This window comes from Diceros bicornis, chromosome 11 (assembly GCF_020826845.1).
Source record: "Diceros bicornis minor isolate mBicDic1 chromosome 11, mDicBic1.mat.cur, whole genome shotgun sequence".
In the NCBI taxonomy this organism is placed as follows: domain Eukaryota; kingdom Metazoa; phylum Chordata; class Mammalia; order Perissodactyla; family Rhinocerotidae; genus Diceros; species Diceros bicornis.
The window spans coordinates 61,090,474-61,378,831 of record NC_080750.1 but is presented as its reverse complement, the minus strand read 5'-3'; the positions used below and the strand labels follow the sequence as shown (position 1 = coordinate 61,378,831).

Genomic DNA, 288,358 nt, shown 5'->3' with positions numbered 1-288,358 from the left:
TAATTCTTATTGTATATCTGGGCATTCTTTGCCCTCATATAAATCTCAGGTTGCTTTTATAGGGTTGTTAACCAATATTGGAAAAGTTTTGATAGGGAAACTACTGTTCCAGCAAATTTAGTATGTACTAATCCTGCATTTTTCTATTTCAAGTTTGCCTCATTATCATGTCCCCTCCTAACTCTTTCTGTTTCTCTGTTATTTGACCAGATCCTTAATTACATATATGAAGAAAAAATTCTAATATAGTGGGATCTTGATAGAATTTGACACCACACTTCAAACATGATGCTGTGAAATATCTACCTCGTATATTTTGCAGACCATAACTGACTCCATCTTATTTTGTCTGTAAAACGGTATACTGTGACCCATTGCAATAAGCCAACCTGAATGTGAATCGTAGCTTCATCACTTAGTAGCCGTATATGCCTGAACAAGACACTTGACCTTTTTGAGCTTCCATTTCAAAGAATTCTCAATAGCATTAGAAATTATTATTGCTGAAATTACAAGTTTAAAAGCTATTACTTTATTTTTTTTTAATTTTTTGTTTATTGCAGTAACATTGGTTTATAACATTGTATAAATTTCAGGTGTACATCATTATACTTCTATTTCTGCATAGATTACATCATGTTCACCACCCAAATACTAATTACAACCCATCACCACACACATGTGCTGAATTATCCCTTTTGCCCTCCTCCCTCTCCCCACCCCCTCTGGTAACCACCAATCCAATCTCTGTCTCTATGTGTTTGTTTGTTGTTGTTATTATCTACTACTTAATGAGTGAGATCATATAGTATTTGACCTTCTCCCTCTGACTTAATTCACTTTGCATAGTACCCTCAATGCCCACCCTTGTTGTCACAAATGGCTGGATTTCATCATTTCTTATGGCTGAGTAGTATTCCATTGTGTATGTATACCACATCTTCCTTATCCATTCGTCCCTTGATGGGCACTTAGGTTGCTTCCAAGTCTTGGCTATTGTGAATAATGCTGCAGTGAACACAAGGGTGCGTGTATCTTTATGCATTGGTGTTTTCAAGTTCTTTGGATAAATACCCAGCAGTGGAATAGCTGGATCATATGGTAGTTCTATCCTTAATTTTTTGAGGAATCTCCATACTGTTTGCTATAATGGCTGCACGAGTCTGCACTCCCACCAGCAGTGTATGAGAGCTCCCTTCTCTCCACATCCTCTCCAACACATGCTGTTTCCTGTCTGGTTAATTATAGCCATTCTGACGGGCGTGAGGTGATATCTCATTGTAGTTTTGATTTGCATTTCCCTGATAGTTAATGATGTTGAACATCTTTTCATGTGCCTGTTGGCCATCTGTATATCTTCTTTGGAGAAATGTCTGTTCAGGTCTTTTGACCATTTTTTAATTGGGTTCTTAGTTTTTTTGTTGTTGAGATGCATGAGTTCTTTATATATTTTGGAGATCAACCCCTTATCAGATGTATGGTTTGCAAATATCTTCTCCCAATTGTTAGGTTTTCTTTTCGTTTTGTTGATGGTTTCCTTTGCTGTGCAGAAGAAAAGCTATTACTTTAAATGGCATGCCATTGTTTGTTTCTTCATTTCTTTGATAAATAATTAAATGAGGAGATGTGGTACAGCCTTTGTGTTGCAGCTTCAGCTTCCCCTATCTAAAAAACAAACAAAGAAATTCACCTTGAAAAGTGATCATCATTTCCCCAGGAATGATAAATAAGGATGCACACGCCAGAGCTCTTTGGACATACCTGCTGAAAGAGAAAGCATTCTTCTTACAACTGAATAACTGTTCTTTCTCTTTCTGCACACTATGCTAAGATTGAGATTAAAAGATTCTCCCTAATATGGATTGCATTTTCCAAGAAATAATTCATGTTAATGTAAGCTAAATGTTGTGAAAATTATTATTTATTTTTTACTCTACATCATTCGGAAATCTTTCATTGCAAACAAGAAAGAAAAAAGTAAACAGATTTTAGCTAACTTAGGCAAAAGGCAATAAAATGAAGGCTATTGGAGCTCAGACTTGAAAGGGGAGAGGAAGAATGAGTCAAGGGAGCTGTGGAGAAAGGTGGTAAGTGTCAGAATGGTCAGTCATGTTATTGTCTCTAGCATGGAGTGGAACTTCAACATTTTCAGTTTGTATGTTCCTGTGCTCAATATTTAAATCATAGAAAGGAAATCCTACTTGACCGTACCCAAATGTTCAAAGAATAATGTTTCTCAAACACAGTCATACATCTGGGCTCAAAGCTTTGGGGAAAATGCAGAAGCTTGTGATATTTCTCATATAATCAAATATCCCTAATCAGGCATAAAGTTGTAATATTTTTCATATTAACTAATACATTCTTTGGTAAGATCCATTTACATCATCTGCCATTTACATTTTTCTTAACTATTTACTTAAACTTATAAAAATAAAATTTGCCTCTGAAATTCTGCCTAATATATTTACTATTAATGTTCCTTTGTGCTTTTTCTCATTTATGTTAATTATTTTTAAAATGTATTTTGTGGCTGAAACAAAATTTTGCATGTAGTTAAATGTTTTCATATGGTAATCTGTAATGTCTCTTGAAAATTTAAAAATATAATGGAGAAGTTTACACATTAGGAACAGGCCAAATTAGTAAAACTTAAGAAATTATTTGGGATAGTGAGAAAGAAGGAAGAGTGAAAGATGAATTGAAGTGTAGTGTTTGGGTGATTTGGTGATAGAATCTTTAATAAAAATTAAAATTTATACTCACAAATACACTTCTAATAAGAGAAATTATGATTAGGTCTACTAGTTATTCAAAGATCTTAAAGATCTTCAGTTCATGTTCATAGCCACCTGCAGTCCATCAGATGGTCTCACTATGCTTGGAGAAACAGAAACAAGGCGAACAAAGAGATGAACAGCAAAAACAATTCTACCATGACCCCAATACCATAACCTACGAGTTTCACAACAAGACAAGAACAACTTAAACCTGATGGTGACTGAGAGTGGTGTTAAGACCAAATTTTTGGTCAATCTCTCATGTATGAGAGGATGGTCAAAGGGAGAGAATTGTTAAATAATTAACAAGGAAGCCATTAAGCTCAGGTGACTGTAATGCCTTGGTGGCCTATGTAAGCAAACCAAAATCTAAACCTGGAAATGCCTGAAGGCTACAAAATCAAAACCTAAGGACAACTAATAAGAAACAATTAACTAAGCTTTAAGCTATAGCCAATCAAATAATGTCTTTGCTTCCACACCTTCTCTATGTAAGTTATTCCCCTAGCTCATGTTAGTGGAGTGCTCCTCATCACTTTCGGTTTGTTGCTGCCTAATTCGAATCAATTTTTGCTCAAACAAACTCTTCAAGTTTTTAAGATGCCTCAGATTATCTTTTAAGACAGCTTTCTGTGCAACAGCCAAAAACTAGAATCAGCCCAGATGTCCTGCAACAGCAGAGTGGTTAAACAACTCTGGTACACACATTCCAGAGAATGTTACTCAGCAATAAAAAGTGTAAACACAACTTAAATGACTCTTCAGGAAATTATGCTGAATGAAAAAAGCTAATCCATAAAATTTACATACTGTATGACATCACTTCTATAACATTTTTGAAATGTTGGGTTGCGGAACAGTGGGTGGGGAGGAAGAGAAGCGGGCATGGTCATCGAAGGGCAACATGAAAGATCTTTCTGATGCTGGAACTGTTAAGTAGTTTGACTATGGTAACGGACACATGAACCTACACATGTGATAAAATTGTGTTGAATTAAATACACACGCGTGTGCATGCACGCAGACACAGACAAATAAGTACAAGCAAAACTGGAGAAATCTGAATAAGATAGGTGGATTGTATCAATGTCAATATGCTGGTTGTGATATTCTACTGCAGTTCTGCAAAATGTTACCATGGAGAGGAGAGGACAAGATAAAGTGCTCACGGGATCTTCTCTTTCATTTTTCTACAATGTATGTGAATCTTCAATTATCTCAATAAAAATTTCAACTAAAAATACACGTTGAATTTATCTAGATAAAATTTAAGAAGTACCTGATAATGTGATCAATTTGATAGAGTTTGATCCACTTTGGGATAGAGGCTCTATTTACAGAAAAAAAAAATTTTAGAAACATAGATTGTCCCCAAAATCTTATGCTATCTTCAGCTTTAATATCTTCGGAACTATGAATGCTACAAATTACACATAAATCATTTAAAACTTAATTACATATGTTTATTTCTTTTTACTTTTGTAAAAGAATTAAATTAAATTTTGTAAATTTTGAAAAGTAAATTTTTTAACCTTAATTTTCTCACCCTCTTTGATCACAGATGGTAATTGTTAAAAAAACTATTATTCAAAGTTTACAAAACTAATTATGTGTTAATGAAATATAAATAATTTTAAATTTTTTTGTAAATTGTAGCATTCATATTTATGAAGTTATTAATGGTTAAAGTTGCATTAGGCTTTTGGCAAACATTTCACTATCAGCACATTTTCTAGAAATGGACTTCAATATGAATTTATAATAAAAAAATCACTCAAATATCAAAGTGCAAAATAGCTCTTAATAGGAAAATATAATACCCTTTACCTGTACTTTTATGTTAATTTATTTTCATTAAAATATAAAAAAAAGGCACTCATGCAACGATAAATGATTTTTTAGTTACAAAACCAAAATGTCAACACAATTTACTATCTTATTGAATTACTATCTGTTGAATTTGTGGATTTTTGACATAACACCTCATACCACAAAGTATTTTATTCATAAGCTATGTGATCACTGTTTCACTAAGTTTCACGATAGCAAGATTTAGAAAGATTTCTTTTTTTAGCAAAAACCTTTGAAAGATAATTATTCCAATCAAATGATTTGACGTTAGCAAAGTTCCTCACTTTGAAGAAATGTCCAAGTTAACATTGTTCCTACCACAATATTGAACAGTGTTTGGTATTCAATGACGTTAATTCTGTGATGACTCTTTGTTTATTTCTCCATTTGTTTTTTATAGACTTTCCCAGGAACAAGGGAAGTGGTTGAATGTGCTTGCTTCAGCTCTTCAATGAGGTGTTGTCTAAACAAATGCATTGATATCCAAGTCATGCAACTGAAGGAAAACACTGAAAGATTACCAACAAAAATATTTCATAATCTAACCAAAATAGAAAGCAATTTCGGATATGAAAAAATAATGTTTCAATTATGATATTCAATATTGTTTTGTAGAGTTACATTATATAATAACAACACTTGCAGTGTGTTTTTTTCAAAATTAATCAAAATATATTTGGAATAAATTATAAAATATAAATCAGATAAAAACAGAAAAATTGCATAATATAAAGAGAACACTAATCAAATAACTAGATAAAAAATATTAAAAATGCTTGTTTTTTAAAAAGATATAGTATCAGAACGAAACCCACAAATTCACAAGAAAAATAGCAAAGCCACCTACTAATTAGCTATAATTTAAAAAAATTAAATTGTCCTGAGTTCTTAAATTCCAATGAATAGACAACACTGTTAAGAAAAAAAATTAAAAATACATGATGTAATCTATCCAGAAATAGAAGTACAATGATGTACACCTGAAATTTATACAATGTTATAAACCAATGTTACTGCAATAAACAAAAAATTTAAAAAAAGGAACTTCAGAAAAGAAAAAAAAAAATACATCAGATTCCTTTAACTTTTTATCACTATGTGTTATGCTTGAAGGAAGATGTTATAATATGTTCTGTGTTCTTATGGAAAAAAAGTCGTCAGAATCCACAGAGTTAAATACACTGTATTTAGCAAAGCTCCAAATACACAGTGAGTGTTCACTAAATGGTGCATAATAATCACCACAACAATGATCATACTGAACAATAACAGCTTAATACATGTTTATAGGATACATTTAAATACTAATTTAAATGCACTTAAATTTGAAACTAGAACTTTCTTGTTTTCAGAATGAAATATTGCCTTAGCACTTGCTCATTAGTGGAACTTTAATGAAGACAATGGGCTTAGGCTATGATTAAATCTTTGTTTTGTACTAGTATAGTTTAGTGTTGATGCCAAACAATTGTTACATAATAGGAACACTTTTCAGAAATTATTTTTAACTCCCAAATGCCTGTAAACTTGCAAAGCTCTCAATGTTTGTCTATATTTTGTCAAAAATGTGAGATAACTTTTAAATATTGAAATACATAATGATATGGGCAGTATTTGTATGTTTCGTATAAAGAAGATCAAACAACTACATAAGCATCCTCATTTTCTGTTTTTGTTTTTTCCTAATATTTTTCTACCACTTAGATACAGTGATTACAAATTATTCAGCTAATGTGACTGAGGTCGCTGTCTCCATCTATGCATGTATGTGGCACTTAATGCGAGAGCCTAAAATAGTGGTAAACCTGATTAGTACCACCAGGTTTGGTGTAATTGCATTTCTTTTCTTTATTATACCCATCTTAATGAAAACTTATTGCTGTCTACATGATAACTATGACACCTTTCACGAATTTATTTGGCTAATTTCATGCTGAGTTATTTCAAATTCTATGACATTTCCAAAAATTTCATATTGTTCCCTTTCTGGGAAATTGATATGGTGATTGCTACACTATGGAGTATGTTAAATGTAAAAGGAGTAACTCTATTTATTTTCATTTAATGTATCTCCTTATATGGTTCTTAATATGCACCAGACACGGTTTTACATGCATTAAAAGCATTATCTCATTTGATCTTTATAATAACCCTATGAGGTAGATCCTACAATCAATATAGTTGAGGAATCAGAGTTATAGTTGAGGAATCAGAAGTTAAGTAATTTTCCCAGGACCAGGCACTAATAGATGCTTAAACTGGGATTAGAAAGCAGGGAGACTGGCTCTAGAGACCATGTTCTCAAACAGTTTGCTGTGGAGCCACACCCAGCCTGCCAACGCCACTCCCACCATCCACAGCGTATTTACATAAATAAGTTTGAGCCATCTGGGAAAAAAACAAAGAGCTGAGACAGGGACCTGGAATAAACAATGTGAGAAAATAATTTTCTTCTTGAAAAGTTTTTTTAGTAACTTTTTTAATCCCTTTCCTACTTCTCAGTTTGCAGCTCCTTGTCTGAGAATTAGGGTAATAATCTATCGAAGATTACTGTAAACAGCCTAATTATTCAAGCCCTTCAATCAAATACCTACTTCAGTATATACTCTTACTTAAACTATTTTCGTTCCTTATTAGTCCCCAATTTTTCCTCTTTTCTCACAGAAGTTAACAAAATTGTTTATTTTCTCTGTACTTTATAAACCCATTTGTGCCTTCATAAATTACGTATTTTCTACTGTGAATGTCTTCTCTCTCGATCACTTCCAGTTCACTTCTACACTGGCTGTCATGACATATATAAAAGCTCGGCCACAGAAATTCTTTCCTGTGACCCAGCAAAACAAATTTATGTATATAAATGTTCTTGCTTATGTTTGTATTTCTGTCTAGCTGTATTCTGGAAAGTAAAGAACACCAATTCATTCTGCTTTATTATCCTCGATGAAGTAAGAAAAATCTGCAAACAATGGATATGTAGGATAATGAATTAGAAGCTATGAAGGCTACTCCATATAATCAATATTTAATATTTCTGAGTTTCCAGGACACCTCGGGTATTTTCCATGAATTTACCTGGAAACTCAAAATTCTGCTTTTGTTTTGTTTTATTTTGCTATGTTTTGTATCAGCATTGCAATTTCCGAAGGACATTTTCTTTGTATAGGACACTGACTTTCAGAAACAGATAAGTGAATTTTTCTCTGTCATTTGTTTCATTTCTACAAAGATCTGAAAAAGAATAGCCACCTACATGGTCCAAAAGTAATGAACTATGTTTAAGACAATCTGGTTCTCCCACTTACTAGTTGGGTTGCCTTAGCAAGTCACCTGAATTGGTTATTACTCCTGTTATTACCGGGCAGGAGATTTAGGAGGTAAAGTCACTGAATACAGTGGGTGCCTTAAATGTTCCTTTCATACTAGTTATTGCCAATAGGAATTTTTAAAGATGAAAGATAAAGAGTCTAAAGTAAAGTTTTATGTAAAAGCAGGCAAAATAAAACAACAGCAGCAAACATACAAAGAGTATAGAATGGAAAATTATATTTTTAAATTAATGTAAGAGAATATTATATATCTACTTCTAAAATTAGAACAAATAATATAATACTAGGTTTCCCTTGAACTATTTCTACAACAAATGAAAAGGCAAAATATTTTCCTTGAAACAAGTAGACACTTTCATCTCAGACTCAGAGTTGGGCATAACAGTAAAAATAATTGAACTCATTATACAGGAAAATTCTGGTAATTAAAATATAAAACAGATCTCAAACATTATTACTTAAGATATATATGAATAAAAATCAAGTGTATGTGGGGCCAGCCCCGTGGCGTAGCGGTTAAGCACGTGCCCTCTGCTGCTGGTGGCCCGGGTTTGGATCCCGGGCGCGGACCGATGCACCACTTGTCAGGCCATGCTGTGGCAGCGTCCCACACGAAGTGGAGGAAGATGGGCACAGATGTTAGGGCAGGGCCAGTCTTCCTCAGTGAAAAAGAGGAGGATTGGCAGGGATGTTAGCTCAGGGCTGATCTTCCTCACAAAAATAAATAAATAAATATAATAAAGTGTATGAAAATAGAAACCAAGTATTTCTTATGCTCCTAAAAAGCACCACAAAGAAATGTCACAACTGTGTTGATTGTATCATTATCTTAGTCCATTCAGGCTGCTATAACAAAATACCACAGACTGGGAAGTTTATAAACCACAGAAAATTTTCTCTCACAGTTCTGGAGGCTGGAAGTCCAAGATCAAGGAGTCCTAACATGGTGACATTCTGGTGAGGGCCCTCTTCCTAGTTCATAGCCAATCCCATCTCACTGTGTCCTCACGGGGTGGAGGGGGCTAGGAATCTCTCTGCAGCCTCTTTTATAGAGGCAGCCTCTTTTATAGGGCGCTACCGTTCAAGAGGGCTCCACCCTCATGACCTAAGCACCTCCCAAAGACCCCACCTCCTAATAACATCATCTTTGTGGCGTAGGATTTCAACATATACATTTTAGGGGGACACAAACATTTAGATTATAGTAATTATATTAATTAAGGAGATTCCCCATAAATAAAAAAGTGATTAAAATATCACACACACAACACACACACACAGTCTTAACAATGCACAGAGTGCCAGGCTCATTTTGGTTAATTTTAGCAGAAACTTTTTATAATACTTTGTTTAGTTCATTGGCAGGAATACTATAAATACTTGCTAAATGTATTAAATGTGCATTAGTTTTCTATTTCTGCCTAACAAATTACCAGAAACTTAGTGTTTTAACACAATTTTATTTTCTCCCAGCTTCTCTGTGTTAGGAGTCCAGGCATGGATTATTTAGGTTCCCTGCTCAGGGTCTCTGCAGACTGAAATCAAGATGTTTGCCAAGACTGGTTCTCAACTGGATCTAGGGGTCGTTGTCCAAACTCATTCAAACGCTGGTGGAACTTAGTTCCTTGCAGTTGTAGGACTGCAGTCCCTTTTGCTTGCTAAAGGTTGCTAAGGGGTTGCCCTTAGTTCATAGAGTGTGCCCTCAGGTCCTCCATAGACCTTCTCATACTTCCAGTCTCTCTGACTTCAGGAAGGTCCCAGTTCTTTTTTGGTCTCACCTGAATAGATCAAGCCCATTCAGATAATCTCCCTTTGGATTAACTCAAAGTTAACTGATTAGTAACCTAATCACAAGAGTGAAATCCCATCATATTCACAGGTTCTGGCCACATTCAAGGTGAGGGAATTAAACAAGAGTGCCTCCCCCAGGGGGCAGGAATCTTGGGGATCAATTTAGAATTCTGCCTACCACAATGTGTATCATTAATAATGTGTTCTATATCACTAATGAATGTATAGAGAAATATCTCTTTTCACAAAGCAGGTATACCTCCTTTTCAGAAAGTTATTAACAGAGTTTGAAGGGCAAATCAGATCCTTATTTTGAAGGATCCTGATACCACAGTAGATAAATACAGGAGCTATTCCCCCAATCTTTTCCCAAATGGCCTGCATCCCATATCCAAAGTAACCGTATATTGTAGAAAGGAGAATTCACAGATCTTTTTAGAGCTGTTGGAAATAAAGTCTGAGCTAAGTTCAGTAGAAGAAAAACAAAACATCATCATAACCCACCTGTTAGAGTGGGTTGAAGGGTATAGATGCCTTATGATAGACTCCTGGACCAAGTCCATTTACAGTATGGATCCAATGGATCCATCCTCCTCCTCTGTGGTCATTTTAACAGTCCCTGAGTGTGTTAACACGGAGGTTATTAGCAGCTGGCAGAACCCTCACACTGGTTCCCTGCTCTGTGCATGAGAACACTTATGGTAGAAAAGAATAAGCAGAAGTCTCTGATACGGCCTCTTCCTCCTTGCCAGGATAGTAAGTTAGAAACACTACTGCATTTCAAGTCATATGGTAGAAACTGATGCCAAACTCAAAGATTTTAAAAAGTTAAGTTTTGTGATCCTCATTCATATTGTGGGAGATCAAGATTTGGCCACCCTGAAATCTATCTCTTTACCTTGATTGTTTACTCTGAAGGACATTTGACCTCCCCCACTAACTGCCTAAAGAATTTGACATGGTGGCTCCTTCCTGGAACAGATTTTCTATCATGATGGCTGTAAAGATAATGTAGGCTAGAGGTTACAATAGGAAAGACACCAAGCCTCTTTTATCAAAAACTCTGTCTCTCCCTGACCACGTTATCTATAGACGACCCTGAAAAGAATTGTCCTCCTGCTCTCTGAAGTCCCAGGCCACTACCCGCCCCCAACACACTCCTCGCCTTTAGCTGCAATATTTAAGCAAGCAGCTTAGACAGAGGGACGAGTTGCTCATTTCTGAGTTTCTCCCATGTATACATGTCATTAAACTTGGTATTATTTTCTCCTGCTAACCTGTCTTGTTAATTATTTGGCCAGCCATAAGAACCTTAAGGAAAAGGGCAGAGGGGGATTCACCCTCTTCCCCCAACAATATCCTCATTGAATTCAGTACTAACAAGCGTCAAGAAAATTCAGACAGGTCATGGCAGATGACAACGGAGTTTCATGTATTTAACCAAGTGACGGACTCATTCTCACAGCTATTGCACCAGATGTGGTGTATTTCTTAGAACAAAGAAACATAGACTCTACACTTGATATGTACCTCTGGTAGGCACAATAAGGGCCCCATATAGATGTCTATATCCTGATCTCCAGGACCTGTGAATATGTTAGCTTATATGGCAAAGGAGAATTGAAGTTGCAGATGGAATTAAGGTTGCTAAACAGCAGACCTTAAAATAGGGAGATTAGCCTGTATAATCTAGGTAGGCCCAACGTAATTACAAGCATCCCTAAAAGTAAAAGAGTAAAGAGGAAGAGAGAACCAGAGAGACGGCAGCGTGAGACGGACTTGGCCCAATATTGCTAGATTTAAATATGGAGGGAGAGGGCCATGTGCCAAGGAAAGTGGGCGGAATCTAGAAACTGGAAAAGGCAAGGTGAAGGAATCTCCTCCAGTGCCTCCAGAAAGGAATGCCCCCACCTGACATCTTAATCTTAGCCCAGTGAGCTCTGCGTTGGACTTCTAATCTACAGAACTGTCAGATGATAAATTTGTGTTGTTTCAAGCCGCTAAGTTAGTGGTAATTAGTCATAGCAGCAATAGAAAATTAATACAGTAGTTATTAATCTAGTGAATGTATTTCATTTCATTTCCCATCAGGAATGAAAGTCAACAGCATTCATTGAAATGGAAAAGAAAGTAGTATATGATCTTGCCCCAGGATTGTGTTAACTCTGTTACACTCTGTCAGAGTATACTGTGAAGGGATTTTGATTATCTGGACATTCTATGGCCTATGTCTCTGATTCTTTGTTGAGGACTTAGTAAGCAAGAAGTAGCAAATATTCTGCATGCCTTGTTAAGTCGAAGTCCAAAGGGCCTGTCACATTTAAGGATCCAATGATCTGGTACATGCCAGGATACTGGAACTTTCTGCTACTAAGAAAAAGTCACAGTGCTAGGTAGACATTTTTGGATTTTTGAAAGAACATATACCGTACTTAGGAATATTACTCTGATCCATTTACTAGGTGACCTAGAGGGCTGCCAATTTCAAGTGGGGTCCAGAGCAGAAGGCTTAGCATCAGGTGTAGGCTGCAGTACAAATAGTTCTGTCATTTGGGTCATATAATCTAGCAGATTCAATGATGTTATAGAGCAGGAGTCAACAAACTCTTTCTTCAAATGGCCAGATAGAAAATATTTTAGGCTTTGAGGGCCTTAGGGTCTCTGTTGCAACTATTAAACTCTGCTGATGTAGTGTAACTATTCTACCCTGCCATTATAGCAGAATTACTTAACTCCAGGGTTGTAGTGCAATCACAGCCATAGACAAGAGTATGGCTGTGTTCCAATAAAATTTTAATTACAAAAACAGGCCCTGAATCAGATTTGGCCCATAGGCTATAGTATGCTGACTGCTGCTATAGAAAAGAACATTGTGTAGAGTCCTTGGAATATTCCAGTTAGAGAGTCACAGAACAGACCACTAGGGTTTTGGAATAACCCTAGCAGGGAACTGTATACCACTTGCAGTACAACTTCTGGATTTGGGGCCTTAGTAGAGAATGAGTGTCTGATCACGAAACATTAAATGACTACATGATTGAAACTGTCCAGCACATATTGATTATTTTTAGACCCATCACCCATCATAAGTTTATGCCACATTAGCAGCAAACCACCGTAAATTACGAAGGATAGCAGAATATGCCACGCAAACATATGTCTCTTTTGTTCAAGGATTATTTTGAGCTGATTATTTTTGAGAAACTGCAGACACAAGAGAAACTCTAAAAACAAGAGTAAAAATTGCCCTTTTGTAAGGGAAATTTACATTTATAAAGGAAATCTCCATTTGTAAGTATGTCTTCCTCTCTGTACCAGGAGAAGGATGACTCTAAATCCTCTGGAATTGTTTTGATGAAGAAAGCACTGATTTAACTGCATAACAAACTTTACCCTTGTTTACATGCTTTTCCTGGTAACCTACCATAATTGCCCCAAAACACGCACAGTTTCTTTCTTTTCTTTAGTTGAGGATGGTATTTAAGGTGGAGGCTTGGGTCATCTCGGAGAGTTGCTGAGCTTCCCTGGGTATCTCCCGTGTATACATGAAGTATACATGTTAATAAACTTCTGTTTATTTTTCTCTTGTTAATCTGTTTTTTTTATTACAAGGAGTCTCAGCCATGGACTCAGAAGGGTAAAGGGAAAACTATTTTTCCTCCCCTACACCAGACACAAAGTTTGAACTCTAGAGAACAGAAGAAGAAGTGGAGGGAAAAGAAGGTTAAAAAAAGAAGAGTGGAATTGACCTGCTGTTGATTCCTTCCTTCCTGCCTGCCTTCCTTCCCTCTTTCACTTATGAATACTTTTTTATGTCCACTCTTCAATGTGAATTAGCCATTGCCAACTGACAAAAATAAAACAATTTAGTAATGAGTTTGATGTCCTTTATTCAAGAAAAAACAACCCCTGGCCTGGGTGAGTGCAGTGGAGCACTCTTTCCAAGGGATGTTTAGGAAGAGTGAGTCTGGTAGAGTATTGGAAGCAGCAATGTGGAAGCAGGGCATGCTTGGCTAGGAGGTCAGGGTTTGTTTGTTTTTTTAAGGCTAGTAGGTCAGTCAGAGAATAAGGAAAGAGTATTTGGCTTAAATGGATTGGCTGGGGTTGCATATCTAACCTTACTTACAGCAAGGAAATCACCACAGATTCTTGGCAGTTGGGGATTGGCCACCTGGGCATAGCACATTTCTGGTCAAGCAGAGCATCTATAGGGACACAAAAGTTATCTAGTTCTGGTTTTCTGATATGGCTTCCCTAGCAGGAGTGGCTCCCTCTTGGGCTCAGAAATTTATTTCAACATTAGGTTCTGAGTATTATATGGAGTGTTTTGTAGTGAATGAAACAGGCATTAGGTATCAAAACAGTCAAATATATTATTTTAAATTGTGATAAGTGCTGTTAAAGAAAACAAGAGTACTAAGAGAGAATTACAAGAACCACTTTAGAATCTGGTTTCTCTGTGAAAGTAACATTTAAGAAAATCTTAAGAAATATTATGAAAAATTAGAGGAAATTGTTACCGCACAAAATTGGGGTTCTCTTGCCCGATGTGCATTAAAAAAAAGCCAATTAATTACGACATCAGCTTTTGGGAAAAGAAATCCCAAAACACTGACCTGCAAGGAGACAGGGGGCGTGTGCCCTCAGATCTGTCTCTGATTCAGGATTTGGTGTGAAATTTAAGGGGTTGTGGAGAACAGGCTGGCATGCAGAAATGCTGGCAGGATAGGTTTTGACTGGTGGGCTTCAAGCATTTATGTTAAGGTTCTAAAGATTTATGGTAAGGTGGGGAAGGAATTTTAACACTGGATCTTCCTGAATGATGGACCCCTCACTTCTGATAAGAGTCTGACTTTTAAGTCCGGTCATGTCCCAGTCCTTTGGTTCCATGGGGAGGGGAATCTTTGGTTCCATGGTCATTTCAGGGCAAGATTTCTTTTGTGCATGCTCTGGCTACATGACTTTGCAAATTTTCTGAAAGACAATTCTTAATCACTCTGTTGATAAGAGATGGGTTCTGTTTGAATTGGCTGTAAATGGGCCCATTGTTACAAAATCAGTAGTGCAAAGACTGAAATTAAGAGTTTCAAGGAAAAAAAAAAGGGAAAAGGCAAGAACGGTCTTAGGCTCAGAAGAGCTTGGTATGTTCCAGGAATGGAAAGAAGGTTCAAATGGTTAGTATGCAGGGATAGGTGGGAAATTTGAGGTAAGAGAGGTGGGCAGGAGACAGATTAACACGTTTTAATATCATTTAGGGCATGCAATCTCAACTGGGGCAATAGCGCCCCCAAGGGGACAAAAATTGGTTCCAGGGAGTGACTCTTACTCTATGTATAAAGCACAGATATACATATAGTACATAAACAGATATGGATTATATCTATGGTGTTAAAATTTAAAGAGGAGGAGTGATTAGGAAAAAATGTCTAAAAAAGGCTTCTTAGGGGCTGAAAATTAACATAAGTTTGAGAATCACCAACTTAGGGTAACACTAGTTCTGTAAGAAATAAATCTCCAGTTTCAATGGCTTAACATAGTAGAATTATATTTCTCATTAATGTATTCATGTAGATTTTGCTTTCCTCCAGTTGATGATTCAGGAACACAGATTGCTTCTAAATTTTGGCTCAGACAGTCCCCAAGGCCTCAGAGACCTCTGCTCTGGGCTCAAAATCCAGGATCTTGCTGTAAAATATATTGCCATGGTCCTGTGTCCTATCAACTAGAAGATGATTATATGTCCTTAATCCCTCACCCATCCCGTATACAGTTCCGGAGCAGGGAAAGGTATCCATAATAAAAAAAACACCTGAACATTCAGAGAAGGAAAGAATGGGAAAAAATACCAAAAATGCAATTCTGTGGGAGGCATCATGAAGACCTGCTCTGGCAGTAGTGAAGGTCACATGATTAGACCCTGATTCTATTCTCTGAAAGTAACAACCCAGAACATAGTTCTCTGTGAATGTTGACTTCACTCTGCATAATTTTTCCTAGTTCATTTTTCTATACAGCGGCAGGTGAGGTGGTTGTTAGTGTTATACGCTCCATGATGGCTACAGGGCTTTGGCAGTCCGCTTTCTGCTCAGGCAAGTTTTGAGATCTGATGACAACTTAGGGAACAAATGCCAAAGGCTTTCTGTGCCAGGGATTTGGTTTCTTTGGCAATAAAATTCTCAACTTCGGAAGGTTTTTGCTTCTAGCCAGTTCTAGGTACCAGGAACCATATCAAAGTTCTTTCTTAGAAATAGTTCTCAAGTCTCTCTTCTCTCTTGGTTCCTCTCCCCCACACTCTTCACTCTCAACCTAATGGTGGCTATCTTGAGGCCAGCTAAAACAATAGACTTAGAAGAAAAAGTAAAACCTTTATCTTATTTTTGCTTCAGGACTAAGTCACTTATATTGACTGAAAAATCTTACTAGGTCTTTGTTGCCTAAAATCTGTTTTTAGTCTTATCTTACCCTTGTTGTCAGCAAATTTTCCCAATCTTGCTAAACTGTAAATTCTATTCCCTCCTATTTTAGCTCTCAAAACACATAATTCTTGCATGAACTAAGGTTTTTCTTAGAGTCCTATTCAAATGGCAGAAAAACAAAAGCCAACATATACTAATGCTTTTAATTTTTAGAATCGGTTTTCCCAAGAGCTATAGGTCCAGTAAAATCTTGGTCTGCTTTCTGTATTATATCAAGCAGCGATTTTACTAAATATTTGTCACATAACGACACAGTTATCCAACATTCTATCCTGAAATATTGTTTCTTAGTGTGTTGCTTGACCACTGATAAATTGCCACCTGTGGATAATTAGTTGCAGTAGCACCCATCATCCAGTACTATTTTTATGGTGAACAGAGTAATTCTAAAGATGCGTGACATAATAAATGAACAAAGATGAATGCCTATATAGCACATATACTAGACCAGCAGAAATAGCATTTTCTAGAGGAAACTCACAATCAATGATATATAGGCAAGTCCTTCATTGCTCATCACATTCTAAAATGATGCTCGGGATTTAGCAGAGGCAAGATGCCAAACTCCAAGAGAAATTTTGGGGCTATGGGACTTCTAGGTCTTGAAATTGCAGCTTACAGAACTTGGCAAGAGAGTAAAGGGAATCACCCCTTCTGCTGCCTACTAAGATGGTCTGCCTTAAGCACTCATCTGTAGCTGGTTCCCACAAATATTTTCAGAAGTCCTCATGTGTGTGCTGTCTGGCCACTCACATTTGTTAATCTGCCATTCTTGGCCAAATTAATGTGAATCTCCCACTCCTACAGCAAATAACCCCAACATTTCAATGAGTTAGCATACTTAAAAAATATCTCTTTCTTCTTTAACAGAATAATCAGTTTTCCTATTACGCAAGGGGGTGTCTTCCATGAAGTGATTCAGAGAACCTGTTCATTTTATTGTGTGCTTCTGGCTAATAGAAGTAAAAAAAATGTGGAGAGGGGGCAGGGCACAGAGCATGCATATAATTTTCTCCTCTGTCCTGGCCCAGGAGTGATATATATTACCCTATCAAGAACTGTGAAAGCTCTGAGAGTTTACCCTACTTGCAAGTTAACAAGTTAGACTGCCACAAACTCAAGGATGCTGGCAGAAGACCTGAGTCTCCTGAGTCAGAAACAAAGGATAGTTTATTACTTACCCTAATAGCAGTAGCCAGAGTATCAACATATATTTTGCTCCTGTTCTCTGAATCCTTGTTCCCATATGGTTACACCAAGAGGCCTGATGGTTTCTGCACACGTAGTAGGTTGTGTTCCACGGGAGAGGAACCCTGAGTTTAGGGAACCTGAATCTTTAGTAATGAGCAGGAAGCATGCCTGCTTTTTGCTCTGAGGGAGACATTATCTTTATTATACTGGGCAGTAGGCACGCATACTCTTTGCTCCAGAGGGAGATGTGATCTCTATGCATACGTCTCTGAAAAGATCTTCCAGAACAACAACAACAGTCAGTACCTCTGCTTATAAGACATAGGGACATGAGAGATCCATAGAGAATTATCTCCCTAAAATATCCATCCCTCATTTCAACACCATCTTGTTTTCTGGAAAATTTTCCCATTAGATTATGCTACTCCACTAGCTATTCCGAAAAATATGACCAAAGTCCTTCATTTTCCTTATATGGCATTTAATTAAGGCTACTATCAATAGGACTCCAAACAGCCACATGTGGTCAACTTTCAATAATAACTTCAACCATGTCCCTCAAGGTCCCAGCAGAATAAATCTCATAAACCAATAAGGTCTATCTTAGAAAGCCAGGTGGCTTTCTCAAGTTTCTGCTTTGAAATTGGCCCATGGCATTAATCTAGCAGGATATATTTTCAATTATACAGACTACTTCTTGATTCTTAAGGATAAAGTCTAAGGCAATCCTAGCCAATGAGTTGAGGCTGACCTCAATGCCTTTCAAGGCCCAGACGGCATCATTGATGACTTCAGCTGAAGTGGGCACATATTTCGCAACACTTTTTCTAAATGATGATTCCCACTGTAGGGAAACTGCCCCCAGGGTGTGCCTAATTAATGACGCAGTTACACTTCCAGGAAGTTCCCCTGAATAAACAAGGGTAGCCACATTTGGAAGAGATCTCTGCGGTTGTCTTATGGCTACTTGATCTACTGGTAATGTTACCCAAAATACTTTGAAGTTCCCTAATAATCACCATTTAAGTGCAAGTAAACATATGTTTGGGCAGAAGGCAAGTTAATAGCTAACTTCCATACAAGAAATGCAGTCACAGGACACAAACAATGGCCCTAGAATGAAAAAGTTGTTTGCAACTGTTGGGACCCCTCTCCCAGGTGGGGTCTACATCTTTCAGGGGGCCTGGCTTGACAGGGCCTCCAAAATGGTTTCCTAGCTTGCAAATAAGCCTTAGGATTTCCTATTTATTTTGAATAATTGAGTTGTCATTGATTTTGAAGAAACTACCTGAGAGCAGTCAGTCCAGCTTGTACTGTTGTCCATGTCACTAGACATATGCAATCATTCGTCTCATGGAATGACTGAGCTACAACTGTGGCAATGGGGGTTAGAAAAACATTCAGACATGATGATAGTTGTTTTGCATGGGAGATAGAAGAGCTAGAGCCTTCCTCTGCTATTCCAGTAGAATTATCAATGAGATTGATGATCAAATTGTGTCAGACATAGACAGACCTACACGACTCGTCTGCGGCCATGCGGTGGCAGTGACCCACATACAAAATAAAGGAAGATTGGCACAGATGTTAGCTCAGGGTGAATCTTCCTCAAGCAAAAGGAAGAAGATTGACAACAGATGTTAGCTCAAGGCAAACCTTCTTCAGAAAAAAAAAATTGTATTTGAGCCATCTGGTGATGAATTATAGACCTAGCAGTGAATAAAATTTAAGATGCTTGCAATAGTCTGTGAGAGCATATATTACTTAGAGTTCTCCAAAGAAACAGAATCAATAGAATATATATGATATATAAGAAGAGATTTATTATGAGGGATTGGATTACATGATTATGGAGGCCAAGAAGTCCCACGATCCGCTATCTGTGAACTGGAAGCCCAAGAAAGCCAGGGATGTAGTACCAGTGAAGCCCAAAGGCCTGAGAACCAAGGGAGCCAATGGTGAAAGTCCTAGTCTGAGTACAAAGTCCCAAGAACCAGGAGCACTGATGTCTCAGGGCAAGAGAAGATGGATGTTTCAGCTCAAGTAGAGAGTAAAATCACCCTTCATCCACTTTTTGTCCTAACTAGACCCTCAATGGATTGGATGATGCCCACACATATTGGTGAGGGAAATCTTCTTTATTCAGTCTATTGATTTAAATAATAATCTCTTCCAGAGACACCCTCATACCAGAGACACCCTCGTAGACACACCAATAAATAAAGTTTTACCAGCTATCTGGGCATCCCTTAGCCCAATCAGGTTTGACACATAAAATTAACCATTACAGAGCATGTCAGGTCATTTTTCTTCATGAGAAAGGCTCCTTGGGTAGTCAGAAAGACAAAAAAAGTACTTAATATTCTTCTTTCTCCCTGCATTCTGGGATCCAAGGTGTTCCTTTGCAAAGTGCTGAGGCTTTTCTCCCTCCACCATCCCTGTTTTAGGTTTCTATGCTGTATAACAAATTATTACAAACTTAGCAGCTTAAGACAACTGTCATTTACTATTTCACAATTTCTATAGGTCAGGAGTCCAGGCATGACTTAACTGGGTTCTCTGCTCAGGGTTTCACCAGCTGAAATCCAGGCATTGGTCAGGGCTGTGGTCTTATCAGAGGCTTGACTGGGGGAAAATCTGCATCCAAGATCCCTCAAGTTATTGGCAGAATTTATTTCTTTGTCACTGCAGGACTAAGACTTCAGCTTCTTACTGGAGACCACCTCAACAACTAGAGGCCATCCACAGTTCTTGAAACCATCATTCCTTGCTATATAATAGCTTGTTTCTTCAAGGCCAGCAAAACATGGATATTATAATGTAATCACAGAATTGACATCCCATCACCTTTGCCATATAAGGTTGTAAAGTAATCATGGGAATGGCCCATGTGATCACATGGGAGTAATCACTTTTGCTGTCACAGGTCATGCCTATGACCAATGGAAAAGTGTTAGGAATGAGGCTCGTTTTGCCCACCACACAGTATGCCAATCACCAAGATGACGAGTTTGCAACAGAGAAAGGGGTTTTCCACAAGGAAGCCAAGCAAGGAGATGGGAGAACAAGTCTCATATCTGCCTCCACGAAAATGAGGATTAGGGATATTTATGGGATACAGGGGCAGGGTGGTCCGAAGTGTGGGAATAGGTGATTGGAGGTAAGGGTAAGTGAGGTAATAGACAATCTGCACAAGTGTGGTCACGCTTCATGACTCTTTATAGGATGCATGTTCACAAAATGGTGGTGTTAGCATGATCTGAGGGTGGAGTTTTTGGCCCCCTGACATCAGAGGGTCACCTATGGGCATCCAAGCAGGCCCTGTTGATGAGTCGGTGGTCTTAACCAGCCTGAACTGGACAAAGAGTTGACTCTCAGTTCCTGAAAAACTCAAGCACTGGATACCATGGTGGCCCAAGTGTGTGCTTTAATAACGCATTATCTAACTACTTTGCAAATAGACAACTAACTGAGTATAGTTAAAGCAAGTTGCCCTCCAGATTCAATAGGATTAGACAAAGAAGTGTATACCAGGAGGAAGGAGTTATGGTGGGTCACCCTATAGTCTGTCCCCCCATAGCCTGTCCTCTGGCCTTCAGTGATCCATGTCCTTCCTACATGAAACATACATTCACTGCCTCCCAAGGTTCTCAAGGGTGTCATTCGTTCATTAAGTCCAAAATCCAAAATCTCATCATCTAAATCAAGTGCAGGTGCAGATAAGGCTCCTGGTTGTAATCTGTTAAGTACTGTCTCTAAGGCATAATTCTTCTCCATCTGTGTACCTGCAAAACTAGAGAAACGAGCCATCAACACCCAAAATAACAATATAAAATGGTGAGACTAACATAGGATAACATCTATAACAGTGCAGGAGAGAAAAAATAATTTTCCTTTTACCCTTCTTAGTTCCTTGCTGAGAACCCCCCTTGTAATAAAAGATAGATTAACAAGAGAAAGAACACACAGAAGTTTTATTAGCATGTATACATGGGAGATTCCCAGGAAAACTAACTCCCCAAAATGGCCCAAGCCACCATTTTAAATATCATCTTCAGCTAAAGACAATAGAAAGCTATTGAGGGAAGGAGAGGCAATTCAAAGCAAGGTGAGAGGAGGAAACATTTAGCAAACAAAAGTTTCCCTGCCATGAAGATGTCTCTTCAGTGAAAAAGCATCTCTGATAATAGCTCTCTTTCTGGTACAGGCAATTCAATGTAAATTTCCTTTGTGAATGTAGATTTCCTTTACAAAAGTGTAACTTCTACTCTGTTTTCAGAGCTTCTCCTGTGTCTGTAGTTTCTCAAAATAATTGGCTCAAAATAATCCTTATGCTAAAGAGGCATATTTTGGAGTGGCATATTCTGGTATCCTTCAACATTCCCAGTTAAAAAGGAGAGACAATGGAAGGTACAAAGTGGTCACTAGTTCAGTAGATCTGAAATACAATTGTGTAAATGTTTGGCATTTCTTGATTAGTTTTCAAGATCTGAGGATAACCCTCCACGTCATTCAGCTCCACCCTCTGGCTTCTTCCTTTTTCATGAAAGGTAGCATACTTCTGAAGCTGAATAATTTTATCAACCTGCTTCCTGCCAGTAGAGTTTTGGAGATCTGACAATTTCCTTTCATTTTGCACTCTCTCTCTCCCTTTCAGTCCAATAAGCAGTGTTGTTTTTTTGTTTTTTGTTTTTTTTTTGAGATAGACTTCTCAAAAACTTTGTAGATATCCCTTGGATTTCAATGGGGTTAACTCCATTTGACAAAACACACCTCCACAGATCTTTCCAAATTAATCCCTTCTCTATCTTAGCTTCCCGCTGAGATGGATAAGGGTCAAAACCCTTAAGCCTCCTAGAGGCCCTATGGTTTGATTAATCTCTTCAAAGGGCCCTTCTTGATCTCTTCAAAGGGCCCTTTGTGTGAATGAATGCTCTAATTTTTTGTTTTTATCTGAAGTTTTATACAGTCGCATCCTTGGCTTTTTCCCTATGCCAAGATTTTAGAAGTGGTATCTAAATTTTAGCATCTTTTGCCATCTTAATATAGTGAGAATTTCCAAATTCATCAATTCCTGGTTCCTTTTTGTTTAACAGTTTTACCCTCAATGTCTCTCTCTCTTGCACTTCACTATAAGCAGAATAAAGAGACCAAGGTGTTACCTTCAACACTTTGCTTGGAAATCTCCTTAGCTAAACAAACAAGTTCATCACTGACAAATTCTGCTTTCCACTCACATCAGGAGACAATTTTGCTAAGTTTTCTGCCACTATACAAAGAGGTGGGAATCCCATGCAGCTGTCCTATTGATACTGGTTGAGATGATACAAGGTTGACATGAGGGAAGCCATATTGTAGAAAAGAAACCCTATTGTAACTTTGAATGACCTCTGATGAACTAACCCAGCTAGATATGCACCCTCCAGGAGATCTAACTGCTCTGTGGATTTTACGACCCCTGCTTGTGCACGTACCTGCCAGCTGCGATAAGATGCTAACTTTGTTCTTTTTAGTTCCTTAGGAATGTGATGACTGGGAATGTATGCTGATAGCCATCATCAATGAAGACTGAAAGATCTGGTGTGGCACTCCCAGTCTGTAACACCAGAAGGTCAACATTCCTAACCCTCTCCTCTATAACCCAATGGCCTATATAACTGCTGTAAGATTTTGTGCCCCCTTAAGATGGTTCTTTGAGACATTAGTTGGTCATCTTCCCCCTTGCTAGCAAGCTGTAATAAACTGCCCTTTCTTTTGCACTATCTTGCCTCTTGACAATTGGCTTTTGTTTCACAGCGAGCAGATCGTGCTTTTTGTGTGGTAACACTATCTGTCTGCTACAACCCCCAAATCCCTGTCCAGTTATCATAATTGCATCTTTTCTTTTTTGCCCAATCATCCCCTACTCACCCCCAAACCTTTTGTCAGGAAAATTCAGGTACAAGTGGTACAAGGCAATTTTTATTAAACTTACAGAAACCCACTACATCACCCAAAAGGGTGCGTATGGGCCACTATGGGGGAATTGGTAAACAATGTACTCAAAAACGTAGTCAATCCATTATGATCTAGGACCATGTTAATACAATAAGTGAATCAAAGTAGCTAAATCAGAATTAAGTTTGAATCTCCTAGGTCTTCTTTTCACTAGACTGCCACCAAGAGGGTACACCAACGAGGCCAGACTGGGGTTATTGCTAGGGGAAAGAAAGAAGCATCATACCCAGGAACGGTCAGGGCAGAATCCTCAATTTTCAGAATAGGTCTGTATAACCCCCATCACTTTCATCCTGATCCTTACCCAGGAAGCATCCAAGAAGAAATGATGTCTGTCTGGAGATAGCTGCCTTCACTGACTAATGTGCCTTTCCAAGGTATATGGATCAGGAGGAGGTAAAGATGTAGAGTCAGAAATTTTTTGAGTCAATTTTTGAAGAGATTATTTCAATGTTTAGTGATACCAGACGCTTGTGGCTAGTAAGGGATGTAAAATGCCCATCAAATACCTTGTCTATGAACCCACTGTTGATTCCAGTTGATATTATCAAAACAGGCCCTTAGTATGAAAATTTACATGGGTAAATGAGGGATTTTGAACAGCAATCACAATTTCTTTTTATGGTCCATAATCCCAAAGAAGGATGTCTTTAACCTGCCATCTTGCAAAGTTTAAAATGGCATACCAAACAGCTAAGTCACTTGCAAAAATTCATGTTTCAGAAAACAATTACTAAGGAGGGTACTGGCCACAGATATGAGAAGAGCCTTTATTTCTGCCTACTGAGTGGAGTGACCACCAATGCTTTTAGTTCTGCATAGCTAGGGTTGAGATTGAACAGCCCAGCATCCCAGTGGATACCATTAGTGATCCAGTGACTAACTAGCTATAGGCTATCATAAACATTGAATGTAATTTTAAACAGAAAGAAAAATTAAACATTTCATGACTCTAAAATATATTCAGACATAAGGTAACACATCAGGTCCAAAGCCACAAGATATCAGGTCATCTTCCTCACCCCACCATTCGGAGGTGGGTAAGATTTAATTAACATTCCATCCTCAAAAGTCAGTGTGAGGTAGGTAAGAATATGGCCTTTGGGGTCAGTCAGGCATGGGGCTGAGTCAGATCTGCTCTCTGCAGTTTGACTACAAACAAGTTACATAATCTCTCTTAAATCTCAGTTTCCTCTCTATATTATGAAAATAATTTTGGCTACTCCCTCATGGGTTCTTAATAGAATCACATAAGATAAGTTATGTGAAACTCTAACTCAGTGACTGAAACATAGTACACATACAATTAATGTTTGCTCTTATTGTTATAGCTTATCTAGTAAATGTTGAGATTATGATGCTTGCCACCATGATGCAAATGCCCTAATTTTACACTAGTTGGGTACATATGTCTTTGGAATAAATCCTTAAAAGTATAGATTTTTTAGTTTTTAAAAACAACTTAGAGTAAAAATTTAAAGTCAGTCACACGGGGCACCAGTGGATTCAACTGCTAAGATTCAAAGGCAGTTCTAATCTAGGCATCCTAGATGAAGAGTCATGCAAAAAGTACGGGAAGAACATGGAACACACTATCCACACTGTATTAGTCACCTCAGCCTACTATAACAAAATACCATAAGCTAGGTAGCTTAAACAACAGACATTCATTTCTCACAGTTCTGAAGGCTGGGAAATCCAAGATAAAGGTGCCAGCAAATTCAGTTCCTGGTGAGGATCCTCTTCCTGGCTTGTAGACAGCTGCCTTCTTGTTGTGTCCTTAGATAGTGGAAAGAGAGAGCTCTAGTCTATCTTCCTCTTAACAATTTTTTATTTTTTTGGTGAACAAGATTGGTGCTGAGCTAACATCTGTCGCCAATCTTCCTCTTTTTGCTTGAGAAAGATGGTCCCTGAGCTAACATCCATGCCAATCCTCCTCCACTTTGTATATGGTATGCTGCCACGGTGTGGCTTGATGAGCAGTGTGTAGGTCTGCACCTGGGATCCAAACCCATGAACCCCAGGCCGCCGAGGCAAAGCATGCAAACTTAACCACTATGCCACCAGGCCGGTCCTCTCTTCCTCTTCCTATAAGGCCCCCCCACCCATGACTTTATCCAGACCCAAAGCCCACCCCCAAAACCATCACTTTGGAGGTTAGGGCTTCAACATTTTAATTTTGGTGACGAGAGGGGAGAATATAAACCTTCAGTCCACACATATACTCTTGTAACTTAACTTACATTTTCTACTTAACCAATTATTGTGAACATTTTTCCTTGTCAATAAATATTCTCTATGAAAAAAAGTTTCCAGAAAAAGACACAGCTCGGGGAGCAGGGTAAAAGTCTGAAAGTACTTAGTCAAATTTGTCCTGCAGGGGTGCACGGGTTAGGGCTGCATTTCAAGTAATTGGCTATTCAAATAATTTGAAGTTTGTCATCAAGTTGTTTCAACAAAGAAATGTCAACATTGGGAGCCAAGGTCAAGAGGTTCCAACAAAAAGTCTACCAAGCAGGCAGGACACCTGCTGTGTAGTTTAGGTGCAACAACTAAAGCCCAGTGCTTTTGTGAGCACATTTTTGGGCTAAATTTATCCCAAACACAGGTCATGAGAGTGGTAGACTTTTATAAGTAAGGGCCCATTAAGGGGAAGAAGATCCTGGCTTGCTGCCGTGCAATGTTCTAACTAGTTTGAGGACTGGGTATGTTGAAACCTCCATTTGAGCCAAGCGTTCTCAGACAGACAGTACTCTTACCATGAAAATACAATCTGTCCAAACTTCCAACTCTATGAGCGAGGCATACAGATCACAATTTCCAGTTTGTGTTTCATGTTTTTTTCAGATCCATCACTTTCTGTTGATTGAGGAGGACAAAAATATAACACTTCTTTCAGTTTGTGAAGGAAGCAGCTGTTACTATAAATGACAATGCACCAAAAATCCTCAGGCTAAAACAGCTCTGAGGTAGTATATACGCTTATTTAAATTTATATCAACTATGCCTACTGTCCTAAAAGATGTGGCAATGCACATAAATAGTAATTAACTTATTTCTTTTGATATTTATAGTCTTGTCTTCATATTCATAATATTATGCTACTATATTTGCTCTAAAAGTTGAAAGCATTTATATATTAACATCTTATACTAAAAATTTTGAGGGAAAGTTACAGAAGCTTAGAGATTCATATTTTAATGTGAAAATAGCTGAAAGGAAAGAAAATAAGCATTCAAATATCTGCTTATATACAATTTATGAGATATTTTTGAATAAGAAATATTAGTTTATAGGTTCTGCTTTATTATTTATAAATATCATTCTTATTTTCTAGATATAGAATAACCTATTCTTGCAGGCAGTTTTTCAAGAATATAAAAATACATAATATCATAAATTGGAGAGAATCCAATAATAACTATAACATGCACCTGTTTTACCCAGAGCGACATAGAGAAAAAGAAAATGATTGAAAAATAAAAGGCATCATCTTTGTGTTTTTTGTTTTTGGTGAGGAAGATTGGCCCTGAGCTGACACCTGTTGCCAATCTTCCTCTTTTTGCTTGAGAAAGATTGTCCCTGAGCTAACATCTGTGCCAGTCTTCCTCTATTTTGTATGTGGGTTGCTGCCACAGCATGGCTTGATGAGCAGCGTGTAGGTCTGCTCCCAGGATCTGAACCCATGAACCCCAGGCCGCCGAAGCAGAGCGCACAAACTTAACCTCTATGACACCGGGACGGCCCCAGCACCATCTTTGGTTTTGACCCTCAAATCTCATCTCTAATTTTAGAAATGTCCTTCTGCTATTTCTAAAGTGAATTTCCTCTTGGATAAATGTCAAGATTTAAGATTTTAATATTCATCTATGAACATAAAGTATAATTTTACTTGAAATTATTTTAAGATTTTGTTAGCCTCAAATAGTTCTAATAAAATACACAATTTTAATACAACCTAGGTGCAAGGTATAAGACTTGGATGAAAAATTACAGTTCAACATCATGGGATCCTATGCCTTAAACGTAATCCATGAATTTCAGGTCCTGTTGAAGTAATTATCTGTAGAGAGAAATGATAGGTCATACTAACTATAATAAGTCATTGTGAGGTGGAATATCTTCTATATACTACAGATTAGAGTAGGACAAGAAAACTCCTCACATCATTACTCGCCACAGGTATTTACACAAAATGAAGAACAAAAAATCAAGAGCAATGACCAAAGTGGACATACTCAACATTTATTTTTAAAAGTGTGTGACCAAGCTGAGACCCTTTCATCACAAGTATGGGAAACTGGTGTGCAGAACATAGGTAACCATGAGTAGTCCATTGTTCAGGGGAGGAGACAAGAGCAATGCCAACATTCACAGCCAAGACTGAGTATGGATTACTATAAATTTCATTTCATACTGCAGAAAAGTTAAGACACTCAGGTAAAGTGTATGTGCTTTCCATTGGGGGTAAAATTATGTAGCATGATGGGATATTGGGAGATGAAGACATTTGGAAAAGTAGGAGAGCAATGTTTCCCATGATTTCTTTCTACCTTAAGCATCAGAGCACTTAGCTTTGAACTCAAGGTGCTTGGAAAAACAATTTAATTATTCTAAAAGTCTACATTCTTTTTCTCAATTTATATGCCAAAACAAAAAGAGAAGCAACTACTTGTTTTAGATTTTTGTATTCTCTGGTATACAGAAAATTCTTAGATACAGGTGTTTTTTTGTTTTTTTTTTTGGTCTCCTAATTTCTCTCCTAAAGGGGCAAACAAATAAGATTATTTGCTGAAGGAAACCTTTGTTTCTTAGGTCTCATTAGACTGGCAATAAGAGAAGACTAAAAATGAGTCCACAAAGTAAAATTTCCCCAGCACTGCACGTTCTTATTTATACTTCAGGAAATCCAGCCTCCCTCAATTTCTTCCTAGATAATTTTGGGAGGCTCCTGGAAGCATCATACTCAATGCTCCAAGAAGTTAGTTGTCTCTACGACTACTGCGTGACATTTGGCACTTTCTCTTTCTTCTTTTGCTCACTGAATATCCCAGTTACTGCTATTCCCCAAATGTCAACTGTGCTAAAAGTACCCACCAGAGACACAACTGCATCTCCTGCTGTCACAGATTCAAATGTCTGCCCTGGGGGCTGACCTTGGTGTTAACATCTGCACCAATTATTGCTGACTGCGAATGTTGAGGACCCCAAAGACTAGGCCAGGAATGCTGCGAAATTTGCCATCCTTGTCTCATAAATCAGCACAATGTCTCTGATCTGTGTTCTCAATTTTTCAATATCCCATATTATAGAAAAACATTTATTTCCCTTCTCTCTGTCTTTGTCTTTCTCTCTATATATATATTTTTCACTCTCTCTTGCATCTCAGAACACAGGGAAATGCAAGTGGGAAGTCAAAGAAAGTATTTACCTCTTGAACCTTACCTTAGGGGAGGAGAGACAGAAAATAAATAAGTAAATAAATAAATAATTATTACCTATGAAGTAAATAAAGTGGACAATGTAATAGAAAGTAACAGATGTGGTGGCTGCTTTACATACCATGGTCAGGGAAGCCTTCTCGGGGGATTAATTAACCTGAGACATGAAGGAAAAGAGGAGTTAACCATGAAGAGAATCGAATATTCCATTTAGAGGCAAAAGCAAATTTAAATTCTTTAGGGAAGAAGTAGCTAAGTATATTGAGGAACTGAAACAAAGCTAATTTATCATTTAATTTATATGACTTGAGTCTACTTTAAAATAAATTCTTTTTTCCTTAGTATTCACTTATACACATACACAGACCCTACTTTCTTCTTGAAATGCCTTAAATATGCCTACATCTTAAAATGAATATGGTTTAGGCTCAAGTGAAGTCCTCTCTATAGACCAAAATATGCAGTAATTTAAAAGGCCAAGAAATCCTCAAAGCTGTGAAAACCCAAAAATCTAAGATCAGGTAAGGCTTTTAAATTACTTTAAAATAGAACTATAAGAAACTTCAGGTTTCTGGTCCAGCAAGTAAGAAGCTTGGAAGTTGCTGCTCCATCCTAATAACAACTAAAAAGCTGAACAAACTGAAAAATCAACAACTCTTCTTAGATCCATAAGAGAGAAGGGATCTCTTCTCAGGGAAAACTAATGCTTCCAAAATTGGAAGACCAACAGGCAAATACAAAGAATCCCAACTTGCTAGAGCAGAAACCATCACAGGAACTGGTGCCAGGGAAGTGAAACCTGAACTGTAAATGATGAATCGCTGGCTACGTCTGTGAGATAAAAACTCCAGAGGACCAACAGTCATAAGAGAGGCCCTACACTTTTGTGTGTTTTACCTCCTGGAACTCTACCACATTCTCACAATAAATATCAGAGAAAAATTCCCTCTGCTGGAAGCAGGTGGAGGGGAAAAGAAACCATTTTGAAATACACCAGAGCATTCTGTTCTTCTTAACAAAGTCTGCCCTTAGGAGAAACTATTTAACAAGAGCCTAACCAAGAAATACCCAATTCCAGCCCATTCTAGCTATCCTGTACCACCCGAGGGGTGAAAAAAAAATAAATTGAGGAGCACTAGTGATGTTCACAGTCTAGAGGCACAGGCTCATTAAAAGACTGAGACCTAATTATAGGATTGGAACGCTTCCTCACCTCCTATACCTTACTAACATTACTAAAGGCTTATTTACATTTCTACTATTGCAACTGAATCCATTATTATAGTTGGAGACTTCAACACACCTCTATCAGAAATGATAGATTCAGCAGGGAGAAAATCAGTAAGGATGTAATGGAACTCAATAACATTATAAATCAACTGGATATAATGGACATCTATAGACTACTTCATCCAACATCAGCAGAATTCACATTCTTCTCAAGTTCGTATGGAGCAATCCTCATGATAGACCACATTCTAGGCCATAAAACACACTTCAACATATTTAAAAAAACAGAAATCATTCAATGTCTGCTCTCATACCACAATGGAATTAAACTGGAAATCAATAACAGAATGATAGCTGGAAAATCCCAAAATGCATGGAGATTAAACAACATATTTCTAAACAGCACACATGTCAAAGAAGAAATCTCAAGAGAAATTAAAAATATTTTTAACTAAATGAAAAGAAAAACCCAATTTATCAAAATTTATGGGATCCAGCAAAAGCAGTGCTTATAGGGAAAATGATAGCATTGAATGAATACATTAGAAAAGAAGGAAGATCTAAAATCAATATCCTAAGCTTCCACCTTAGGAAATTAGAAAAATAAGAGCAAATTAAATCCAAAGTAAGCAAGACAAAATCAATAATAAAAATTAGAAAGGAAATTAATGAAAATTGAAACAGTAGGTGAATGGATAAATAAACTGTGTTACATCCAAACAATGGAATATTATTCAGTGCTAAAAAGAAATGAGCTATCAAGCCAAGAAAAGACATGGAAACATGGAGTAAATGCATATTAATAAGTGAAAGAAGCTAACCTGAATAGGCTACATGTTGTATGATTCTAACCATATGATGTTGCAAAAAAGGCAAAATTATGGAGATAATAAAAAGAACAGTGGTTGCTAAGGGTTAGTGAGGAGGAAATGATGAATAGGAAGAATACAGAGGATTTTTAGGGCAGTAAAACTCTTCTGTACGATACTGTGATAGTGGATACGTGTTCTTATACATTTGTCTAAACCCGTAGAATGTAGAACACCAAAGGTGAACTCCAATGTAAAGTAAGTACTTTGGGTGATAACGGTGTTCAAATGTAGGCTCATCAATTATAACAAATGTACCAGTCTGGGGGTGTTGATAATGGGGGAGGCTATGCATGTGTAGTGGCAAGGGGCTTACAGGAAATCTCTGCACCTTCTGTTCAGTTTTGCTGTGAACCTAAAGCTGCTCTAAAAATAAAGTCTATTAAATAATTTAAAAAATAGAACCATAAGCACTTATGTTTGCTAGACATAAAACTAATTTAATAAATCGGAGTCAAAGTATTACAACAAATCTAAAAAATATTATGCTAATGAAACAAATTAGCCACAAAAGCCCACATATTGTATGATTCTATTTATATGAAATGTCTAGAATAGGCTAAGCTATGGGGACAGAAAGTAGATTAGTGGTTCCCAGGGGCTGGAAACAGTGGAAAATGGGAAGTGACTGTTAATGGGTATGGGTTTTCCGGGGGGGGGAAAGGGAGGTATGGTGCAATTGTCCTAAAAGCAGATACTCATGGATGGACCTGGAGGGTATTATGTTAAGTGAAATAAGCCAGAAAGAGAAAGACAAACAGGGCATGATTTCACTCATATATGGAAGATAAACCAACACACTCACAGATAGAACTGTTTGGTGGTTATCAGGGGTTAGGGGGGTGGGAGGTGGGCACAGGGCTGGAGGTATACACTTATATGGTGACTGATAAATAACAATGTACAACAAAAATTTCCCAATAAAAAGCAAAATAAAACCAGATACTGATAAAGTTTGCACAGTTATATGAATATATTTAAAAACCACTGAAATGTATATTTTTAAAGGGTGAATTTTGGTTTTTTGTGTGTGTGTGTCTGAGAAAGATCAGCCCTGAGCTAACACCCATGCCAGTCCTCCTGTTTTTGCTGAGGAATACTGGCCCTGGGCTAACATCCCTGCCCATCTTCCTCCACTTTATATGGGATGCCGCCACAGCATGGCCTGACAAGCAGTGCATCGGTGTGCTCCCGGGATCCGAACGCGGGCCGCCAGCAGGGGAAAGTGCGCACTTAACATCTACGCCACAGGGCCGGCCCCTAAAGGGTGAATTTTTATGTTACAAATGTGAACTATCTCTCAATAAAGCTATTATTTTCAAAGTTAATAAAATCTAAGTATCTTTAAACATTGAACTGTTGTTTTATAAGTGGATACAATCAAATAGTAATAGAGTTACAAACTTTTCAATTAATAACAATGGAAGTTTCAAGACGAATTCTAAAGAAGTCAGACTTTCTTGAAGGTTCAAGAGCAAAGGATAATATATGTAGCAGATTATAAGTTTTATTTTATAGATAGGAAATTAAAACGAAGTTAGAACAAGGACTTTGCTCAAGGTAACAAAGAGATTAAGTGCCAATGCTGAGACTTGAATTCAGGCCAATTATACCCAATGTTAAAAATCTTTTTTTGGTCTTGAAGTTTCCTTAAAATTCTGATGTCTCAGCAAATAAATATCTTTCTCATAGTAAACCATATTTGCAGGACACAAATAAAAAATCTCTAAGATGTTAAGTATTTATCCTTTTAAAATATTTACACTTCTAACATTTTTCCTTCAGGGCATAAGAAAGAGAAAATGTATATTAAATGTTCCAGATAATTAAAATTTCAAAAATGTCCAGGAAGATGACTAATAAAAATGCTTTGCAAACAAATAGAATACTAATCATTGTGACCACATATTTGAAACAGCTACTGTGAAACATTTGTTTGCATACGCGGCATCAAAGCTCTGTTTCATTCCTTTTGGGCACCTAATTCAGGACCATCTGCTTCTATAGAATCTGTTTAATATGAAAAACGTCCTTTGGTATGAAAACAGGCTGAATTAATATGTAGACCTTTCTTCAGTTCTGTCACTATTAAATGAAGGCAAATCAACCACCCTGGATAAAAATTCCAACTTACCAAAAATGATGCTACATCAATTGTTATTAAAAATATATATCTTTTTTTTCATTCATTCTAAATGTTCATTTAGCCTATAATCTGTGTCAGAAACCTTAGTGAGTTTTAAAGCTGTGAGGTAGACCAAAATAAGACATTATCCTTAAAGGAGCTCCTGTTTAATGAAGAAACATGCGTGTAAATAGAAATTTGAAATACTTATAACAAATTCTAAAATTGATATAAGCATACAGTATAGAGCTTGGGTACCTAAATGTATTGAGTGTGTAGATGGGTGGGGGTGTTGAAATAAAGTTTCTCAATTAAGAAATCAAGAATTTCTTTTTAAAAACATTTAATTTTAACATAACATACTCTTAGCTTCCATCTCAGTAATTGAGTGTCTATTTTAAGTTTCACCAGCCTCGTAAAGTTGAGAGAACTTTACTCAATTTTTTTGATATAGGATAATATCTATTCTTTGATATAGAATAAATAGCTCATCTTTATTGAGATATAATTGACATATAATACTCCATTTATATTTGGTTTACATTAAACCTTCTCTATAAAGGTGCATAAGTTACAAAACTAATGTAATTAGTGCTAAAATATAAGAGAATAAGTAATTATAAAGTGTATGAAGTAAAATTTCGAATAAAACGGTATTTCAAAAACAATTTCAGCAAGTTTATTTTTAGAATATGATCTAAATTTTAATTTATAAGTCTAGTCTTGAAGGAAAAACTAAGTTCTCACCCACAGTGCTGGCTTTCTTGGTTTTAAAAGATAATCTCATAATTCCAACATTGTATTATTTTCTTATTGTTGCTGTAACAAACTACCAAAAACATATTGACTTGAAGCAATAATTTATTATCTTACAGTTCTGTAGGTCAAAGGTCTGGCACAGATCTCACTGGCTAGAATCAAGGTGTTGGCAGAGCTGTGCTTCCTTCTGGAGGCTCTAAGGGAGAATCTGTTTCCTTGCATTTTCCAGCTTCCAGAAGTTACCACCATTCTTTGGCTCACAGATCCCTTTCTCCAACTTCAAAGCCAGACATGCAGGTTAAGTCTTTCTAAAAAAAAGAAAAAAAAAGTATTGTGACAATCATTGAAGCTGCAACTGTTCCAGTTTTCAAGTAAAAAGCAACTCCCACCACTTAAAAAGGTGCCCAGCGTCAATAATCATCAGGGAAATGCAAATCAAAACCACAATGAGATATCACCTCACACTTGTTAGAATGGCTATTATCAAAAAGTCAAGTGTTGGAAAGGACGTGGAGAAAAGACAACCCTTGTGCACTGTTGGTAAGAATAGAAATTGGTGCAGCCACTATGGAAAACAGGATGGAGGTTCCTCAAAAAATTAAAAATAGAAATACTGTATGATCCAGCAATTCCACATCTGGGTATTTATCCAAAGGAAATGAAAACACTACATTGAAGAGATATCTGCACCCCCCTCATGTTCATAGTAGCATTATTTACAATTGCCAAGATTTGAAAGCAACCTATATGTATATAATGGAATATTATTCAGCCATAAAAAGAGAAGGAAATCCTGCCATTTGCAATAACATGACTGCACCTTGAAGGCATTACGCTAAGTGAAATAAGTCAGACAGAGAAAGACAAACACTGTATGATCTCATTATAAGCAAAATCTAAAAACAAACAAACAAACCCCAAATCATAAGTACAGAGAACAGATTGGTGGTTTCCAGAGGCAGGGATTGGGGGGGTGGGAGAAATGGGTGACTGTGGTCAAAAGGCACATACTTCTAGTTATAAAATACATAAGTCCTGGGGATGTAATGTACAACATGGTGACCAATTTTAAGGAAAAAAAAAAAGTAACTTCAAGCTACAACCTAAGTACTGTGCTTACAGAAAAAGAAATCAATACAGTTTCAGACAAGTAAGAGCACATTATGCATAAATTTAATGAATCACATTATCCCCCAAACAGATCATGCACCATATATAAAACAGAACACTGAAGAGTCTGGGACTCATTCGAAGGTTTGTAATGTAAATTATCACAATTCTTCTGATATTATAGTGGTTTTCAGCTAATATACTAGTTAATACCTTTGAAGAAATATAAGAAAAGTTTATTATAAGACAGACAAAAGGAGGCATTATTAACTGGAAAATAACTATAATAATCTGACTGGAGAAAATCTGTTGTAATAAAAATACAATTAAATTCTTTGCCTAACAGCAAAATTATGCAATGTCAAAATAAAGCATAAATAATATAGTCGTAAAAAATCAATTTAAAAAGGAAATATATAATATACATAACTATATTAAGATAAGCTTTTTACAACATCTTTAAATAAGAGTATTTCTGTGTTTTAAGTTAGTGTTATAAAGACAAAAAGCATGATATTCTGAGGATAATTCAGATATTGGGGGGGAAAGAGTTAACTATGTAATAGATGTTTTTTAACTTCAAAAATGAAAAGGACAGGGGCTGGCCCAGCAGCGTAGAGGTTAAGTTCACGCTCTCCTCTTCGGCGGCCTGGGGTTCGCGGGTCTGGATCTTGGGTGTGGACCTACACACCGCTCATCAAGCCACGCTGTGGCAGCATCCCACATACAAAAAATAGAGAAAGATGGGCACAGCTGTTAGTTCAGCAATAATCTTCCTCAAGCAAAAAGAGGAAAATTGGCAACAGATGTTAGCTCAGGGCCAATCTTCCTCGTACATACACACAAAAAAAATGAAAGGGACACATTACAGGAATTAACAAGTTTTATTTTTTATAACTCTTGTATGCATTTTCCTAAACACTACATAGAATGAGGATGTCAATATTTACAAATCAAAATTTCTGATGGTAACCTATAAAATATCATATTGTGTTTATTAGCCATAGAATTCATATCATAAATATTATCTATGTGATATTGTATATATTAAATTTTCAAGCACCAGTAAACATGAGGGAACAAAATTCTGACAAAACTGTGTATGTGGCAAAAACTAATTTGAGTGGCTGAGTCAACACTTTTTTATGTAATTTGAAGAAAATAAGAAAAACTCTATGTTGATAACTGACAAGAAAACTGGTCTAAAATGTTTAATTCAATTACAGTTCCTCAAGACCATCTCCCAAACAGTGGGTACTAAGGTTTCTAGGCCCTAACAATTATTGAAAAACATGCCAAAATTTTCCTTTACGTGTATGAATGCTGTATATCATTTTATAAAAATACATAAAAGTGATTATAATAATAGACATATTAGGGAGACAAATGCATTTTTTCTTTTCCATTTGTATGTCTCCATTCCCCTCTATCCACTTAAACCTATATGTACTTATATAAATAGACCATACTAAATATTCTTCTGAGTTTTTTAGTAGTTTACCTCCACTTTTGAGTTTTATTTGAGTCATTTCATTATTTAAAATGCTTTATTACATTCACAGAAATCTCCAAGGCACTGTAGAATAATAGTTTAATTTCCAAATTTGATTAAAATGGTTTAATGCTTTAACTTGTAGTGTAATATTTCCTGCAGCATATTTGACAATATTTATTGCATTCAAATATTTTACATACATACTTGTTTTATTTTTGAAATTTAGAAATTTTATCAAATCTTACCAAATCCATTAGTGATCATATGTTTTACTTCTTAAATCTGTTGATAATTGATTATGTTGGCATATTTCCTTATGGTGAAAGACTCTTGCCTTCTTGCTATAAACTCCATTTGGTTGCAGAGTTTTTTTTTTTCTTGGATAAATTGCTGGGTTCTTTTCTTCTAATAATTTATTTAGATTTTTGCTTTAGAATATACTTGAAAGCTTCTAATGTTTTTTCTTCAATTTAAACTTATTAATTACAGCAGAGTATGCCTAACTTTGTTTATTTTCTTTTCAAACCGGCCTAATACTTAGTGAGACTCATCAATCTGATAATTTGGTTCTTTATTCAACTCATTAAGAGATTTCTTAATGTATTTGCTACTTACTATCTCTTAAGCTCTGTCACTGTTTTTCTTATGAAAGTCCTAATTTTTTGTTGTTTTTATTTCCTCTACTCTCAAAATGGTGAGTTGTTTGAGGGGTTTTTTTTTCAGCATAACTTGGACCTCTTTATATTTTAACTCTGTGCTTTGAGACATTTCTTCTACTAGATCTTCTATATCTCTAAATGGGTTCACAATTTAAGCATACTATCTTTCAGTTTACCTACTGAAGTATTTAGTTGGGAAATCATATTATTTTCATTCCAGAAAGTATTTGTTTATGATTGGGATACACTTGAGTTTCCTTAAGGTTTTTTATTTGTTTGATAAAGTACCTCTCTGTCTCTCACAGCAACTCTATTTTGCTGGCATGAAATGTGTTTGTCCTGACTGGATTTTCCACTCTCTGGCTGTTAGAACCCACTTAGATGGTTTGTTATTTTCTTTATTAGCCCTTAGATCTGGTGGTAGGAATACACAAGAGGAGGTCGTCTGGCTAGAGTCTACAACACTGAGCTGGTGGTGCAGGACCAGAAGGGCTGCCAATCCCTTGTTGAATAGTAGGATGAAGCTTTCCTGTTCTCAGGTTTCCAGGGATGTTCTCAATTTTGGGAGCAGAGAACCTAGTTCAGCTCCTCCCTAGCCCCTAATGTCACACTCATTGGGCAAACTTCCATCAGTCAAATTTTCCTCTAAGAATCTCTGTGTGACAGATTTTTCCAAGAATGTGGTAACTCTACTCTAGCCCAAGGAAGAACGAGTCCTTACCAGTTCTCTCCATCAAGATCTCCTTCAAGTCTAAAGCTTCTCCTGTTCCCAGATGTAGACTAACTAAAACAATCATTTGACTTTGAAAAGACAAATAGTCAGGAATTTGAAGAAAATGTGTAGAGAGTCGTATGTATTAGTTTGGTAGGGCTGCCATAAAAAAGTACTACAAATAAGGTGGTTTAAACAACAGAAACTTATTGCCTTACAGTTCTGGAGGCTAGGAGTCCAAATTCAAGGTGTCAGCAGAGTTGTTGCCTTCTGAGGGCTGTGATAGAAAGATCTGCTTCAGGCCTCTCTCTGACTTGTAGATACTCATCTTCTTCCTGTGTCTCTTTACACCCTCTTCCCTTTATGTATGTCTATCTCTATGTCCAAATTTTCCATTTTCATAGGGACACTAGTCATACTGGATTAGCACCCACCTTAATGATTCATTTTAACATGATCGTCTTTGTAAAGACCCTATCACCAAATAAGTTCATATTTTGAGGTACTTGGGGTTAGGACTCCAAACATGTCTCTTTTCAAGGGATATGATTCAACCTGCGATAGCCATACTTAGGTCAACTGTCTATCCCTAATAATCTATTGAATATATTAATTAAGCTCTAGATTGATCATGACTCCATATACCATAAAGGTAGGCAAATTGCAAAACAAAATTCTGGAGGAAGATAGAATAATAAAAGCACTCTAGTCCAAAGGTTTCCATAGGAGGACCTGAGAGGATCATGAGAACCAAAAGTACATTATCATAAGCAACTTTAGAATTTCACATGTATATCCCACACAATACCAGCTGAAAAATGAATGAGCATTTTTAAAAACATTCAAATGTATTATTGCTGCTACAAAAGTTTCTTATCTACAAACTACCCCTTGGGGTAATTTATTTGCATTTTCACTTGAGTGAAAAATAAAGCATAAAATATTGCCATTCTAATACATTAAAAAAAAAAAATACCCAATTGGCTTAAAGGCTAGTCATTAAGTCTAATCACTTTACTTAAGTGTGAAGTGGGACCCTCCCTAGTAAAATAACTCATAGTCTGCATTTTAATTAGTGAAAGGAGGGGAAAATTACAGAAGGAAAAAGAAGCTTTAGTTTGAAGATTCAAAAGTAAAAGAATTATTGGATCATTTTAAACAATGCTTTTTTTGTTAAATAGAATAAATAAAACCTACATAACTAAATAGACTTTTAAAAAGAGATGTTCTAATATACGCCACTCAAAAGAATTTTTTAGTGAGTTTTAATTTAAAAGGAGAGAATAGACAATTTCCTATTGCAAACAAAATACACAACAATGGGCTTACAACCGTTAGATTAATTGGTCTTACCCTTGCAGGACATTTGGTCTTGTCCAAAATGTCCATAATACATTTGGTCCAAGCCAAAAGGTCCTTGACATTTGGTTCTGTATAAAACACCAATGAGCATATCAAAGACCTTTTGGCATGGGCCAAATGTCTCCATGGACATTTGGACAGGACCAAATATGACCAGATATAAAGGACATTTTGGCACGAACCAAATGTTTTATGGACGTTTTGGACAGGACCAAATGGTCCTGCAAATATCAAGGACCTTTTGGTCTGGACCAAATGTCTGATGGATGTTTTAGACAGGACCAAATGTCAAGGACCTTTTGGTATGGACCGAACGTCTTATGGACCAAATGTCTTATAGATCAAATGTCTTATGGACATTTTGGGAAGGACCAAATGTCTGCTAATCAATCTTATATCATATATTTTCATTAGGACTCTATAAGTTCTATATTGATCCACACTCTTGGAACAATTGGTATTATGATTAAATTTAACTTTGCCAATCTATTGGCTCTAAAATTCTGTCTCATTATTTAATTTGCAGTCATTAATTAAAAATAGAGTTTACCATCTTTAATTATATAAATGAGCTATTTTTTTTAAATTCCTGTTCATGAAATATTTCCATATTTTTTTTATTGGGTTGTCAGTCTTTATTATTCTCGGTTTTTTAAGAAATACTCTGCCTCAAATATTATTTGACTCAAATATTATTATATTATTTTTAAGAAAATATCCTGCTCACCAATATTTTGACTAATATATTATAATTATATATTAGATTATTATTAAACTTGTCAAATATAAAATTCAAAGACAACATTTGGCTTTCATTACCATCTATTTTACCTTTGTTTTCCATATTATTAACTATTTTTTTTACATTTATTCCTTCCTTCTACATTTATAAATTTTATTCAGTTGTTCATTCCAACATCATTGGTTGTATCTTACATTACTAATTTTTAGCATTTATTTAATGACCATTTAAGGCTATGCATTTCTAATTAAGCATCCATTTAGCTGCTTTTAATATGTAGCATTTTTATTATTTTTAAGTTTTAATTATTTTCTGATTTGCAATATATAATAATATATATTTATTTATTTGTTTGCCTTGACAATTTCTTAATGCATAGTTATTCATTTTAACTTTATTGAATTTCAGCCATAAATGCGTTCTCTGAGATGATGGCCCTTCTTTAAATTAGTTGAAACTTATTTATAGCCTGTACTATGAGGTTCAACTTTTTGTAGATGTTCAATGCATGTCTAAAAAGAATGATTATTACAAGATTTGGGGATGTAATATTGTATAACTATTCATTAGGTTAAATTTGTTAATTATACACATAATATATAACATCAAAAATATATGTATTTTTTCAAAATTCATATCCTATTTTTTTGTAGACTTGGTCCAACAGCTATTGAATAGTATATTAAAATGTCCCACTATAGTAGTAGATTTATCCTTTTTTTTTTTCTTTTGCTTTACATGTTTTGAAGCTATATTACTAGGTGCATACAAGTTTAGAAATTTCATATTTTTCTTTTTTTTTTTTTATTTTTTTTTGTGAGGAAGATCTGCCCTGAGCTAACATCTGCCAATCCTCCTCTTTTTTACTGAGGAAGACTGGCCCTGGGCTAACATCCATGCCCATCTTCCTCCACTTCATATGGGACACCGCCACAGCACGGCTGGACAAGCGGTGCATTGGTGCGTGCCCGGGATCTGAACCGGCGAACGCCCGGCCACCGCAGTGGAGCGCGCGCACTTAGCCGCTTGCGCCACCAGGCCGGCCCCAAAATTTCGTATTTTTCTGGTGAAACTTTTTTCATTATATATACACCTTCATATATATACACCTTCATATATATACACCTTATATATACATATATAAACACCTTCTTTGTGTGTAAATATATAATTTCCTTTAATTTTGTCTAATATTAGTGTGGCTACGCCAGCTTTCTTTTGGTTAGTAGTTACCTGATGTACTTTCCCATCCTTTTACTTTTATCCTTTCAGATACGCTTTAGTTTATTCCTGATTCTTATAAACTGTAAATAGCTGTGAGTCTTTATTTTCATTATTTAAAATAATCTACATTGTCTCTGTAGTGGATTTTGAGACCTTCTCTTTGTCTTTAGGATTATGTAGTTGTATTGACAAAGATTTTCTCATTCACCAACTCTACTCAGCCTCCCTTGAACTCTTTTCCAACTTGGCCTGACTTTTGGACTACCGTGTTTCTCTTTATATTGTCAAATTTTATCAAGAATTCTGCTGAGTCAGTTTAACCAGAACCCCTCACCATCAATATCTGATGCCCATTGATATCTGATTATGTTCCTCATCCTCCTGCATCCTCTAGGTGGGCTAGCCTACTCACAGCAAGAACACTGTTAGGTCGGTTTAGCCAGAATCCCTCCTTACCCCTGTTTCCTCTTAGTGATTTTTCTATCCACTGATTCCCACCCTGCTCCTTGGCTATAAAGTCTCACTTGCCCATACCGTATTTAGAGTCGAGCCTACTCTTTCTCTGCCACTGCAAAATTCCATCTCAGTCATCCCTATACCCATCAGGATAGTCCCCCTCCCCCCTTGAAGGAAGTCTTCCTTACTGCGCTTTAACAAGTGACATTGAATATTTTTTTCTTTAACAGTATTAAGATGATAACAGTATTAAGATAACAGTATTAAGAGTCTAGTTGTAGTTTTCTCTCTATTTGTCCTACTGGGACACTTTGCTCTTCTGTAATGTGAGAATTCATGTCTTTAATCATTTGGATAAAATTTTCAGTTATTATCTCTTCATATTTTACTTATCCCCTATTTAATTAATACTTCTTTCTTTTTGGGGAAGGCAAATCTGATGTTTACTAAAAATTATGAATCTCTTGTCCATGCCTGTAAACTTGTTTTGAATACCTTAGACTCTGTGTGGTTCACACTGTATAATTTTTCAGATCTATCTTCTAATCCACTAATTCTCTTTCAGCATATTTAATCTGCTGTTTCAACTAGCCAATGTTTTCAAATTTCAGCTATTACAATTTTTACTTTTAGATACTCTCTTGGTTATTTTTCAAATCTACTTGGCCAATTTTAGAGTCCTAGTCATATTTTTATTCTTTTAACATATTAAACACACATTTTATATTCTGTAGCCATTTATTCCAATACCTACAGTCTTTGCACTTCTAATTCTGTTTTAACTTCTTTGTTGACTCTAATTCAAGGTGGCTTGTCTATTCATGTGTTTTATTTTTTTGATATTGAGCATATGTTCTTTGAAACTTTATTTATGGGACTTCTTTCAGACTTGCTCTTAAGATATATTCCTCCAGGGAGTATCTATAGGTATTTCTGCCAGATTTCTAGGACGTTAAAATCACAGCACCAGTTAAATACATATTTGTAACTTGGCATTTATGTGGCCGCAGGTGGTGTTAAGTCTGGCTCAAAAACTGTGTGTGAGTTGGTTTTTGGCAAATAACTCTTCAATTAGATTTTTCTGCCTCCATTCAGAGCTAAAGCCAGGACAGACAAGTTTCCTTCTCAGAATGTGGATAGTTTTTCTCGATTGCTTCCTGTAGTTATTAATTTCTGGGATTTCTGGTTTAAAAGACATAAATCTTTTAGGTCTTTGTTTGAGCTCTAGTCCTTGCCCCCATTTCAATGGGCATCTGATAAAAACAAGTTCTAGCCCAAGATCAGTGAGTTACTGTTGGGATCCTTTCAGCTTTAGTCCTCACTTCCTTCTTGGCTGCCTGCTTTTTCATTAGTTTGGGCCTCTGATTTCTGTGCAATCTCAGCCAAGCATTTACACTTTTTAAACAAGTATTTTCCCGGTACTCTAAATATTTGGGGAATGGGCTTTTTTTTTTTTTTTTTTTTTTTGAGGATATCCCCTCTGTCAAAAATACTAGAAACAAATCATTAAGGAAATCTTTTTATTTTATTTTATTTTTTTTTAATTTTTTTATTTATTTATTTTTTTCCCCCAAAGCCCCAGTAGATAGTTGTATGTCATAGTTGCACAGCCTTCTAGTTGCTGTATGTGGGACGCAGCCCCAGCATGGCCAGGGAAGCGGTGCGTCGGTGCGCGCCCAGGATCCAAACCCGGGCCGCCAGCAGCGGAGCGCAGAGTGCACGCACTTAACCGCTATGCCATGAAGCCGGCCCTCATTAAGGAAATCTTAAAGAAATTTGGGAGAAAGTTGCGAGTGACAATTTTCCTGTAAAATACATATAAATTTAATCACTTTCAGAAGTTAGAAATTAACAGTTAAAATCATAGAATATTTATTAGCTGTATGAATTCACGGATTATAATTGTTTCTATAGAGGTAAGTTATTAATTTTGTAGCATATCAATTACATATTCTGCTGATTATATATGCGCCCTAATTGTCATCTAATTAATATGTTTTAAAAGACAAGTTCTTAATGTTTCTTCTTGTGTTTTTGACAAAAGCTGTGGAGATGAATAGATGTACATTAATGTATTATCCTACAATGTAATGGAATTGCAATATTTTAGACTTCAAATCACAAGTGGTTAACTATTGCTCAATAATTAAAGTTCAGTAGTAGTCCATGTCCTGTGGCTGACCACACATGAAAGCTTTTTATATTTCAATATGTAAGAGGCTTCTAATGGAGAAATCTACACAATGGGAAAACCTGCCCGGGAGTGTAAGTAGGAAATGGAGATTTCATTGGTTGGTGCATTAATAAGTGGATGAAGGTATTTCCTGACATTACAACTATGTTTACATGTTGCAACCATCCAGAAAATTTAGCAACAATTTTTAACTTTGTGCATTATTTGGCCAGTATCTACAGTCCTCTATGATATGCCTCAAACTTATTTCCACTACTTTCCTTCAGTCACCCTGCATCATCTTCCCCACCAATAGTCTAGTTTTTATCCATCACCACACATATGTGTCCTTTTAACACTTTCACCCAGCCCCCCACCCTCTTCCCCCCTGGTAATGGCTAATTTGTTCTCTTTATGCATGTATTTGTTTACCTTCCACATATGAGTGAAATCATATGGTATTTGTCTTTCTCTGTCTGGCTTATTTCACTTAACATAATACCCTCAAGGTCCATACATATTGTTGCAAATGGGATATTCTTGTCTGTTTTATGGCTGAGTAGTATTCCATTGTGTATCTGTCTGTCTATCTATCTATCTATCTATCTATCTATCTATCTATCTTTCTATCTATCTATACCACATCTTCTTTATCCATTCATCCGTTGATGGGCACTTGAGTTGCTTCTACTGTTGGCTATTGTGAATAATGCTGCAATGAACATAGGGGTGCATGAATCTCTTTGGTTTGTTGATTTTACGTTCTTTGGATAAATACCCAGTAGTGGGGTAGCTGGATTGTATGGAATTTCTACTTTTCACTTTTTGAGGAATCTCCATACTGTTTTCCATAGTGGCTGCACCAGTTTGCATTGCCACCAGCAGTGTATGAGTGTTCCTTTTTCTCCACATCCTCTCCAACATTTGTTATTTTTTGTCTTGTTAATTATTGCCATTCTGACAGGTGTAAGGTGATATCTCATTGTAGTTTTGATTTGCATTTCCCTAATGATTAGTGATGTTGAACATCTTTTCATGTGCCTGTTGGCCATCTGTGTATCTTCTTTGGAAAAATGTCTGTTCATATCCTCTGCCCATTTTTTGATCGTGTTGTTTGTTTTTTGTTGTTGAGCTGTATGAATACTTTACATATTTTGGAAATTCACCCCTTATTGGATATATGATTTGAAAATATTTTCTCTCAGTTGGTGGGTTGTCTTTTAATTTTGTTCATGGTTTCCTTTGCCCTGCAGAAGTTTTTTAGTGTGAAATAGTCCCATTTGTTCATTTTTTCTTTTGTTTCCCTTGCCTGAGTAGACACGGTATTTGAAAAGATGCTGCTAAGAGCAATTCAAAGAAGATTTAATATCTATCCTTCTCAAACTATTCCAAAAACTTGAAGAAGACAGAACACTTTCTAATTCATTCTATGAAGCCAACATTACCTCGATACCAAAAACAGACAAGGACAACACAATGAAAGAAAATTACAGGCCAATATTGCTGATGAACACAGATGCAAAAATCCTCAAAAAGTATTGGCAAATCAAATACAGCAATACACTAAAAGGATCATACACCACTTTCAAGTGGGATTTATACCAGGGACACAGGGATGGTTCAACATCCACAAATCAATCAATGTCATACACCACATTAACAAAATGAGATATAAAAATCACACGATCATCTCAATGGATGCAGAGAAAGCATTCAACAAGATCCAATATCCATTTATGATAAAAACTCTCAATAAAATTGGTAAAGAAGGAAAGTACCTCAAAATAATAAAGGCTGTATATGACAAACTCACAGCCAACACCATACTTAATGGTGAAAAAGTGAAAGCCATCCTTCCGAGAAGAGGAACAAGACAAGTGTGGCCACTCACACCACTCCTATTCAATATAGTACTGGAGGTTTTGGCCAGAGCAGTTAGGCAAGAAAAAGAAAAAAACAGATCCAAGTTGGAAAGGAAGAAGTAAAATGGTCACTATTTGCAGATGACATGATTTTATATATAGAAAACTCTAAAGAATCCACCAGAAAACTATTAGAAATAATCAACGACTACAGCAAAGTTGCAGGGTACAAAATCAACATACAAAAATCAGTTGCATTTCTATATGCTAATAATGAACTAGCAGAAAGAGAAGTCAAGAGTACAACCTCATTTACCTTCACAACAAAAAGAATAAAATATCTAGGAATAAATTTAACCAAAGAGGTGAAACACCTATACACTGAAAACTATGAGACATTACTGAAAGAAATTGAAGCAGACATAAAGAAATGGAATGATAGTCCATGCTCATGCATTGGAAGAATAAACATAGTTAAAATGTCCGTATTACCTAAAGCCATCCACAGATTCAATGCAATCCCAATCAGAATCCCAATGACATTCTTCACAGAAATAGAACAAAGAATCCTAAAATTTATTGGAACAACAAAAGACCCCGAATAAGCCAAAGCAATCTTGAGTAAAAAGAACAAAGCTGGAGGCATCACAATCCCTGACTTTAAAATATACTACAAAGCTATAGTAATCAAAACAGCATGGTATTGGCACTAAAACAGACAGATCAATGGAACAGAATTGAAAGCCCAGAAATAAAGTCACACATCTATAAACAGCTAATCTTCAACAACAGATCCAAGAACATACAATGGAGAAAGGAAAGTCTCTTCAATAAACAGTGCTGGGAAAACTGGTCAGCCACATGCAAAAGAATGAAAGTAGACCATTATCTTACCCCATACACAAAAATTAACTCAAAATGGAGTAAAGACTTGAATGTAAGACTTGAAACCATAAAACTCCTAGAAGAAGATGTAGGCAACACACTCTTTGACATTGGTCTTATCAGCATCTTTTTGAAGGTTATTTTTAGATGGTCAAGGAATATGTTTGGCATGGAAAAAACACCATAATCTAAAGATCTTAAATAATTTTATAAAGAATGAGTTAAGAGAGATTAGTATGGATGGAATCTAGAAAAGAGACAACCAAAGAGCAAAGATTGTTTACGCATTCATTCATTCCTCCATTCAGGAAATATTTCTTGATCACTTACGATGTGCCAGACACTGTGCTAGGCATGAAGATGCATATTCCCCCTGCCTTCTAGAAGCAATCAAACAAAGCCAAACATCAAATTATAATTTAATCTGTGAAGGAAATAAATCCTGATATAAAAGTAAAAGGAAAATTTTGTAGAAAGAAGGAAGAAAGGATGGAAAGAAAAGGAAGGAAGGAAGGAAAGGGAAGGAAAGAAGGAAAGAATGAAGGAAGGAAGGCAGGAAGGAAGAGATATTCATACTGTGAGTTAAAGCCGGGAAAGAGACTAGCATAGGAAGCTCAAGAACAAGAGTGTTTGAAGTAGAAAAATCATGATATAAGAAACAGCTTATGTGACTGGGGCATAGTGGGGAAAAGGGAGACTAGTAAAAAGTGAAGCTAAGGACATTGTCGATGAAAAATCACTCAGAGCCTTGTCAGTTGTGAAGAGGAATGTGGATTTTAATCTGTTGCAATGGAAAGGCATTGAAACGCTTTAGGAATAAAAGTGGCATCATCTGATTTACTGAAACATGCAAACAAAAAACCCTTAATAGTCACAGTGGAGGATTAATCAAGGGGAATAAGAAAGCAAGTAGGAGGAACAATTAGGAAGCTGTTGCTGAGATCCATATGAGAAAATTTGTAGTCTGGACAAGGAAATGGAGATAAATTATTGGATATTTCTATGACTATTCCAAAAAGAGAGTTTCCTGATCAGCTAACATGGTTATTGTACATAGTCTGTTCAGTAGCTAGATCCCTATACAAAAAATAAATTCACTAGGCTCACATACTTGGTGATAATATCTATCACTGCTATAGGATTAATTCACTTCTACCTGATTTGTATTGAACAAGTGACTTTCTGATTGATTCTGTTAGCCTTCCCAGAGAGTGTTAATTCAAAGATGTGAATATTCTAATTATTCCAAAAGTGACATTACTTTTTGTAACTTTCTAAACTGGCATTTTGAAGTATACATAAGCTTTTGATGAGATGGTTAGAATGAACCAACTGTACTGAATCTGATCAACTCTCAGTAAACTATTACTAACTCCATACTGCATTGATTGCAAAAAAGTAAATGTCTTTTACTACATAGCAAATCATTTTAGCAATATGTATACAATATTATATGCTTTAGATCATTGGTAATAACAACAGAACATATGAAAAAATCTTATCATTAGATTGAAATTGATCTACTTTTCTGTAGCTTAGGCAATATTTGTATATTTTTAGACAATAGTGGAAATATGCCATTAAAGATAGCTCTATGTTAGTAGACAAAATACTAGACAATGAGTTAGAAGCACCAAATTCAAGTTTGGTATCTTTAACTTGCTGAATATGAGTGCTTGTATGTTCATTTAACCACTTAGGACTACAATTACTTCCTTTGTAAAAGGAAAATATTAAATATAATGAAGATTAATATTTCATTAAGCTCTAAAGTGCCATGTCTTGTATAACGTGAAATATGATCCATTAGTACAAGAAAGAAATAATAAAATGCCACAAGGTGAAGGGCAGAGATTTGGCCGTATCAGAATCCAGCTTAATTTTACATGAATGGGCTAGTCAGTTAGTCATCAACAATAGAATGGTCTTTTTTCCAAAAACACATTCATTTACCCATCCATCCAATCAGAATTATCATTCTCAAAAGAGTAAAATATATAAGAATAGCTATCACAAATATGTAGATGCATGAAATTCATTTGACCTTATAGGAATTAAAAACAAACAACATAAAAATCCATAGACAAGAAGCCCTGGAAAATTATTCATCAAATGTTAACTAAGGCACTACAACCCACTCTTTGATTAATGTCTAATTTATTTAATCAAAGTTAATCTAGTACCCAATGCACTGTAACAAGTTCATGAATTTACTAATTCTTTAAAAAATATATGTTGTGTTTCTAATATTATCATTAATGCATTCAACAAATATTGAGTATCTACTATATGCTAGGTGCTATGCTAAATAATGGCCATTATCCTCACTCTAGTGGAAAAGTCAAACAAATGAGGAGGATGATAGTGTGTCATAAATAATTTAAAGGAAATAATCATGGTGTTGTGAAAAGTGAGTAATATTGGGATTCCAGGCGTCATTTTATATGATATTTATATCCAAGAAACTGATTAACTAGATATATACTAATTTGATATAGTATTCCTATGCTTTCATGTTAATGATGAGATGAAATAGCTAAAATTATTCTGCCTTTTAAGCCATCATGTAACATGACTATCCAGATTAATGTAAATACAGAACTTTAAATATTATCTGTTAATTTGCTCTTAAGTAAACATTTATTAGTTGTCTCCTTTGGCCAGAGAATGAACCTCACGGGTCATTTAATTCAATTCCTTCAATAAACATATATTTTTTAAGGAAATACTAAGATATTTTTAAAAGTGGATTACTTTTCCAGAGATACCCAGTTAGTTAGTGGTGAAACAAGACAATGAATCCAGGTCTTCCTGAAATATAGAAAGTTTTGTTTTTTGATTATGTGTGGTTTTTAAAACAATTACTGCTATTCAAAGAATGACAGCTGAAAAGCATTTGTACTTAGCTTTCAAGAGATTCATTGAAAAACTGAGTTAATTAAAATTGTATGAACCTTCTCAGGATGCAAATATTTATGGGCAGAATCAATGATATTCCTTGTGAGACTTCTGAAAGTTTGTGATTTAAATCAGGAAAACAAGACGTGAAAAGAGACAGGTATAGTAATAACATATGGAAATAAATTCAACAATTCTTTATTTTCACTGAATTTAAATAGGCTTGTCTACTAAAGAGTAAAGAGAAAAGAGATTTTTTTCACTGTGTCATCATTTGAGAGGGTTGGAAGGTAGTGACTTATACTCTTCCAGTTAAGTAGAGAATTACAGGATAATTGATATGTCAATTGCCGTTGGAATTTAATTAAGGAGAAAACATTTGTGAGAAAGAAGAAGACGTTCTTGGCATGTAGTTTAGTCATTGAGAAAATTAAGAGATTAAAGTAGGGCTTTCAGAATAAATATCTGAGGGAGTTTTAGGGGAAAGTTAAGATTCAAGGAATGAAGATTTTGATCCTGGTTGATAGTAAATAAAAACCATTAATACGGATCTAATAGCATAAGTTTTAATTTTTAAAATTTCCATTAAATAAAAATACACACACACACTTTTCCTTTCCAGTCTTCCAATCCAAGTCCCCATGTAACTGGTCATGGGGAGGGTATGGAAAGATAGATGATAGAAAAAGAGATGTACCACATGCCCTAGCTGTCTTGCTCACTTGAATTTACTGTTAAGATATGGAAAATGTGCAAGAAGAAAATGATGGGTGGCATTATGTCTCTAGTAGCCATGTCTTTAGTTTCCCACCTTTATCTTTTTAGAACCCTTATTATGACTGAAGGAAACTCAACTTACTCTAGTCAACAACGCTTCCCAGCCAGAAGCTGGCCAGGGTTATGAGAGAATTCTAGAAGCAGCTGATTCTCCTGTTCCTCTGGTACCCAAGCGCCACTTTCTCTGCTCTTCTCTAGCTCTTTCCAAGGGTCTGGGTCTACTGTTGACATTTCTATGTTATTCCATTTCGATGTAGGGTCAAAGATACGGAGTCACATCCCAAAAGACCTTTCATTACTAAATTGTGCCTTTTCCCGGAAGGGAACAAAAGAGGGTCCCTCCAGCGCGATTCTAGTACCTAATCCGCAAAAGCCGCTGACTCTTCCAGTTCTTAGCTCTGAGGCTTCCTTCCCGCAACTCCCTCCAGTCGCGGTTTAGGCTCTGCATCAGTCACTCGCTGCTTTTTTTTTTTTTTTTTAAGGGTGAAGTGCTAAGCACCGCCTACCGTCATGAATAGCCTGTCACTCTGTCCCTCTGTGCGGTCGTGATTGGCGGGCAAGACAGCGTCGTTGACCCCGCCCCCGCTTCCCTTTGCCGCGCTAGCTGTCTCGGATTTTATCCAAAGGTGGAGAGTGGTATTCGGGCGGGCGGCGCTTGGAGCAGGTGAAGAAGTATCGGCGTTCCGGCTGTTACTTCTGTTCTTTCTCCAGTCGTGGGTCTGAGTCAGGAAAGGACAAGCATTCTTCCTTTTGCCGCTAGAGCTCCAGTGAACTGTTGCCCAGGACCTAGGCACTTCAGACATTTCATCTCACCCCTTATTCCAATTGCACTGTATAAATCATCTTCACATTGGTAACCCTGTGAATTTCCCTTCTGCTCAATGCTCAGAGAAGGGGTCAAACGGGAATTTCACGTGTTTGGAGGAGAGGGTCTCTGCAGACTGCAGGGAGCTGTCTAAGGTGCTGAAGCTTTCCAGGCGTTTGTCTCCATCACCACACGGAGTTAGATCGCACGTTTTCATTCTTGGATTTCTCCTTCCCCATGCCTTGGATAAGACTAATTTCAGGATCGTGAATATCTCTTCGGATCATGGCCCACGTGAGACATTTTCGGACATTAGTTTCGGGATTTTACTTCTGGGAAGCAGCACTGCTACTCAGGTGAGTCCACTTATATTTAACAGAACTCATTAAAGCCTGTGTACTAGGCTGCAACCACTTGTTATTGATGAAGCCAAGAATGCAATTCGAAATTGATTTGTTACAAGTATCCCTTTAATCGTATTGTTTTCTGTCTAAAACTCTCTACAGTCTATTTATTGAGACCACTGAAAACATGTAACTTTGCTCCATTTTCACGAATTAGTGCATTTTAGTACCAGCATCTTATATTATTTGCAGCTGAGAATTACCCTAGAAAAATTATTTCCAAAGCCTAGATTTTCTTTCTCAAATTGCTTTTAGAGTTTTCTTTTTCGAAGTGAATTATAAATTCTGGGTGTTACTTTCTTTTGAAAGTTACAAAACATTTAGTAATTAGAAATGGAACATTACTAACATTTTAAAAGGCAAAAAATCTAGAACATAAGCATTTACTGATCAGAGAAATTCTAAAGATTGTTTATATATTCAGAAGTTAAGTTAAATAAATAAAAAAAAATGCCTTGAAAGTACTATTGTCTAATGAGCTTAGTTCAGGTAATACATGGAGGCAAAATCATAAATAAATCATTAGATATGTTCTATGTCAAGAATAATCTTTTTGGAGAAAGTAATATTATAAGAAACCTATTGAAGAATAAAATTGTTCTATGACATGTCATTTCCTTATCATGTCCAGTCATATTTGGTAGGCTTTCTTTCTTTTTTTCTTTTTAATTAATTTAAAGAGAAGAAAGCCTAGGCAAAAGATCAGATAATTTAATCCTTATTCTTAATCAAACAATGTATAAGCAAGATTCTGCTCATACAGGTTTTTGAACCACCAATATAAATTTTATTTTACTATTACAATTACCTTAAGATTTCCATTTGTTATGGCTCACAATCTTTTCAAGAGGATTGGAATCAAATAATTAGAATAATTTATGTGTATATTGATCTCTATTTGAAGTATGTAAATATTGTTTTCTGGTTTGCTATGTCAATTTTTCATCTTTAGGCACCTTAGAAAAACACAGCGTATCTCATAAAAGCTACCCTTACAGAAAGTCATATTATTTTGATATACCTGTAGGAACAGGAACTAGTTGTGAAGGTTATTACATTTCTGAAATTATTGATTTTTTCTGGAGGGGTTGAACAATTATAAACCAGAATATTTTCAGTGAAAAATATTTTAATATGACTTAGTAAATTTTTGTAACTTTACAAAAATTGTCACAAATTTTACATGTAGTGATCAAAGCAAAGAGTGTAGAGCTTTTACAGTTACGAAAATTTCATAAAAAAAGATTACAAAATTCATGTTATAAGAGAATGATCATTTTACTATAATTATTTCTTAGTATCTTAGATGGTAATATGCATCTTTATTTTTTTAAAGAAATCAAGATAGCTTAGTTGATAGATACTTAGATTTAGGAAGTTTAACATCAGTAACTAAAACATTTCGGTCAATGAAGTCAAATTTGTATAATGGCAATTCATCATGATGTTTGTTATAATATGTTCTTAGACATAGAATATAATCTTCACCACTAGATCTTCTGATTTTTGTCTAGTTTCATTGAAATTCACAAAAATTTTATTTCAAATTGATGATGGTGATTATAAGAATTTATCTTCATTAATATTAAATAATTTTAGTTAAAAATACTTTTTATAAAGAATCCAAAAATGTAATCACTTAAAAAACACGTACCCAATATAGAAGTTTGTGAGATAGATATATTCTTCGTCAAGTTTTTCCTTCTTCTTTTGTAAACTGAATAAAATTTTTCTCTATCTTAGACTAGTCTTAAATGAGAGTAACTCATTGCTTAATGAAGAATTGTAATCATATGTAAAAAAATTAAATATTTTTATTTTTAATGATGACCCTTGAAAGACAATTTTCTATAGTAAAGAAAGTGAATCTCCCGCTCCTGGAAATATTTTGTAAAATAAACGTCTTTATGAAAACTATTCTTTATTCACTAAGTCTGTTTGTGATGTATCGACCAAAAAGGAAATATGTAAAGGAAAAGATAAATACAAAAAGTATTTAGTATTAATTCACAAATATATCTTTTTAATTTAAAAATATTATTTTCAGGGCAATTTGGAGGCAAGAACAACAATCAGAAACTCTAGATATTTAAAACTAAATAATTTACTAGTACAAGCTTTTTTTCATAGGTTTTAAAGATTTTAAAAATTTTTATTGAGATATAACATACACACAGGAATGTGCACAAATAAGATTCCATATAAAGTTTCACAAAGGTAACACACCCATGTAAAGAGACCATGGATCAAAAAGTAGAATTGTCAATATCACAGAACTACTCACCCCCCGCCCCCCTACACACACACTATGTTGTTTTCCAGGCACTACTTTGCCCAAAGATAATCACTATCCTGACTTATACAACAATAAATCGATTTTTCTTGCTTTTGAACTTTAAGTACTCATTTTAGTCTGCTTTATTTTTATGAATATTATGTTTATGTGATTTACCCATATTGTTGCATGTAGCAATAGCTTGTTTATTCTCATTGTTATATGGTATTCCACTATATGAAGACATCACAATTTATCCATTGTCCTGTTGAGGGATGTTTGGGTATTTTTTAGACTTTGGCTTGTGCTGCTATGAACATCCCTGAACATGTCTTTTTGTGAATACATGTGAATACGTGCGTTAGGAGATTATATGAATTGGGTCAAAGACTTTCTCTGGGAGAGGAATTGCTGGATCATGGGTGGGTACGAGTATGTTTAGCTTTAGTAGAGACTGCAAGTTTTCCAAAGGAGTTGTGCCTATGTACACTCCTATTAGCAATATATGAGAGTTCCTGTTGCTAGTACAAAATTTGATCAGTGCAATATTATCATAAACACTTCTAGCATTTTCTTAGACTATTATTGAGAGCCTGCAGATGATATTTTAGTTCTTTTATCTTGACATAATCTCTACTTTTAAGTAAGTGAGTTTTATTAAGGCAAAAGAGCAGAATAAAAACATTTACTACTGTGATACAATTAGAAGTATTCATTATCAGAATACGTCAGGGATAAGAAATGTAATTTTTAAAAGGGAATTATTAAACATAAGTGAGAAAATTGCATAAACAGACAGAAGGAATCTGATTTTCCAAGTAGTGAAGTTTTTAAAAGTTTCACACTTTGCTCAGATATTGCTGTTTTTTGTTTTGTTTTATTTTGTATTGTTTTGTTTTGTGAGGAAGATTGGCCCTGGGCTAACATCTGTGCCCATCTTCCTCTACTTTACATGGGACGCCGCCACAGCATGGCTTGACAAGCGGTGCGTCAGTCTGTTCCTGGGATCAGAACCTGTGAACCCCAGGCCGCTGAAGCAGAGTGCGCAAACTTACCTGCTGTGGCACTGGGCCTGCCCCCAGGTATGGCTGTTTTTTGAAACAATTCTCCCATGACTTTTGATTTCTAATTCTCATATTAATAAAAGGAAGAACAAAACACCAGTGTTCAGCTTTTGTTTGAAATACTGATAAGTGAGGATTATGAACAGCTTGCAGAACAAATTCCAAAAGCAGGAGAACAAAATATTTTGTTTAAATTGATTATTTTCATAACATACAATTTTATTTTTCATCTTTACAATTTGATAAGAACACAGACTTGCTACCTGAGTAAATTATGGTACACTGTGTCAAAAACTGAATGTGTGAATTCGAGACTTCATGATAATGACAAATAAAATGTTTTCTTGGTTTACTTCAAAGCCTAAGAAAAACATTTTGGCATAGAATTTCTGGGTTTTGCTTTTGGTATGTTTTGGAGGATGGGGAAAATCCTTTTTAATGTTGGCTCTATTTTCTTATGCAAGATATTGAAGAAAAATGTACTTCAAGGAGTAAACTTTTACTATCATGATGATTTCTTATATGCAGGTACAGTAGCAGAATTCTATATAGTTTTTTTTTAATTATGCTACACATAATATATGCTTCTTCCATTTGTATCTATAAATAATCATACATTTTCCCAAGTATAGAAGGATTATGGTCCAGGTCTCTAGCCAATGCCTCGGGTATTTTGTCCTGCAGATTCAGAAAACAGCTTGCAAAATATTTCCTCTTCTGTATAATTTTTCTCTCCCTTAACCACGCAACTATGTACTGAGGCAAGTCAGTCAACAAATATATGTTTAATGTATAATGTTGAGCAATTCAACAAGATTTCTTCACCAAATTCTGTACACAGCTTTTTGTGCTAGATATAATGTGGCTATGGATGATTGGGAAACTACCACCTTTCCCATTATGGAACTTAGAATCCAGCAGGGAAGGGAATACAAAGGGCCAAGTAACAAAAGAAAAACACAAACAGCAATGTTCTAGGGAATGTGAGATAAGGAAGCGATCCAGAAGGCTTGGTGCTTGTGCTGCATCTTGTAAGATGCTTGTTGGGCAGAAATGAGATATAAAGAAAATAGTCTAGGCAAAAGGAATGCTATGGGCATATAGTAAGCTTGGGGAATGATGATGGTCAAATTCAGTTGAAGGAATTCCAATTCGTGGTTTTAAATCATATTCTACTAGCAACAACAATTGACCTGGCTACAGTGATCAACCTGCAGAAATATGGAGTTACAGCTTCCTTTCACAATGAAATATTGACAAAATTTAGAAGCAAATAATTTAATTATTACTCGATAGTTGTCATTAGAGGAATAGTGTTATAAATTGGCTCAAAATATCTCTATAAATCCCTCTCTTTCAGAGGTAGAGTTTACCTTAAAATTACAATTAATCATAAGATTGCTAACATAATTAGTAAGAGTAAGAACTATGTAAACAAACAACAATGACATAACTACAAGAAGAAAAGGATAATCTGCTTGTTTTAGAATTTGGGGACCATGTTTGAACTTTTCATCAAAATCTGGTCTCTTTAAAGAAAGAAAACCAGGTAGCGGATTTAGATTGTTGGAAGAAAAGAGGAACTTGGTTTGGGGTGTTTTGAGTTTGAGAAGCTAGCAGTAGATCTTGGTATGCTATTATTTGGGAATGCAGAGACAATGCTTGAACTGTAGATTTTCCAGTCAAAGTGTTATGAAGGTGATCAGACTGTGTGCAAAGAAGAAAGAATAGAGAAAATATTTATATGCAATCAGGGTAAAAATTCCTCAAAATTCCTATTTGGAATGGGGTACAGAGAAGTATGCAGAGAACCCTGAGCTAAACTGTGGGACTGATCATAACCAAGTCACAAAGTCACAGATTTACCATAGTTTTATACTGTCGACCCCAAGGACCTGCTCTTATCAATAGCATATATGTTTCCATCACTTTTCTATAGATGCTTCCAATGCTCTGATTTCAACTAATCTCATAATCTAGTCCACAATCACAGATAACATATTTTACCTACTTAAGTTTTCTCAGGATATTTTTAGAGAATTATTTTGGAGAAGGTACATCTTTTACTTTTCCTTACTTCATGAAGCATATATAGCGGATCTCCCACCAAAGCTGTCTCTTATCCTTCTTCATATGATTATCATCATACTTGGGTTAACAATATTGTTGAAAATAAGTTCATGTTTAGATAAATGTCTGTGTGGAAACGTGGGTTGTTTTTCTTTCTCTGCGAGGAGAATGGTATAGCTGTAGCTTTGTCTTGCTTGAGGGGGTGGGCTGGGAGGAGAGACCTTCAGAGAACTGGTTCTGGAGTGAAGGCAGGAATACCAAGACAAGACCAACTGTTTAGCAACAAAGAGAAAGTGTGTGCATAGAATGAGCTGTTCAGCCACAGAAAACGAAGCTTTCTAGCAGCTGCGTGGCAACCACACACATTTTAAGGAAACAGAGTTTGAAATCCTCAGATGTTGTCAGAAGAGAAAACAATGGTAAAAAAGAAGCAGCTCCATGATAGTGCATTTCTGAAATTCTTTTGGGATTTCCATACTAGAGATGCTTTTTAGGAGAGAGTATTACCAGTACCTCTCAGACAGTTCAGTGCACAGAAGCAGCAACCTCTGTGGTACAATTAGGAATAGCATAAAATCTAAAGATTATTAATGTCCTCTGGAGATAGTTTATTGAATGGAATAACTTCCAATGCAAATGATTAAGAATTCTATATGAGTGTATACAAACATCTGCCACAAGCAATAAGGAATTATGGCTAGACTCAGATATTTCTGATACTATTATACAACCATTGCTGACATAGAGTGATTGGGCTTACATTAGAGGTAACTGGTCCACCCAACATTTTACCTAAATTTGAGGGTCTCTCAAAAATATCTCTAACAGGTGGTCATCCCATCAACTTTAAAATTTCCAGCAATAAGGAACTCTCTACCTCAAAAGAAAATATTTATCAAATGATTTTAATCAATAAAAACTAAAATGTCATTCTATTTTCTCCTAGCTAAACTGACCTCCGTTTTCCTATATGTACCCCAAAAATATTTGTCTCTGTATTTTTTGCTTATTTTTTATGCTTTGCTCTCCACTTAAAATGACCCTCCTGCTCGTGGAAAGTGTGGTTGTATTTGAGGCATGGTTTGAACTGATAATCTTTTCCATACAGTTGTTCTATGCATGAAACTTAGATGCTCCAGTTTCAGAGTGTCTGTAACATTCTGCCTGAATCTCTGTATAACTTTATGAAAATTTATGGGGAAATGACTACATTCCAGGCAGTGAGCAAAGTACTGGGCAAACACAACCTCAACTTTTAACAATATCCCATTGTAAAGGGGAGAACATGTGACATCACTTGCAAATGTGTATTTTAGATGTTCATGCAAGTCTTCTCTCTCTTTCTTAACTGTAAGTCCCACCATCATAGGATTGTTTCTGATCTTTGTTTTACCTCCCTAATATTTAATTCAATGTCATACATGGAATAGATGCTCAATAAACAATAAATGGGCACTGAGATGGTATCTGCCTGTCTGTCAAATCTGTCTATCTATCTATGAATTTAGATTTGACTTTATATAAATCGTGCTATTACTTGGAGCGAAAAGAGAGTCTTGTGTTCAAGAGCTCATAAAAGATAAAGGATCAAACAAATCTCCTCAGAAGATGTTACCTACTCTGAGAAGAGATTGTAAAACAGATATAAACTGGCAACATCTAGTAGAAAAGTGATGGGTTTGCTTCTCCTTAGCACCATGTGAAATTGAAATCTGTGTGTATAATGCGTTATTTCTCAAACTTTTGTCCCCATTATTGCCTCCTAAGGAGACTTTTAAAGATATTTTTAGACTTTTTTTCTAATTGACCCCATGAAATTGTAATACCCCAGTAAACTGTACATTTGCTCATGTATGGTATATATATCTTTGCTTTATACATAAAAAGAATAAAATTTTTCACCCCAAGATAAAACTTTTGCCTACCCCCATTGGGGTGGACGTCACTCCTGTTGAGAGTGCATGGTGTAATGGCTGCTACTTATTTCATGATGCTGCTTAGACTAGACTTGTATAGTTTTACCATTTGGGGTCATGACCTAGAAATAAAGCAATAAAGCAAGTATTTATTTGTTTTGGATTTTATTAGGGCTTTGCAGCTTTGTAAAATAAACAAATAGTGGGCATCATTTATCTATTGACACCCTTTAAGATAAGTGAATCCTAAAAGCATTAGAGAACCTTAACAACATCTTTTTCCATAAATACATATGGTTCCCAGAAGTCATCAGGCTTCCCATCAATAAATTTCAAATCACTACTGCCCCTACTAACATCATTATTAAAGGACTTTCATAATTTCATACAACTATCTTTTAAAAATAATGTTAGAGATTTTATCATTTAAAGTTTATTTTTCTATGATTTAGACTCTGTTGACTTTGTTTTTGATGTTCAATAAATGGAAAAGTTCACACTCCTTTTTAAAGTTAAATTTATAGTTGTGATGAAATAGGATCTCAACAGTTAGTACTGGTGTTAGCTCTGGATATTCTCCAATTCAGGGGGTAAAGAATATGTATAAAATGCTAAGATTAATGTTACTAATGAAAATAAAAACTGATTGACAGAAAATTGTAGTAACAAGTAAAATGCTACTAACACAAAAGAAAGTAGGAGTGATGATTAACGTGAGCAAATCATCAGAAAATAGTGTTTGCCTTGTTGTTATTTTGGTTCAGACTGGCCATTCAATACTGCAGGTGGGGACTTGGGAGAAGATAAGTGATTTGAACCTCAATGAAATGACCATTCAAATGCCCTCCATCAAATGATTGGGGGGAAACCGTGACTTCCATCTGTCTGGCTAATTTCTACTCAGCTCACTTCATCTTCTCTAATCTCTCCCACGTCTAGGTGAGGATGCCTCCTGCATGCTTCCAGGCACCCCATGCCTTTATTATTGCCCGCATCGCAGGGATGTGGTAATTGCCTGAGTACTGCCTCTAGCTCATACTGTGGAGTCCTTGAGGGACAGTAACATATTTCCAGTTCTATCTCTAGGGTTTAAGAGAGTCTAGCACACTGAAAAGGCTCACCAATTTCTGGAATGAAGCATTGTTTTTTTTCCAAAAGCAGACGGACAATTTCAAATAAGTAATTCTCTCTAGGCATAACTAAAAATACTGTGCTCTCTTTCTCCGCTTCCAGCATTCAGGAGGAAATTGAGTGAGGGATTTGGTGTCTCATTTTTTCTTTATTACTAATTTTATTTGTCTGTGGTAATATATGAAACCGCTTGCCTCTTATTTGTCTTTTCTTTCACAGAAAAATTTCTTAAAAAAATCTTCTACATTTTTCCATTTCCTCGCTACCCACCTCACTTGTTCCTATTTGGCATCTGCCCCACCTCTGTGAAATGAAGCAGTACTGTGCTCCCGTGTTGTGATAGCTTCTTCTCTTTCAAACATTGGGAAAATGAAAATAACACTTTATATAATAATGGCTGGAGTAAATAACTATTAAATAAATGTATATAAAAAGGTACATACACATAAAATATATCTTTAAATTGACATATAATTTTTAATTATCTCCTTTTTATAAGATCTCTGTACTGGAAAGAGATGTAATTAAATGACCATCCTAAATAATAATCAAATAGATAATGCATATTCTCAAGGCATAATATTTGAATTTCTATTATTGTATCTATCACAGTTCTGGGATCAGAATCACTGAAAGGTTTCCAATTCCCTAGATAAGTTGAGAACCATTGATATCACAGAATATTTGTTTTTGTCTTTTAATCTGTTTATTCACATAAATTTAATGCTTCAGGCCCCAGAATCTCTATAAAGGGTGGTTGAATGATGATTTTTTTTTTTTACTGGCAATTATTGAAAATGTAGTCATGAATAACTACCAAAAACAGTAATAATTATAAATATTGAGAACTTCTTTTCTGGAATGAATTCTTTATAAAGACAAAGGGAATTTAAATGGTCCTTAAGCAGTTGACGAATTTTAGTGGGCAGAAAAGAGGGAAGGGCATTTCAGTCAAGAAAGCATTTTTAACAGAAGCAACAGGCCAGTTTCCATGTGAAATGGAGGATATGGCAAAATTCATAGTAACATTTCCACCGGGATATCTGTAAGTTTTCTTTTGTAATAAATTCACGCTTTATGTTGTTTTAGGACTAACTTCCTACGGAAAATCTATATGACTGTTATTGGGGGTTAGAAAACATCAGCAGATGTTTATTCAAACCTATTCAAATAATAGGTTTCTCTATTTCTAAATAAAATGTTTCATTGTTATCACGAGGGAAGAAAATATTCGGATAAGCTATTTTATATTTACTTGTTCTGTTGATGTCAATATACATACATTTTTGTTAATTTGTATCATTTAAATGCATTTGTTCTGTGTATCAGAAGCCTGAGGGCTGAAACTTAATTATTAGTAGATTAAATAAAACAAAAACCAGAAAAGAAGAAATTTATGCCTTTTCATAGTTTTATAAACAGACAATTACATTCCTGACAAGGGAAAGAAGAATGACGTTACGTAATAAAATCTTGACCCCCAAAACTTAAAAACAATCTATCTATATAAATTACTTTCTTATTAAAAAATAACAAAATACTCTAATATGCATTAGATGATATTTTCCACCAGTTCTTAAATCATTCCTTTTTAAGAAGAAACTTACCTTCAGTCTATTAAAACACTGAGGGACCCAACTTTGTCTAGTATATCCCACTGCCTCGTCAGAATAAATGGACCTCCTGTGTCCTTAACTTGTCTCTTGTTTTATTTACTGGGAAGAATAGAGGTAGCAGGGGATTATATGGATAAAACTACTACAAATCTTCCTTCTGCTTTATATTGTTTCTTAGTAACAACCTTTAAAAGTTTTGACGCTTTAAAAGTTTATGAAATCTCTTCTTTTTTCTTTAAATCTCTGAAATTTAAGGTATCTCTTTCTTCCTGCAAATCTTAAGTAGAGTGAGAATCATCAAAGATACTGACTCTGTAGGCCTCAGTTGTTGCCTTCTGAGACTATAGTATAGAATGAGGCTTTATGTGTAGCCTAAATATTTCCCCCTAAATAATAACGTGTGAACGGAAAATTTGGCTCTACTTCAAAAGGTCAAAGTGTATAACATTCTCTGTGTGTATATGTACAGTTATCATATATGTCAACTTATAACAAAGATTACATTGGAAAAGTTTAATTTATATGAAAAAAATTCAAATTCCTAGGGCAAATGGAAATTCAAGCTGAAAAATACAGTAGTAAAAAGAAGGTGAGATTTATACCTCTAGTGGAAATAGCTAGTTTATTTTAGATATTTTCTAGGTTAACTTATCTTGCATTCTGGCTTCTCTGTGCATGCATTTGTGTGCACATGCGAGAACAAGAAGGAATTTGGAGAAAGAAAACTCAGGGTCAGGTCTCAGTTCTGTCTTTGAAGGGCTGAGTGACCTTTCTATAGACCGACTAATTGTGTTTAATATGCTACTTTAAAATGTAAAGTGTAGAGCTATATCCATCTACAGAGTGCGATTTTCTTTAACTAACATAGAAATGTGATAATCTCTCTTTAACATAAAATATGTACTTAGCATTACAGCTATAATTTCTCACTTCATTTAATATCAGTAGCCTTTATTCCAAAAACCTATTTTTTTCCTAAAATCCATTATACTGGTAGACGTGAGAGGTGTTGAGTGGCAGGAAAATAAACAAGGGGTGAACAGACTAACCCCTTATTGCTGTGTTCGTTCAGATTAGGTTCATTTGTAAGTGACAGAAAGTACACAATAATATTGGTTTAAGAAAGATTTATTTTCTTTTCAAAAAAACAAGCTGGAAGTGAGCAGACTAAGTCTGGAATGGGAGTTTATCAATCTTTTGATCTTGTTTTGCCACCCTTAACGTGGGATTTCTTCCTTGAGATCCAAGACAGATGCTCTGATTCCAGTCATCATAGCTGCTTTTCAGCCATCAAAAAAGAGGAAGAGGCTTCTCTTGAAAGGCAGTTCCAAGAAGTTAAAGATTTCCCAGTCTCTCTGGCAGCTGTGTGTGTCCGTGTGGCCAAGTTCTGACCACTAAGCTGTAAATGGAAGTGGCCTGTTTAACTTCTTGGAAGTGTATTCTGCCCTATGGAATTCAGTGTTTAATTGAAGCGAAAGGGAACTATTATAAATAGGAAAGGAGCATGATCAGCTTGTGTTTCAGAAAGATCACTAAAGAAGTAATATGGAGAACTTAGAAGAAATTATGTTGATGGTGGGGAGGGACATAACTGCATCAAGGAAAGTAGTGCATGGCCAATGCAATAGACATCCCAAAAATGGAGCGAAGGCAGCAGATGTGAGAAATGACAAAAAAACAAGATTGTCCACTAATTGGAAGTGAGGAAAAAGAGAGAATGGTCTAGGATAATCCTCTTACTTATACCTTTAGTAACTAGGTGAACAATAGTGTCATGACAGGAATAGAACATAAAAGAAGAGGAACGGCTATGCAGAGAAGTATTATAAGTTAAGTTGCAGATATGTATGGTAAATGTGATGCCTATGGGATAACCAGTTAATGGAAAACTTTAGCATAGAGGTGGGAGTACAAGACCTGGGAATAGATGAGATGGGTGACTAGAATTCCGGAGCAGGGATTTCTGACATTTTTTATACTTGAACACACCCAGATGTTTCATCCCATTGGGGTAAACAAACAAGGCTGGTGATTCAGAGTCACCAAGCCTGGCTCTACCTGCCCCAGCGCCCTTCTCATGCACTGCAGGCTGAACTACGGATAACACAGCGCTCCTGTAGTCCACTGGGGCATGCGGGTGTGGAAAAGTCCTTCCTGTCCAAGGCATTGCCACTCAAAATGTGATTCTTTAGCCAACAGAATGACCATCCCCTGGGAGGTGGTTAGAACTGCAGACTCTGAATTCCACCGCAGACTTACCGAATCCAAATCTGCATTTTATCAAGCCCCGCAGATGCTTCGTAAGCACATTCAAGTTTGAAAAGCACTGTTTTAAGAACATCAACTTCTAAAGGATGATCAGAAGGAGAGGTACTGGCAAAAAAAAGAAAAAAATAGAAAGGAGGTATAAAAGGGAGAACTAACACAGAGTATGTCACAGAACCTAAAAGAAGAGTTTTGAAAATGAAAGAATGATCAATAATATCAAATGCCATAAAAGCAGAAAGAAATATGGAATATTACTAGTAGCCTTTTCAAATGCACTTTTGGTTCAAAATACATATACAAATATGTTAGCATAACTTTGAAAGATGAGTTAAAGAGAAAGATAAATATAGATTCCTTTTTTTCAAGAAGCTATTAGAAGAGGAAGAAATGGTGGACACAGTTGAGGTAGTTCTTGATTTATCTGTTTAGTTTTGTTTTTAAAATGAAAGAAGATTTAAGCTTGTTTATAGCCTGGAAGAAAGAAGTCAGTGGATTAGGAACTACTTAGGAAGAGGCAAGAGGCATACAGAAGAGAAGCAGCAAGACACTGAGAAGATGGAAAAGAAGAGTTTTAAGAGCAATAGTTGAAGGACAGCTTTTGAACCAGAAGAGTGCTAAGTCTTTCTCTGGGACTAGATAGGAGGTTAGAATAGACGCAGAATATGGCAAGTTGTAGATATGGGGGTTGTGATTTCATAATTCAGCAGTTGAATGCTCAATTATCTCTTTGAAGCAGGAGGCGAAGTCATCAGCTGAGATAAAGATAAACAATGAAGCAGAGTTTAGGCTGATTCAACAGTCACAAAACACAGAATAGAACCAAGTCTGCATTACGCCTAGTACCATAGCAGGGCTGTGCTGGTATTTCACTTAGAGGAGTCAGTCCAGCCTCATTGCTGCAGACGCCTCCATCACTCTGCAGAGGAGGAAAATGAAGCCTAGAGACATGGTCTTTATTCAGACAGCAATCATTTGGGGGGCAAAGCCAGAGGTAGAACCCACATCACCTAATTCAAATTGACTACTAATTTTTCCAAACAAGCCCTGTAATGTAGGCTATTCTAAAGTAGAAAGGGAAATGATCACATCACTCTTTAAAAGGTGAAATATGACTCATTCAATTAGAATCATGGTAAGATTTTTTTATTAATGTTTTCATCTAAAAATATAAGAATGAGACCCACTTTCAAAACTTTACTCTTTGTTCTTACATGAATACCAAGTTCTATACATGAATACCAAGTCTGGCAACATTGGCACACATTTTACACCCCCACCTCTGAACCCCTTTCTTTTACTCTTGAAAATAACTAGCCTTTTCCTATAGAGCACTGACACTAGGGATTTTGTTATGCTTGATAAAATGAAAACATATGCTCTTACTGCCACAGAAAACAGCTTCTATAATCTAGAGAGCTTTAAAATCCTTTTGTTTCCTGCGAAACTGTAAACATTTTGCCCAAAATAGTTTAGGCATATATAAAGAAGGAAGGTGGAAAGGGCAAAGAAGGAAACAGAGATGAGGCAGAGAGAGAAGAGTCAGAGAGTAACTTCAGCTGAATGTTCACTTTAAGTATAATGTTAACATCACTCACGGTATCTTGCTGACCTCTTCTCTTTCTTATTTTTAAAAAGGAATATAGTCCAATAAAAACCTTGATGTACGGTTTAATTTTCACTACGGCAAAATTGAATAACACCATACTCATTGCTATATTTACCTTTCCTTACCACTTCCAATTATAAACTCTTTTTGTTTTACTGTTTGATTCCCTCCTTCATCCTGTGCCATTTCTCTCTCTTTAAAGGAATGTAATGATAAGGCAAATGTAGGGCTTCCTGCACCACATATAGGAAAATGTCCAATCTGTCTCGAATATGCTTACGTCAGAACACCTTCCACTGAAAGGTGACATTAATATAAACATTTGTAGTCACACAAACGAGACTATCTACCACAATCTGAATAAGTCAGTCCTCTGCTCGTTCACTATTATTTAGGAAAAGAAATTCAGTATAACTCTACTTTAACATTCTGTGTACATCTCTTTTCAGGTTCAGAGACTCCAGAGATTGGTGCTTTAAAATATCATGCTTTTATGACCTGAATCTTATTGATTTGGGGATTTATAAAAATTCATTTCATTAGTAGGCATTGATGCAAGAACAGTTATTTGAAAATAGAAAGTAGAGAGATCAAAATAAAGCAATACTACTTCTGCTGTATTGTTTCCATTGTAAATATAACTCAGTTAGAGTCTCAAGTAGAAGGATGATTTCTGTATCACTCATCTCTGTGTGGTGAGATTAAGGTGTTTTTTCTTATTTTTACTGTATTTATATGAATTTTTTGTACAATGCACATATATTAGATTAAAATGAAATTTATACATTGTTTTTTAAAACAAGTTTTGTGCATATTTTGAAGGTCTAAGAGGTATTTTGCGAAGTAAGATTTAGAAGAGAAATAATTCTTGATCAACATTTCCCCCATCGGTTTGATGTAATCACTTTGAAATTATCACTGGAAAAATGGTTCTGAAACCACACTCAGTGATTTTTTGATAAGATAAACTAGTTGAGGTATACTTGGAACATAAGGAACAAATGCTCTTGAATTGAACTTTGGATGATCCACCTTTATCAAATTGAACTCTAGAAATTATAGCAAAGTAGTATACTTGTGGTATTTGTTGATTTAACTCCAATGAGATTGGTTATATGACAGTCTCTGCCCTCAGCGCTGAAGTTCCCTGAAGTTTCCTGCTAGCAGAGGAGGTTATGGCATTTAAATATCACATATTAACAATGGAAACCGGTGAGTGATAGAACCCAATGGGCTATGAGAATTCAGTGGACAGGGGATCGTTTCCTGCTCCCATAAGCAAAGAAAGGCGTGTGGAGGACATGGGATTTAAGCAAAAGAATTGGTGAAATTCCCTAAAGCAAAGATTCTTAAGGCACATTCTGGATTTTGAATGATTACTATCATGACTCCTAGAGTGTCCTGATCCTTTCTGACTGAAGTAAAAGTAAAGTCTACTCTTCCAAGAAGATTTCACCTTCCTAACTTTGAATTTGTTGATAACCCAATGTTATTAAGTTTATTGTCCAGGAGCACACTATACTCCAGAGTCAGATCAAATTCTCTGATAATTTTTCAATTAAAAAAAAATGTTTATCAGCTGCAAAGTACTTTGTGGCTACTGGATGTGCGTGTGTGTGTAGTGAGTGAACACAACTAGAAAAAGAAGTTTTCAAAAGACACTCTGTAGTGATTATGGTCTAGAATCAGGCTAAGGGCAGAAGTCTACTTGGATAAGTCAGAGAGAAAAGAAAGAATATCCCTTCCCAGAAGGAAGAGAGGGCAATAATATTTGAGAAACATTTTATAGTTTGTGATTCATTTTAAGAAATCAAGTGCTATTTCACTGGGTTGACAAAGAAAAGGTGATACTGACAACATATTTCCTGTTGAATGTTGCTATAGGGATTCGAAAGGTAACTAGCAACTTTTGAAAAGATTATGTATTCAATTGCTGTAATAATTGGTGTATAACAACCACAAATATGTATTTATAATTTTGAATTAGATCATATAAGCACTTAATTAAACTCAATTTCAAAGTATTTATGTTGAGTTTAATTTTACTTATTTATAATTACGTAGGTAATACATTATTATGTTTTCAGTATAAAAATCCAAATATTTCAGATAAATCAAAACTACCCCCTGGTCACTACCACTGTCTTAGTCCTCTCCTTAGAGACAATGGTTGAAATCATTTGATGTGTTTATTTCCAGATCATATTCCATATAGTTATATAAATATATGTACATATAAAGAAATACAGAGGGTTTTTTTGTATTTTTGTAAAGAGAAAATGCTTTAATTAGAAGAGTTCCACTGTTTACATTCCACGTGCTGTCTTTCAAGGAGAGAGGTCCATTGTGAATGTGTTCTGGCCTCTCTCCGTCCTCTCACTCATTCTACCCTGGAAGAGAGAAGTGGTTTGGAAGGAAAATCTGGGCAAGCATAGCCCACTGCCTTTCTTTTCTCTTTCCATTTGGGACCTTGAGTAAGGTGGGGTATGTATGCATCATTCTCGATTCAGCATTAGGAAGCCAATGTGTCCTCAGATAACAGATACTTTTCCCAATATCTGCTTTATCAGTTATAAGGTGATGTTATGATCCAAAATCCTTTACCCTTTTGAAAAAATTTCTCAAATTTTTCCATATTTTGGGGGGCGGAGAGAGGAGGCTAGTTTGGAGCCCCTTGGATCCCAAGAGTATATTAAAAATATTATTTTCTATTTGCTATTTGTTTCACTCAGTGGTATTCTTTAAGTGCTTTCTTCCTCAGAATGCACAGAATAACTTTATTTTGTTTACTGTTGTGTGAATCTAAAGTGGGATCATATTGAAGATTTTAAAAAGCAAAACGATAGCTATTTAGGTCATTTTCTTCTTCTTCTTCTTTTTTTTTTTTTTGTGAGGAAGATCAGCCCTTAGCTAACATCCATGCTAATCCTCCTCTTTTTTGCTGAGGAAGACCGGCTCTGAGCTAACGTCTATTGTCAATCCTCCTCCTTTTTTTTTTCTCCCCAAAGCCCCAGTAGATAGTTGTATGTCATAGCTGCACATCCTTCTAGTTACTGTATGTGGGACGTGGCCTCAGCATGGCCGGAGAAGTGGTGTGTCAGTGCGCGCCTGGGATCCAAACCCGGGCTGCCAGTAGCGGAGTGCGCACACTTAACCACTAAGCCACGGTGCCGGCCCATCATTTTCTATTTTAATTAATATAACCAGTAGGGCATTAAATAGTGCTGGCTCATAGGGAGGATGTCTTAATAATTTAAATATAGACCATGAAATTCCCCCTTAGAATAGCTGTATATGCTGCCCTTTAGTGTATAAATTGCATACAAAGGCAACTTTTACCCAGATATTCATCAATTCTCGATATTACTAACCTTTAAAATTATGTCTATTGTAATGGTATCTAGTCTCTGTGTAAATAAGCATTTCCTGATTACTACTGAGTTTGAGTGTCCTATTTGATACTATATACTGAAGTGTATTTCCATTTTTTTTCAATGAATTGCTTGTTCATATCCTTTGCCCATTATTCCATTGGATTACCTTTCCTAAATGATTTATTGGAGTCCCTCATATAGTTCAGATACTTATGCTTTGTTAGGTATCTACTATTTAATTTGCTTGTTTAATTTGTTATGGTGCTCCTGATCATGCATGAGTTTTTAATATTGATGTATTATTTCAATGATCTGCACATTAGCGCCATACTCACTCTCACTGCCGCAATTTCTCTCTTGAACTCATTCAAATTAGGCTTTCACCTCCACCAAGTCCCTAAAACTGTGCTTGTCAAAGTCACTGTTGACATCCACCTAGCAAAATAAAATGGCTAATTCTCAGTCCTCCTCTTATTCGACCAATCAGCAGCATGCAATAGTTGATCACTGCCTCCGCCTGGATGTACTTACTCTAACTGGCTTCCAGGACAATACACTCTATTGGTTTTCCTCCCACTTCACTGGCTGCTCTTCCCAGTTCAAGCTGCTTTGCTGTTTTCTTCCCTCCTCCATCTCTTCTCTTTTCTATCTCTCCTTACTCCCTTGGTGAACTGCTCTATTCTCAAAGCTTTAAATACCATCTATATGTCTATAACACTTTCCAAATTCATGCCTTAAAAAACAAAAAGATGTTCTTCCTCAGACTCCAGACCCACAGAACTAACTGCATACTCAGCATCTGGGGTATCAAATAGACATCCCAAACCAATCTCCATATTCTTGCCCTAAACCCACTCCACTCCCAGTTTTCCCTATTTTGGTTAATATCAAATCTATCCTTCCAGTTATTTAGGCCAAAAAACATGGACTCTTCTTGACCACTCTCTTCTTTAATCTGTCAGAAAATCATCTTGTCTCAAACTTCAGAATACATCCAAAATATCATCGCTTTTTATCACCTCCAATGTGACAGCTTGGTCTGAGCCACTGTCGGCTGGACTACAACAATAATCTAACTGATCTCTGCCAACCGTCTCAGCCCCACCCCAGTCTATATTTAACAGATCAGTCACGGTGATTCTTTATAAACAAAAAGGAAGCCATTGCATGTATCTACTCAATGCCTTAAAATCCCCCATTTCACTCAGAGTAAAAGTCAAATTCCTTATAAAGGCTCTTAGATCCTACATGATTCCGTGTTCCATTTAACCCTTTGATCTAATTTCTCACTATTATCCCCACTACTAACTCTGGTCTAGTCCCTTTTTGTTTTGTGAATCCATCAAGCATGCTCCTGACTTAGAGTCTTTGCACTGGCTGTTCTTTCTGCCTGGAATACTCTTCCCTCAGACGGTCAGGTGGCCAACTCCCTGACCTCCTTGAATGCTTTGGTAAAGTATCACCTTCTCAATGAAGCTTACCCTAACTACTCTATTTAAGATTTTAACAGGTCCCACACATCCTGATTATCCTTTACTCTGCTCTACGTTTTCCTTTCTTTCAAATAGTATGTAATTTATTAATTTGTTATGTTTCTTGTTTATTATAATCCATTCTGCTAGAATGTGAGCCCACTGAGATCAGGGATTTAGGTCTGTTTTGTTTGTTGCTGAATCCAAAGCCCCATAACAATGCTTGACATATTGTACATTTTCAAGAAATATCTAATGAATAAAAAAAGAAGTGTAGGTACTAAATAAATCAGCCTTTCTTTTAAGGCTTTTTGTTTTGTCTTGTCTTGTCTATGAGAAGTTTTAAACAAATTCTTGTATACTTCTAATCTTTTAATTTTTTTCAAAGTAGAATTTGCATATGGATTAAAAAAATCAAATGGTGCAGAGAACTTTAATGCTATTCACATCACTTCTCAGTCCCATCTTCCTTATACTTAACTGTCCTTCCTAAGAGCAACCATTTTTAAATGTTTGTGAGTTTTCTTATTATGATAATGATTTCCATACATATAAATAATATTCTTATATCATTATTATTTTACACTTTGTTTTCCTCCATTTTCTAATTGTCTTCTTTTGTCTTTACTTAGATTAAATGCTTCTTCAAAGACTCATTTTTTTCCTCACATTCTTAATCCTACAATTTTGTCCATGCAATATATTCCAAACCTCACTTCACTCCATAGCGAAATGGCCTTCCTAGATTTCTCTCTTCTTCTGATCAATACCATATTGTTTGTTTCTGAGACTTTCTGCATAGATCTCATCTGAGGAATCACAGTTCTACTTTCCAAGTTGTATCAGCTCCTTCTAGGATTCTATTTCTTGGTTTAATTCCTCATTTTTTTGCAGCATATTCTCAATGATTTTCCCAAGAGAGCATTTATGCAGGTACACTATGCAATTCCTTGTATTTGTGGCTACTTAATTACTTCTCACTTGATTCATAGATTGGCTGTGTGAAAGATGACGTGAGTGGAGCCATATTAAAATAGAGACTGACCAGGGGCCCGCCCAGTGGCACAAGCGGTTAAGTGCGTGCGCTCCGCTGCAGCAGCCCGGGATTCGCCGGTTAGGATCCTGCGTGCTCACCAATGCACTGCTTGTCAAGCCATGCTGTGGCTTGTCCCATATAAAGTGGAGGAAGATGGGCATAGATGTTAGCCCAGGGCCAGTCTTCCTTAGCAAAAAGAGGAGAATTGGCAGATGTTAGCTTAGGGCCGATCTTCCTCACACAAAAAAAATAGAAACTGAACATCCATTTCAGAGGAATTGCCTTACACGTCTTGTATTCTTTATCTTCCAAACTGGACCAAACCACCAACATTCTGAGAAGTCAGTGAAGACAGGAATATCCTGTTTCTAAGGACTGATGAAATTGGACTTTGCCAATGAGCAAACCATTAACCAATCAATGAAGTACCAGTCTAGCCTTTTGCCTGATGATCAAATCTCAAGCCAATCTATGAAGTACAAACCTAGCCTTACCTCATCTAGCACCAATGAACTCTCCTTCAGAACAACTTACCTCACCTTCCTCCATTTTTCCCATAAAAACTCTAAGCCCCTGTCCTGTAATTGGGAAACTATTTGGGTTTCTACCTGAATCTGTGCTCCTCAAATTACAATTCTTTGATCCCAAATAAACACTTTGCCTCTTAAACTGGTTTCTGTTTTTGTAGTTTAATAACTGGAATATTGGGTTGAAAATACAGAATAATAATTTTTACTTAGAACTTTGAAGGTTTTTCTTCTTGTCTTGTAGCATGCACGAATGCTCATTTAAAAGCCTAAAGGCTGCCTGGTTTCATTCTTTTGTGTTTTCCTTTTTCTCTCAAAATCATTCAGGATCTTCTCTTAATTCTTAATGTTTCGTAATTTTACAGTAATAAATTTAGACATAGTTCTTTATTAGTTCAACCTCCTTTGAATTCAGTGGGCTCTTTCACTTTAAAACACATTTGTATCCATTTCTGAAAATTCTCCCCCCTTCACCTATCTCTCTATTATTTCCTCTCTCTTCGTCTTCCAGAACTTGTAGGAATATCTAACTTGCTTATATCTCCTTCCTGTTGTTTTTAGTTAACGTGTATGCCTCTTTTGTCATTTGGTACTAGTTTAATGGATGTTGCAAGGGAGAGGAAATAAACACACATACTTGGTCTGAACTATTTTAAAATATTTTATTTAATTGTCTACATACTTACATTTAGAACTTTAATTCATCTGAAATTTGTTTATATTCATGGTATGAAATAGAGATAAAGTTTATGTTATTATTTGCCAAAAGATTGTTGATTGTCAGAACACGGTTAGTTTGAAGTAGCTGTCCCCTCTGCCCGGAACGTTCTTCTCTCTGCTGCACGCTCAGCTCACATGTCAATTCCTTAGAAAGTCTTTACTGACCATCCAATCTAAATGGCCTCGCTCATTCATTCTCTGTTTCATCATGCTGGCTATTTTCTTCTGAGAACATGGGACAATCTCTAATTCTCTTGGTTACTTATATGCTCATCTGTTTACTCTCTGTTTCTTCTACCCTAATGTACCCTCCTTGGCCACAGAGACTTTATGAGTATTTTCCTCTACTGCATCCAGAGTCTTAGGTGACTGTTTTTTACTGCATATATATAAAAAAATCAATACAGGAATATGTGTTTTGTATGTATATGTATATTTATGTACATTACTATATTAATCTATATAAATGTCTATATATTAATGTCTATAGATCCACATACATATGTGGATGTACACATATACATACATAAAAATATATGTCATATATATGAAATAAAATATTGGAGAAAAAATACTCTTCTTTGTCTTATTTTGGCAATCTGCTCATTTTACTCTTCCATAAGAATTTTGAATCTTTTTGTTTGGTTTATTCTTACATTTTAAATACTTGCTTTTGTTATTGTTTTGGATAATTAAATATAGCTTTGCTGAAAGGCGTATGCATGAAGCTATTAGTATAATGATATATGTATATAAAGCTACAGATTCAAGTTTGTAACTCTAAACCTAATTATTGTAAATGCCTAATTAACAACCTCAAACTTCTCAGATTAAAAAAATGAATTATCAAAAACATTTAAATGGAATAAGAACATGAACTATAAACTTCAGAAGGCTTTGCTATAGCTTTCACCTGATCTTTTCAAGGGAGACATTTTTTCTCTGAGAGGAAATATGAAGTGGCATCCAGACAAAGACTCTGTGTGCTCTACTTTCCAAAGAGACAGTGATGTTCTAAATCAAATAAAGAGTGTTTTTATTGCTCTCTGGAGCTACACTAAACTTGAAAGAGTTGAATCACTGACTTTGTCAGATAGCATCATCGGGGAAACATATCCTTACTTGAACTACTCTCTTGAAGACCTAGCTTCTATGAAAATAAGAATAATAATAAATTACTTGTATTGAAAGCTTATTGAGTTCCATATCAACCTATTTTACACAGGATCTTCTTGGTTTAAAAAAATATATTACTTATCCCTCTAGTGACGTATTTCAAGTACTATTTATTCATTTATTCCAAAATATTTATGTAATGTCTCCTATTTGCCAATCAACATTCCAGGTATTGGAGATACAGCAGTAAACAAACAAAAATCCTTAATTTTATGAAGTTAATCATCTAGTAGAGGAAAACATCAAAATAAATAGTATTTTAGAAAAAAATAAGTATTCTGGAGAAAAGTAAACCACAAAGAGAAGAGAGAAAATGTGATAAAGGAAGACATTTTTAGCTAAGGGATTCAGTTAGACCTTTTGAGAAGGTGTCATTTGAAGATTTGAAGGTGATGGGGGAGCTATAAAAGTGGCTATCTAGAGAAGACCATTTGAGGCAGAAGGAATGAAAAGTGTGCTTGCATTTAGGTGCCAGAATACTTTGTTCAAATAAACCATCCAGTCCAATATCATTGCAATTTTTTGTCTCTCAATACAGATGACTTATTATAAGTTTCTCTTAGATGTTTTAAAACCTCCTCTAATTCAACGAGTTTAAAATTGAACCCAGTATTGTAACTCTCAAACCTGTTCTCCCTTTTCACTCTATCCTATATCAGTGAACGGCATTTCCATACATACAGTTGCTCAAGCCAGAAAGCTAAGAGTCAATATATTACTTATCTATTGCTGCATAGCACATTATCCTGAAATTTATTGGCTTAAAACAACAACAAATATTTATTACCCTTGAAGTTTCTGTGGGTCAAAAATTCAGAAATGGCTTAAGTAACTCGTGTTCCAGCTCAGAATCTTTCATGAGGTTACTGTCAAGATGTCAGCCATGGTTGCTGTCATCTGAAGGCTTGACTGGGGTAGAGAATCTGATTTCATAGTGGCTCAGTTCAATGACTGGCAAGGTGGTGAATTCAATTGGCAGAAGCCCTCAGTTTCTCCCATGTAGCTACTTGAGTGGGAAAGAGTGAGGAATCCAAAGGAGAGCTAGGTGGAAGTAGAAATTTATGGCCTAGCTACAGAATTCACATGCCATCAACGTGTTACTTTGTATAGTCAATATTCAAGAGGAGGAAAAGGTGGGCTCCACCTTCTGAGGGGACAGGTGTCAAAAAGTTTAAGTATTTTTAAAACCATCACAGTCATGCTTGAGATGTTCCTCTCATTCACATCCAGTAACAAACGATCACTAAATGTTATGGATTATATTAGTTGTATATCTCTTAGACTCTTCTACTATTTTCCAACCTCACTGCTATTAAAATTATTCAAACTATCCTCAGCTTTCACTGTGACCACTGGAATTGTTTCCAAATGGAGATAAAAGACAAAAGTGCATGATATGATCTATAAAACACTGCTCATTCTGGTACCTACAGTGCTCTCCAGCTTCACGTGTTATTATGTTGATACTCTTGGTCTCTATTCCAGACTCACTAACATTATTTTAGTCTCTTATACTTCCCATGACACCACAAGTTCTAAGATATTTTCTCTTGGATCTGTCCATTCAGTCATTTCCTGACTGAAATTCTGGACTACTGTTTCAGCAGCCCCTCCTCCTAGAAAATTTCACTGAGTTTTACACAAATTAATAAACTTCTTTTGAATTTCTTAAAATCTTTCTGGAATACAAAACTGAAACTAAACTATTGAACAGAAGACAATATAAAACCAAAATTGCTTTAAATATTCATTCAGTAGTTGAGTTCTGAAACACTGAGTGTCCTGAATGAGAAGTTATTTCAGGAAGAGCAATGAACAGGTATGTCACTTAAGACTCCTACAGCTATACATTTGCAAAGTGACTTTCAACCTCTCTTGCGAAGGTAGCTTCAACCATGAGTTGAATCCATGATTGGATTCCATGAGATGGGTCAATCAGATTTTTTCTGTTATGGTGCTCAGTCTTTTCTGAGGTTTATCTATATTTTCCACAGTTGAATTTCATGGGATGCTACTATAACCGTCCAGGGCCCTTTTACATAAATTAGCTTGAGTGAATTTCTCTTTGTTCAATTAAAAATATCCCTGACCAAAAGAGTTATGGTATCAAACACAAAATTCAAACGTTTTCATAAGAACTTGGCATTTTTCGAAACATATGTGTAGATTATGTCATTTGTTTTACTAAACTTATCTATGAAAAACACGTGCCACTTTAAGTCTGCATTTTTATACTGGTGAAAGAATATCCAGGTTTCCCAAAGTGAAACAACTATGCTAATGACAAAACTGGGACAAAATGTAGCCTCCTTGCTTTGCATATGTAGCTTCAACCATTGTACCGTGATGACCTCCATAATTATCTTGTGCATTCAACACATAACAGGAACTATTGAGTCTATTCTAAGTAATTTTCAAGGTATCTGAAACACTTAGTTTTCTTTAAAATAAATAAGTCATTAAGAAGCTACAAATCAGTGAGTTAACTAGCTGTGTTAGAGCCTTTTAGTTCTTTCAGTTGAAATAACCTGATGCAAAAACTATAAAGAAGTAAACTATTACCCATGAGAACAGATACTTTCATAGAAGTTATAATAGAACTTTTCATAGAAGTTATAAGAATTACCATGAATTTTGAGTACAGCAGTTTGAAAGTGTTAGCAAAAGTGAGTGATTTTATGATAAAAATAAATTTTATAGATAAAAAATTGTATAAAGATTAGAGTTAAGACACCTCAAATGACTACACTATCTAATCCTTTGTCATCTATTTTTACTATTAAATGGAGTCCTCTTTCCCCACCCCATCCCCAGCCTATAACCCTTCACATATAAACACACAAACAATATGTGATTTATCACTGACAACTAGCAAGCATTGAACATGGACATCCCTAATAAGCACTAATATACATAAGCACTGAATGTAGATGCCACTGCAATATCAGGCCTAGTTAAATAGGCACCTATGACATTCCAATTTACAACTCTCCAGTTTCACCGTTAAACGACAATTTTCAGACATAACATTGATGATTTAAATTTCTCTTTCAGATTTCTATATCTTAATTTTTTCCAATTTCTAAATATTTGTTCTACGATCTTCCATTATTATTCATTAGCATCACTCCTTACTTGGGTAGAAGGAGAGAAGAAGAGAAAGGTTGGACCCGTCTAGTACTACACATATATGCTAAGCATGATTATTGCCAGATGTGGAGGGTCGTATCTCCATCATTACATTTAGTTAATTTGTTTCAAAAATATCTATTCAGTTGGTTACTCGGATGCTCTGGAATACTTCTGGGGCTATTAAAACAAATGGAACAGTCAGGATTGTTGCTTGAATAGTAGATCTTACAAAGTAGGAGATAAACATTGATTGATTAATCCTATAAAAAATGACAGTTGCAGTTGTAACAAGTGCTACTAGTGAGAGACACAAATTTGAGAAATATTTTAGCAGGATTTTACAAAATAAGAAAGAATAGCTAAGGCTTCCTGAGGAAATGATGCTTAAACCTAGATCATAAGGATAAGTAGAAGTTAATTAGATGAATAGAGGACCAGTGAGCGTTCCAAACAAAGAGAATGGCTAGTGGTAGTTTGTACCAGAGGAGTTGAAGAAGACATGGTGAGATGTGGTTGGATTATGGATAAAATTAGAAGGTAGAGCCAACCAGACAGACATGATATGTGAAATAAAACGAGGAGTCAAAGGTTATTAAAGATTTTCATCCTGAGAACTTGAAAGATGGAGTTGCCATTGGCCAAGTTTGAAAAGAATGGAGAAGAAACAAGTTTTATGGGAATAGCAGGAGTTTGATTTGGACATGTTAAGTTTTAGGTATTCAAATGAAGATGTCAAGTAGGCAGTTGGACCTAATGGTTTGTAGTGCAGGGAGAATTCATGACTGGAGATATAATATTAAAGTGTTCAATGTACTTTATATCATATTTAAAGCCATGAGACTGGATGAGATCACCATGGGAGAAAGTGTAGTTAGAGGAAAGGGTCAGTAATTAAGTAAAAGCACTACAACATTTAGAGGCGAAGGTGATAAAGAGAAACAACCCATGAAGATTCAACAGTAAATGTGCAGTAGGAGAAAAAGTGAGAAAACTGGTTACAGAAGGCCAAGTGAAATAATTATTACAAAAAGGTGTGGTGATCGACTGTTTTGTCATGGTATTTAGGTAAGATGAGTAATACAAATTAACCATTGGATTTAACAAGGTGGTAGATATTAGAACCTTGACAAGAGCGTTTTATTGATGGAGTAGTGAGAGAGGCTGGTGTGGGTTCAAGAGAAAATATAAGGAAAGGAATTAAACACAATGAGTATAGGTAATTATTTCATAGAATTTTGCTTTAAGGAGAAAGAAGAAATGGACAGGTAGCTGAAAGGAGTAGTGGGGTCAAGAGAATTTTTGTTTGTTTTATCTTGTTTAAATAAGGGAAATAATAACATGGTTAGTATGATGAATAGATTGATCCTATAGAGAAAGCATTGTTGATGGAAGAGACGAGGCTAGACGATATTCTTGAGTAGGTAAGTAGAGGGGATCTAGTGCACATTTGGGAAGTTGGCCTATGCTGGTGGCAAAGACAGCCCAGTAATAGTAATAGGATTGAAGGCAGGATTATATGACTCTAATGGTGGTAGAAGGAGAGATATGGCAGTGGGAGATTAAGGTCTCTTGGTTTATTCTGTTCCCTCAAGGAGCGAGAGTAGAGAATAAGGTATTAAAAATTTGAGAAAAAAGGTAAGTGTGAAATACTGATCTAGAAAATTGGGAGAATAAATGCAATTGGGAGATGTAGTATGATTGAAAGGAAGTGTTAAGAACTGACTTGAATGGTAACTTTAGTTAACAATACTGTATTATATATTTAAAAGTTGCTTAGAGAAAAGATCTTATATGTTCTGACCACACACACACACAAAAAGAATCCACTTGGGAGTATGGAACATAAATTGAAAGTGAGACAGAATGTCCACTGTATAAATCAGCAAAACTTCAATTTCCTGAATTACTAGCCAATATACCTCATTGAGTTGTGCCTATTAATCACACAAATTAAATATTAGACAACAATCAGTTAAAATTAACCTTTTATAATTTAGAGTCCATATAAAATCTGTGAAATTGTTTTGATGTCAATTACACTTACGGGTTTTTTCCGTGTGTTTATTTTTTGGCAGGTTTGCTATGATATACCAAGATTTTTAAAATATTTCTTGTAATTTGTAGTACTTATTGATTCTGCAGCTAGATAGCCTTAGTTTTAGAATATTCTCAGCAATTAACTCTTCACATAGTGCTTCTGTTCCAATCTCTTATCTTCACGTTCTGGCTTTCCACTTTCATAGATATTAAAACTCACTGTAAGTTTTTTACTGTCTATTCCCTATTTTTCATTTTATTGTCTTCCCATGTCTCCTCTGGATATTTTCCAATGCTCTATCTGCCAAATTACTAATTTTTCTTTCAGCTGTTCCTGATCAAAAACAGTTGAGTTCTCAACTTTATTTGTTTTACTTTTGGATAAGAAAATTTCCATTTGCTTCTTATTTGTAATTATATTTCCCTGCTGAAATTATCAGTCTTATTTTTCAACTCTTTAAACACATAAAGCACTAATCATTTAAAGTTAGAGCAGCAACATCATCATCTGAATCATTTGTGTGTCTCTTTCTTTCATTAATTTATTTTTTTTGTGAGGAAGATCACCCCTGAGCTAACATCCACTGCCAATCCTCCTCCTTTTCTTTTTCCCACCAAAGCCCCAGTAGATAGTTGTATGTCATAGTTGCACATCCTTCTAGTTGCTGTATGTGGGACGAGGCCTCAGCATGGCTGGAGAAGCGGTGGGTTGGTGCGCGCCAGGGATCTGAACCCGGGCTGCCAGTAGCAGAGCGTGCACTTAACCACTAAGCCATGGAGCTGGCCCCGTGTGTCTATTTCTTATTCCACATTTGTCTTGGTCTTAATCTTGTAGTTTTTTTCTCTTCTACTTCTTTTTTTCTTCTTTTCTACTTTTTTTGTTGCATTCTAGTATTGCATACAAAAAATTAGAATGATTTGAGGCTTAGAGTGATATTTTATTATTTCTCCAAAAATGATTTGTGTTTGCTTTTATTAGAGAGCTAGGTTGCTAGCAATCCATGATTATTGTAGTCCAGTTTCAGAAATTGAGATGATTCCAAGCTATGCTTCGCTTCCTGCTAAAGCTTCTCTATTTCTGGTTCATTTTTACTCAAACACTGTAATTCTTTGAGATCTCAAACCAACTTATAGGAGTTCCCCCTTTTAGTGAGTCCTGGAATACAATTTTTGTCCTCCTATATCCATAAAGCTTTCAAAACTTGTACACAAATTGTTAACCACTCAGCTACCGCTTAGCTGAGTTCCCCTAAGGGAAAGTGAAGCTCTAAATACTCAGATCACTTCTGTGAGTTTCTTTATTCTGAGGTCTTACCCACATGTTTTTTTATTGTGTTTTTAGCTCTCCAATGCTGTTTTCAGTGGAAAGTTTGATTTGATTTAAAATATTGGTTTATACATTTAATATCCAAGTGGCTTGACAAAAAAAAACCTCTCTCTACCTTAGTTTCTTCATCTGTAATACACGGGTAGTAATATCTAATTAGCAAACTTGTTATAAGAATTAAATGATATCATGTGTAAGAATCCTGTGCCCAAGAAATCAGGAAGCAACTATCATTTATATTGTTAGGTAAATGAAAATAGTCCAGGCCTCATCAAACTGCAGGTAGAAATGAGATCACTTTAAAATGATAATCGTATTTCACTGGCACATGGCCCACAGTGGCAAGAATCAAGATCCCAGGACCCTTTAATTTTTAGTTATTTCTCTGAGTTTCCAGGGGTATTCTAAAGAGGTCCTTTTATATTCTTCCACTCCTGCTTTGTTTTTTTAGTAATATCAAAGAATCAATTTAAAGCCTGCTTCACTGCTAGTGTCCTCATGGCAAACGATTCCTTTTCTAAGGCAGTATGCGTTAATGTTGTTAAAATCAAAACCAAATGGAGACAGATCTTGAAAGTTCCCTGATCAGACAGAACCAATTTAGTCATACAAACAAAGTTTAATTTAGCTCTTTTTGCAAGACTAACTAGACCTGGGTCATTTCTTGCTTATGCCTCTGGAAATTATAAGCAAAACTTGACCTGTTTCCCAACTTGATATGAGGTAACCACCGAAAATTCTAATAGTATAACAATCATTGTGAAGAATAAACAGTCCCTGCTTTCTCACTATATGAGCTGCTTTATGACAATGTTCCCCTGAGCCTCATTCCACGTTTTCATTTGAGTGTTTCTGGTTTGCAAACTGCCTTTTTGGTGTGTGCACAGTCAACTTTTACTGATTCCTACTTCAGTGAATCATTGGTTTTACTTTGGCTATTTCTGAACCTTTAACAGAATGAAATGCTCAAAACTTCACATATTCCCAGACAACTCAGTTTGTCTTTAGTTTTTCCATGAAGAGATTGAAGCCATAAAAGAGTGGGAAGAATACTTCTCTCTTTCATTCTGTGATTCATTTTTCAAACCGGGGCTAGAAGTATCAATTGTTTGTGTTCCTACAACTTAAATTGTAACCCTACAAGATTGATTCATGGAGCTATAGAATACGTAGTCAACTCTTTCTCCATCATACCCCAAACCTTCTCCGCCTCAGGAGTCAGAGCACTGATTTGTTCCCCACAAGTCACTCTTCCTTCTGTGCAAATCAACTCATGAAAATACATGCATAGAGGTTTGTGGCCCCATGTACTGAGACTTGTCTCAAACCCACGTTATGTTTCCCAGCTACAACTTTGATATTTTCTCTCAACTTTAAGGTGCATTAAGTAGAGGTAAATAGGCATTGACAATTATATTAAAATTCATCTTAAAAGCATCTATATTTAGTGGTTATTTCTGTCCTCCAAAAGTGGATATATTTACCTTCTTGTCTCATTGAAGAGGAAGGGAGGGGAGGGAGGGGCAGCAGAAAGGACTTACATTTTTGATAAATTTTGTTGTTTAATTTCAAGGCTTAAGTGAATAGGTTTCTGGCAATCTCTCAGAAGTTGAAGTCTCTGAACTTTCAAGCAGAGTCCTTACAAAAATAAGAATATAAGGCTAGCCCCAGTGGCCTAGTGGTTAAGTTCGGTGTGCTGCACTTCGGCGGCCCAGGTTCAGTTCCCAGGTACAGACCTACACCACTTTTCGGTGGCCATGCTGTGGCAGCAGCCCACATACAAAATAGAAGAAGATTGACAACAGATATTAGCTCAGGGTGAATCTTCCTCAGCAAAAAAAAAAGAAAAAAAAGAATACATAAAATACTTAAGTGAAAAAAATGTTCATTGATGGGAATGTGTATGAGCCCACATACAGTTTCCAAAAAAAGTCAATAGTAAAATCAGTAGTTGGTACAGCATAGAAAAGAAGAGCCAAGTGTGGGAGGCAGGCAAATTAACACAGATTTTGAGATTTGTATAAATAAAAGTCTTCTAAAAAATTCAAAGCTGCCTCTTTCAAAAGTACTGATCATGAGTAATTTGCTAACAACCTTAGTAACTTGCCATAAATATGACAGTTTTGTTGAAAGTAGGAGGTTTAGACAAAAAAATAGACTTGATGATAAATAAAGTTTCTTATCCAAAATCCATTCTAAATTAATCTTAGATTTCTTCCCACTGCCTCTTCCTACCCTGAATTTTAACAGCTTAAATGAATGTTTTTGAATATGTATGTACAGATGATGTTGACTACTTAAAAATTAGAGTAAGATTCCAGATTGGTCATATGAAGCCTCATACTATGTACTTATTACTATAGCTCTCATCAATTACTACAGTTCTCTGAAGACAGTCTACTAATGTTTACATGGTGCAAGTCTCAGATATTACTGTAATGGGAAGAAAGTTCTAGGAGAAATATACCAGAGCAAGAGTTGTCAGTGATAGGAAGTCTTCCCATATGCACAGCCTTCACCCCTTTCAGAAAAGGATGGGATATATATGTATAATGGAATACTACTCAGCCATAAGAAACAATGAAATCTGGCCATTTGTGACAACATGGATGGACATTGAGAATATTATGCTAAGTGAAATAAGTCAGAGGGAGAAAGTCAAATACCGTATGATCTCAGTCATAAGTAGAAGATAAAAACAACAACAAACAAACACATAGAAACAGAGATTGGATTGGTGGTTACCAGAGGGGAAGAGCGGAGGGGGGAGGGTGAAAGGGATGATTAGGCACATGTGTGTGGTGATAGATTGTAATTAGTATTTAGGTGGTGAACATGATGTAATCTATGCAGAAATAGAAGTATAATGATGTACACCTGAAATTTATACAATGTTATAAACCAGTGTTACGGCAATAAAAAAAAAAAATAGAGAAAAAAAAAAGGGATAGACTATGTAGAAATGCTTTTTGGCCAACTACTCAATGTAGTTTTGCTGACAATAATTCCTTTTGACTCAAAATTGTGAATCTTTAGAAATAAAATTAATTGTCCATAAGCAGTTGAATGGCTCTTGTGTCACTGAAGTGAATATAACTAGAAAAAAAAATTGGCATATTTCTCGGTTCAGAATTTTCTCATTTTTTTTATAGCATCATTCTACAGAGCTTGGTTGTGAATTCCTGTTATAAAACATAAAGATTTTGCTTACAGTGGTAAGAAGAAGGGATCTAGCCAATCATCCTCTTCTTTGTAATCTCACTTCCCAGCTCCTGATCACTGATGCTTCCCAAGGATTCTCTGTAGACCACAGATGGGCCCACACAGAGTAATCTACTGAACTGTGAATACTTTAAGGACTTAGACTTGCGTTCTATATACTTTACTATTCTTAGCACAGCGCTTTGCACCTAATAAATTATATGAAAACTTTTCTCTTTCTATACATTCTTGTTTAGAAGAGGAATGATGTGTTTGCCTATCTTGAACCATTAGGATACATACCATATCCTAGTGTATTAGGGTCCTGTGTCTGCTGGAACAAATCTCTACAAACCTGGTGGCTTAAAACAACAGAAATTTATTCTCTCACAGTTCTGGAAGCCAGAAGTCTGAAATCAGTTCACTGGGCCCAAAACAAGGTGTGAATAGGACCACGCTAGCTCCGGAGTTTCTGGAGGAGAATCTGTTCCTTCCTCTTCCAGCCTATGTTGACTGCTAGCATTCCCTGGCTGTGGCCACATCACTCTAATCTCTCTATGGTCACGTTGCCTTCCCTCTTCTGTCTATAATCAAATATACCTCTGGCTCTCTCTTATAAGGATACATGTCATTCCTTGTAGGGCTGACCAGGATAATCTATGATAATCTCTCCCATCGAGTGCAAAATGTGAGGGATTGCCAGCTCAGCATACATAGTTATCCATTATTTTTTGAAAGGTTAGGAGCAGAGTATTATTGGTTTAGACCCAGGTAGGTTGGTTTATTTGTTGGTAGAAGAATGTAGATGTTTATTTTCTAATAACCGAAAGGAAGTATTTTGCAAAAGAAATAAAAGGAATGGTTAAGAAGCAGCAATATGTAGCTAAGAGAGCTCTGACAATGCCTTTCTGCCTTCTGTTCTTGGGCCATGGAAAATGAGCAAAGGCTTCTTAAAAGGACAGGGAAAAGTTACTTAAAACCAGAAGGCAGAGGAAAGTTCTAGAGTTCTTGAGAATGTAGTGAGTTTCTTCTTTTTTCCTTTTCATGATGATGATGATGGTGATGATGATGATTATTATTACATTAGAATAAACTTTCCAGAGATCACAATGGCAAGGAGTTCAACAGATCAGTGATAATCAGAGATAAGAGGTCACACAGTAATGTGGAACCAACAGAATAGAGAAAGGAGACGCTTCTGTTTAGGGAGAAAGACAGAGTGAGAGTCATTGGGAAGATAAGTGACTTAGAATGTCCAGAACTAGAGCCTCTAGAACAGGGCGATAGTTAATAGGTGCTTTTAGTTGTGATATTGTGCTTCCAGAAATGTCATTCTCAAGTTGATCAATCTCACTGATACTGGATTTTAAAATTGTGTCTATGAATCCCTGAATATATGTGCATGGTAGACAATTTAATGGTGATGGCTTTAAGGCCATTTTCACTACTTATTAGAAATTCTGGCAGGGGGAATTTAATAACTTGATACGACTGAGATCAGATGGTGACCACAAAGGTTCAGTGTTTGGCAATGCTCTGAGTTGAGTGACAGAGCTGGAAAGATGTGATGATTGACAATCTCCAGGAAGTAACATCAGTTTGAATATATCAGTTTCAAAGACATGTGTGCTCAGAAAGTCTGCTTCACTTCCCTGAGCAAAGCTCTGTGGATGAAAAGAATCATTTGACATTAGCAAGCAGGCCCAGACCTTCTGTGGACCACCCTAGGTAAATGAGGGGCTGGACAGGGATACAGGCACACTTATGGGCTTCTAGGAAGAGCAGCTGCACAAAAAGTAAAATGTTTGAATGAAAAAATACAGTAACCCTTTACCTTTCCTGACATAGGTTCTCATCATATAATATCCTGGTGCGCAGACCACATTTATGATAATTTCTCAATCTTGATGCACAAATTTTAGATCTGAACAAAATGTACTGTAGATGACTCACAAAGTGAAAGCAGAATGAATTTAACTGGGTATGTTACTAATATAGGAAGCACTCCAATTGAAGAAAAGAACATGATTGTTTAATCTGTTGGACAGAAGTTTTATTACTGTTAAGAAAAATTCACAAAATCTGAAAGGTGACTTTTTTCCCTCAATAAAAGCAATAAGAATTGTATTTCACAGCTGAACTTGCGTATTTTCTTATGCCCGAATCACTTACGGATACATTTGCTAAAATTTCCAATCAGAAATCAAGTTCAGGTAAATACAAATTTTGAAAGCCTAATAATTTGGAAGTGGCTTTGTTTCCATACTTAACACAAAATAATGTCACCTCTGACATTTTGCCTGAAGACATGTGAAGCCTTATAAATACTGACTGCAAATCTATAAAAATCTGTAATTATGATAATATTCACTGTATATTATCTAAAGCTTTTCTTTGTGTTTTCAAAGGTATTGTTGCTCAGCATTTTTATTATATATTTGTAGGTAACAATTGTCAGGAAGACTTTTTTTGGTAAAATCTATATCTTGTTCTCATTTATAGTTTGGTTGCAACAAAAGAAACAGATAGTGCGAGATCTCGAACTGCTCCAATGTCACCTTCTGACTTTCTGGATAAATTAATGGGGAGGACATCGGGGTATGATGCAAGAATAAGACCCAATTTTAAAGGTAATTGTTCTGCTAACTACTATATATGAAATGTGTTTTAAATATGATTTAAAAAGATAAATTTTCAAGTTGATTCCACCAAAAATTCTAATGCTTATTTCCCATAATCTTCCAAGTACTGTATTAGTCAAAGATATGTCTTGAAAGAAGAAATTTATTCTCATGTTAATGGCTATCATAATCTGTCTTCTTTGGACCAACAGTGTTTTTTTTCCCTTCTCTAATTGTTATAATACTTATTGTCATGACAATTTATTTTAGGAAATTGTTCATTTAGGAAATACAAGTTAGTGTATGTTCTCATTAACTGGAATAGAAGTTTTTTAGACTTGGCAATAAACCTTCCCATATTTTAAATTACTCACAGCAGGACTCTCTATATTGTGGAGAATGAAACTGTTGAATTTATGTACTGAAGAAGGATCTGGATAACTAGAAGCCACTGACAACATTTAAGAAATTTTTTCCACCTACCAAATGTTTCACCTAAATTTATAGGAAAGTAATTATCAACTTAAAAGTACTCCTTTTTTGTTCTCCTGTTTAGTATAGTAGTAACATATTTATTCAAGTTATATGTGGATTATCCAGAACCACAATATATTCTCTAATTTCACCTAGGATAAAAGATTAGAAAGCTGCTTCCATGCTCCTACTTATTTAATATCTCTTGAATATTATTCTTTCAATAAAGAAAATAATCTAAGTTATGAGAGTACACACCTTTTCCATGGGATTCTATTAAGCCATTTTCATTCTTAAGATGAAAAGAGGGGGTCAGCCCAGTGGCATAGTGGTCAAGTTCGCACGCTCCACTTTGGTGACCCAGGGTTTGCGGGTTTGGATCCTGGGAGCACACCTATGCACAGCTTATCAAGCCATGCCACGGCAGGCATCCCACATATACAGTAGAGGAAAGTGGGCAAGGATGTTAGCCCAGGGCCAATCTTCCTCAGCAAAAAGAGGAGGATTGGCAACAGATGTTAGCTCAGGGCTAATCTTCCTTACCAAAGGAAAAAAAAAAAAGCTGAAAAGAAAAATAATGTAGTCGACAATAATTTTTTTTCCTGAATTTGTTCTTATGGGATTAAAAAAAAGGATTTCTTTGCAATGATGTAAGAATTGATTAGAGAGGTCTAATAAATACCAAGAATGGGTAGCAGGAGAAAAACATAGGAGTAAAATTTGTTGATAATTTATGAGCAGAAAATAACAAATTGCATCAATTTTAAAATCAGTTTAACATTTAAATTGTAGGAGGCCCGGTGGTATAGTGGTTAAGTTGCGTGCTCCGCCTCTGGCGGTCCTGGGTTCATGGGTTCAGATCCCAGGTGCAGACCCACGCACTGCTTATCAAGCCACACTGTGGCAGGTGTCCCACATAAAGTAGAGGAAGATGGACACAGATGTTAGCCCAGGGCCAATCTTCCTCAGCAAAAAAGAGGAGGATTGGGAACAAGTGTTAGCTCAGGGCTAATCTTCCTTGCACACACACAAGAAAACATTTACATTGTGGATTGCATTTTTGATTTGTTTTTAAGCATTTTGACCATAAATATTTTTAACTGCACAAGATAAAAACACTGAATGTAAGCTGTGAGAAAATAATACAGCTTAAGGGGTATCATATACAAATGAAAACGAGAAATTTCAGCATTATGAAGATCTTTTACAAATTGAGGGAAAGCAGTATCCCTGACATTAGGTTGAGAACCAATTTTGAATTGACCTTGAAAAATATGCACTTGTCATATGAGTAAACCACAAGAAACATGATCGGTAATTAGTGGATTCATTATGGTGACTCTAAATTCAGTGATTCAAAGTACTCCTTTGTTTTCACTAAAAATTAAAGAGGTAAATATATTCTATTTTCAAATGTCTGTGGACACGCAAAAAGCACACAAACAGATGGATATCTTAATAAAAAATACAGGTAAGTTACTAACCACACAATAGTGGTCCTAATCCCTCTGCTGTTCTCTTGGAAACAGCTTTTCTGTTATTATTTCAATCACTTAACAGACAAAGGAAACTTTAAACCATCTTAAATGTGATTAATTATTACTATTTATGTGTGAGGCCAGGAAAGGACTATAGGGATTTGACCTTGCTTAAAATAAGTACTGATTCTCTTTTTTCTTTTTTAATAAAAATACATTTCTAAAAACTAGCTGATAACCAAGCCAGTTCAGAGGTGAGTAGATTTTTTGATTGAGAGTAGAAAATCAATTATTACTCCCCAGTAAGAATTTCTCTGTCCTTAAAGGAACAGAGAAAAAGAGGGGAGCGGAGTTTCTGTCTTTTATTTTTTTTCAAGATATCTTGTACTCTGAATATCAGAAAAACAAGTCTGTACTACATTTGATTACCAAAAATAATAATGCCGATTTAAAAAACAACAGTAACAATAGATTCATTTTTAGCTAACACTCTTGTTTTTTCCCCTTTTGCCAAGAGTCAAGTGTTATTGTCTCCAGGAACGCTCACCACTCCACCTCCAAACTAAGCAAATGCAACACTGTTTCATTTTATTGAATAAAATAAAATCATAACCTTTTGACCATCACTTCATTGCCCAACATCGAAATATAAATAAAATATATTTAAATATTTTTGAGATATTTAGGTGCTAACACACTAAATCCGAGACCTATCAGATTAGACAAACGAGGAGAGGAAGATCAACCCCTCTATTGTCAGGTACCTAGAGACCCACAGTACCCCTTTAAGAAAGAAGCCCATCAGACAGAAGTATGAAGTGAAGAAACTATTCTCCTGATAATATTTAACTCAATTTTTCTATGTGGTCGCTCACAAGATTAAAAATACAACGTCCTCCTGCAATATTGATTGTTTTTCCCCTTGTCGATTTTTTTTTTTTTTGCAAGGAAGATCAGCCCTGAGCTAACATCCAATGCTAATCCTCCTCTTTTTTGCTGAGGAAGATTGGCCCTGGGCTAACATCTGTGCCCAATTCCTCTACTTTATATGGGACGCTGCCACAGCATGGCTTGACAAGCGGTGCGTTGGTGAGCGCCCAGGATCAGAACCTGCGAACCCCAGGCTGCCGAAGTGGAGCACGCACACTTAACTGGTGCGCCACCAGGCCGGCCCCCCTTGTCGATTTTTTTTTTTTTTTCTTAGGTGAGGAAGATCTGCCCTGAGCTAACATCCATGTCAATCCTCCTCTTTTTTTGCTGAGGAAGACTGGCCTTGGGTTAACATCTGTGCCCATCTTCCTCCACATTATATGGGACACCACCACAGTATGTCCTGACAACCGGTGCATTGGTGTGCTCCCGGATCCAAACCCGGGCCACCAGCAGCAGAGTGTGTGCACTTAATCACTACGCCATGAGGCCAGCCCCCCTTGTTGATTTTTTTTAAGGAATTTATGTAGCTAATCAAATGAACTAGTTTCAAGTGGGTATTACATATACTTTCCCTTCCAATATGTTAAAGACCAGGATTTAATACTGTGAGACTTTAAAGGTATGAATATCAGTAATGTGATATTCCACTAATCTAAGGTTTTTTTTGAAAAAATAAATGAGCAAAATTAACCAAACTTTTTTTTAAAAAAAAAGAAAAACAGGAATGAGAATTTGCCAAAACAGATGGAAAGACACATTACAATAACTTAAATTATCTAGTCCTCACTTCTTCATGGATTAAAGTGTTAATGAAAAAAAACTAATAAATCTAGCAAATAACTTACCTAGATACTAATCAGACATTTGGACAGTGTTTTAAAATATAAAAACATTGGGAAAAAACCTGTATGTTTGACCTCTCAGGAACTTATAAATTTTGTAAGAGAAAAACATAAAATCTTAGTACTGATGTTCTCAGATAATTTACAGGAAATAAATAAGAATGTTCAATCTTGCTAGTGTTCAGTGAAGTGCAAATTATAATAATAGTGTGATAGCATTTTCACCTTTCAAATTATCCACATTTAAAAATAATATTAATTATTCCAGCCTCAAATACATTATTATGAAATTTATTTCTGAGATAGTGGTTTCAAATTTGTGATTGCTTTCATGAGTACGTTTACATTAAACGGAAATTTATTTTGTAGGCTATAGTGGAGAACAATTATTAAAAAATATAAAATGACTGTTAAAATGTAACTTTGATTTTGCTCTTTCATATATTGTTAACTTTTTTAACCTAGACATAGACATTTTTCTTTAACCAAAATTATGACACTTGTTTGTATTGTTTTGTGTCATTTCTCTAAAAAAAACTACACCTTTTAAAAATCTAGTTTAAGATTAAATATATTATATATGTTATTAAAATGCTCCACACAAAGGTAGGAATAAATAATTCTCCTAAAGCACTTTAAATGGGTACTGAGCACAGAGAGCACAGTTTTTTTCCATGGAAAATTACCTTAGTAATGTTAAAAAACAAAATTCAACTGAGTAAACTTAAAAATCTAATTTGCTTTATTTAACAATTTATGAATCTGGCAGCCTCCCATATAACAATTAGAAAAGAGCTCCTAAGAGCTGTACAAAATGGGAAACTTTTACAGGTAGAAGGGGGCAGGGATAAGGAAAGAATGGGTTACCTCCGCTTTCTTTGGAGGATGGATGGGTCTCTCAGGTGGATTACTTCATTGCTACTGACCAGGAAATTCCAGATTGACTGGTTAAGGGTCAGATTCCTGGGAGAGGCTGAAGCTGCAGTTAGCTTAGGTATTAAGTTGTGGTTTGCTGACATGGGGCTTAGCACAAGTGACTCCATTCTGGGCCTATTGTTTCTTTTTTAACAGTAATTAATTAAATATAAATATTAGCTATTGAAAAAATAAATATTGAAAGAAATTAAAACATTTAGGTGCCTAACTCACTTTTTCTTTCTTTTTCACTGATCAATCAACTGTTCTCTTCCTCTCTACAATAGTCATAATTTATCGTAAACCTTTCAGAGAATCAGGTTTCTCCAAGGAAGACTCTGTGCCTTTTGAATAATTTGAGTACAAAAGCAACTTCAAATCTGTTGTATCTTAGTCCTATTAAATATAATGATTTTTGAACCATTATAAAGAGTGCACTTAATAACAATAAATGGGTTTAGAAATGATCTGGGAGTCTGCTAAAAAGAATTAGCAAATAAAGCTCCATATGTCACTAAACTAGTTAATCATTCAACAGAAATTAGAGTCTTGCACAAATTATTATTTCAAAAAATTTGGTCTTAGGGAGGAAAAATGGTATGTATAGAAACAGTTATTTCCATTTTTAAAAACAAAAATAATATGTAGATGCCACTATTTCCTTTCCGGAATTTGAAATCCTTTCTCTTTAGGACTCTTTCTATTTAAGAAAAAGCAGAAATGAAAGAGGCACAGTGAGAGAAAACACCAAAGTACCAGACATAAACCACAGATCTGCTACAGAGTTGCCGGTCAGTTGCCGGTCAGACAGTCTAAACATGTTACTGACTTGGAGGTCCAGATGAATTAAGGAAAGACCCAGTAATCCTTGTAATCAGCAGTTTTTTGAATTCTTATTTATATCCTACTCTTTCTTTAGTGTTCAAGTTTTATTTCTATCTCTGTCTCCACACACACAAAAATACAATAAAATACCTTTCTTTTTTCAGGACAGGAGTAAGTTGATGTATTTTCTGAGCCCTGTTTTATTCTGATTTTTTTTTTTTTTAATTTCTAGACTGTTTTCTTAGAGCAGTTTTAGGTTTACAGAAAAATTGATTGGAAAGTACAGCGAGTTCCCACATACCCTCTCCCATCCCCCACAGCTTCCCCTATTGTTTACATCTTGTAATAGTGTCTACATGAGTTACAATTGATGAATCAATATTGACACATTATTATTAACTAAAGACCATACTTTACATTAGGGTTCACTCTTTGTGCTGTACATTTTAGGGATTTTGACAAATGTATACCACATGTATCCATCATTAGCATACCATATGGAATAGTTTCACTGCCCTAAAAATCCCCTGTGCTTCAGCTGTGAACGTCCCTCTCCTTCCTCTCCACCCAAACCACTGATCTGGCAACCACTGATCTTTTTACTGTCTCTAGAGTTTTGTGTTTTCCAGAATGTCACATAGTTAGAATCACACAGTATATAGACTTTTCGAATTGGCGTCTTTCACTCAGCAATATGCTTTTAAGATTCCTCCATGTCTTTTTATGGTTTGATAGCTATTTCTTTTTATCACTGGATAATATTCCATGATAATCTCTTTTTTATACATTTGACATCAAAGAAACTTTATACAATTATCGAACTACAGAATTCTAGCTCAAAAGTTTATAGGTGTTGTTCCATTGCCTACTGACTTTCAGTATTGTAAAGAAATCAAATCCCATTTTGATTTTTGCTCCCTTATATGTAGCCTATTTTTTCTATCTAACTATGGACATTTTTATTTAAGAAAATTACTGCTTATATTGCAATTGTTTTGTGTCATTCTCCAAAATAACTATCTTTCTCTTTAAAAAACTTTTGATCTCTTCTTCCACCATCTATGTCTAACACACTCCAACTCATATCCTTTATTCTTTTGTCCTTTTCCTCTACATTTAAGCAGAATTGTTCAGATTTATCCTCTAAATCACTCGTTGATATTACGTGCAATCATTTGTATACTTTTGGAATGTTTAGGAAGATTTTAATTCTGTAATTATATTTTAGTCTTCTTCATCCTAAACCATTTTCCTTGAATGTGAAGTCATGAAGGCTATGTCACGGGTTGCTAGGCAGGTGCTATTTTGTATATTTAACTGTTTGTTTGTTTTATTTATAACAATAGCAAAAATCATGTACCTGTACTTGGTAAAAATTAAATTGTCTAAAAATACTAGCTATGAAAAGCAGCAGTTCCTTGCCTCAACAATCCTTATGCATAGCTCTGCTTATTTGAGGCAAATACTCAAAAAGTAAAATTGGTTACTTCTGGTGAGTACCTCTTCTCATCTGTTTGGTTCCTTTCTAGGCCTTTTACAAAGAAGGCATTATGAGATTCCCTTGCACTAACTAGATTGCTAATTTAACGTCTTCATTCTTGCATTCCACCTCTTCTCTTTTCCTTTTTTCTCCAATGATCTCTCTTTTCTTCCTGCAGGAACAATTATGTTTATTCATCTTGTTCACTATCTTTAAGCTGCTAGTTTTCTTATGTGTGATTGAGAATACTCTAGCTCAGGAACAATAGAGTTGATTTGCCTGAGTTCTGACACAGGGTTTGTCTGCTGTGTGTGTGTGGAGGAAGGTGGTTTTCTGCCATTTCTCTCTCTTGAAAGGGAAATCTGACAGAGACGTCACTGCCCTGGCCAGAGCTTCGCTTTAGGTGAGTGTTGAGTGCCGACTAGGCTTTGGTCTGGGGTCCTTTAGAGGCCAAAACAGAGATGGCTTTAGTTTTGACGTACTCTCAGGAACCCTGTTTTCCTCAATCTTTTTTTTTCTTACATTTTGCAAACAATTAGAAGTTGAGTAAGTTCTAGGGATCTAATGCACAGCATTGTGATTATAGTTAACAATATTGTATTATATACTTAAAAGTTGCTAAGAGGATAGATTTTAAAGGTTCTCACCACAAAAAAGAAATAGTAATTATGTGATGTGATGGAGGTGTTAGCTAATGCTATGGTGGTAATCATACTATGATATGTAAATGTATCAAATCAACAGGTTGTACGCCTTAAACTTACACAATGTTGTATGTCAATTATATCTCAACAAAGCTGGAAAAAGAAAACACTTAAAAAGTCTGCATTGATAAACAGAACCATATTATTTCTAATCACTTTAATAAACTATGTTTGCAAAAAGTGAAAAAAAAATTACTTTCGTTCCTTCAGAAAATTCCATAGGGCTAAACCCTAGGCCACCCTACTCGAGGGGAATGTAGAGGGGAAGCAAGGGAGCTTTCTGAGACAGGTTCCCATGACCTCTCCCTGCAGGCCCCTTCTTACCGCCAATTCCTTTCCTGTAGGTGGTGACCCTATAGAAGGTGACTCTCTTGCCTTCCTGGGTCATTTTTAGCATGTTAGGTTCCCTCTCCATGCAGTCCTCCTAATGCATTTGTTTTAGGCTTTGCTGTGTTTCATCTATCAGCCATTTTCTTCTGCATTCTACGTTTTATGTCATTAAACTAATTATGACTTTCCTCCCATTCTCTTTGGTATGATATGTTTAGTCTCACTTTTGTTCAATAATATCATTTTTATGTCCTCAGAGAGAAAGAAAACTGTGTTCAATACCCCATCTTGAAATAGAAGCTTCCAGAAATCATTCCTGTTTAACAGATAAAAGGCAATTGAATAGCAAATAAAAGTATATCAATTGATAATAAAATATTATTTCACTAGACTATATTACCAGCTTTTTCTGGATTTTATTTCTTTCCTCTGATCCTGTTGTTTGGGCCCACAGTTGGTCTTTGATAATCGTTAAGTCTAATTTGGATTCAGGCAGAAAGCACTTTTTCAACAATCACCTGATTCTGTATTCCTCCCAAACGTTTATTTTATTTTTATTAGGTTTTTTTCATTCTATCTCCAATGACCATTCTCTTTGTTGTTTTTAAGCAGTATAACATTGTTGTCTTCACAAGGTCTTTGTGGCTTCTGTCTTTTCATCTGTAATATTTCTCTATGTTAATCTCTTTCTCTCACATCACAAAACCAGTTTTCAAACAGTCCATTCTGCTACAAGACATTCTATTCCCAGAATGGCATGTGTACCTAATACTCATTTCCTACTTGTATCTTTTTTTCAGGGAAAGTATTAGCATCTCCTTTATCCCTTTTAATTATTCCTATCCATCCAGACACTATTGTTCTTGAATAAAATTCACAATTATTTTTTGAAAAAGGTATATTATCTATTTGCATTTTTACATAATACAAGATCATTTTATCAAGAAGAATCTCGTTAATAATAAGCCTTTCGAAAACTGTAGGTGTTCATTTGAAATGTTCACAGATTTAGATTCTTCACCCCAAATTTTAGGTTTTGTTTGATTTTTACTTTTTAATGTATTCTTTCTGTAGTAGTTATTTCTCTTTTTTTATTTTAAAACGATCTCAAACTAAGAGAAGATTTGCAAGCATAGCACAAAACTATTTTTTCCCCAAACCACTTGAAAGTAAGTTGTTGATCTGATGCCCCAATAATTGAATATATCATACAAATAAGCACATTCTCCTAGATAACCACAATCTAACATTGAAATAAGCAAATTAATAGGGATATATTGCTACCATCTAATTTGCAGACCCCTATTCAAATTTTATCAATTATCTAAATAATGGTTTTATGGCAAAAAGATCCAGTTTAGAATCATGTCTTATATTTTATTTATCATTTCTCATTGTCTCCTTCAGTATGAACCAGACCTTATTATTTCTATGACTGTCATGATCTTGGCATTTTAAAAAATATTATTATTCTTTTATTTAGCAGAATGTACCTCAATTTGCTTTAGTCTAATGTTTCCTCATGATTCGATTTGGTAATGCATCTTGACAGGCATACCACAGAAGTGATGCTGTGGTCTGATTGCATCTTATCAGATGATGGACTATGTTAATTTTTACCATTCCTGGTGATGTTCACTTCTGTTGATTGATTAAGTTGCTGCCTTCCAGGATATATCTACATACACATATATGCATAAATATACACACACATATGTATATTTATATATATATTAATTTACATCTATATATTCACTTCTTTATCTATTGAAAATTGTGAGTTCACACTGATATCTCCAATACCATAGGTTTTTTCTGGTTTCTGAGTTTCCATATTTTAACTTCCTCTTCTGACAGTAAGAAACTTGGCTCCCATTATCCTTAATATAATTATGTATTTGATCAATATGCAATGAATCTCCCTTGTTTGCTGCCACTCCATCTCCTAAACAAATGTCCTAGGTCCTGCTGAGACTCTTTCTTCCCGCTCCAGGATGCCCCTATGGACACTCGCCTCACCCTTCTCTGGTTCTAATACCCCATACCAGGCGGCTTCACTATGGGAACATCCTCCTCACTCGCTCTGGCTCCCACATCCCCACATCCCATGCCGTGTAATCCTTCTCCACAGATGTCCTTCTCATCCTGCTCTAGTTTACCACACTCCCTGCAGTCATTCCCTGCATGGAAGCCTGTCTTATCTTGCCCAACTGAATGGCTTCAGGACTGCATTTTCAGGGAAGAAAGGGAAGGGGAAGATAAAGGGGAAGAATAAACTGGATCCTATTTTTATGCCATAATTTTCAAACCTTTTCTGAGTACCTAACAAATCATTTAAAATCTGGATTTACAGTCATCAAATACGCTTTTGTCAATTAACAAATAAAATAACATCTCTTCTCGTGACATGCCTACATAAATATATGTATTTATCTAAAATAAAAACAAATCACTAAAGAGAAGTTTTTTGTGATTTAATCTTTCAGTTGCATTCTATGCCTTTAAAAAGGGAGAGGCTTCAATAGACTAAGTTAAATATTCCTTAGAGTCATTTTCATGAAGACTTGGATTATTTTTTGTTTGTTTGCTCTAGGTCTTCCTGGTGAACAATTTTTTTCCCAGTATGAGTAGCAATAATATAATCGCCAAGGCTTTGCATTGGACTTTGCCATTTTGCCTTCATCCATCTCTGAACTTAAAAGCCATGTTCTATTTCTTTAAGGGACATCTAAAAGAAAACATGCTGCTGAAAACATCTGCAATGACTGTCATTTGCTTTTCAGGCCAATGATGGCTAATGTAATGAACAATTTAAAAATACAATTTGCCATATGCATGCTATAGCAGTTATTTGCTCTGTTGCTAAACATAGCAGTGAATTAGACGGATGTAACAGTTTTTGCACTGGCGCGGAGAAGTAACAGGTTGGCCATGGACTGCTAGAACAGGTGCTACCTGTAATGGCAATAGAAGATTTATAATCTTCTCTGAGCTTCATTCTCTACAAAAGTTTTGAATATACATATCAATAGCTAGGGTAGAAAGACTACTCCAAGATTGCTGCCCTGATCTGACATGAACCAGAAGCTTCAAGTGTAGAATACAGAGCTTTATGAACATTACGGTACTGGATCCATTTCACTCTCTGTAACCTATCTCCACTCACTGTCCTCCATCTGGGCCGGTCTACCTCCCGTTTGGACTATCACAGTAAATTTCTGTTTTCTCTGTCTCTAAGCTTTTGCTATCCATTCAACCGTTCACGGTGTTGTGTTGGTTCACTACAGTCCCGTGATCAAGAATCTGCAATGGCTCCTTCATGGTCATTAAGTAAACTCTAAATACCTTGGTATCACATGGAAGAGATTCCATGTTCTAGCCCAAGGCTATCTTTAAAAACAATGACTCTTATTTCCAAATTGCTTCATACTTTAATATATTTTTAAAATTTTTAAAAATAAAATAATTTCTATATATGTGAGATATACATATATATCTTTCAAGTAAGTGTCTACTCTATTTTAGAAATTAGGAACTAAGGTTTGGTGCCTGACCCATTCGTCTTTCTTTCTGCTGAAGAAGAGAATACTCATGCAAATAAGTAGTCAAATGGGAACCAAATAGCACTTTTACATGTTCTAATAACCAGGCAAGGAACACATCTGATAATTGATCAATTAAACAATAAAGCTTAGACCTGAGACCACTGTGACTTATTTTATGCCCACATGAAATTTAGATTTAAAACCAGGCTGACTTTCTGCTTTTAGGAAGAGCTTTCTGGATCTTCTTGGAGGCATGGTGGAGTGGTAAGGGCTGGAATCTGTTTCACATACTGTGAGGCATCATGTTCCCAACCCTTGGTGACAGCCTAGATTAGTCACTTCTCCTTTGACCATTGATCTTCTATGGAAACATATTATTTTCCTTATTTTATTTGTTGAACTCACTATTAGCCTGTGGTCAACTTGGGATACCAGTGCCATATTTTAGGGAGAAAACAAATATATCAGAGGAGTCCTGCTCCTAACAGACTACTTAATACTACTTCTTTCAGAACCCTCTTGCAATCATTAGGATGTGCCATACAGTGACTGCTGCCAAGGGACACTGAAATGCGTCAGAACAGATGTTACTCACTTCAGGCCCCTGAGGCCTATCCTGATTTTTCGCCTTCACTCTATTTTTCACCACTATTACCTATAATTCTATGGATAATAATTAAATGAAAAGATGAGACCAAAAAGTATAATGCCTCACCTTTTATTCAATGCCCACAGAGAAATTAAAGTCCAAAGAATAAAGACCCTGCTCCTTGCTAAATTAAAATAAGAAAAATCATCCCCCCACTGTTTTGCTTATTCCAATTTCAGCCAAAGACATCACAGTCACACAAAGCAGGCAGTCCTCTAGGAGCCGCTTCTTACTAAGCCAGGTTGCCCCAGCAGGGATCTTCCTCTGTCAGCATTTCATTGGAAGATGAGTTAACCCAATACTAACCCTCTTGTGTTTTCCCTCTTTCAAAGGATGTGAGGTAATAAAGCACAACAGAATTTACCTCAAGCTAAATGTTATTCCCCAGATTCATATTGCTGTTACCAGCAAAAGGAAATAGCAGAGTTTCAGTGTTCTCTAGAAAAAAGAGGAGAATAACCTAGAAAATATGAAAGATTGGATTTAGCTTTTCAAGATTCCAGTCAGCCTGTGTATATATTTTAGAGTTCACCACCTTAGACCTACATTAAGTAAAAAAAAAAATCTTTAACTGTTAATTGCGACTTCATACTTCTCTTATGATGGGATCATGGAGTAAAATATCCATACTTTCTGCTCTCTCACATAGTGACATATAAGACACTCCTATCGTCTTATGCATTTTAAAAATTTGTAAGTGTTTAGAAATAACCAATAAAGATTAAAAAAAAGTTTCACTAGTAATCAAATAATTATAGCACCTCCAGGATTCAGGAATTTTATAAGGTTTTCTTATTCTTACATGTCCATCTTTCATATTTAAAACAGTTTAGCTTCTATATCTGTTTGAATTTTGTATTCTGAGCATCTCAATGCTCCATAGACTTTGGCCTTTTTCTAGCCCGTAGCATACACTATGTTTTATTAGCAGTGTTGACCAAATTTATAATAGGCAACTCTCTTATTAAAATTAATAGCCTTGCATTTTCAATGCTCTGAGTCCTGACTCCTCGCTCTCTATTTCTCCATCTCTAAGAAAACCCCAGTTCATTTTTAGCCTTAAAAATGAGTATGGTATGGGCCATGGTAAAAATGGGCTGTAGTATAATGGCCACAGATGTTTCCTAGTCTGGAATTCCTTAGACCAGTGGTTTCCAACATTGTTGCACATCTGAATGACCTAGCGAGCTTTAAAAAATACCAATGCCTTGGTTACATGCCATATCAACTAAATTAGAAGGTAACAATCAGGTAATAATATTTTTTGAAGGATCCCCAGATGATTTCAATGTGCACAGGCTTCATAAGCCTATGGATCCTAGAGTTTATTTTTAAATAATTTTGTAGGTTCTTTTCCACCTTATTCCAGCAAGATAAATGGCTATCAGAAAATGAGTAGAAAAACAAAGATGAAAATTGTGTACCAGTAATCGAGTAAACATAAATTGAAACCTCAAATGATATTTTAAACTATTCTAACTAATGATTTTTTTTTTTTTTTTTTTTTTACTATTGGTACAAAGAGAACGTCCTTTTTATCTTTCCAAAGGATCAAGAATCAGAATGGCTTTGGAATTTTCAACAGAAATACTAGAAAATAGAAAATAATGGAGAAATGACTTTAAAATTCAGAAGAAAAAACAATTTCCAGCCTGAACTTGTGTACCAAATATAGATCATTAAGTGTGAGAGCATAAAAATGAACATTTGTGAACAAGCAAGTTCTCAAAAGCTTGCATCCTTAGTCACTATTTCTCAAAAAATTACTGAAAGATATATTCTACTAAAATAAAGAAATAAACCAAGAAAGAACAAGGTATGGAGCCCGAGAAAGGAGATCCCACAAAAGAGAGAGATGTGAGTAGTCCACAGTGTGATGATTGTGGGAGACGACGGCTATGCTCCAGAGCAAAACCCCTAGAATGGAGTAAGTCCGAAGGAAGAGAAAGTTAATAGAATATCTTATGAGTCTGATATTGAAACATAATTTAGACCTTTCAGAACTTGTGGATAAGTTAATGATTCATATGGAGGAAACTGTGAAATATATAAAGCAGTTATCAACATCAGGAAAGGAAAAGTAATTGTAGTACAGGATATGGTTTAGTTGGAGGTAATATTTACCTTGTCATAATAATGTAAAGAGTAAATACTGTTCTAACAACAATGACAGTTTAACCATATTTGGGTAATGAGAGGATAGAAAAAGGGTTTATGTTAGTAGGAGTGGGGATAATGTGTGAAAGAAAAATCCTCATCTTCTACTGTGAGTATTAGAACATGTCTCAAACTGAAACATCTAAAAGCAGCAAAATAAACTTATTTTTTAGAGAAACTGAGGTAAACATGCAAAGAATCTATTAAATGAGTTGAAGTGATTATCTCTAGTGAGGGGGAAATGGCAGGATAGGGCAAGGGCTGCTATCTTTTTTGTAGCAAATCTTGTAAAATTGTTACTATTATGTTCAGGTGAAAAAACAAACAAAATAAATTAGGCTTAGATATTAGTTTTTGTGTGTGGCTTTATCTGACTAATTTGGGTAGAGTTTAACTCAGAATTATTTTAACCCCTACCACACAATATTTCAATGTTTTTTTATTTATATAGGTATTAGCCTAATAACAAAGCCTGTAGCCAGATAATAAAATGCCTTGAATGCTATGTCATGTGAAGAAGATTGGGGAACAGCTTGCTATGGTGAGAAAAGAATGATTCTTAAAATCAGACCAGTGGTTCAAATTCTGACTGTACTATTTATTAGCACCTTATGTATCCTCTCAAAGCTTTAATTCCCTAATATGTATATGGTGGAATATCATCCCCTCTCAGTGTTACACGGATTAAGTGGTATCTGAATCAGAAAGCACAGTACCTGGTAGCAAGCAGTACTCAACAATTTACTGATTCTTATTCCTTCTGCCCTGCTAGATGATAATCTCTTTGTTTCTTCAATTTGGTGTGCACAGGCTTTAGCTATTTAGTAAAGGAATGAAGAAATCAGTCTCATAAAAATGAAAGTCCTTGATTTTATGATGAATGCTAAATCAGGCACTTACAGGGGACTTCTGGAATGGTGGAGTGAGAATCTCCATAAATTCACTCTTCCAAAAAAGCAACAGAAACACTGGGAAAATTGTCAAAGTTAACTTTCAGAACCCTGAAAATTAACCAAAAGTTTGCAACACTCTGAGGAGTGTTTTATTCAAGAAATGCTGATGAATTTCTCTAAGAACAAAGGGCATTGAAACATGGCCCCACTCCCCAGCTCCACCGTAACCTTGAAAATCAACAGCTTCTCAACCAGAGAAGCTGTAAAATCCAACAGCCTAGCAGCTGTCAGAGTGGGCAGACCAGGTTTGCTCCTCAGAATGTCGATCCCCAGAGCAATGTCGCTGTCTGACCTATCTGGCCTGCTCCCTCGCAGAGTCCCACTCAGAGGGCTTGTCATTATTTGACTTTGGGAATTCCCTCAGTGGAAAAATCCTATCGCCAGGGCATTTGTTGAAAACGGTCACAGGAAATTGTTTAACGCTGCAGCTGCCTAAGGCTGTGTTACCAGTTGGGCAAAGAAGAGTCTGAACAAAACTTTTAAAAGAAGATCTGGGGAAGGAGATGCCCATAGGCAGCTTTGAAAAGTTCTGATATATTCTTGTGGATCTAGAGGCTACACACATGTGTAGGGCTGTGTGCGTGCCCAGGAAAGTCTTAGGAGGGCCCCAGTCTCTCACCTCTGACTGACCTCAGACCCTGTGCAAGCAGGAAGTGAAGGGTAAGGCAAGAGCAGTAAAGGCAAAACAAACATAAAGTCTCTTGGCAAAGAGTGGTTCAAGGCATTAAGGAAATCTCTGACCAATCATGAGCTGACCACTAAACTCACTGAGCAGAGATTTCAGTGGCTACATACTCTACGGAAATACAAACTTTGTAGTATTCATCCAAGTAAGTCACTAAACAACAAACAACAAAACAAGAAACATCAGCAGCAACAAACTGTGGGTTGGAACTAGGAGTCTGATTTCCAGAGTTGCCACATTAGAATAAAGAATCCAATTTTCAACAAAAAATTATGCGACATGCAAAGAAACGGGAAAACATGGGCTATACATTGGGTGGAAAAATCAATAGAAGCCTCCTGAAGGGGCTCAGGTGTTGGACTTACTAACTCAGCCATTTACAAAGCCATTAGAGATATCTAGATCAAGGAAACTAAGACGGGAAGAGGTTAATGACTTACATAACGTCAGCGTCAGTGTTTGAAGGAGACAATGAATTTCTGATTTGCAGTCCAGATTATTTCACAGAATGATTGCCTTCAATTTTAATCATCTATGTGTACACATATATTAAAAAATATTCTTTTTTTAAAAAAAACTACTAATGGGAAGCATGGAGTTATTTGAAAATATTTTAGGTATGTGGCTAAATAACTCTTATGTTTTGATCTCTTTTTCAGGCCCTCCAGTTAATGTCACGTGCAACATATTCATAAACAGCTTTGGCTCCATCGCGGAGACAACTATGGTAGGCATGTTTACTTTGTAACAAATTTCTCACCAGAGTAATTTATAATTACATTAATGGCAATTTTTCTGCTAATGTTATGTAATTTAAAACCAAAATTAATATAATGAGATTTTAAAAGATAAAAATTAATGGTATAATTAAATTGCAATCAACTGCAGGTAATGTTTCATTTAGAGATGGTATGTCAGAGAATAAATGTAAGTGAAAACAAGATTGATTTTTCCCATCTGAGTAATTAAATATTAAATCTCAAATTAAAACTAAAATTTTACCATATAAATTATTTCTTTTCAGTGCTTTTTAATAGCGAGGCATAAGCATAAAAGTAAATAATTCCATGTTTAATTATTATTTATACTTATGTTTATAATATTAAGTTTTCTGTTTGATTACTTTTCCAAATGAATATAATATTTACTCAAACATCATAAATATTTTGTAAATTGTAGTGTATGCCTTATTAAATAAACTCACTGAACAGACTTCCTTACTATGTAATTGAGAACATTTTATATAATCAAGCTATTAAAGCCAAAAAATTATTATTACAGAACAAATTTATTCTGTTTTGAATTTTATAACTTTCTCTAAAGATCATATTGTGTCTCTTCTTTGCCCTGTAGCTTTTATTGTTCACTTTAGCTCAAATAAAACACAGAGATAGACACATGAACCACTGAATATCTGTAAAATTGTCTAGCAAGCAACCTTTTTTCGATTGAAACTATGTATTATGGTTCTTAAATTACCTAGAATTATACTCCGTTCCTAAATTTAGCACGTATAATTTGCGTCAATTTCAAAGTTGATTTTAGCTACTATAGGATATGAAATACTTGAAAATTTATTAGCTTCCAAAACCATTATTAAGTAGAGAATTATGCTCATTTTATATATCTCAGAATGACTTGATCTCAAATTTTCTAAGGAAATACAATCCAACATGCAAATTATTAAGCAGAGGTGTGTGTAGAGTTTTGTGTGTACATATATGTGTGTATAGAGGATCGATCTCAACAGGAAGAGACTTTATTTGGGCACTATTTTTTTTTTGAATCCTGTTTTCCTCGTATACGCAATATGTACTCATTTAGTGTCATCTCTGTGGTTTTGTTCAAACTCAATATAATGTCATTACAAAAAAAGCATCAATGGAGAAGAACTGAACTCATATATCTGGGCATTATATGGAATTATCTTAACTACAGTATATAGTTAACATGAACGTGTGTACATGTGTCTAAACACAGAGAATGCATATAATTTGCTTGCATAAGCACAGTGTGGTTCTGGTACAATTCTGACCCTAAAGTCACTATAATCCTGTTTCAGACTTTGATATATTCTGGATTCTGGCTGAATATCTGGTCCTGATTTATATCCTGCACTTGTGTATACCCACTCCAAATCATATTTAAAGATGAAGGAATCTCTGCTGGATTTTTTCTTCTTAGACTTCCCAAATTGTATTTCTAGGCTAGGCACCTTTCTATTTTAATTGCTACTATACATGCTGTACAATCCTGAAAACCTGGGTATACATTTATATTTTCTCGTTTGCAAGATCGTTTCCATAATATACTTTCAACGGCAGTAGTTGGAAAGGTTTACAGCCTTACTTGTCTTTGTGGGGTGGAGGAAGGGACTTAGAAAAAAGAGAAGACATGGCTGGATTGCCTTTTTATTAAAACCTCAAAGATTGTCAGGTTCCTGAAGATCTCTGCTTTTTATGACATAATTCATCAGTGTACCACTAAATGGTTGTAACACAAAATCTAGATGACTGCCCCCAGCTAAATTTCTTACCTTTAATAATTTTAGACACACTTCCTTTAGAGAATAATATTGTACAAAAAGCTTGCAGAATATCGCAAATACACTCTCACAGTGACTCTAGCTCAGTTTTATTTCCCTTCTCTAGCATAGAAATCCTTTCCATTCCCACATATTCCATCGTAATGCATTCCCTTTGAAATCATTTTTAGCGCCTATCACTTTCCTCTTTAGAGTCACAAGCAGCAGCAAAGAACATTAATCAAATAAACACCCCAGAGGTTAAGTATTATAAAATTAACTATGTCCACCTTGGCATCTTTCTTTTCAGTCTTCCAAACTCCTAAACATGTTACATCATTTCTATTCACATAATCAGATTCAATATTTTGTAAAACTTTTAATGATGCCAGATAGAATAGCTGCAATGTAGTGTCCATCTACATAGGAATAGAGAAAATTAGAACTTATTGTATTTCTATCTCAAAAATCATAAAATATTTTGCTACCACTTGATTAAGCTGACGTATTTTATTCGTAGTTTCCACCATCACAGCTCTGCACCTAAACTTTATCCCATTGCTTTGCCATAACATTGTTTGAATTAATTTATTTTTATAAAAGCCTTAGCTTATTTTTTGTATGTGTGTGTGAGGAAGATTAGCCCTGAGCTAATATCCGATGCCAATCCTCCTCTTTTTGCTCAGAAAGATTGGCCCTGGGCTAACATCCGTGCCCATCTTCCTCTACTTTATATGGGACACCACCACAGCCTGGCTTGACAAGCGGTGCATCCGTGTGCACCCGGGGTTCCAAACCTGTGAACCCCGGGCCTACAAACAGAGCACGAGCACTTAACTTCTACACGACCAGGCCGGCTCCAAAACCTTAACATATTTTTTAAACATTCAGATTTGTTATATTAATATCGTTTACTCTTGTTCTTAAAATACAAGTAACCTAATTCAACTAAGACAATGTATCAAAATAGAGAGGATGGAATTTCAAATTACCTGTAACCATTAATGAATATATAATAGTATCTCTTCCCATTTTAAAATACAGCTTTAGTCCCATTTGAGGTAATTATTTGATTCTTGAGAAAATTCCTCTAGTAGATATTCTACTTCTTTAACCATTGTTTGAAAATTAAGTTAATTCAAATCTTTAACATATTTTGCATCTTCTTCTTGTACCAAATTTGTTTTTTCAATATTTATGTGCATTTTTCCAATAACATAAGCTCAAATTTCTTTTTAACTGTTAAAGTTATCTTTCCCAATGTTTGTCTGATTAACTTAAGGTAGTGTCAACCATTCTCACTTGAGTAAAAATTTATTATTCTTGATATATAGTCATCAAGTATTTTTCTATAAATATTATGGAAATTCTAAACTTCCCTATTTCCCTCACATTTGAGTCACGTGTCATTACATATAATGAGATTCTCTAAGGAATTGTTCAGCCTCCATTATTCCAAGTTCACATTCTTCTGAAGCAGACAATGATTTAACTGTTGGAAATCACAGTTCTTAAAACAATTAAGTTAAAGATAAAACTGGTTTACCATCGTTAGAGTCATTCTCTTTCCCGTTTTGCACCACGGCCTTGGTGAGAGAAGTGTGTCTTCTCTCACCTTTAAACTTGTGGTGTCAAAAGGAGCTCATGATTGATTATATTGTTTCTAGGAGGCGAGGCTTAAGATCTCCACGTTAAGTGATGCTTAAGTGGAGCATTACTCGTGCAAACCTGTGATGGGTGGTGGATAAAGCTTATAGGCCAGGATGAGAGCATTTATAAGTTGAGGTTTTTACTTTTTTTAACTCATATATACCTATGTAGTAGTTTGGGTATACATATATAGCAGTATTTCAAAATGGATATGTTGGCTTAACTTCCCATCTTCAAAAAACAGTTGGCTCTCTGTCTTCTCATGCATGTGTTAAAGAGTTAGAGAATTGCTCTGCTGAGTGCCTTAAGTCAATATTTACTCATTGTACCATCCCTTTTCACCAGCACCCATAGAATAAGTTATTTTTGTAAAATAAAAGATAAAAAGGTGAGATGTTTTGGTATAGTAATTGTTTTTCAAGAGCCTGTATACAGAGATGCATGATGGGGTTGGGCAAGAGTATCTGAGGGTCTCCTGTGATGTCACAGAATTGTCAAACTGTACAGTTTTTCAATTTTCCACACAAATGATAGGTTCACATTTTAGTTGCAACAATAATCATTCACATGTAGATGCTACTTTGAATCACTGGATCATTAGATTCTCCAGATAAATCTAAGGCAATATGGCATAAAAAATTGATAGTGTCCATTATATTCTTAATGGAATCTTTAAACTCCTACACCTTCTTATTTCTAAGTATATTTTTATCAAATAAAGTTTTTAATCAAATGAAGTTATTATCTATGCAAAAATGTGGAGATAATAATATAAGTAACGCTCGTGTACTCGTCACCGTCTTAAACAATTAAACATTACAAATAAATTGAAGTTAACCATGTGCTCTTGCCCAAAGAGTACAGCTTAGCTTCCCTGCCTTCCCAAAGGAAGCTTTGTTCCTGAATTTGATATTGAGACATAAAATTTCATTCTGCATGTATGAAAATATAAACAAAACTGCCATACTGTAGAATCCACATGTAACAATTTTTTGGTTCAAATGTATGTTTTTTTGAGCTAATCCATGCTTATACGCTTAGACTATTTTAGTCACTTTCATTTCAACAAGTATTCCATAATGTATCTATTCATTCTGCATCTGTTGGACATTTCAATTTTTTCTAATGTTTTTGCTGCTACAAAAAACTCTGTGTTGAAAATTGTTGCACATTATCTTCTAACATACATATGCAAGGTATTTTGTAGGGTATATACCCGGGAGTGGAATTATTTGGCCCAAGGTGGTATACTCAGAAGTGAAACTTTATGGTTCAGATATTACTGAATTGCTCTTTAGGGTGGTCCTTCTGTCTTAAACACCTACTAGCAATTTTGTGAGATTTTCTATGGTTTTAAATCTTCCACAACTAGTATTTACTCACTAGATTTAATTGCTGTTATCATGCATTTCCTTGATTAATAGTGATGTTATGCATTTTTCTTGAATGTTTTTTAGCCATTCAGGTGTCCTTTGTGCAAAATGCCTGTTTTCCCCATTTATTTTTTCCCCCTTTATGCTTCTTTGTTCTATTACATAGTTGAGCCACATAATGACATTTCTGTCAATGACTAACTGCATATATTATGGTGGTCCCATAAGATTAGTCATATAGCCTAGGTGTGTAGTAAGCTATACCATCTAGGCTTGTGTAAGTACACTCCACGATGTTCGCACAATGATGAAATCCCCTAACGATGCGTTTCTCAGAACATATCCCCATCGTTAAGCGACACGTGACTGTACACACGTAAACACAACACACACACATATTATTCTGAGGATGAATGTTTTGTCAGTTACATGCATTTTAAATACCTATTCTGCTTTTTTCAATGTGTTTATGATGTCTTTTGATGTATAAATTATTTTGATTTTAATTTACAAAATGTAACCTTGCTTTACTCACTGGTTTGTGCTTGTCTTAAGAAATCCTTCTCACACCCAAATGCGTAAAGATATTTTCTTATATTTTCTCCTAAGAGAACTTTGCTTTTCCTGTAGATTTTAGTCCACCTGGAATTTTGTGTAGTTATGTATATGTGCATGATGTGTGGTAGGCATTTAATTTTATTTATTTCACAATTGAATAATTACTTCCAATAATTTGTAACTATACTTCTGTCATATATATTTCTAAATTGAATGAGTCTGTTTTAAAGCTCTCAGTTCTGTGCCAATGATCAATTTGTCTACGCCTGCACCAATATTATATTGTCTTATTTAATATAGCTTTAAATTAGACTTGATGTTTAATAGGACAACTTCCCAAACACACACTTTATTCTTTTTCAAAGTATTCTTAACTCTTCTTGAAAGTTTCCTTTTTCATATAAATTTTAGAATCATCTTGTAAAGTTCCACAAAATAAACTTGAATATATAGAGGAGTGTTGGGAGAATTGTGGTCTTATTATTGTCTTCTCATCCATGAATATGATGTATCTCTCCCTTTACTTAAATATTATTTAATCTTTCAACAAAGACATACAATTTCTCATGAATTTCTTGCACATCTTTTAAATCTAATAATTTCCACCTTATTGTTAATATATTTTTAAAATTACAACATTTTAGTTATATTTTCTAACTCTTCATTGCTGATATATAACACTATTTTTTTTACAGGCTCTAATATACTCTCATTTTAGGCCTAATATTTTATAGTTCCTTAATTAAATCATTTTATCTAGAAATAATCACATTAATTTATTCTTTTTGGTCTTTCTATGCTTTACATCTTTTTCTTGTCTTGCTGTTTTAGCAAAAACAATGTTGAATGAAATTTATTTTCTTCCTGGTTTTCAAGGGAATATTTCTAATATTTCCAAAATAAATATAATGTTTGCTTGAGTTTGGTGTAGCTATCCTTTATCAGAATTAAAAGTGCCCTCTTACCACACTTTCTGCAAAACACAGAAATCATTAAATACAAAACAAACCAAAAAATGGGTATTGTCTTCCAATCTATGAACGTAGTAGATCAATTTATTTGTTTTCTTCGGTTACTCTAAGCTATGTTTTTTGAAGTTGTTATATATTTGTCAAGTTTATTCCTAAGTATTGATGTGTGGTTGTAAATGTTATATTTTTTAGTTTTTTTGAATCATTTTTTATTTTGGAATAGTTTTAGGTCTACAGAAAAGTTGCAAAGCTAATATAGAAAGTTTCCCTGTATCTCCTGCCCAGTTTCCCCTATTATTAATGTCTTACTTTAGTATGATACATTTATCACTACTAATGAACAAATATTTGATACATTATTATTAACTAAAGTCTATACATTTTTAGTATTAACTTAGTACTTCCTAATGTCTTTTTTCTGTCCCAGGATCTATCCAGCATACCACATTATATTTAGTTGTCATGTCTCCTTACATTTTTCTTGTTTTTGATGGCCTTAAGTATTTTGAGTACTGGTCAGGTTTTTGCAGAATGTCTCTCAGTCAACATTTTTTTTTCTGACTAGACTGGGATCATGAGATTTTGGAAGGAAGACCACATAGGTTATAAAGTGTTATTTTCATTACTTCGTATCAAGGGTATGTAATATCAATTAGGATTGTATATTCTCTCGTTGTCAATGACTTGTCACCGATAATGTTAAGCTTGATCACATGGTTTAGATAAGTGTGTGCCTGGTTTCTCACTGTAAACTTACTGTTTTTTCTCCATCTCTTCCTTACTATATTCTTTGGAAAGAAGTCACTGTGCACAGCCCACACTTAAAGGCGGTGGAGGGTTATGCTCCACCTCCTTGAGGGGGTCATTTCCACATATTATTTGGGATTCTTCTGTACAGGACATTTATTTATTTTTCCCACTTATTTATTTGTTCAATAATTTATTTATATCATGGACTCATGGATATTTATTTCATACCTTGGGTTATAATTCAATACTACGTTATATGTATGTCCCTTTGACATATTCCCATCATTTTGATTTTTGTGCACTTCCTTGCATTCTGCCACTATAAGATGTTCCAAACTCATCTTGTATATTTCCTGACCTAGCCCTAGAATCAGCAGTTTCTCCAAGGATCCCTGGTTCCTTTTAGTGGAGAATAGTATTAGAAACCCAGACCTGGGTGTGCTCGTTGCTATTGAGGTGTCATTAGTTCTAGGCACTCTCAGCAGACAGAACTTGGCAATGTGTGTGTGTGTGTGTGTGTGTGTGTGTGTGTAAATGTTATAATTTAAATTTTATTTTCCAATTGTTTCTATGAATATATAGACAGACAATATATTTTGGAATATTGACATATATTCTAAGAACTTGATAATTTAAATAGTTCTAGTAGTAGTTGGCCAATTTCTCTGTATTTTCTATGACTATGTTTATGCAGACTAAGACAGTTGTACATCTTCCTTTCCAATCTTTATGCTTTAAATCTCTCTCCTTCTCCTGCTCCTCTCTCTCTCTCCTTTTCCCTCTTATTTGATTGCACTGGTTCACAACTCCTATACAATGCTAAATAAAATGGATGGGGAATGGCTACCATTGTCCTTTTTGTGATATCAGTGGGAAAGTATGCAATATTTCACAATTAAGAATGGTATTAACTATAGGTTTCTCCTAAATACTCTTTTTCAGATTGAGAGAGTTTTTTTCATTACATGTATGCTGAGTTTTGTTTTTTTCCAATCTTGAAGAGGCATTGAATTTTATTCAATGCTATCACAACATTCATTGAAATAATTGACTTTTCTCCTTCATTCTATTATGGATTATATTCAAAGAAAATCTCATATAGATTGACTTTCAAATGGTAAATCATCCTTGCATTCCTGGATAAACCCTATCTGGTCATATTTGATTGTGCTTTTTATATATTGCTGGATTTAATTGTCTAATATTCGGTTTAGGATTTTTACTGCTATGTTCATTTTCGATATTGAACTATAATTTTTTTTCTCACAATGTCAGGAGCAGCGTGTGGTACCAATATTACGCTGGTTTCAAAAAATTAGTTGAGGGGCCAGCCCAGTGGCGCAAGCGGTTAAGTGCTCCGCTGGGCAGCCCAGGGTTCACCAGTTCGGATCCCAGGCGCTCACTGACGCACCGCTTGTCAAGCCATGCTGTGGCAGCGTCCCATATAAAGTGGAGGAAGATGGGCATGGATGTTAGCCCAGGGCCAGTCTTCCTCAGCAAAAAAAGAAAAACAGGAGGATTGGCAGATGTTAGCACAGGGCTGAACTTCCTCACAACAAGAACAACGGCAACAAAAAATTAGTTGAGAAATGTTCCTTCTTCCTCTAATCTCTAAAATAGTTTGTGTAAAACTGATGTTATTTCTTTCATAAGTATTTGGTAAAATTCACCAGTAAGGTCATCTGGGCTGGTCATTTTATATGTGGATAGATTTTAAATTATAGATTCCATTCTTTGAACGGATATAGGACTGTTCAGTTTTTCTATTGTGTACATTTTGCAAAAGTTTTGTTTTTCAAGGAATTTGTCCATTTTCTTAAATTTTCAAATTATTGACATAAACTTATTTACAATGCCTTATCTTTTCATCTGAGGGATCTTGGTAATGTCTTCATTTTCATTCTTCTTATTAGTACTTTGGTATTAGGTCCTTTTTTTCTTAATTAGTTTATATATGGATTTATTTTGATTCTGCTAGGGATTTTTGCTGTTTTCTGAATCTATGACTAATATTAATCTTCTAAGAATAATACTCAATTTTTATGTTTCCATTTGCTCTTTCTGTAAAACCTGTTACACTGGATATTCTATACCTAATTCTCTCTGTCAGAGTTTCTATCTATTTATATTTCTGTGCTGCATATTTCCTATCTTTAAGAGTTGTCATTAGTAAATAACTTATTGGGAATTCATAAAAATCCCAAATAAACTGCATTGTTATATCAATCCATTTTAGATTCCTTCACTGCAAACAACTCAATGACTTCCATTAAGTCAATTTATTCACACAGTATGATGATGATAAGTTTTTCTTATGCTACTTTATTTGGCTCTGTTAGAATGGCATTTAAATCCTTGTACTATTTTATCAAATAGACTTCATTGACATCCTATTATTATATCCAATTTTTTTAAGTTTTATTTATCTTTTTTAATATTTTATTTATATCCATGGGCATTTATTTAAATTTTTTTGACCATAGGCTCCATAGAGCAGCAATCCATTCTGATATGTTTCTCATTATATCATTAACAATTAGGATGATTCTTAGCACAAAGTAGCTCTTAAATACATATTGTTAAATATATATATGTATTCTGGCTAACGAGAAGTACTTTTTCCAAAAGGAAAAAAACGTCCTTGACACAAGCAGATAAACTCTTTGTTATTCTTACTGCTTTTCAATATGATCTGTCTTTGCCATTCTGAGTCTCGGCCACCATCATAAATTGGTGCCACAGTCTCTAAAATATGAGCTAAATGACTAATTGTACAATCAAGTTAATGTTGGCAAATATTGCCCAAATGAACTTGCTTTTTTATTCAAATCTTCCTACGTAATTTTATAATCTTTTCTCAAAAAGCATTCACTTTTTCAGCTGTATGGATAGAGAGATAAAGTCATTATTAGAAATTAGAAATAAAGAAATCAGAGCTCTTATTATATAGTGTTTATGGTGATTGAAGAATAATGTTTAAAAATCCAAAATATTAAGATGCAATTATTTCAGGTGTTGACTAGGTTTCACAGTAAATTTTTTTAATGCCAATTGGAAAGAAATGTGTGTAATTTTAAGTAAAGTCCATTTTTTCTGTCTTTTTGTATCCTTTCCCCAAAATGAGTTATTGATCCTTTGTATCTATTGCCAATGACTTAAGTTCTTATAAAGGTACATTCATTTTATGAGTGCCGTAACAGTATTCAGTGACTATTTCTGTGTAACTCATATTTCTAGATTCAATAGTGTTAATTATAGCATATGATTAGATAGATGCTATTCCATTTCCTTTTAGAATAGCCTGAAAGCATTCCGCTATCCCTTTAATATTAAGATTGTCCGTTAACATCTTATCCTTGCTGCCTTATTTTTCTTACTTTGAATAATGGATAAAACCTAACCAAATACAGCAATAGCAATGGTCTGAAAGATTTTTAATTTCAAGCATGAGTAACCAGTGACTGGCAGCATGAATGTGTTCTGAACTATCATTTAGAGGCATGAATCAGAAACAGGACATATTTATGGGAAAGGTTGCAGAAAGATAGGTATGCATGAAGGTCACACATCCTGGTGACCCCATCAGAAATATAATAAATCTCTGACTGGTGTAGTCATCCACAAGACCATCCTTATAATACCTGTGTCTCAAAAAGAGACTGCAGATCCTGTTCACACAGAGAAAATTTCTTATAAAGAATATCACAACGAATATGATTATTTAGTTGTGCTTCAATGTTGTTGAAACAAACATGATGTTTAAAAGCATATTTCCAATTCTATGGGGGGAAAGTGCCAAAGAGAAACTGATACTAATGACAAAAGAAGGAAAAGTGTACCCAGAGAAGGGAGTTGTCAGCCACGTACTTCTGCAACTTCTCTCCTTTATTGGACCACCTATCTGTGTAGAGTTTCCTTTTACTCTGGCTAAGTAGATTGAAGGTTAATTGTATTTTGTTTATGCCTTTGAAATATTTGGGTTGGGAAAAAATGAGGAAGATTATAGGGGTAAATATAGTGTGAAAGATATACGTCACTTAATATAACTCTCCTCTTGCTGCCTACTATACAGCTAACTTGTAATGGAAAGTGACTATTGTCTGCACATGATCATCTCTACAGGAAGACGTTTTATAGAATATTCTATTACCAGATCAATTAAGCACTTTTGTTGGCCACCTAACATGACGTATAAATGATCTGTTTCTCTTGAACAGTTCATAGCAATGGTGTTCATCTTCTTGGTATTTATCATCCAGCACTGCTTTCTAAGAGAATTTGATTTTCTGAAAGAATACACTCCAAAATGTCATTTTAACCTCTAAAGATAAAATGGGCAGCAAGATGGGGAATTGTGATGATTGGCAATAGTCATAATTTGTTACTGAGTCATAGATTTAGCATGTCAATTAATGTTAAGTACTTGGCAATCAATTTAAATTGCAAATAGCTCTTCAGCTGTGATGCTGAATCTATGACAGACGAATGAGTTAAAGTTAACACTGATACTCTAGACCAGTTAGGTGACATGTTTCTGTTGCTGTGATGATGCTAGCAGCCTATCTACAAAACAACAAGCCAAGTAACAGTGCTTCAGATGGGCTCAAACAAGCCAGACTGACAGGGGCCTAGGGCTGTGCCACAAGTGCCCTGTCAACTAGAACAGATGCAGGCAAAAGAGTTAAGCAGACCTTGTTGCTTAGGGAGTCAATAAGAAAATGGAAAATTTCTACTTGACAATGACATGTGTGTATATATATATATACACTAAATATATATACTAAACTCATTATATACTATACTAATTATATGTATACATATTATTTATATATATGTTTATATATAATGTATGTATGTATATTATATAATGTATATATTATAGATACACGAATATATATAAATATGTATAAATGCATATAATGAGTTTAGTACTTCATGATTTGGTTTTAAAAATATAAGGAAAATCCTTTTTCTCTTAATTTCATCAAGAAGCCTTGATAACAAACTATTTGTTCTATGGGAGAACATGAAGAAACATAGATTTATTAGCACTTGTGTATTACTAAAATACTATAAAAATTCTCCTTAGTAGTTTCTTGGCATATTGCCAACACTCCAGAGACTAGCTAAAGCATAAGACAAATAATCCTGCCACAAAGTTATATTAAGAGGTTTAATTAACAAAAATGAGCCTGTAACATATATCAACGTTAAGTAGATGAACTGCAGTTTATTCACAGGTAAGTCCTAGGCAGCTTTCCTCTGTGAAACTCATTCAATTTGTCTATAGATGATAATGAAGTCTTATTTTTCCTCTTAGGGTAGGGAAGACATTTGGGAGTGCTTGCTTCTACATTAAGTCTTCCAGACTTAATAGGACTTTTCTCTCCACAGACTTTTGGAACAAGTAAAGAATCCCTCTTTTCCCTCACTGAACTCTCATCTCCCTCTCTCCCCACTGGAGATGTCTCCATCCCCTTGATCGTGCTGGGCAATGATGTTGTTGCGCTTCCAGACTTCCCGGAAGTCTCTGGCCGGGCACATGACTCTCCCCCAGAGGTACTAAGAGAACGGCCAGATCCCTCTCTGAGCTGAGCAGATGAAATTTAACCCTTTTCTTTGGTAGAAGTCATTTTGTTTGCTTTAGGTTGTTCTTTCACTGGTTTTCTCTTTCCTAGAGTCATTTCTTATCTGCATCAGGTCTTCCTGTGGTTTCTCCTCACTCCGTCTTTCAATGACCGTTTACTGTTCTATATACCTCCTTATGTATAAAACCAAGCAATGAAAAAGGCTAAAAATTCTGATTCTAAATATTTTACTCTTTATCATATTTTAAGTCGCTGTAAAGATAATTGCTATTCCTTATCCATGCACTACAAAATTAAATATGATTAATCAAAATTTGACAGCAGACACAAAAAGAAACGAATATGTTCTGCATCCCTTTTTCTCTTTAATTTTCTCTAAGACAGTTTTTCTCAACGTTTTTTTTTCATTATGCCTCTCTGAGGAGCTCTTTTAGACATCTTTTTCCCTAATTGCCCTTCCCATGAAATTTTAATACTTCAGATATATTGCATATCTTTTTATATATTCTATGTATGTCTCTGAATTATGCATAAAAAGAGTAAGATTTTTTTTACCCACCAAGAACCAATTTTTGCTCCCTTGGGAACAATATTGTCCTCTTTGAGAATATGTTCTCTAACGTACATATTTATAGGGTACTCATGAGTGTGCTTGCCCAAGGCTAATATTTCTATCCTCATTGCTTGGTGGCATATGGAACAGCAGGAGAAAATGGGACAGAAGCATTGGGTATTCTGAGGGGGAAGGGATACATTTTAATGCTGCTAGCTCTTTGCAAAACTATTAATACACGTGGACTAGAGGTCAGACTATATTCTGTCTTTCATTAATGTATGAATTTCTTTTTTTTAGATATTATTTTTCAAACATTATGTGTGTGCCTGCACACACACACACACCTATACTAATTGTAAATACATTCAGATTTGTTTCAGATTTATATTCCATGTCAGACACGAGGGCCAGATTTATTTTCATTTCTGCTTCCGTGATGATATTTGTGTTTTGATTCCACTCATATAACCATTGTTGCATCATATCTTCCACTATTTGATAAAATTGTTCTCAAAATATTTCCCATGGAGTTCATTCCTCAAGTCTACTCCAGTGGCAACAAATCCTTGGGAAAAACACTTAGTACATATGACGTATAATATTACTATCATGGCTTAGCCAGAGGAAGTTTCTATAAAAGTACAGTTTACTCAAAGATAAATAGATACGCTTCTCTTTTTTCTTGTTAAGGTGGTGTAAGGGTAATTTTTACTAAGAGGAAACTGTACCTTAGATAGATCCCTGATGGGAAAGTTCTTCATGAGACACTTTTAAGAATTACCTACAAAATTACCTAAGAACTTGAAAATCAACCCACCTATTAGTAAAACTTCCAGCAGAGAGATGCCCAGGGCCCAGCTACCAGGCCTCTGCCCTGATCTCCCCGCTACCCTCATTAACCAGGATATGGCTTAGGAATAATCTTTTCAAAAACCTGATGTTGATTACAGATGCCATGTTTCACATTCCACCTATTTTCATTCATAGCATGTGAATTGTTCTGGGGGCATTCTTTCTCGTCTTACTCTCAGCCTCACCTATGAGCCATTTCCAGCTTCTTCTTTCTCTCCTTAATTTGTCCACTGTCCCCTCTAGAATCCCTCTCTCTTGGATAACAACTTCACTTTTCCTACTCCTACGTGCTCCCCCCAACACACACACACACTCATATATATACCCCTTCTGATGAAGAGTATCTCCATTTTCTTGGTATCACCAAAGGAGGAGTCTCTCTACTACTTCTGCAACCCTTGAAGAGCAGGCCATTCAATCTTCCACAGCCCATGAACCTCAGATCAGGAAGTCCTCCTCACTTCCTTATTCCACTTCCAGACCCTTCCTCCTCAATCCTGCTTTGAAGCTACTATCTTTGACTATCCACACTCCTTCCCTGCTTAGACTTGTCATAGGACAGTGTTGCGGTTACTCTACTCATTCATCTAAGACTTGGGCAACTGATCCATAATCTTCTCTATTACCAGGTTTGCCTTACTCCTAAGTGGATGCAACAACCAACACCTCCATCTCCCTGACCTCCTCACCTTCAAAAAACATCTTTTTCACTTAACTTCAATCACCCACCCCCATAGATACACCCAGGACTTAGTCAAAACATGAAATCTTCTCCAAAGTTCGAACAAATTCAAACGACTCAACCTCTGTTGTTAATTTCAAATCTCTTTCACTTTTCTGTCTTTCAGCATTGAGTTGCATAAAAACAAAACACACTAGTTTTTTTTTTTTTTTCTTTTGGTGGAAATAGAATAGATACAGTGCAAAGATTAAAATACTTATAAAAATGTTGGAAGAGTTGGTGGAGGCAGCTCTAGGTTGATCATCACTCAAAACTGGTAGTCTCATGGTTATTTGATGAATGGGTCAAAGCATCATGCTCAAATGTGGTATATGTTGCTGCCATAATTCAAAGAGGCCTAGGCAGTATTGTTTGTCTTTCTTAGTGGGAGGGAAACAATTTGTCTTTCATTTTTAAAGAGATATCCAAACATGCTCCAAATCCTTAATGCCCTGAAACATTGCTGAAGTCTCCTGGAGTTTATCTTCTATTCTCTGGCTCTTATAAAGGCATCTGCTATTTTCTACTCACCTATTCTAGCAGCATGATATCTTCAATATAGTAGAACATTGGGATGTCTTGTGATGCTGGGTGATCAGTGTTTTCATAGACTTAATTATAGCACTAGGCTACAGAGTTTGATATACCTATTTCTTCTTTGCAAAACAGCAAGGATATCTCTACCAGATGAAAGCTAATGCCTCTGATGTTCTCTACTTAAAGATGTAGGAAAAAACATATTTAACACATCAGTCATAAGCCAGGTGCCAGTGACTGTATTGGTTTGCTCCAATAAAGAGATTACACATGGAACAACAGCTATAATTGAAGTAATCAGCTGAATCAAGTTAAAATAATCCATTGTCATCTCCCAAGATTCGAGTGTCTTCTGCATAGGCTCAAAAGGAAAGTTAAATGAGGATATGAAAGGAATCATGACCCCATCATCATACAAGTCTTTGAGGGGGTTACTATTTCTCTGGCTCCCCCTGGAATCCAATGCTGCACTTCATTAGCTACATTGGCAAGAAAATGGCTTCAAAGAATTCCTTATGGGTCTTCCCATGTTCATAATTCTTACTCCACAAGTCAAAGAGATTGTGTGAAGATTCTGCAGTTGATGAGATTTTATAATATAAAATGTCCAGCTGTTCACTTAGGAAATGAGAAATTGAAACAGAATGGATTCACAGAACCATTGAAATCAATATGAGATAAGTTCTTATCAAAATTTCACTATTATCTGAGTCTCCCATAACCTGCCACTCTGACTAGTTGACAACATTAGTATTTTGTATGTCCAGGGACTGGATTTAACTCAGAACTGTGGTCCAGTGTTCTCAGAAACACTGATCTTCCTAATACCTGGTCCTCAGTGTACAGTCATAATAAATTGCTGCAGGTCTCTGTAGGAAGAATCACAGTATGCATTTGTGATACACTAAAGAGTCCTTTTCCAAAGGAGCTTGAATCTGTGAACTCATTCATGTCTTCTAATTAAATAAAAGTTTGTCTCTCTCCTGGTGACTCAAGTAAATCGTCTATTTTTCAGCCCTAGAGTTGTTCTGATTATTCAGAACAAGTAGAATCTTCCTTAATGAGCTACCCACATATTTCAAGCCTATTGACCCCATGATTAACCATCTATCCTCAAAGATCACTGTGATTCACATGTTCTGAATACCCACTCCAACTCTGCTCCAGTTGTAGTAATCATGTCTATTTTGCCTCTGGGATTAAGTAATACTAAGTGATATCTATCACCCTGGCAACTATCATCACCACTGAAATGTGGAAGCTCATTTCACTGGCAATATCTCCAGTTTACAGAGGACAGCCATCACAGTGCTTTTTTAAAAGATGCTCTTTCTTCACTCATCAATGTATTTTTCAAAGCCTTCTCAGGGTACATAGTTGGGGAGCGAATGGATTCATCACACGTTTTAAATCCGTATCTGTGTCTCTTATTTCCTAAGTCTTTGGATGTCTTCTTCTATAACTGACTAACAAATGTATAGTATATCTACTTCCTTCAGCACAGGTCCCTGCTGGTTCCAGCCTTCAGTTAACCAAATAAGCAAACAATCGGAACCACTCCTAGCTCTCTCAGTGAACACGCTGAATCCAGAATCTCTGTAAATGCACCCTTATCAATAAATTTAACCAATTCTAAAATTTTATTTCACGCTCTATAGTCTCAGAATCTATTCCACGTGTAAATATTTATGCACATACAAATTAGGAACATCAGCAATTCCTTGGAGCGTAAAACTTCTCCTCCTGGGATTGACTGTAATTGGTTCCTTGCCTGCTTTCAGAGATCTAATCCTAGCTATAGGTCTGGGGACAATGATGGTTAGTAGAGACAAAGTATGATGACAATAGGCATCCCCCTCATCACACTGGGGAGGAGCTGCTTCTGCAGACACAGGAGCAGTGGAGTTTTTTTGCTCAAGATACTCGGAGTTTTCCAAATCCTCCCAATCTTTATCATTCTAATATTTGAAGTTTCTCTCCCAGTCACGACCTTAACAGTCATATATGTCACCTGCAAGAGAGTGAATATAATGTGCATCTAGTTTAGTAACCTACAGATTCATCCTTTGCATCTAGTTTTCAGCCACACAATCCTCACCCACGAAGCTACAGAAGCTAAGATACTCTTTGAGAGAAATGATGAAAAATCCCTAGCTCTCCAGACATGCCTTAACCTAAGAATTTAATTTCTGAACTGGATATTTTTTCTTTAAACTCCAAGTACAGTTAGAAACAAGCAGCCCGCTTCTCATTCCTTGAATATTTCACACCATGGTGTTACATTTTGCTATGGGCTTTAGTACTTGGTCTGCAAAATCATACACTTTATTTCAGATGGTCATGGGTAAGAATTTTAGGTACTTTTACCACTGGTTTCCATGCACTATTAGTGTCCTCTCCTTTCAGGGACTGAAATATGCATGGCCTTCAAATACAAACAGGCCAATTTAACAGTCCATGGTTCCCATTCCTGCAACTTACCTCTGGCGATAAGTACTGGTCCAGTTGGTGTTCAGCCTCTGTAACAGAAACCACTTCACAAAAAGGGATTTTCTACTGGGAATCAGATGTTTATAAAGTTACTGGAAAGCTGAAGAAGAAGAATTATGCTACAGATTTGGCTTGTCAGCAGAGCTACTCAGCCTGCCTGAATCAGGAAGATGGGAAATCAGGAAGTTCCAACAAGACACTGTCTGCTGAAATCTAGGAATTAGAAAATCACAGCAACTGAGACACCATGAGCTACTAGATATGCACTGTTTACTAAATACTCTATATTTACGCCTTTAACAAACATGCAACTAATGACAGGAAATGGGAACTCCACTGACAGTGCTCAGAAAAACTTAATACCTCCATAACCCCAGAAACTCAGAACAAGCAGCTTGTGGCAAAGCCATGAAGTGCACCTGAATGAAGCGTAAATCACACCAAGATCGCTAGCTTTAGGTGAAATAAGCCACAAATAAGACATAGAAAGACAAATATCGTGTGATCTCACTTTTACATAGAATCTAAAAAAAAATTAAGTTGAACTCATAGAAGCAAAGAGTAAAATGGTGTTTACCAGGGGCTGTGAGGTGGGGGAAATGGGGAGATATTGGTCAAAGGGAAAAAAGTTGCAATTTTGTAGGATGAATAAGTCTAGTGATCTAATGTACTTTGGCTAATGATACTGTATTGAACACTGGAAGTACTCTAAAAGAGTAGATTTTAGGTGCTCTTATCACAAAAAAATGGGAACCATGTGAGGAGATATGTTAATTATCTTGACTGTAGTAACCAGTTCTCTATGTATATGTATATCAAATCATGTTGTACACCTTAAATACATACAATTTTTATTAAAAAATATATTATAAAGATCCCTAGCTTTAATGCTGTTCTTTCTGGTGTCTGCAGTACAGGAAAACACTTTATAAAAAGGGCAAATGGTGGTTGAATGCGAGTCTTCCACATAGACCACAACTGTTATCAAACTTCCAAACCTGTCCTCTTATTCTGAACAGATGGCCTTACTTTTGTCCTCACAGAAAAAGTAGAAACCAGCACACAAAAACCCATTTAGCTACCTGCCACCAAACCTAAAAGCTGACGTCCATATCAACATTCCTGATGATATCTTGAGGCATATTCCCCTCCTTTTACATAAAACTATTTCCCAATTTTTTCTAGATCAAATCCTAAAGTAATTTTTATTTCGGGACCACACTAAATGTATTATCGCCTCTCCTTCTTATCTGTCTCTTGTCTTAAACATTTCAATTTGCTAATTGTCCTCCTAAAATTAAAGTTTTCCCTAGACAACATGTCTACTTCTACCTGTTCCCATATTTCTCTCCCTCCTTTCACAGCCAAATTACTTCAAGTGGTTGTACATGATCCCATTCTCCCACTCTGGAAACTGCCATTTCCAGAGTATCCAGTAATCCTAATGAGTTCTTAATCCTTAACTTTGTTGACCTCTTTGCAGAATCTGCTGTTGTTGATCATGCTCTTCTTGGAAAATCTCTTGCTTTGGCTTCTCTGACTCAACAATCTCCTGGTTTCCTAACTTTAACCACTCCTCTCCAAATGAATCCATAGTCTTCTCTTCTACTTTCTATTTCCTGAACGCTCGTCACTCTCAGAGTTCAGTCATTGACATTATTCTTGCTATATTCATCCTTTCAACATAAGTTTATCCTCTCTCTTGGTTTCAATTGCCATCCCCATATATAGTGGTAATTTTTATCTCAGTAGCTATAGCCTGTCTCCACATGAAAGGGATGGGAAAGTGAACAAACCTGCATAACTTTGAGATATGGTATTTGAAAAGTATGTATATGCTGTATGTGTATGCTGTAATGGTAAAGACAAAATGAACTGTACACTGACACTGTATTTTACTTAAGTTTTTCTCAAATATCTGAACTGTTTATTTTCCTCAATTGCACAAAATTCTGAGGCTTACTATATCCAAATCTGCTTTGTCTCCTGAGTTTGCTATCTCATTGATTTGGCCAGAAAACGAAGGGCTCATTTCTTCCTCTCTCATACTCCCATACCTAATGAATCACAAAGCTCCAACAATCCCACCTCCCAAATATTTCTCAAATCTGTGGTTTTCCATCACTCTGCAGATCACTTCTCACTGCCATGACAGTAACAGCCACAGCATCTAACTCAGATCCTGCTTGACTGCCGGTCCAACCTCTACCTTGAAGCTACAGGGATCCTTCTCAAGTTCAAATAAGATCCTGCCATTTTTCTGCTCTTTCATTGGCTTCCAATTATTTGTTCTTGGAGCAAAGCTAAAATTCTTTTGCTTACTATAGCCTATATAATCTGTCTCACCTTAAGTCTCCAGACTCTCTCTCTCCCCACCATGTCTCCTAACCCACTCTGCATTCCAGACATACCCTATGAACTTTCACCTTTTCAAGTATGCCACATTTTATCTTACTTCTGTTCCTTTGCATTTGCTGTTCCTTCCTCAACTGTTCTTCTTTCTATCACCACCCCACCCCCTCATTGTCTTATTTTCTCATACTTACTTCTTAGGTCACATGGCCACTCCTGAGTTCAGAAGGCAGGGATGTAAAATTTCTCTTCAAAGAAAGAACCACAAAGAGAGAAGCCAGAATATTTGGTGGCTAATAATAGAACATATCACAGCAGGATCCATAGCATACGTGGTTTGATTACAATTATATAAAATATAAATTCTGAATATAACCCAGATAGACCTAAATTCTTCAACTTTAAGGCTTCATTCTTCCTGTGAGTTCACTTGTTTTTCTAACGTGCTGTCACTTTTAAAACACAGCATTGTTTTAATAAGAGTTTTTCAACTTAAAATTATAGAAATGCTGACTTAAATGTAAACATCTGTTGTATGTAACATCCAAATTTCAGAAATGATCAAATGTTTTTTAAATGCCCTAGGCATCCATGAGAATAATTTTGTATAGCTCTGACTTACAGAACCACGGTAATGTTTTACCTCACCAAAAAGAAATAAATAATTGAAATCAGCCAAGATTTGGGCTGAGGGGACCCAAAGTATAATGCAAACAGTAACAAATTTCACTAGAACTTTACCATGAATAAACCTGGCAGACACCACCTTAACTAAGTAATCAAGCTTCACATCACCAGTAATGAGACATGTCAACATCAAGTGTCACTGATATGATGCAATGAAAGGGAACAGAATTCTTTCTGTGATATTCTTTTTAAAAATGAATAATACCAATCTAATTGTGAGAAAACATCAGACAAACCCAAATTGAGGGACAGTCTATAAAATAAGTGGCCAGTATCCTTCAAAAGTGTCAAGGACATGAAAGACAAAAAAAAAGACTGAGGGACTGTCATAGATTAGAGGAGACTACATGGACAGCTAACTGCAATGTGGGATCTTGGATTGGATCCCAGGCCAGAAATAAAAGGACATTAGAGGAAAAACTCATGGCATTCAAAATAGGTCTGTAGGTAAATTAATAGTATTGTATCAGTGTTAATTTTCTGTTTCAAAAACTATACTATTGTTATATAAGACAGTAACATTAGAGGAAGCTGGGTGAGGGGTTTACAGGAACTTTCTGTACTATTTGTGCAACTTCTCTCTAAGTCTAAAATTAGAATGGAGAAAATATCTTATTTCTAGATTTCTCAAAGAAATACTTTTATTCCAAAACATATATGGAGTTTTATGCAGTCAAATAGGTTGTTCTTTCTTGCTGCTGTGAAGTGGGAAGTGTAGGGCAAAACAGAAGAGCCAACAGAATGAGCCTTCAATAATCTGCCGTCTCTCGTCTATGGCATCATCACTTCCCATCAGCTCTACTCCTTAGGAAGTAGATTGTTTCACAAGGACCAGGGTATCTTGAGAAAAGGAAGGATGTATTCATAGAAATCTCTTCTAAAAATTTATGTCTTTATGGGAGAAGTGATGAAATGGTAAAGGCAGACTTTAAGAGCTATTATTTGTCTGCCATGATCATGGAGACTTTACAACTTGCAAATGACTTACATTGAAAGTCTGAATTTCTGTCTGCCTTCATTTTACTCTCAAAACAGAGAAGAAAAAGCAAATAATTCAAACAAAAGAGGGAGATATTTTACCTTCCTAAATTTCTGCATGAATTTAACAGTATTTTGCCTTATAAAAGCCTAGTGGCTATTAGATTCATCATGCAATATATTTTTGTGACCCTCTTTCTTTCCTGGGGCCTCTGTTTCTTATTTCTTATTAGGGCTAAATTGTTTGCCCTTGACAATTTTAAGTACCACAGTGATTGTAAAAAATGTTGTAAAACTTAATTCAGTCTGACCATTTCAATGCTCAGAGCAAGCTTCAGTGCTCTTACTCTTCAAATCATATTTCTCAAAATAGCTTATATTAAAAACACTGAACAATACATTCTCTTAGCCTCAAATGACTTTGGTATGCCCCTGGTCAATATGCATGCTAATATTGAACCACTGATTCAATTTTGGCTTGTCAGCCTCCTAATGAAGAACATTTCTTAAAATGTTAATGTATTTTATTCCTATTTCTCTCTTTAGAAAACACAATTGTTGAGTTATATTATGCTTTGTCATACCTATGGATTTTTTTAAATCTTACACTTACAAAAACATGCTAGGGAATTTCTAGCTAATTCCAATTATGCTGTGTGCTGAGGAAAGGACAATTTTATTTATTTGGATTCAAAGCTGAACAAAACTCAGAGATGTACAAATAATCTCTTACCTTCTGCAGTTTTAGATCTGTTCTTCATAGAGTCTGCACCATAAGAAGAGATCACTCTTGTAGTTTTAAAGTAATACTTTCTTGAATTCAAAATACAAAATGCCCTTGTTATATTGCACTCTTGTGGTTTTTTCCTACATGTCCCTTAATAATGAACTATTTGGACATTTAGGATAAAAAAGGAAACAAGAAGTCTCTGATTTTAAAATGCTTTATGTGATCCTTCTCCTCATGAGAAATGTGTCTAGTCAGAAGAAACAAGTCAAGCTACTGTTTTTTAGAGTATGTCTAATTTATCAATTTTCTTTAATAATAATTAAAAATTATTTTACTACTAAGAAAACGCTATGACTTCAGCAGTGACATCTCTAGGAGATAGGCATATTGGAGAAAAATACAGGCCAGCTTTCCTCGTTTATCACCTCCTGGCCTTTTCGATCTTTTCATCATAATGATTTTCTGTCTATTGCCCTAATGCTTTATGGTAGATTATTTGCAAAGATGACTGCCATAACTCTTCTCATACCACTTCAAACACCTCTTTAAAATGTGACCTTCCTGCTCCTCTCATCAAAAGGTGAAGTCAATTTTATTTCCCCTCTCTTTGAACCTGGACTTGTTTTTTACTTGCTTTAATCGAAAAGAATGTGACAAAAGTGACACGCAATTTTCTGAGCCTAAACCTCCAGAGGCATTGCAGCTTCTGCTTTCACCCGTTTAGGACCCTGAGACTCTGCCGTGGAAAGATTTTTCTAGCCCAATAGACAGTAAGAAGCCATGTGATGCAGAACCAAGATGTCTAAGTCAGCAGTCAGCAACTAACTGTTATACATGTGATTGAGGCATCCTAGACCATTCGGCCCCAGTCAAGCAGCCAAATGACTAGAGTTGCATGAGTGATTCCAGGCAAGACAACAGAAGGACCCTCCGATCTGATTCTAGCCCAGTTTGCAGATCCACAGAATCGAGACAAATAAAATTGATGTTTTATACCACTACGTTTTGGGTGGTTTGCTGCACAGCAAAAGATAATTGATTCAATATTTGAACTCTGAATACAGTTATCTGCACTACTTTTACATTTAGAATAGAGGCTAGATGTGCCTATCAATTACAATTGATCCTATGGGTATTCGGTATGTGAGCAGCCGGCTTAGTGAGAGTCACTACAATATAGCGAGCTTGCTACTGCGCTTCGGGTTAGAGCGACCGTATAACCTGTTCTCCAAATAGAGAAAATTTGAGAATGAAAGGAGGCTAAAATAATGAAGTTTCATTTTTGAAAATTCTTACTTGCTGACCAACAAATTAGTTTTGTTATATTGTGAATCTACAAAATATTTCTGTTTAAACCTATTTCCAGTAATACAATAAAATTCTTTATAAAACAATAAAAATAATGTATACCTATATGTGTGTATATGTATGCATGTGTATTCAAGCAAAAAAAAACAACATTTTTTATGTAAATTATCTGACCATCAAAAAATAATAGGCAGAGGGCCGGCCCCGTGGCTTAGCAGTTAAGTGCGTGCACTCCGCTACTGGCGGCCGGGGTTCGGAACCCGGGGCGCGCACCGACGCACCCACCGCTTCTCCGGCCATGCTGAGGCGGTGTCCCACATACAGCAACTAGAAGGATGTGCAGCTATGACATACAACTATCTACTGGGGCTTTGGGGAAAAAAAAGGAGGAGTATTGACAATAGATGTTAGCTCAGAGCCAGTCTTCCTCAGCAAAAAGAGGGGGATTAGCATGGATGTTAACTCAGGGCTGATCTTCCTCTCAAAAAATAAAAAATAAAAAAAATAATAGGCAGAATAATTGTCTTGGCAAATAGTCATATTTCTTAATCAGTTCCTTAGCTGTGTCTGTTTCTAATACTGCACCACTGATGTTTTTATTGAGAATTAATTTTTTTCCTATATGGTCTTATTACTGCTAGTTTTAGGTTTTTTGTTTTTCCCCCATAAAATTACCTGAAATCTTCTTCAAAGTTGAATTTTGTGCTTACTAAATTAGGAAATGTTGACATCTTCAATCAACTCATAATAGACCATAATACTGTTCATTGAGAAAATATTTGCTCTATAGTACTTGGTAAACAGAGAGAAAATTCTGCTAAATAAAGATGTTTACAATTTCAAATTTTTTTAATTTAAATGCATAAATATTTCAGCCCAAATATACTGAGAGATACTATTTACATTCATTTAATGCCTTAATTTGAGAAGTATTTTCACAAGACAACTTGTCAAATATATTATCTGTATTTATAATTTATTTATTTGTCTTCCCAAATTTAGAAACTGTAAATTCATAGCCATACTCAATTTTATCCCATTTCAGTACAGAAGTAATTTTCAAATAAAATGAAACATCTTTTTTATACATCTAACAAAATATGTGCTGGAACTATATGCTGAAAACTATAAAATGCTGATGAAAAAATCAAGCAGACAAATAAATAGAGAGACATACATTGTTTATGAAATGAAAGACTCAACATGGCTTAGATGTCAGTTCTCTTCAAGTTGGTCTATAGTTTTAATGCAATTTCAATCAAAATACCAGCAAAAATTTTTTCAGATATAAAAAAGCTAACTCTCAATTTTATAAGAAAGGAAACGAAATCTAAATTGCCAAAATAATTACGAAAAGAAAGAACCAAGTTAAAAAACTTGCATCACTCAATATTAAAACTTACTATAAAACTACGTTAGTCAAGAGAATGTGGTATTAGTGAAAGGCTAGACACATGGATCAATGGAAAAGAATGGAGAGTCTAGAAATAGACCCATACATATATGGGTTCCAATCAATTCCAATAGATTTTTGAGTAAGTTGTAGAGGCAATTCAATAGGCAAATATAGTCTTTTCAACAAATAGTATTAGAACAATTTTCATCCATACAAAAGAAAAAATTATCCTCAGCATACATTCATACCTTATACAAAAATTAACTCATAATGGATCACAACCCTAAATATGAAACCTAAAATTATAAAATTTTTAGAAAAAAAAAGCATGAGAGAAAATTTCAGTGATCTTTAGTTAGGCAAAGAATTCTTAGATATAATATCAAAAACAATTTATAAAATAAATAATTGATAAGGTAAACTTTATTATAATTAAAAACTTTTGCTCTGTGAAAGATCTGTTAATAGAAGGAAAAGACAAGTTATATGCTGTGGGAAAAAGAGTCTGCAAGTCTTATATCTTGGCAAAGGACATATATTTAAAATGTATAAAGGGGCCGGCCCGGTGGCGCAAGCGGTTAAGTGCGCGCGCTCCGCTGCGGCGGCCCGGGGTTCGCTGGTTCGGATCCCGGGCGCGCACCAATGCACTGCTTGGCAGGCCGTGCTGTGGCGGTGTCCCATATAAAGTGGAGGAAGATGGGCACAGATGTTAGCCCAGGGCCGTCTTCCTCAGCAAAAAAAAGAGGAGGATTGGTGGATGTTAGCACAGGGCTGATCTCCTCACAAAAAAAAAAAAATGTGTAAAGAATTCTCGGGCCGGCCCCATGGCTCAGCGGCTAAGTGCACACGCTCCGCTACTGGTGAACCGGGTTCGGATCCCGGGCAGGCACCGATGCACCGCTTGTCCAGCCATGCTGAGGCCACATCCCACATACAGCAACTAGGAGAATGTGCAACTATGACATACAACTATCTACTGGGGCTTTGGGGAGAAAAAAGGAGGAGGATTGGCAATAGATGTTAGCTCAGAGCCGGTCTTCCTCAGCAAAAGGAGGAGGATTAGCATGGATGTTAGCTCAGGGCTGATCTTCCTCACAAAAAAAAAAAAAAAAGAATTCTCAAAACTTAACAGTAAAAACAAAAAGTTTTAATAGGCAAATGATTCAGACAGACATTTCACTAAGAAAAAAGATATGTAAAGTGCAAATAAGCTCGTGAAAAGCTGCTCAACATCATTAGCAAAATTCAAATGAGAAACACGAGTTACCACTACACACATATGAAAAATGTTAAAATTAAATTTATAAAACATCTGAGAATACCAAGTACTGGTGAGGATGCAGAGCAACTGTAAGTCTCATATGTTGTTGGTGGGATACAAATTGTACAGCCACTCTAGAAAACAGTTTGTCATTTTCTTTTAAATGTAAACATACACTTAGCATGTGACCCAGTAATCCCACTCCTAGGTGGGATTTTAGAGAAATAAAAACTTGTGTTCACGTAAAAGCCTGTCCACAAATGTGTACATCAGAGTTATCTATAACCGCAAAATATTGGAAAAACACCAAAATTCCATCAGCGGGTGAATAAACACTGTGGTAGGTCCATACAATGGAATACTACTCAGCAATTGAAAGGAATAAACTGATATACACAATAACTTAAGCTAAGTAAAAGAGCTAGATTCAAAAGGTTAAATATTGCATGATTCCATTTATATGATAATCTAAAAAAGGCAAAACTGTAGGGATGAAGAATAGATCACAGGTTTTAAAGGGATAGGTGTGGAGATGGCTTAACCATAAAGGGGCAGCATAAGGGAATACTTATTGGTGAGGGATCTATTCTGCATCCTGATTATGATGGTGGTTACACACCTTTATGCATTTGTTAGAGCTGTAGATGTAAACTTTCTCTGAATTAAAAAACAAATTAAAATGACAATATTAACGATGTCATGGCTTAAAACAACAACCATTTTATTACATCTCACAATTACGTGGATCAGGAATTTGGACAGGGGTTAGACGATTTTTGTATTCCACTTATCATTGACACAAGCCATTCAGTTTTATTCAGCTGGAAGATTGGCTTGTCTAGAGGGTTCAAAATGGCTTCACTAACATATCTGGTGCTTTTGTGGGGATGGCTGGAAATCTGGACTATGCTGGGATTTTTGACCAGAGGACCTACATGTGGCTCCTCCAGCATGGCTTACCAGGAGTATCTAAGTTCTCACGCAGTAGCCAGCTGGCCCCAGAGTGTTTCAAGAAACAGAGTGAAAGCTCCATGACCTCTTGGCCATCTCTGACACAATTTTCCCTCTAGTGACAAATCATTCACATTCTTCCAACATAGAAAATATACATACCCCTTCCTAAAGACCCCAGCTTCCTTGTCCCATTATGGCATTGTCTTAAAGTCTAGGATCTTGCCGTCTAAATCAGGTCCAGGTGTAAATCAGGCTCCCAAAGGGCAGCTCTTGATTATGCTTCCTCTTGATGAAAAGATCTGTGAATTCAAGAGGCAAGTTATTTATCCCACACACAGTTAACACGCACAGGTGATGCAAGAAGATGATAACTGCAATGGATACTCCCACTCAAAAGGGGCGTGGGGTGGGGAGCACATTGTAGTCACTAGTTCATAGCAATTCTAAAGGCTAGTCAGGCATATCCCTCCAGTTACATGCTTAGAGCCCAGTCCTACTCCCTGCAAATGATTCTTGCGGATCTTCACTTTACCCTTTTGGCTCTTGGCTCTGCCTTCTGAGTCATCTTTACTTTTCTGTAAAAAATGGATCATGTTAGCTGCTGAGTAGCCTTTCATTCCATATCCTGCCTGTAGAAATTTGAGAACCTTACAAGCTATTTGCATTTTAACTGACTTATCCCTTTTTTTTTTTAGTGAGGAAGAGTGACAACAGATGTTAGCTCAGGGCCAATCTTTTTGCTTGAGGAAGATGGTCCCTGAGCTAATATCTGTGCCAATCCTTCTCTACTTTGCACGTGGGACGCTGCCACAGCATGGCTTGATGAGCAGTGTGTAGGTCCGCACCTAGGATCCGAACCTATGAACCCCAGGCCACCAAAGCGGAAAGCTCAAACTTAACCACTGTGCCACCAGGCCAACCCCTGTCCTTGCCCATTTTAATTGAAGTTGATGGTGCTTCTACTAGTTAAATTCTCTTACCATTTTGTGGGCTTCCTATGCTTCTCTACGTTGTACTGGGAGTCAAGATTCTGTGGGATAATGCTCTCAAGACTCTTAGAAACCTGTTAATCTAGTTAAGAAAATTTATGAGACAAATTTTTAACCTTCTGAAGTATAAACAAGAGTTTCACAGCCTCACCTTTGAGAATATCTTTACCCTGACCCCATACAAAAGTGAAGTGACATTTTTAAGATTTTGCCCGGAAATCTCTTCAGCCAAATACAACAGTTCATTAGTTACATTTTCTGTTTCCTGCGTCACTGAGATGACAGTGTTGCCAAACTTTCTGCCACCACAAAACAAGGGTGGTGTTTACCCTTTTCCGTCCTCAAATAACAATTTCATCCTCATCCCTTCAGCCATCACAAAAGTCGCCAAAGCCCTTCAAGCTTCTGCCTGTTCCAAAGTCAATTGCACATGTTTTCCAGTTACCTAATTCCATTTGTTATTGCTGCATTGCAAACTACTCCAAAATTAGTGACTTATATAAACAAACATCTTATTATATTTTATAATTTTGTAGGTCAGAGAGTTGGGGAGGTCTCCTGAGCCTTTTCCACATGGTTTCAACAGAAGTCACTCAGTGGGATTGAGGTGGTGGTTCGGCATAGTACCTGGGAGAAAATAGTCAGCCGCCATAAAAGAGATCTTGCCTTTGAGATGGTATCATTTGTGGTAAGCGGTGTATTGTGTATCTTGCAGTAAGAGCTCAAGGCCTGAATGAAAATTAGGGAGATCTCAGTTTTTGTTCTTGTCCTGTAAAATGGCATTGGTAGACACTTAATTTACTCCATGTATTCTCATCAGTTAAAATAATTTTCCTGTCATGAAACTATTCAAGTATAAATAGCAAGCTAATTTTACCCAGAAAATAATACATCAATAGATTCAGAAATGAGCCAGGAAAAAACTGTAATGTGGAAGTGAAATAATCACCTTTAAGGAATTCTAAAAGTTAAAGCATCTACATGGTGCTAAACTCACTTTCCGATTTGCATTTAATAAAATATGTATGTCCTCAAGTTTACAAATTCAAATAGAAGTGCACATCCACAGATTACCAAAATTTTATGAAGAGTGAAAATACATGGAAACTTGGCAACTTATCTTTTGCCTGTGATGATACCCTACACCTGAATACTTCCAAGTATATATGTGTAATCCCAAATATCTATAAACATAGAAATATTAAAATGTGAGTTTACCCAAGATGCAAAACCCCTAATGATTGATTACATTTCCCTTTTAATTCTGATTTTGGTGGCTTGCATATGTACGATTTAGGTAATCATCTTAAGAGTAAACTGTGGATTTTTTAAGTAGTTGTTTCATTTGATGCAGAAGAGGCAAATGTTTCATCTGTTATTCTCAAGAACTGTCCTAAACAAGGCTGCAATATTCAATAATCATTTCTAAAAGAAGTTAAGTCCTCTGCAGCTTTCAAGTGCAGTTAATAGCCCCCACACAGCTTCCTGGCCAATCCCCAAATCGACAAACAGCTAGTTAAGAATTATCTGCATTGCTCAGAATGAAAACATCACTCCAAATACAATTTAATTTTGTCTTGAACATATAATGTTTAGCTCACTAAAACTTTTCCAAAATGGAACTTTTTTCCTTTAATATTCAACATCTAACATTTCCTAGTAAATAATATACAATATCGTTATCAAAAGATTCCCAAAAGACATAAGTGGTTTTTCAGAAAAAGCACTGAAAATTTAAATATTGATTAAAAGGTGAAAGTCAGATAAGCTTCAGTGTTGAGAACAATTTAAAAATACTGAAAAGATTTATTGGAATAATTTGTTCACATGACCAATTTTCCTACTGAGGACAAATGTAAAAACAAACAAAAAAATTCTTTGCCAATAATATCTATTCCTTTGTTTTTATTTATTAAACCGTGTTTTTTCCCCAAATCCAAGCTGCTAAGTGTTAATAGTTTATTAAAATTGTGAAAAGTGTGAAAATTACCTCAAAATAATAGATTACATTTTAAAAATATATAGGTATATAATTAAAAATCGAAATATATTTCTGTTGGAAACACTTAAGGTAAGGAACCCCGGTTTGCATAATTTATTTACTGTGGTAATGTTTGACATTACATAGCTTCAGAATAAATCTTCCTTCCTTTGTTAGTCAGTTCTGTAACATTAGTCCCAAATTACATATGATAGTAAAATAAGACCAGATTGATGAGATCCATTAGATACGCTCTGATAGTGTCAAGACATCTCAGTCACGAAAAATACTCGTAATGCAAGATAAGGCTGTTAGGCCTTTACAAGATTGAATACATTTCTGAAAACTTATATGCAAGGAAAATTTTAATCAGTACTTTTTCAATTCCAAAGTATATTTAAGGCATCTAGTTTCATGCCTGAAAGTTAGTAATCTTTCAATTAACTATAGTAATTGTTTTCATCTTTTATGTTGGTTGTGGATTGTGATTATATATATGGCATTCACTGTCAAAAACATTTATATTTTTAAAATTATATCACCTTGCATATATAATTCTTTCAATGTGACCATTCAAGTTTCTGTCAATTAAACAGATGATCTCTATGTCCTTAAATACACCCTAAAAACACGCATATAATAAACCTTGGAAATATTATGCTACATGAAAGAAGCCAGACACAAAAGGCCACAGATTGTATGATTCCATTAATATGAAATATTCAGTGTAGGCAAATTTATAGAGACAGAAGGCAGATTAGTGGTTGCCAGGGGCTGGAGGAAAGGGGGAATGAGAAGTGACTGCTTTATAGGCACAGGGTTTCCTTTCAAGGTGATGAAAATGATTTGGAACTAGATAGTGGTGATGGTTACACAATATTATGAATGTGCTAAATGTCACTAATGGTAAATGTTATATGTATTTGATTACAATTTAAATTAAATAAAAAAACAAATAAAATATAACAGTTTATATCAGATATTCAATAAAACACACTAGGTGGAAGATCTTCAAAAAATTATTTTATGGCATGAGCTATTTTATCCATCCTTTAAAATGTGAAGTGTCTCCCAGCTATCCTCAGAAAAGTTTTCTTCCTATTAGCAGGTTCTTAGAATTTTTTGCTTGACTTGAGGAGCGTTTATTTTGTTGATTGACAATAGGCTGTTCTGAAGACCAAATCATTTTCCAAAAGACTTTTATCTTTTTATGATCCAAGTCATATATTCCAGTGGTAGAACAACAATTGTTTAATGGAAGTCCAAAAAATAAATAATAATAAGCAGATAACTGCCCATATGTCATTAAACATACAAATGGCAAATTAATGAGCGCTATATGTAAATGGTTATGTCCTTTTAACCTGCAAATTGTGTAATAACATTAAGTAGAAATAAAATCACACAAGTAAGCACATTCTATGTTGGATATAAATTTGTGTGTGTGTGTGTGTGTGTGTGTGTGTGTGTGTGTGTGAGAGAGAGAGGAAGATTGGCCCTGAGCTAACACCTGTTGCCAATCCTCCTGTTTTTGCTGAGGAAGATTGGCCCTGGGCTGACATCTTTGCCCATCTTCCTCTACTTTAAATGTGCCACCACCACAGCATGGATTGATGAGCGGTGCATAGGTCTGTGCCCGGGATTTGAACCTGCGAACCCCCGGCTGTCAAAGCGGAGCACACGAACTTAACCACTACATCACCTGGCCGGCCCCCGGACATAAATTTTGAGTCATGGATGGAAGTAGTCATGACGGAATTTTCATGTCTATCTTGCCTAAACCAGGAGAAACAAATAAACTTCCTTTCTACTTGGTGTAATACAAAATAGAGTGAACAGAAGGTTAGGAACTGATTTGGGCCAAAATAGGAGGCAGGAAACTGTGCCTTTTTTTTTTTTCCCTATCTACAGATTTGTTCGCACTACTTGCCGTGAAGGAAAGAAAGCATCATTCTCCCTGTCTGTCTATCTCAGTTTGTGAGAAGGCTGAGAATTGGGCATACAATTTACAGACAAAGGGGAATTGAGTAGGAATGCAAGAAGTGAGCAGTAGAGGCAAAAAGGCGTTGCTAGATAAATGGGGTCTTCTGGAACACTGTTAGGAGCGCACTGAGGCAGAGAGCAACGTACAGTACTATTTCTCGTTGAAAGGGTGCAGCTACTAGAAGTTCTGGCTCTATGCAGAGCTTAATGTCTAAAGCAAAGCATGCCCAAACTGAATGAACTCTATTAGTTGGAATAAATCTCTATCAGCCTCTGGAAGAACATTTCCATGGAGTAAGTTTACCTCTCCAGCAGTGTGAGCATTGCTCAGTATTCCAAACGGAATGTAGTTTTTTATGCTTTTTTTTTTTTGCCAGCGGTTTAATTTTCAGTCTTGCTATCATCTGAATGTTTGTGCCCCACCAAAATTCATATGTTGAAATCCTAACCCTCCAAAGGTGGTAGTATTAGTAGGGGGAGCTTTGAGTGGTGCTTATGTCGTGAGAGTGGAACCCTCATAAATGGGATTAGTGCTCTTATAAAGGGACCCCACAGAGCCCCTACCCGCTTCCACCATGTGAGGACACGATGAGAAGTCTGCAACCTGGAAAGACCCCTCACCCCTCTGCTGGCACCCTCATCTCAGACTTCCAGCCTCCAGAACTATGAGAAATAAATGTTGTTTATAAGCCATCTGGCCTATGGTATTTTGCTGTAGCAGCCCGACAGCCGAAGACAAATCTTATATTTAAACAGGGGTTACTGAATGAGACATAAAGAGTGTTATTTCATTGACTCAATACACTTATGCTCTCACAAATCCTGATAAATTACATAAATTTCAATAACTAATATTTCCTTTAAATACTATTATTATAAGAAAAAACCTCTCAACTTCTGCAAAATAAGAATTGGTTTTGTTTATATTTTATTTTCTACATGTTTTTGAGAGTCTACTTTAATTCTTGGGAATTCTTAACTTTATTTTTCCAGATTTGGTACATAATTAGTTTCTTTAAAATTTTTTCTCATAATTTTAAAATAATTCTGCCCTTTTCCAGAGAATCATTAAACATATGGATAATGAAGAAGTCAAGGGGAGATTTGAAATAACCCTTCTGAGCGTCTAAAAATTTCGTATAAAATGGCTTTCTTCCCCACTGGTTTAGTAACTCAGAACTGAAAGGCACTTTCGCAATGGGCCATTATTTCAGAATCAGTGGCCCCAGATGACCAATCTCCCTATGGAGGGTTCATAGCGCAGATGGTACAGGCCACATGGGGGATATTATGGAGATGACATTAGGAGCAATTATTCCACCACTCGGTATTAGTGTTCTGTACTTTGTGATGCCTGGGAACCTATGTTGTGCAGTACTTCAGAATTAGAAAACCTTATAAAACTAAACCAGTGAGACATTTGTTAGGGAGTTTACACTTTGTCCTTATTTTTCTAAGAAGGGAAAGTTATTTTCTGATCATCTGGAAATTAGCTAGGATCTCTGATTATGACTCCTAAAAACAGGAAGAATTCTGAATTCTTTTTCCATTAGGCTATGCATCCATGATTTTTGCCTTAAATATTCTGCCCTCTCAAGTAACTAGCAAAAAAAAAACTATTCCCAGAAATTTCTTCAAAAAATGAGAATGATAATGTATGCAAATCAATTCAAAAAGACGTATGTATCAGTTTCCTATTACTGCTGTAATAAATCGCCGCAAATTTAGTGGCTTAAAACAACACAAATGTATTCTGACGGTTCTGGAGATCAGAAGTCCAAAATGGGTTTTACTGGGCTACAATCAAGGTGTCTGCAGGGCTGTGTTGCTTTTGAACGCTCTAGGAGTGAATCCATTCCCTTGCCTTCTACGACTCTGGAGGCTACCCACATTCTTTGGCTCATGACCCTCTTCCTCTATCTTGAACCAACTCAATCCCACATCGCATCACCCTGACACTGACTCTGCCTCCCTCTTTCACTTATGAGGATCCTCTGATTACTTTGGGCCCAGCTGGATAATCCCATCCTTAGGTCCTTAACTTAATCACATCTACAAAATCTCTTTTGTCACATAAGGTTACACATTCACAGGTTCTGAGGATTAGGATGTGGACATCTTTGGAACATCACTATACTCACCACAACATCACATAAGATGTACAATAGCAAGATGCTAATAATAACGTGTTAAAAGTTATAAAATATATTGCAAAAAGTACATAATTGGCAAAATACTACAATATATAGGATATTTCCCATGAATGAATAGGGTAGATCCAATGAGCATTTCTAGTGATTCATTTCATATTTGGATGTTAATATTTTACATAATGTTAATGTAATGTTGGATGTTAATATAATTACATAAATAATATACATAAGTGATGAAGTATAATTTGATAACACAAAGACTATTCAAACTACCACCTAACTTCAGAACTAAAACATTACCAATATTAAACCCACCCCAAACCCATTCCCCTAATATCTCCCTAGGTAACCACCATCGTGAATTTTGTTTCATAATTCCCTTGTTTGCCCTCACAATTTTACTAGCTAGATACAGAGACACACAGCTAGATAGTCAGGATGGATAGATAGATAGATAGATAGACAGATAGATAGATAGATAGGTAGATAGATAGATAGATAGATAGATAGATAGATAGATAGATAGATAAAGAGAGAGAGAGCTTGGTTTTGAATTTTACAAAATGGTGCCATAACATATCTTTGACACTTTCTCTTTTTCACTAAATTTAAAATGTCTAAGATTTGTCGTCATTATTGCAAATAGTAGTAGTAATTCATTTTCACTGCTCTATACTACCTGATATTATTGACATATCATAATTTATTATCCATTTTCCTGCCAATAGATACTTGGATTGGTTCCAGTGTTTGTTTTGTTTTATCTTTTACTATAGCTAACAATGCTGCTATAAATATTTTTGTATATGTCTTCTGGCACATATGTGCAAGAGTTTATACTTAAGATTTATACATAGAACTAAAATGTTTGTATCTTAAGTATTCACATATCATATTTATGATACATGTCAATTTTTTCCACTTTTTTCTACTTTTAGCAGCAATATATAAGGTATCATTTTGCTCCACATACTTGCCAAATACTATCATCAAACTTCTTATTTTTAACAACTTAGTCTAAAATGATATCTCATTAATATATTAATTTGCACTTCTTTGTTTACCAATGAGTTTGAAAATTTTTTTCACATATTGTTAGACATTTGTGATCTCTGCCCAGTGAAATGTCTCTTCTTCTTTTGACCATTTTTCTACTCAGTTTTTTGTCTTCTTCTCATGAGTTGGTATAAGATCTTTTACAGTTTGGCAACAGCCATTTGTCACTTGCAGCTATGTGGCAAATTTCTTCTTCCAGTGTGGTTTGTCTCTTCATTATCCTGAAGTGGCCTTTTGATGAATAGAATTTCTTAATTTTGATGTCATAGAATTTATTAACCTTTATTTTATGATCAGTGTTATTGTGCTTTTTAAAGAATCTAGGGCCAGCCCCATGGTGCTGGTGCACTCCGCTTCGGCGGCCCCAGTTCAGTTCCTGGGCAAGACCTACACCACTTGTCAGTTGCCATGCTGTGGCGGTGACCCACATAGAAAATAGAGGAAGATTGGCACAGATGTTAGCTCAGGGTGAATGCTCCTCAGCCAAAAAAAAACAAGAAGATACTCTACCTCAAGGCCGTAGAATACTCTAGAATACTCTGCTTTATTTTCTTCTATATATTTTTTTAATTTTACCCATCATATTTGAACTTTTAATCCATCCAAACTTGCTTTCTTCAGTGGTTTCATACTGAGATAGAATTTAACCTTTTTGTCATATGCAGAACCATTTATTAAGTAGTCCATGCACTCACCACTAATCTGAAGCTCTACTTCCTTCAAATATCAGACAGGCACTGCTTTTAAAGCCTTCATTTTGCCCCACTGGTCAGCTTGTCTTTGCATCAATAACATAATGTTTTACGGCTTTATAATCATTTTAAAGTACTTATTACAAAAAGTCCCTCTACTTGTTTTCTTCTTTTACGAGAGCACCTTGGCTATTCCTTAACCTTTGGTGGTATTCCATGTTAATTATAAGGTTAGCTTATCAATTTCCTCAAAAAATTTCTTTTGTTTTGACAAAAATTACACTGACTCTAGCAACTAATTCAGAAAAATTGTTACCTTCATAGTATTTCATCTTTCTTTGTATAATCATGGCATCTCTGTTTATTTGTGTACTTAAGTTTTCAAGAAATTATAACACGTTCTACGTAAAAGTCTTTCACATACTTTTTAGATTTCCACATATCTTATGATTTCAGTCATAGCATATGATATTATTTTTTCAATATTTCAGTTCATTTCAACCCCATAAATTCTGCATTCACAACAATATTTTTTTTATAGAGAGGAAGTCTAGTCAAGTTTATATCAGTGTTGGCTGGTTTCTTGTTCCTCATTTCTTTGTGCATTTCAGAACAGCATTCTGCATGGGTTTTTTTCTGTCTTTCTGAAATACATTAATTAAAAGTCCATTTAAAAATGTTCAAGATAAAGATATGTTTTTCTTTAATGAATTTCTTTCACCTTCAATTTTGAAAGATTATGTTACTAAGTACACTAATCAAAGTTAACTATAATTTTCTCTTAGTATTTTGAGTATGTTAACACATAATATTCTGGGTTTAACTACTGATGTTGAGAAGTCTGCTGCCATTCTAAGGATTTTTTAATAAAGATAATTATGTACTTACAGTACAATTCATCCTTTAAAGTCTATGATTAAATGATTTTTAGCATATCCACACAGCTGTGCAACCATCACCACAATTATTTTTGAATGTTTATCACTCTGAAAGAAACCACGTACTCTTTGGCAGTCACTCACCACTTCTCCACAACTCCTAATCTACTTTCTGTCTCCATAAGTTTGTCTAATGTGGACATTTTTTATAAATGGAATCATACAACACGTGGCCTTTTGTGACTGGCTTCTTTCGCATAATATTTTCAAGATTCATTCATGTTGTAGCGTGCATCAGTACTCATTCCATTTTGATGAATGGATAAATAAAATGTGGACTTCCATACAATAGAATATTATTTGGCAATAGAAAAGTGATTTTTTTAAACATATTTTCCTTGCCTTTGATATCTTATAGTTTTAATATAATGTCTTCATATGCACTTCTTTTTATTTACCTTTATTGGTATGTCTTGAATTCCCTGTATCTGTGCATTGGTTTCTTTTGTTTGTTCTGGAAAATTCTTATCATTTTCTCTGACTATTGGCTTTCTCTATCCTCTCTATTTCATCCTTCTGGGATCCCAATCAGATCGTAGATTATTTTAGGCTTTCCCATTTTATACCAAAAGACCCTCAACCTTTTTTTTTTCATATTCTTTCTCCTTTGCTCCCACTATTTAAATCCAGGATATTTCTTCAGCTCTATAGTCTACTCAAATTCTTTATTCAGCTGTTTCTTATATGCTTTAACACATTGATTAAATCTTTAATTTCAATAATTATATTTTTATCTTATTTATTATTGCTTTATTTGATTATTTTTCAAATATCCATGGTCATTATAGGCTCCTATTGCTGACTTTATCTTTTATTTCCTTAAATGTATTTTACATGTTTATTTCATATTCTTGATCTGGTATTTCCATTGAAGTCCATGTCTGCTTTCTCTTGTCTAAGTAAATTATTGTTGTTGTTAACACCTCGTATTTGATTGAACTTAATCTATGATTATCTTAAGGGTCTAATTAGTTAATCCTTGGTGGCAGGTTCAGTTTTCCTGCCTTGTGGTAGCCCAAGGCTCAGTCTCCCAATCCAGGCATTTCTATTTGCTTACCACCACCGCTTATCACTTTGACTTTAGCTCACTCTCATTTTTGTTACTGTCTTTGTCTTTGAAGAATACGCTTTTTTTCTTGTAAGACAACAATGCTTTCAAAAAGTATGTATTTTTTACCTTTATCCAGAAAATACTTCGCGGTAGCGGGCCCCTTGGTGTGTCTAGTTTACCAGTCTGCTGGAAGCACAAGTCCTTTTCGTATATACCACATCAAGCCTTTAAGACTTGTTTTCTCACCCTCTTTATTTTATTTTTTTTTAAAAAGAAGACTAACAGCAGGTAAAAATCAGTAAAGTTATTATTTTCATAGAATATTTCTTTCATGGGACCTGCTTTTATTCATGTTGCGTTCCATTCTCTTTCCTCATCTAGACTGTTTGCTTTCAGGTGGCAGGCCAACGCATAATTCAACTCCATGATCTTCAGCACATTGCCGGCTACCCAGAAGGTGTTCAGTAAATATCAAATGAAAGAAATAATAGATTATAATATTAAAATTCAGCCAAATTCCTGTATTAATCATACAAAAATACAGTGATTACCAGATTTTGTGTCAAAATATTTTACAGGACACATTTTATTATGTCCCCAATGTTTGCCCAGCTACATTTTTTTAATTTTGAAAACCAAGCTCAATTATATTTTCCTCAAAAAGTCTTCTCTGACACTTCCACCTCGGTTCCTATTAGCTACTCCTTCCATGTGTTTCCATAACATGCTGTGTATGTCTCCAACATAGCACTTATAATGTGGAAAATTGTCTGCCTACAGTCTATCTTCCACAATATAATGAACAACTTGACAGCAGAGGTTATCTTTCAGTATTGTATCATCAACACTAAACTACATTTCAGGTTGGCAATATTTGAAAAATAAACATTTGTTGAATGAATCTAAATAAATTTGAAAATAATGTTTGTTTTTAATATTTTTAATTTGAATAAATTCTGTTGAATTTTTAGCTAAAATAAATATGGTCCATCTTAACGTTTCAACATATACATGCTCAAATACATGCATGTGCCGTTAGCTATTCACATCTTATTTTTACAGAAAGTAATTGTAAGCAAATTGAAAGTAATTGAAGCAAAATTTATATCAAGTTAAAAATCACATAACTCTCAAATAAATTTCCAATAATTTAATAAAGTTAAATACTATTTCCTAACAACAGTATCATCAACAATTTTAAAAAAAGGCATAGAAACTGAATGCTTTAACCTGGGAAAGAGTATCTTTTTCAAAAGATTAATTAGTATACTGAAGGTTGAATTTGTAAACCTATTCTCATTAAAGCAAATTATAAATAAGAAATGCAGTGATAGTTGCCACTGTAATCACCATTTTAGATGAAAATTTTTACAATTAATGGAAAAGCATTCAAGTTGTTTAGAAAAAATACTTGGTGATAATATTTATTTTTGTCCTATTTTGTGATGATTATTTTTACAAGAACATTTTCAAAGAGCATTTTTTTAGGAATATTGTCTTCTGATAACATGCCTGGCACATTGTTTCTTAGAAATACTTTAAACTCCTAATTCTTGCTCAAGTTTGTTGAGACATAAAGCAAAAATGTATTTAGTTATTGAAAATAAATGAACACATTTAAGTTTTGTGCAAATTGCAAAATTCCATATGCACTAGACCCTAATCCATCAAATGAAAAATTATTTGTATAAGAAAAATGTATCATATTGCCATTGGAATTATGATTAAGAAGAATACTAGGAAATGCATAAAATACATTAAGTGAAAATGAAAGACGCAAAATGTATATGCAATATAATCTCAACTATGTGAAAATGTGGAGGAGAAAGAAAACAAAGGCATCAAGATATCAACCGTGATAGCGTTATAGACACCTGTTTTCTTTACGCTGTAACAGTACAGTTAAAAAACACCTACATACATCACCAATAGAGAAATTCGGCAGCTAGTCCTAAATAGGCAGTGCGTGCGTGCCTGTGTGCGTGGTGGGGAGAAGGAGGCAGAGACACAGAGACAGAGAGAAATAGAGAAGAAAGGAGAGGAAAGGGCAGAAATGGGGGAGTAAGAAGGCAGGGAGAAAAGGACGCAGAAAGCGGGAGTAGGCTGCTGGATTAGAAATTGCCTGAAAGCACTAAGGAACTTAAAACTTGACTGAATTACGTACCATAGGAAAGAGAAGTACTTAAATTTTTTTGTTAACGTTAGATGATTATTTTTCTCTAATTGGTCATTTCAGTTAGTTTCTAGCAATCCTATACTTCCCTATACAGCAAAAATGAAAGTAGTATTTTATCTGTCATTTTAGCTGATATATTGGGTTGTGCTTTTTACTAAATTTGGTCTTCCCCCGGGGGCACCTATTATGGAGAAATCACAACCTGGCACGTATTAGATTTAATTGGAGAACACTTGGGTATAGTGCTTGTGATTTCCCATCAGTGAGCAGCGTGTTGATCAGTAAGCCCCCAAATTCCTTACCAAACAAAAATACACAGACCACACAAACCCAGAATATTTGCATTGGTTTATAAAAAGTTTGGTTTGCATATAAGGCAATTGTATCATCATATCAAGGCAGTATATGTGTCATGCGGGCAGTATATCCTACAAAGCTCTGAAACCAGAATCGCTGAGTTTGGATTATAGCTGTACCTCTTATGGGCTCTGTAATCCTCTTGAAGTTACTTAACATATCTTTGTCCCATTGTCCACATCTGTAAAAGTAGGCAAATAACAATACCTACCTCATAGATTTGCTAAGAGAATGGTAAGAATAATCCATAAAGCATTCAGTATAATATCTGGCAAAGAGTGAAATATAAGCATCTATATTTACTATTTACTATTATGGAGAAGGGACTTATACACACAAACACACAAATTATATATATATTTGCATGTATGTATGTACAAAGAGGGAGATGGGCAGTTGAATAAAGACAGAAAATATAAAAATACATAAATGTTGAAATACAAAAGTTAATACAAAAAATTAATAATAAACTTAACATAATAGTTCTGCAAGTTTTCCACAAGATATTATTCACCAGATTTCAATATTACAATTATCTGTCCCAAATTCTTATATGGCAAATCAAAATGCCGCTACTTCTTCTAACACCAACTTAGAAACAGAAAATATAACCAATTTTCTATTTAATATGGCTTCTAATTTTGAGAGTCTAAAAGCTAGTATTTAATGAATGTAGGTTCAAAGTATTTTATGTGGATCAAGCCAATTCTCACAACAACCCTAACAGAGGAAGTACTGTTAAAGTGATCCCTATTTTACCGATGAAAAGCAAGGCACTGGGAAATTAGAAGGCTGGGAGAGCTGAGATTTGATCCCAAGTAGACTTCTTCTGAGCCTGGTATATTAACACCATTATAATATTTGCCTAACTGAATTAATTTTTTCTACCTCATAACGATTATATTTTAATCACTGTTATTGTATGATATTAATAATATGCTGACATGGTATAACATATATTTACAAATAACTTATTTATTGTGTGACATGCAAAAATGATGAAAAATTAAAATTAACTTCTGAAGGGTTTGCAAAAAAATGCATATTACTGCAAAAAGATTTTGTGGGGAAAAAGAATCATTAATGTCTGCCTTAAAATTTTATGATTCCATATAAGCGTCAATACAGCTGCCTTATAAGACTTACAAATAAATTCAATACATGTCTGAATTTTAGAAATGTGAAATATAAATATTGATTTCACTCTTAATATATATTAATTATCTCATATTTATTCTAGCCTTTTTTTTTTTTTACTGACATAAGCTTTTTACATTCACTCTTATTGAGGCATTGCCCAGGTGAACAGGAAAAAATCCATTAATAAAACAACTAGTCTTTCTTTTACATATAGTCAAGGAATGATTGAATTTTTAAACTTGTTTTAGTAAGTTTATTTAAAATTTTTTTGCATGCTACATGCACATCCATTAGTCTCTGTTTTGCAAAGCTGTTTTCTTCTTCAGTCCATGGTCTTTTATTATAGGCAGGTTATTTCAACTTGAGTTACAGAGACTTCTTGTAGGGTGGTATTATTTGATTTTGTCATTTTGTTTACCTTTTTCTTTACACATTTTCACAAATGATCAGGATTCAAAAATAATTAATATGATTGGTTGCTGGGTATAAATGGGATACATTGACTGTGAGGAATCAGCCTTAAAAATTTATTTCCAAGGCCGGCCAGGTGGCTTAGTGGTTAAGTTCAGGGCACTCTGCTTTGATGGCTTGGATCCCGGGCAAGGACCTACACCACTCATCAAGCCATGCTGTGGCAGCATCCCACACACAAAATAGAGGAAGATTGGCGCAGATGTTAGCTCAGGGCCAATCTTCCTCATCAAACAACAAAAAAATTTATTTTCAAAATGCTGAATTTGGTTGTTTAATAGGAAATCTTCCCAGCACAAGGTTCATTTACAGGCAGGTCAAAAGCCAAAATGTGAGGGCTGTTAAAACCTGAGTTTCTAGGTTTTCAGAAGATGGTCATTTTTGAGTTTTTCTTTGGAACCTGACCCTAAACCAAAGACCTAAATATGTTAGGAAACAAAGATATTTTTGCTTATTCACAAAAAGAACACAGTGGCTATAGGATAATATTTGGCTTTGGTGACAGTTGATTTTTTTCTTGTGTGATTTAGAAATAGAAACAGAAGGATATTTGATGTCTTTTTTTAGTTCACTCTTGAAGCATAAAGTTGTCCTGGAAGATCTGAGATTGTATCTGTAAAGTTTATCGCTAAACCAATAACATAAAGATAAGGATATCCAAACAAAATTTTATTACATATACTGCAACTTACAAGTACCTTTATTTTAGCCTCACAGTGAGGAACAGCTACAGAGTGTTCTCAATCAATACATTACTTACAGCATAAAAATACTTCTTTTTTATATATATATCTTAAGAATCAGTCTAGAAGGAAATTCTTTACTCGTCAGTTATTTTTGCTGGCAGGTATCATTATAAGTTGTCTTGCTTTAGTCTTCTCTCTATCCTTTGGTTAGGGCTGAGGCACAGACTGCAGGATGGCAAGGGACACAAGAATTGGCCACCAGCCACGGAGCTGTGCATGTTGGTGCTCTGAATGCTAGGCTAGGAGAGGATGACCTGTCCTTGGCTGGTAGAAGCTTGTTCATGTATCTCCATTTACGGGTTCTACAGATCCTTGCGGCTGGTGAGATTTCCACATTACCGTGAGCCTTGCGGTAAAAAGCTGAAGTGAACTCTGCTCCATTGTCACTTTGGAAGACACATGGGGCACCTAGCAAGCAGAAAAAATATTTTGTGGTATGTAATATCAGTTACAGTTAGAAGATAGAGGTCTCAGTGCACAAATAACGATCAAGGGAACATACAGATTCATAACATTCACTGCAAACTCTGAATTTGCCCTACCTGCAAGATAAGCAGTCTACCAGGTCTGATATTATGGGAGCATTCTTTTTGATTGCTTGGTTACTATATTCTGATGACTGGTAGCTTGGTATTCAATGAATAAAAAAGTAGATGAAAACTGGTTTTCAGTTTCTCTGACTATCTCCAGCCTTGGCTCTTTTCCATGGAAATGAAGCTTTCTTAAAGTGTTCACTTTCTTATGCTTATGATAAAGTCTACATGTTTAATTTATTTGCTCATTTCAAAAATCTAAGGGGAAAATTGTGTTTATAAAGTCATAAGTGGTACTTATATTCATATACTGTGTACAAATACCACACATACACCCGGCTATCAATCTTTGTCATTCTATACATTAGTCCAGAAATTGTGAGCAAGAATTTGGTTGAAATCATTGACTCTTCCCCTTTTTAACTTAACTATGAAAAGTCTAATTGGGAAATCTCATTAGCCAAGTATTTTTAAAGGATTACTGGCAATAATATTCCTTTATTATTCTTTTATTATTGTAAAATCACTCTTTTTATTTTTCCCAAATCACCTATTTCACAGAACTTACATCCTATATTACACATGAGAAAAATGTGTCTTCATTGTAAAGTATATACGGTCATTTTCACAAAATAGACAGCTTTCAGGAAAATTTCACTAAATGCATTCTGGATGCTATTGGATGTCCACTAAAAGAAGTGGTTCTAGAAAATAAATGCAAAGCTGAAAATGTTTTACTCCAAGTGTCTGACAGCAATATAATATTTTATTTTGACAAACCAGGAGAGTACAATTTGAATGGAGCAGCAAAGTATGAGCATGATAAAATTGTGCTCTTCTGTGGCCTCTACTTTGGAGGTATATAGATCACTAAACACGTGGGCAAAACCTCAGAACTAGAATGACTCTTGTCAGTAGTGATGAGTGAGGATTGTAGGGTATGGAAAGCTCACAAGGATGTCAGTGGCTTTTGTTATAATTCAGAGAAGCCCAAAGAATAGCACGTAAGATTCTAAACTTTTTAAAGCAGGGTGGGTTTTTTTCCTCTTTTTTTTTAGGATTACAGAGTGAATATCTTTCTTCGCCAGAAATGGAATGATCCTCGCCTTGCATATAGTGAATATCCTGATGACTCTTTAGACCTGGACCCTTCCATGTTGGACTCCATTTGGAAACCTGATTTGTTCTTTGCCAATGAAAAGGGCGCCAACTTTCATGAAGTTACTACAGACAACAAATTGTTAAGAATTTTCAAGAATGGAAATGTTCTTTATTCAATAAGGTGAGTCATACACTTAAATTCCTGATTTCAGTGGAATAGAGTGGGATTTTTTAAGATTTTGGTGAGAGTTTTGAAATTTTTGAGTAAATGCTTTTATTGTTCCACTTGAATTCTTCTAATATACCACTTCCCAAATATGTCTAGTCAACAGTAACAGACCCAAGTTCCAGATCTAGGAACTATATGAGTAATTCTTGGAAATCCACTTTCTTAACAAGTGGCCCAGGTTCTTAACATCAGCCAAGTTGGTAGGTGGCTTAAAGGCAAATTGAATGGTAGCTGAATCGCACATTGTGATTATATTTTTATGTATGAATACTTCATTTAAATATTTATAGGTAAAGAAATATTTAGATTTGCTTGTCTTGGATCCATTTTCCATAAATTATTTTTCAGGTATATGCATTTTTTTAGATTTTTTTAAGCTTCTCTGGTCATCCTTTTGCATTTTTCACCTTACTCGTCCAATTTCCATCCTTTCTAACATGCTGCAAGTGGGGATTTATTGATGAACTTTGAAGAAGGCAAGGAAGAAAAACAAATCACCATAATATGTACAAATGGATAATAATCAAAACCTTCAACACGATCCCTAAAAAAGATGTTATTTACATTTTAGTTATTTATTTTACGTGTCTCAGAAGACCATGTAGCCTTTTAAAACTAGTACCAAAACATAACAAAAATTAATACCAAAACATAAACACTAATGATAAAATTTTTTGACAGTTGAAATTTAGAACTCACTCAACTCTGGCTATTCATTAAATATCAAACAGGTATAAATTCAGTAAATAGCTATTTAAAGAGATATACCTGAGGATTTGTGTCACACCTGAAAAATACTCTAAAATAAAATGATTATCTTGAATTTTCCATAATTATTTTCTTCATTTAGTTCAATTAAAAAAAAAACAGGAAGTCAGGACCAGAATTCATGTCATACTTCTTAGGAAAGAGAGAACATGCCCCACTTTTAGCAACAGGTAACTGTTTCAAAAATATTTGTATCATCAGCAGCATATTTTAAAAAGTGTCAAGGTGAACTTAATACTGAGGCTTTAGGCTGAATATTAATTCCTTATATTTTATCTCTCTATTTTCCTTTTTGTTAATTTTTATTCTCATAAGGAATGAGGATATTTGATTTTGAGTTCATCTGCCCAATATCAGGGATAGTAGCTACTTTTGCCAGGTAATAGTATAAAGTAGAAATAACGAGATTGAAGATTTAATCTTAGTAGCTAAGTGATTTTGAAAACTTTTTTCTACAAAGTGGTTTTATAAATAGTGCTAATCTCTTCATCCCAATATATTATGGCTGTTTTTCATATTTACCTATTTCACGTGAACAAATTGCCTTTCAATACATGTTTTATTTCTTAAGAGTGACAAGGTGACATCACTCTAAGGTGAACTGACACTTTCATCAGATTTCTGAAAACCAACTAATATGTGTTAATATAATCTTGAATGATTACTTGCTATATAAGACATAAAGGAAGATTTTAAGTCTCAACACTAATTAAGCCCTGCTCCCATATGAATGAATAACTTAACGGTGAATCCAAGGTCTAAGCGAGAGAATTTTGAACCTTTTTGGAAAATTACTAAAAAGCATAAGTATCAAAAGATAGTGAGAAGATGGAGCAGACATATTTTCCCCTATTCCTTCTGCTAAATACAACTGAAAACCCTAGACAAAATATATATAACAAAGTTAAGGAGACTTCCAATGGCAGACTTAAAAAGGTTGACTAAAGACTTTGGAAGCTCAGAAACAACATGGAGGTGAATTCACGGAATTTTCTTTTTTATTCATATATCCCAGACTAAGATGAAGAAGCTAGCAGCCTGGAAACAACAATAGGTACAGACAAAAAAAGTTTCATCACAAGCCTAATTTCTCTAGCCAATCAAACATTCTCTAGACATTAGGAAAGGGGCAGTCTAGCAAGACAAAAAACCTTTAGGCAACTGCTCTACTCCAGCCAAAGACATAAGAAAAAGATGTGACCCCACTCACGCTCAAGCCCGCAAAGCACAAGTGGGAAGCCCAGACTTTCAGTCCTGCCAGGTATTAATAAGTCATCCAACATCCATGCCAAGGTGTTGCTAGGAAAAGCTAAGTAATGAAGTGGACTTTTATCTCTCACCAGCCTGTAGTGAGTCTCCCACCTTGCAATGTTAATGGAGACCACATGGAGAGCCAGAAATTCCACCTTTACTCAATCGTAACAAGGCACCTCTCTCCCTCCCCACGGGATTAGTGTCAGAGAAGTCCTAGGGGAGAGTCAAGACTTTCAAAATCACCCAGTAGAAATAAGGCTACTCCCACCATGGTGTCAGTGGAGATCATTTGGGGAGCTGGAACCTCCAGCAGTAATAAGGAATCTCTCCCCTTGTCTGTCAACAGAGGCTGAAGAGGGAACCTGGACTTGTACCTCTGTCTGAAAGCAACAAGATAGCAACCCCCTTGTCCTGACAAAGCATGTCAGAGAAAGCCAGTGTAAACAGAAAGTTTAAGTAAGATCCAGAGTCTCATAAAATAGTATAAAAATGACTGGGCTTCAATCAAAAATTATTCATTATACAAAGAACCAAGAAGTTCTCAAACTGCATGAAAAAAGAATGCCAATATCAAGATAATAAGGATATTAGAATTATCTGACAAAGACTTTAAAGTGGCCGTGATAAAAATGCTTCAGTGAGCAATTACAAATATGCTTGAAACAAATGAAAAAATAGAAAGCCTCAGCAAAGAAATAGAAGATATAAAGTAGAACTTAATGAAATTTTTAGAACTGAAAAATACAATAACCAAAATAAAAACCTAGTAGATGGACTCAATAGAAAAATGGAGAGGATACATGAAAAATCAGTAAGCTGTAAAATAGAATAATAAAAATTACTCACTCTGAACAACACAGATATTAGATTGGAGGAGGAGAGGGCAATAGAGCCTCAGGGTCCTGTGGTAGTACAACAACAGATCTAATATTCGTGTCATCAGAGTCTCAGATGGAGAGGGAGAATAGAGTAAAGAGCTAAAAAAAATCATAAAGAAATTAATGGCTGAAATTTTTATAAATTTTGCAAAAGGCATAAACCTACAGATTCAAGAAGTTCAATAAATCCCAAAGATATTCATGCTAAGTCACATCATACACAAACTTCTGAAAGCATTCAGAGAATAACAACACCTTACCTATAGCGGAAAAACAATTAGAATGACAGCAGATTTCTCATCCGAAATCATGGAGGCCAGAAAGAAGTGACACATATTTTTCAAGTGTTGGAATAAAGGAACCGTCATTCTAGAATGTTGTACCCAGTGAAAATATCATTCAGGAATGAAGGGGAAATCAAGACATTCTTGGATAAAGGAAACTTAAGAGAATTAGTCACAAGAGACCTACCCTGAAGGTATAGCTATAGGAAGTTTTCTAAACACAAAGGAAACAATAAAAGAAGGAACATTGAACCATCAAGAAGGAAAAAAGGAAACAGTAATAAAAATATGAATAAATACAATAGACTTTTCTTCTCACTTTGAGTTTCTAAATTATATTTGACAGTTGAAGCAAATATTATAACACTGATGTAGGGGGGAAATGAAAAGTAACAAATAAAATATTTTTTTAAACACAGTGGCAGAAATTAACAAGAACGTTAATATTTAGTGTCAATTGTCTAATACACTTTTTCTGGGCATATGACTTGATATTAATTGTTTGGGAAAATGATTTGTTAGGATATATAAAAATATAAAATTCATTTGTCCTTCAACTCAGCAATTCTACTTTTAGGAACTTACATTACTTATGTGTTCATGTGTACCTAAGATACATTTACAAAGATGCACACTGCACCACAGAAATAGCAACAAAAGAAAGACTATCTATTCATTAATAAGAAAAAGGCAGAACACAATGACAGCCCCATATCATGAAATACACTGCATGAGATATAACTAAATGTATTCATAAGAAAAAGCCTCCAAAATATATTTAAGTTTAAGGTAAGTGTTTTATGTTTATTTTTATTTAAAACACTCTATATATGTAAGCATAACTGTGTACGTAAAAATACACATATATGTAAATCCATATAAGAAATTCAGAAGGATGCCCAACAATTGGTTGAGAATAACCAACTATGGAAATGAGCAGTAGAATTTGGGTAGGAATAAAGGTGAACTGTATATGTAAGTTTATATTGTTTGAAATTTTCAGAAAAAGCTATGTATTATTTATGAATTAAATACATATATATTAAGTGATAGAGACTCTTAACCTGAGGTCATGATGCTTGACTCCTCTGTGCTGCAGATTCATGATGGATATCAGGGGAGCCATGACAGGGTGCAAATAAAGCAAGTTTAATTCTTTTCCTGCTAATTTGAAAATTAACTTTGTGAAAAGTATAATTTATTTTTAATTATAAGGTACTGTTTCATTTCAGACAGATTTTGGGTGGCGTAGTTTACAAGAATATATCACCAGGGAGCGTGGAATAATCATTTGCCAAGTTATAATGTATAAAATGTTTCCATTGATAGAACTGAAATATAATGTTCATTTGTGTGTATCCTATATGATTATGGATATCTAGTTGTTTATATCAGGTCTTATTGAAATTGGAAAATGATGCCATCCATTATGAATTTCTCACATTTCTAATATTTTGAGGAAAGTTATGGAATAATTCAGAATTGCATCTTTTGTCTTTCAGTATGAATTCAGTTGAAATAGATGATGTATCTCAGCTCTGAGTTTTTGTTTGCTATATCCTGGCTCACATGATCAAAGAATAAATTAATTTTTTGTAAGCTGTTTTTGGAAATCTCACAGGGCTTTCAAATTTTCAAATGGCAAACAGTTTGTTAACAAAACTTGCACTAGAAAAAAAATCTCGTTCAATTTACGAATGGATCATCTGTGGGGTTTCATGAGAGATCTGGCTTCCCTGCTTGTTTCAAGAAAGAAATAGAATGTCCCGGCCAACCCGACCTATTGAACTTACCCATTTATCTGTACGTACTCCTTAAACCTACTGAAACAAAGAAATAAACTGAATAAGGAATAAAAATGGCATTAACACACAGGAGGATGGAAGTAATGGGAAAGAAGGCAGCAACAGATGAGTGATGACAGCATATTTTAGGAAGTTTGAAAATGAATGCACTTGTGAAAACTAACTTAACAGACAGAGATGGCTGAAACCTAAGCCAAAGTGGGGGAATCCAAAAGGAAGAAAATAATATCCTCAAACTTTTAGAAATTTGAGGCAGTTAGGACTTCAGAAAGTGAGGGCTAGAAAAGAGATAAAAGAAAAAGAATTGATTTAAACTTTGTAGGAACGATAGTAAGCCTTCTACTCCTGATTTTCTTGCCCATGTCCTTCACACTGGGGACTACCTTTGTGCCTTTTGAACTGGGCAGAAAGCAGGAGGACAGAAAACCTCAGAGAGGTCGTGCCAAGAGCTTCACGAGTAGGGACCCCAGACACAGCTGGCGTCTGTCCTGAGGCATCATATCCAGAAAATGAAGATTATGTGAGGTCTGCACACTGCATGGTGATACCCCTATTCTCCCTAAAATGCTGAAAACCAGAACTAAACTTCTTCCACTGAGCAGTAGTCAGAAGAATACTCCTTTGGAGAAACTGACTTGCCCAAAGAAAAGATCTACAGATACTAACAATTGGGGATCCAAAAGTGAAAAATCTGGGAAGCCATATCGTCATCCTGCAGTCGAGACCGTTACTCAGTGAACCATCTGCTACTAATTGAGCTCCAAAGAGTTTTAGTGCTTCATTCTTAAATATAAACAGACATTTGAGGATATCTTATAATATTAACAATAACTAAAAAAGAAGCAGAGGCCAGAAGAAACATGCAGAGGAAGTATAGAAAAGAAAAAGAAACAAAAAGAAAAGAAATGATTCAAGAGAAAATGCAGGGATCAGAGAGACAACAAAAAAATTCTCTGGACAGATGAGACAACTGCATGCATGAAATAGAATACTTCCAAGAAAGGAAAAATGGAGTCATTCAGAGCATAATAAGAACAAATAGTAAACCAAAGTGGAAAAAAAAATTGGTAGAATATTTGAAAGATGAAGTGAAGAAATCTAAGTAGAATCAAGATACTAAGAAATAAAAAATAAGAGAGAAAGGATATAAAAATCAGAACATCAATACAGAAGTCCAATATCTACTAGAAAGGAAGAACAGAAATAAAATAGAAATTTCTATGAAAAACAAGGAATTGATAGATTACCTGCTGTGTTTAACCATTGAGAGGGACCTTGTAGCTCTGATAGAGAGTTTGCTGAATTTGAATAATAGAGAGTAGAAACAGAAGTGATTATTAAAATGAGACAATTATTAACACTAGGGAAAACAAAATGCTATACAAGAGCTGTAATGATAGCAAGCTTAACCATGAACAATAATTATATATTCATAACATGTAAATACTGAATATTAATTTAACCATTAATGTTTATATAACTAAATTTTGAGTATTGCTGGAAAGTTAAGTGTACATGGAGTGTAGCATAAGGGAAATAAATTCTTATTTTCTCTTGTGGGAAATTAATAGATGATTTCACAAATTTTAAAAATCAAGCATAATATTATAGCAATTTAGATATATAAATGTAAATCATAGACAAATATCTAAAGAAAGGCTGACTCTGAGGATCTAGAGCTGAACTGAAGTTAGGGAGGGGTAGAGCAAAGATACAACAATTTTTTATATGCTTTATATAACTGTTTGAACTTTTAATTGATATCCATGTATTATAGTGATAATTTTTAAATGAAGTATTTTTCAAGAGAGGGCTTTGGAGCCAGACACATGATTCCACACTGTCAAGTTTGATATTCGATTTTCCTCTACTTATAAAGTTAGCGTATTACTTATTTTATGGGTGCAGTCTAAAGACACAAGACTCCTGGGTCAGAGACAAAGGAATTTATTACTTACCACAAGCAAGCAGCATAAGCATCAGCATATAGTCATGCATCACATAACAACATGTCAGTCAACGACAGATCGCATATATGACGGTAGTCCCATAAGATGAGTACCACATAGCCTCGGTGTATACTAGGCTGTGCTATCTAGGTTTGTGTAAGTACACTCTATGATGTTCGTACCATGACAAAATTGCCTAACAGTGCCTTTCTCAGAGCATATCTCTGTTGTTAAGCAACCCAAGACTATATTTGCCCAACTTCTTCCTTGTCCTCCAGTCTCAATGAAATGATGCATCAGGCCCAGATGGATATAACACACACTGGGGATTTGTGTCACAGCTGTGGAACACCGAGTTTGGGGAATCTACTGCTTTTATAGCAAGCTGTAAACAAGCCTTCTCTTTGTCCAGGGGAACAACATTATCTCATCTCTCAAAATTAGCAGCTGCATAAACAATCCTGAGAAATGGCTCAGGTAAAAGAATAGCCAGGGCCTTACAGTCTTGGTACACCTGGCAAGAGTTGAACCGAGACACAGAAGAGGCCCAAGGTGGACTGTCTCTCCCAACCCAGATCTAGGCTCTATGACTTGCTACCTGTGATTTGGGGCAAGTCTCTTTACTTGTGAAAGGCTCATTTTTTTTTTATATGCATGCTAATGAAAATACTAATTACCTTGAGCCTGAAATAATATATACAAAGCACCTAGCATAGTGTCAGGTATGCAATAGGGACTAAAGTTGTTACTTTTATCTTTCCCCAAAAAAAATAAAACCAAAAGAAGCATAAGGTCTGGTATTTTCCAGAATCCTTAAATTAGCACTGTATGGACTCTTGCAAGACATTAATCTGAGCTTCAGTTTTATCACTTGTAAAATGGGGATGGTAATATCCTCATCACATGATAATGGAAGCACATGATAGGCAGTTAAATATTATCTACTGCTTACTTTTCTTATACATCCAACTTTACTACTCATGTTACAGAAGCATTATTGCATTAAAAATCAGATGACAGGAAACTTTATATCAAAAATGATATACACAGAGGGGCCGGCCCGGTGGCGCAAGCGGTTAAGTGCGCGCGCTCCGCTGCGGCGGCCCGGGGTTCACTGGTTCGGACCCCGGGCGCGCACCGAAGTACTGCTTGGTAAGCCATGCTGTGGCGGCGTCCCATATAAAGTGGAGGAAGATGGGCACCGATGTTAGCCCAGGGCCGTCTTCCTCAGCAAAAAAAGAGGAGGATTGGTGGATGTTAGCTCAGGGCTGATCTGCTCACAAAAAAAAAAAAAAAATGATATACACAGTGACTTGTCAAATATCATAGCACAATTTCAACTTTTATTTAAGCTAAATATAATCACTCTTTCTTTGAAATTTGATTGGGAAAAGAATTAAATTTATTTGTACAATATGTATTTATTTTTTGAACATTAACAGACATTAATTTTTAAATAGAAAAAGTAAACTTATTCCAACAGATGCTTAAGATGCTGTTTATTCAAGGGAAATCAATTTATGATGCCATAAAATATATGTTGTAAAGAGAATTTTGTGTGGGTGTGATTATGTGTGTTTTTCTGAAGAGGTCCAAAGCTTATATCAGCTTCCTTAAAGGGACCATCAAAAGTACTGAGATTGCATTGATGATGGGCTGATAAACTTTATGATCATCTCTACAATCAGATGACAACAAAATTCCAGATTAGAACACTAGTTACCATCTCCCTTCTAGTGCTCCAACAGTCTAATTTCTTGTGAGTTATTCACTCTGTACGGAATAATTCATAATAAAATACCAAATCACTCAAGTAAATAAATAAAAACCATGGGGAAATTCCTTATATTTTCTAAAGTTTAATTACACTTCTCTGATTTCTTTTGGAAGAATCATTTAGGTATCTTTTACTTTAAATGTAATAACTAATACTGTATGAAATATATCATTTCTTATGTTATAGAAATATAAAATTTTAAAAGTCATTAATTAGAGAACTCATTTTCATGAAAAATTTTCCAATGCCTTTGAAAGGCAGTATCCTTAAAAGTTAAGGGCATAGAATCTGGAGCCAGACTCCCAGAGTTGCAAATTTAGCTCTACAATTTCTGCTTTGTAATGTCAGGTGAGTTAACCTCTCAGTTTCCTCATCTCTAAAATAAGGACAATATAGTTTACCTCTCTTACAAATTTGTAGTAAGAAATAAATGAGTTGAGATTTATATAAAGTATTTAAATAGTGCCTACCACATAGTAAACAAAATAGATGTATTACCTATTATGATCACAGACAGTATTCAAAGCAGATAACTAATTAAAAGGCAATTGTCCTTATAACACTAAATTTAGAAATATTAGGAGGTGATAAAAATATGTATTTTCATAAAGAGCCTAGACTGGAGTCAGAAAACATTTTTTTAAATATTTCAATTAATGGTTGAGATAGACACTATACTCTTCTAGGCAATGCTTGTTCAAAAATGAGTAACACCTCATTTTAATGAGGTCAATTGTTTGTCACAGTCATCTTTTTTAACATTTCTACTTCACTAAGCCAAGACTACTTAAGGGAAAATAAAAACTCCACATCCTGTTTGTGTGTCTTGTCTCAGAAAGAGAACTTAGTGTCTTCTCTTACACAAGTAGATATTCATTTCCAAAACAGTAGAATGTGATTAATTGCATTTGATTTAGTTTTCTTTTTATGTGGTCAGGACATATCTTTAATTTATATGGAAAGTTTTGGTGAAGAAATTCAGTATCACAGCCACCAAGTTGACAAATATTTTTTCATCCATATGCTGTTAAAGAAGCAATTGTACCGTACCTTAAACAAAAACAAAGTCAATAAATAGGTGTTTTTCAGGATATGATTTATGACAGAAGTTCTACAAAGAGTGTTTTTCTTTGCCAAATAATTCCTTTCAAGAGCCTTTTTTTTTTAAAAAAAAGAATTATGTAATGTCTCTCATTTTATGCCAGAAAAATAGCCAGGATATGAATTTGACATCACATGCATGGTGTGAGTCTGGAAAGGTTCTGAGAAGGCTATTTACTTCCATACAAAAGGTCACAGAATTAATTCTCCAAGCCAACGTTTGAAACTGGCTGGCCAGAGAGCCTGGGGTGTTTGGAAAATTAATGTGTGTATGTTCAAAGTGTACTTGTGCGTGCACTTCTAATAAAGTCTTTCTCAAGACAGAGAACATTGTGTCCACCTGATTTTACAATCGCCTATTTAAGAGAGAACTTTGTGACACTACAGCTCATACTTACAGGATCACCTAGCCCAGCTGAGCCGGGAGAAAATTGCTTTTGATGAATGAACTCTGTAAATTATTTCAGTGTGATATGGACTCTGACTTGAATTAATTGTCAAATGATCCTCCTGCGACTCAAAAATCAGCAGCTTCTATGTCTGTTCGTTTATGTCTCTCAAATTACGTCAAGTGATATGAATACTCACCAAGAGTATTCACTGTAGAACTACATCATTATAACTTCATGTCTCTGGTCTACATAAAAATGCCATTTTGGAGAATGTAGTTACATTTAGTAGAGCAGATGGTTATTTTTTGTTAAAGCTTAAATAGGTTTTATATGTGATTTAATTCAGTCATCTTTGTGCCCATCCTATATAATTTTGGGGAGGGGAAGATGGGGAAGTCTGGGGGGTGGTAGAATATACTAGTAATCCTTAATAACTAATATTTTTTGATTGTTTACTGTGTGTCAGGCACTTGTCTAAGCCCTTGACATGTATTAACTCATGTATTTATTGCTCACAACGTCTCTCTGGAGAAAGTACTGTTATTATTTTCATTTTGGAGATGAGGAAACGGCAATATGGTGAAGCGATCTACCTACAGTCACAAAGTTTAGGTAAATAAATCCACCCAGGGAGCTCAATGATATATTGAATTTCATAGGGAATGCTTTTAATAAAGGAGCTGGCTAGAGAGTCCTCAGAAAAGAACTTTGTTTGAATAAACTTGGGTTTGTTTGGACCTGGGTTTCTTTTTCTCAGGTCCAGGAACTACAAATTCTTGGTAATCCCTGAAGATATCTCAGTAGTATACTTTTGCCATAAAAATAAGTATTCAAGAGTGATGAATTTTCTGGAATGCCAGAATACAAATACTTTCTGTAAGGGGGAAAGAAATGGGTGGAATGCTGGTGTACACCATCCAGGTCATCCCACTTTGAAGCCAAATCACAAGTTTGTTTGATGAGCATGGAATTACATCTCCCATATTCTAGAAGGCTATTTCTTTTTTTTTTTTTTTATTTAGGTATCACTGGTTTATAACATTATATAAATTTCAGGTGTAAGTCGTTTTATTTCGATTTCTCTGTAGACTACATCATGTTCACCACCCAAAGACTAATTACTACCCATCACCATACACATGTGTAGAAGGCTATTTCTTGACCCTGATAAGATTGGCTGAAACGCCCTCGTCTCATAGCAGGGAACACCATTCCAATACCTAGAAGTTTCAAGTCTTTCAGATTCAGAATTTTTTCCTCTGCTAAATATTGCTGAATGTTCACTGACAACTTCTTCAATGTAGTTATGAAGATGATTGAACACTGTCACACAGGATCGCTCCTCTACACCCTGCCTTTCCACATTCCGAACTCCAACTCCCCAGATATACTTGCCTCCTCAAATAGGTTGTCCGTGTGATTTTGGGGGAAGTGTGCCTTTTGGCATTTGGTATTAATTTTACAGAACCCACTCTCGAATTTCTTTTTTGAGAGACTCTTCTGGAAATATAGACCTCTTTTAGACATCTATGGTCCTCTCCAAAGGAAAAAATAAATATATAAATGTGATTGGATGTTTATAAATGCAGCTTTTCTCCCCCCCAAAAAACAGATTTATATATAAGGGTATAGCTATTTCACAGTAAAAACATTCCCAACCTGGAGCAAATGTTACTGTTAGTCACTACCAAAGCAATATTGTTTTCCAATTGTACCCTGAACAAGAGAAATATTAATATGATATCATAAATTTATCTTTAAAATAATCACTTTGAATTCTTTCAGATTGACATTAACACTCTCCTGCCCAATGGATCTCAAGAATTTTCCAATGGATGTACAAACATGTATAATGCAACTGGAAAGTTGTAAGTAAGAACAACTTACTTTTTCTGAATACTTTTAAAATATAGTAGATAGGGGCCGGCCCCATGGCTTAGTGGCTAAGTGCACGCGATCTGCTACTGGCAGCCTGGGTTCGGATCCCGGGTGCGCACCAACGCACTGCTTGTCCGGCCATGCTGAGGTGGCGTCCCACATACAGCAACTAGAAGGATGTGCAACTATGACATACAACTATCTACTGTGGCTTTGGGGAGAAAAGGGGGAAAAAAAGGAGGAGGGTTGGCATGGATGTTAGCTCCGGGCTGATCTTTCTCACCAAAAAAAAAAAAAAAAACCTGCAATCCATTAAGACCTCAAATAAGAATGTTACTCAAAATGTTTAAAAATAAATAAATAAATAAAATATAGTAGATAGAAATTTTACTAGATTATATACATAATTTATTCTGTAATTGTTTTTGTCAGACATTTACTAAGTAGGCATGTTATCTTTCACCAGGTATTGAAAGTAATGATGTCTATCAAATGTGCACTCTATACTAGGATAAAGAAATAGAGGACCTAGAAATAACAGCTTTTAAGCTTGAAAACAGCTGTTTTCTCTATACAAATCATCAAAGGTTAAAAAGGATGGTAATCATTAAAAACAAACTACCATTTTTTTGTTGAATACCTGCTATGAACCAAGCGTTTTGCATATATTATTTCTTACACTCACAACAAAGATGTTGTTATCCTCATGTTTCCAGAAGTAAAAATGGTCCTTGTGAGCGATTGAGCATGGTGCTCCAGTTCACGGAGGTGGTAAGCAAAAACCATCTGGCTCCAAAGTCGACTTACTCTGAACCATTTTGCTGCCCCTCTGCTAAAATTTATTCAGAGTATACTCTGCTAGGTATGTTATGTGTGTTATCTCAGGAGAAAAGAAGTTTCTCACATTTTTCAGAGATTTATCCAAGCTTACAGGCATTCCTTTAAATTTCTTCTTTCAAAGTGGATCCATAGGCATTGATGATTAATGTTAACACATAAAAACCAGGTCCTTCTGTTTCTCTGAGCTGATCTATATAATCAACCCAAAATTAATTGGTTTGCAGTGTTTAATGCCATACAAAAAGTGAGCATTATGGAATATTTTTCTTGCAGTACTGTATTATATCAGAAGGAAAAAAGGTCTGTTTTGACATATTCCTTGAGGAAAGTTTGAAGGTGGATCTTCAAATGCCCAGGCCTGAGAGGCAAGGTTTGTAGTGTGGTGGAGCTGTCGCTAGATGGCGCGCCGACTGCGTGGGGGAATGCCACCACCCTTCTACGTTTGGTTTCTCTTAAAGTAAGGAAGTGGAAATATTTCCTTCTCTGATAATAACTCCTGCTTGTCACATTTAAATACATTGCTTTTACAAGTAGTTCTTACATATTAGGTGTACACATGGATAATGTACTAAAGTAAATAAAAGGAAAATAAAATAATCTAGTTCTAGTTGGGGGAGCTATTTAGCAACATATATGGGGAAGGGCAACAAAAGATTCCCAAAAGATTACCATGAAGGCACTTTGAGGACAGGTTGATTCTGTATCTTGGTTTAAAAATTAGGTACATGGGAGGATATTGAGAAAAAAATCATATGCAAAACAGTCTGAGACAAACTGGTGCCCTAATTATTAACCCAGGGATGCTGGATATTATCCAATAGGCAGTAAGGAGTTGTTCAAGATTTGGGAGCAAGAAAATGATTTGGTCAATATTATTCTCTTAAGGATTCTTTCAGCCAAATGGATCAAGGTTATGTAAGAAGATTTCATAATATTTCAACAAAAAAGAATAAAAGTAGGGACAAAGAGGAATGATGTGGAAGATAGAAACAGTAGAGCTTAATAACAGAAGAGTGGCAAAATAGTATCTTTGCCCTCTTAGGCTTTTTCAGCTGTGTCTGAAAATTAAACAGACATAAAACAGATTAACAGAAGAAAAGGATACAAATTTATTTAATGTAAGTTTTACATGACATGGGATCCCTCATAAAGAAATGAAGACTCAAAAAAGTGGCAAAACCTAAATGCTTTTATACTAGGTTGAACAAAGAGAGGCAATTGTGGAAAAGTAACTAAACTATGTGAGGAGGCTGAAGAAAGATAAGAATTATTTCAGCAAGGTCTGTTTGTACAGAATTCTCTTGACTTTGATTCTCCATTGAAGAATGTTTCTTGTTTCCTGGTACAGGAAGCACATCTTTCACATGGGAGTTTTTATCTCCTGTTTTTAGGAAGAAAAGGGAAGATTAGAATGCCCTTCTTGCATCTGCTGTTTTTCAAGTGTCTTTAGCTCAAAATAATCCTTACAGTAACGTCGAGTATTTTGGGATGGCGTACTCTTTCACCCTTCATTCACTTTAATATGCAGTGGTTGTAGAGACTCTGGGCACCGAACAGTGAGAGCTAAAGAGCTTAGATCAATAGAATCATATTGGAAATATTTACAGAGAAGGAAAAACCAGGATGAGAAGTAAATGTTGAAGGTAATATTGGTAAATCCAATCTTAATATTTTTGAGGTTTGGGAAATTTAGGCCCAAAGCTGAAGGAGCAGTTAGAATTGAAGATATACTTTTAAAAGCCGTATAGAAAGTGGTTCAAATAATAAGATGAAATTTCTGAAGGAAAGAATATAGAGAGGAAGACAAACATTCAAAGAACAGACCCTAAGAAATGCCTACATTTAGAAGCTGTTGGGAGGAATTCCAATTAAGGGGTCATCATAGATGGCAAATTAAAATCAATCATTCAATCTCAAAAGAGAAGAGACTGTCAGAACTCTGTTTAACAGAATCAAGTGCTGCAAGATGTTTTTTAAAAAAGATAATTGAAAAAAGAGCCATTATTATTGATAACAAAGACAAATGTGATTACGATAATGGGATTCAAAGCTGGATTCCAAAATGTTTAAAAAAAAGTGCACAGGGGCTAGCCCAGTGGCATAATGGTTAAGTTCACTCACTCCACTTAGGCGGCCTGGGGTTCATGGGTTTGGATCCCGGGTGTGCACCTATGCACCGCTTGTCAAGCCATGCTGTGGCAGGCGCCCCACATATAAAGTAGAGGAAGATGGGCATGGATGTTAGCCCAGGGCCAATCTTCTTCAGCAAAAAGAGAAGGATTGGCAACAGACATTAGCTCAGGGCTAATCTTCCTCACACATACACAAAAAGGTACATAATAAAGTGAAATCTGTTATTCTGTGGATGTTAGTTATTAAAGAAAGATGAGAAATAATACAATGCCTGAGGGATGGCAGAGTCACCGGACTTCTTTGTTAGAATAGGGAGAGTGTTCTGGACTATTTTGTAGGACCCAAGTGCTGATATAATAGGACCTTACATTGTTTCTGCTTTTCCCAGAACATTTCCAAATCATTCAAAAACTCAACATGGGAAAACAGAGCCTCTTGCCTCCTTGTTTCTTATCAGGAATGAGTAGATTGCCTCATGTGTCCTGTTCATGTTTCAGTCATTAAATACTTCCTGCCCTCTTATTAGAAATTAATTTAGATGACAAGAGAGATACTGTTTATTAAACTTCTTTAGCAGACGCTAAAAAATCCTGTCAAAGTAGAAGCTACTGAAGTCAAATTCTTTAAGGTGTTTTTCTTAAACTCTTTTAGAGCAATTACCCACATCTTTTTCTTTTTAATAATGGCTTAAAATGACAAATTAAAGATTTAAAAGAGTTCAACCTAATGGAAAGGAAGAGCTGTAAGGAACCTAATGTCTACTGTTGAATGAATTCTGACCACAGAGGGGAAAAAGAAAACAAATTGGGTTGAGAGGCATGGAAAACAAGCAAAAAACAAACATAATTTAAAGGTAAAGGTCTTATGGCCTGTGATGATCCAACTTTCTTAAATCAATAAATGTTCAATAAATGTATGTCAATGGTCAGGACTCTTCTAAGTGACCTGGAGAATGTTCATTCCTTTAAGCATCAATTGAAAGATATCTATCAGATACATAACATGTTGGATGATACAATAGTGAATAAAGCACAGAAGTCTCTGCTTTGAAGGACTTCAAGGACTAGCTGAGGAGTTATTTATGCGAATATAATAATTCCATTAAAGAGGATAAGAATATGTGAATGACATACTGTTAGCAAAAGGAGAAAGTGACTAAGGAAGACCAGTGTTAAGAATGAATAAATACCTTAGGAAAGTATATTTTGTCTAAACTAGCAATGACCCCACACCCCCAAAGTGTACATTCATGATTTAGAATTAAAAGCCTGGATAATACACAATTCCTAGTGTAGAAAGAAGAGAGTTACTGGGAAGAGGCCTGCAGGGAGAGTCCAGGGGAAGAGAAGTGTTGTGATAGAAAATGATGAGAAAAATGAAAACAAGAATGAGTTAAGAATAACATCAAAGAATAAAAATGGAATAAATAACTTTCAAACCAGAACTAAAAAATACTGATTCATTGGGGCCAGGCCCATGGCGTAGCGGTTAAGTTCATGAGCTCTGCTTCTGCAGCCTCAGAGTCACGGGTTCAGATCCCGGGCATAGACCTACACACTGCTTATCAAGCCATGCTATGGAGGCCTCCCATATAAAGTAGAAGATGGGCACAGATGTTAGCCCAGGGCCAATATTCCTCAGCAAAAAGAGGAGGATTGGCAACAGATGTTAGCTCAGGGCTAATCTTCCTCAGGAAAAAAAAAAAATACTGATTCATCAAATGGAATGTGAGAAAGGAGAAAAATAAAAGAAATAAAAATTCAGTATAGTATATGTGAATCATAGAAAGAGGAAAAATAGCTATCAATATCAATAATTAAAATAAATGCAAAGAGTTAAATTCATGTAGCAACTTAAAGAGATTCTCAGACTAGATGTTAACAAATATTAAGACACAACAATACGTTGTCAACTGAACACTTTTTAAAAACACTATGCAAAAAATTTGAAAAGAAAAAGGTAGAAGAATGCATATCAGAGAAATGTGTCTAAAAAAATCCAGGATAGTAATTTCAATATCACAAAAACATAAATTATAGGAAAAAATCATAAGACACAAACACTTGGGTAACATGCTGGTAAAGAAACAATTCATAAATAAGCTATAATTACTATGAAAATGTCTTCTATATAGCTTCCAAATATATAAAGCAAAAACAGGCAGAACTACAATTTAAAAAAATAGATAAATCAATAATTTACTTGAAAATATAGGTACAAATATTTGAACAAAACAATTAAGTAATTATAGATAGGGAGAGAAAACTCATAGTTTGTTTATATGTTTTTAGCATACAAGAATATTTACAAAAATTATGTAATAAGCCACAAAAGGAAGTTTCAAAAAATTCTTAAGAATCAACATATGATGGAATCTGTGATGGGTCTCTGACTAAAATGCAATATAATCCACAGCAATTAAAATTACTATAAATTACTACATATCAACATAAATTATTGTACATTACTATACAATTATATATCTGGTAACCAACAACCTATAATAAATGACTCTTTGTTTAAAGAAGAAATAAAGAAAAACTTGATACTAAATGACAGTGAAAGCACTATGTATCAAAATTTTGAGACACTTTTAAAGCAGTTTTTTGTACTGAAAACTATTGAGATAGGCATTCCATTCAAGAAGACCAAAGAAGAATAACAGAGCATTCAAAGAATCACATAAAAACCCAAAGCTGGTACTTCGAAAAGTCTAAGAACCTAGACACACCCCTGAATAAACTCTTGAAGGAAAAAAAAATTAGGTTGCATATAAAAAGTACAGAATGGAGAAATGGAAATCATAGTAGATAAAGCAGATTAAAAACAATAAAAGAAAATCCTGAGTAGCTCTATCTTTTTCCGTCATATCTACTGATCTGGCGTTAGAAAAGAACCTCAGGCAAAAGCTTGACTTGAAAAAGAGAATGAAAATAAATCCATACAGATAGCTAATTTCATTATAAATTAATAAGCTCAAAGAGCTGAGACAATAATGGGAAAAACAGAAAACATTTTGAAGACTTTTTCAATGATTTGCTTAAGAATTAAGCATAAAGATGATTCTCCCCAGTTTTTTCTCAATCAGGAGGATTGAATGTTGCTTCATTGACATGAGTTAGAAAAGAGCAGATGATTTATAGGAAAAGTAGTGCAGAAGCTGATTTCTTAAACATGCTGTGTTTTTTGTGAAAATATATATTCAATTAGAAATTTATTTTAGATTACAAGATGTTTTGGAATGGAGCTTGAATTAGGAGTGGTTGTGGAAATATAGAGAAATAAGGTTAGAAATATTGCTTGGAGACATGAAGATAAATAAGATTTCTGAAGATAGTAATAACAATGAAGACCAAAAGAGAGTAAAAGAAAGATCATTGGGTTTAAGAAAAATTAGGGGACAGAAGGAAAGAGTAAAACAGAGAAAGACATTGAAAACCTCTTTGAGACATTTTAACAATGTGTTTCCTAGAGGCTATTTGGCAAATATGATTAATCTACTTTACTCATGGAGTGTAGATTCATATAGCACTTTCATTGAACTTCAAAAACATTAGACAACCAACATTACTTTTTTTCAATATTTAAATATAAATAAAAATTTCTTAGCTGTAAGTCAAATGATGTTTATCGTAGTGATTCATTCTGCTGCCATTTAAAATCAAAATGAAATAACCACAGTAAAATTGAAACTTTACCCTTAGATTAACCTAGAAAGCTAAATCTCATCACTGAGAATTCCACTGAAGCCAAAGGAAAGAATGTGGCCCCATTTATGTTCCAAGTTCAGGCATTTCCCTTATCAGTTCTAGAGGCCTGCTCCATAGTGTGCTTATTCTTCAAATCTCAATAGAGTTTTGCCTGATTGCTTTTATTAAAGTCAGAAGTTCAACAAATCATTTATTCCTCTGGTCTAGAACATCCTTCATTCAACCTTACAAGAGAATTCTGGAATAAATATTGTGAATGCTTGCTTTTGGGGTGTAGAGAAATTGTGTTAGTTTCATTTATTTCTCTTTCTTTCTAATACTCATTTTTTACTGTCAAGTTCAGCCAGAAAATACGGGTCAATCACTTGACAATTTGCGTCTCCAAAATTCACATCATTAGAAATCTAATAAAATATCAGTAAAAATTTTAACTCATATACAATACAAAGAGAATTCTGCAGTGAAGCCCTGCTTTTCACTAAGTGTCTTATTTAATTTTAAAAACTGTATGTAATTTGTGCCCTAATTTTTGTGTGCAGTTGTTGCTGGTAATATGTAAAACTAAGTGACGTTTAATGAAGATAAGCTAAATATTAAAGTGATCACTAACCTTCCTTCTCAGAATTATATTGTATTAGTTTACTGAAGTTCAGGATCCACTGCGTGATCTTTTGTTTTCTTTTTTTTTCTTTTTGGCTGCGAAAGAGTTGCCCTGAGCTAACATCTGCTGCCAATCTTCCTCTCTCTCTCTCTCTCTCTCTCTCTCTCTCTTTCTCTCTCTCTCTCTCTCTCTCTCTCTCTCTCTCTCTCTCTCTCTCTCGTTTTTTCCTTCCCCAAAGCCCCAGTACCTAGTTGTATATTCTAGTTGTAAGTCCTTCTAGTTCTTCTGTGTGAGTCACTGCCACAGCGTGGCTACTACCAGATGAGTGGTGTGGTTCTGTGCCCAAGAACCAATCCCAGGCCTCTGAAGTGGAGCATGCCAAACTTGAACTGCTAGGCCATCAGGGCTGGCTCTGTTTTTTTTTTCTTAATTGGCTATATGAAGTAAAACATAAGGCCATCTTTTCAAAGGACAAATTTTCATTGATATCACAGTTTTATTTATAAATGCATTTTGCTTGTTTGCTTCATAAATATGAGGGAAGGGAACACAGCTAGACTACACCCCTAAGGAATTTACAGTGCAAAAGAGTGTGCAGGAATAGGGGTAATAAAAATTAAAGATTTAATTTTCAACCTTTAATTTATACTATAAAGAAAATTTCCACGTTGGCAATTTTTTCCCCAGGTGAGAAAAACAAATGGAGCATATTTTTAATCTTGGAAGAATATTGGGTAATAATTTCTTAGAGTCATCATAAAGTTCCGTGGTTTATTAAAAGACAAAGATGACATAAGATACATAAGTATCAGTATATCTATAAAGGGTCTAATTCTGTATTTCATATCTAAAGAGGAACGTAGGTAGCAAAAGAGGAAAACATCACCAATGTGAGAAAGTTAAAGAAATTTTAATTATTCTGGTTGGAAAAGAAAATATAAAGAAATAATTCAGCGAAGAAAGGACTCTTTTCCACAAACAGCCTAAATCCCTAAAATCACAGGAAAAGATATTTTTAAGGGTCAACTTGAAAAAAAGTCTGACAAAAATTTTAAGAGGCTCAAAACATGCTTTAATGAGGTTTTTGGCTAGAGACAGATGGGAGGGTTTTGCTGTTTAATTTTTCAGATTCATTTCAAAACTGCATCTGATATGACTCAGACCAGTTACTCTGGCGTTTATGCTAAGACTGGTTAAGGCAAAAGATAGAATTGGGACGTGATTTTTCACAATTATTTCCTAATAATCTCTACTGTTATTCAAGCTCTTTCATAATTTAAAACTGTGTGGATGTTATTCAAAACAATACTATGCCTTTTGCATGCCTAGTCAGAGTTACAGACAATTCTTGTCTTCTGGTTATTTATTACTTAAGCCTCTGCAGTTACAATATTGGTTAGAAAGCAAGTTTTCGCAAGACAAAAATATTCACCAATGAACTAGCTACTTATAAAATCAGTCCCCACTTAAACATTAAATATTTCATCCTACTTAACACTAGAACCATTCTCTCTCAATCTGTCCGCATCTTTGTGGGTTGAATGTTTGCTGATTATCAGATACTCTAAACATATGACAGCATTCAAAAAACATAATGTAGTTACAAGTCTCACAAAAAGAGGATGTCACAATAATTTTATAGCCATTACGTATATTACGTGATTTAATCCTGACCGTGACTTAATGAGATAGGTTTTATTTCCATTTTAAATATCAGCAAATTAAGCCTTAGAAAGGTTAAGTGACTTTCCCAAAGTCACACAACTGTGAAGTAGACAGAGCAAACTCCTATGAATTAACAGCTTGCAAACTTATAATAAGCATCAGTCATTTTTAAATCTATCTGATGATTTCCAAATATTTATAAATTGTGACTGTGGTATTCTTAAGTTAGCTCTAAAAGTTAAACATAGCCAGTAATTTCATTTGCTTTCTCATGTGAAAAAACATAAGGAGTTCCTTCCTCTGCTTTTTTCCTCTCCCCTGGATGTCTTCCCACGTATTAAATTGGCCTAAACCTAGACAGGCAGAGTAGGGCACCCCCTCCTGGTGACAGTGCCAGTCATCCTGTGGCTTGCAGTCATACAAGGATCGCTTGTATGTAGGATCACTCATACCTTAGAGGCAACTGCAAAACAGTCGTGACTCAGACCACACCTACAGTTAGCTAAGTACTAGAACTAAGTTCTATGTACTCCATTCCGTGTTTACCCAGTTGGTTCACTTGACTAAATGCAAAGTATTTGCCTTTGCCCCAATTAAATATTATCTTGTTAGATTCAGTCCATAATTCTAACTTGATGATCCATACTTCTAGTTGATCATCCAGAGAGTTGAACAACATACCATTATGCACTCCCAAAAGAGTAGGCATGAGAAAATATTGCAACAATGCACTAGAGGTATTCCTCTTGATTGATAACTATTGAAAAAAATTAACAATCCTCTTTGAATCAGTTATAAATCACTTAAACATATTATTATTAACAGTATTTTGAAATCCTTGTTTGGAAGGATAACATTAGAATTCATCAAATATCTTGCTGAAAAAGCTATTCATAGTTTACCTTAACATTCTAGCATACTTAGTAATAAGATCATGACGTGATATTAATGTACACGGCTTTTCCTTTATGACCCTATTGGTGGCTCCTACGGACCACAGCTTCCTAATTTACTTACTCACTTACTAAATTTTAACTATTCAAGGATTGTGTGGATTTGTTGTTAAGCTCTTTTATCTTTAATATACAGAATCTACCTATTAATAAGCTTGAATATATCCTCAACTTTAATCTCAACAGTTTTGCAATTCTTCATCTTTGCATTCTTCAGGCCATTTCTTACTATCTTTTCTCAAATAGCTGTGTGCTCCCCAGTTGCTTCCTATCCCGTTATATTATAATATTTCCTCATTAATACATATCAGTATCTGAAATGATTTTTTTATTGCTCTGTTTACATTTTTATTCCCACTCCACCCACTACACCCAAGCTCCATTAAGATAGGGAAATTGTCTCTCTTGTTTACAATTTATTATACCCAGAAATCCTGGTGAAAATTGAGATAATAATGCTCTTTTTCTTTCTCTTAACTACAGTCAATAATGAGCACATCTCTTAGATAGGGCATCTAATGTGGCTCACTTGTGATCATATTTAACCCAAGGATTCTTTAAAGAGAACATCAAGTTATCTGCCTGGAATAACTTCCTTCTTCACTCAGAGTAACTGGGAGGACGTCTTGAGGCTAACTCATTGCATTTTCCCGGGCTCTACTTTCAACTCATGCCACGATACCACCAAGGTCTTCTGCAAGCTATGCTTTCCTCATTTGTCTCCTCCCCCAGAATTTCAGTAGTTTTTTTTTCTTTTTCTTTTAATTGTGGTAAAATACACATACATAAAATTCACCATCTTAACCATTTTTAAATGTACAATTCAGTAGTTTTAAGTACATTCACATTTTTGTGCAACTAATCTCCAGAACTTTCTCATCTTGCAAAACTGAGACTCTATACCCATTAAACAACTCCCTATTTCCCCCTCCCTGCAACCCCTGGAAATCACCATTCTATTTTCTGTTTCTATGAATTTGACTACTCTAGTTACCTCATATAAGTGGAATCACACAGTATTTGTCTTTTTTGTGACTGGATTATTTCACTTAGCATAATATCCTCAAAGTTCATTCATGCTGTAGCATGCATGAGCCTGAATAATATTCCATTATACCATATTTTACGTGTGGTATACATGCAATTCATTCATTCATCAATGGAAACTTGGGTTTGTTCCACCTTTTGGCTATTGTGAATAATGCTGCTATGAACATGGGTGTACAAATATGTCTTCAAGATCCTGCTTTTAATTCTTTTGAATGTATATCCAGGAGTGGAATTTCTGGATCATATGGTAATTCTATTTTTAATTTTTTGAGGAATTGCCATCCTGTTTTCGATAGTAGCTGCAGCATTTTACATTCCCACCGACAGTGCACAAGGGTTTCAATTTCTCCACATCCTCACCAACACTTGTTATTATCTAGGTTTTTTGATAGTAGCCATCCTAATAAGTGTGAGTTTCAGTAGTCCTTTTAGAACACCCACGATTACCTGTAACTTAAAGAATTATGTCTTTTTTTCTGTGATGTTTCCATTTGTATTTATTGCTCAGAGCTGTCACCATTTTCTTTCTTCCTAATTAATTGCCCAAATAACCGCAGTTCCCTCAACCCTCATATTTGCCACCTACTCAAAATGACCTTTCCAGAGAATACTCTTTCAAAACTTGGGCAGCACTTTCCCAGAGATGGCCCCAGTGTCCAATCTTAATAATTCCTTAAACTATCCAGGGCATTGCTGCTTTCTGTATAAGAGAACAAATTCAAGAACATGCATTATAACTTTAAGTGTTCCATTAAGAAACTATATAAACTATGTAGATCCATTAATTTTTCAGAAACTCAGTTTTCTCTTTTTTAAGATAAGTGAGCTACATTAGATGACAGTAAAGGTTCCTTGAACTCTAGGATTTCATAAGTTATTGAAGTATACAAAATTATAAATCTGACATGCAAAATTAAGAACATAGCATATAGAAACCATGGCACATCTACAAAAAGGATCAAGAGGAAAACAAAACCAAACAAGTAAACAAAAGTAATATCATGAATTATTTGTACTGAAGATCAAGAGGAAAACAAACCCAACTAGAAAACAAGAAAATTAAAATAAGAAAAAAAAGAGAAAATATAAAAGTTTGGACAAAATATTCTATTTTTTAAAGGCACACAAGAGTGTGATTAAAGAGTTTACATTAATAAATTGGACTTTAAAAGCATTTTAATACAATACTGAGGTCAAAACTCAGAAAAATGTGAGTAGTAATAACAGTGGCTGTGGCTGCTAAATCTATACCTTGTCCTCTGGGGCAGCTGTGGTCATAGATCCTTATGAATGGACTGTTGCTTGTGTGGTAACAATCTTACTCACATTCCAAGAGAATTTAAAGTCTTTGAAGTAATTATAGAATGCCTAGTCAAATTTCCAGGATTTCAGAAGTCCCAAGTGATCTGTTTCTTCACAACCCTATCTATAGTCGCTGGTTCCTAGCAATTTGTTGATTTCTCTGAGTTCTGCATCAGGTTGGAAAGGAAAGTCCAGATGCAGATCTGAGAAAAAAAAAAAAAAAAAAAAAAAACATATTGAATTGTTAGCACTTGGCAGGAATAAGAAGGATTCACACCATTTGCAGTCCCCAGGTCTGCTAGAGAACAGTTGATTTAAAATAATAATTATAATAATTGTAATGAACCCACAAATGTGAGAGTTTTCTGCAGTATGCCCTTGATATGTTAATATGACACAAATACACCACCAGTAGAAGTTACAATATTTTCTAGGAATAGTGACTTGTTTTTCTAAGTTGTCAATAGTCTCATAAATTTTCCCAACCTTGCTATTTTAGAACTAATGGAATATATCTGTGAGTAGTCTGGACACAGACAGTGGTAAAAATTGTTCTGGATGTAGTTAACATTCTCATTTGTGATCAAACTTTCATCCTCAACCTAATTACAATCACTGTTTCTGTCATCTCTGTTAGAAAATAGCCATGATATATCCCTTGAATGCAAAAACTCTGTTCTCAGAGTTAGTTTTTCACCTCTACCAGAAATAATCAGCGTTTAGGTAGCAAATTGTGAATTAGAACACACACGAAAACGTCCTGGTAAAGTGGATTACAATATGATTGAATGATTTAACAAATAATTTTGAATTATCTAAAATGATATAAGAATAATTCAAACTGAGTACAGTTTTAAACTTCTGGCTTATTTGTGATGAGCAATTTAAGACTTGCACAAGTTCAAATAGTAAAGCCTTCAATACTTGATGTGATGAGTCCATCAAAAGGATATCCCATTTGGAAACATACTAACTTAGGGGGAATTTTATTATTACAGTTGTTCTCATAACAATATGTAAGGTTCCCATAAACATACCTTTTTTCTGAATCAATGCTGATTTTGCTATGTAATTTGATCACTTGCGGTGAAACAGAATAATATAAAGTTGTTCACTTCCCATTATTCAAATATTTTTCTGCATAAATGTCATTTTCATCTTAGGTGTACTTGATGTCATAGGTGTCAACCTAAGTACAGTCTTCGTTGCTTAACAATGGGGATATGTTCTGAGAAATGCATCGTTAGACGATTTTGTTGTTGTGCAGACATCATAGAGTGTACTTACACAAACCTAGATGGTATAGCCTAGGCTATATGGTACTAATCTTATAGGACCACCGTCATAGTACATTGATCAAAATGTTGTTATTCGGCTCAGGACTGTAAAGGGGTAAATTGAGGCAAGAAATTGAGTTTATTTAGGAATAGCAGAGGAATAGCAATTTGGGAAACATATACTGTAGCAAATTACAGGCAAGTCCATTGAGAGTTTGGGGCAGGCTATATTATGGGCAAGGAGTGCAAAGTGGGGGAAGTCCAGCTGGAGTCCAAGCAGTAAGTTCATTGGCTTGAGGATGGAGAGAGATTCTTGGTGGATGTTCACTGGTCAGGAGACAAGTTTCTGTCGTCTGTAAATCAGGCGGGGATTTACAGGAAATTGGTCTCTCAGTTAAGTTCCATTCTTCTGAAGGCACACGTGTGAGATTTTCCATTTCATATCCTTTGGTTCCATTTTAGATTGAAATCATTTCACATAGACTTTCATTGCATGTAAAATGTCAGCTATGTTTCGCCTCATTTGGCAATACTCTTTTTTGTTAAAGTTTTCATAATAAGTAAAAAGCTACTAATTAATAGAAAAAATACATGTGGTCTGAAATCATTTCAATGTCTGAAATCTGTTCATTACCATAATGCTAATTGTCTTCTCTTGAGCACTTAGATGAATGTATTGCAGTGACAGACATTTTATAATATTTCACCTTGAAGAGAAAATGAACTAAAATTTTATAATTTTATTCTCTGGTGTTTATCCAGTCATGTTAAAATTTCTGCCATTTCATAATGCCACTCTTTATTTTATTTTATTTCTTTTTGTGAAGAAGATCAGCCCTGAGCTAACATCCGTGCTAATCCTCCTCTTTTTGCTGAGGAAGACCGGCTCTGAGCTAATCTATTGCCAATCCTCCTCCTTTTTTTCCCCAAAGCCCCAGTGGATAGTTGTATGTCACAGTTGCACATCCTTCTAGTTGCTGTATGCGGGACCCCGGCTCAGCATGGCCGGAGAAGTGGTGCGTCGGTGCGTGCCCAGGATCCGAACCTGGGCCGCCAGTAGCGGAGCACGCGCACTTAACCTCTAAGCCACGGGGCCGGCCCCATAATGACACTCTTTAAATGCTTCTGAAAATAAGAATCTGAAGTGGGTCTTCTTGCTAATATCATGTAGGACTTCCTTCTCTAGATTAGCCTAGTTTTGATTCTTGCAAATGATTAGTTATACTGAAATATCAGGCATCAAAAAACCCTGAGAGCTGTCAAAAGATTATTATAGTGCCTTCCTACTCTCTACTCAAAACATTGCACAATCTTTAGATATTGCCAAACTGATGTTGGCTCATAGAGTTTGTTTGTTATAGTGTGGGTGCATGAAATAAATCGACGAGTTCATAAATTTGAGCAGATCTGAACCTTAACCTTCTGGTGGGCAGACACAGAATATTTTCCCACAACTGGAAGTTTATTCCACAGAAGCAGTCAGGCAGTCTCACAACCTCTCCTAGGGCAGAAATCCATCCAACCAAATATACACCTGTTTGTCATTAAAATGGGCTCAAGATCAGATCTTTTTCTGATTTTAGTTGAGATTTCTCATATGAACTATAAAACACTGCATGTTCAAAGTGTGGTAATTTTGCGAAGTTTGAGAAATGTGAACCAAAGAGCAGTTAAGAGTCATAGACTATGTTTCCACCATTATCCTAAGAGAAAGAGGGAGAAAGGTTAAATCTGTAGTCTATAGTGAAGTGTTTTAGGTCTTCAAAGAGAAATGTAACCAAAGTACTAGTAGAATAATGTTTATAGAATGTTATAGAATAATGGTTAGTTCTACCAGAGGGTTTTAGAGAAAGGGTAATTACTAAGAAGATCATTTAGCAGGCCTATAACTTAAATGAAACCACGTATAACAACCTGGTTTATGGTAAGATTATTCAAATTAAATGCACAAATTATAAATAAAAATATTTTAGTTAAATATATTTTGACATAGCAGTTGTTCCTTGTCAGGTCAATAAAATTTACTTGAGTAATATTTCTCCTGGCAATAATCAGCAAGTGAGTGCCAAGTGTGAGCATTTTCTTCCTTTTGTTTTTAAATTCCAGCTGCTAGTTAAGAACATAAGCATTTGCAATCTGGCTCAAACCCAGAAATCTGTCTCTGTCCTTCTCTAGCTCTCTTTCTCTTTCAATTGAAAAAGCTGGACCAAATATGATTCTAGTTCACTTTCAAAACTAAATGTGAATCTATAATTTATTAATAAATCTCAAAACTCATTTTGAACTTAAATATACATATTGTCCCTTTGAATAAGCATTTCTTTTATACACTACTCATAGTATAAAGTACTAAACAATAACTTCTTTTCTTCTGTGATCTTTTAAGCTATTTTTTTAAATGATCAAAGATCACTTGATTTTTAAATACGATGATATAATACATTTGAATAAATCATCATGTTTGTATTAGAAAATTGGAATAAGAGAAGCTGGAAAACAAGCAGAAACATGCTTTGGCCTCAACTCACAATCGTCCTCACTAGTGTTAACCGCTTTCGAGCGTGCCTCATGAACCCTTTTCTTTCACTCTGTATGTGTGTGTATACACACTATATGTATGATTATAAATTTAAAAGACATTTCAAAGATAACAAATACTGAAAATTAAAAACTAATATTTTGTATCCAACATATTAACATGGCCATTTTACATCAGATTGAAAGGTTTTTTCCTAATGCGATGGATGTGGAACTGTATCTCATTGTGTCTTCATCTCCCTCAGTTTGAGCTTACTCTCCTCTGCACACTTAGTGACCACAACTGTTTCTGCCACATATTGCCTGCTTAAACTTTCTCTGATTTTTATATGGGATTATCTTGTCATTTTTATTTATACGTGTTATTTCATGTATGTTATTGATATTTTAACGTCATGATATCTTTCATAGTACAAAGGGTTTTAAATATATATGTATATATATAATTAAATCTTTTTCTTAATAAATTAAACCTTCCACACACCAAAAATACAAAAATATTATGTATTTTAACCCAGAAATTTTATAGCTTAGGTTATGCTTACATTTTAAACACAAGTAGATTTTATTTTTGTGTAACTCTTTTTCTAAGTGGATAGAAATTTTTTAAATTATCATTTATTAAAAATTTTTTTATATTGATTTGAAATGTCATTTTCACCTTAAATTTCCATGTATAGATCTGATTCTGGACTCTGTTCTGTACCATTTATCTAGTTGGTACAGAGGCTCTATATCTGAAGCCATTTAAACACTATAGCTTCATTTACGTATTTTGTCCTCTGTTAGACAGGTCTGCTTCTTTACTTTTTATTTTTCAAAACTACCTTTGCCATGTATACACTTTTATACTTCAGATTAATTTCCAGTTGAAAATTACATTAGGATTTTCTTTTAAATTGCATCGATATTATAGATCAATTGTGGGAGAGTAACATGTTCACAATGATGAGTCCTTCCACCCAAGACCACAGCATGTCTCTATCTTTATTGCAATCTTCTTTTCTGTCTTTCAATAATATTTAATTTTTACATTTCTTTGTGAGCTCATTACTATGCATATTATATTTTTTGCTGACATTGAGAATGAAATATTTTGTTTACATTAATCTTAAATAGTGAAATAACATTTAAAATCTATATTCTAATAGATATTATATTGAAAAGGTTTTTATCTTAGTTGCCCAGAGACAAGAAGAAGTGGAACTGCCCAGAGCAGATAAAGTCATAGAGTAGGAAAGACAGCAAACAGAAATAAAAGGGAGGATTCTCAGTGACAAGATTAGGAAGCAGAAGTTCTTCCCAAGTGAATGAGAGATGTTCAGAGGAGAGTGAAAGAGTCTGTCTAGGTGCCTTGGGGACACATCACCCCAACCTGTTTGGGATTCAGTGGAGTAGGAAGACATTGCAACAAAATGATAACAGCTTTAGAGAGGTTATAGAGATTTAGAAAATGGAGGTGTGCTGTATCTCATTTCCCTCCAGGAGTTCTGAAAGGGGACCACCTTGCAGGGTGGCCTCAGCCAACGTGGGCAGCCATAACAAACAAAAATATATCAGTGTGACATATTTAGATACATAGGTGGATAGATGATAGAAGATAGGTAGGTAGGTAGGTATATAGCTGGATAAGCTAAAGCAGCACTTCCTCTGTTCTTTATAGGTATTATGTTACTTGGAAGAGATCTAAAAGTCCCCATGTATTCCATGAACATGTAATGTAGCTGGGAATCTCAATTTCCAACTGATCTACTATGGGGTTTATAATCAAGTAGCTTCTATATCCTCTTATTTGGGGAGTGTGAAAAGATCTTAGAACAGAGGCTGAAGGCTACTTGATAGATAAGGACCACTTGGAGGGTAGAGCTGAAACTCTGTATCACTATCGATATCTCTTGTCGGCAGCAAAGGAAAACGTTAAAGCACAATGGTGCCCAGAGAACTGACCATGAATTTTACCAGCCTTGGATTTTGTTGGATGCAAGGGTACAGCCCCCAGACAAACGGCCAAACATCCTGCAGTGAAGGGAAACGAGAACCAGCAAAACAACATAAGTCCTAGTGGCTTTCCACTCATTTCTCCTCATGAGTGTACTTAAGCTTCTTTCTATCATCAGAGTGACCATATAATTTATCATCAAAATGGGGACACTTTTGAGAGTAAAAGAAGGGGACCATAGATATTTAAATTATATTTTTGTAATATCTATTTATTAACTGACAGGTTTTTTTTTTTATATTAGTGGATGAATAAAATAGTTCTAAACTATTTTTTTAAATATAATTATACACAGGTATATTAAAGCAAATCAAAATAATCTGGAATCATCTATAAAGTTGCAATTTTGGTATTAAATTTTTGAAATTGTTGACATTGTCAATTGACCCTGCTGTATACATTGTAATTTTTTTATTTATAAAGTAATCTCCATATAGTTAAGATAGCTAAAATATTTGATAATTTCAGAACTTGATTTTCCTTTTTTTATTGAAATAAGTAACTATTTCAGCCCATGTATTTTTACAGACATTGTCTTTGTCTTGAATAAGAGTACATTTAATCAACAAATGTGTTTATAGGACAAAATTCATTCAAAGCAGTTTCTTCTATTTAGGAATCTTTTAAAATTTTTCACCCAATTTAGATGCTGGAAAATATGCCTTCTTGATTCCATTCAATTTCAATATAAGTTATCCAATTAAAAACAAGCAGTCCATCAATATAATCTTTCTGTAAGCTAAAGTATTCCAAAGCACAGTTATCAAATTTAAAAAAATTAAATAAATATTGTACATTATTTGAGATCTCATCCTTTCTCCTTTTCTATTGCAGGGACTAATCTCAATGTGTTCCTGTTTAGAAACTTCATTTTTACATTCCTATTTGCTAAAAAGCTTCAGAATCTAACTGTTTAGTGCTCCATTCATAAAATAATTTGATTAAATATTTCTAACTAATTTCAAAGAATTACAACCAAAATTTAGAGAACCTCTTCACCAAAAGTTCCATACCATTGCAGAACATATAAATTGATTTGCAAAGTATTTTTTCAAATGTTCAAACTTTTAAAAAATTTAACTGATGACAAGCAGTAAACAGAGAAAGTATATTGTGCCATGATGAAATATAATTTTTAATTCAACCTCAGCTTTGTCACACACAAAAAATTATAGTTCAGTTACTCTGTGTTCCTATAAGAAAGTTGTAAATGTTAACAACTACAGCTTCTCTTCAATTGATAGAATGTAACAGAATTTGTGGATGTAAAATAAATTATATATGCGTCATAACTAATTCCAAGAATACTGCAGCTCCATAGATTTCTCAGTTTAGTGAGAACATAGTTTTTACCACAATGATGAGTTCCAACAAATATTTCATTCAGATCCATCACGAACAAGTGACATTTGTTTTCAATGTTCAACTTTTTAAATGAATTTAAGAGAAACTTTACAGTAGAATTTACAATGACATCACGTATTCCATCTTCGAATGTAATTCCAAAAGCTTTACTTTGGTTACAGAATTGAATTTAAAAATTAAACTCATTTAAAATTAATTTAACCAAATTTCTCTTCAAAGTGGGAAATGAAATTGAAACAAACCTAATATCACTTAATTGCTTGCAAATTTCCTGTTACCCACTTTTCCAAGAAAACTTGAAATCAGAGTGAACTTAATTTAGAAAAACAATCATTTGGTCTAAATAAAAACTCATTTTTCGTGGAGTCATATGTAAATGCCCCCCCTCCAAATACACATTTCAAATCATCATCTTTGGGCAGTATTCTTAAAAGGACTGTAACTTTTGAAATAGATGCTGATGTGTTTGCAGCTCGTTTGTGTCTTGTGGCTTTATGTGGACAGTGCTGTCCTTGTGGCCCTTTTCGTAGATGTTAAATATAAACAACATTTTGTTCATGTTACACATTCATCATCAACTTTCTTGTGAAATGGAAATTTGGTGCTGGCCCGGCCCCGTGGCTTAGCGGTTAAGTGCTCGCGCTCCGCTGCTGGCAGCCTGGGTTCGGATCCCAGGTGCATACCGACACACCGCTTCTCTGGCCATACTGAGGCCACGTCCCACATACAGCAACTAGAAGGATGTGCAGCTATGACATACAACTATCTACTGGGGCTTTGGGGGAAAAAAATAAATAAATAAAGTTATTAAAAAAAAAGAAATTTGGTGCTTAATTTTTCAATTAATATTGAACTTTCATTTCTTTTAGCCCATTGATGCTAGGATTTAGTACAAAATATGTGTTGCCAAATTAAATAAATAAAATGTTTGTAGGTTTCAGAGCATTCAGATTACTTTCTATACGGTCCATAGCAGCACTGCTCAGCTTTCAGTTACAATTAACTTATAATTTTCCGTGACCCTTCGACATTAACTGACACTTCACAGATGTCACCGGTTTGTACATGAACTGGCCAGCAGGGGAAACAAAGTTGAAAACTTCTGCCCCTACTCAGATCAGGAGTTAGCTGCCCTGAAAAGGGAGATGTTAGTTTCTTTGTTACTGAAAGGGTCTGGTAAAGATAGATGGACCATTGCTAACCTCAGCTGTTTTACAGATTAGCCTCATATTAAAATAGTCTAACACCCTATTGTACCATGGGAGAATCTAGAAGTAAAACAGAATCTAGAAGTAAAATTGGTAAAACCAATAGTGATGTATTTTAAAACAATGATTAATAATACTACCTAATCTAAAAATGAAAAATCTAGAACAAGTGCTAAGTCAGAGTGGACATAAGGAAAAAAGAAGTAACCTTGGCAAACGAAGATGTATAGTTAGCCTTCTTATAACAAAGTGACCTGTTGACTAGGAGAAAGGAAGAAAAAGAGAAATCCTGCAAGACCAAACATTTTCTTTTAAAACTCTAAGCTCCCAGAAAGAGATTGTGCCATCTTTCATTGGTCAATTTGAGTTGTTCTCTCTCAAGTCTGCCCCAGTCAGATGGCATGTATTAAGATACAGACAGTTATAAACAACTGAAAACAAATGCCCCTTTATTTTTCACATCTGAATGTAGTAAATATTTATTTTAACCCTACTACGCCTGAATAATTGTTACTCATCCCTACGATCATTCCTTTGGAAGCCTATCTGATTCTCCTTCTGCTCCCGTCCTCCAGCTTAGTTTAGTACCTCTTTTCTGCACTCTCAGAGAGCTCTCTGTCTATTTCTCTGGAAGACTCTTCACAATCTGTTAATTTATCTATTTTATTGTCAGCTGCCACTATACTTGACTGGAGCCAGGTCATTTTGTAGTTCCAGCACCTTAAATACTTTAAAATGGAGTAGACACTCAGTAATTGTTTATTATATTAATAAATTAGTTAAATTAATTCCAGGGCAACAATTTCAGTAATAAGATTTTTTTCTTGTTTGTAATATTCGAATGTTTTTATTGATGAGATTTTTTTTAAGACTTTATTTTTTAGAGCAGTTTCAGTTTCACAGCAAAATTGAGCAAAAGGTGCAGATTTCCCATACACTCCCCAGCCCCCACATACATACACAACAGCCTCTCCCAGTATCAACACCCCACACCAGAGTGGTACATTTAATACAATCTATGAACCTACATTACGGTACACTCTTGGTGGTGTATATTCTCTGAGTTTTGACAAATATATATATTCCATTATGGTATTATACAGAATAGTTTCACTGTCCTAAATATCCTTTGTGCTTTGTCTATTCATTCCTCCCTCCCCCAAAACCCCAGGTAATCATTGATGTTTTTACTGCCTCCATAGTTTTGCCTTTCCCAAAATGTCACATATAGTATGTAGCCTTTTCAGATTGGCTTCTTTCACTTAGTAACATGCATTTAAGTTTCCTCCCTGTCTTTTCATGGTTTGATAGCTAATTTCTTTTTAGCACTGAATAATATTCCATTGTCTGGATGTACCACAGTTTATTTATCCATTTACCTAATAAAGGGCTCCTTGGTTCCTTTCAAGTTTTGGCAATTATGCATAAAGCTGCTGTAAATATCTGTGTGCAGGTTTTTGTGTGGACATGTTTTGAACTCATTTGGGTGAATACCAAGGAGTGTGATTGTTAGATCATAGGGTAAGAGTGTGTTTACTTTTGTAAGAGACCACCAAACTGCCTTCCATTTTCATGTTCCCACCATCAATGAACGAGAGCTCCTGTTGCTCTACGTCCTCATCAGGATTTGGTGTTCTCAGTGCTCTGGATTTTGGCCATTCTAATAGGTATGTAGTGCTATCTTGTTGTTTTAATTTGCAATTCCCTAATGACATATAACAATTTTTTAAATGATTGTAAATTTATATCTGCTGATATCTTATAGGCAAGCCTGCTCCCCATTTCTTATGTTTTATTAGAGGTTTTTTTTAAAAAAAGAAGAAAACCTGCTTTCTTATCTAATGACATGAGAGGAAAATGAGAAATCGGAAATTTGCTTGCTTTTCTTCAGAGGGCCAACAATGATCCCAAGGAAAAATTACAACTTGTTCCTTTCAAATATTGCAAACTTCTATAACATATTAATTGCATATCTATTTAACTCATATTTTTGTGCTTCAAATTATGAGTATTTAAATATATATGAAGAGTGTATTTTTCTAAGATTTTTGTATGCAAGAAATTGTCCATACTTGTTAAAAATTCTAAATAAATTCACTTCAAGCTCCCCAATCATCAAGGCTGATGAGAAGTCCAATATCATAAGTTCTTCAGGACATCCTCTCCTTGGAGTGTTAAGGAAGAGTGTCTGGGACTCTGGGGGTCTTGAAATAAACTCTGTCAGGCTATGATTGCCATGCTGCTGCTTCTCCTCATGGGCATCAATGTCACTACCAAATGCTGAACATTGGCTAGCATTCCTGCATTGCCCACTCTGGATGAGATACCACTCAAGAAGTTCAGGCTCCAGAAGCCTTTTCTACGCTCTTAAGATTGTGTCTACATCTTATTTTCCAGCCTTCCAGATATTCACATTGCGATGGTCCATTTGATGTTCTCCCACCCTTACAGTGTTATATACAATTAGCACAATTTTTTCATGCTTATATGTACTTAGATCTCTTTCCAAACTTTATCTTTGATTTCTTTGATCAGTCTTCCTTTTTCTATAACAGTACCAAATGTTTCTTATTCTTTTTTTTATAGTGCATTTTAATTAGATAGATTTGTAAGACTAAAATCAGAGGGCTGGCAAAGGCTTTGGAGATCATCTATTTTAACTTATACAATGACTGATTGTCTCTTGTAACATCTCTGACAAACGATTTCCTAGCCTCTACTTGAAGGAAACTTGTTGCCTTACCAATTCCACTGTCATGCAATACTCTTAGAACATTCTTACTTATATTTAGCTGAAATGTACCTTCTTGAATTTCCTATTTTGTTTATTACTTTTCTGTCTTCACCTTTCTCTTTCTAAGACATTCTGTAAGATTCTTCCTATAGCTTTTTTCTTCCTTTATATATGATCTCTCTTGATAATCTCAGATAGTCTAAAATTTTAATAACATTTGTAAATAGGTGACTCTCAAACCTATATCTTCAATTCTGATCTCACTTTCAATGTATAGGTTCATGATTTCAACAGTTTTCCATAGGTGTTAATGTTCAGGCTTGTTAGCATCAACATCTGAATCTCCTCCAAGCATCTTAAACTCAGTCCCACAATAAACTCATCAAATACAAACACAAACACACACACACACACACACACACACACATCTTCCTCCTTTCCCCTTCTCTATTTCTAATTCAAATATTCAAGCATCTGCTACATGCCACATACTATTTTAGGTGCCAGAAAATATTATGAAGTTTAAATTCTAGGAGGCTAGGTAGAAAATAAACAAAATAAAATCTTGACGAGTATATACCATGTCAGATAAAGATAAGTTCTATGGAAAAAATAAACAGGAAGAAGCCAATGTAGACTGTTTGGAGGAAAAGTATTTTATAAGATGATCAGAGAAGGCTACTCTCATGATATGAGATATAAGCAAAAACTGTGGCATAGTTCCCTGTCAGTGTCTTAGACTTGAAACTTTGAAAATTTCTTTAACTTCTTATTTTCCCTTAAATATATATTTAATTAATTTCCAATTTTGACAAAATGATCTACTGGAATATTACCTCTGACTGGCATTCCTGATGGACCATTGCAAAAGAATGAGAGGTTTTTTTTCTTTGCCCTTTCAAGAATTCAAATAAACCTTTTCTAAAAATTTTAATTTATTTTATTATGGTAAGAATACTTGGCATGAGATCCACCCTCTTAACACATTTTTCAGTGTAAAATACATTATTGGTGACTCTAAGTACCGTGCTATACAACAGATCTCTAGATCTGTTGACTAAACTTGATCTTGTTTGACTAAAACTTGATGCTTGTTGATTAGTGCTTCTCATTTTCCCTTCCCCCCAGCCCCAGGCAACTGCCACTCTACTCTTTGATTCTATGAATTTGACTATTTTAGATCCCTCATATAAGTGAGATCATGCAGCATTTATCTTTCTATGACTGGCTTATTTCACCATTGTTTTTTCACCATCTGGGCAAATGTCAACATAATGGAAAAGGTGAATGGTGCCTTATGATTATGAAATCAGTTTGAACCTTGTATGAAAGAATCCAAGGATTCATGAACCTCTCATGAAAGGATCCTGCCTGAGTAATGTTTCTAAAGCAGAATTTTTGTCACATCATTCCCCTGCTCAAAAGATTCCAGTTATTTATCACTGCCCACAGAGAATTTAAAAAATCAAACTTTTCAACCTGGAATTTAAACTTTACACAATCTTTCATTAATTTATCTTTTAAATTTTATTTATTTATTTATTTTTCCCCCAAAGCCCCAGTAGATAGCTGCATGTCATAGTTGCACATCCTTCCAGCCGCTGCACGTGGGACCCGGCCCCAGCACGGCCGGAGAAGCGGCGCCTCAGCGCGCGCCCGGGATCCGAACCCCGGGCCGCCAGCAGCGGAGCACGCGCACCCAACCGCCATGCCACGGGGCCGGCCCTAATTTATCTTTTAATTCCATATGCTCATTCATGCAAACTGGCTCTAGATAAATGAAGTTATTGCTAGTCCTATTATAAACCTTGAAAGTTTGCAATTTCTTTCAACTAATTATATTATTTCCTTTGCCTGGGTGCCTCACCTTCTCTCACATTTTTTATACGCAAGTCCTGCCTTTTTTCAAGATCCAACTCAAACGAGACCTAAGTGGATATCATAGATCCCTCTTCTGAATGCACATAGCACTTCATACCTCTCCCATGCCACTTATTTTCTGCCTGGGAATAACACCTCATGTTCCCTGAAGCCCAGCAGGATGCCTTAGATACAGTCGGTGCTCAATAAATACTTGTTGAAGATGCATGTGTTTGGTTGCCTTGAGCCATTTGTTTATGTGTCACTGCAGATACCATATGAGATTGCTGGCTGAAGTTAGGGTTAATGTCTTTGTTCCCTGAATAAAATGTTTCTTGATGTGAAGCTTATTATGGCACAAAGTAATTCAACTCACCACCTTGATCTCATTAGCCAGTCTGTTCTCCTTAACATTCTGACTTGTATAAAGGTCTGCCAACCAAAAGCATAAGGATGCTAAAACACTTTGAACTGTGTAGAAGAGTATTGATTTTTTTATGTTTGAAGGTTTATTGAGGCAAAATTACTGTTTATTTTCCTTGAACATTCAGTAAGTTACTCAGAATAAAAGAATCATCCCCTAAATATGCCATCTCACTATTTTCCTTCTGACTTCAAACTTAAATTATGGATCTAAACGAATTAGCATAGTTTGATTATGAAATGCCCACACTATATCGCTAAGTGTAGATGACAAGAGCAAGCTAAATATGCTGCCTATAGATTGCATTAGAGACTAACTAAAGCTTGTCTTGGAGGGAATTTCAGAGAGCTAGTTTCTTTTCACAGAAGGCCCTAAGAAAAATTTAGAATATAAAAACAAAATGAGTTTTCAGTTCATTTCTCCGTTTATCTGTCTAAATTAGGACAAAATTTCACGTATTTTGTCTTTAGTGATTGCAAGTGTGGAATAATAGGGTGTATATCTTACGTGGAAGCAAATTAGAATTGGTGCCTATCTCACTATCTTTTGATCCTTGAGAAACGTGCATTTATTTTCTCTCTAGGTAAAATTGTATTTATCATGGATATACCAAAGGACTTAGGAATAAAAGTGATAGCCTTCTATTATTAGCAAACAAATCATTAATTGCAGGGTTCAATGAAATGTATTCCAGTATAAACAAGTCAAGCATAAGTCCTTGCTGTGCTAAGTCCAATGGTCTAGAGGATAGTCTTGCAGGTTCACATATCTGTTCTGGAACCAGAATTCAGATGTGCCCCCTTCAGTCTGGATGACTTGACCACCTCTATGAAATAGTGTTTGCTCTATAATGAACCATCTTACTGATGGTACTGCTGCTAAAACTTTGACAGCGGAATCCCAGACAGCCTAAGGAGATTCGCTAACCACTGATGCCCTTGCTACTACCATCCCCATTGCCAATGGAGTGAGTGCTGCTAGGTGTGCCCAACAGTCAGGTGAGTGTGGTTGGGCCTCTGGCTCCAGTCACAACCACCACAGCTAGACCAGATTCAGCTCTTTGCGGGAGGTTCTTTCCCAGGTATTGTGGGAAGGGGAAGGGTGATCAGTTCCCTTCCCTTCCCATCGCTCTGTTTAGCCGAACCTGCTCCACACCAGCTGTTTCTAATCACTTGTACAGCCGCTTCCCTACAATATAAGCAACAGAAGAATTTGTTTGGGTCAGTTTCCCTTGTTTGCTGCCTCATGGGCCTAGAACTTCTGCTTCCTTTATCTGACCACTTTAGTTCAGACACCAGACTGTGCTTCCTCTCTCTTTCTACCCCAATGGTAGCTGTGCGTTGTGATAACAGTCTTCTCCCACAGGTTCCACCCGCTTCTGACTCACTCTCTACAGAAGCCTTCAAGTGTACATTTCAACAGCTTCTCACTCAGCAGAAAGAAATAAATTAAATTCTGCTTTTCTTGGATAGCTTTCCTAGAGAAATATGAAATTTTAATTTACTAAAAGATGGTTGACATTACAAAATACACTAGTTAATTCTATCCTGAATTCACTGATAGTGTAAATTCACAAACTATTCCATGTGGATTTTCTTTGTCCTCTCATTTTCCCTGAATAGCAGATGTTTCTATTTAAAATATCGTTTTGGGGGCTGGCCTGGTGGCATAGTGTTTAACTTTGAGTGCTCTGCGTTAAGCGGCCCAAGCTTAGCACGTTCAGATCCCGGATGTGGACCTATGCACCACTTATCAGGCCATGCTGTGGCAGTGTCCCACATACAAAATGGATGAAGATGGGCGCGGATGTTAGCTCAGGGTCAATCTTCCTCAGCAAAAAAAAAAAATCGTTTTGTCTATTTGAGGACTTGGAACATGGAAGCAGTTACCATAAACTAAAACAATTAATGATTAAATCAAGAAAAGTATCAGCTCTGATACCTCCCCCTCACAGATGTTATAGTTTAGGTCATTTCCTAACAAGTGATAATTTCAGTTTTTGTTGAAAGAGTCCTGAATAATTTGAGAGTTGGTGAGGGGAAATCTAATGGAGTAGAAGGAAAATGAGTTGTTGAAATAATCTAGTGGCTGCCTATCCCAAGGAAAGGACTTATATGCATGTCCTTTAAGGTTTCTACATGCCAAGTTATACTTATTATTAGCCTACTACATTTCCTTACATTATTTGATGGATATTACATAGCAATAGATTTCAACAGACTTTTGTGAGATGGAATTGTGCAATGCGTAGCTCAATTGATAGAGTTAAGATGACATTGTTTGGTCTTTCCATCCTATGTGAACTGTACAAGTGGTTTTTTAAAATTATTTCACTTCTTTGAATGCCCTTTTATGCTGTAAATATTTTTATGTTTTGCCTAGTTGGGTACACAATGAATGATCTCATTTTTGAATGGCAAGATGAAGCACCTGTACAAGTGGCAGAAGGACTCACTTTGCCCCAGTTTCTGTTGAAAGAAGAGAAAGATTTACGATACTGCACTAAACATTACAACACAGGTAGGGGTTGAGTACTCTTCATTACACTGTGACTTGTAGTTTAATGATATTCGGATGTTGCTTAATTATAGTGGTAGGTTAATTATTTTAACTATTTATAGCTCAATGTTTTTCATAGTTATAGAGCAGAACATGGATGCATTTGAAACTTACTGATGCTTTGACTCATTGCATATTGTTATTTAGTTGGTTTGTATGGGACTAAAGAAATGCTTGGTGTTCAATCATATTTAAATAATTTTTTTGGCAAAAAGCCCATAGTTGCATAGTAATCATGTTTCAAAAAAAGTTCCTTTAATTTCTATGTGAGCAATAAGATGTACTTTTAACCCTTCCTGGACAGTAAACATTGTGTTTGCTAATGGAATGAATGAAATTGCTTTTGTTTTTTTGAGGCTTCACTTGCCTAAATTTTTTTTTTGGCCACAATTTCATGCATTTCAAGATATTGCTATTTAAGTACCTACTACTCACACTGACACAGTAGCCTTTTGCCTTTGAGGATAGATATCAGATATTGTTATCAACACCACGAATTGAAAGACTTAACATGATATTTGCACATTCGTGATATCTATTCACTTCTCTCCACTGGCACGGGCTATTCACGTAATGTCTATTTTAACTGTCAAACCTATTCCTACAAATTGCGTTAAACTGCCCACAATTGACACCTCACTCCAATATGGTTACTGCATGGCCACCCACTAGCATCAGCTGCTGCTCTTATCACTTCATTGCAGTAACTATGACTCCTCTTGGGCTCAGTATTTTCCAGAACTGTGATCTGACCTTTCACTATACAAGATCTCTAATCTCTTTTATCTCCTTAATCAGTTCACAATGTCTTGTGAAAAAGTCACTGCCTTTCTTAACTCAGGGGTGAGAGTGGTATCTAATTTAGTAGAGAGTTCAAAGTTAACATCTCAACACAAAGATAAAGGGCAGGCAGGTCAATATCAGTGTCCTTACTCAACTCTCTAGGGGCAGTTACAGTGATAAACGACTTTTAGAGAAATGCTAAAAAGGCCATAGAGTTGGTTTAGGGTGCTGGGTAAGTTTCCTAGGGCTGCTGTAACAAAGTACCACAAACTTGGTGGTGTCTCTTGCTCATCTCTCCAAAACTCTCTTCTCTCTCTCTCTCCCTGACATTATAATCTGGCCACAGCGGCTTGTTTCTCATACACGCCACACTCATTCCTGCTTCAAGCCTTTGTACTTGCTCTTCCTTCTGTCCATGAGCCTCTTTCTCCAAATTGTCCCAAACCTAATACTCTCACGACCTTCAAGACTGCTCAAATACCAACTCCTCAAATGGTTCTCCATAACAGGCGGATATTAAACACCCAAATCCCCCCACTCCACTTGCTGCTTTTACTGTCTGAAATTATATCTTTAATTTATATATATCTTATGTATTGTCTATTTCCCTCATTACCATAAATTTGTAAAGCTAAGGATCTATTCTTTTTATTTCTATATTTCTGGGGTCTGCTGAAGTGCATAGGTGCTCAATAAATATTTATTGAGTAAAATAATAAAGAGTGAACTTGAACATGGAAAATTTGTAAGTATGAGACTATTACAGCCTGTTCCTCTTGGTGGAAGGGGCAGATTTGCTCTAAACAGGAAAATTTTCCTTTACATCCATATCAGCAAGAATCCTTGTTTTTTCTTCCCAGTTTTATTGAGGTATAACTGACAAAATTGTAACATATTTAAAGTGTATAACGTGATGATTTGATATATGTACATTGTGAAAGGATTCCCCCCGTTAAGTTAATTAACACATCCATCACCTCACATATTTACCTTTTTTTGTGTGTGTGAGAACACTTAAATTCTACTCTTAACAACTTTCAGTTATACAATGCAGTGTTATCAACTGCGGTCACCATGTTATTCATCAGATCCTCAGAGCCTGTTCATCTTATCACTGAAGAATGCTTTTTAAAAATTCAGCTTTACTGAAATATAATTTACTTACTATAAAATTCACCTGTTTAAAGAATACAGTTCAATGTTTTTTAGTATATTTACAGAACTGTGCAACCATCATGATAATCTAATTTTGGAATATTTTATCACCTAAAAAAATAAACTTTATATCCATTACCAGTCATCCCCACCCAGCAGCCCTAGGCAACCGCAAATTAACTTTATATCTCTATAGATTTATATTCTCTGGATGTTTCATATCAATGGAGTCATATGTAGTCTTTGTGACTGGCTTCTTTCACTTAGCATAATGTTTTTGAGGTTCATCTCTGTGGTAGCATGTTTCAATACTTCATTCCTTCTTATTGCTGAATAGTACTCTATTGTAGGAATACACCATATTTTGTTTATTCATTCACCAGTTGATACACATTTGGGGTATTTCCAACTTTTGCCCATGAATAAGGCTGCTATGAACACTCATATATGAGTTTTTGTGTGGATGTATGTCATATCTCTTGGATATATACTTAGTAGTGGAAAGCTGGATCATATGGTAAATCTGTGTTTAACATTTTAAAGAACTGCCAAACTGTTTTTCAAAGTGACTGCACCATTTTACAATCCCTCTAGCAATGAATGAGGATTCCAGTTTCTCCACATCCTAGCCAACCCTTGTTATCATCTGTCTTTCTTATTATAGGCATTCTATTGGGTATGAAGTAGTATCTCTTTGTAGTTTTGATTTACATTTCCCTAATGACTAATGGTGAGCATCTTTTCATGTGCTTATTGACATTTGCATATCTTCTTTGGAAAAAGATGTTTATTCAATTATTTTGCCTATTTTCTAATTGAGTTGTCTTTTTATTATTGATTTGCATATGTTTTCTCCAAGTTGATGAGTTGTATCTTCATTTTTCTAATTATCCTTTGACATGCAAAAGGTTTTAATTTTGAAGAAGTCAAATTTATCATTTTTTTCTTTTATTGCTTGTGATTTTGGTATCGTTTTTAAGAAATCATCACCTAATCCAAGGTCACAAAGATTTACTCCTATGATCATTTCTGGGTTTTCAATTCTGTTTCGTTGATCTGTGTATCTGTACTTATGATGGTACCACACTTTGTGATTATTGTAGATTTGTGGCAAGTCTTGAAATTGGGAAGTGTGAGTTCACCAAGTTTGTTATTTTTTTCTCCTCAACACTATTTTGGCTATTCTAGGTCCCTTCCATTTCCATACTAATTTTAGGATCAGCTTGTCAATTTCTAGATAAAAGCCAGTTGGAATTTTGATAGAGATTGCGATGAATTTGTAGATCAATATGGGATGTATTGCAAACTTAACCATATTAAGTCTTCTGATTAATGACTATGAAATGACTTTTCATTTATTTCCATCTTTAATTTTATTCAACTGGTGTGTATTTTTTAGTGTAGAAGTCTTGCACTTCTTTTGTTAAATTTATTTCTAAGTATTTTATTCTATTTGGTTCTATTACAAATGGAATTGTTTTCTCAATTTAATGTTTGGATTGTTCATTGTTAGTGTACAGAAACACAATTGATTTTTGTATACCAGTAGTGTATCCTGTAACCTTGCTGAACTCATCAGTTCAAGCAGATTTTTAGTGAATTCTTCAGGATTTTCTATATACAAGGTAATATCTTCTGCTTACAGAGATAGTTTTACTACTTCCTTTTCAATATAAATGCCTTTTATTTAATTGTTTGCCTAATTGTCCTGGCTAGACTCTCCCAGTACAAGGTTTAAAAGAAGTGGCAAGAGCAGACATTCATACAAGCAAACAAGAATAAAGTGAAATAATAGGTTTTTGAGTACTTTGACAAGTATAAAGTGCTTATCAAATGTGAAGTAATAAGATTTCAGACTATTTTCTGAAACAATACAGTCTTACATTACATAGCTTCTAGATGCTAGCAGAAAAATAAGAAAAAACATTTTTTAGAAACCAATTTGCATGTATGATTTAGTATCTCATTTAATTATAATGGAAAATTTTAGGACAAAATTATTATGAAAGCAAAATTGTGACATTTGGTGCCATAACAAAGACTTATTTTTACCAATTGCTGCATTTATTTTACAACCATTTAGGAAAGTTCACATGTATAGAAGTGCGATTCCATCTTGAACGACAAATGGGATACTATCTGATCCAGATGTACATCCCTAGTCTCCTGATCGTTATTCTATCCTGGGTTTCATTCTGGATCAATATGGATGCTGCTCCGGCCAGAGTAGCTTTGGGAATAACCACTGTGCTGACTATGACCACGCAGAGTTCAGGATCCCGAGCTTCCTTACCAAAGGTAAGTGCACTAAATGAACACATACGCATATTTGCACAACTATTTATTTACATATATATAACATATATCATTGTCAGAAAAAAACTCTACCAACCAATGATGTCTTTTATTTGCAGTTTGTGTTATGACTCTCAATTATTTAAACATCAGTGATACACTATAGAATTTTTTATCTATAGATTTTTAAACATTTAGAAATATCTAACATGTACGGATGTTGAATCTACACAGTAACTTTAAATGGTGTCAGAATACTCCATTGTATGGATGTGCCATAAAAATTTACTTACTCACTATTAGGACTAACACAATAATGAACGTTTATATGATGAATGTTACATACATGAACGTACGTGTGTGTGTATACACATATATGCACGCATATATATAGCTTTAGATGTATTTTGCTTTATTTTCTTAGTATAAATTCTTAGACCTGGAATTACTGCACTGATAGCTGTACACATTGATATGTACTGCAAATTTCTCTGCAGAGAAATTTATAGCAATTACAGTCCCATAAATATTTCATGAGAGTGCCCATAGTTCTGCACCCTGGGCCAAATTATTTGTTTATTTGTTTTCCTCTGGCTTTTAATTAGCCATAGGTCAATAAAAAGGAGACTTATCTAACATCATGATTGTAGTCCATGCTGAGCCTCCAGAATTAAAATAAAACTATTCCCTCTGCGAGGTTTGTAAAAGACCCAATATTTCTCTTCACAAGACGTGAAAAAAATTATTTTCTTCTCCTAAATGACTTCTAAGAAAGAAATTTCTACTATCTAAATTAAGTAATTCTGTCTAGCTTCCAACAAGCTTCACTGTTGTTTTCATTACAATGATGTACTTCAATGTAATGAAATTGTGTTAACTTTTCTTGTGCGTTTGATGCTATCTACCTGCCATGCCAAGTAAATTATAAATCTACTTTCATGGCTCCCTTAACTTTTACTGTGAATTTCATTCTGTAATTTAGTTTATTAGATTAAAATGTCTACATAAGAGCTGATGATAGGACATTTTGTCATTAGAAATGTTACTTAATATAGGAAGAACTTGATAATTAACAATGCTTACTCTGCCTTGCTAAGATTTAATGGTTGTCTTTCAAAATAAGGTTTACTTTTATTAACATTTAATTGTATTTTCAAAATGATCCATATCAACTAGTGTTCTCTAAAATATTGTCCAAGTGAAAATTATAAATCTGCTTACAAGATTAAACTGATAAGTCTCAATGCTTATTTATGTGGGTATAGATGTCTCAAGGGCTTTGAGTAATAGTTGAGGTTTCACAGTCAATTTGTAAAGGAACTTGCCAATTTACTCATTGATTTTTTTCCATTAAGCATTCAGATATTTATTAAACAAACAAGGAGGTACAAAATAGTTTATGTTCCTCGTTTTTTTTAAGATTTAAAATTTTTTATTAACATACAGTATTATATTAGTTTCAGGTATACAACAAAGTGATTCAATATTTTTATACATTATGAAATAATCACCACAATATGTCTAGTTACCATCTGTCACCACACAAAGTTATTACAATATGATTGACTATATTCCCTATGCTGTACATTACATCCCTGTAACTTATTTATTTTATGACTGGAAGTTTGTACCTCTTAATCCCCTTCACCTATTTCGCCCGTCCCACCACCCTCTCCCCACTAGCAACCACCAGTTTGTTCTCTGTATCTATGAGTCTGTTTCTGTTTTGTTTTCTTTGTTCATTTGTGTTGTTTCTGTTTTTTTAGATTCCCCATATAAGTGAAATCATATGGTGTTTGTCTTTGTCTGACTTATTTCACTTAGCATAATACTTTTTAGATCCATCCATATTGTCTCAAATGGCAGGACTTCATTTTTTTATGGCTAATATTCCATTGTATATATAGATGTATATACCACATCTTCTTTATTCATTCATCTATCAGTAGACACTTAGGTTCCTTCCATATCATTATGACTTTGATTTGCGTTTCTCTGATGATTAATGATGTTGAGTATCTTTTCATGTGTCTGTTAACCATCTGTATATCTTCTTTGCAAAAATGTCTATTTATGTCCTCTGCCATTTTTTAATTAGATTGTTTCTTTTTTTGATGTTGAGTTGTATGAGTTCTTTATATATTTTGGATATTAACTCCTTATCAGATATATAATTTGCAAATATCTTCTCCAACAATACATTAAAAAGATCATACACCATGATCAAGTGGGATTATTCCAGGGATGCAAGGATGGTTCAACATCTGCAAATCAATCAATGTGATACACCACTTTAAAAAAAGGAGGATAAAAATCATATGATCATATCAACAGATGCAGAAAAGCATTTGACAAAATTCAACATTCATTTATGATAAAAACTCTCCACAAAGTGGATGTTGAGGAAATGTACCCTCAACATAATAAAGGCCATATATGACAAATGCACAGCTAACATCATACTGAATGATGAAAAACTGAAAGCTTTTCCTCTAAGATCAAGAAAGAGACAAGGATGCTCACTCTCACCACTTTTATTCAACATAGTATTTGAAGTCCTAGCAACAGCAATCAGAAAGGGAAAAAAAAATTCATACAAATTGGAAAGGAAAAAGAAAAACTATCATTGTTTGCAGATGACATGATACTGTATATAGAAAACCCTAAACACTCCACCAAAAACTATTAGAACTAATAAGTGAGTTCAGTAAAGTTGCAGGGATAAAAATTAATATACAGAAATCTGTTGCATTTATATACACTAATAGCAAACTATCAGAAAGAGAAATTAAGAAAACAATCCCATATACAATTACATCAAAAAGAATAAAATACATAGGAATAAATTTAACCAAGGAGGTGAAAGACCTGTACTCTGAAAACTATAAGACACTAAGGAAAGAAATTGAAAATGACACAAATAAATGGAAAGATATACTATGTTCATGGATTAGAAGAATTAATAGTGTTAAAATGTCCATACCACCCAAAGTAATCTACAGATTCAATGCAATCCCTATCAAAATACAGAAGGAATTTTTCGTAGAACTAGAACAAATAATCTTAAAGTTTTTATCAAATCACAAAAAACTCTGAATAGCCAAAGCAATCTTGAGAAAAAAGAACAAAGCTGGAGGTATCACGCTCCCTGATTTCAAACTATGCTACAAAGCTATAGTAATCAAAACAGTATGGTACTAACACGAAAACAGACACATAGATCAATGGAACAGAATAGAGAGCCCAGAAATAAACCCACACTTATATGGTCAATTAATCTATAACAAAGGCGGCAAGAATATACGCTGGGGAAAAGACAGTCCCTTTAATAAATGGTGTTGGGAAAATTGGACAGCTACATGGAAAAGAATGAAACTGGACCACTTTCTTACACCATATAGGAAAATAAACTCAAAATGAAATAAAGACTGAAATGCAAGACCTGAAACCATAAAACTTCTAGAAGAAAACATAGACAGTAAATTCTTTGACATTGGTCTTAGCAATATTTTTTGGATATGTCTCTTCAGGCAAGGACAATGAAAGCAAAGATAAACAAATGGGACTACATCAAATTAAAAACCTTTTGCACAGCAAAGGAAATCATCAACAAAACAAAAAGGCAACCTACTGAATGGGAGAAGATATTTGCTCATTGATTTTCCTCATGAGCTAAATAGAAATGAAAGCTCATTCATTCTGTAAGTTGTCAACCAGAAAGAGGAGTGCAAAATGCTCCATTTCAGGAAGTTACAGCTTCTATGAGGGACAGAATAAAGGCATTTGGATACATAGATTAAGGCAGAATTGGGAGAGCATGGAGATTTGAGTGGAGGAAACAGAAATAAAGCAAGCAATAAATTGAAAAAACAAAATGGAGACACAAGTTTTTTTTCAAAAGGAAAGAAAGGTCTGGGATGACTTGATACTTTTTCTCAAGAAATAGGAAAGATTTTTTAAAAGGCATTAATTTCACCATGATTTCAGGGAAGAAATTAATTTTCAGCCAGAAGTTCAATTATACACATAAATGTATGCAAAACCTCTGCATCTCTCACAATGAGCACTGGAGACGTGATAGGTTTAATTCTGACCCACAAAAAGGAATTGATTAGTAAAGTGGTATCTTAAGAGAAGGTGACCATATCGCCTTAGGCTTTGTGATAGTTAAGCAATGGGAAGTTGAGCATATTCCATTATGTACATTAGAATTCAAGAAGGCAAATGCTAAAGTCCAGGGATAAACAACAATTAACCTATTGGAGGAGATCACTCAAAAGAGTAGAAAATCTCTTGAAAAATGTAGTTCTAATTCTGTGATTTTGGGGGCTAGAAAGGCAAGAGGCAAGGGCTCACACTTGCATTTAGGAGCAGATGTCTGAAACCATGCACCTTAAGATCTACTACTCTCAACCTCACAAAAGAAGGCTTAGATGCCTGAAAGTCTTGCCACTGAAACATTCATCATTCTCCTACTGACAAAATCTAGGAAGCAGGAAAACAAAAATTCAGGAAAACAATAGGGTTATCAGACATAGGAGGAAGAAATAATAAATCATTAATTTATGATAATTGCATAGTGTTTTGTCCAGGGTCTCTCCCAATACATCTCCTATAGGATAAGAAGGAGCTTGGAAATCAGTCAAGTAAGACTCAGAGTAAAAATCCTCAAAGACTATACTTAGCCAGCACCTTGAGAACTACAGAGCTGAGATCCCTCTCTGATATTTTCTGTTGCATTGGCCTCTACAGTGTCATGATAGACGCCTACGATTCATCTCTTGGAACTTGGAAATATTTGACATTTCTGCAGTGCCTGCATCAGGTAGCCAGAAGAGAGTGACAATGCATTCTATTGCCAGCAATTTTTCAAAGTTGTATAACTTTAGGAACACTTCCTAACACTGTGTGCTTGGGGAAGAGTGAGTGAGAAAAAATGGCAGTGATCATGGAGCCATATCATGGAGGGTTTTACAGAACTTGGTAAGCATTAAGCTTATTTTGGGTGGGTTTTGGAAGGATTTTAATAAGAGGAGTGATCACTCTGACTTCCATGTGAAGATCAGACAGAAGAGGTACAAGTGGAAGCAGAGAAACTTCCAGGGCAACTATTGTAGCCAGATGATGGTCTGGCTGGATTGGTAGCAGCAGAGGTGGAGAGTAGCAGATGGATTTAGAAAGAGGTAGATGTTTTGGGTGATAATGTATTTGGAGGTGAAATAGACAGGATTTGCTTCAGAACTGGGCATTGAGGACTAAAGGAAATGCAGGAATCAAGGGTGGCATTCAAGTGAGAAACTGGGCAAGGAGAGGTGACAGTTACTGATGGAAGAGTTTGGGGGAGGTAACTGACCTGAGGTTGAGCGTGTTAACTTTGAAATGTTTATAAGACAACCACGTGGAACAGCCATAAAGTCAGAACTTCCAAGGTTCTGACCAGGGACACCTAGGCCTCAGACTTCAGGGAATAAACTATAGATGGATAGGGAAGCAGACCAGAGGTGAGTTTACTAAGAATAAAAGAAAGCCCAGAAAGAGGGGAAAAGAAGATGTATTTGTGGCTGGCCCTCCTCTTCCAGGTAGAAATGGACCTAAATATTCAAAGTCTCCTCTCTCCTTCTCTCCTCCAGGGCCATCTCTCCCCTATACACAGAATAGCTTCGCTAGTTTAGTTAAAGGCAAGACCCACTCACCCTAAAACTTTCTCCCAAACTCTTTGAGATCCCAACATTTTGTGATTTTTTTTTTACAGGTGGAGAAGCAATCCTTCTTGGGAGAATTAGGTTTTAATCAGGAGTGAAAGAGAGGATAGTAATAATCATTCAATTATTTTTGAGTATATATTTGATATATACTAATACCTAGTTAAGATGTTGGCACAGAGGGAATTATATTTTTTATTAAGTATGGGAATGGGTATGAATAGAGAAAATCAGTAGAGGGGACAAAACATCATTTTAATTTGGAAACTACAGGTTCTAGAAAGAATCCACATCAGGGAACTCTGGGAATATCTTGGGTACACAGCAATATACCTTCCCTTTCTTTTCTGCTTCTCAAGATTATTTCCTATTAGAGACCTACTCCCATCGTTTTTTTTCATTCTGTTTCATAAGGACCAGCTTTGGTGCATGTTTTCTGTTTTGTATCATCTGCAGAAGTACACAAGTATCACCATGTACACACTAGTTTATCTTTTAAAAATGAGCTTCAAACCTATTATCACATCAGAGACTTTTGATCTTAGCATGTTAAACAAACAGATGTGTGTGTGCATGCACACACACACACACATTCACCCACCCAGAAACAACTTTGGCAGAAGTGAGGGAACCTCTGGATTCCAAGTTCATTCAAACCCTAGCTCTTAACACAATATATTATGAGATTTATGGGGCTATAGGGACTGTTTCAATGCAGTTAGGTTGCAATTATTCTGTGTAAATAACAGTACCCAAGTCTCAATGGTTTACCACATTTATTCTTTCTCAGAGGCCTGTGAGTTACCTGTGTCTCTTCTGGGCTCATCAGAGATTGGCTAACTTAGGATGGGCTTGGATCTAGGCTGCAGAGTTGGCTCAGGTCTGCTCCCTGTGTCTCCCCGTTTTGGGACTGCAGCTACTGGTAGCAGGCTCTTTCCACGGAGAAGTGCAGGAAAGCAAGAAGGCGAGCAGAAACATGCAAAGTTTTTGCTCAAAATTGGCACACAGCCACTTCTGTTCTCATTCCATAAATCATACTAGTCTCCTAGCCAAACCCAAAGTCCAGGGGGGTGGGGAGTGTACTCCACCCACAGGGAAGCCTTGGAGAGAAAGGAGGAAAAAAGGGATTATGAACAAACAATCTTATCTACCTCCAGGACAATGATTTGCTAAAACTTTGTCTCCTTTCTTAGACCAGTCTCTGCCATATTAGTAAACACTTAAGAAAACAGGAGGGGAAGAAGGGATAAAAGAGAGGAAAGAGGGAGAAATCCCTGGAAGATTCTGTGTGGATTTCTCCCACTCCGCCCCCACCGCTGTGGCTATCTCATTCAGAACAGAGCTACTAATCATTAAAAAATAAGAAACCTTTGAAATGTCCAAAGTGGCTAATCAACTAAATATTTCAAAAAATCTCAGAAGCCTGTAGCCTATGAAAATTGCAAATTCTGCGCCAAAAGCTGTTTATCCTGAACAATGTCTTCTCAATTTTTTCCTCATTTATTTGTCTGTGAAACCCCCCAGAAGTAGCTTTTTGAGAGGACAAACTGTCTTTTAGGTATTTCTATCCTCAGAGCCTAAATCAGTACATAATATGTGTCTATTGAGTAAATATTATGCTGATATTTAAAGACAATGTGAGCTTTTAAACATTTACTTAGTACTTAGTCTTAACTTGAAAAGCAAGAATTTGTCATTTTTTTCACCTCTCCCTAAAGAGAATGTAAAAACTCAATTGAATCACTCTTTACTTGTGCAGAACCTTATTTTTGCTCTGAGAATCACCAAATTAATGAAAAAGAATTTAAATATAGCATATATCTACCTTACAGTACAATAAAAACAGTGGTTCTTAGAAAACCTAACAAAGATAGCTTTCATATCAAGTTTTTATTCTTCATAAAGATGCCAACTATAGAAGTGGTTACAACTATTAGAAATGTAAATTGAACTGTTATATTTTTATTTAGATACCATGATTGTGTGGGCATGCAAAGATCTATATGTGGCATTACACTAAAAAACACAGGGGATGGGAAGAAAAATGAAGAATTTGTATTCACTATTGTATTCTTATCTAATTAGTTCTCATTCTTCTCAAAAAGTATGTTCTCATTCTTCTCAAAAATATACCCTGCAGGGGCTGGCCCCATGGCACAACAATTAAGTGCGCGCGCTCTGCTGCTGGCAGCCCAGGTTTGGACCCCGGGTGTGCACCAATGCACCATTTGTCAGGCCATACTGTGGTGGCGTCCCATATAAAGTGGAGGAAGATGGGCACAGATGTTAGCCCAGTGCCAGTCTTCCTCAGCAAAAAGGGGAGGATTGGCATGGATGTTAGCTCAGGGCTGATCTTCCTCACAAAAAAAATTAAAAAATATATACCCTGAAGTTTTAAAGGAAAGTTGTAAACGTTAGCAATAATGTAAATGAAGGAGAGGGGGCTACATAATAATCAGATTTTTCTATTAATATAGCAATTAATAACTATTACTGTCAGTAATGTTTTGGTCCTCACCATTTAAATATAAGATTCTAATATCTATTCAAGATATAGTTAACTAAAATTACTTCAAGTTCAGTACAAATATGATGCAAGTGGGGTCTTTTTTAATTTATTAATGTAACAAAATATTCAATAAGTAAATTTAAATTTATAATACAATATTTGATGTGAGCAATATATTTAACTTAATCTTTTAAAATTTTCATTGAACATACAATAATTTCATTCCATATTACATTTTCTTGGGGGAAAAAAGTGCACAGAAAATGAAAGAATTATTTATTCATACCATTTTTGTTAAAATCACAAGATATAATGCATGTGAATGTCATCCAATTTTATTAGTGTTTTATCTATTATCTGTAAGTACATAATTCCTAACCATAGGTGGATCCTATAATATGAAGAATAGAAATTGACAGATATCTCTGGTTCTACATTTGATCTTGGAACTTACATTTACTAGGCTTACTAGATCTCATCAAACTGAAACTTAACGATTATCAAGCATGTCCTCTGTAGTTGACATAGAGACAGAGTCACTGCATCAATTCTTAAATCTGAGAGCACAGTTAGGAAAACGTATATGATCAAATTACAAAGTTTAAAATTTTTTTGAAATGACGTAATACAATGGCTTTGGCATCAAACTAAATTTAAAAACAAAAGATATATACGCAACTTTGAGATATTTTTACCTAAATAATGTCTTAAACTCCCTTTAGTGCATTCACATATATTGTAGAATCGTATCACAAACCCTCCTGACAGACAAAAATGGACATAAAACTCCCCTTTCACCAGTGGAACAAAGAATTTGGTCCTACAAATGGGTCAAGAAGATGTGGTATATATATACAATGGAATACTACTCAGCCATAAGAAACGATGAAATCCAGCCATTTGTGCCAACATGGATGGACATTTAGGGTATTATGCTAAGCAAAATAAGTCAAAGGGAGAAGGTCAAATACTGTATGATCTCGCTCCTAAGTAGAAGATAATAGCAACAACAAACACGTAGAGACAGAGATTGGATCGGTGGTTACCAGAGGGAAAGGGGATAGGAAGGAGGACAAAAGGGATGATTAGGCACATGTGTGTGGTGATGGGTTGTAATTTGTCTTTGGGTGGTGAACATGATGTAATCTATGCAGAAATAGAAGTATAATGATGTACACCTGAAATTTATACAATGTTATAAACCAATGTTACCACAATAAAATAAATAAATAAATAAATTTTTTAAATTAAATAAATAAAAATAAAGGTTACCAAACAGTTAAAAAAAAAAAAAAAAGACGACTTTGGTCCTAAAATCAGTGTTGAAGAGCACCTTATAGGCTTATCTGTCTTCATAATTCCTGTTTGAATTTATAAATTAAGATCTTAGATCTCAGGAAAAAAGAGAATAGGAAGGTGCATGGTTACAATAAGGATGATGTTGCAGAAATGCAAAACCCCCAATACAAAACTGCAGAGGAGAGAGAAGTCACAACTATAATTCAACTTTAACTGAGCAAGTTAAAAAAGATATGTTAAGAAATGCCAGCAACTAATAGCACGCATCTAAAAAGCATTTCCAGCAACATCTAGATTTTATGGTTTCATCTAAGTGTTAAACATAAGAGTCATGTCCTATAGAAAAGACAGTGGAAAAATCCCGTAACTGAAGCAGAAGTCAGAGGTGACTGGGTGACCTTTCAAAATCCCTTAGCCTTTTTTACTGCACGTTTCCTATCTGGTGACTGCAGGAATTGGTCAAGTTCATCCCTTTGGAAATAATGTAGCTCTGCTATTACGATTCTCTGTTACATTTCACCTCTTAAAATAAAAATATTTATGTGAAAAATAAATATTGTGTTTAAAGCATCATTCATTTATTAAGAGTTGTGAGGATCATAATCAGTATGAACGTGACATCAGTGGGACTCTGCTGTTGTGAGGTGCCCCCCAGGATGATAAACGTCAAAGCTCATAAAATTCCATGCGGTGTGACTCACTGCCTAGTGCCCCAAGAAAACAGTCCTCCAGAAGGTTCCTTTTGCTTTTTCAATATCAGCTTCATCCCACTTCAACACCTGTTTTTAAAACATTGTTTATTCTTTTCCTTTGGTCTTATTCCATTCTCTCGCTGGCTTTAGGTCTTAAATAAAGCTCAAAATCATTTGAGACTAATATTTTTTCCTATAAACATTACAAAATGCAAAATTCTTATACAGGTTTTACACTAGGGAGAAATGTAGGATTAAGTGTACTACAATTTGGATTTTATAAAACCAAAGATTAGCAAATAGGCAATGTGATACAAAATAAAATCCCTAGAAAAAAGCCATGACACAAGCAGGAAATTTTTCAGCATATCTCAGAGAAAAAGCATTTACCTCTAGGCTTGAGTCACCTGCCTCAATTCTACAGTCAGAATTACCCATCACAGTTTGACAATTCTAAGGAACTGGGAGAATCCAGTAGGATTGACTCATTCAAGACAGAACAAATTACTGTATTCAAAGGTCTATTTCAGCTATCAAAAGCAATACACTGGGATGTTTTGTTATACCTTTTTCAGATAAAAAGCAAATTTAGATTGAGAAAAGAATTGACAAAATATTCACTCTCAAGTGGTTCCTGGAAAACTAACCATATAGAGTGCCTACATGTCAGTTTGCATGAGATTTTGTGATTCAAACTCCAGGTTCTTGTTTAATCACTTTCTTGTTCTTAAAAGCTGTGCTGCTTGTAAATGCATTATAAATTTCTATTTCTAGAAACTATTCATTAATAGTAGTCTGGGTTATAATTTATAATTTAGTAAGTATAATTTACTATAATTTAGTAGTCTGGGTTATAATATAATAAATATTTACCAGTTAATGCACTGTCATCAATGAGCTATGGTACAGGACAGTATTGGTCCTGAGGCAATCCTTTTGACCACTTGTCTAGAGTAAGGTAAGGCCATGTATCTTATCAGGCCTCCTGACTACAGCATATGGTGCCATACTTATAATATAGCTCACCCAATGTACTCATAAAGGAATATAATCTAAAATCGCTGCTATTCAACAATCTTACCAAAAGCTAGCGTAAAAGTGAATTTATTTATGAAGGATTGCTTGAAATATATGCAACTCATCGTTTCCTCTGAATCAGGGAGCACGAAATCAAATGGCTTCAGAGGGCATATGCACAAATAAGGGAACAAAGTGGTCTCGTATAATTGATAAAGGATGGGTATAAGTACTTGAGTTACCTGTTGAGGTGCATTCCATACTTAGAAGCATATTCTTTTTTTTTCTGAGACACTGTGCCGTGCAAGCAAACTCATTCTCATGCCCGAATTTGGCTTGCAGCCTTGCCTGTCTTTACTCTCCACCATCTAGATGATCTATTTTCTGTCCTAGATTAAGGTAGTACTTCCAAGCACTACCTGAACTCTATTTTTTGTACCCCCTATGATTGATTCTAATGAACTCTGACCTGACACTATAGTTTGAGGAATTTGGGCTAAAGCTCAGGGGAAGTTTCTTTTTCTATGCCACACTCTAACTAATTAACAGCTCCTTTCTATAAAACAGTGAATTTTGCTCTTTAACAATGCTGCTTTCATTTTCTATTCAAGATATCCTACAGTGATCAGATTGTAATCCACACTTGTCCTCAATCTTGTACTCGTAGGGTCCTTATTTTTGTTTCAAAAGTACAAATAGTAGAAATTTCTCCACCCTCACTGCCTCTGCCACTCACGTGGCTTTTTCGCCCTTTCAGGTGTGTGGTGGGTCTGTACCTCTCCCTTCTCTTGTTGTCAGGCTGCCTGTGAGTAGTTCTGGTAATGAGTTTTGAGCACAGTGACCTGTGCCACTTCTAGCCTGAAGGATTTATTACCAAACGTGAGACCCATCAGTGCCCTGGTTTTCCTCTGCTATGGCTGCTGCCAGTGTTCCAGATAGTGATCGCCCCATCAGCTGAGGTCACAGTGAGGATGACAATGACAACACTCGTCCAGAGTCACCATTCAACTCAAAGTGGACATAGAGTGTCCTTTGTTGTTTCAAGCCAGTGAGATTTGGGGATTGTTTGTTACTGTATTATATCCTAGCTTGACTCCTCCTTATACCCACTTCTTTGTATCATCAGAAAGGTGGATGTAAAGAAATCCATGCTTAGGCAAGCTCCTTGAACATGACTGCTTCCCAGAGCCACAGGCACTTCATTCCAATCTTTATAACCAGGATGATTAATAATGATAAAATCCAATATGTGGACACAAGAAGCAGACTTTCTCTATTTTCTAATGATAACATTGCAAAGTAGAATGAATGAGTAATTTTTCTGGAAAAACAATGACATAAGAAGTCTAAGGAACATATGATGCTTATATTCCTTTCCCTACATTATAAAACTTGTTTTTTAGAATTAAAAAAACAAGGCCTTGCAGTAACCTAGCTCTGCACACTCCAATGATAATTTATCAAGCTGATCTCTTCCTAGGTTATCACATGGCAAGTAGGCAATGGGCTCCCAGGTCTCAAAACACTTCATTATAATTAATATAAGAATGCTGTTGATGGGACTTCATTGTATTTCAGAGGATAAAATGTTTCCCTGATCTAGTTTAGCTTCCCCAGAGCAACTAGTTTGGTTTTATGTGGTAAATACAGTGCTCATGGCTCCTTTTCTACATTGTCTGCTAGGAAGGTGATTGTCAGATTTTAGGATCAGAACCAGCAAATACAGAGGACCTTACAATATGTATTTTGTGTACTGAGTTCACTCTTAACTATCAGATAAAAGCTAATATTAAGCTAGACTATTAAGATATAGAGAGTTATTCCTACTTAGTGTGTTCACAGTTGTTAAATTGCAGTGGTAGCTTAAACAGAAGCAGCCTAATAACTAGGTGATATAGAATAGTGGTTAAGTTTATGGGCTCTGGAGTTGGATTAGTTGTATTCACATCCTAGCTTTGCAACTTGGTAGCTGTCTTTGTCCGTTCAGATTGCTATAACAGAATACCATAGACGGGGTGGCTTATAGACAACAGAAATTTATTTCTCACAGTTCTGAGCCTGGGAAGTCCAAGTTCAAGGTACTGGCAGATTCAGTGTCTGGTGAGAGCCCGCTTCCTGGTTCATAGATGGCCATCTTCTCACTGTGTCCTCTCATGGTGGAAGGGGTGAGGGAGCTCTCTGAGGTTCTTTTTATAAGGGCACTAATCCCATTCATGAGGACTCTGCCCTCATGACCTAATCACTTCCCAAAGCCCACACCTCCTAACACCATGACCTTGGGGTTAGATTTCAACATCTGAATTTTGGAGGGACATATTTAGTCTACAGCAGTAGCTATGTGGCAAGTTATTTTACTGTCCTCTGTCTCCTCATCTTTAAAACGGGAATAGTTTCCTCAGTGCTTGTAAGGATTAAAAGTCTTACTTTGGACAATTTCTAAGAACATTCAGTAGTTCTACGGACACTACTAAACACATTTCCTGGCATGTTAATTATTATAATTATTTCTCAAATAATAAATGGCCAATGATTACAAGTCACTCCATATGGGTCAATGAATTCAACATTATCTGAGAGCCTGTAGTATAAGAAACACTGTGCTAGGTCCTATAAATTACAAAGATGCATAAGATCTGGCCCTTGTCTTAGCTCATGGGATATACTAGCCTAAAAGGAGAAAGATACATAAATGGATAATGTCAGCACGTAGGGCAAGGTCAACAAGAAGATGAATTATTTAGTGTTTGCTATCAAAGCATACTTTGTTAAAATATCAGTATAGACATTTCACCTTGAAGTCTTCAAGAACATACTCATTTTTTCATCCCTCTAACCAAACTTTTTGGAAAATAGAAAGCATTTAGGGATTGCGGAATACAGTAATTAACTGAAGGTGAGACATTCAAGTGGTATCATCCAGCAGTCACCTTGTAGGAACTACTTCCAAATAAATATGATTACAATTGTAATGAGTGATCTGAGAAAGGGGTTCTATGAGGAAAGTGGAGGTAGGAAGGTAAGAAGGGCTGTCCTGGTCTGGGCGTTTGGAGGTTTCCCTGGGAATGTGGCTTTTAAGCTGACTCCTGAAGGATAAACAGCAGTTACTCAAAAGAAGGAGTGTTCCAGACAGAAGTAATAGGGAGCACAAAGCTGCTGAGGCAGGATAGAGCTTGTCAATCGCTTTCAAGTTCCAAGAACTAAAGGAAGGATAGTATAATCAGAGCATAATAAGCAAGTAAGAAAGTGACATAAGGTGGTAATTATCACATACTGAAAGAGGCCTTCACTGACCATCCCCATCTAACACAGCACCCTTCGCCCTGTCCTTCTCTTCCCATTACCCTATTGTAGTTTCTTTATTGCACTTCTCTTAAATTATCTTTATTTACGTATTTATTTTTTATTGCATGTTTTCCCCAACTTAAATGTAAGTTCCCTTAAAGATGGATCTTGGCTGTCTTACTCATCTCCGTAACTACAACACTAAGAACAGCACTTGGGTACATCAATGGTGTTCACTAAATGTTGCATGGAAAAAAAAAAATGAATGAATGCATGTGGTAAGAGAAGTAAGCTGGTGGCCAATCACACAGGGCTTTAAACACCATAAGACAGATGTTGGATTTTAAACTAATGGAAAGTAAATGAAGAGTTTTAAGTAGAAGGAGAGGCAATCAGATTTGCACTTAAAAATAATCACTATTTGTTGTGCCAAGGATAGATTTAAGAGACTGATAAACAGATGATATTAATGTGATGGCGGTAGGAGAGGACTGAAAATGATAAATTTGAGAAATAGCAAGAAAATATAGTTACCTATAACTATAGGGTCTTTGATATGAGGGAGTGAGAAGACTCCTGGGTTTGGGGTTGAACCACTCAAACAGAGTGCAGACCTTTAAAGAGAAGGCAGAGGCAGCTGTGTTTTCTTTGCTGTTTTTTGAGGGAAGTTTGGTAGAGATTCATAGTTTTTTTTTAGTCAGATAGTCAGATTAAGTTTGAGGAGCATGAAACATCCAAAAGGTGCTGTCAAGTAAGATCCTGGCTAGAGAAAGGTCTAGTCAGGAAATAGAGATTTGGGGTTCATGAGGAGAGAAGAGGAATTGAATCCATGGTAATAGATAAAGTCCACTAGTGAGAAGTTTCAGAGTGAGAACAGAAGAGGCGCCAGCCATATCCCAAAGGAAGAAGGGTCCACAAAGTAGAGTGGCGTAGAGTGGAGGGAGGGAAACCTGTAGAACATGAGTCACAGGAGCCATGGGAAGAGCATGATCAAGAGGAAGCAGTCTTCCACAGGGTGGCTTTGGAGTGGCTTCCAGGACAAAGGGCCTCCTGACTGGTGCATCTAATGAGTAAACATTTAGGTTTTATTTTCTCATACCATTGTATTCAAGGAGTAATACTAAGGAGAGATTGTTGCTTAAAATAGAATCAGGGTTCCAACAGCACAATGGATGATGGGACTGTTGGCAAGGTGGTCCAGAGGAATGAACTAGATTGCGATGTGACTGCCCCAAAGGACAGCAGGCAGTAGGGGGTGGAAAGAAGTGATAATTCTGAATCACACGGGGAGTATGTTGTATGTCATGAGTGTGTTGTGATTGTGCTGGAGTAAGAACTACTGTCTTTATTTTAGAGTTACTAGCCTTAAATTTCCAAACTTCCCAGGCCCTCTGTTTGCTGTACTTGGCAGAGAGGGTGCTGGAGGAGAAAAAGAGTTGAAATTGTTGAAGAGAGTCAGAGGAGAGGATCAGGAAAGGCTTTTAAAGCTCCGTACTCGAGAGCTGTTCACAATGAGCAGAACCCTGAAAGGCACAAATGATGTTTGCCTATGTCTGTTGTCATTGAAAACGTTCATTGGATTAATATGGAAATTAAATTTCTGCTTTAATCTCTTTGGTTCATGTCATTATAGATTCAGGTTGTTAAAGAATGCGCACATACTTTATGAGTCATATTCTTCCAGGAATGGTGTAGCTTGAGACAGTGCCTTTGAAAGCTGTATTACATCTTCCAGGACTGTATGTATTTGAGGGCAGCCAGAAATTTCTGGCATAATTACAGAACATATGAGATTTAAATCTATACAAACAGATGGACACTAGCATGGGGTTAAATAAAACAGAGGCATATTTCTCCTTGCTCAATAGAGATCATTCTGATCAGCAACACTCATACATAAGATACAGGAGGTGATGCAGAGGGTTCCTTTGTTGGCATATTTCATTTGTAAGTTGACACCATTGGAAGTGTCAAGAAATGACCTCTTTTTAAAAGAAAATCGATCTAATCCAAGGTATTAACGGAGCATCATTCCAAAAAGTGAATCTCCATATGAATCATCTCTGATTCACTCTTCCCCATATTTTAACATTTTATACCTTCATTCATCTGCCCATTCAATCAGCAACTATGTACACATGTGCCAAACACTATTGTGATGGCGAACAAAACAGAGATGCCATCTGCCCTTCAAGAGTTCACACTCTAAACAGAATGAGAACAAGAAATAAGCAATTACAATGCAACATGCTCAGGTAAGCACAGATGCCATAGGATTCTGAATCAGACCTGGGCAAATTCTAGCCTGAGACCTGAAGGGCCAACTGGGAAAGGTGAGAGGGAGGTTTTTTCTTACTTTATTTGCTGCTCCCTCCACCATAACTTTCCCCCAAATTTTGAGCCACTTCCCATTTTAAAACATAATCTAACTTTGACTAAGCTTTCCACAGGCTGACATTTGACAAAAATAACTTCACTAAATATTAAGGATGATAAGAAAGAAAAAAACATAGAAGATACAAACAGCATAAAAACAGTCAAGTTTCCAAAGTGTAAGGTTTTGATCCTCAAGATAACTTTTGCTGGGTCCAAAGAGGTAGTTAGTGCATCTTTTCTTGCATCTAGCCTGGCCCTCTGCTCTCCTGGATCCACATCTTCTTGGGGAAGGGACATTTATTTCTATCAGTGGGGAAGCAAACTTCTAGGTAATTGTCCATTTCCCAGGGAAACCTGGAAAAAAAATACTTCTCATCAACATCTCTCATTCTTAATTCTAATTCTCGGCAAATGAGAGAATTTTTTTTTCCACACGTCTAAGATATGCAACAAAATGAATTATCTCATGCTCACTCCGCAAAAGGTAATGATTTTACTGATATTGCTTGCATGGTATAACACTTTGTGTAGTACATACACATATACCATAAGAAAGGACAATAAAACTCAAAGTAAACTTTCATCCTTGAGCAATTGACGTGTACAGCAATATTTGTTCAATTACAACCTCAAATCACTGCCCCATTAACCTGAAAGCAATATTAAAGCAGTTTCTTAAAGCTTACTGAATTTTTCCCTCCAAAGGTCTTAGATCCATATGAGTCTGTTTCTAGGAAATAAGGGCCTATCTCTTCCTTTACTCTTCCCTTCCTTTCACCTATTGTTGTGTTTTTTTTTCTTAAAAATAATAATTTTTAAAGTTCTCTGTTCTTTCTGTTCTTTTCCCTTTCTTTCTCTTTTCTCCCTTTCCTTTGAGGTGACAGGAGACAGAAAGACCCTGTGGAGCTAAGGAGGTGGTTAGGGTCAACGACCCTGGCTGGGGCTGGTGAGACCAGCGTCCAGGAGTGAAGAAGATGGTCGGGACTGAGGTAGCCAGTGGGGCCCTCAGGTGTGGTGCCAGAACCAATGAGGCAGCTGGGGCCAACGGGGCTCAGGCTGGGAGTGGCCAGCAGAACTAAGATATTAGTTATATACAGGGAGAATAATCAAATACATGTTGAAGATAATGGGAGCCACTTTTCTCACTGTCAGAAAAAGGGTATATATGGAAAGGGTAAAGGCTAGAATGAACCCTGGGGCATAGAATTGGAACTTCAAATAGCAGCGTGAATTCATGTTTTAAATATCAACAGAGAGATAGAGGATAGATAGATAGATAGATAGATAGATAGATGATAGATATGTTTTGTATGTATATGTGTGTGTGTGTATATATATATATATTACATAATTTTACAGTCATGCACCGCATAACAATGTTTCAGTCAGCAACGAACCACATATACAATGGTGGTCCCATAAGATTAGTACCATATAGCCTAGGTGTGTAGTAGGCTATACCATCTAGGTTTATGTAAGTACACTCTATGATGTTTGTACAATTATGAAATTGCCTAACCATGCATTTCTTAGAATGCATCCCCATCAGTAAGTGACACATGACTACATATTATTATATAAAAGTATATAATTATATATAATATATAATTATAAAATTATATTACATGATATATGTCTTATATATATGTCATATAGAGATAGATAGATAGATAGACAGATAGATAAAATTCCTAGCTCTGTCTGCTAAGAGGGCCTAGAAGCAGTGGCACCCAGGAAGCGATGAGCATATCTAGTGTCCAGATCTTGGTTTCTAAAAGCTGTTCTCCACTAAAGAAAGAATTCTTGGACAAAGGGCTCAGTCAAGGACTGGAACAGGAAAAGTACAAGAGGAATCTGGAATACCTTGTGCCTGAAAGTAAGGAAGTATCAAATCATGATGGAGACTTGCCAAAAGGATATATGGGCTAACTTCTAGGGGCTCCTACTGACCCAATCTGGATAATGTGAATAGTGATGTTAATGTATTATAACCCATTGAACAAAACCATTATTCATTAGTCAATATGAAATATATAAATAAATAAATGGATAAACAAATGTGGCAGACAGAAACTTTCCAGTAATTACTATATAATGCTAACTAATAAATGTAGATGAAATGATAGAATTAGAAAATCACCATTTGGAAACCACCATTTTACTAATGGATTCAGGCAAGCATCATCAGTGTCTAGAGAGTGCAAGTTTAAAGAGTAACAGGATATTTATGTAGTTTCAAATCATCCCCACACGAAGGCAAACTAGTAACTTTATAGTGGAGAAACCTAGTAGACAACACCTTAACCAACTGATCAACAAGTGCCTCCTGATCTGATACACTGTGAAGAACAAGGCATCACTGTTCCTATTAAAATCCCATAACCTGAGTCTAAAATAAGGAAATATCAGATAAACCAAAGCAAGGGACGCTCAAAAAATAATTGGTCTGCATTTATCCAAAATATCAAGGTCACAAAAGATAAGGAAAGACCGAGCAAATGTTCCACATTGAAGACTAAAGAGATATGATGACAAAATGCAACACATAATTCTAGGTTAAATCCTGGACTGGAAGAAAAAAATGTTTTTCTGCTAAAAAGGGCATTATTAGAACAATTGGTGAAATGGGAATGGGTTTTTAGGATTAGATGACAGTATTTTATCAATGTTAATTGATAAAATTAACTCAAATTAACTTAAATTAATTAGCGCAAATTGCGCTCGAATAGTTCAGGGAGAAAAACATATAGATACAGATATAAACATAGATATATGGATAGACAAATGTGACCAAATGTTTACAACTAGGGAACTTGGAAGTTCTTTTTACTATTCATGCAACATGTCTATAAGGTTAAAATTATTTCAAAATAGTAAACATTTTTAATGAAGAAAATATGGAACTAAAAGGTTAATAGCATTATCTATATTTCAATGTTACTTCATACTTTTCAAGCATTATACTATATTACCTTGAAGGTAAAATTATATTTCATCTTATTTTTTTCTTTCACATGTTTGGGCCAGTCCCTCATTTGAAAAACAATTTTGGCAAAAATACACAAGTTTTAATATTCAACTAACATATAAAACTTGCAAAATTAATTTCTGAAAAATTCTTATTAAGTAAAAAAATATTGGAGTCATTTTCCTTTTTTTTTTTAAGCTGATATATAAATGGTATAATTTAGAATCAGACATTGTTTTTTTCTCAATGGGAATAACAATACAAGTCAATTTTCTCCCTCCCTCTCTCTCTTTCTCGGCTAGGTTTCATATGTCAAAGCTATTGACATTTGGATGGCAGTATGCCTCCTTTTTGTGTTTTCAGCACTTCTGGAATATGCAGCTGTAAATTTTGTATCAAGACAACACAAAGAACTTCTGAGATTTCGACGAAAGAGAAAGAATAAGGTAAGCGATTAAATGGGTTGGGTTTGCTGGGATGCTGATTTTCACTGGAAAGTGAATTTGTTATATTTGATAAGGGTGTACAGGGAGGAAATGGAGACTGGGGACTAAATGATATGATATTCCTTTGGTTTTGTCAAACTGAAACTTAACTTGTCAAAAATAGCTTCAGGGAGAAAATGGTGACATCTACCTATACTTTACAGACTGTATCTGTTGACATGAGAGCTTTATCAGCTTCCTTCTAATGTACTTCCTGGAACAACACCATTTTTTCCTTCAATTAACAAAATATATCACTTCCCACTTGCAGTGTTTCTGGTGATTTTACTTGACATAAGTCATCAAATAGAAAGATTAAAGTTGTCCTTTTATAGAAATGATTATTTTAATTCTTTTCATCAAATATTACCTATTTGTTAATAGTATAATGTTCGTGTAAAACTATGTGGTCTCTTTTTTATGCATACTTTCATATTTTTAAGACATTTCTTCTGAATCCCCATGGGAAACACAATAAGGTGCTATTTTTGCCTTGCTGTCACCTGTTAAATGAAACCAGAAGAAATTTTATTTAGAACATCTTTGGGATACCACAGGAAGTTGTAGAAGTAATCTCCTGATTGGATTTGGATGTACAGAATGGGTTTGTTCCCCTCTATTAAGACTTGTAATGTCATCTCTCTTTACATGCACACAGTTTTGATCAACCTCCCTTCCTTTTCTGTAAGGGAGAGTTTCTATTGACTGGCATATCTGTGAGTTTACATCTTTTGATGTGAATGTGCCAACTGACATTTTAAAAGCAAATGGACTCGTAAGCAATAGAGAAATATCAAAGTTGTATACAACAGCAGAAATTGTGGCCAGAATCCAATATAGTGAATCATTTAAGTCAAAACATACTCAAATCTTAAAAATAATAATCTGGTTCATATAGTGTCCATTTTAAGGATTTTGAAAGGATTTAACTTTTTTAAAGATTCCTTATAGTTTCTGAATTACTGACTGCAATTTATGTATTCATAAAACTTTTTTTTAAAGCGCTAAGCCATGATCTCTCAGTGCTGAGCCTACTTACATTAGATGTATTCTAAAGCAGTGACATCATGTCTAATTTACCTCCCAGAATCATCACGTGCTCCAATAAATACCCAATTCACAAGAGCATGGAACAAACATCAGCCTTGCGATACTCTGAGTAATACGTTGAACAAAAAACAATGCTAGAGCTTGAATTTGATCAAATTGTTACAAAAATAAAAGTATATCATTTGTATGTTGAAACATATTTTGATAGGGAGGTAACTTTTCTTTATCTCCTTCCCCACACCACACCCCAGTCTATTGGTTTCCTTATACTTTCCTCTTTCTTTCTTACTCTCCCTCTCTCTCTCTTTCCTCTGTTTCTTTCTCCCTCCTTACTGCCTACTTGCTCCCCCTTTCTCTCATGATACCTGGCACTGCCTGAAACACAAGACACAAAACACAAGACAAAAAGTTCTGTATCACAGGGGTGAAGCTCTTTTCTTTCTTTCCCATTAATGACTGATAAAGACAATTTTTCCTTTTAATATCATTAATCAGAAGTAAGGTAATATTTATTTCCTCCTCTCATTTTGGTTTGCTTTTTCACTTTTATTTTCCATTTCTCTACCTTTCTCCTTCCTATATGATTCAGAATGTATCAACCACGTGTTGCAAACACTAGAAATGAGAAATATTATCTATGTGGTATCCACATAGGGGCTGAGAGCTCGGACATTTCCTACACCCACCACACATCCAACAGTCACAGTATCCAATGGATAACATAGTAGACTACAAGTTTAGATGCTCAATTCTGGTTCTTCCTTTTTATAAAATTACCCTTACCAAAGCAGCTCTTTATTCAGTGTTACCACCTACAAGAGTACCAAGATAAAAATATTTGACACCATTATTCTTTAGCTCACAGAAAGACAGCAAGATTAATTTTTCTAGTGATTTACACTCTAGGAAAATGTAGAAATGCAAAAAATAGTAATATCTTATTGTTTTTTAATCTCTAGTTGAAATATTCAGGGAGTAAATATTGTAATTAAGATTTAGTGTAGGGAAATATGTTTTGGGGTTTTTTTTAGTTCATTTCATACTTTGGGGGTGGATACCTTGCATATGTGAAAATCTATTAATTGATACATATGTATGTTAAAGTGATATGTGCAATTAAAACCAATTGTGCAATTATATTTAATCATATATGACTTGATTCTCTGGTTTCTCAATCCCTCCTGGTCCACTTTACCTTCCTACAGACAGAAGCTTTTGCATTGGAGAAGTTTTACCGTTTCTCAGACACGGTAAATTCATTTTCTTAACTCTAAGTAGAGGAATGTGGTCATCAGTAAAAAAGCAGACAGCATATTCTGCACCCAGGCAGTGTTTGGTGGGGAAACACACCCCTTGCATATTTAAAGCCAAACAACCGCCATCCTCCCCTTCAGCTAAGAAGGATACTCTCTTTCTAACAACTCCATTTGTCTTCCCTCATCAGTAAAAGTAGATTTAAATATTATCCTTCATCTTATTAATGAGTTATTTGATCAGTCAAAATGACGTTTAAATATCTTTTAGACAGAAATATCACATATGTCTTCTAATAGTCTCCATAGAAGAAATAATCATATGCTTTGACAAAATTAGTTTCAAAATAAATGGGAAATTTATTTATACAAACACGTTCTCAAAGCAGGTCCTCTTGCCAGAAAATAGAGACCTAAAAATAAGGCAAAATAAAATATTTTGTCTAGCCTATCTATCTTTAGGATTCGTTCTTAAAGTTAAGATATGTTGAGATGCTTTATGGTAAATGAATGATTTTGCCTTTGATAGTGGCATTCTTTAAAATGTTTGGTTAAAAAGAGATCGCAGGAACACCTGTCCAAGTATCATGGCTGAATATTTAGAAAGGTAAGCTACTATAGAGCATGTTGGTGGCTTGACTTGGTGGCCCATAATGTAGCACTCAATGATTGGATTTAAACATACCAAGGCCAGGATTTAACCTGGGAAATCACATACAAACAGTTCAGTCTACTAAACTAAAACTTCTGGGATAAAGTGTACTTGAAAATACCTCCCCAATTGGTAAGCCATGCTGTGGCGGCGTCCCATATAAAGTGGAGGAAGATAGGCACCGATGTTAGCCCAGGGCCGTCTTCCTCAGCAAAAAAAAAAAAAAGAGGAGGATTGGCGGATGTTAGCTCAGGGCTGATCTCCTCACAAAAAAAAAAAAAAAAAAAAAAATACCTCCCCAAATAATTCCACTGCACACCTCAGTTAAGAATAGACATAATGTTAGATGAATAGACAAAAGACATGATGTTAGATAAATATTGAAGTAGCAGATATCTAGACCTAGTATTATTTTAAAGCACTTATAAGTTTTCTTACATTATAATATATGATCACTCAACTATTTTTCTTTTTACTAAAGTTGAATATTTGTTCCCAACATAATTAGCCACTTCTTCATTTGTCATCCCTGAAAAAAAAATTTCACATAATTCAATTATTTTTACTTGATTATCTTAACTGTAAATTTAAAATTGTTTTAATTGCATTGAATTTGCATAATCACATTTAGTAGCCTCTTTGGGAGAGGAATATATTTAAATTTCCAATAACTAAACAGTTAGTGCTTATAGGAGCTTTAGTATAAAAGATATATATTTAATTAAAAATTGCTTTACAAAACAATGCAAAAAGAACTTTGATGAAAAGTCAAGTTTACCTCACCAAAAGTCAGTAAATACTTATTTTAAAAAAAGAAACGACATGGCAACACAAATTAATTTATTAGAAATTATATACACCCCATTTATATTTATAATATTCTAATCATCATGCAAATTTTGGGTTGATCATTTTGACTTTTTGAAAACTCTTTTCCTCAACCTAATAACTCTCTGGGCCAACTGAATTCATCATTTTAAAAACTGTGTATTTTGCTTAGAAAAAGTCTGAGCAATCTAAATCTTTAAATCAACATAATCAAAATGAGTCTAAATGTTGACCCAACGTACTTTATTTTCATGAGTACTGGTTTCCTGAGTGTTTCTTAGCACTCTAATCTGGCAGAGTAGGCAAAGTAAATCATTACAGAAAGTTTGTCACAACAAAGGACCTTACATTGATGTAAATATTATTCCTAGGAAAGTTCTAACCTGGTTCAGCATTGGCTTAGGCATTGCACATGATATTTTACACCTTACTTTTTCCTCTTAAGGTGTGAGAGAACCTTTCGTCTGTTGTGAAGGAATACAAGTTTGCTCCTGTATCTAAATTTCCCCACCCCACACTGTCATAGCCTGCTGTGTGCTGATTACCCACCGCACCTTGTCATAGATGCTTATCCCCAGCGCTGCGTGTGTGTAGATGTGTGCATGATATGAAAGTATTTTGATTAGAAGCTGCTCTTCCCATGTATGATGTCATTACTTTAGTCCTGGAGGGTTTTAAAGACATGCCAAAATATTTTTGAACACATGTTATTTGTTGAGAGATATGGATGATATGGAATTGCTTTAGTGCATTTCATGTAGCTTCTTCTGCATTGCAATGTAATGATGCAATGGTTTGCTGAGAGAATACACATTCGCACAGTATATTCCTACTTCTTATTGTATATTAATCAATATTTATATACACAAGTGAAATAAGAATGGGCCATTAATTCTAGATTTGAGAAATAGTGACAAAATTTCACCTTGCTAGGCACGATGGTTATCTCTTTTTTAATAAAAATATCACTGACTGCATTTTGATTATCTGTACAAAACCTTATAATTATTTTATTTGCTTATATATTTATATACTGTCTTAAAAAAAAAAAAACCTCAGTATAACTTCTAAGAATACCAAATAATTTATTTTTCTGCCCTGTACATTTTGTCAGCTCTATAGTCTTAGAACAAATACAAACATACATGCATACTATTTTGGCTGAAGGGATGAGATTCCACAGTTGAAAGCAATCTGGCACCCATATACACTAAATTATTTAATAAAGTTTTCATTCCAGGTCAGTTTATACTATAATCTAGAATATAAGATATTCTTTCAATGCATAAATTTCTTTGATACATACTTGAGGAAAAGTCATTTTCCAATGATTTCAAACTAAATTCTTTTTGAATAACCGGTATACAGGAGTTAGAAATTTCATCCTTTCAAATAAAACAAAAATTGTAAAAATTTAATTATTCCTTGCAAACAAAAAATTAGAGTTTATATTAACCACAGCTATTTCTTAGAGCTATATCCCCAATGAAATATTTGTTTAAGGAAATAATATTCAATAGAGTAATTTAATCTCTACTTAATCTAATGTCACATGCATTATAGTGACTTCCATTTCCAAGTTAACTAAAATTGATATACTGCTTTTTATATATGCTGTCTATTGTAATATATTATCTTATGTCACTCCATAATTATGAGTTGGCACTGAAAGAATCTAGCACATTATGCTATAAATAGATATGTAGATATTTTTTTAAATTATTTCATTGATTTCTCATCAATGATCTAAGATATATGTATAACATTTTCATAATATTTCAGCTAAAACATTCATCTTTTTAAGCCTACATTTTACCATTCAATAATCTCCAAGCCATTTCTGAATCTAAATTCAATATGCCAAGCATAAACCTGGCTAATTTATAACTAATTCATGTCACTTCTAATAAATGCAAGGTTCTTCTGGGAGCTAGATTTCAAAGAATTTTATGTTGACATTGACTTGCAGCTATAAAATATTTTTGACCTCATCTATAATTGCATTCTTTTTAAGCCTTCCATTTTTAAATGGTATAGAAATGTATACAGATGTATTAAACCAAATATTTTATTTTAGGCTGATATTTATCTTAGAAAAACAATTTTTTAATTCATTTACATGTTTCATCTTACCTCAGAATTTTGCAAGTGAAGGTGATTTTTCCCAACAAAAATAAGCCATTGTTATGATTATTAGTAATTTTTTTCCGAAATCCACACACTTGGAAATCATGTAAATGGAAATTAATAGCAGTTCACTTTTCCTTTCTCTGTCATTTTCCTATTTGGCAATTAAAAGTTACAGAAAATTATTTAAACAGAAAGACCTTTGAGATAATTTACTTAACATCTTGATTGAATAAAGAACACCCCAGAGGAACCTACTAAGGGAGAAACATTAGGATGAAAATAACATATTTAATGCTGTTATATCTCACAGAAATTCACATAATTAATCATCACTCATGCTGTCTTAGATGCTTAATGTTTCATTACCACTCACTAGCAATCTTCATGCCTTCGCCATGCCCACACCCAAATAAGAATTTTTGGGGGGGGATCATTTTTAAGGACAGGAAATTAAATCTTATCTCATATGTGTGTTAATATGCTAAGTGTGATGATAGAGAAGAAGCAGTTCAACTGAATGACTATATCTATCTTTGGATTTTCTATCTATCTCTAATTTTTCTAGTTATAGCATGCATGTTACATGAGTCAGTCTTTGGCATAATTCTCTAAATAAAATGAAAAAGCACTTAGAATGTTTCACAATATGGTATTGATGCTTAATTACTGAAACATTTTTCTCATTTCCAAATTAGTGAAAACAGGTCCTCCTATAGGAAGAATTGTATACTAACTAAATGGGTTTTTTTAAATTCTTCATTGCCTATCCTAACTTGCTTGAAGCATATTAAGAGGATTTACTTGTGGGTAAATTAAGCTATTTCTTTGATTTTACTTTTTTAATCAGCCGTATTCTTTAGCTCATTTTTAGTTAATTCTATTTAACCTGTATTATTGCCTATGTTTTGAGTTGTTAAGTGCCTTAATTTTATGAACATTAAATATTTGCTAACACATAGTGTCTGAGGAAAAAGTTTTAGATGTTTGTCTAAACACATTGCTTTTTTAGCCTTTAGTCCATTAGAAACTCCAGCTGAAGATGTCTCCAGAAAATTGAATTATCTCGAAGAAATATTTGATTGCTAACTGGAATAAAGAATATCACTGCTCAACTAAACCTGCATAAACACAGGATAATTTTATGACTGAGTTTTAAAAAGCAGAGAAATTGTTTTAGTCATAAAATAATTTAATGCACCTTCTAATATAGTAATCTAATATTAATGGTGAGCTATTAGAAAAACTTCATCCATACTTAAAATTGTTAAATGTAGCCCTTCAAAGAAATCCCAATAGACCAATCATTTAAAAAAAATCACATGACCTTTTTGAGTCTCGGGGTCCTTGCTCTCTCTCCTCCTCTAACTACCTGGGGTGCAGATTGGAGTCTGGTCCAATAGCGCTGAGATCTTGTTTCTGAAAAAGTGAGAAGACTCCACGTGCCTCATCCCTTGCTGTTTCATGGACCATATCTACAACACTAAACACTCTTTGATTGCAGAAATTAGATTTGCAAAGAATCCCAGCAGTCATATAGCAAAATCTCTCTATTGTAACAATAAGACAGTGAGGCCTAGAGTAGTGAAGTGATCCTTTTCCTTTTACACTGTTGGTTAATTTTTAGTGAAAAGTACACAAGTACAAGGCCACCGGAGGAGTAAGCAACCAGGTAGGTCTATTTTACATAGCACCTTAGTGCTAGTTTAGTTTCTGTGGATTTAAAATATCTAATAGTAAAATGATACAAGTTGTTATTAGCATTTTTCTTTCATATTGTGTACTTTGCAATTTCCATAATACAATTATAACAAACAAAATATTGGTGGTACAAGAGCAACAATCTGAGTACCTTATCAGGTGTTTTATATATTTTCCGTCACCTTAAAAAAACCTGCTAGATAGTGCTATAATCTTCTTTTCCTGGAATAAGAAACCAAGAATCAGACAGTTAAGTAATTAAGACTATCCACACTCCTGGCAATAAATGATGAAGCCATGGAATTGCTTAACTGTAATAAAACATTTATGTTTTGAATGTCAATCTTGAGTCAGATTTTAAATTTGGACTATCTAACATATTTGTGGCTATGTAAAATATTTGAAAACTATTTCCTGTAGCACACACATATTTTTTATAATGCAAATATCCAATTTATTTTCATTTTTTAGAACATAAGTGTTCCTCAACACCTTGTTTTCTATTACCATTGCCAGGAAATAAATATTTGAACAAGACATTTTAATGAGGGAAACGTTTATATTAAAATTAAAAGTTCATATTTCTTCAACTCCAAAACTAATAGGAAAGCCATTGGTGATATATTTGTTAGTGAAATTATATTCCATGTGAAACAATAATGCACTAAATCACACTATATAACAAAATTATTTGAAGTCTATTTCCTAAGATATGCCTAGATCCTGTAATAAATTTAAAAATGGATAAAAATACAGGTCATATAGATAGATATAGCCTTACCTAGAAACAGCCTTACTTAAAAACAGGAATTAGTTAAAAATAAAATAACAGTTCAATACTAACACAAAAGTCAGCCAGCTCCGACGGTCTGCTGGTTAAGATTCAGCACTCTCACTGCCATGGCTCTGGTTCGTTACCAGTCAGGGAACCACACCACCCTTCTGTCGCATGTCATACTGCGGCAGCTCAGCTGCGTGTTACTGTGATGCTGAAAGCTATGCCACAGGTTTTTAAAATACCAGCAGAGTCACCCATAGTGGACATGTTTCAGCAGAGCTTCCAGACGAAGATAGACTAGGAAGAAGGACCTGGCCACCCACTTACAAAAAAATTGGCCTTGAAACCCCTATGAATAGTGGAGGAGCATTGTCTGATACAGCACCAGAAGGTGAAAGGATGGCACAAAAAGACCAGGCAGGGTTCCGCTCTGCTGTCCACAGGGTCACTGAGAGTCGGAATTGACTCCACATCTCTAACAACAAAAAACACGAGTCATTACGGAGTATGTTTTCATAAACTGCCACTTAAAATGTAAATTAGAAAGTGTTAGAGGAATTCAAAAAATGTTCCATCACTATGAGTTTAAGCAGACTAGGAGAGCTGCGTTGTGCTTCTTGGAAACTTGTTTCTACAGCTTGACTGCATTATAATCTCCTAGAGAGCTTGTTGGAAAGGCAGATTACTGCGACAACCTAAATGCTAATGAGCACCAATCTCTGCAACTGAGTTCCAGAAAACTGGATCTCAGCAATCCCTCCCAGTGATTCCGAGGTGGGTGTTACGTGGACCACAGTATGAGAAACACTGCCCTCGCCTAGACTATCATCACTGCATGCGCATAGAATGATGGTCATTTTACACGTTGTTGCTAGCTTTTATGATGGACCGAGGCTATGTGAAGATGATTAAGTTTAAATTGTTCACATGTGTCATTTTCTATTAAAACAAATATCCAAATGTGAAGTAGCTTTTGTTCAGTACAGCACCATAGCTCTGATTCCAGGATTGAGGAGGCAATCATACTTACAAGACAGAAGTAAGCTTTAATCTCATATGTCATTTACTTAACTTTATAGAAGGATAAAAGGCAGGAGAGCAGATAAAGTATCTTCATCTAATTGGGGGGCCTCGCAGCTACTCAAGCACAGGACTTTTTGTCAGCTTGCCCACAGAGGGCATGAATGGCTTTCTAGTTTAAAGAAAAATATATAGCATCATAAGCAGCAATGATCCCTTCAGCTAAAAAATGCAAATGCAATTGTGGACCCAGAACCACCATATCAGGTAACACAAAAGAAAAACCTGTGAGGTGGGAAAGACAGAGTTGTGTCACAACATTGCCCTCCACCCCCCACATTTTCACCACTAGAAACCAGACACTTTTGTAAAGGCATTCCTCCTTACTATCACTCAAACCCACATGGTCTACACACTCTTCCAGTGAACTAGCCAGCTCTTCACGTCCTTGTCATTCTATCTTTAACAATAATTTTTTTTTGTTTTTTTGGTTTGTTTGTGAGGAAGATTAGCCCTGAGCTAACATCCGTTGCCAATCCTCTGCTTTTTGCTGAGGAAGATTGGCCCTGGGCTAACATCCGTGCCCATCTTCCTCTACTTTACATGGGGCGCTGCCACAGCATGGCCTGATGAGCAGTGCGTTGGTCCGTGCCCAGGATCCAAACCGGTGAACCCCGAGCCGCCAAAGCAGAGTGTGCAAACCAACCGCTATTCCACCAGACCGGCCCCCAACAATAGATGCTTTTAATTGCTCATTCCAATTTCTATTTTAAACCACTGATCTGTGGATGGATGGGATATGATATGCCCTTATTATGCTGTGCTCTTAGGCCATTTTATACACTGACAATCTTTACATGTGTTCCTTTCTCCAGTGAGATCTAGTCCAGGGGCCTAAACTGATATAAAAATGACTTGTTCCAAGCCATTAATAGAATTTTCAGCTGTGGCTTCTGTTACTTTGTAAACAAAGCCCAAGATGGGCTAGCTGTCTATTTCTGCCAAAATCCATTCAATCCTTCAGAAGCCAGGGCCAAAGACCCTAAGCATTCCATCTGCCAACTGTGTGTTAGCATTTGTCCTTGGGAGAGGAAATTACCCAAAGGCAATTTTCAAGCAATTTTGTCTCTTGTTAATATCCAGGACAAGTTCTCACCATATCAATGGCTTCATTGGGCCACAGAGGAATATGTCATAGTTTTGTCCATTGCTGCATGGCCTGGACACCACCATGGCTACATCCATGACCTGTCCAAGACATCTGCCTTGGCACTCTAGTCCCCTTCTGAGCCAACAACTAAGCAGGGATTACATGACCTAATTTAATTCTACCTTGGAATTTCTAGAAGAAATTGCATCTCTTACTCTGGGGTGTTCTTAATTGTCCATTTAACAAGGGCCCATTTGCCTGACCAAAAAGCAAGGCTAGGGCCCAGGAATCTTTGAATATCCAGATATTGCTGTGAGAGCAAGAACTGATTCTTTTGAAAGTGCCACATATACTGGTTCTCAAGTCAGCCCGTTGGGTAGACTTACCTTGCTTTCTTCAACTGCAGTTACTCATTCTACTGCAGGTATGAGAGTTTCCATTAGTGAACCAGGTGACCTGTTTTGCCTCAGTGGGATGAGAATTATGACATTCATACCACTCTGGGTATCTCAACCAGAGATTCCATCACTGGTCTGTTGTCAGATAGGCTACGTTTTCGTGGATATGAGGTACTTCGCCCAAGTTACTCTCCTTAGCTTGTTCCTGAGTATATCATTTTTATTTTATTAGAGAATTTAGATTGGAATGGCTTTTTGACATTACCCATGACGTGGTAGACATCCTAGGCCTAAATATAGTCAGATGCCCTTCAGATTCCTTCAGTGTGAGGGCCTGTTTCTACCATAGCACAAAATAATACCAGTAGCTGTCATTCAAATAGATTATAGCTGCTCACAGCATCACAGAGTTTTCTAATATAGAATCCTAGCAGCCACCTCGGGTGCTACTGTTGAGCTTTATCCAGAAACTCCATTCTACGTGTGTTTTAGTAGCTGATACCTACAGTCCATGAATTTTAAGGTGTCAGAGAGACAGCTTGGGCTATTACCTATCTCCAATCTCTCATAGTTTATCTTTGTTCCCCTTTCAAATTCAGTCTGTCTTCCAGTCACTTTATACAGTGTGGCCAACAGAAATCCAAAATGTATCTGCTGGATTTCAAACAGTGCTACAAACTATTTTTCTCAGAGTAGGATCCAGAAGAGATAGAAGTTTGTCATTTATTGTTTGCGAATTGTCTCTAGTGGTTTGCCCAGGTTATTTCCAGAAACTAGACTGATGGGGCTGGGCTCTGAATTTTAGCTGGATTAGTTAGCCACTTCTACCTAGTCACATATGCCACTGCAGTTTCCAAACTCTCCCTTGACTTTCTCCTCGGAGAGGGAAACTATCATGCATCATTAACCAACTTAATTTTTGACAGTGATCTGGACCAAACTGTTTCCAACCAGGTGGGACAATATGCTGGAGAATTCAGGTTTCCTTAACTGGGTCTACACCACACAGTGTTTGACTTTTGTTTTTAGGTTGGGATTAGAAGGAAACTTTAACTCTATCCAAGTATACCAGCCTCCTTTGTCCTTCTGAAACTCCTGAACAGTTCCCACCATGTCCATCATGGTGGAGGCTGCTGGGGGACTTCTTTAGTGAAGCCAAGTGTTCAGCAGTCAGCCTGCAGAACCCATTTAGTTTTATCACAGGCCAGACAGAGCTATTCTAGAGAAAATTAATAAGGGACTAGCACCCCTGCTTCCACCATTTCCTTAATTGGAGCTGAGAGTTTCTTTTATCTTCCTGAAATCTTGTACTGTTTAATAGTTACTACAGAGGAAGGTTTAGGCAATTCTAAGGGCCCCCATTTTATAGTACATCCAACTGCAACTAGGCTAAGGAACAACTGCCCAAGATTAGGCTCAAGCCAGAAATGGCAATATCCTTCATTCTGGCGTCACCTCTTTTCCAAGTATACATTTAGCCAAAGGTGATGCTACCTACTGGATATATTTTAGTCCCTTATTTCCCTATCTGCAGTTTTCACTATGACCATGATACCTACTACCACAGCATTACTATGGCTCCTTCTCTATCCCGCCAGCTTCTCTTTTGCTCTTAACATTTCATTCTTGTTCCTCAGCAGTATTACCATACATTGTGCACTGGCATCCAGTAATCCTAAAAAGCTGTGTTCACCACCCCCAACCATTCAACTTTAACCATAGCATGGCTTTGGAACCCCATTCAGAATTGGGCAAAGAGATCCTGGCCTTCAAGTCGGTCTTCTTTGTTTCAACTGCCTTAACGGATGGAGTAAATTCAGCAACTCGTATCAGTGTCTTTTGTTTCCATTCCCCATTGGTATCACTGGATTTAACTTCTGAGATGAAAGCAGCAGATTTAACAGGGTTCCTCAAGGGAAGCAGCTGCCGGAACTGGAACAGATTTCCTTACTCCCAGCTGGTGATAATGTGCCAGGAAATTTTTCATAGGAATCCTGTCAATTTTCCTTCTGTATCTTAAAAGCCACCTAAAGAGAGTCTATAGATTTACCTCTGGCCATGAGCTTTCTTCTGAATAGCCCGGATATTTCTCCCATCAGTGAAACCCAGCATGGCAGCTACGAGAGCAAATGTACCCATGAATCATATATACCCTCCTGCCTTCCCAAAGGAGAGCCACATGGAGAACTCACGCCTGAAGGACTCCCCTAATCACACGTCAACCAGAGTTTAGGTCAGAGGATATGGTTTGGTTAGGCTGCTTTTTAATTATCATATGGCAGCCCAGGTTTGCTATTTCCCTTCACGTAGCTACTTCTTCTAAAGGGCCGTTCCATTTCACAGCCGTGAGAGAACCAGGCAGCTTCCCTTCTCAGCCTAGATTCACACCACCCCAGGCTTCACTCGCTCCAAAAGGGTCATTGATTACACACCTGCCAGTAATTCCTGAACAGCAACGCTGCAGCAAGTTAGGAGTTGGCATGCACACCAAACATTGCTTTTCATGCTGCAGCAGGAAAAAAAATTATCAGCTCCTGTCAATTAACCTAAAGATCCTGGAAAGCACAGATTGCCCAGATATCTGCTGGTACTTTTCAGGAAAAAGACCCAGTTCCTTTATATTACAACTGCTTTATCCAATACCATAGCTACAAGCCACGTGTGGCTATTGAGCGCTAGACATATAGTCTGAATTGAGGTGTGTTAAAATATACACTGATTTCGAGGACTTAGTATGAAATAAAGAATGTAAAATATCTCCTTAATTTTTACTTTGAGTAAATTTAGAACATATCGAGTTAAAAAACTAAAATTAATTTTGCCTGTTTCTTTTAACTTGCTGAAATGTAGCTAATGTAAAATCTAAATTTAAAGTAATACACATGGCTTTCATTTGTGGCTCTCATTATATTTCTTTTGGACAGGGCTGCACAGTAGTCACTAGTTTCCAGTGTCATTGGCCTGGGGTTGCGGAGAAGTGACTCAAGATTAAGTACAATGTCCTTCCAAGTCCCAGCTGGACTTTGTTTTCGTCTTGAGCACAGGCCATGAAGCTGCTTGCTTTACTTGCTCTCATTTCTACTTCCCTCAAGTGGTTTTAGTTCTGGTGGATAATCAATTAACAGGAGACAAGGAATTAATTGAATCTTGACATCTTTCCCCTCAGTTTTATCTCACTATTCACTCACCTGCCAATTCAACAAAGGATAAGTCTGTGTCATCCACATTCCAATAGTAAAGTTTATCCCCAGTTATTTTCCACAGAGCTTTTGCTACCTCATAGCCAGGGCAGGTATCACGTTCTCATCAGAACTCCCTCCCAGAACCTTTGGCAGTATTGAGTCTGAAATGATCCGAAAGCCAGGTCAGCTTGTCACCACCGCTGAGATTTTGGGTTCAAATTGTCAATCAGACCCTCCAGACACAATAGGCTTTAACTAATATAACATTTACTCAGTCCTCCAGGAGCATGTGAGGCAGGCGACGCATTGGAGACAGCATCTTCATCTCATCAGGAGGCCGGGCAGTTAGAGCACAGCTTCTTTTGCCCCTCTCCCACGTGGGCATGTCGATACAGCTGCCACAAACAAAAGTCCAAGCATATATGATCACCTCAACACAGAGAAGCCACAGCCTTCTTTTCCCACAGACTTGTAGACCATCCGGTCACGTAGGCCATAGGCCTCAGGCTACTGCACAGCACTGCAGGCGCTGGCCTTCACTGTAAATGAAGCAAACTCCACATTCCCCATTTAGCTTAACTCTATTGTTTTCAAGGAAATGATGCTGGAGGGATCAGAAGTCAGTCTCAGCAGTCCTGAAACAGCCCAGGCCTGATGTTAACCCTTTACTCACAGTCAGTTATGTGGAAAGATACAGTTGAGAAAAATACAGTTGTTCACTAAATATGTTAAATCTTAAAAGGATTGTCTCTATTTTGAGATGAGCAGCTGGGGTCTCCAAAGGTTTGAAAATAATAAGTTCTCCAGAACAAATGGTTATAAATGTAGTCAACGAAGGAAGATGATTAAAAGGTACAAACTTCCAGTTATAAGATAAACAAGTACTACGGATGTAAAGTACAACATGATGACTATTGCTAACATGGCTGTATGGTATATAGGAAAGTTGTTAAGAGACTAAATCCTAAGGGCTCTCATCACAAGGAGAAATTTTTTTCTTCTCTTTTTACTGTATCTACATTAGATGATGGACGTTAACTAAACCTATTGTGGCAATCATTTCACAATATACGTTAAGTCAAACCATCATGCTGTACACCGTAAACTTATTCAGTGATGTGTGTCCATTATTTCTCAATAAAACTGCAAAAAACAATGTAGTCAATGCGTTCTACTTTACTAAACACAGCAGCTAGAATCCCAAAATCTTAGCATTTTTGTAATCAGTCTCTCAGTTGGTTCAACTAATAGGTCAACACCTCATTGTAAACGCTCATTGAGGAGTTATCTTTTGTCCTATTTTGAGATGGATTTTTTGAATACATGGGCTAATGTAATTACTACTTTATACTTCAGCCTTCAGCTGGCTTGCACACAAAAATTGTCCAAATTACCCAAGTGACCTATGTTTTCCTTCTGGAATGCAAATACCAGCATGATTTACTAAATTATAAGGATGCTATTTCAGCACTTACATAAGAACAGTTTAATTCATAGTATATCCACTTTTTTTCAAAATATAGAAATTTCAAAGCAAACAATAATTTAACCTTAAAATTTCCATGGAAGCTAAAAAAGTCAATATAAATGAACATCTTTAGTAAGGACTACTGAAAAATCAATTTCCGATTTTTGCAAGATTACAACAGTAGTTACACATAATTTGGATCATCAGCTTTTATTTCAGACTTGTTTCCTCAAAATTCAATTGCTTATATACCTTACAGTTGAGATATTTTCCAATAATTATATGTTTTTGTTTTTCAGGTGGAATTGCCTTACTTCATAATTCCCCCCAAAACTATTTTATACATTATTACATCAACTTTGATCATCTTCTCATTTTTAGAATCCATTTTAATTTCTATTTTTCACCTTCATATTTTGTAATACACTGTTCATTGAGCCTCTACTTTCACAGACGAAAAATAATTTTTCAAGAGTTTGAGTCAATTAGTTACTTTATCTATGTTACTATTAAAAATTACTTTCTTAAAAGGAGAGCTATAATAACTTGATAAAATGTCATCTTTTAAACTTTCAATTTTAGTAGCAAAAAAATCCAATTAATTGGCAGCCGTATACTGTTACATTCTAAATAAATGCATTAAATTAAATTATTCATGAGTGAATTTCATTATAAATTATTAAATACATGTACCATATTTTCCTATCATGAATACATTTCATTTATCATATGTTTATTAAATAATTTTTCCTTTAAATATTGGTTTTCTTTTCATGTACATACATGGAGGATTCTCTTCAATTTGTAACATTTAAGAGAAAAGTAACAATACTTTTTAGAACATAAGTTATAATTTTCTTTAACATGAAATAAACCTCTGCCAAATTACATTCATAGTTTAAACTAAATCAATGTACCTGAAAAGTAATTGTATATAAACTAGAATATGTGACTATCTTACAGTCCTCCAAATGGAAACATAGAAGTAGCATTAAGTGAGGGTAGCAAAAACCAAGCAGTGTTGTTGAACTAGACTGTATTTTCCAATGAAGTAATGTAAAATTGTAGGAAACAAGCATTAAAAAGTTTGCCTCCAAACAAAAGAAAAATTCCATCAACAATCCTGATATTTTCCCCTTTGACATCATATATTTACCCATTTAGACACATAATGTAAAAAAATCTAGGACATGAACATATATAACATATCCCAATAATTTTTTTCTTGATCAATTTATTTAGATATTTTAGGGCCGGCCCCGTGGCTTAGCAGTTAAGTGCACGCGCTCCGCTGCTGGCGGCCCGGGGTTCGGATCCCCGGCGCACACCGACGCACCGCTTCTCCGGCCATGCTGAGGCCACGTCCCACATACAGCAGCTAGAAGGATGTGCATCTATGACATACAACAATCTACTGGGGCTTTGGGGGGAAAAAATAAATAAATAAAATTATTTAGATATTTTAGCAATATGTAGACAATACCAGAATGTTTAGTTTTTCCATTAAAACATATCATTTGAGAGTTTCATATTTCTTAATGGACATATCTATATGATGCAGCATAAATCAATAAAACTTGAACAGGAAAAAAAGCAACTCATCTTTATATGCTTCAGTTATCTTTTCATTATAATAATGTTAACATTTATCATGATAAAGCTTGTTATGATTCTGAAATGCCTGTTATATATGCTCTATTCCATGACTAAAGTGTTTTCCTATGTTTTTCTTATGATAGGATGATGAGGTAAGGGAAAATCGATTCAGCTTTACAGCCTATGGAATGGGACCATGTCTGCAAGCAAAGGACGGTGTGACCCCAAAGGGCCCAAACCATCCTGTCCAGGTAATGCCGAAAAGTCCTGACGAAATGAAAAAAGTCTTCATCGACCGGGCCAAGAAGATTGACACCATCTCCCGAGCCTGCTTCCCATTAGCCTTTTTGATTTTTAATATTTTTTACTGGGTTATCTATAAAATTCTTAGGCATGAGGATATTCATCAGCAACAAGATTAAGTCTCTGGGGACATGCAAGTGCAAATGGTCAATTCAAAAGAAAGTTCCTTTGCCACGGATGTGTATGTGTGTGTATGTACGTGTGGGTGGTGTACCAATGATGACCATTGTATTAAAATGGCACATGGAAAGGTATTATTATGATTTGCTATGCAAAGTCATGAGGCAGATTAAGATTCTTTTAATGGAGAGAAAATATATATGTTATGGGGATTCTATTTCATATTAATTTAAAATTATCTGTTCTCTCACAGTAAATCATATAAGTGGAAGTATTACTGCCAATGTGTTCGTATTTTACATACCACATAATAGTACATGTGAAAACTACTTTGGAATTCCTTGATTTTTAATTCAATGATATTAAATCTTACAAAAGTAAAATTTGCACAATAAGCTTTATAAAAGAAAAAAGGGGAAATGTTGAAGAGAAAAAAATTAGTAGTTTGGGGCTTTAAAATATTTTCTTATACTGTAGTTACAAAATAAAAAATAATCAATTAATTCAGTGGAAAACTCATTCAACAGTAATAGAGGATTGTACATACAAATACTATCAGACCAGCTTAGGTAGTAACAAAAATAATTTCAAATTAGAAGATTAAAATAAAAAATGTTTATTGTTTAGATACTAAATTTAATTGTTTAGAATACTAAATTTCCCTCTTTGTAAATTTAAAACAAATGGCTTAAGAGATCATATTATATGAAAAATCTACTTTTCTTAACTTTATATCTCTATGAATGAAGGTGGAAATACTGAAAACAACGTTATTGTTTTTAAATAAGTGTTATAGCTATGTATTTTTAATTATTGCCAAACACTGAAAGATTCAAGCCAGCATCCTTGTTTTGTTAGATATTTAATAGCTGCTTAATTGTCTGTATGTAATTACGTTTAATGTTTTGATATAATTAAATGAAATTCAGTAAGACTTTTATATTTTAGCTTAGAATGAGACTTTAAAAGTCAATGGGATTATAGTATTTACACTTTGATAAAAACAAATTTAATGAAAACAAAATGGATTTATGAAAAGATTTTTAAATAAGAACAGTTTCCCATCAACATATATGAATTCAAACTCCTAGCTCCAAATGTAAGGAGGGAAGATTTTAATTCTAAATTATATGACTAAGTCGTTTCTGTAAAGCGAAGATTGATTGTTTTTATATTTCTGAATTAATGATTTCAATATATAAGCCATTCACTAGATGTGAATAATTTTTACTTAAAACGTATCAGCAACCCCATGGAATTATTTCCCCCACAGTAGGGCATTAACTCATTTTGTGCAGTGTAATCAATTCAAATATATGATAGAGCTCTTAGTTAAATTGATCCAGACTCTGATTTTTTTTGTTTTGTTATTTTTTGCATTATTTTTATCATTAATGTTGTATTTTAGACATATTTGATTATTGGTCATATTTGCTAAATGGAAACTCCGTGTACCAAATTATTGACAGAGAAGTGTTTAAACATTAAGAAAGCGATTAACTCAGATTTGAGGGAAAAATAAGCCAGGTCCTGAACCAGATAGTACTATTTTCTGACCCATAACCACTCTCAAACCAAAAGCAAGAACTGCCATTAAAAGCTAAAAATTTCTCCGGGCTGGCCTGGTGGTGTAGGAGTTAAGTGCGCGTGCTCTGCTGTGGTGCCCAGAGTTCACAGGTTCAGATCCCGGGCGCGTACCAACGCACCGCTTTGTCAGGCCAGGCTGTGGCGGCGTCCCATATAAAGTAGAGGAAGATGAGCATAGTTGTTAGCCCAGGGCCAGTCTTCTTCAGCAAAAAGAGAGGAGGATTGGTAGATGTTAGCTCAGGGTTGATCTTCCTTACAAAAAATAAATAAAAGCTAAAAATTTCTCAATGTTATTGAACTTTGGTCTATCCAATTGTATTTCTTTTTAAATAACTTTAATAAATAACTTAACTTAAATAACAAATAAAAAAATAATGTATGGTCAGCAATTTTTGTTAGTAAAAAACCAAATTCTCCTTCTTTATGAGTAATTTAAAACACTATTAGGAAAAAAATCATTATGTTTGGCATTAAGTGCAAATGCCACAACTGAAAGAAGTTATTATTATCTACTTTACTTATTTTGAGAACTGAGAACCCAAAAGTTAAACATATGTTTCTTCATTTGGTGTGTATGAACCAAAACCAAGGAAATATATTCTTGTGCTAAAGATAGATTACGGCAAGATATGTTGTTTGTGTTCTCTGAGGATAAGCTGGGCGGTTTGAAGTAATGATAAACCACATCATCTCACTATGTCTCTGAAATACTTGAGTATGTTTTTCTATACTTCATACGTCTTATTTCAAAAGTTCTCCATCATTGCTTAAATTAAGTGAAATCTGCCAAAAGCAAACAGAAATATAATGGACTTATGTCCCAAAAGAAATTCACAGACATTACTTGTTTTCACATTTGAGAACATTAAAAATGTCTCTTTTTTAAATCTGAAACATCAAATGTAAAAATACTAGCCATGAGACAACTTGTCAGCAGGGGAGTTGGTATGGTAGAAATCTCTGTATCTCAAAAGTAGTATACTTTGCTTAGCTGTATATACTTATCATTATCTTACTACACTAAGAAAATACTCTGACAGCCTTCACTCATATGGCAACAGTGACAAGGCAAATATGGCTGAATCCAAAATGTTCACAGGAATTTTATAGGGTCCCCTCTAATGACCCTGTAAAACTGGAAAACTACATTGTAGCTAGGATCCCACAGTAGTATTTGCCTCAATATGCCCTGTGTCAAACCCTAATATTTCAAATTAAACCAACCAAAAAACTATTAATGGTGAGAAAATAAAAATGTGTGCATATGCACTAACTACCCACACGTAAGTTGGAATTCTAACATGGATATGCTGAAGTATTTTGAAATAGCCACATTAGAAAGTTTGTAATTTTTGTATATGCAGTTTATTTCCCTTTTTTTATAATTACTTATCTCAACCATTGAAATATATGGTTCCCTAGTATATGAATTTTTAAGAAACCTTGTACCTTAGCATATACATGCCATTCTTCTATTTCTTTCCCAACCATTAGAATTGGAGTTCAACTATAGTGGGACCTAGAACTTTCTTTACTACTTAAAATAGAATCCAGAAAGAAACTGTAGAAGCAAGACAGCCAAGGGTCTTTAAAATTTCTCCAACCTTCCAGATGTTTCTCCATGATAGTTACTCACCTGGAGAGCCCATCCAACTTCCAGTTGCTGTATTTAGGGATCGTTATGACTACTTATCTTATTCTATAATCAATTCCTATTCTATGGACATGTTCTAATAACCTTTACCTTAATTTTGAATTATAAATGATTTAAAATCTATATATCCCTAAAATATGAATACATACACTAGGTTTATGAATTCCCAGTATCGTATGGAAGATAATGTAAATTTTATTTTAAAAAAAACAAGAAAGAAGAAGCCAACATGTTTAACAGAAGAGAGCAAGTTGTTAACTACTTTAGCATTCTGTGCAACTTAAACAGTTATGAGAAAAATAGGTGTATCTTCTATATCATACATTCCCTTTTCTAAATGTTTTTCTCCTATTTTTAAAAATATACTTTTCAATTCTTAACATTATAAACCTCAACCTGCTGGTCATTTCAGAGCACTGAATATTATATTGGCGGCTAAATTTTCCTCTCATCTATAAAGTAGACATTCCATGAAATGGACTTGAGGGAATACGGGACTTGCCAATATTAAAAGTAGAAAATACTCTCAGTATTAAAAGTAGAAAATTGGCAATACTGAAATTCACAGGTGTCCCCTAGGAACAATTTAGAGTGCTCTGAGAATGAAAATGCGCCACAGTCCTTAGACCAATCATTCATTAACAATCTTTGAGGTCATGTCTCCTACTCCAAAATAAATTTCACGTACTTTGCAACATAGATAAAAAACTCTCAAAATTTATCAGCACAAGCCATCTGTATTTCTCATCTAGATTGATGCAGAAAGAAAGGCAAGCCATTCCAAGTATATAGCATAAATTTATATACAGACCATCAGTGTTCAGTGATGCTGACAAGGCAAAGATATAAAATAATGGACTTGATTAAAACACATTAAAAGAATAAACATAGTTTCTCCCTGCAAGGCATTTTAATTTTAACAGTCTATTCAAGACAAATATAATCAATGGAAGTATAACCTATAAACTAATAATTATCTTAGTTCACTGAGGGGGTTAGTCAGGAATTGTCTTAGTGACTCAGAGAATATTTTTTACATCTTTATAATTGCAAGCTTGTCTTTTGAATTATACTCACCTATTAAGCACAATTATGATAACTACATTTGCTTGTTAATTTGGGTATTCAATTTTTGAACTAGATAATTTCATTGCCTATCCTTGGCTTCTGGACTGAGTTACACGCTGTTATAGAGATATTGAAACTTTAGCACAATCCACGCTGAGAGACTATAAACTTAACTTACATTGTCAGTTGCTAGCTTTATGTGCATTTCAGAGAAGAATTTAGTTGCAAAAACCACGCAATTTTTTGTGTCAAATTTCAATATCTCTTAAAACTATACCCAACATTATGTAATCTGCTGAAGCAAAATTGAAGGACTTTCTGGTTCAGTTTTTCAAATGACTTTAACAAGACCACTTTCTTAGGTGAACTTATCTGTATAATGGGCAGTGGAAAGTTACAGCCAAGAAGATTAGAATTCTATAAAAGACTGAAATTTTGAATATAATGACAACTGAGTCTTGTTCTCCACGATGCCTTTATAATTCCTTACTACATCGTCTATTTGGAGTCACAATACCAATCAGAGCAGTGCAGGAATAATCATGTCCATCTCAATGATCCCTGAAGAATAACTTTTACCTAAGCACACAGGTACTTGCTCTAGTTTCCATGACATATTTTAGACCTTGAAGTTTATCACCTCATCACTTTGACATTTTAAAGTAATGCTAAAAATGGTAAGAAGAATTACAGCTTGTGGCTGTAAGACAATATGGTGCTTTTTAATACAATATTTTAGAAAATACAGTATGTATGGACACACAAGTTCCCTCTTCATTGAATGCAAATAAAATACCCATAACACTGGTTGCACTTTTATTCCTTTCTGAGAGGTGACTTCTTTAGCAGATATGTTGGTTTTTATTTTCTTGTTCATGAACTATAAATAATGATAAATATAGCAATCACATTTTATTCTCATTTTTATATAAACTCTTCATGAATAAATAAGCAATGTACACCATAAATTGTATTAATTTAATTAACTTTAAAATTAAACTCTTATCTCAGTTCCCATTTCTCTTTCAAAGCTACTGATATTAGACAGTGAACTTCCATAGGGAGACAGTTGCTATTCTAATTACTTAAAAAGTAAAGTGATGAATATTTTTCATGCTTAGAGCTCATGCATAAAATATAACTCCCTAGGTTTTGAAAATAATTAGGGCAGGGAAAATATTCTGGACATGCTTCTCTCAGAAATCAGGCCAAATGATAAAGAAATCCCGAGCTAGTAGCTAGGATCCTCTTACTCTTTTTGTTTGTTTGTTTTTCCTACACTTTCTGTCTTAATGCTGTCTTCATCTCTTTTCTTTTCCTTCTCTTACACATTCATGCATACACGCATACATATAATTATATGTCGTTAATGGGATAAATTCCTTCAAATTGGGAATGCAAAGGAAGTGGTCTATAATACTGTGGTTTATTTTGCAATATAAATGATTTCCAGTGGGAAATATGAGCAGTGTAGTCATCTGATTTGGCCATCTCTTAATTACGAAACCATAATATTTTGCCTCAACAGCACATGAACAAAGTTATAAGGATCAAATTTTTCTCCAACTATCACCAATAGAATTCTAAAACACTACTTGGACTGTCTTTGAAGAACGACTAAATAGTTGTCAACCAGTTCTTCCAAAGACAGCTACTAATAACTAGTAATATTGGATGATTTCATAGTGTCTTAGGCAATTTTCTCAGTATTTTTTATGGTTTATACATAAGCAAAAGAAGAAGAGAATTTTAAAGGTGGTGGAATATTACACAAAAAATAATGATTCTGATCCCTGGCTGTACATCAGAATTCCTTACGTGTTTTTAAAAATATATACACACTGGTGTTCAGCATGGGAGATTATGATTCAATCATTGGTTAAACAAATATTCATCAAGCACCCTCTACATACCTGGCCCTATTCTAGGTGCTGAATTCAGTGTGTTTGGAGTAAGACATGAAATTCTGGATTATTGACAAGTTCCACAAGTGAGAACAGTTGATGTGAACATACATAAACCTATTCTTCTAAGAAGACTCGATTTAACTTTGAAAGTTTTATAATTCTTTCTTTCTTCAAATTCGTTTTAACTGTCTCCCATGTGTATCCTTAGAATGAAAAATAAACCCTTGAGGTGTTTCAGTTCAGCTTCCCTCCAATGTCAGAATCTTCACCATTACATTCCTGGTACAAAATCATCCACATCCTCCTAAAATTCTTAGAGCAGTGGGTAGCTCATTACTCGGAAGGCAGCCTCTTCCAATATGATGTCGCTCTAAGTGATAAAAAAAAGTCTATCTTCATCAAGAAATGACTTTTACTTCATAAATTCCAAATAAGTCTACTCCATTCCCTTAAAGCAGCGCATCATATATTTTTTCCTATCTGCTGCCTGTGTGTGCGCTATCAGTCAATACCCTTTTTCAACCCCTTATCATTAGCTTTATTCTTTAAGCCATTCAGAAATGTACTTTAAGTGTTAAACAATAATTTTGGGGTTTATAAAAAAACAATAATTTGGGGGTTTATAAAATAATGAAATATAAAATTGTCTATTTAGATAAATAGAAATTGATAAAAATATCTATATAAATTATTTACAGTAACTTTAAATATCTTCCTGTAACTTAGCAATAATTTTAAATTAAGTATTTTAAAATGTATTTCATGATATGAAGATATTATATAAAACCTTACAAAGTAACAGAAATTTTTAAAAAACTATCAGCCAAACAATTCATATTTTTAAAGCTATAATAAAAATGTAAATGAATTAATTGTTTTATTTTAATAGTTGTTTTTAGCAAAGGTGCCTTCAGGCAACCCCACTTAAATACACATTATCCAGCCTGGCTTGTTAATGTAAATGAAGAGGTAAGGAGCTGTGGGTTAAAGGCCAGGAAAGGATTCAGCTGTAAGGCTGTATTTGAATATGCTTGAATAATTTTGCACTCCTTCGCTTTCATCTCTATGAATTATGCAATGGCCATTCCTTAAATTTGTATTTTAACATATGATAGATAATAATACTGGAGGGAAAAATAAAGTGAAATAGCCTGCCATTCTATGAATATTATATAATATGCTGTGGAAAACACAACAAAAAAGAAAATGTGCCATATGTTTTCAATGTACCATCTTAGTTTCATATACAGTGACTTTATTATTAGTGAGCCAAGATGTTTAAAGATTACCAAAAAAAAAGTATTGCTATTTTATGGTGTTAATTATTTTTCTGTAGATTTAAAACATGCCTTCCTGAGTCTGATGTCTATCTGTCTTCCTGTCCAGATGAAGTCATATTTTTTCAGGAAATTATGCTGAAAATATGTTTAAAAATTTATGCATGATTTTATCAACTTGTTTCTCATTATATTATCTTTAGTTCAATTCTGCAACTAACAAACTCTAATCAGAGTTCTTAATTCATGTACAGTATCTGGTATTTATCATGTAACTGTAGATAATTTGATCAAAAACAATAAAAATTAACACTTTCCAAGAATATGGATTCTTCTTTTGTTCCATTTTTATAAAGAGCAAATTATATCAAAGGGTCACGTTGTTTTCCTGACAAAAGTCATACTACATTTCTATTCTGATGGAAACTGTTAGATCTAGATTACAAACCCAGTGATATACCATTCAGAGAAGCCTTAATATATGCGTTCCATTCTAGGAAGAGTTCAATAAGGAGGATGGTGAATGAAACTTTTCTATTCAGTATAGAATGAGAGAAGATGTGTTACTATCTAGAAAAATGATTTGACATTATTGTACTTATAATTTTTGTTTGTTTGAAAGTCTTTTCCTTAAAATCTGTTTATTAGATAAACTACTTTTACTTAATTTGCCCCTAGAGACCATTTCAAAATGGAATGTTGGTCTTTTTTTTTCATCTGGAAATTCAGCTTGGTATTTCCCTCTACACAATTAGGCTGGAGCCTAGTGATAGTACAATAGTTAGTAAAAAGATAAGAGAAAAATTAAGGTATAAGAAATTTAAGAAAACATTGCAGCATGGTATATAATAACTTGTCTCATTTTTGGAGTGCCTATAATTTCTATGTCTTTTTATATTTACTGGCTGCTCAAGGTTCAGGAAAATTGATACATTGACAATTTCTTGCTAATTCGGCATTATGATTTTCATTGATGAGCTGGCTTTTACCAACCGCTTGAGTTGCACTTGAATGGTTCATATTATAACATCAGGGGAAAGAAACTCTTTACTGAAATGCTGCCATAGAATGTGGCAAGATGTAAGTAATGTAAGTAATGTAATGTGAGTACAAGGGCTAGAGGTATCTGTAGGTGATAGATGCTTAAATAAAATGTATATGAATAAGAGTATTGTGACCATAGCTTACTGGTAAACTATGATTTTAAAAATCAATTTGTACTACCATGGTTTAAAATATTTTCATTATTCTCATTATATTCATCATTTTCAATACCACAAAGTAGAGGCTCAGTAGATGCTCTTTACCCAATCGTGTACTGCTCTAAAAAATTCACTTACAAGGTCAGCCCAGTGGCATAGTGGTTAAGTTTGTGCACTCCACTTCTCCAGCCCCAGGTTCACCGGTTCAGATCCTGAGTGCGGACCTATGCACCACTCATCAAGCCACGCTGAGGCGGCATCCCACATAGAGCAACTAGAAGGATGTACGACTATGACATACAACTATCTACTGGGGCTTTGGGGAGGAAAAAAAGGGAAAAAGAAAGAAGATTGGCAACAGATGTTAGCTCAAGGCAAATCTTCCTCAAAAAAAAAGTCTTGATTTCTTTAAACAAAAAAGAGAGAGAGAAAGAAAAAGGAAATGCTGAAGCCTGTGTTGAATAATATTTTAAAAAAAGAAAATTCAGTTAGGCACACAGTTAACTGGAAGCTGGGCTGTGGAAGAAGGCTCACCCACAGTCCATTCTGTGACATGAGAAATGAGTTGTCTGAAACTCATTCTCCAAATAATGAATACCAGTTAGAAATCAAATGACAACGTTAGTTGCTGTGGTATAGCCCAATGGCTCCCAGTCTTCAAAACAGGTCTCTGTTTTTAAGCCATCTATAAAAAAATTATTCTTTCTATCTTTTGAGTTGGTGTCAGATTCTGCTCCCTTCTGGGGAAAAAAAAAAAGAAAGACTCTTCTAAATGATCTGTTAAACAGAAATAATTGTATTTATAAGGTCTTTTTTGAAACAATTACTTCCCCCCAAAAAAAGTAATTTCATACCAACTGACTTTTCTTGAAATACTAGTCTATGAAAGATCATTTGTATTTCCCAAGTGACTAATCAAAAAAATATGGAATGATATATAAATAGGAAGCAAAGTGAATTTATTCAAATTTCCAAATTATGTGAAACAGAGTAGAAAATCCAAAAGCATAGATTTATTTTTTAATTGCCAGAAAGTTGCTGACAGACGGTTGATTATGGATTATTAAATCCCTTGTAAGAAATATAGTTTTAATCTGTTACATTGTATTTAATAAATACTGGAATTGACACTAGAAGTCTACCTGGGGATAACGTTATTATCTCTAGGAGCATCCTTTGTTCTCATCATCATCAACAAATCTTTATGAGTATCCACTGATTAGGCCATGAAAACTTCAAGGGGTAGCAAACAGGAAAGTTTCCTCCACGTTCAGGAGCAAAGCAAGAAAGGAAGCCACGTCTGCAGGAACCATGGGTTGTGGACAAGAGGCTTATCTTATGTACACTTTATGTTAGCCCTGTTTCTAGGTAATCAGTAATCTCCAAACAAGACTCATGTTTTTTAAAATTATAGAATTTAAATTGACGTGTTGCATATAGTAAATTAAAATATTTTTCCAATTCAGGTTATTGATTTGATTTTTTCCCTTTTTGAATGAATAAGAGGAATAATGAAAAATAAATGGAGAGTATATTCTTTGTAATTTACTTTGCATCTAAAAAACCAGAACTCATTTACTGGTGCTGAATTGGTTATGTTAGAAACATCATATTGTCTGTGAAACTAATGAAAATATTGGGATAGATGAAAAAAGATGTTATTTTATATCATAAAGAAATATGTCTAGGGAAAATATGTTCATATGATTTATTTACCTTACGGACAATATAATTTAGTTTCTAAAATGAAACTCTAAAATGTAATATTATATTACTGTTTAAACTTTAAAAAGTAATACTAATATTGTTAGCAGATTTTTATTAACTGTTCCATTGGTGTTATTTATGTTAAACATACATATCTTTTAATAAGTGTTATATGTTAAGCAACAAAATATGATGAGCTCACATGCCATTATGGGCATGTTTAAATTCCTAACTAATCAAAATGTTTGATTCTTATGACTCAGAAATATAATTACAGAATATAAAAGATAATATACAAATGTGTATTTTAATATCATTATTCTGTCCTCTGAGTTATTTCCTAAGTGAGATGGCCTGAATCCCTTCGGTATCCTTAGTAAGCATTACAGTGTTAACACAGTAGATACTGAAAGTTTTCACTAAGAAAATAAATCACAAACAGTAACATGCTGTGTGCTACATACCCTTAGTTTCAAACAAGTGTGCTGAATTGTCTAAAGAACAATTACTTATACCAGAATTGGAATGTTTTTTAATTATCTGTAAATTAAAAATTTATATTACATTCATAAGATATCTAAGGCTATAATATTTTCAAAGACTACACATTTTTTTATCTTATAAATGTAAGCCACTCTGGGCCCAAACCACAAGATGGCTCCCTCTCATTGGCTTGGGAATTGTAGATGTCATTTAAAATGGTGAGACTAATTTCACTAATGATTGTGGGCAATATTTTGGCAAAAAAGAATATATTAAGGTGAAAAAAATTATACAACAAGTCAGTATAATCTCCCTCTTTAACAGCTTTACTAAATAGAGTTTTGGGGGATAACCACTCAAAACCCTTATTTTACAAGTGATGAAATGGAGCCTAAAGATATAAGGCAATTTTGCTCAATGCTACTGATCCTAGTAACTAATGAAGCCAGAACTACACTCTTAGTTAGTCCTTGTTCTTGCTCTTCAAACTGAGGTAAGAGGATCCTGGTTTGCTAGGATCAGAAGCTATAAGATAAATATTAACATCATCCTGGAGTGACAATTTTACTATAGTTTAAAACATATATATCAGGAAAGAAATATCAAGTTAAAATGAGTATAAAATATGCAACAAAAATAGAAGAGAAATTTCAGTGTTGTAGAGGAAAATCTGCCACAGGTACCCATTTTGTTTTCCAATTCCATTCCAATTTCATTAAAGGTTCTTGGTGGAAATGTTTAACCGTCTCTGGGAATCATGCAGTCTCTCTTGAGCTAATTTAAGAAGTATAAATATAGGGTTGGCATTGTTGAGGATATACATTAATTTTGAAGTCAAGAAAACGCATGCAGGGATCTCATCACCATTTATATCCTAATATTAATTTCACGCTCCACTTCCCTGTGCTTCATTTTATGTCAACTTACTCTTCCACAATTGACTAGAGGCCAAAAGTTGAAAATGCTAGATGTAGGGACAACTTTCCATGAAACGAAAGGAGAAGAGACAAAGAGAATTCTTACTTAGTGTTTTCATCTTCCCAGCATGTGAAAAACCTCCATCTTAAAACACTAACAGAACTAATTTCTTTGACTGAGTTAACTGGCCACTAATACTACAGAAGATATAGCCCCAGCGTGACAAATATTCAAGAGAAATAATCCATGGAATATTAAAGTATGTCATCAAGATGACCAAGTTTTAGTCCAAGTATATAAGTCATGCTATTTGCCTATTTCAATGTATGGTTTAAAATCCATACGTTCAAAGTAGCAATAATGTCTTAATTGTGTTATTTAAACCACAAAAGCAAAACTTTGTTCATTGAGATATTTCTTTTTACTATTTATTTCTGGCTTTCAATATATGGCTATTTCACTCAATTTCAATTTCTGTTTAATAATAAAAATAAAAATATTTTAATTAGACATCAAAAACTTTCATCTCATGCATGAATCTCTAATTTTGAAAAGCATTCGGATAAAATTCCTTGATTCACCTCTGCTCTCTGTCGTTCAAAGAAAAACAAAATCAACATTTATTGTACAGGGTAAAATTATAATCTAGGAAGTAAAATTATAAGTAATCTACCCCTCCTACTTCAGAATAACTGAAAAATATAGGAATTGGCATCAGCAGACTATGCTGAGTCTGCTAAAACTGTAATATAGACACGCATGTATGGGAGAAAGAAAGTGAACGTGAAATTATTTGAATTGAACTAATGTTTAAAAGTTCTTTGGATGCCTCTGTGCTCTTCATTACTCACCTCACACCTTTCTTTAAGTATGTGTTTACTTTTCAATAAATTTATGACACTTTTATTGCTTGTGTGATATGGAGTATAAAAATTAAAACTACGAGTTTACTTTCAGTTTCTGTATATTTGGTAATAATAGAATTTCCTTAACATATTTTTGCAGTTTATAAACTCTTCTTAGCAGTCATTTTCAAAAACTGGAAAGCAGGCACATAAGTGAAATGATAGTCATGGTTGAAATAAATCACAAGAGTTTTCAATGAATAAAATAATTTTATACGACTCTGGCAAGTTAGAAGCTGTGACAATAAAGTCGAGTTGTGTTTAATTGAAATGTTCCAAGATAAATATATTGTCTTCCTTTGCCTCTTCTAAATTCATACCTGCCCTATGTCATCCTCAGGTTTTAAAATTTAGGGGAGATTAGTTCAGTTCAGGGTCCCTGTTCAACATGTACCACACCAAGTGAAACCATTGGTCCACGTAAAAGCAGTCTAAACCTTGGCGATGGTCCAGCAATAGTCCAGTTTCCTCTGAGCCAGATTAACTTTCCCTAGTCATCTCTAGTGAAAAAAACTCAGGAGTGAACAGAGTGCTTGAGGCCAAAAATACGTGCATTCTCCTTTCTTATATATGCTGAAAGTCATGTCCTTTTATCTAGTGTTAGACCTGTTCAGTTACCTAGACCTTTCCCTAGTCCTGGTAAATGTCACTCTATGCATGAAACCATGAGTTAGCTGTTCCTCATATACAACAAGACTAATATTTTTTACAATATCTCTGTTAATGGATGGAGTTAAAAGTTTAGCAATGAGGATCAGGATCAATAGAAAGTTCACATGTTCTCCCTAATTCATATCTCCAATACCACATGACTATAATTCCTCTGTTTACACGTCCCCGTTAGAACTGCATTCTTTAGAACAGGGACCATACGTTATTTTTGCAACATCAACATCAAGCACTTATCTGGTAAGTTATATCATATTTATCAATAAATATACGGTTGTTTTATAAATTAATGAACTGTATCAAACGTTGTTATTGTAGAAATTGAGACATATAATGGATTGTCAGGATGCTCATAGCCTAGCTTCCTTAATAATTTCCTTTAAAAAATTAAATTTAAATATTCTGACTAGATATAAGCACCAATCCAGTTTACTGCATATTAATTTGCCTAATTCTTATGTCCCTCTATCTTAGATGGAGTTAAATTACCTTTTCAAATAGATAAAATAATGCATTTTAGTGTACCAGAATCCTCTCACATTCAGAATTTATATGCTTTGAAGTTGGGAAGTTAAGAGTAGAAGAGAATCTGGACCACAATGTAATAGTACATTTTTACAGGAAAGAATGTGGTTACAAAGATCATTTAAAACTATAAAATCGTCTTTTATTTGTCCCAGAAAATATTAATATAAGGCAAACTTGAACCCTAAAATCTAATCTGTTAATCACATTGTTCTCCAAATTATCAACATTCGAATTTGCAATTATCCAGATTATTTAATACGATTTAGTCTAAATTTTGTTCCCATTACAATTGCTAAACTTGTTTTTCTGTTTGGTTTTCTACAAACTCCCTCCAACCTTATCACTCCAGATTTTTAAAATTGGTGTAATTATTTTTAGTGAATGTTATCCTCTATTTATTGCTTTCTTACTGAAAAGAAAACCAGAAGAATTTTCCTTCCAGACAATTCTGTTTGGTCCTTTGTGAGGTTATAATGTATTTATAAATATGACAGGTACAGAAGCTGCCAGCAGCGCTCTGCATGGGCGCAGAGCACACACAAACTATGCGGATGTGTATAAAAGCAAGTAAGGGACAGATTTACTAACATTTGCAAAATGTTTCCTTGGTAACAGGTTCATACATCAGGGAATAAATTTGAAAGCCACCTGCAGCATTTCAAACATTTTAATCCTTTTGCACTAGTGAGTTTCCATGGAATATGTTCAACTTTGATTTTTAACAAACGTTGCTCCAGTGAGGCTACCAGGTAAATATCAAAAACATCTGTGGTGGATTTTGGGATCTTGGTGAATTACATCAAAATTCAATATGTTGAAACAAAAAATAAGATAGATCATATTCAAAATATATTTGTAAGTAATTTAGTGTGAACGTAATACTTTGTGTTTGGTGTCTACCACTGTTGTGAATTGAATTGAAGAGGCAGAGTGAAGTCGACCGGATCTACATATTTTCAGCCATTTTGCACAATTCCATATAATAAGACAACCTACAGAAGATCCAAAAAAAAAATCGAACCTAAACCAATAGAGATTTACCATGTAGCAAAAGTGAGAATAATATGGAAAACTTTCCCAATGATATTATGTAACAAACAACATAAGTCATCTTTCAGAAGAACTACTGTAGTACCTGGAGGCTAGTTGTGTTATGTCAATTCACCCCCGTGACTCAGAGCTTATGGCATATAAAAGATAAGTTAATATACACATCCCTCTGAGAATTACTGTGATTCACCATAATGTTACTCTGTGTGATAATATGTGCTTCTATAATGATTGATGGTTCTGGGAAGATTTCAAGAAAGAACAATTATTACCTTCTGATATAATTGGTGACCAATATAACCAGTAGCATTATCGCTTCATCATCCAATAATGTTTATAGACTCTTAGCTGTAGATACTTGTGATGATATATACTAAAGACTGAATAGAAATCCTGCCCTCAAGGAAAATAAAGTTAATTAGGAGATGCAAGATAAATACTAGAGTAGAAGAATCATATCTATATAAATGTAACTACTTAGAACACGAACAGAATTCTGCAAGTGGTTTAAAAGGCAGCATAGAAAAGTGGTTAAGAACATGAATGATGGGGGCCAGCTCGGTGGCATAGTGGTTGGGTTCATGTACTCCACTTCAGTGGCCCCAGGTTTGCAGGTTTGGACCCTGTGTGTGGACCCATGTACCTCTTTATCAAGCCATGCTGTGGCAGGCATCCCACATATAGGGTAGAGGAAGATGGGCATGGATGTTAGCCCAGGGCCAATCTTCCTCAGCAAAAAGAGGAGGATCGGCAACAGATGTTAGTTCAGGGCTAATCTTCCTCACCACAAAAAAAAAAGAAACGAATGTTGGAGCCAGATTCCTTGAATTAAAAATTTGGGAGGCCAGCCCGGTGGTGCAAGCAGTTAAGTGCGCGCGCTCCGCAGCGGCCCAGGGTTCACCGGTTCAGATCCCGGGCGCAAACCGACGCACAACTTGTTGAGCCATGCTGTGGTGGCGTCCCATATATAGTGAAGGAAGATGGGCGTGAATGTTAGCCCAGGGCCAGTCTTCCTCAGCAAAAAAAAATAAAATAAAATAAAAGAGGAGCATTGGCAGATGTTAGCTCAGGGCTGATCTTCCTCACCAAGAAAAAAAAAAAAAACTTGGTTGCACCATCTACTAGGAGTAGATGGTACTATTTTTAGGCAATTTTTATTTTTACCTCTTTTTGCCTTCATTTCTTCTTCTGTAAAATTTAGACACTTTTGGAATTGTCATAAAAATTTAATGAATTGATAGTCGTAAAAAAACTAAAATTATGCCTGTGAAAATGAAATAAAAACAGACAGCATTTATCTTAGACTCTTACACTGCAAGGGACAAAGGCACACTTGTATTAATTCAAGTGATAAAGGTTTATTATAAAGATATGAAGAAAATTACAAAAATAATCTTGGCCACTGGAATATAAACTCCACAAGGCTGAGAGCACTTCTGTTCATTAACAAATCCCCCACTTAGAGTATGCACTTGGCACATAGGCCAAGTATTTGTGGAATGAATAGTGAATGAAACACTGCCAAGCCAGTTATTCCTAGACATTGGAAAGTCATTCAAAATATACACCAAAACACTGACAATAAATAACTACCCAGTCACACCCTCACAGCGGGCATTACACTGCTTCCCACTCTCGGTGGCTCATTATTTCGAGTTAAGGGCCTCAAACATATTCTGTCTTTACTTCAACTGCTCCTGTAAATAACGACTGAGTCTTCCCTAGCTTTTTCTCTGTGTATAATGACTTCTCCACACTTGTCATTTCTCTACACTGCCTTTCAGCTTCTGCTCCCATTACCAACTACTAAATTTCTCAGTGGGTCCTCCAGTCAAACTCCCCAAAAGTAAGAATTTAATTGGTTCAGCCAGTCACATTTCAATATTGTCTGCTGTTATTGGGCAGAATTTTGCATCTAGGTTATCTCTTAACCTGTTAGCCACTTTATAAACTAGCCTAGTTTGGTTTAAGTAACCACTCCTGGTTTCATTGGCTGTGGCCAAGAAAGGAAAGTCATCAAGTATAGAGATAGTAAAGATAGAACATGCAATCTGTGTGAAGTAAGCTTTATGAAGACTATAAGAATAGCATTCATTTGGAGGCTTCCTAGAACAGGACTGTATAAAAAGCTGAAGTTTACTTGCCCTATCCAAGACCAATTGATAAAACATTAGGGTTTCATTTAGGAAAGGAGGAAAACTCTAAAGTATACTAAATAATGAACAGTGTCATTGGTGAGATGCAACCACTTATATGTAAAGGAATAGCTTATAAATAGTTCAACCACAAGATGTAGTTATAAGAGGGATGAAACATCCATTTGGGAGGACTTATCCTGTTATTCAAAAATTGTGTCACCAAAATAAAATGAGACTAGGTAAAAACTTAAGGAAATAGCATCAGATGTCAGGGGTTGCCTGTCCTTTTAATGATCCATTCTTGTACATATGAAGATCCTTCAAAAAGAGCCAACTCAGAATGTGGAGTTGTATTTCCATAGACATGGAACACAAACTAAGTCCCACCATGGCATACACTGGTCTATTAAAACTCCTCCTATGGTCACTTAAATATAGCACTTCTATTTTATTTTGCATAAATTAAATTATTTAACCATACATCACATCTTTAATAGCATTTATTGAAACAGGTCATCGTAACTCAAAACTACCACCAGTATCTTTCCTAGGGTATATCTCAAGTTCAATTTTTCCTCAAACTACTTCAATTTTAGCCTGATTAGAGGGTTTCAATTCATTCCACTTTAGTACTATGAGCAGCACAAGAAAAACATCTTTGTTTTTCATGTGCCCTTGATGTTTCTTATTTAAGCAGAGAAGTTCTAAGATAAGAAAAGAAAAGATGTCTATGTTCTAATAACTAAGATGGCATTTTAGAAGCATAGAAGAAATCCCCACATCATCTTCCTATTTCTTTCATATTACCTTTCACTAAGGTGTTTACTAGTCATTTACCCATAGGTTGCCAGTCCTCTCTTCTCCAGCCACAGTTTACTAGGCCTCTCATTTTTCTTTTGTCTTGCTAGATTCTTTTTTCCCCCAGCTTTATTAAGGTATAGTTGACAAATAAAATTGTAAAATTGTACAAAACTGTAAAAATGTACATCATGATTTGATATACATATACACTGCGAAGAGTCCCACAATCGAATTCATTAACAAATCCTTCACCTCATATCTTTGCCTTTAAGAAAAACACATTCTTAAAAATACATTGCAAAAAAGGTAAAAATACACATGGAATTAAACAATGCTTAATAGCCAAAAGGCAAAGACTTATAGCTCTAGCTAATTTTGATAACATCTTTTTAAAATATCACTCACATACCATAAATTAAAATATACAATTTAGTGGTTTTCATTATATTCACAGTTATGTAACCATCATCACTATCTAAATCCAGAACATCTCATCATCCTAAGAAGAATGCCCATGTCAATTACCAGTCAGTTCTCCATTACCTCCTACCCTTCCTCTACCAATTGACAACCACGGATCTACTTTCTCTCTCTATAGCTTTGCCTATTCTGAACATTTCATAGAAATTAAATCGTACAATATGCGGCCTTTTGTGTCTGGCTCCTCTCGCTTAGCATCCTGCTTTCAAGGTGCATCCACGTTGTGGCATCAATCACTATTATACACCTTTTTTATAGTAGAATAATATTCCATTATATGAATATAACAGCTCCGTTGATTTTTTTCTTGAGGAAGATCAGCCCTGAGCTAACATCTGTTGCCAATCCTCCTCTTTTTGCTGAGGAAGACTGGCCCTGGGCTAACATCCGTGCCCATCTTCCTCTACTTTATATGGGACACAGCCACAGCATGGCTTTGATGAGCAGTGTGTAGGTCCACGCCTAGGATCTGAATCAGCGAACCCTGGGCCACGAAGCAGAGCACGCAAACTTAACCAATAGGACACCTGGCTGGCTCCCACAGCTATTGTTGATTTTTTGTTACAGCGTTTAGAAATACAACACACACAATTGCTGAGACCACATTGAACAGAGCAGTCTTCTGAGCAAGAATAGATAGGTAAAAAGGCCATCTATAAGCAAACATGGTTCAAAATAATCAATTCAGTTAGTTTGGACTAAAATAATCAATTCAGTTAACAAGACTCTAAAAATAACAACTCAAAATTTGATTTAACTGAATGAATACTCATCTCAGAAAAGCACTCGATATGAGTATAAAGTGTTCAAAAGTTTCAATCAGCAATAAAGTTGATTCTTAGTCTCCTTATATTTTTTAGAATTATGTCTTATTTGTTTTCCTTGTTAAACAGAGCCTTTTAGTTGATTAGGAAACAATCTAAGATATTGTGGATCTCACATGTGTTCCCAACTGTAATATGAAAGCAATCCAGCCATCACGCTCCTCAGATTCTTTGGGATTAATTAAGTTATATCTACATTATTAGTCAAATTACAAGATTGTGGTATATTCCACTATTTTAAAACATATTTATTGAATCCTGAGGCTGTATTAGACTCTGTCTATGATGTAAATACATCCAATGCTACTTGGTATGGCCATTCTAAAGCAGGAATGTATGCTTGTCATATATTAAAATTATTATATAACTTATTAAGCAAGTCCTCTATAAACATAACACAGTTAAACTGCAATAAACATATATGCTTGGAGAAATGAGTGTTCTTGTTATTTGACTTTTTTAGATTGAGTATTAACATGAGAACTTATTTAATTTGAGTCCTGCTATTGAAAATTTTTCAAAAACTTGACATTTTCTTTTCTCCTGTAGTAAGTATAATACAGTAAGAAAGTAAAATTATGTTATTTGGAAAGATGAGAATTTAAATGCCAACAGGCAATCATTCTAAATACAAATTTTGTTGTGTGGAAATAGATACAGAAATATACAGGTGGCAAATATAAATACTTAATTTACTTTTCCTCTTGAATATTAAATCCAAAAAAGTAAATCCAATTATATCTCATTAATTAAGCCTTCTTATTACTTGGTTACAGATTAATTTAGGTTTTAATTCATTTGTGAACTTTATAATTTAAGTTTTTAGGATTCAATCTTTTAATTCATTTTAATCTCCTTGCCTTTTCTTGCCATGCTATTTATGATATGGTGACTAAAAAGCTTTTTATCTGTGAGAGATATGTTTCATGTGTCTACTCAGGAATAATGTCTAAAATTAGAAAGGGGAGAACAAATAAATGATGGAAGATTCTAAATGTATAGAATCTTATTGAATGAATCTATTGAATCTTATTGAATGAGAAAATAAAAGTTTCATGAAAGCAACATGCTAAAGTCAACTAAGAAAAGATATGTTTAGCACAAAAAGATTAAAAAAATCAGAAAAAACTAATGAATGACATAAATTAATTCAGTTATTGCTCTCAGATGGATGTTTCATGAAGAGAATCAAGAGCTGAACTCAACAAGAAACACAACCAGGGACTCCAATCAAATTCTATGATTGGAAAAAAATGCCTCATCCACTTGAAAGCCTAATAACTTTCTCATTGGTCAGGAAAGCTGATGAAACTTGCTGTGCTTCTGGGAAATATCTACTTTTTTTGGTGCAGAGACCTATTCCACCCACATCCCTATGAGAACTCTTGGATTTTGAAGAAACTCCTGTTGCTATACTAGAGAGTATCCTCAAAATAGCGTGGTTTGGCACTCCTCAAATTAGCCAACTTAATTCAGCACTCAAACGCTGATCTAAGTTTGGAAAACTTCTTGCCCCATGTGACCAATATTTTTTAAGATCCATTGAATTATTTATATGGAGAGTGATTGGATTTTCTCCAAGACATAAAACAATATCATTGCCGTATTTATTCCATGTAATTTACTCACTTATTAAAATGACATTGGATATCTTTAAAATCAAAGATTTTAGTATGATTGTTATGAATTAATACATTGTTGTCTATATCATACTTTTATCTGGATTTAACCTCATTTATTCTATCTGAATTTACCTCCCAAAGGCAACCTTACAACTGGTAAACCCAATGGTCACGTCTGTTTCTTGCATTTCCTGGACCTCTCTATGGCAGCTATCTTCAATTTTAGCTCTCTTTTCAGCTCACACTACATGTTATTCTCATACAATTCTATGCAAACAAAAAGCTTCAACTATCATTCCTTGATAACAACTCTCAAAGCAATATCACCAATCCATTTCACTGACGTGGGTTTTAAATTCCCATCTCTTCATCTGTATGCCTCATAGACACATTAAAATCCTCTCTAATGCCAGACTTAACATAACCAAAACCACAGCTTTTTGTATTTTCTGTCTCTCAGAAGCATCACTGGATTGTGCCACATATTTTCAAGTTATCTGAAACCTATGTCTCACCACTCTTTGATTTAATTGGTCATCGTGTGTTCTGATGAATTATCTTATATCTGTTCCTTCTGCCATTGTTATAGTTCAGATCTTAATCTTTTCTCATGTGGATTACAAACCATTGCTATACCACAGGTTTTAGTCACCTCTCAATCAGTCCAAAGGGTTAGTTCTACAAAGACAGACCCACTTTGATGATGTCACATCACTGCTTAAACTTCTCTAGTGGAACTCTACTGCTGACAAAATATTTAGAAAGCCTTTCGTGGTCTGGTCCAGCCCTTTCTCTCACCTGGGACCTACAAATACCTTTTGCTTCAAATATATTGAATTACTTACAAATTTCTGAACATTACCATATTACAGGGAGGCCTTTATACATGGCATTCTTTGTGAGTAATATATGTAGTTAACATCACGTTATCATCTTACAACACTCATTCCCCCTTGGAAATTATTATCAAATAGATTATAGAAACATACTGGATAAATAAACCCAGGCTTTTCTACTGGGCTCTTTTTCCTGACTTCCAAAATTTTCTATGTATACATTAACAGCTATCTCCTACACTATCATTGGTTTTTTTGACTGTTTCCTCCATTTACTGTGATTTCCTTGAGATCAAACTTTGTTTAAATTACTGTGTACACCTATGACTAACACTTCACTAAAGATTAGTAATATACAATAAATATTTTAGGAATAAATAAAATAGTGAATATGATAGAGAGAAGCATAGTAAGCCCTCAGGAACGGCAAAAGCATAATACAAAATGCCAACCTCAGCCTTATGATCAGTGTGACAGAATTTATTTTATAAATATATATAAAGCAGAGAAAAAAATTTTCCATATGTTAGAAACAAAGTGCTTCCTTCTTTGATTTGATTCAACATATGAAAATTAGGCAGGCTACAAATGTGTAAATGTCTTTTGTCTAGCTTTCTAGCAAAACAGAGACCAAATTTAAGGAAAATATAATAGAAGAATAAACTATAAAACCAATCTCCCAGTGATGGTGTCTCTACAATACTCAATCTCTATTGGTAAATGTTTATTTTACTTTCATTAGGCATTTTGTTTTCTCACCAGGACATGCCCAATGGGGTGTAAGCCTCCAGAATCTCATTATTTCAAGCATGCTGCCAAATTATGGTGAAATTAATTGTGATCCCCTTTTAAATTTAAAGTAACAACATTTTGTACCAAGTTGAGAAAGTCTTATGCAAACAGTAACTCTGGTGTATACCTTAGAGGAACTTACAACATACTCTTGTTTTCAGTATTTAAAATTAAATGTGTATGTTCAGTACTATTACATTCCATGTTACTTTTTTGGTTTTTTTGAGATAGGACACTTTTTCTTTCATAAAAATCATAGTACATTGAATGAACATTAGGTCCTTTGAGTTTTAATGTATAGACATGATAGAAAAAATAAAAAACAACTCTTTTTATTAGAGTTCCAGTGCTTACAGAGAAAGACCAGAAGATTGAGACTGAAGATAGTTGAGAGAGCAAATGGTGGAGAACTCAGATGTTATGACCACCAGACTGGTGCAGGTCCCAGCTGCACCACTTAGTAGCTCAATGAGTGAGCGTTCCACTCCTTAGCTTCCTAAGCTATAAAATGGGGATAATAAGATGATCTTTTTCAGAGAGTTGTGAAGTATAAATGAGATAAGGCACATACTGAGCTTAATCCAGTGCCTAAATGATAGTGTTGTTTTTGTTTTTGTTTGTTTTAGCAGATAGATTATAGAGACACACTAAATATACATAACACAGCTAGCCAAATAAATTTTTTAAGTAAAAATTTATTAATGGACTTTTTTGTCCATTCTCTCTAAACATTTCTGGGAGACTGCTCTGTGCCCTCTGCTTTGTTAAGTATTGCTGAAAGTTGAATGACAGCAAGACAGTTCCTGTCTCAAGTAGTTTATGACTAACAGGGGACATCAGTGATAAACAACTAGATTGCACTACAATTATAAGCTCCTTGAGGACAGGGACCATATGCCTTCATTTAACACACTATCTGGCACAGAGTACACAATCCAGAAATATTTGTTGAAAGAAAGGAAAGGAAGAGAAGGATGAAAAGAAGGAGAGGGAAGGATGAAAACAACGATTAGAAGATATAAAGAAAATGCATTAAAAATGAATGAACAGGGGCTAGCCAGTGGTGTAGTGGTTAAGTTCAGCCCATTCTGCTTCAGCAGCCTGAGTTTGAGGATTCAGATCCTGGGCGCGGAACTACACCACTCATCAAGCCACACTATGGTGGCGACCCACATACAAAATAGAGGGAGGCTGGCACAGATGTTAGCTCAAGGCCACTCTTCCTCAAGCAAAAAGAGAAGATTGGCAATAGATGATTGGCTCAGGGCCAATCTTCCTCACCCCAAAAAAAAAAAAAAAGAATGAACATTTCAAATAATCAGCCTGGGAAGAAGAGATGATATTTGCAACTAAGTTTTAAAAGATGAGGTGAAGAAGTAGAAGAAAACTATCCCAGGCTGAGGGAATATATGTGATGTTGAAAAATCATAAAATAACAGAAATGATTTGAGGAAGTACTATTGGAATGGAGTATCAGTTCCTGGAGTGAAAAGAGTGATGAATAGTGGGAGGTAAGTAAGTCTTGAAAGATGCTGTTGGTGCAAAATTGTGAAAATCCTGGTAGTCAGGCTTGGACTTATAGGGATAAGAAGATTTTTTTTTTTAAGTAATGGGAAACAAGAAAAAATTGTTATTAGAGGAGCACCAGAACTCACTTTGCTTTAAGAGAGATAATCAGGGCTTAGTTGTGATGGATAGATGAACCAGAAAGAGAGGTAACAGAGAGGCCACTTAAGAGGGTAGTGCACAAATTAAAACAAATTAGGATCAGCCAGGCTGTATTTGGATAAAACTATATAAGAGCCGAAGATTTTTGGAGGTAGTTACTCCCTTCAGCACTTTCTGGCTTCTTCCACCTCAGGGACCATGCGTATGACTCCTTGACTTCTTTGGGCCGCCCACTGCAGGGTTTGAAAAATCCACCCATCCCTGTCCCACAATCCAGGAAGTGAGTCATCACTCAGGCAAACCTTACAGGCTGAAACTGGCATCCAAGGTCAGGCTGAACAGGAAATCAACATCTGGAGAAACGTGGGAACAAAAGAAAACGAGAAAAACAACCAAACTGAAAAGCGGGCGATGGTATGAATGGACAAGAACAGGTCAGGAGAAAATGTGAAATAAAATTGGCTCCTGGAAGATGTGTTGTACACTCAGATATGCAGTAGTAAAGTATCCAAGCAGATAGAAAGAAATAAAGGAAAATGTAAATAAAAAGAAATATAGGAAATCCACAAAATTTGGAGAAGCTGACAACAAGTGCATAGACCAGTACTGAGATCTTGATAACTGAGATGGCTCTCTGTCTGCTTCGGTCTGACTCACTCTATTTGATTCGTGCTGGCATAAGTGTCTATCTCATTTGTGTTTCTTTTAATGCACACACCCACACTCAAACACCCCCCTCCACACACACACACCCCACTATGGCTTGAATATAAAAGGAAGTAATAAAACAACAAAACCTGTTCCAAGAAATAGACTGGAACACCTTAACTACTTCTCTTAATGTCTCATTTGTCCTGCTGTTCTTGGCTCTGAACCCAGGCTTTTGGTCATATTTGCTTCTCTGGCTCTTTGGTTCCAGCTCTCGCTCGCTGTACCAGGCTTTGATATCCCATGAAGTCCTCCCTGAAAAGTGAGTTCCTACAGTCCCCCACTGGCTTAGCTCCCCCTTCCATTCTGCTTCTAATATCTTCACTTGGAAAGTTCTAGAAGGGAAAATCTAAGTCATGAATCTGGGAGCAAGAATGAGAGAGAACCTGGATCAGGTGAAGGAGTGGACCCGCCAAGAGGAAAGCTTCCATCAAGCACATTTGGACAGCTCAGACTATCCCTGCTGCTCAGAATAATTTGCAAACAAATAATTGTTTCTAAAACTCGGCATATTTTAGACAACTGTACATGTAGACCAATGTCTTTAATGATAAGCCCATTTAATATATTGATCTATAATAACCCTAGAAACTATTTTACAAGCCAGCTGAAAGGAATGACTTTAGGATAGTTAGTGGAAATCATGAAGATCAATTTCTAGTGCTCCTCCCTTCCTCCTTTCTACCAATGATGTGAACATCAGTGAGTTCATGAGGCCTGGGTGCCTGCCATGGGCACTGACATCTTAGGAGAAAATGGTCCCAACTATTTTTTCTCTTTTTTCTTTAGTCACTATGGCTTCTGTAATATGAAAAGTCAAGAAACAATTAGAATAATGATGACTATTTTTTAAATCTTTGCAAAGTATTATTACTTTTGCAAAGTATTGTACTAGTTTTTAAAAATACATTATCTCATTTAATCTTCATGATACCCTGTGACATAGATATTAAGACTCAAGTTTTACAAACAAGAAAATGAAGGCTTTTATAGGAGTTAAGTAGAATACCTAAGATAACATAGCAAGAACATATATGAAAATATATTGATAATCAATATGTGTAAAAGGGAGGGCATAGTTATGAAAAAAAGAGAACTTTAAAATTATGCATTTAGATCAGCCCAAAGAGTTCATTCATTCAAGTTTATGGTGAGATTCATAGATCTGCTGAGCTATGTGTAGGAATCTAACCAGCCACAGACTTGCTTAAAAAAGAAAAGCAAAAAACTAATGTTCAACTTTCTCCTGTCAACTTTTTTCAAAAAAAGTTAAGAAGACTGTAATATTGAGTATCATCACCTCTGAATAAATACTAGAATGTTATCTTTCACAATTATGGATTCCTGGTATTTACCATTAGGTTTATTTATTCTTTTTAACAAAACACTTATTGAATTCCTCCCATGTGGCACACATCATCCTACATCCTGGATATGCAACAGTGGACAAGGAAGTCATGTGTTTTCTGTCACGGAGCTTACATTCTAGTCAGAAAACATACGTAAATCAAATAATTTCAAATCAGAATCAGAGATATAAAGGTTACAAAGGGCTTACATAGAGAGTAAAAAGATGAAGGGTGTCAGGAAAGATATCTCTGAGCAAGTTTAGTGTGCTTCAGGTGTTTTGGTCTATCCAGCGTGCATCTCAATGATTTGTTAACTATTCATTCTTGGAGCTGAGAAATTTTGGACAGTCTCTTCTGAAGGACACAGTGCCTATTCCACCTGCCGTACAGATAGGATTGTGGTTTCTTTCCCCTATAACAGTGATTGGTTTGGGGATGAGCATATAACCCAAACGAGGACAATCAGAATCTGAAACTTCAACAGTGAAGAAGTTCCCATCCTGGTGGAGTCACTAAGCCTGTAAGAAGTGGGAGCGTTTACAGCTAGATGGGAATTGTCTAAAAAATGGAAGAGAGAGAGATGGATCTCTCAATACCAAATCCAATCGTGACTAAAGCCACAATCATCTCCGCACATTTCAGTTTGGGGCCAATAAATTGCCCCTAAAGTGCTTAAGTGGTTAGTTTGTCATTGGTTCCTGTACCATTATTCATGAAAGAGTCAGGAATTATTCACGAGTGATTTAAGCTTTGGCATGAGTGATGTGAAGGAAACAGTCATGAAGAATATGGACAAAACAGCATCCCTGGCAGAGAAAATAGTATGTGAAAATTTCCTGATGTAGGAAATAATTTTCTATGCTCTAGGAACATTAGTTCACCCATTAAGAGAAGGCAACACACCACCACCCACTATGATTGATGAAAATCAACATTATGATTGACAAAAAAAAAATACTGGAGTTCTTTGCCATTAAGAGAAAGAAGTAAAAGAAAAATGGGGTAGCAGGGTAAGAAAGGAAGAGACAGAATTGTCTTTTTTAAATATTTGTCTTCATAGAAAATTTAAATATACATATATTTAAACAAGCTGTTTAAATAGAACAAATAAGAGAGTTCTGCAGGAATTCTGCGGAAAAGACCAATATGAAGAAGTGGTGTGTTTTTACACACCAGTAGTAATCTATTAGAAAATGTAACAGTATAAAAAGATTCTATCTGTGATGGCAGCAACAAACATAGTGTTTCTAGGAACAATGTTAATAAAAGACATGCAGAACTGCTATACAGAAGTTATAAAAAATTATAAAATCCTATAAATGGACATAAAATTTAGATAATTGGAGAAAGACATTACTAATGAGTGAGAAGATTCAACATTATATATATTTCAATTTCTCCTCAAATTTATCTATAAATCTAATTCAATTCCAACCAAAATATCCAGGGAATTTTTCATGAAGCTACTGTAGGGGAGACAAACTTCACCTCTACCCTCCTAGGGTCTTTGACTGGGCCTAAGAATAAGTTGACATAAAACAGACTAGCAAGAGAAAAACATAGAGATATTTACACGTACATGGGAGCCCCCATAGGAAAATGAATACTCAAAGTAGCAAGACCCAAATGCTTATCTAGTATATTGAACAAAGAATGGCAATTGTAAAAAAGTAACTAAAACGTATAGGGAGGCCAAAGGACAGTCAGAGTTATTTTAACAAGGTCTGTTTGTACAGGTTTTTCTCAGCCTCAACTCCAGACCTCTGGTGATAAAAATGTTTCTTTTCTCCTGGTACAGAGAGAGCATCTTTCACATGGAAGTTTTATCTCCCGCCTTCAGGAAGAAAAGGGGAGATCAGAATATCCCTTTTGTATCTGCTGCTTTTCAAATGCCTTTGGCTCAAAATAATCCTTATGCCAAGTGGCATATTTGAGGGTGGCATACTCTGCCATCCTTCGCTACATGTTAATTCTGAAATTCATTTGGAAAAATACAATTCCCTGAACACCTAAGACGATTTTGAAACCCAGTTAGGCCAATCAAGTCAGAGAACTCTTGGTTAGCATCTTGCTCACAGGGTGGTCTATGACTAGGGGCATTCGAGTGTCCCAGGGGCTCGTGAGTAATGCAGAATCTCAGGCCCTGCCCTAGACCTACCAAATCAGAATCTACATTTTAACAGAATCCCCAGGTGATCTGTATTCAAATAAGAGTTTTCAAAGTGATCATCTAGGGTTCATCCTTGTACTTTCTCTCTATAGATCTAATCTATTTGACATTTGATTATAAATTGTGGCACAGGCTTTTAGGCTCAAAAGCCCAAGACTTATGTGATTTGTTTTGCTTTCATTCTGTATGATTTGCTCAATATAGTCAAAACCTAATCTAAGTTTTCTACATATGCTTTTTCTATATAAAAAACACAAAAAATATCATCCAAATTTGCAATGTATACCTTGCATCTTACTATACTTAAGGAATACCTTTTTATCTAATTATTCTCTCCCATAAGTCACTTCTCAAATGAAACAGAGAAACAAATGGTTACTGTCAAAGGTTATAAATGTAACTAAAATATTCAGGGAAGCTGGGGGGTGCCCTCCAATACATCTGTTGTAACATTACATTTCCTTTCTTTCTTTGCTAGATTTGATGTTTCCTTTTCTGGGTTAGCTTTCTTGCTGTACTTTATGGCAGCAGCATCAAACCCTTACTGGTTTTGAAGTTTTCCCTGGGAAAGTTCCACATGTGAACTTCCGTCTCTGTTATCAAAAGGTCAAGGTCCTGAGACATTGCCTTGTTCCTTCCAGCATCACAGCATTTCCAGTGTTTCATGGTAATAGTTGCAGAATGGTGTGAATGTGCCTTTTCTCCTTTGCATTTCCTTTTACCAACCTCATCTCTCTCCTACCAGAGGCAGGCTTTTGCTTCATGGTGGTTTAGGATTGCTGGTAAAGAATGTAAATGTAACAAAAGAGTCAATATTCAGAATCTGAGATATAGAATAAGATTTTTGAGACTACAGTAAGCCTATAGACTTAAATAAAAAGCTTTGCCAAAAGGAAGATTTTCTAAATGCTTTAAGCTCCCAATAATATAACAAGGCCCAGTATTGGGCCAACTTGACTGTTAAGATTCCAATAAGTCTGGGAAATATAAAAGCCAGGGTATGTCATAAGGGAAATCTTTGCCATAGTGGAAGAGGGAAAAACTCATCCATTCCTCCCTCAGAGAAGTGTGGAAGTTTCAGGGAGGCAGAGAGATAGGGACAGGCACATGGCAAGAAATACGTGTCCCCTCTAAAATGAATTCTCAATGGGGGTGTGTAGGTTAGAGGGAAAACTGAGAGTAAAGGGGTTTTCTATGTCCCATTCCCCGTGTAAAACTCTGAGTGGGGTTCTGTTGTCTATTGTGTAGGGTGATCCAACACTTGCATATGGCTTCTGCAGCAGAGTAAAATCAAAGCCATGGCATAGAGAAACCAAGACAGAAAGAAAAATTAGTATCTATGTGGCCCTTGACTTTCATATGGTATAAAAGGGATCCAGGCCATCTATGGGAGGAAGCAGAAAGGTTGAGAGCCAAGAGGCAAAACTGGGGGATGAGAGGAGTCAGAGGGGTGAGCAGTGAAGTGACCCTGCAAGAGAGTCTATGAGATCGAAATGCCACACTAAGGAGTGTGGACCATGCGATGAACATGATGGGAAGCCACTAAACAATTTTTCAGCAGAATAGCATAGATATATTTTGATCTGGCTTTCCAAATTCTCCAACTCCAATTCTGCACCACCCACATCCTATGCTCTCGTCATTCTTACAATTTTTTAGTTTGCCATACGCTTCATGCCACCTTGAATTTGTATGTTTTTCCGTTTCCTGAAAATTCATTCCCTTTCTCCACTGGCCAGGCATTCTATTTCTTCAAACTCAGCTCAGATGCCACCTCCTACCAGACGTCTGCCATGACACACCCACTGCCAGTCCCTGCTTCCTCTCCCTGGGGACTAAATTTCTCTCATCCATGTTCCTCAAATCCTTGTGTCACTGGCACCGGTCAGATTGGTGCGGTGAGGTCCCAGGTTCTTGGTCCACAGACACAAAGGAATTTGAGAGGGGGCACACAGCAGAAGTTTTGACAGAGGAGGATTTATTAGCAAAGCAAAATCACACCCCCACGGGGAGGGGCGGGCATGCTCTAGGTGAGCAACTGCCCCGAAGTTGTGTTGGTTGGTGGCTTTGAAAGGTGGGGTCCCCGGGGCGGGGAGGGTCTTGGAATGTGGACCAATCGAGGCATTGTCTCCACCCCCACATTGGGAGGGGGAGATTTTTTTCCTTACATAGGCATCTCAGGAACTGTCATGGTGGTGATCACCCGTAAGAGGGGTCAAAACTGCAATGCAAATGAGGGTATGATGAGTCTTGGGGCTACCCTCTGTCAGGGTTTGGGGGAGAATTGCATGCCAAAGAGCTGCTGCCCGGTAATTAGGATGCTGTGCCTGGTGGAGTGACCTTGCTCCCAGCTCATATCTAGCCTCCTGCCTATCTCATTTGCAATTATCCTCAATATTCTCTTTCAGCACTTACAGTGATGCATTGTAATTGCATGTTTTCTTTTCTGTCTGCCCTGGACTGATCTTGATGGCAGAAGTTCTCTTTTCACTATAGCATTAGCATCTAACATAATGCCTGGCAAAGGGTTAACAATCAATAAAAGTTTCTTGAAGAAAATAAGAGAAGGCACAAAAGTAGGCAGGCAGCACCACCTGATTAAAATTGCCTGGAAAATCAAAGCAGACTTATTTTTGGGAGGTAGAAAATTGATCTTAGAATTCATAATTTTTGATCTGGTATTTTCTACTTTTTAATAGCATAAAATTAAAAGTTCAGGGGGCCAGCCTAGTGGCGTAGTGGTTAAGTTCACACGTTCTGCTTGGAGGCCCAGGGTTTGCCATTTGGGATACTGGGCGTGGACCTACTCACTGCTCATCAAGCCATGCTGAGGCAGCGTCCCACATAGAAGAATTAGAAGGACCTACAACCAGGATATACAACTATGTACTGGGGCTTTGGGGAGAAAAAAAAAGAGAAAAAGAAGAAGATTGGCAATAGATGTTAGCTCAGGGCTGATCTTCCTCAAAAAAAAAAAATTAAAAGCTCATTAATATCAATTTTTTGTTTAAAACTATGACAGATAATTCATAGCTAAATTTATAGCTGCATAAATGCTCAGGAATAAGCTAGTATCTTCTCAAAAATGGTTACTTATAGGGGCCCGGCCCTGTGGAGTAGGGGTAAAGTTTGGCACACTCTGCTGCAGTGGCCTGGGTTTGCGAGTTCAGATCCCGGGCGTGAATCTACGCCACCCGTCAGCCATGCGATGGCCGTGTCCCGCTTACAAAAGAGAGTAAGATTGGCATAGATGTTAGCTCAGGGCTAATCTTCATCAGCAGAGGAAAAAAAAAGGTCACTTACAGTCGTGTTTAGTGTAATTCCAGGTGTCTGTCTTACTTATTAAAAAAAAAAACCTTCAATTTTTTCTCTTTGCAAAGAGGTCTAATTTTTCCATTTTTACTGTTGAAAATATATTTTCTTGACTTAAACCTCTCTGTTGTGGTTGGATTTAACAGAAATTCATTTGCTAAGAAGGGCTTTTTCATATAAGTAAATATTTTTCTGTTTCATATGGCTTCTCTTTCCTATAATTCAGTGATTTTTTCTTTTCCAAGCAAAATAGAAAATCAAGGAGATCATAACTGAATATCCAAAATATGTGGTCTACTTTCATTCCTTGCTAATCGGTTAAATTTTTCTCAATTCACTATCTCAATTTCCTTATCCAAGATGTTAAAATTAGTTTTCAACATTTTTTAATCTTTGCAACTTTTGCAGCTTCTCCTAAGGCAGAGGTTCTAGAATTTGTTGCAGGGTCTGATGAAAACCGTAGATTAGCTCACAAAAGAAATTAGATAGATAGATAGATAGATAGATAGATAGATAGACAGACAGACAGACAGACAGACAGACACATAGATACGTATAAATACACACAAGGCATTTATATATAATTTTGAGAGGACAATTAACAAGATTTACTTTTAAAGACACTCTGGCCTTTTTTCTAAGTATTTAAATAGGTGTTTGATATAAAAAGTCTTCAAATATAACCTCACATAAACTTCCTCATAGAATAATTGATATTTATGCCAAGTGTCAGAAGATGTATATACTGTTATCATTAAAAACACCCAACTGTTATTCTTTCTTGGAGATTTTTATTGCTATTGTTTCAAAAATGCAATTCAAATATCAAAATATTTCTCTCATTTGGATTTATTTAAAGTGAGTTGGAGGAAATTGGGATATTAATACTACCATATAACAAGATTTTTCAAAGCACAGTTTTGTGTATGTTACAACCTGGTTAAAAAAGGGAAGAAATGAATTTTTCTTCTCTGTTAAAAATTAGAGAATGATTCCACTTTATTATAATCTAAATTTAAAACAATTTTGATTGGTTCTTTAATTTTCTGCAAATATATGGAAACACAATACAATAAATGAGACTTGTGACGGTAAGATTTTAGATTCCAAATGAACACTGAGAAATACATATTTGACAATAAATGTTCATACCCATCTTCATGTTCCTTACTCCATGGATCAGCTAAAATACTGATCCTAAAGTAAGAGAAAAAGTAAATTTTCTCTTGTCTTTCATTATTATCAACTTCTAAAAGGAAATGACAATTCATCTCAAATGTGACATTATTCAGAAAAATAAAATGATTTATAAACTAAGTAACACAGTCCTTGTTCTCAAAGAGCTCATAATTTAAAGAAAAAATAGAAAATTATAAACATGAAATATTAAATATGTATATGCATAAATTCATATAATATAAACATGCATATATATACACACACACTAACTTAGCATATAGAATAAGGAGAATAATTTACATATGACAGAATTAGATCTGGTAAATACTTATTTAAGTAATTTTAAGGCTTGGTTAACAAAAATCATAATAATCCCACATCTATGAGACTGTAAAATCAGTATCACTGAACACTTGTATAATAGCCCAAAAGATCTGAAATCTACGTAATAAGGGCAGCAAATAGATGCAAAAAAAATTGATAATAGCACAATCCAGCTCTCTTATATTGTCCTTCAGATAAAAAGCAAGCAAGGTTCAAGTTTGTTGCAATTTCACGGCAAGCATTCCAAGGAATCTTTTGTATATAGTACAAAGTGACGACATCAGCAGTAGGAGTAAGTTATTGCAAAATAAAACTTTATTCTATGACATTGTAAATTTCATGAGGGAGAGAAAATGTATTCTCTTTACCTAGTTTTATCCTCAATGCCTAGACTTGGTAGATTCTCAGTAAATAATACTGAAAGAATAAAATGCAGGGAAGATTAAAATACAAAGTAGTGCAATGCAGGTAAACTCACAACAAATTTGAATGCCTATTGTATATGAGGTAATGTGTTAGTAGCTCGACTAGATGACAAAAAAGAATCAGATGTGGTAACTCCTTGAAGCTGCACACATTCAGGAACAACTAGAATACGTGGTAGTACATGGCTTTGCATCAGAAAGATTCCAGATGTTAGCCAAGTGACAATATAATTCAGAGTGTATGAGAAAGTATGTACTTCAGAAGTGAGAGAAATAACTATGGGCTCTGGCAGTTAGAAAAGACTTTAAGGATCTGATAGAAACTTGAGTTCTCAAAAAACGGAAAGTTAAGGAAACTAATATTTAGTGAGCCTCTATAATACATCGGCGCTGGTCTAGTGGTTAGGACTCCATGCTCTCTTCACCACATCCCAGGTTCATTTCAGGTCAGGGAACCGCAGCGCCCATCCCTCGGTGTCATGCTACGGCGGCTGCGTGTTGCTGTGATGCTGAAAGCTATGCCGCCAGTATTTCAAATACCAGCAGGGTCACCCACGCTGGACAGGTTTCAGTGGAGCTTCCAGACTAAAACAGACTAGGAAGATGGAGCTCGCCACCCACTTCTGAAAACCTTGGCCATGCAAATCCCATGCGTAGCAGAGCAGCATTATCTGATACAGCACCTAAAGGTAAGAGGATAGTGCAAAAAGACCAGGCAGGGTTCCACTCTGCTGTACACAGGGAACTTGTGTAATCCACTTGACGGCACTAACAAGAACAATAATACATCGGGCACTTTCCTAGGAATTTTATAGGTCTTCTCATTTTAGTTTCATAGCAATTCTATGAGGCAGTATTTTTATGCACATTTTACACATAGGTGAGGTAACTGTTTTGAGAAAGCAAAAGAAACATAATTTACACTGAGTTCTATAAGGCTTGTACCATTCTTTCTCATGGGTAAGATTCAAATAGGTGAAGAGAAGAGTTAGGCCATAGAAAATACCCTAGGTAAAAGAGAGAGGACTAGCAAGAAGGAAATGTATGATGTGTGTTTAAGAATTGTTAAGTGGACCAATCAAGCTTTAGATTAAATGAGAGTGGGATCTCCTGGCAGTGTGTCCTTCATATAATCACCAGAGTTAACTTCCCAGAGCAGGTATCCATTCATTCATTCACCAAATATTTATTATCTACTCTCTACCAGGCACATGCTAATCCTTTGGAAACATTATTTTTAAAAGTCAGACAAAAGTTTTGTTCTTGGGGCTGGCCCAAGTGGCGTAGCAGTTAAGTTTGCACCCTCTGCTTCAGCGGCCCGGGGTTCGTAGGTTTGGATCCTGGGCACGGACCTATGCACCACTTGTCAAGCCATGCTGTGGTGGTGTCCCATATAAAGTAGAGGAAGATGGGCACAGATTTTAGCCCAAAGCCAATCTTCCTCAGCAAAAAGAGGAGGATTGGCAATGGATGTCAGCTCAGGGCCGATCTTCCTCACACACGCACAAAAACATCTTGTTCTTATAGATGTGGAGACAGATAATAAATAATAAACATAGTAAATAAACAAACTGTGTAGTCTTTTAGAAATTGATAAAGCTTAAGGAAAAAAAAAACTTTAAAAAAGCACAGATCTAATCTTATCATTCTCCTCAGCCTAGATATTGATGATTTTCTGGAAATAGTAATGTCCTAACTTCTGAGCATGTTTTTAAGGCTCTTGATGACTAATCTCAGGTAATACTTCTCTTTACCCCACCTCCACAACAACTCTGAAAAGAAATCATACCAGGAACTTGATATCTTGCCAAAATATCATACAAAAATGTGCTCATATTGTTTCTTCCACCTGGAACAGTATTCACCTGCCAAAATTTATTGAAATTTTAGCCATCCTTTAAAACCCAGTTCAAATATAGCCTCTTTCTCTTACTCAGTCTGAGTTAAAATTAATCTCTATCTTCTGTTTGTATTTATATCTGTCTCCTCAGATAGTAAGTTTCTTTATAAGTGAATTGGCAAATAGATGACAAGGTTGGGGTAATCAGATTTTGAAGGTCCATAAAGGCCCCAGTTAGGCGTCTAGGTATTTGTCTCCTGCATAGTAACTTGATATGACTAAATTTTATTCTTTTGTGGTTTATAAAACTGTATTTATATGAAGTATGAAAACTTACAAAGTCAAATATGTCCCATTGAATAAATCCAAAAACAAGTGGTGGAAAAATAAGAAATAAAATATATATCTGAAGGAGGCTTATATAACACAGTGGAAACAAATTATATCATTTCTCCAAGTCTGAGAAAGAAGAAATAAGTAAGCTATAAAATGCCAAAATTAATAGAATCTGATAAACAGTGTTCAAGCTATTGAATTCCACACAATATCCTCCTCTCAAGACTTAATTTAATCCTAATCACTCTTATCAGTACTCTTCTTTCCCTCTCCCTCTCATCTCTAGCGACTTCTGCTGTCCTATTAAGTGTAAGAAATCAGTCTGAAATGGATGGACTTGGAATTGATTAGTACACATTGCCATGGACACTCAAGAGAAGGGAAAGGAATATGATTCTCTATACTCTGTCACATTTCTCCCTTTGTCTCTACCCAGAGTCCCAGACATCTGTTGCCCCAACTGCCAAGCTCAGGCATTTACACCAGGGCTTGTTTCCATGTTTGAGAAACCACACTGATGAGAAAGTTCATTAAAATAATTGCATTTCATAATTTGGGTTTCAGTAACACCTAGCTGAGTTCTTTCAAATGTGTTTCTATCTGATATCACAGGGCAAGAAAAGTAGAACAGGATAAAAGGCAGGAGAGAAAAATGTTCAGGGGCAGGGATAAATGAGGATGTTTTAAATACAGTATAAAGGAAATTTCCACTTGTAAAGGTGTCTCCCTCTCCTGTACCAGGAGGAAAAAGACTCTTAAGCAACTCTTATCAATGGAGAAGGCTCTGACTTAAAGAAAGAAAGAAAGAAAACTTGCTAAACAACCCTTGTTTACCATGCTTTCCCTGATCACCTTCCCATAACTTGTGTCCCCCTCCTAAGAAGCCCCAAACCCCAAAACCCCTCTCCCTTTGTTTGGCCTAAGATGGTAGATAAGCCCAAGTTCTAACCACCCACCCATGACTGGGTGCTCCCAGGGGTATATGCATGATGCACATGTTAATAAAATTCTGTTTCTTTTTCTCTTGGTAATCTGTCTTTTGCCAGTCTGATTTAGAGGGCCACAGCCAAAGAACATAAGAGGAGTAGAGGAAAAAGATTTTTTTTTCCTCCCCTTCAAAACCAAAACAAGAAGTTCCACAATTGTACAGAATTATGTTTAATTCTAAAGTTGAAAGAGTTCTTACTATGGATCAAAAATTTAATTTGGTCCATAAGATTAAGCCCTGTCTAGCAGTAATTTAGAAGCCTTCGGAGATATGAAATCCAGTTCCTGATTTGAAAAAATGCTTATGTCACAGTTAGCTTTATAAACTATATAGTAAACCCTGACACAATACACTTTTAATTCATAAGACTAGAAGTTCTTTGGACGAAGACAACATATTTTATCAAATAAGCAAAATAGTTTCCTTAAATGTAGTACATTCATGATTTCCCCCAATACGTTAGTATAATTTAACTACAGATAGTTGGAAGCTACAGCAGAGGCAAAAATAAGTAATAACACACTGAAAAAAAAAAACAAGGAGGAGAGTTATTTCTACCTTAGTGGCAAATCTGACAAGAAGATAAATCAAAACAAAACAAATTACAAGCCATAAAAGAGGTATAATATAACAAGTCGAATATTTAGCTTCTATTCATGGAGAGTGTTTTTGTTTTTATTATATTTTCTTGCCAATTTCCCTGTTGTACAGCTGTCTTTTCCTTTGTTTGTGTAATTTTAATGTACCTCCCAGGCAAGTTCTTCGCAACATTGAAAAATAGTATACAGTGTCTTTGTTCTAAGTGTGCAAAACAGCCAAGTTTTCATCTTTCTCCATAGTCCCATGGAACCCTACAACATTTGGAGCAAAGTCATCATAGAACCTAGTTAAGTTATTTTTGAAACTGTTTTGACTATATTGGTTAAGCAATAGCACCTAAATTCTCATTTTTTTGTCTCTAAGTTTGAGTCGGAGGTTTCCCTTTACATTTTTTGCAGTGCTGTTGATTCTGTCAGTAAATAGGTAAAAATAGTCCAGCAAAAACATTTTTCTTTCTCAAACCATCAACTGTACGTGAGGCAGGAAGGAGCATGGTACAGTAGAAAGGGCACAGATTCAGGAATGACACAGACTTAGGTTTAAATTCCATATGACAAAGCCTTTCAGAGTCTCATTTCCTTCATTTTGAAATTGGAACAGTATTGCCTACCTTGCAGTTTCGTTGTAAGGATTAAATATGATGTACATAAAGTTCCTGACACATAGTAGGTAAATAATAAATATTATCTTTTATTATCATAAATCCTAACACTTAACAAGTTCTATTCTGCTTACCTCCTCACCAAAACAAAACACTCAAACATAACATACCTACATAAGTACTATATGTGTGTGTGTGTCTATATATATATAGGTCATGTTATTAAAAATTGAAAATACATGTGTTTATGTTGGCAAAACAAAGTTCAGTTTATTGCATTTAGAAATAGACTCCTACTGGGTTTTAGAGATGAAACAGTCATCCTAAATACCCTGTAACTATAACAAATAACCTGAATAATTAAGAACACTAAAACAATTGGCTTCAAAAACAGGAAGGATTTACAGACCTTAAAAACATGCACAGAACAACTTACTGTAAAATAATGTCAGATGGTGGTCCTGATGATCACTAAATGGGAGAGAGAATGTTTTTACATCCACTATTTCAGAATTCTGCAAATGCATAACCAGAAGTTAACCAGACTAATAATGTCTGGACAACAGGACAGATCTAAAACTATGGTCATCATCGACACTTAGTATTTGCACAGGACCACGCAATAAAGGGCAAAAAGGAAGATTATCTCTCAGTGGTTCTTATAGTTTACTCTCAACAGCAATAAAGCAAATTGTTTTTCACAAGTTATATAACAGTTGTCAAAGATAAAGCTGGACCCTAGTTAAAGGCGGTAAAGACAGATTTTACTTAGTGATTACTACTGCACTAGGGAAGAGTCCAGTGTAAACTGAGCTCTACTTTGATTTGTGCAGAGGTGACAGGTGTTTTAAAAGGAGAATGAGAGAGTAGGGAGGAGGAGTGAGCGGAGGCTCCAGCAGAGCCAAGGAAGCGATAAATTACAAAAAGCAGAGTGAGAGGGTTGGTCAATGTTATTAGGCCATCTGTGCCTGCTAGCTAGCACTTATTGAAGTTAGGCTCCTACCCTCCCACAGAGACCAGGACACAGGGGCCCTGTCCTTCCTGATGATCACATTTCAAAGGAATGGCTTTCAAGTCCTTGAAAAAGACACTCCTTGGTTGTAAGAGATGCATATACATCTCAAAGGGACAGAGGAAAAATTTACAATAGTAAGTTTGTTTGTTTTTGTTAATAAGTGCCTTAAGACAGAGAGGTCTGGGGCCTATCCTCAGGTGTTAGCTGGAACAAATGGTAAATTCTTTTGGCAGCCTTGAGTTTTTCCAGACAGGAACTCAAGGGGGGGCTGGGTCATCCCAGGGACACAGCCTTAGGCTGCTAGAAGCCACATTAGACTTTGGTCAAAGAATCTTTGTCACAGTTCTCCTAACTTTGACATGGTAGCTCCATCTACTTGAGGACAGACCAGTTAGGCTAAGGTCCAGTTTCAGATGTATGTTCACTAGCACTCCATTTTGTGGCAAGTCACACCTCTCATCTTAGCAAGCTGCCCAACAAATCCAAGCCATAATTTACAGAAAGGAATAAGCAAGAAAAAATGGCTGGACTGACAACAAAATAAGACCATCCACCCATCCCTGGAAGAAAAACAAAACAAAAACTACTCAATGAGTCATTTTCTTATTGAGTAAATTCTTAGTTTGTGTAAATTATTCTTCTGTTATGAAGCGTCCACAGGTACATAAATCATAACCCCTGCATTCAAAAGCCTAACTCCAAGAATGTTTACAAGTAACTTTAACACAACGAGCCATATGATAAGTGCCTTTTAAATGACAGAGGTGATTTGTGGCATAGAAGTCTCAGGGAAGATCTGAATAATTAAGACTTCATGACAGAGGTTATTAAGCCTAAAAGGAATGGTCAGATTTCAATAATTAGAAAAAAGAAGCTATGGTCATCAAAATAAGAGGAATCATCATTAAGTAAAAGGAAATTGCAAAAATAGTCCAAAACCCACAGATCAGAAGAGAATTTGGAGATTTTCGTTTTCATTACTAAGTATTTTACAATTTACTATAAAAATGGGTCTTCACTATCAACTATATTTTGGCAACTAAATGAAGTCAGATATCGGTCCATCCCCACACAGATTTTCAAGTAGTCAATGTCAAATTGGGGAGAATCTTAGCAATGATCCACTCCAACACCTGGCTTTTTCGGATAAATGAATCTAGGAGTAGCGTGATTATGCGCATGCGCCAGGCTGTGCCGGCCATGATTGGTAAAGCCTGCGTTGAAGCCTGGGTCTCCTCATTGTCTCTGAACCACATTACTCTCTGTTAACATATTTTACTCTCAACACAGTGGAGGATAATCCAGAGAGAAATACTGAAAAGATATTGAAAGTTATTAGCCTGGGGAGATTGTTGAAGCCATGAATTGGCACGGAGATACCAGACCCTGGAGAGCAGGTTGGAGGAAGATAGCTAATTCCATACTGGATACATCTGATACGTTTCCTGAGGAATGGAAGTGAATATGTCTACTTGTCTGTAGGACTTATGTGTCTGGAGTTTGAGACAAGTGGAAATTGAAGACAGATCGAAAAACAATCAGCTTGTAGATGGTCAGTGAAGCCACAAGAAGAGATCCCTCAAAATCCACATCTCTGTTCTCATTAAAATAGCATTGCAAATGAGGTATAAAAACATTAATTTTAGTATAGGTGTACAATTGTGGGTTGGAAAACATCATCAAAATAATTTCAGAATACCAATAAGTAGGCCTTTATTAACAAAGATTAAATTAAATAATTATTTAAAAGCATCAATAGGATAAGTGAGTTCAGAACAATATTCAGAATAAAATCGTATCTTAGGGCTCCCATAAAAATATGGCTTTCTTGACAAGCAACCCCTGACATTTTATGATACATTTCTATTTTAATTTTATAGTTTCTAGCTCACCATTTCAAGGAAAGCAGGTTAGGGACTTAATTCATTAAGCATTCATTGAACTCCTGGTAAGTGCCAGGTATTGGAGATATAAAGAGGAAAACTATACTGCCTGAATATAAGCCATCTTTGTTTTCTTCAACTAATTTTATTGTGTACCTCCTAGTTTCCAGATACTGTCCTGGCACTGATGTTACATTGGTAAACAGGAAAAACCCAACCCTCAAGTGTTTACATTCTAGCAGGTTTTCAGTTTTGTTTGCTTAATGTATGTTGAATCAGCATAGAAGATAGGTACTCTTGTGCAACATAAATCATTTAGGCAATATTAATAATTAATTAGGCAATGTAACTCTGTATTAAATAGCCCTCCTGCAAGTGTACATTGCTTAGTGATTTGAGCATTTGTGTCCTCCAAATATAGGAAGGCTGTGGTTGAGTCAGTATTATATAATGCTGACAAATTCTTAGTAAACATTCATGTACTCCCAGATCATTTGAAAACCATTTTTTGGTTTCCCTTTAGAAATATTATGCTGCAATTTCCAGTATTATATCTACAGTCACTTACCGTTTACAACCCAGATTTTTATCTTCCTCTTGAAATACGAGTATCTTTCAAATTTTAGCAATAGCACAATTTTCTAAATTCTCTTAGGTGGAAATCTTCCCAGTCTATTTTATGTAAAATCTTATCTTCATCTGTGTTATAATTCTTCTTGTAGTCCTTGAATTTTGGTTCCAGTATCAAAGTCTTTTCGGGCCATTCATTTAATCCTTCGACCAGATTTTCAGTGGGAAAAAAATGACATCACTGTTAGAAAATATTTGGTATTTAGTTACCTAAGCATAATGACATATATTCTTCTCCCCTTTTTCTAAAGCTCAATATAACCAAACCTAATTCTTTTCCCACCAAATATATTGTAACGTATATTGTATTAACTTGAGACAATAGTTAATGGAAAATTAGAGAATAAGATATGCAAAAATTACTTAAAAGAGTAAATACTAAAGACAGTATTAAAATTTAAAAAGAATATTTTTCCAGTGCAGACAATCTTTATTGGCAGGTGCTAAGAATGCAAAATAGTAATAAATCCAGAGGGATGGAAAAGTAAATGTGGCATGGCTCCCCTCCCCCAGTAAGGGCCCTGTAGCCAGGCCAGTGTGTCATGAGCACTTGACTTGACTGTGGCCACCTTGGGCACAACAGTCTCCAAAGTACAAGCTCCCAGGCAGAAGGGCTTCTCACAACATGGTGGAAAGGAGCAACACCCTAGAAGGGGCGTGGGCTGTGTCCCACCTCAGGTCATTTGGCTCCTGTTCACCGCACACCTCAACTCCTCAAGAGGGTAGGGGTGTTAGAGGACTGGGCTAAACCTATCCCTCTCCAAACCCAGATATATGCCTCACGCCTCAGTTTCCCTCCTCCTGGAGGTTATCCAGGTTGGACCACCAGGCCCTGTTAGCGGCTCAGCCTGACCCAAAGTGAGTAGTTCACATAACATATCATATTTTAGCCATGGTGTGGGCTGCAGTCCCTAAGAGACTGCTGGGATCACTGTGGGGTAGCCAAAAAGACCCTTTCTAGTCCTTTCAGTGACTGGGAAGCTTATAAACAACAGAAATTTATTTGTCACAGTTCTGGAGGCTGGAAGTCCAAGATCAGAGTAGCAGCATGGTCGGTTGAGGGCCTTCTGCCAGGTGGCAGACTTCTGATTGTATCCCACATGGTAGAAGGGCTAGGGGCCTCTTCTGTAAGGGCACTAATCCCATTCACGAGGGCTCCACCCTCATGACTGAGTCACCTCCCAAAGGCCTCACGTCTAATACCATCACCTTTGGGGGTTAGGATTTCAACATATAAATTTTAGGGGGACACAAACTTTCAGACCATAGTGGTACTAAATAGAAAATCCCTTTCAATCTGTAAACTATAAAGCAAACTATCACTCTGAGAGATTATCATCTGATTCTGCTTCATGGATTTTTTTTTTTTTTTGAAGGGAGAATTTTCACTCGTGGAATATTGGGATTCATCTTCTAATTTTTCACAACTCTGTATGGATGTATTTCTGTTTTCCTGTTCATGTCTGTGGTATTGGGGAGCTTTACAAGATTCCTACTTCAATGGCACTAACTTCATTCAGTATAGTAAAGTCTGAATGCTTCAGTGGATTATTTCTGGTGGTGAGGGAAATGAAATTGTTTCCTAGTATTTTGTTTGTCTTTTGTCTTGCAGGACTCCTCCAAAATTTCTCCTTTTGCTTCTTTTCTCTTTCATCACCTAATTGCCAATTGCCACTTCTTCCTTTCTGTTTGCCTTTTTCTTCCCCAGAAGCTGTGTTTGAAAGACTACTGCTTCACAACATGCATACTTTCACGTCTTTTCCCTGCAGACCATGCTCTGGTCTACCCTGGCACTTTTTTTTTTTTCTTTACAGACTTAGGGTGGACTTACTCTTTTTGGTGGTGGTGAAGATCAATTTTAAGGTCATCACTTTCTCCCTTCTAGCTTCACACAGTATTTCTTGGCCTGCTTTATCTTGCCACAAAGCCTTGTTGCAGGATAGGAGGGTAGAAATTGCTCATTAGAATTTCATGCTTTTGCTTTTAAACTTTCTAGTTATTTTGATCTATGAGCATTCTCTGTCTTTGAGTTATGCCGAGGGCATAGTTTTGGAGTGGTTTTTTTTTCTTTAACTTTCCTATTGTTATGTAATATTTGGGGAGGATATTTTAGGAGGCAGGGACCTGAGGAGCTACCATTATCTTTAGCTATCCTGAAATCCCAGGAAATTCTTATCAACAAATAGTGTTGAAACAATGGGATATCCTCTAGGGAAAGAAATGAACTTCAACTCCTAACTCATACCATGCACAAAAATTAATTCAGGATAGATCATAGACCTAAACATAAAGCCTAAAGCCATAAATCTTCTGGAAGAAACATAGGATAATACCCTCTTGATCTGGTGGTAGATGAAGGTTTCTTAAGTAAGACATAGAAAGTAATAACCATAAAAGAAAAAGAAATGATAAATAAACTTCATCAAAATTAAAAACTTCTCATCAAAAGACTCTACTAATGAAATAAACAGGCAACCCACAGAATGTGTAAACATATTTATAAGATCCTAAACTGAAAAAAAAAATTGTATCTAGGCTATATAAAAAACTCCTATGACCCAATAACTAAAAAGATAGATAATTCAGTTTTTTTAAGTGGGCTAACAGATATTTCAAAAGGGGTATATGATTGGCTAAAAGGCACTTTAAGAAGTATTCAGCATCATTAGTTATCAGGGAAATACAAATTAAAACCACAATGAAATGCCACAACAGATCCATGAGAATTACTAAAATTAAAACACTGACTTGGGGGCCAGCCTGTGGCTTAGCGGTTAAGTGCACGCGCTCCGCTACTGGTGGCCTGGGTTCGGATCCCGGGTACGCACCGAGGCACCGCTTGTCAGGCCATGCTGAGGCCGCGTCCCACATACAGCAACTAGAAGGATGTGCAACTATGACATACAACTATCTACTGGGGCTTTGGGGAGAAAAAGGCGGAAAAAAGGAGGAGGATTGGCAATAGATGTTAGCTCAGGGCCGGTCTTCCTCAGCAAAAAGAGGAGGATTGGCATGGATATTAGCTCAGGGCTGATCTTCCTCACAAAACAAACAAACAAGCAAACAAAAAACACTGACAATATCCAATGTTATTTGGGGAGCAACCAGAACTCTTATACATTGCTGGTAGGAGCATAAAATGGAACAATCAACTTGGGAAAAGGTTTGGCAGTTTCCTATATGATTAAATATATGCCTACAATATGAGCCAGCAATTGCACTCCTACATTTTTACCCAAGAGAAATGAAAACATGTCCATAATAACTTATATAAGACAGTTCACAGCAGCTTATTCATAACAGCCAAAAACGGTAAACAACCCCAATGCCATCAACAAGACAATGCATAAACAAATTTTGGTGTATTCATTCAGTGGAAAATTTCTCAACAATAAAAAGAAGTGAACTTCTGCTACAGTCAACAGCATAGAAGACTCTCCCAGAGGTTATCGTAAGAGAAAGCTAAACTCAAAAGTGTATATACCATATCAGTCCATCGATTTGCAGTTCTAGAACAGGCAAAATTCATCTGTGGTCAACAACACCACCACCAAACAAAAAAACATAATATTGGTGGCCTCTGGTTGTGAGGAGAGGTAGTAACTCTCTGAGAAGAGGTATGAGGGAATTTTCCAGGTAGGGTTGTGGTTGTGGGGGTGTAAGCATTTGTTAAAACTCATGAAACTGCATGTTTTGGGAATTTCTTCTCCTGAAGAAACAGGTGGGAAGTGACAATAAGTGTTACAGTGTACAATTAGTGTAGTAACCATAAAACACCAAAAATAACTAAAATTCTGTAGAAAAGAAATTTTCTATAGAATGGAAATCCCCTGGAATAGAAATCATTTTTTTTTTTTTTTTTTTTTTTTTTGCTGAGGAAGATTTACCCTGAGCTAACATCTGTGCCAATCTCTATTTTATATGTGGGTCACAGCCACAGCATGGCTGCCAACGAGTGGTGTAGATCTATACCTGGGATCCGAACCCGGGCTGCCAAAGTGGAGCCTGTTGAACTTAACCACTAGGCCATGGAGCTGGCCCCCAAGAAATCCTTTATTTATGTATTTGGCCTAGTTTTAAGCATGTGTTATATGCAGCAAGCTCTTGTGCTAGCATGTGTTCTATCAAACTATTACGATAAAGCTGATTGGAATAGTTAGAGAAATGTCAGCAGAGACCACCAAACTTGCTGCAGTAAAAGTGTTTTCCCTAAAATGTAGTCTCATTTCACACTCTTGAGTTGTGACTGAAAGTAATCAGATGTAGCTTAGAAGTTACTCACAATTTGATTCTTATTACTTACGTATCTCTCACCCACAGGGAGTGAATGGGAGGAGCTGGGACAGGGCCTAGAATTACATTTTCCACTTTATTTTGTTTGGCACTTGTTTGATACTAAATGCTCTAAGCTTATTCCTGATGAACAATGGCGCATAGTAAAAAACCAAACCATAATTGGCAGAGAAAGCTAAGAAAGCCCCCAAAAAAGGCCTAAGGCATTTACATCTTAGATACACTGCCTGAGCAATTTGGGAAAGGAAGGAATGAAGCCAGTAACCTGGTTTGAACAGTCCTATCATATCATCATTTCAAGAGAACTTGGCATTACATTATGAAAAAGCCAACTTCTAAAGTTGTAACTTGTTTTACTAGGTAATAACATTCATGTATTTTTTAAAGAAACAATTGCACTGACTGTCTCCTGTGAGCTGACTGCTTTTGTTTTCTCATGTTAAATCATTTAAGAGAGAAATCTGGGATTGCCCTAGGCCTTGCCATATGTTAAAGAAAGGCAGTATAGCAATAATAAGCTCTTGAATGGCAACAGCATGTAGTTGGATAAGTGTCTTAGCTCTGGATCCCCAGAAACAGATGCTGAGATCAGGATTCACTTGCAAATGATTTGTTAAGGAAAGACTTCTAGGGGAGATGGGTAAGGAAATGGGGGAGGCAGGTCAGAGAAAAAGGGGGAAGCCAAGCAAAGATATGACCACAGGCATGAGTCCCACAACTGAATAGGCTTCAGCCTGATCCCACTGACAAACTGGAATATCAGTTACACCTCAGAGGTATTCCAACCAGAGGTAAGGAAGCCAGGCTTTCATCTTGTACCCAGCAGTCGCTGTTTAACAGCAGTCAGGGTGCAGAGCAGTAAACTTTCAGGCACTTCCGCTGGCTGCGTCTGCTGGCAAATCAGCTCCAGTGGCCCCAGGGTAGTTCTCTGAAAGCACATCTCAAGGCAAGCTCCCATCCCTCAGAGGAAACATAAAAGGGTATCCAAGAAGTCTGGGTGAAACAGCAACATTGCCCACAAAGTCCAGGATGTTGACTACAAAGACTGGCCAGGAAAAGTGGTGACTAAGATGATAAATGCTGATCAATTAGCAACTTCTCTGTTATTCTTAAGCAGTAGTTCCAGGTCTCACTCCACCAAAAAAAATATATTCTGTACGTGTATATGTGTGTATTTTAATTACATATAGATTTACCTGTTTTTTAATGATTAGAAAGTATTCTATAAGATGTTTTGATTAAACTTACTTACCCATTCACTTACTGATGGACATTTCTATTTATCATTTTAATTAGTTTCTTTAACATACTATGTTTCATAAATATCTTTTACGTGTGTATTGGAAAACGTCTCCACACATGTGCATACAAAATATCACTAATAATGAAATTGCTGAATGAAAGAGAATGTACATTTTTATTTTTACAGCTATTGCCAAATTGTCTACTGGAAATATTGTACCACTTTATCCTCTATCATCAGTGTATAAGAATATCTGTTCACATCGGGGCTGGCTCAGTCGCGAAACCGTTGGGTTCGCCCATTTCACTTTGTCAGCCCGGGGTTCGCCGGTTTGGATCCTGGGTGCGGACCTACTCGCTGCTCATTGGCCATGTGAGGGTGGCATCCCACATAGAAGAGCTGCAACTCTATGACTATGATACACATCTATGTACTGGGGCTTTGGGGAGGAAAAAAAAAAAAAGAGGAAGATTGGCAACAGATGTCAGCTCAGGGCCCATCTTCCTCAGGAAAAAAAAAAAAAGTATCTCTTCACCAACATCCTCACCAAGATTATCAATAAAAAAGACCATCAATTTTTGTAAGTTTTGCCTATCTGAAAGTAAAAAAAGATACACTGTTGCTTTAATTTACATTTATTAATGGAGTGGTCGAACATTTTCTATATGTTTATTAGCCGTTTGTATTTCTTTTCCTTTGATCATTTTCTATTAGTTTTCAATCACTGATTGATTTGGTGCCTATTTCTAGACTTTTTATTTTGTTCAACTCTTCTGTCTTCTCTAGAAATAAACTATATAATCTCTGTAATTTCCTAATATGGTTTAATTTCTGGCAGGGCTAACTACTCATTACTGTTCTGCTTCAAAAGTTTTCTGGATATTTTCATATGTTTATATTTCTAGAGAAAAATTTGGTATCATTTTGAAAATTTATCTGTACAATCTTGTTCCCATATTAACTATTTTTTAATCAATAGGTTATTTTATGGATAATTAACATATTTAACATATTAAGTTTTCCTTTTGAAAAGCACCGTATCTTTCCATTTACTGATATTTCAATTTTACAAACTCTTAGCAGAGTATTAAAGTTTTATTCATAGCCATGCTCATTTCTTGTTAAATATGTACCAGTGTATAATCATTTGATTTGCCTTTCAGAATGAAATATTTTCTTCCATAAACTTTCTCATTGATGATTATTTGTATTAAGGAAATTAATGAATTTGACTTATTTAGTAACCCACTACCTTACTGAATTCTATGATTGTTTCAAATAGCTTTAGTTCTACTTTCCACAAATATAATTTTTCTTCCTCCTTCTCTGTGAATGTTTCCTGTTGAATCTAATGTTTAGGAGGTTTTTTTTTTGTTTCCATGTTTTAAGTTGTTTTTCTCCTAATTATTAGTTTGTAAATGTAAATGATAACACTTCTTACTTTTGGTAATTTCTATGAAGTTTTTCTTTTGCCATGCCAGCTGAGAAAACAAAAAAATGACTCAACACTTTTCGTCTCACATGTCCTGCCTCAGCAATATAGAGATGAGAGGCAGACTGCCACTCTAACAGTCCCATCACTCCATCAGCACTGCAATGTAAATCAGCTGTAGTCCAACCTCTCGATCTTAATTTATCTGAGGTAGTAACAGGTGTTCTTGTATTTATTGGAAGATAGGCGTACTTATCATTCCTATGAATTGACTTCCTTTGTTTTCTGTTATTAAAACATCAAACAATCAAAGATTATGTGAATCTCTGTTCATTTTAAGCAGAGTGCTATATTGTAGAGATTTAAAAAGCAGCTAATGGGGGCCAGCCGGGGGCCGGCCTGTGGCACAAGCGGTTAAGTGCGCGTGCTCCAGTGCGGCAGCCCCAGTTTCATCAGTTTGGATCCTGGGCGCGCACCAATGCACCGCTTGTCGGCGTCCAATATAAAGTGGAGGAAAATGGGCATGGATGTTAACCTAGGGCTGGTCTTCCTCAGCAACAAGAGGAGGATTGGCAACAGATGTTAGCTCAGGGCTGATCTTCCTCACACATACACACACACAAAATAAAATAAAATAATAAATAAACAAAAAGCAGCTAATGAATCATTATAATAGCATATATATAGTTAATAAAGAAGATTTGTTAAAACGGTCCATAAGAAAATTAAGAGAGAAGATTCAGATAGGATCTGTCAATCATGTTACACTGTGCTCTCTTTTTGTTAACATGCCCTTCATCCCTCAATTGTGAAAATGGCCTTATTGTCTGAAAGTTCTTACTTCTTTTATTTCTGTGATTTATTCTTTCAACTAATTTTTATCACAAACCTAGTATGCCAAGCACCGTTGGAAACATAATGATAAAATAAATATTTTCTGCCTTCAAGCTGCTCAGTGTAACAAAGGAAAGAGACAGGGGAGTGAAATATTAAAATATAGTATAGTGGAATAAATATTATACATAATGCTGTTAAAGCAGTTAGCTGAGGAGGACAAAGAGAGGAAGAAAGAATTTGAAAAACCTTTCCAGGGGGTGTAAATTGGTACAGCCACTATGGAAAACAGTATGGTGGTTTCTCAAAAAATCAAAAAGAGGACTACCATATGATCCAGCAATCCCACTTCAGGTATATATCTGAAAGAAATTAAATCACTATCTCAAAGAGATATCTGCACCCCCATGTTCATTGCAGCTTTTTTCACAATAGCCAAGACGTGGAAATAACCTAAGTGTCCATCGATGGATAAATGGATAAAGAAAATGTGGTATACATATACAATGGAATATTATTCAGCCATAAAAAGAAGGAAATCCTACCTTTTGTGACAACATGGATAAACCATGAGATCATTATTTTAAGTAAAATGTCAGACAAAGAAAGACAAATACTGTATGATCTCACTTATATGTGGAATCTAAAAAAGCTGAACTCATTAAAAAAAGAGAGTAGATTAGTGGTTACCAGAGCTGGGCATTGGGATAAAGGAGAGATGTTAGTCAAAGGGTATAAATTTCCAGTTATAAGATGAATAAGTTCTTGGGATCTAATGTACAGTATGGTGACTATAGTTAGCATTGCTGTATTATATACTTGACAATTCTTCGGAGAGTAAATTGCAAATGTTCTCACCACATACACACACACACACAAACAAAAGGTAACTATGTAAGGTGATGGATATGTTAACCAACCTTATTGTGGTAATCATTATGCAATATGTAAGTGTATCAATTCATCACGTTGTACACCTTAAACTTACATAATGTTATCTATCAACTGTATCTCAATAAAGCTGGAAAAAAAAGAAAAACCTTTCCAGGGGATGTCATGCTTAAGAATGATCAGGAGCTATGCAGCAAAGGAAAAACGAAGCATCTTTTCAAGAAGAAGAAGAGGCAAAGGCCCAGGACATGAGGGGCAACAGAGAATCACCAGTAGCTGGACAGAGGTACAAGGTGGAAAATCTCAAATTATGGGGCTGTTCAAAGACTTTATCAAATTTTCATTTTAAAGAGATCACGCTTTGCCAATTAAAAACAAAAAAAAAACATAAACAGTATTCAGCTATCCAGTATAAACACAGCTCTCAAAATCTACTGAGGAAGTAGATTCAGATTCTATATATTAGTCCTTTTTATTGACTTTGCAGGAGATTTATTATGTGGATAGTCACTGCATTTTTGTGAGAAATTATTTATAGAAGCCACAGTGTATTTTTTCATGGACTTGCTATTCTATAAAATATATATAAGAGTAGGGATGCTTAGGAGTGAAATAAGTGTTAGGGAAAATCATCCATCCTGTCTTGAATATTGGTCCCTAGAGTTATTTCCATTTTTACCGTCATTAAAATGATGGTATATAATGTACTCGTGTTTAAGCTCTATGCTATGGGCACTTGTTCCTTATTGTTTAAGTGCTCATAATCAACTCAGCTGAGGCAAAGCCATCTGACAAGGAACTGCTGCCATTCTTCAGTCAATACAGAACCTGATTACAAGCTTTTCAGGTAGTGCCCTGTTCCCTATAAGGCACACCCAGACTATACTCTGACTCACTGGGGGTATAGCTCAAGCTTATCTAACATGATAACTAAATAACTTGACACAATTTTAAAAGGTAGCAGGAAATGTGGCAGAAATGAATATTATTAAGCTGTTGAAGTCTACATCACCTATTTAATCCACTCCAAATGTTTGGAGTATTCTACAAACTGACAGAGCATGGTATGAAAGCTTGGTGTTGTGGGTTCTTCTGGGTGGTTGATAGCTGTGGCTGCTAATAATCTCTATTACATTGCCTTGGGACATGTTTTCTGGAAGTGATGACTAATGGTGAGGTATTACCATAAATCTTTGCCACCAGGTACCTGAAGTACAATGATGCATCAGAGCATAAGAAACTGAGAAGACTGTCAATAGTCCTGACTTGCTTAAAATGTTGGAGTGATCCAGCCACCCCGCCATGGCACCGACAAGTGCGAAGCAGCCTAGGACTGGCTGGCTGGTGTCCCATTCCATCTCCAGCTGTCCTTCCAGGGCGCTCCTAGGCACAGAGCAGCCCGGGATTCCCCAGCAAGCGCCCCACTTCAGATCCAGCCACCCTGCCCAGGCATCTAGAGGCCTGGTATTTCCCAGCTGGCACCCAATCCAGCTCCAGCTGTCCTGCCAGGGCACCTCCAGGTGCAGAGTGGCCTGGGACTTTCCAGTTAGTACCCCACTCCAGCTCCAGTTGTCCTGCCAAAGCCACCCAGCACACACAGTCTACACAGGGTATGCTCCTACACAATGTCACTCCTTCAAGAGTGGGAGAGGTAGCTGTTTTGCCTAATTCATAGAAACAAAACAGAAAGTCAAACAAACTGAAGAGGAAAAGGAATATATTCCAAAGAACAAGATAAAACCCCAGGAAAAAACCTCTAATGAAATGGAGATAAATAATTTACCTGATAAAGAATTCAAAGTAATGGATATAAAAATGCTCACTGAACTCATAAAAATTAGGAACATAGTGAAAACTTCAAGAAAGAGTTAGACAATATAAAAAAGAACCAATCAGTGCTGAGGAATATAATAACGGAAATGAAAAATACACTAGAAGTAATCAACAGCAGAACAGATGATACGGAAGAACAGATCAGCAATGTGGAAGACAAAAGTGAAAATCACTCAATCAGAACAGCAACGGAAAAAAGAACTTTAAAAAATGAGGATAGGGGCTGGCCTGGTGGTGCAAGCAGTTAAGTGTGCGTGCTCCGCTGTGGCGGCCCAGGATTCACTGGTTTGGATCCCAGGCATGCACCAGTGCACTGCTTGTTGAGCCATGCTGTGGCAGTGTCCCATATAAAGTAGAGGAAGATGGGCACAGATGTTAGCTCAGGGCCAGTCTTCCTCAGAAAAAAGAGGAGGATTGGCATCAGATGTCAGCTCAGGGCTGATCTTCTTCCAAAAAAAAAAAAATGAGGATAATTTGGGGTCAGCCCCATGGCCTGGTGGTTATGTTCAATGCCCTCTGCTTTGGGGGCCAGGGTTCAGTTCCTGGGAGCAGACTTACACCATTCGTCAGCAGCCATGCTATGACAGCAACCCACATACAAAATAGAGGAAGATTGGCACAGATGTTAGCTCGGGGTGAATCTTCCTCAGCAAAAAAAAAAAGAAAAAATGAGGACAATTAAGGGAACTCTGGGACAACATCAAGCATACTAACGTTTATATTATAGGTGCCCTAGAGGAGAAGAGAGAGAGAAAGTGGCAGAAAACTTATTTGAAGAAATAATGGCTGAAAACTTCCCAACCTGGGGAAGGAAACAGACATCCAGGTCAAAGAAGTACAGAGAATGCCAAACAAGATGAACCTGAAGAGATCCACACCAAGATATATTATAAATAAAATGGAAAAAGTTAAAGAGAGAATCTTAAAGGCATCAAGAGGAAAACAATAAGTCACATACAAGGGAACCCCCACAAGATGATTAGCTGATTTTTTAGCAGAAACTTTGCAGGCCAGAAGGGGGTGGCATGATATATTTAAAGTGCTGAAAGGAAAAAACTTACAACGAAGAATACTCTACCCAGCAAGATTATCATTCAGATTGAAGGAGAGATAAAGTGTTTACCAGATAGGCAAAAACTAAAAAGTTCATCACCACTAAATTGGCCTTATAAGAAATGTTAAAGAGTCTTCTTTAAGCATAAAAGAGAAGGCCATAACTAGAAATAAGAAAATATATGAATGAAAAAATCTCACTGGTAAATGCAAATATTTAGTAAAGGCAGTGGTTCAGCCACTTTGAAAGCTAGTATGAAGGTCAAAAGACAAAAGTAGTAAAATCAACTATAACTACAATAAGTAGTTAAGGGATACACAAGATAAAAAGATGTAAATATGACATCAAAAACATAAAACATAGAGGGGAGAGTAAAAATGTAATGCTTTTAGAAAACTTTTGAAATTAAATGACTATCACCTAAAATAGACTGCTATATATATATGTCAATGTATATGAACCTCATGGTAACCAAAAACCAAAAACCTACAATAGATACACAAAAAATAATGTGAAAGGAACCCAAACATAACACTAAAGAAAACCATCAAACCACAAGGGAAGAGACCAAGAGAAGAACAGAAGAGAAAAGAACTACAAAACAACCAGAAAACAACTGACAAAATAGCAACAAGTATATATCTATCAATAATTAATTTAAATGTAAATGAATTAAATGCTCCAATCAAAAGACATAGTATGGCTGAATGGATAAAAAAGCAAGACCCATATTTGCTGTCTACAAGACACTCACTTCCGATCTAAAGACACACACAAACTGAAAGTGAAGAGGTGGAAAAAGATATTCCATGCAAATGGAAATGAAAAAAAAAGCTGGGGTAGCAATACTCATATCAGACAAAATAGACTTTAAAACAAAGACTGTAACAAAAGAAAAGAAGGGCATTACATAGTGATAAAAGAGGATATGACATTCACAAATTTTTATGCACCCAATATAGGAGCGCCTAAGTTTATAAAGCAAATATTAACAAAAATAAAGAGGGAACTTGAAAGTAACACAATAATGGTAGGGGACTTTAATACCCCACTTACATCAATGGATAGATCATCTAGACAGAAAATCAACAAGAAAACAATAGTCTGAAATGACACATTAGACCAGATGGACTTAGTAGATATACACAGAACATTCCATTCAAAAACTGCAGAATACACACTCTTCTCATGTGCACATGGAGCATTCTCCAGGATAGATCACATGTTAGGCCACAAAACAAGTCTCAATAAATTTAAGATTGAAACCATATCAAGCATCTTTTCCGAACACAACAGTATGAAACTAGAAATCAACTATAAGAAGAAAGCTGAAAAAGTCACAAATATGTGGAGACTAAGCAATATGCTACTGAGCAACTACTGGATTAATAAAGAAATGAAAGAAGAAATCAAAAAATATCTGGAGGGCCCGGCCCTGTAGCCAAGTGGTTAAAGTTCCACACACTCTGCTTTGGCGGTCTGAGTTAGTGGGTTTGATCCTAAGTGAGAACCTACTCCACTCATCAGCCATGCTGTGGAGGTGTCCCACATACAAAAAAATAGAGGAGCATTGGCACATATGTTAGTCAGGGCTAATCTTCCTCAAGCAAGAAAAAAAAAAAGAGGAGGATTGGCAGCAGATGTTAGCTCAGGGCGACTCTTCCTCAGCAAAAAAAAAAAAATGTAAAAAAATACCGGGAAACAAATGAAAATGAAAACATGACATACCAAAATCTATGGGATGCAGCTAAAGTACTACTAAAAGGGAAGTTTGTAGCAATACAGGCCTACCTCAAAAAAAAAAAAAATCTGAAATAAACAATATTACACCTAAGGCAACTAGAAAAGAACAAATGAAGCCCAAAGTCGCTAAAAGGAAGGAAATAATAGAAATCAGACATAAATAAATGAAATAGAGACTAAAAGACAATAGAAAAGATCAATAAAACTAAGAGCTGTTTCTTTGAAAAGATAAAAAAATTGACAAACCTTTAGCCAGATTCACTAAGAAAAAAAGAGAGACAGCTCAAATAAAGAAAATCAGAAATGAAAGAGGAGAAAATACAACAGATACCACAGAAATACAAAGGATTATGAGAGACTACTATGAAAAACTATACACCAACAAATCAGAAAACCTAGAAGAAATGGACAAATTCTTAGAATCATACCACCCCCCAAAGAAGAAATAGAGAATCCGAATAGACCGATTGCTAGTAAAGAAATTGAAAGAGTAATCCAAAAATGTTCAGGACCAGGTGGCTTTTCTGGTGAATTCTACTAAACACAAAGATTTAATACTTATCCTTCTCAAACTCTTCCAAAAAATTGAAGAGGAGAGGATACTTCCTAACTTATTTTATGAGGCAAATATTATCCTAATACCAAAACCAGACAAGGATAACACAAAAAAAGAAAATTATAGGTCAATATCACTGATGAACATAGATGCAAAAATCCTCAAAAAAATATTAGCAAACTGAATGCAACAACACATTAACAGGGTCGTATACCATGATTAAGTGAGATTTATTCCAGGGATGCAAGGATGGTTCAACATCCACAATTCAATCAACGTGATACACCACATTAGCAAAATAACGTATAAAAATTATATGCTCATCTTAATAGATGCAGAGAAAGCATTTGACAAGATTCGACATCTATTTTTGATAAAGATTGTCACTAAAATGTTTTAAAAGGAAAGTACCTCAACATAACAAAGGCCATATATGACAAACCCACAGCTAATATCATACTCAACAGTGAAACCTGAAAGCTATCCCTCTAAGAACAGGAACAAGACAAGGATGCCCATTCTTGCAGGTCTTATTCAACATAGTATTGGAAGTCCTCTCCAGAGCAATTAGGCAAAAAAAAGAAATAAAAGACATCTATATTGGAAAGAAAGAAGTAAAACTGTTACTATTTATGGATGAAATGAATTTATAAATAAAAAACCCTAAAGAATCCACCAAAAAACTATTAGAAATAGTTAATGAATACAGTAAAGTTACAGAGTACAAAATCAATGTAGAAAAATCAGTTGCGTTTCTATACACTAACAACAAACTAGCAGAAAGAGAAATCAAGAAAACAATCTCATTTACAATCACAGCAAAAAGAATAAAATACCTAGGAATAAATTTAACCAAGGAGGTGAAAGACACATACACTGAAAACTAAGACATATTGAAAGAAATCAAAGACATAAAGAAATAGAAAAATACTTTGTGCTTATGGATTGGAAGAATTAACATAGTTAAAATATCCAAATTACCTAAAGCAATCTACAGATTCAATGCAATCTCTATCAAAATCCCAATGACGTTTTTCAAGGAAATAGAACAAAGAATTCTAAAATTTATGTGGAATAACGAAAGACCCAAAATAACCAAAGCAATTCTAAGAAAAAAGAACAAAGCTGGAGGTATCACACTCCCTGATTTCACGGAATACTACAAAACTATAGTAATCAAAATAGCATGGTATTGGCAAAAAAACAGACAGACAGATCAATGGAACAGAATTGAGAGCCCAGAAATAAACCCACACATCTATGGACAGCTAATTTTCAACAAAGGAGCCAACAACACAAAATGCAGAAAGGAAAGTCTTTTCAATAAATCGTGTTGGGAAAACTGGACAGCCACATGCAAGAGAATGAAAGTAGACCATTATTTTACACCATACACAAAAATTAACTCAAAATGGATTAAAGATTGAATATAACAGCTGAAACCATAAGATTCCTGGACGAAAACACAGGCAGTATGCTCTTTGATATCAGTTTTAGCAGTACCTTTTTGAATATGTCTTGTCAGGGTAGGGAAACAAAAGCAAAAATAAACAAATGGGACTACATCAAACTGAAAACCTTCTGCACAGTGAAGGAAACCATCAATAAAATGAAAAGGCAACCTACTAACTGAAAGAAGATATTTGCAAATCATACATCAAATAAGGGATTAATATTCAAAATATATAAAGAACTCATACAACCCAACAAAAAGAAAACAACCAACCTGATTAAAAAATGCGCAGAGAATCTGAACAGACATTTTTCCAAAGAAGATACATGTATGACCAACAGGCACATGAAAAAGATGTTCAATATCACTAATTACTAGGGAAATGCAAATCAAAACCACAATGAGATATCACCTCATGCCTGTCAGAATGGCTATTATTAAAAAGACAAGAAATAACAGATGTTGTAGAAGACATGGAAAGAGGGAACTCTCATACGCTACTGGTAGGAGTAGAAATTGGTGCAGCCACTATGGAAAACATTATGGAGATTCCTCAAAAAATTAAGAATAGTATTACCATATAATTCAGCTATTCCACTTCTGGGTATTTATCTAAAGAAAACAAAAACTCTAATTTGAGAAGATATATGCTCTCCCAAATTCATTACAGCATTGTTTACAAAAGCCAAGAAATGGAAACAACCTAAGTGCCGATAGATGGATGAAGGGATAAAGAAGATGCGGTGTATATACATATAATGGAGTACTTAAAAAAGACAAAATCACCCCATTTGCAACAACATGGATGGACCTTGAGGATATTATGCTAAGTGAAACAAGTCAGATGGAGAAAAACAAGTACCATATGATTTCACTCATATGTGGAAGACAAAATAAAAACAAACAAATAAAAAGATACAGAGAACAGATTGGTGGTTACCTGAGGGTAAGGAGGGTGGGAGAAGAGTGAAATGGATAAAAGGAGTCATTTTTACAGTGATGGATGGAAACTAGACTTTTGGTGGTGAATATGATGTACATCTGAAATTTATATAATGTTATAAACCAGTGTTACCTCTATTAAAAAAAAAGAAGACATTAAGCTGTGAAATAAAAAAGAAAAGAAAATGTTGGAGCAATTTATTTAGGTCACTGAGGCCATGATGGCCATAGAATCTCTGATTTGAAGAGTGGTTCTGGAATATATTGTTACTGCGCCAGGTCCGTTTTTGCCTGCCACCTAGAAAGCCAATCACAGAGATGACGAGATTGCAGAGAGAGAG

General features: G+C 35.5%; 1 protein-coding gene across 2 annotated transcripts; it reads left to right on the top strand.

The window, feature by feature from the left end:
• Positions 1-51,269: 51,269 nt before the first annotated feature.
• Positions 51,270-230,266, top strand: GLRA3 (glycine receptor alpha 3). Of its 2 annotated transcripts, XM_058549792.1 has the most exons (10): positions 51,270-51,355; positions 85,854-85,981; positions 102,602-102,669; positions 147,503-147,726; positions 159,768-159,850; positions 187,902-188,039; positions 192,100-192,314; positions 212,459-212,602; positions 214,897-214,941; positions 229,988-230,266. In XM_058549792.1, the coding sequence occupies exons 1-10, from the start codon at positions 51,285-51,287 to the stop codon at positions 230,264-230,266; spliced, it is 1,395 nt and encodes a 464-aa protein (XP_058405775.1). In that variant the 5' UTR covers positions 51,270-51,284. The 2 variants fall into 2 exon arrangements, with proteins under 2 accessions (XP_058405775.1, XP_058405776.1); XM_058549793.1 differs by lacking the exon at positions 214,897-214,941 and having other exon boundaries at positions 51,285-51,355.
• The last annotated feature ends 58,092 nt before the right edge of the window (positions 230,267-288,358 follow it).

Excerpts from the sequence above, each read along its gene's own strand:
- GLRA3 (XM_058549792.1), top strand. The coding sequence starts at position 51,285 with ATGGCCCACGTGAGACATTTTCGGACATTAGTTTCGGGATTTTACTTC. Across the intron at positions 159,851-187,901 it reads TATAATGCAACTGGAAAGTT|TTGGGTACACAATGAATGAT; the intron begins GTAAGTAAGAAC and ends TGTTTTGCCTAG. Across the intron at positions 212,603-214,896 it reads GACGAAAGAGAAAGAATAAG|ACAGAAGCTTTTGCATTGGA; the intron begins GTAAGCGATTAA and ends ACCTTCCTACAG.